The sequence below is a fragment of the Ursus arctos genome, unplaced genomic scaffold (genome assembly GCF_023065955.2).
Source record: "Ursus arctos isolate Adak ecotype North America unplaced genomic scaffold, UrsArc2.0 scaffold_9, whole genome shotgun sequence".
NCBI classification, from domain to species: domain Eukaryota; kingdom Metazoa; phylum Chordata; class Mammalia; order Carnivora; family Ursidae; genus Ursus; species Ursus arctos.
The window spans coordinates 52,196,531-52,484,888 of record NW_026623111.1 but is presented as its reverse complement, the minus strand read 5'-3'; the positions used below and the strand labels follow the sequence as shown (position 1 = coordinate 52,484,888).

General features: G+C 35.8%; 5 protein-coding genes and 1 long non-coding RNA gene across 8 annotated transcripts; 4 read left to right on the top strand and 2 right to left on the bottom strand.

Annotated features, from left to right (window-relative positions):
* Positions 1-15,930: 15,930 nt before the first annotated feature.
* Positions 15,931-46,658, top strand: LOC113262355 (transmembrane protease serine 11D; the record flags this gene model as incomplete). The annotated part of the gene is made up of 9 exons (XM_044387642.3): positions 15,931-16,054; positions 17,960-18,078; positions 26,468-26,535; positions 31,510-31,667; positions 35,439-35,477; positions 38,044-38,221; positions 41,607-41,866; positions 42,996-43,138; positions 46,380-46,658. Coding segments are annotated over 9 exons (1,251 nt in total), but the record flags the coding sequence as incomplete, so codon positions are not given.
* A 47,960-nt stretch (positions 46,659-94,618) lies between these two features.
* LOC130543215 (transmembrane protease serine 11C-like) lies at positions 94,619-111,145 on the top strand. Its single transcript, XM_057309562.1, has 6 exons — positions 94,619-94,730; positions 101,505-101,543; positions 104,828-104,999; positions 106,218-106,477; positions 107,368-107,510; positions 110,984-111,145. Exons 1-6 carry the CDS (start codon positions 94,619-94,621, stop codon positions 111,143-111,145), a joined length of 888 nt encoding a protein of 295 aa, XP_057165545.1.
* Positions 111,146-114,344: 3,199 nt separating this feature from the next.
* Positions 114,345-150,444, bottom strand: LOC130543265 (uncharacterized). 3 transcript variants are annotated; one of them, XR_008958483.1, is made up of 5 exons: positions 150,323-150,406; positions 142,710-142,846; positions 137,229-137,287; positions 133,615-133,950; positions 114,345-116,177 (listed from the first exon to the last, which is right to left on the bottom strand). It is a non-coding gene; the product is annotated as an uncharacterized LOC130543265 (long non-coding RNA). The 3 variants fall into 3 exon arrangements; XR_008958482.1 differs by lacking the exon at positions 133,615-133,950 and having other exon boundaries at positions 150,323-150,444; XR_008958481.1 differs by lacking the exon at positions 114,345-116,177 and having other exon boundaries at positions 132,383-133,950.
* On the top strand, positions 122,104-136,629 carry GNRHR (gonadotropin releasing hormone receptor). The gene is made up of 3 exons (XM_026508990.3): positions 122,104-122,622; positions 133,787-134,006; positions 136,385-136,629. The coding sequence occupies exons 1-3, from the start codon at positions 122,104-122,106 to the stop codon at positions 136,627-136,629; spliced, it is 984 nt and encodes a 327-aa protein (XP_026364775.2).
* Positions 150,445-150,467: 23 nt separating the features above from the next.
* On the top strand, positions 150,468-236,158 carry UBA6 (ubiquitin like modifier activating enzyme 6). Its single transcript, XM_026508984.4, has 33 exons — positions 150,468-150,598; positions 154,147-154,206; positions 175,217-175,311; positions 176,022-176,050; positions 179,757-179,851; positions 180,379-180,490; positions 186,367-186,447; positions 189,224-189,346; positions 191,167-191,290; positions 192,970-193,073; positions 194,576-194,638; positions 195,438-195,514; positions 196,093-196,159; positions 201,005-201,148; positions 202,499-202,566; positions 205,844-205,922; positions 207,047-207,127; positions 210,814-210,891; positions 212,192-212,373; positions 213,679-213,784; positions 215,705-215,794; positions 215,902-215,982; positions 217,070-217,198; positions 218,826-218,877; positions 218,966-219,029; positions 220,007-220,076; positions 221,394-221,465; positions 224,647-224,764; positions 226,343-226,536; positions 227,347-227,474; positions 230,948-231,035; positions 231,190-231,284; positions 233,872-236,158. Exons 1-33 carry the CDS (start codon positions 150,528-150,530, stop codon positions 234,005-234,007), a joined length of 3,156 nt encoding a protein of 1,051 aa, XP_026364769.3. The 5' UTR covers positions 150,468-150,527; the 3' UTR covers positions 234,008-236,158.
* A 12,403-nt stretch (positions 236,159-248,561) lies between these two features.
* Positions 248,562-280,784, bottom strand: STAP1 (signal transducing adaptor family member 1). Its single transcript, XM_057309853.1, has 9 exons — positions 280,611-280,784; positions 271,126-271,197; positions 265,881-265,994; positions 262,954-263,010; positions 260,194-260,366; positions 258,604-258,732; positions 253,098-253,167; positions 250,609-250,705; positions 248,562-249,162 (listed from the first exon to the last, which is right to left on the bottom strand). The coding sequence occupies exons 1-9, from the start codon at positions 280,728-280,730 to the stop codon at positions 249,113-249,115; spliced, it is 882 nt and encodes a 293-aa protein (XP_057165836.1). The 5' UTR covers positions 280,731-280,784; the 3' UTR covers positions 248,562-249,112.
* Positions 280,785-288,358: the final 7,574 nt, after the last annotated feature.

Here is a 288,358-nt window from a genome sequence, read left to right as displayed (position 1 = left end):
TGTCCTCACTTTATGCAAAATGATAAATCACAGAATTGTATTTACTCATTGACTATCACTTCACAAAGTATACATGTGAGAAAGTCTAATGGGGTACATAAAACACTAATCATATTTGTTGTATTAAAGTGGAAAGCTGGGGCGCCCTGATGGCTTAGGCAGTGGAAGGGCCAGGTCTTGATTTCAGCTCAGGTCATGATCTCAGTGTCCTGGGATCAAGGCCCCGTGACAAGCCCCACGTCAAGCCTTATGAGGAGCCCCGTGTTGGGTTCCACACTTAATGGGGAGTCTGCTTCAGGATTCTCTCTCTCCTTCTGCCCCTTTCCTAGTTGTCTCTCTCTCTCTAAAATAAATAAATAAATCTTTAAAAAATTAAGTGGTAAGCTTATGAATTATATTTTTCCATTATTTTTTAAATTTCTATAACAATGTAATATTGTTTTGGTAATCACAATACAATTTGAAATGCATTTTGCTGAAACATTTTTATTTCAATTTTGTAAAGAAATTTCTCTGATTTTTCAAAAATTGACCCTTATAAGCAGCTAAACGTAAAACAAAATATCATTCAAAGGAAAATAAAGAAAGATAAACAGTGCAAATAGTGAAAGAGATGTACAATTTTGGAACGCCTTGAATCAATCTAATTCCTAAATTGATTCATCCTTACATGAAATATGACACTCAATCAGAACCAAATTTTCCAATTACAAAAGACTCTTCTTTAAAACCTTGACTTCTACAGATCAGTCTGAAATATTTTCTCTCTTAATAGTCTGCATCTATTAAAAATCAATTTGTTGTTCCTTTTTTAACCTAAAATTTATATCATTCCCAATTAATTCTGTTCATGGGTTGGTTGGTTTTCATCAGAATGAGATCATCATGGTTACCAGGCCAAATTGATGAAATTTTGGAAAATAGCTTAGGGATCTGCATCCACCAACTTGGGGATCAATGACTACAAAACTATGCCTTCTGTCAACCTGAAAAAGAGCAGACTTTTCAGTGGAAAGGGGAAGGTATATTCAAGTGGACAGGGCGAGGGGGGTTAAAATTAGACAATTTTCATTCTGACAATTTTACTTTGAAGCCAGGACATCTGCCTGGGTCTAATATTACGAGGAATGAATTAAAACACACAGTTTCCTTCTCTGCTGGAATATTCCTATCAGCATAAAAGCATGCCATGCTAACTCCAATTTAAATCTCAGACTTCATGATTTTCCAATTCCTCCATAGGCTCTGAGAAAGCAGGGTATCGAAATTGGGGAAGGGAAAGGAAATAAAAGTGTGTAATATATTTTTTATGTAATTCTAGGTAATTTTTAGTAGCTCTCCAGGTAAATTCTGTGATACTTTTGGTTGAGAATGGGCTCTCCTGGACAGTTTGCTTACTTTTATATATAAATTAAACCCTCAGATCCCTCCAGGTTGTCCTTTCCTAAAGGTTACAAAGATAGTGTATTTCTTTCTTTACTCACCTTGCTCACCCCTCTCCGAAGAAGGAAATCCTACCACAGGGCCCAAGAACCTGGATGGCTACGTTATCATGATATAATCATTGTTTATTTCAAATCCCTGGGTATTCCAAATTTTGTCAAGTCTACATAGGGAATGTCTACATTACATAAAAAGTATGAAATGAGGTTTGAAAAACAAGATAAAGATTTACAAACTAGAATTCTGAATGCAGATTAAGGAAGACTTCAGGTAAGGGAGCATATCTCAGCTCAGGAAGAGACAAGTCTTAGCAGAATGCCTCAGACCATAACAAATCTTATTTCCATTTTCTTCCCTTTTGTCTGTGCTCGTGATATGACTAACTGACTAAACAGACATGCCAAAGCCCATCAGGTGGCCTGCCTCCTTCAGCCCAAAACAACATAGAAACTTAAGTAGAGAGAAAAGCCAAAACTGTCAAAAATACATTTCAAACTCTGCCTGTTGCTTCAGTCCTGCTTTATGAATTGCTATGTTAACTTTCAAAACCTATGCTTAAAATTGTAAATCATTAGGCAAAGACTATATCTTTTTTTTATTATGTTCAGTTAGCCAACATATAGTACATTACTAGTTCTTGATGTAGTGTTCAACAATTCATTAGTTGCGTATAACACCAGTGCTCATCACAACACATGCCCTTCTCAATACCCATCACCCAGTTACCCCATCCCCCCAACCCCCCTGCCTTCTGTAACCCTCGGTTTGTTTCCCAGAGTTCAGAGTTTCTCATGATTTGTCTCCCTCTCTGATTTCTTCCCATTCAAGAAATTAGACAAGAGGGTATCAACTTATCTTTAGTCATAGAGCCCAAAAATTGTGAATTTGAAGTTTGAGTTTTGCCCACAAAAACCTCAGGCAGCATGCTAAAACAATTGCCACCTTTAGCCAGAAGGTTTTTCTAATGCTGGTACAGGCTGGCGGGGGGGTGGCCATGGCATTATAATGCATAGGAGGATTGGCTGCAATTAGTCACCTAGGATCATATGTTTTCCAGCAAATTCTCTCACGTCCATTGCCAATTTGGCCTCTGGAAGACACTCCCAAGTTATTTCCTCAGATATTTGTTACTTACCTGGTTTTCATGCTGCTTCAGCCCCCAACATCGCTATGGTTGATACCCCTAAAATAAGCGATGAGGACAAAGAGCAACATCGACTATTGTAAGAGAACTTAAAGATATTCAATCCAATTCCTTAAAAGGCATTGCTCCAATTTGAGGGATTCCATTCTCTTGAGCAAAGAACACTTGCCATAACTTCACAGTTTTTCAGAGTATGCTTTAAGTCTAAATACAGCATATGCTTATTTATGTAAAATAGAAGCACCATCCTAATAAAACCATTCATTGGGTAACTATCTAAAGTGATCAAAACTAAAGTTGACTTTGGAAAAGTTTACACACTAATGACTAACTCAGCAGAAAGAAAATGGCAGATTCTACTGAATATTTACAGTCTCCCTTTGCCAGAGATATGAACGAGTGCCTCAGCGATTAAAAACAGATATATGAGCTCAAGCTTCAAGGAAGTGTATTCAAAAGAGCCATTGAATATATTTTTTTCTAACCTAGACAAATTTTTGTTCTGACAATCTTACTTCTTAGCCAGGATATCTGTCTGAGTTGAACACTGCAAAGAATGAATGAAAACATACAGTTTGCTTCTCTGCTGGAATATTCCCATCAGCGGAAAGACATGCCACACTGTCTCCAGTTAAACAATAACGCAGAGCAAAAACCTCCTTCCTTGACCTACATCCCCCCTCCAGCTGTTGCCTTATTTCTCATTTCCTCTCCTCAACACCAGAACTCTTCCAAAGATTTGTCTAGATCCATTGCCTCCGTTTCAATTTTCATCTCCTACTCACTCCCTTTACTTTTTAAATTTTTTATTGTGAAATGTATCATACAAAGACTAAGTTTTTAAATGAACCCCAAAGTAGTCATCATTTATTTAAAAAAAAAAAATAGCATCACCAGGTAACATCCTGTCCACTAACTGCCCCCTCCCGACCTTGCCCAGTCTGTTACCTGGCATGTAATCTAAATGTCCTTGATTTTCTTTACAGTTTATGGTTCATAGACAGACCCCCAGATAACATATCATTTAGTTCTACCTATATTTGAAATTAATATAAATGGAATCAAAATATATAGTAATTATTTATTCACTCCCACAGCTGCATGATGTTCCATTGTAAGAGTATACTCTCACTCACATATCCGCTCTTCTGGTATTTTGCCGTTACAAATTCTGTAGCTCTGAACATTCTGAAACGGATCTTGTGGCACAAAAGTGCCAGAGTTTCTCCTGAAAATGGATTTTCTGGGTCATAGAGTGTGTGCATGTTTATCTTTAACCTTTTCCCTCTTATTCTACTGCAAAAAGATTCTTAGCCCTATAGCTATGAAATAGCTCATAAATAAATCTTAAAAAAAAAAAAAAATGAAGGTTTCTGTGTAGCAAGACCAGACCTACTGAAACAGTCTACCTGGGTGTTGGACCTAGGAATCTTTGTTTTTCCAAGCTTCTCAATTGGTTCATATGTACACAAAAACTTGAGAGCAGTTGGTTGAGATGGTAATTGAAGCTGATTGAAGAAGATCAGCTAGAGAGAAAAGAGAACACCCAGAGAGAACATGGAGAAACATCAGACATTTAAGGTTAAGTAGAGGAGAAGCAACCAGCAAAAGACATTTGAGAGGGGGAACTAGAAGGACAGAAAGTGTGTGAAATCATAGAAATTAAAAAATAAAAAAGACAGTGTTTCAATAAAAAAAAAAGAAGGGATCAACTGTGGGAAATGTTGCTAACAGGTGTCTCATACTCCCTCCGAAAGACAGGAGTGCCTTAAGGCAAGGACAACTTTTTGACTATTTTCAAGATGTCCCCAGGGCTTAGCAGAATGGTATTATAAGAACTCAATTGCTATTGATTTTTTTAACATTTATTTAATAAACACTAATAGAGTGCCCACCATGTCCTGGGTTGCAAATATATATACATATATCAGAGAAGGAGCGCAGACAGAAAGCCAAGAGGCCTCTCCAGGGCACCACTGAATCTCTCCGCAGACCAGTTTATTCTTCTGCGTAATGGGAAGTCCGAGTAGTTATTCCTGCAGCTCTCTTCCATCGCTAACTCTTTGTGATTCTATAGAATGTTATCACCCTTGAGAAATACCATTTACAAACAATTGTATTATTTGCAGCTAAAGCTGGATTCTACCTAAAAGAAGAATGTCGAATTTTCCATTTATTGAACACAGGCCGGAGTTCTAAGTACCTTACAAATACTTTACAAATAGCTTTCCATTTAATCTCACAACCCTCTGAGGCATGTGATTATCCTCTTTGTATAAATTAGGAAACTAAGTCTCAGAGGGGTTTTATCACTTGCCAACGGTCAATTAGGTCTGTCTAATTACAAAAGTCGTGATTATCACTATTGTACTATATTATCTTTCTATATTACTTGCGTAGTAATTAAAAATACAGGCTTCTGGAGAGGGCTGGTGTTTCATAGAATATTTATATAAAAATAGAAGAAACCCAGTAAACGGATGCATTGGTTCAGGAGACTGAAAAGAATCCCTGTGTATGTGGCTCTTCATGCCCATGATAGGAGCCATGTTTACAGAGTAGACAGGGCCTCACTTCCATCACCAAATCCATCCTCTCCCTGTACAGCTCCACTTGAAGAGCAAACCATTAAAAACTTTGGGAGATACAGTGGAGAACTAATTACCAGCAGTGCTTGCCCTCATTTATTTGACTGGCCAAACCCCTCCACAGGGCCAAGTGCCCAACATAATTCTAGTTCTGTTAACAAATGTTTAACTCGTTTGTCCTCACAAAAATCTGGAGGTAGGTACTATTGGTACCTTCATTTTGCAGGTAAGTTATCGAGAAGTTAGGCGACTTACCAGGTTCGCACAGTAAGTAAATGGCGGCCGTGGAATTTGGACCCAGTTAGTAGAGCTTCAGAGTCTATGCTCTCGACCGCTGCCGCTCGCGGAGCTTACGGTCTACCAGAGGATGGGAGACAGATAAGGACCTTGGAAGCAGACAGGCTTTCTTAAGAAATACGGTGTTTGCAAAAACAGAGTGGGCAGTAAAAGTGAGAAAACCTACCAATAGGAGAGTGGTCATGGAAAGGAGAAGAAGCCATCCTTTTAAAGGAGAAAGAATAGTGTGAAGGTGACAAACTCGCTGATTCTTTTTTTAATGACAAAGGAGAAAACTGGAGTCCAGAGAAGTGATTTGCCTCATGTCAAGCAGTTTTTCTCACTTCCACAGTGTTTTACCCCCACTATACATACTGCTTCCCAAGATAAGTGATATGTCTGCATTCCTCTTAAGCTCTGAGTGACATATTTTATTGTGCGGCCTCAAAAATATTAGTACCACTGTTCATTTCATTATGACACAAAACCATCCTGGGAAAATAATACTGAGGATCTCAATTCTTTCCTCTGCTTCTGTGGGCAAGGAGCCACTAGAATTAAATTCAGAAGGGGTTGAGTACTAGATGTTTTTAAAAATATACTAATGTAACTAAATATTACTCAAGAACATTCGAAACAGCTAATCTTGGCTTTTATTCATGATCCATGGATCATGATTCTAATGATCCATGATTCATTAGAAGCCACCTTTTCTTCTACGAGAACAATTACCATGTACTAGATATAGTTAAATATAACGAACTGTGATGAATACATGTGGGGTTCCGATAACATTCTCCACTCATCCCCTCTAAGTTACTGGTAATAACCCTCAACTGAGAGAACCATTCCAAGAAATTTCTAGATTCTATCATGCGCATTAACCTATGCCACCCAGATTGTGCTTAAATGTCTTTCTTGCTTTAGACCCTTCACTAGTAGATTTTACTTTCTTAACTTATGCATTTAAAGATATATTTTTTCTTTCTTCTACCCCATCATTCATAGCACCCCTTTCCCTACTTCTCTGTTCCCCTCCCCAAGCAAATAACAAAAAAAAACATGGCATATAATCTTCCATACAAATTAAGCAAGATTGTTTCTTGGCAATTGCTAGGTTGTGTGTGTGTGGGGGGGGGGGGTGTGTGTGTGTGTTTAGTTTTTGTTTTTTGTTTTTTTCTATTTGGATCTATATATAATAATCAGATCAAACATTGGAGGATGAACACATCTGGGGCCAAAAATGCTGCCTTGTGCTTCTTTGCAGTGTGGTGTACCAAATTCCTCACCTCAGTGGGACTCACTTTATAGAAACAATGAAATATCTTGACACTTTCAATTTAATATTAAAAATCAAGTCACATTGACCTGGAAGTAAGGGCCTCTAAGTCCTTTACTCATTATTTTCTGTAGAAAAAAATATGTATCTAGTTCCATGTTAGGGTCAATACTGACCTACCATGTAGGCCCAATACTGCTTTTTGACAAAGCAATTAAAGTTTTGAACATTTCATAATGACCTTATGACAGAAGAGACCTGTTTACGTACTTAACTTTAGGAAACACAGAGGAACTAGTATGCCTTCAATAGAGTCACTTCTTTTCTGTAGCTACACTGATCTAATTGTATCCAAAGTCTTTGCTATATAAAGTATAATCCTGGGACCAATAGAATCAACCTCACCTGGGAGCTTGTTGGAAATGCAGAATCTTCGACTCAACCCCAGATTTGCTAGGTTAAAGTGTGCATTTTAACAGGCAATTCACATATACATTAAAATGTAAGAAGCACTAAACAGCTACAATTAAACTTAACACCTACACAGTAGTCTCTCAAGTATCCAAAATGGAGAGAGAGGTAAGCAAGAAACATCCTTGCCTATTTAAATATGAATAAGCATGCCCTCTAAGATGGGTGTGCAATAGTTCCCTTGTCTTCTCCTGCAGAAACAATGCTTTGGGCAAGTTAGAACTCACAGAGCAGCATTTTCTTAACTGAGTTCTGGGAACATTGTGTTCCTCAAAATGTTATGTATTTTAGGAATAAATACTATGCTCAGATAAGCTTTGAAACATTGCTGTCTAGTCAGATCAGGGCGCATATGGGAAGGAAGAAACAGGAGAATAGGAGAATGTGCAAAGAACAAATGGGTTTTGTCTTTTTGCAGTTTGAATTTAAACATAAGCTATTCTCTGGGGCGTTCTTCCCCACCCTGACACATGACAGTAATATGTGTGACACACCCCCCATGGATCTAACCAGGCTTATAAGCAATTCTCCATGCACTACTTGTAACTCCACCCCAAAATATAAGAAAATGCAAGTCAATAAGAGGCATGTTATGCTAGAATTATATGCTCTGAATTGTGTAAGAAGTAAATCATTTCAAAACTCTGACGCTTTAACTATTATTTGTAACAAATTGCTTGCTGTCAACAATAATACACTGTATCCCAATACATCACTGAGAATTGCATGGCACTGGTACTGAAATTTGAACTGAATACTCATTCAGTTGAGTCTTTTTCTGCTTCTGTGAGTTCAGGCCCCTCCTCACCATCAATGATCCTCTGACAGCTTAATAATTTTGTTATTGTAGTAAGTTAACAATTATTTAAAAATGAATTTAATTTTTAATAGTTTTTGACATGTAATTCCATACTATAAAGCTTACCCATTTCAGGGTACAACGTAGTGGTTACCAGCATATTTATGCTAGTTGTGCAACCATCGCCAAAATCATCCCAATAGGTACATTTAAGTTTAAAATTTTCAAGTACTCATTTCCCAAAGAGCATTTTGACAATAAAATATGACATATTTATACTTTCATGAATATTTCCTTAGAGTTTTTAGGAAGTTGGCAAAATCATGTTGATGCTAATAAAGGTTACAGATCATCTTCAGTCAAAAATAAAGAAAAAAGGAAAGGAAAAGAAGGGGAAAGAATAAAGAAAAGAGAAGGACGGGAGAAAAATACCTAGTTTCTTGAAAACTAAATGCAGGTAGGGCAAAAATGTTGTTTGGAGGAAAACACACAGAAGCAAATCTTCAACTAAATAATTGATTGCTTAGAACCTGCTCTAGGTTCGATGGCTCTGTCAATACACAGACAGAAGAAATACTAACATTGAACAGCAGTGCCCTCTAGAGTACATGCTATGCTCCCCCTAACATTAATTAGCAAGGAGATAGGTAACCTGTCTCAGGAATTTCTGTCAGGACGGTTGGTATTGAAACATTAGGCATACATTCTTTGATAATGGTAAAATCAACAAATTATTGCTCCCATAACTTTGTGGATTGATGACTTCTAGAGAAATACAATTAAAGTATCAGCATCATGAAGTTTGAGAAGAAATATTTCCATATGTTCTGTTGTTTTCAAGTCAGCTCGGTAGGCTCACCTTTCTAGACCATGCCACCATCTACCATAATGCCACTGTGTCCATTTGCACACCGAGAAGACTCCACAGTCTCAATTATGGAAGCAAGAACCCACCCTTTGGGCAACTGAGCCAGCAAAGATGACCTTCCTTAAAAAAGCAAGTGTATATTAAGTGTAGCAGAGCAGTAACCAGAATATGCCTCCAAGTCCTTGACTGACTCTATTAGTCTTCAGACACCTTCTATCAATAATTACACAAGACCGATGCTACAATGTAAATCCCTGCCAAGCTGTCTGTCGCAGAGTGTGGCTGTATGCAGCCCAAAGAGCACCCTTTCATAATTCCCTCTGTCTCCCAGAAAAGCTGTCTGTTCCTAATTCTCACCAAAGTATTACGAAGTTAGCTCAGGTCCCTCACCACCTGCCCAGCCTCTGTATCCTCAAAAAGTATAAAGTGATTTATATCCTCCAGGAATACAAACTTTTTAAAATTCTACCCAAGATAAAAATAAATTGGCAAGTAAATCACTGAATTAAAAGAAAGTCACATAGTGTGTTCCAAAAGTACACACACATAAAGTGGTGTGGGTTTGTGATTCAAGGATAAGATTCCTATCGTCCACATGAACCTAGAGTTTTCCGAGTGCACCATGGTTTAATAAATTAAATACGTTCAAGAAATCTTAAAACTGTGGCACCGACTCTGCCACCATCCAGCTGTGCAATCAGAATAATCCTCTTGTGTCTCTCTTTCCTTTTACACTGCACCTGAGTTTATCAAGAACAAAAACAAAACAGAACAAAACAGAACAAAAAAACAAACAAAAAAACAAGAAAGAAAGAAAAATGTTCGACTAGGTCAGTGAAAATTTGCTGGAAATGGGAGGAGGGGATCATTTTCTCCCATCCCAAATTCAAACAGAAAAGCTATTCCATTTAATCTGTTTTCCATCTTTGAGCTTCCAAGCAAGACCTTATTTGAACACAGTGTTTCTCAACTGAAAAAAATAAAACATTGAATTAGATAGTCCCTACTGCCTGCCTCGTGGTAAACATCTAGAGTTAATGAAATGGACAAAAATAAAGTAAGTCTCTTTACTTTGGAACCATTTCTCATAGTCTTCATAACTCCAATGTATAATGTAAACACACACACACATATTCAAATATATATGTTTTGTACATCCTGTAACACAGGTCTATAGCAATATTTTTGAACTTTCCATTTCTTAGCATCAACAATACGGTTGAGTGATAGAAATGAATAACAACAACATGATAATTAACAGAAAAATCCCCTCCCATCTGGTGTGGACATTTGCAGTTTGAGCTTGACAGACCTGGATTCACATTCCAGCTCTGTCGCTTACTAGCTGAGTAAGTAAGCTTCTATTTCATCATCTGTAAACTAGACTTATTTACAAGGATTAAATTAAATGATGTAGAAAAACTCAACACAGTGCCAGGTGCATAGCAAGCACTCATTAGATGGCAGAGATTTTTCTCCAATCTATATTTTATTTGTCAGTATTTAAAACAAAAACATACATCATATAATCCTATATAAAGTCCCTTCAAACCATAGTTCAATTATTTTTAAACTCTTCTTTGCAGTGTCATTCGTCAATTTTTTTCATAAATAACGCCTGATGTGAACTCTGTAATGGGTGTTGTGCTAAGGATGGGATGTGTTCCGACAGACAAGATGCATGTCTACTTTTCAGGAGTTACAGCCTAGATGTGGGTGCAGGCAAAAAAATTGTTGTTTCCCACATGAAGGGATAAGGACTAGAATAGAGAAATTCACTGGGAATTATGAGATCAGATGAGGGGAAGCTAGGGGAGAAGAAGGTATCTACCTGGAGGGAAAAGAAAGATGGTTGAATTACCTTAAAAGCAAAACGGGAATCTACCGGGCAGTTGAGGTATAAGGTTTTCTGTCAAAGGGTCATCACACACAGACGTGGCTGTCACATTTGGGCTGGCTGGGGTTAAGTGGGCAGATGAGGATATGGCAGAAGCCAAAGCTGCAGAGGTCACTGTGAAGGGCTTTCAGTGCCATGTGGAAGGTTTGGATGCCATCCTGAGGATCTTGATAAGCTATAGATAAATTTCAAATGAGGCAGGGGAAGGGGAGAGTATCAGAACCTAAGATTTAAATTTCAAAAACTCCCTGGAAAGATTTGAAAGTGTTGATTGGAATGAAGCAAAAATCTTGAATTCAATCTAGATTCTTCTTTTTCCCATATTTCATAAGTGAATCATCAGCAAATCCTTTAGGGTCTAAATTGAAAATATAACCAAACTAGACACTTCTCACCACCTCCACTACCACTGTGCTTGCTTAATCTACCATCATTCATCACCTCAACTACTGAACAACCTAAGTCATGCCCCCCTCCCTCCCATCACCCAGAGTGATCCTATTAGAGAAATAGATCTGATGTCACTCCTTTGCTCAAAACCCTCAAAGACTTTTTATTTCACTCAGAAGGCAGACGAAAGCCCTTATATTCAAAACCCTAAAAGATCTGCCCCACCTGCTGACCTTGTCTCCCTCTCATGCCTACCACCTCTACCTTGCTCATTCTACACTCACCTAGCTGCACCCCTTGCTGTTTCTCAGATATACCAGGAGAGCTCCTGGCTCAGGGCCTGCTCTAACCCTACCGAAATCACTCTTCTTCTGGTATCTTCATAGCTTGCTCACTCACCTGCTTCTGGTCTTTATTTAAATATCACCTTCTCAGCATGGTCTTTCTTGGCCACTCTACCTAAATTTTCAATACCACATACACACTTTCTTTCCCACCTCTCTGCTTATTTCCTTTATTTTACTTATTCATTCCTGTCCCCCTTCACCATTAGGACTGCTGTTTGTTTCTTTTCATTGTATTCCAGCACCTAGAACATCGAAGTCACACACCAAAGGTGTTTTGCGTTAACTAATTAATGACTGCGTAGTTAATGGAAGGGAGACTAGTTAAGAGGCATTGCAAGTAATACAAGTCAGGTGATAAGAGTCAAAATTAAGAACAAAATAGAGGGTGTAGAAAAAAAGAGATTTAGGTGTAAGATAAGGACTGTGTGGTGACCTCTTGAATGTGAGAAAGACCAAGAGAGAGCAGGTGCAGTTAATTCCTAGGCCTCCAATTTAGGATTCCAAGTAGATAGCAGTGAAATTCACCAATTTTAGAAATAGTAGGGAGTGCAGAACTGGGGGAAAAGTTCAGTTTCATAGAGGGTTTCTTTTTTTTCTTCTTAGATTCTACTTTATTTGGTAAAACTCAGAAACTAACAACCAATTCACAGCCCCCCACCTCCTTCCCTCTGAAGAAAGCAGTTCCCCAGAGACAAAAAGGCTGTGGCTTGGGTATCACCCACCATCTTCAGTTTTCATACTTGGGCAACTCATGGCCTGATAGTCAGGCCTCCAGATCCAATCTCTCGGGCAATAAAGAAAGCAAAATGAAGCTCTCATTTCAGAGACAATGAACCCATCCACCCCTCTTCCCCCTTACAGCCTCCCTGCACCCCCAACCTAAATAAAAAGGTATCAGAGGACAATGCATGAGTGTGACACACACACACACACACACACACACACACACACAGAGCTACCTTTCAGCCCAAGAGCTGCAAAATCCCTCCCTGGAAGGACAACTGGCAACACCAATCAAGGCTTCATGGTGCAAATTGATGGTTGGAATCCTCTGAGACTGGTAAAAATCCAGGGAGAAAATATTTCACCTTCACCCCATTCCCAGACCTCTCACATTTAAGGAGGTTGCAAAGCACCCAGAAGATGTCTGGTGATAACTGGCAATGATGGCGTGAAGCTCAAAGACAGGGGTCTGGGCTGATGATCCATCCTAGGAAATGTTATCCTGTAGAGTGCTTGCTGAAACTATGGCATAAAGTGGGTTTATCGAAGAAGAATGCTTCGCAGGAAAAGACTACTGTGGACCAAATCTTTGTTACCATGATACCTGAAATCTAATTTAAAAGGACACAAAATTGTCTAAAATCCTTTATATGAATATGCATATAAATTTGTAATTACCCTGGCACTGCTTTCCTCCATTCTTGCAGATAATGGAAATTATTGCCAATGGCTCTACTACTCCACAGCCCTATCTATATTGGTTGTAACTATACATCAATGTCAAAGATTGATTAATATTCCTAAATAATTTTGATATATTAATGTAAGATTTACTTTCAAATTAAAATTAAATAAACAATTATTTTATTGAACACTTACTTTGTGTAGGAGGAAGTCCTAGCACTCAATGGCTATTAATCCCCTTTACTTCCCCCAAGTGAATTCAGAAGAGCTAGGAGTCCCAAAGCTTTCCTGTCTCCTATAGTGTGAGAGAGGAAGTGTATGTGAAAGGAAGTGCATGTGCTTTGATTCAAACCAACCTAGTTTCAATTTTCAGCTATCACTCCTGAGTAATTTTGAGTTACTCTCTGAGCCTCAGTTTCCCTATCTTCAAAACAGGGATCATAATACCTGCTTTACAATTGTGAAGACTGGCAATATACATGTGCAATGCCTGACACTTAGACTCTCAAAACCATAAAATAAGTTTTTCAACATTAATGTAACTTTTCCAAGTTAATAAAAGAGAGCAAAGGAAAGGGGAACTTGGTTAAACATGTTACAAGTGAATTCTTTGTTTTGCTTTGTTCAAATGCAAGTACTAAAAATCTCACTGATCAGGAACCAGCTTTAAAAGCGAAGTATTTTCTTGCATTGGGTCAAAATTCAGTGTTTGCAAACATGGTATCTCTAATAGTTTACAAAGTAAATATTGTGCACAATTTAGTTTGCGTTGGCATCAGCTTTGTAATCCACCACATACAGACAGAGGTTCAATGACAAGTTGTGCTACCCACAAGAGAGTAGATATTTCTTCAGCTGTTTCTACAGGGTGGAACAATCCATTCTTATGCAATTAATTATGGTTTGTGAGATTAAGGTGATTTGAGCTCCACACCCTTTGTTTATTGAGTCATATGTCTCATGGTGCTTTTTAGTCATTGAGTTTAAGGTGTTTTCAATGAACTGAAGCAAAGTTGGCGCTAAAGTCATTCCCATGGGAGCCTCATCCAAGCTAAAGCAGCACATGCTGACTCTAGCCTTTGGTTTTTGTTTCTCCAACTTACTCCTTGTTTTTCAGTACATCTCTCTCCACACTCATAAGTCTTGACACATTAGTTCATCTCTGGTTGAGGAGAAGGATCAATCAGTTTGGAAATTATTCAGGCTTTTGGGTTTACCCTGGACTCCAACTCTGCCTCCTTTTGGCTCTGCCATCACTCAGCAGCCACTAACACTTACTGAAATCACAAATGCCAAACATCACACATCTGTGATCGCATGTCATTGGCACAGTGACCACGTAAGGTAACACATGAGTAAACTGAGTCTCAAAAATCAGCAAATGTCAAAGTGCCAATTTCCTCCAATTTGAAGTTTACTGCAATAGTGGTTTCCAAATGTTGGAACCTGGACCAGTGTCAGGGGAAGTCAGTTTTCACCAGGATAGCAAAATGAACAAAGAAGAGCAATGTAGTAAAAAGATATCATAAAGCTAAAGCTACATCATTCATTTTTTATTAGCCTGAGACTACATCCTTCCTAATTCTAGGCACTTAAATGCCCCGTCGTTTAATGATAATGTTTGAACATGGTCCATTTTTGTATTGAATGTTGGCAAGTCTTGGTCCGCCTCCAACAATCTCTTGATATGTTACTGGTCCCAGAACCACAGAACACGATGTGCACTGGTACAAATACCAGCAAGTGCCCTTCGATGAGTCTCTGAGTTGTGGAGAGCCCAAACGACATCAGGAAGCCCTACTATGAAACCTAAATGTCTGTGAATCCCTGACCCTCAGAGCATTCTCTTCACACATACACCAGAAGGTTGGCAAAACAAATAGGAAAAATAGATTATATTCTTGCTAAATGTAACTGTTTTTCAGCTATGTTAAGGCTTTAAATCTGAAACATGCTCAGAAGTTAAAGCATGCAACAAATATTTATAAATATCATAAATATTTCTGAACCACCTATTTATGGCAGGCACCCGGCAAAGTGTCAGAAACATAAGCATGCATACTGGCTTTCCCCTCCAGAGGCACACAGCCTAGTAGATAACCTATTTAACTAGAGATATATTTCCTACCATAACCTCATTGAGATATCTTCAAGACAGCCTGTGAGGCAGATATTATTAATCCCATTTATCAGACTAGGAAAGTCTCAGATGAGTGACACTATGATCTCCAAGCAAACTAGGGAGAAAAAAGAAATTCACACTTAGCTCTTCTGGTTACCTCCCCTGTGTGAGTGTATGTGGTTGTGGGGAGGGAGGCAGTGAAGTAGATAGTACCTGGGCCATGTGCCTAATAACTACCAGATACCGTATTAGTACAAATCTATTGGCTTACACAGCAACCGACAAATTCATGGGGGAAAAACAATAAGTCACACGAATCTTCTGCTGTGGGACACTTCTAATTCGTTTCAGGGGCTTGCTACTTTTCCTGGACCTGAGCACTCAACCTCTTGTCACACCCCATTTTTAATAATATAGAGAATATGACAGTGAGGAATGCTACTGTTCTGACTCACTCCACCTCTCTCCCCACCCGGAATGACTCCTCTCTCTACTGGGTACCCAGTTAAGGGAGCTTTACCATAGTAAGTGTCCAACACAGGGTCTTGGAAAGACAACAAAACCATACAATTAGTTGTTACTCTTGAGAATCTTGTCAACTGGCAGAAGAAGGGAAAGTAACTGCAAAGCATAGGTCCGATTTATTTATTCTTCTATCAAACTACCAAAATGTCAGCATTTTTGTACTGAAAATAATTTGAAAGAAAAGTCACTAAGGAGAATGTTTTTAGTTCAGGTTCATTTCCAGGATTATATTCTGATCAAAAATCACATTATTCCCTCTAAATAGAGCTATGTTCAGGCTAAAAGGCATCAGAAGGCAGAAAACGTTCACAAGCACTGAAATAATGGCTTCTCTGAGTGAAAGGATTAGTCTTTGATCATTTTCTCTTGTTTTAAGGCCAGCGCGGGTGCCATCAACCTCAAGATTCCTGAATCCGTATGTAGTGTGTTTCGTTGTTGTGGCAGGGGTGGTAATCCTGGCGGTAACCATAGCTCTACTCATCCACTTTTTAGCTTTTGGTAAGTACTAGAAGACTAAAAGGACCACTTTGCAAACTAAATAACTAAATATACCTTCAGATGAAAAGTTTGGCATTCTCTCTTTTATTGCCACTTTTTTTAATATAACATAATTGTATGTCTTATATATCCCTAAAAATATGTTTGTGTCTATATTTTCCCTCAATCAGTACTTTTTTCTCTTCTTTTTCTAGCATAATAAACATTATTACCTAGGCAAGAATTATTCTAGCCAAAGGAAAAAAATCTCTTGATTCTTTTCTAACATTAGAATTTGCCTATTTTGTTTTCTCATTTAATATCATGATTTCCTTCTTCATATAATAGCCTGATAAAATTGTAAATGTAAAATATTGCAAAGAACTTTAAGTTTCAACATTAAAAATTTGGAAGTATTTGTTAATTCATGATCTTTCTCCTGATGAAACAGTCTCGGGAGAACAGCTACGAAAGATGAGGAGTAAAAACAAATTTTAAAAAGGATCTGTTCTTTTATTATTTCTCTTAGTATTATTATATCACAAAAATATAGGACACATGGACGAGAAACAATATAAAGAACATATGATACCCTGCTTACTCATAACAATGTTCCTTAATATCTCAGTGAACATTCTTTTAGATGCTTTAATGTAGGTAAATAAAATGTGTCAAATGCACTAGATAATATGTGCTATAATCTGCTTTCTTCACTTAAAGATGCACTTTGGGATTATTTTATTTAGCTATAATCTGTTAAATCATTTAAACCATACGTGTAGGTGTGTGTTTAGGTATATGCGTATGTATGAGTATAGGGAGACAGAGAGAACATGATTTATTATATGTTCTATTGTAAATAGGCAAAAATGTTTATTTATATGAAAGTTGCAAAACTCTCAGTGGCACAATCAAATTACGAATATTAGGAAAACCAGTAATTATGAATACTCTTTTCAGCCAAGCTAATTATAAAATTGTGGCTACCTTTTGCTATCAAATCACCTGGAATCAACTACATCTAAGGTGAATTATAGAGGCAAGAACCCTCCAGTTTTCAATTACATTAATGAATTTTCAGAGTTAATGGCACCGTATTGTCACACAAGTGGAGGAGTCTATGTTCATCCTCTGCAGAATGTGTCCCAGTGACCACTTAGGGCCCTTGAAAGACTTGTTCCTCCACCGCAAAGGACTATACTACCCTTCCACCAGGACCTCAAACTCTTTCCCCTGATTGAGGTACTTCTCTGCATAAATTATGCTTATGAATGATCAAAAGAAAGCAGGGATTTTTCCTAAATTAGGTTATTCTGCCCATGTTCATAATGTTTCTAAGATGTGTACAGTGTGTTTCAGAAATATTTACTTCTTTACCCAGCTGAATATATCCTCTGGCAGACTTTTTTGGTGGAAACAATTCACACTGGACAACCAATTAGTGATCTTGTTCAAAGACTTATTTTCTAGCTTATACTTAAAAAATAACAAGTCACTAATTCCTCTAAAATGATTATTATTTGAAACAATTCTTAAAACTATTCAGAATTACTTTGGGTTATTCTTTAGTGCTAAATGAATAATAGCATTTATAGACATTCATTAATACTCCTTGAATGAATGCAATCATGAATCTCCCTAAAATAAAGTAAAAATGAAAATTATGACACTTTTGAGCAGTTTAATTTCACAAATAATGTTTCTCTGATTTTCCTACATCCTTAACACTTTCAGATCTGTCATTTTTTTAAAAAAAAACTGAAAGAAAAATAATTTTATTATAGTTACATTTATAGTAAGTTTGGGGTTTTCTTTAATAGAAGCAAAATTTTTTAATTGTGTAATATAGCATCCTATAATCCTGAATAAATTAAAGTTTAAACTACTTAGTAGTGAGACTGGTCCTCCCTTTTCTTTGTTTTACAGATCAAAAGTCTTACTTTTACCATAGCAGCTTTCAAATCCTGAATGTCAAATATAGTAATCAGTTAAACTCACCAGGTACACAGGAATATAGGACTTTGAGTGAAAGAATTGAATCTATGGTAAGTTAATATTTGTCTTTGCTCTTTATTCCATCATAAAACAAATTTGATAATAAATCTAATATTCTGTGATCTATTTGTAACTGCTAAATGTTCTGTATATTTTTCTTCCCTGAATACTGAAAGATGTGTTTCTTTGTGCTTTTTCCAAGTTAATCTGCTAGTATACCAGTTCTCCTTTACATTTTTTTAAGTCATGAGTGAAAAGTATTAGAAGACTCTTGAGTAAATTCATTTTTAAATGATTATGACTTCAAAAGCTGGAAGTCTACTATTCGTGCAAGTTGAGCATTTACTACTGCTCTCCTAGAGATTGCCTTTTTAAATCCTTTCTGTTTTGCCTTCTTTCCTTTTCTCTTAGCCAACTAAACACACAGGTGGCAGGTGGTAAATGATATGCTTTCATGTCAATAATTACATAGTTTAGACAACATCCTACTCTGGTTCAATGACAGACATAGAAAATCTGCAAAGCAAGGTCAGGTTTCACTTGAAGAGGCCCTCCCGGAAACCTCAAGGTGGACCTTTTGCATTCATTTATGACCATGGACCAGAGTCTGGCCTTTAGCCTGCACTGTCAGAGTTGACCAGTCTAAAGTTTGCTTACTTACCTTTTTAAAGAGTCCTAGGAATATAAATTAATCCAATGTCTCCAAAACTTTAGCATGTAACAGAATCACCTGGCAGTCTTGTCAAAACACAGATTTCTGGGCCCTGATGTCAGAGTCTCTGATTCAGTAGGTCTGGGCTGGACCCAAGAATTTGCATTTCTAAGGTGATGCTGGTGATAATGGTCCAATGACCACCTTTGGGAACCACTAAGTTAACCTATAATGAGAACTCTTATGGCTGGGAGACTAAATCATTGGCTCATCTCACACATTTTTCCCCAGAGGCAAACTTCCCGAGAAGGCGTTATGAAACAACTGCTTAGTTAGCATGGGATTAGAGCAAAGGAAGTTAGGTATATCATTTAAATGTTTAAGGAGATCAGAATAAACAGCTGAATCAGTGATTTGGGAAGAGAATCTATGAGAGTTCCTAAGATTTTCCTTGTTTTTGAGAACCTTGACAGTTTTGCAGAGTACTAGCCAGTCATTTTAAAAAATGCCCCACAACTGGACCTTTTTTTGTTTGTTTTTTTCTTAGAGTGGAGTTACAGGTTTTGGGGAGGGAGGAAGACCAAAGAGGAAAAGTATCATTTTCATTCCATCGCATGAAAGGGGTTCATTACACTATCAGTATGACTTATCACTGTCGACCTGATCACCCATCTGAAGCAGTATTTGGCAGGTTTCTACACCGTAAAGTCATTCCCTCCCTTTTCCATACCATACTCTTTGGAAGAAAGACACTGTGTCTAAGCCATGCATAAGGAGTAGACAAGTGGAGAGCTATGCTTTGAATATTTGAAGAATATTTAAAATTCCTCTATTTGTCTATTCTCCCCATGTATTTATTCAACCACTTGCTTGTATTAATATAGTGGTCTCTGCATTTTTAAGATTAATTTTTAGGCTGCACTCTAGAAATGCCCATTTACATTCTCACCAGCAGTATGTAAGTCCACACAGGTATGCTAATTTCCCCACAGCATTAACACGCAGCTTCGTAAATTATTTTAATTGTTGCTAATTCAGTAGATGAGCAGTGATATCTCACTAATTATTTTGGTTTGCATTTCCTTAATTACTAGGATTTAATCTGTCTTCCTATATTAATAGGTCATTCTTATAACTTCATTTGTGAATTGCCTGATCACGACCTTGTCCATCTTCTTACTGGAGCACTGGTCTATTTTATATGGATTTGAAAAACAACAACAACAAAAAAAACCCTCATACTTATTACAATATTAAAGTTTGCCTGTCATTCACATTCCATATATTTCTCTAATAATGTGATGTGACTCTCAATCTTGTTTATAATGTAGGGGATTTTCAATGTTAAACATTTAATTTTTCATAGAGCCAAATTATCAATCCTTTTTATGATTTCTCACTTCTGTGTCAGGTTAAAAATGGCTTTCTCCACTCTAAATACTCTTTAAAATATTCACCTCCATTTCCTTTTTATAATTTTATTATTTCAGTTTTTATAATTTTATCTTTTATTCATCTATAATTTACTTTGCAATAAGGTAGAGATCCAGCTTTATCCCCAAAATAGCCAAGTGGTGGTATCAAAGCAGTGTATTCAATAGTGCAGTGGATTTATTTACCATGCCACCTTTATTATACATTAAATTTCTCCTTTTCTTTTCTCTGTACTCTCCTTGTCTTCACTGATTAATCTTTGCCTGTACCAGTACCAAGCTATTTAGAATACTGTGGTTTTACAAGATATTTAAACATCTGACAGAGAATGATATCCCTTGAAATTCTTCTGATGTATGATTTCCACACTTTCATTTATTTATTCTTCTGTGAAAACACTTTGAACATTTAAAACACTGTGTGAATAATACTCTAATGCAGTGCTAATTTATGGTTTACAAGGCACTTTCTAACTTGAGTTCACAACAGCCACATGAATTAACAAATCATTTTTATAGATGGGTAAAATAAAGGTTGTGAATTAGGAAACATGTCAAACGTCATTCAACTCGAGAGCGGTAGAACCAGCATTCAAACCATGGGCTCCTGACTCCAAATCCAAGGATCATACCATTTTCCAATGGTAACATGAGTACCATCATTATCTTTGTCCCACAGACAACATGCTATACTTAATAAGCAGTGGAATAGTCCCAGAACGTTCTATTATATTAGGCAATTCACGTCTCTTTTCTAGCTCTCAGTTTACGCAACAGAGAAATAAAATCATTGGACCAGATGATTTTTATAGTACATTCTAACTCAAAAAGTCTATGATTTTGTGACTTTCAAGCATGATATTCACTCATCTGTTTTTCCTATCCTGCTTCTCTGCCCACTTCTCTGTGTCCTTAGAGGGGATCACCCTCCTCTACACTAACATTCAATGTTGAAATTCCCCAAGGCTTTGGCCTCTCTCTCCTTGTCAGTGACACTGTTTTGTATCTGTAGACGATCTCATCCATCACTTCAACCAATACTTATCTAATGACTCACTTGGTCTTGAGCCCAGACTTTTCTTCTGTACTTTGTACCTTTTCACCCAACTACCAGCTTAATATCTCTACTTGGCTGGGTTTTTTTCCTAAATTTCAAATTTGTTATGTGCCAAAATCAAACTCATGATCTCCCCACACCATAGTAGCCTTCTTCCAATAAACCTGACAGCGTCACTGATTCAGTTTTCTGAACCAAAAACCTAGAATTCATCTTTGACCTACTGTCCTCTATCATTCCAAATATCCAATCCATTACCAACCCCTGTAGGTTTTAACCCCTCTATTTCCCTCATCTCCATTCAATTCTCTTCATACCTAACACCATGCCCTTCCAAACCACCACCTCTACTCTGAAGTACTAAAATAGCACAAATAATTTGTATTATTTCTTCCCTAAAATTGAATATCCATATGCAGCAAAAGAAATTATTCTGGGGGTGGCCTGGGTGGCACAGTCAGTTAAGCATCTGACTCTTGGTTTTGGCTCAGATCATGATCTCAGGGTCTTGAGATCAGGCCCTAAATCGAACTCAGCAGTGGAGTCAACTTGAGTTTCTCCCTCTCCCTCTGCCCCTCCCCACTGCGCGCGCTCTCTAAAATAAATAAACCTCTTTTAAAAAAGAAATTATTCTCAAATTACAAATCTGACTGTATTATCCTTTTGTTTCAAACACTTCAGTGACTTCCCATTATTTATGATAAACAGCAAATTCCTTACACACTAACAAGACCTGCGTGATCTGGTCTGTCACCCTAGCCTCCTTGCTCTCCACGCTACAGTTGCACTGGCCTCCTTTCGTTCTCGAGACACAACCTGTGTGTTCTCACGATCGGACTTTGTGCCATTCACTTCATCTGTGAGGCTTTTTCCTCCCTGTTCAACTAGCTAACTCTGATTCTTTCTAACAATCTCAACTCCATAAGCATTTCCTCTGAGAAACCTCTCTAATCTCACTGGATGGATCAAATTCTTCTGTATTTCTGTACTTATCAATTATAATATTACTCAAATGTGGATGATAACTTGATAAGTGCTTGTCTGCTCCCCTTACACGTAAGCTCCATAATGGCAAGGACTGTTTATCTTTTCTCACCATTGTACCCCAGTGCTCGATAGAAGGGGCGTTCAGTGCAAAAGGTGCTCAAAAACTGTTGTTGAAAGAGTGAAAAACAGAGCAAGGTCATTTAGAAATAATGAAAGCACCTGTTTGCAAAATACATGTATCAAAACTACGAGTGCATTCTGATTGAATGGGTCTTTCTAAATAAAAGACTTCAGTCAGGATTCATACCAGGGATCAGCTGAAATTCCCCTTTGGTATCGGGGGTGATATTGCAACCAATTCTGCAAACAATTGCCATTTTTTTCAAAATATACCTAATTACAGTCCCATAAACAAACTAGGACATAGGAAGAAAAAGAAAACAGTATCAGTTTGAGATTAATCTTATCACATTACTTATTCAGGCACATCCATTTAATAGGCCATTTAATGCCTAAAAAAGAATTTGGTACACACTTGACATTCAAATATTTTTTGAATGAATAAATAAATGATGCATTCTGTCTGTTGGTTCCTGCGCCAAGTCTTAGGGACACAAAATGAAGAGATCACTGCAATCAGGAGCTCACGGTGGTCTCCAAAATGGGGTTGTGCATTCCAGAAAGGGATTAATTAATTGTGAATACTCAAATACTCAGATATCATTCCACATGTATTTTTCCCTTAAAGGATATTTTTTAGAAGGAAGAAAGCGCTTTGTTACTATTTAATAAAGGAACTGACACTGCCACCCTTGTTTGGTTTTATGTCAGCTGGTCCCACGCAATGTGTGTGAGGAGAGCTTGAAGGAAGAGGGGAAGGGCAGTAACACAGCAGAACTGACTAGGTTTCAGTGTATTTACCTGCTCTGAGTAGATTTCAATGATGTGCAGTTTCAACTTAATTTAAAGATTTTATTATCTAGTTTTAAAAGTAAACTGAATCAATAAGGGAAACAGAAAATCCTGCAAAACACAAATTTTAAAACCCGCAATATGGAGATAACTCTAATATGCAAGGACAGTAATGAGCAAGTAAAAGAACAGTAACATAATGTCAGAACTGACACTTTTCTGCTCCCGACTAGAGCCAAATTACCAGGTGAAGCAATACCTTTCTTAGAAGACACATACACACATGTACACACCCTGTCTCTTCAAGGTGTAAGTGAAAGAAAGTAGCCACATTTTAAATAAAACTCGTACCATGGAAAGGAGACTGAAAACCTATGTTTAGCAATGGGTCCATCATTAGGTGTTTGGATTTTCTTCTGTTTTCCTCAAAATGATGCATGTTATCTATAAAAGCGCTTAGACATGTGTACATAAAAATTGGGGGGAAAGGATTAACTATCATGTTTGGTTGATTTTGAACACGTTTCTTTAAAAACATATAAAATGAAACACATTTCATTTGGTTTGCAAGGATAACCGATTGACATCAGGGAAGATGGAAAGTCACCTGCTGAATTTCAACAAAATCTTTGCACAATGGCTGGGAGGGACTGACAACTTTGTGTCGTGATTTATTAAGTTGTGTCGGTGATGTACTTTATGCATTTGAGCCACATAATTGTGCAGAAACTTCTTCAGCACTTCAAACCACGTATTTAAATTAAAGTTAGAATCATAACTTTGAAGTATTTCAAAAATTATAAATTCTATCCAGTCACATTAATAGTGAAATTATTATTAAACACAAATGGAATAAAATTCCTAAATGTTTGTTCTGTAACTCAGCCTTTTTAATTTCTAATTTTGTCAATGTTTTATAATGTATATTGCTAGCAGTACAGTATTATTACATGTATATAATTTATAAATAAATATACGTGTTTTGGCTACTCATGCACAAAATGCTTTACCCATAGAAGCACATAATCAAAAATATTTGGAGACCACTGTAGTAACAGGTCATATTGCCACATATTTTATCCTTTTCTTGAAAACTGAGCTTTCCAGATCTATTTAAGCAGAAAGTGGTAACTGGAAGGTGGCTGAAATCACAAAACCATTATTTCTATTATTCAGTTCATGAATAATATGAACAGAAATATAGCTATCATGGAAGAAGGCCCTGAAAATAAGGTGCTTTATCTTCCTGGTTAGCTAATAAGATCTTTTCTCTCTAAGGACGAAAATGTATGATAATACATTCTATAGATAGTCTATTAACAAATTCAATGATTCACTTTGTTGGAATTTAAATAATCCACATCTCACTTCAATCCTTATCAACAATGAATATTACCGAGGTAGGAGGATTCTAGTCTACACTACAATACCACGATAGTATTGTCACCCTCAATCAGGAGGGAAATATAAAATAGTTCTCTTTTTTTCATTGTTTATTTGATTTTTGTCCAAGGTAATGAAAGTGTCAATAGTGCAGATGACAAAATCAGAGTGTGAAAGTTAACTTGTTTGACCCTTTGAACAGTAATAATTTTGAAGAAAAGGAAAAGGCCAAAAGGTTGACTGTAAAGCTCACTAAAAGTAGATGTATAATTTGGGGGAGTTGCAGTAGTCAACTATGTACAGATAATTTTTTCAATACACTTTTGACTGTACTTTTGCAGATGGAAAAACTGAGAGGAAGAAAGGTTACAAGGCTCATTCAAGTTCTCATAGCAAGATAACTTATCTCTGTGTTTCTCATTAACTTCCCTTTCCACTATCCTATTGGAATTCTCTAGAATCATCTGCTCACTGATTTTCTACCAAACATTTGATAAGTTCTAATGAAAGGGCCAATAACATTCTACTCTGGGAAATAGGGAATCTTATCCATGGTCCTCTTCCTTTATCCTTGTATCCTGATATCAACCAATTAATCAATTTGCTTTCTTTAGGTTATTATCTTAGTCTTCACTGAGGTTTTCCACATAACAAAATGTCATAATTAAGGTGGATTTTTTACTTTGGTCCAGTCTTGCCTGTGCAGGTGTAATGACAAATAATGAATTAAAATATAATCACAGGAAACATTTATCCAAATTTTAACAATTCCTTCAGCTTTAGGTCAGTTCCTTTTACTTCTGTTAAAATCAAGTAAAATTAAAGTTAAATCATTTTATTAAAATACCTCCTATAACATACGATATTAATATGCATATTAAAATCCATCCTTCTTTATAGTTACCTGGAATACAGTTCACCAAATGACAGCAACCATTAATTCTAGATCATAGAATTTGGGGAGGTTTTTTTTTTTTTCTTTCTTTCTTTCTTCTTAACACTTACTAATATTTCCTAAATTTTTTAAAAAGGAACATGAACTATTTCCATAAAGCCAATAGTCTCATTATTCTTTAAAATGTTCAAAGCCTCTCTGAAAAGAAAGAAAATTATCATTTTGCCAAACAACTGCTTGGTCTGATACCAGCCTATAGGAATGGATATTTTAAAAGATACAATGTGGTGTAATAGAGATTGCATAAACTTTACAGTCTCAAGAAGGATTGGTTTCAAATCCTGGCTTAATATAATATTCAGCCCACTACTTAATTTCCATGTCCATGTCTCCTTTGGTGCTGCCTCATGGTAGAGGCAACACCAAATGGAATCCACTCCCCCATTAGGAAAACTCAGTATCTCCGACTGACCCTGCACCTGAGAGAACCATTCCAGTCACAGTACCACCCCTAGTTCACTGCGAACCTGAGCTTTATAACTCAAGAGCGCCATCCTTGCTGGGACTGAAAAATGATTCAGGGAGACGGTTAAGGTTAGGTCAGGAAATTACCAACTGATATTAAAAATAACCTCAGATGCTTAGGTATTAGTCATAATTAACAAGGAAAAAACTGCCTTTGCATCTTTCCCTTCTTTTCATCACTCATTTTAATCTGGTTTTACCCATTTAAAAACAGTGGTTGGGGAATCACACAAATGTAGGTTGTATCATGGACCCCCCTAGGGTTGGCTTAGCACCCACCCCAACCCCCTTGGGAAGAGCCGCCAAATCACACTGAGTAAAACATCTAATGGTGAGATGACTTCTCGTGAAGACGCATCCTGCCCATTATCATCTTTGTATCATAGATGAAGAAATAGGCCCTGCATCAGAAGGCTGTATCACCAGCCTAAGTCAATCTCATGTGTTCTGAGATAGAATTGAACTAAACTGAAATGAACTGAAAACTCCAGTCCCTATTCCTCATTAATTTAAATCCCATGTTGCAAGGTTAGGAGGAAGAAGAAAGGGGAAGAACAACTGCAACTACAAAGAGTTTTTTCCTTTCTTTCCACAGATTACTAAAACATTCAAAGAATCGAATTTAAGAAATCAGTTCGTCAGAGCTCATGTTGTCAAACTGAGGTAAGTGGAACTCCATAAAAAATATATAAGCTTAGATGCAGTTTGGCCCATTGGACTTTTGCCCACAGCATGGATAATGAATGAGGCATTCACGCAATTTGTTGCAATATTATGAAAGAAGTATCATGGGCAGCTTAAAAAACAAGGCCAAAACAAAAACAAAACATGCCGCATATGATCTCTTTACTAATGAAAATAAACATATAATTTCAATTCTTGATAGGAAAGGAAGAAAGGTTAAAGAGTCAGGTGAAGGTATGGTAATAAAGCCATCCTACTGTATAAATCCAGTGGATCCCATTCACAATCCAGCATATGTAAACAGTGCCCCTGGAGTTGTGCAATGCTGTGGTCCTGGGCATATTCATCCAATATCAGAACACAATGACTAACATCAAGCTTTTTGGTTTGTATCTGCCTGTAATGCTATAACGTAAAGGATGCTGTGACCAAATCCAAGCATCTCTGGCATGAATGAATAATAAGGGGAGTAGCAGTATGCATTCTAATTATTTGACATCCCTGCCTTAGTTGATGTATACCTATCTGTGTGATGTGATCAGACAGGCCCTCCCAACTAAAATACCACCCCTAGCACAAATGTTTCAATGCCCACATTACCCAGTCCTTCAAATAATAAGCAAAAGTCCTTTGAAGGGGAGATATTTCTCAAATACCACCACCACAAGAAAATTATTATTTCTTATTTTGTGTAGAATCAGTAAATCCCAGGAGCATGAGCATCTGGTCAGATACATTTTATTAAGAAATGAGAGGAGTAAGAAGAATCCATGGGAAGAGTATTTACCAAAATGAATTTCAGTCAGTCCAGTGAACATTCCCCTTAGCACTTTCCTGTGAAAATCTCCGTACTAGCCACCAGCTCTCAAAATCCGTAGGACTGGATGAACCATTTGCATTTTCTCCCCTTCTGTCCCCTTCCCACCTACTGCTCAAAACCCTACAATCTCACTTCTGACACCACCACAAAATGCTAATTACCCTTGCCAAATTCAACAATGACATCCAAGTCACAAGCTCCAAACAAACTCTATCAGTCTTCTGTTTGGATCTCTCAGTGGTATTTGGCACTGTTGTATTTTCAATCCTCCTTGAAATAGTACCATCCTGTAGTTTCTATGATCTACACACCCTTATTTTCCTCATACCTCTCTATTAACTCCTCAATTTTCTTCACTAGCTCTTATTCCTTCTCTGTACGTCCTTCAAATGTTGTTGGATGTCAGTCCATGCTATAAGCCTCTCTTCTTCTCGGTTTACATTCTCTCCTTTAAGTGGCTTCATTGCCCCCTATGTGCTCACTATTCTCAAAGCTGTATCTCTGGGCCAGTCCTCTCTCCTCATCTCTAGTCATGAATGTACACAGCCATCTACTTGATGTCATCATACAGGTATCTCACAGACAACTCAACTTGATTGTGTCCAGACATGAACCTATCTCTCCCCCACCAAATATTAACTCTTCTACTGTTGCCTACCTCTATCAATGGCATCATTTTCAACCTAGTTGCTCAAGAAAGAAATATGCAAGTCATCTTTAATTTCTCCTCTCCTTCAGCCACACATCCCACCATCTAAAATTTCAATTCTATTTCTTAAATATCTCTAAATTTCAAAGCTTTTCTTCAAATAGTGCCCTCAACCATTTCTTGCCTGGACTATGAACAGTCTCCCAAATGATTCTCCTTTCTTCCAGTCTTGCTCCACTCATTCTACACAACAGCCAGAAAGACCTTTTGAAACAAAATTCTAAACATATTATTCCCTAGTTAAAATCCTTCTATTGGCCATTCATTACCCTTGCAATATGCCAAATATTATATGTAAATATAATATATGCATATGAAAGGTACATATATTCTTATGTATAATGTGTGTATATATGTATATACATACACACATATATGTGTGCGTATATATATAGAGAGAGAGAGAAAGAGAGAGAGATTTTTATACACATATATGTAACAAAGTTTATCCAACCTTTCTTTACCTGACTTCTTCTTACCTTCTCCATCTCTGGGCTTATCTTTCACTACCCTCCACCTAGACTACTCTCAGTCCCACTAGACTTCTCTCAGTTCTTCACTATCCCGAACCTCAAGAAGGGTTTTCAATATTTTATTTTCAATATTGATGTATACTTATAGGTTAGACATTTCTCTTAAAACAGAAAGACAGCTAGTTATATTTTCTAATGCATTCTGATCATCTTTGCTTTATTTAAGTGAATATCCTTCAAATTTAGATAAGAAGAGTTGGCTTAATCCACTACATTTCTTCCAAATAATATAGGGAACTTGGAACTCTTGTTCATGTTATTATGAATGATGTTTTAGTTTCACCCTATTTTTAATGACTCCAAATTAGTCATTGTAATGATAGATTACCAGTTTCCCATTTTCTTTGTTCCTTATTTCCTACTGTACCTTAACCCTCCTGGATTCAATATCTTTCTTACTGAAATATTTCCTTTATAAATTTTCACAAGAGTCCATGAGCCATAAAGTATCCTTTTTGTTTTGCTTTGATCTAAAAAATGTCTTTTTTTCTTCATTCTTGAATAATACTTTAGTGTGGATTTGAAATTCTAAATTAATAGCTATTTTCTCTCAGCAATTTGAAGATACAATTATAGACTGCCTTCTTTGTTGCTATTAAGACATTGTCCTTCAGTCAAATGTTCTTTGGTAGCTAATCTCTTCTCTATTTCTTGAAAATCTTCCATTTGTCTTTGGAGTTCAGAGGTTTTTTTATGATGTATTGCGTGAGGGGGTTCTTTTAGTTAGTATGCCTCAGACTCTTATGATCTAAGGCTTCGTGTCTTCATCAGTTCTGGATAATTCTCATTATTTCTTGTAATATTGCTGCTCCTTTATTTTTTGGTGCTCTTCTTTCATTTTACAATAGGTAAACATTGAACTTTCTCTAGTCTCTTAGCCTCTATTGATCTGCTTCATCTTTTTATCTGTGTTACATTTTGTGTGATTTATTTTTAACTTCAGTTTGTCTGATATTTTGTGTAACGCATCCACTGAGTTTTCAATGTTGATTGATAATGATGACTGTTTTCCTGTCTACGAGCTCTGTTTGTTTTTTTTTTTGTGAACCTATCTGGTCTGTTTTGATAATATCCTATACTTTTCTCATATTTATGATTCCCCTTTTATGTCATTAGTCATTTCAAATATAGTTACTTATCTGTTAATTTTATTATGTGACATTTTTGAGGTTGCTGTCCTTGTCCTGCTGATTCTAGCTCATGATAAATTGTTTGCCATTGGGATTGTATGCTTACCTTTAATCCCACTTCATAAGTGGGATACTATGCAGCCTGGATTTAACATCCCATTTTACAGAGCATTTGCTTCTATCAGATGCTCTAGGAGGATCAGCAACACATGGACTTTTTTGGGGGGGAGGGGGGAATTTCTTAAAGTTTCTGGAACCATGCAGGTGGTGGTAATGCAAATCCAAAACTTTCATGCAGCTAGGCTCATGATCATGAATTTTCAGGACATTCTTCTTTTTGCTGTCTAGACCTAGAACCCTGAGACACATAAACATCTTCATTTTTTTAATAACATTATGAGCACATTTTTTTTTTCTTTCCAATCCATGCTTTCACTGAGGGTTTAGTTCTTTGAGAATCCTGGTCTTATTTAGAAACCTCATGTTCATCTCCCTAATTAGCACTAGCCCAAAGCCTTCTCTCCAGTATCCATGCAAACGGTACAACTCAAGCCTGTTGGGTATTCTAGTGCTTACTACATAATATTCATGTTCTTTATTTTTGGTCTTCCAAGATTTCCCTTACTTTAATGGGAGTGTAGCTTTGCATTTCAAATGAAATGTATTATATTTTATCGAGCATTTCTGGTTATTTTATATGGAGAAGTGGGTTTTTTAATTATTTAGGCTTTCATGTTGCCAGAAATGGAAGCTACAATTATTTCTTCAGTGTCTGCTCCTCTATCTAAACTGCAAAATACATGACAATGGCAAGAGTGAATCTTGGTCACCTTTAATTTCTGAAACTAATAACAGTGCCTAGCACAAGAAGGTGACTATTTAACATTTGCTAAGTAAATATTAAATTAATTATCTGGAATGAATATTATGGCAGCACTGACAATTGAGAGGAGAGGAAGAGGCCTAGAATGAATATGAGAGACAAATTTGTCTATTGCACATTTTCAGAAAAGAAGATGCCAATGTTAGGTGGGGGAAATGATTTACATGGTAATTTACATGTAAAGAAGTGGAAATTATATCGATTTTTGATAATTGTAGCCTTTAGTCAAATTATTAAGGATCATTGTGGAGAATATATGTGGCTAACTGATATAGAGATAAAATTCTAACATAAGACTTTGTAGCCACATTAATGCATTTAGGTACTAGAAAATTAACCAGAGCCTTTAAATCACATAAATTTGGAACCTCTTCTCTTTATAGGTTTGTTTAATGAGGTAAGGTTTTTTTCATTTGTTGTTTTTTTTTTTTTTGAAGATTTTTGTGAAGTCTAATAATAACTAATACTTACAGTGCACTTGCTATATGCTATATACTCTTCCAAAAGTTTTGCTTGTATTTATTCACATAATCTTCATAACAACCCATTTTAATGTAAGGAGACTTTGATACAGAAAGATTAAGAAACAAATAACTTACCAAAGTCAAACAGTAAATGGCAGAGCTGATGTTCAAACCCTGGCAGTCTGAACTTCAAAGCCAGCTATACTGAATAGTGGATACAGTGTACCATGCTTTGAGATCAAATATTTGTGAAATAGCATTGTGATATATCATTAAATATGCAAACACTGTTATGTGAATCTGTTCTAACGTTAAATTCCCCCAAGTGAATTTTTTGATGTTTAATCAATGAGTATATAAACAGAATAGCATAAAATTATAATTATTTATTTTTAATATATTTATGGATTTCAGGCAAGAGGATAATGGTGTGATAGCAGATGTTGTCATGAAATTTAAATTCACTAGAAATAACAATGGAGCATCAATGAAAAGCAGAATTGAGTCTGTTTTACACCAAATGCTGAGTAACTCTGGAAACTTGGAAATAAACCCTTCAACTGAGATAACATGCAAGTACCTTTTTTTTTTACCATTTTATCCCAATATATCAACTTAACCAATTATAATTCATGTTTTAATTTAATGAGATTAACTTTCCTTAGAATTAAACTTTATGAAAACAATATACTATAAAGGTAAACATAATGCATAGTTTTCCAATGTAAAACATTCTAACGTTTAAAGAATCATTTAGCATTCATATAGTAAACTTTATTAGCTAAAAATTCTTTTATTAATTTTCCCTCTCAACACTCCTTATGAGAGATATTGTTGTCGGGTGTTCAATCTGTAGGTGTGTTATAGAAATGGTAAATAGCTGTTCAAGGTCAGAGAACAATTTAATTAACACTCTGTGTCATCCAGAACACAGCGTGTAATTGGAAGGTATCTGATAAATGCTTGTCGAATAAAGGAGGAAATTAGAAGATTTTCTACATCTACAGTAAGCAACATCCCTAACTCCTCTCCAAAAATATCTGTACCTCTACCCGTCTTGAATCTATTTCCATTTTTTTTCCATCCCCATAGCTACCACTCTGATCCAAGTCAACACCATTTCTGACTCAAACTACTGCACTAGCCTCCATACTATTCTTTGTAATACTTTCTTGGCACCTTCCAAACTACTGTCCACATAGATCAAGGAAGTATTTTAAACACAATTTCAATATTACTTAAAAGCTTCCCATGACTTCCCACAAATAAACAAAACAAGCAAACAAAAAAATAACTGTAATTAGAATACCATATTTCCTGGCTTACCCAGGACAGTCCCAGTTCATGCCAATTGTCCAAGAACCATTATCAATATTGATCCCTAATTGTCCTGGTTTGGACAATAAATGGTATGTCCATCTCATTTAAAGCACTGCATGATCTGGTTCATACTTACCCCTTCAGCTACTTATTATACCACTTTTCCTCATTCACCATAATCCGGTCACACTTTCATTTTCTCCACCTGCCAAACTCCTCTCCTTCCTGTCTCAGGGCCTTTGCATACATTGTTCCAGTTTCTTATGACACTCACTAGATCATCCCCTTGCATCCATCAGGTCTCATCTGATTCACTGCTTTCTAATGTAAGCCTGTTCTAACTTCCATTACTCAATTATTTACCTGTGTCACGGACTTCTTCATTTTCTTTCATAACATTTATCACAATCGGAACTACAAAATAATTTGAGTGTTTTTTGTATTGTTTGTTTTCATCCTGTTCTGTAAGCTTCCTGAAGGCAAGAACCAGTCTGTCTTGCTCATCCCAATGTCTTTCTACTACCAGTATCTAGCATATAACAGACACTCTATTAATATCTCTTGTATGAGGGTTTCCCGGGTGGCTCAGATGTTGGGTGTCTGCCTTCGGCTCAGGTGATGATCCCAGGTCCTAAGATTGAGCCCTGCATTGGGCTCCCTGCTCAGTAGAGAGCCTGCTTCTCCCTCTCCCTCTGCTGCTCCCCCTGCTTTTGCTCTCTCTCTGTCTCTCTCTCTAAGAAATAAAATCTTTAAAAAAAAGATATTCCTTGTATGACTTAAAAAAAAACTTACTTAAAATGTGCATAGAATTTAAGGACCTCCCTCCAACTTTGTCATGCACTGCTACCTTAATAAACCATGATGCTTTCATAACAAGCTCAACATTAGAGGAATTTGGTTACCCCCACACTGGACTGTATTCAATCAGTATATACCTGTTATAGCTATACTAGTTGTTAAGGTACTGAAATGTTTTCCTATGTGTTGGTAAGCCACCACTCCACCACGCCCACAAAGGTGTCTCCCTCACCTCTTCAAATCCTCCCATCCGTATCCTGGACTCCCGGTTCATCCCCTGTAATGGAAGAGTTAACCCTTAGCACAGCAAGGACTTGCAGGCCACTGCTCTAGCCCCATGGTTTGTTGTGCCCTTCTTGACTGATCCCCTCCATTACAGTTTGCTTAATCCTCACAACAACCATATCTTATACTTTTATTGTTCCCACTCAGAAAAGACAGAGAATTACCCAGGGTCCTACAATCAACATGTAGGGGAGTTGGGATTTGAACTCAAGTCTCTCTTGTTCAAAAAATGAAAAGGACTGGCCAGTTCTTATTTCCTGCCTCCAAAAAGATGTTTGGGCTCCTGTGACACTTACAAAGCAGATATGATTCTCAAATCCTGTGAAACTTCTGGCAGCAAGGAAGTTTGGATAAACTGATTTTAGAAAGTATGAAAACTTTTCTGAGATGTATTATAGGAAATAAGATGATTTCTCATTTAAAGTTTTCAAGCAAGGAAAGATATGATCTGACATACATTTTTAGAAAAAAAATAACGGGCTGGTAAAGTAGAGACAGACATCTTGAAAAGTGCACAGGGGGAGGCAGGGAATCCAGACTGAAGGTTATTATAGTAGTATAGATGTAAGATGATGAAAGCATGAACTAAAGTAGCAGCCAAAGGGATGGGGAGAATGGGCCGACTGCAAAGGATTGTTAGAGGCTAGAAAGTACAAAATCTGAAAACCAATAACATGTGAAAATGACAGAAAGGGAGGAATTAGAGACAGTTTCAGATTCCTAGCCACTGGTAGAAGTGGGGTCATTTCCTAAAGGAGGCAATAGAACATAAGTAGCAAATTTGGAGTAAATTTGGTCACACTGAGTTTGAGATGGTTGTAGGATGTGCAGAAAAAATGGTTCTGTAAGCAGACCTTAAACTACAACAGACATTCACTATCTGCTATCAAGATATTTTCTGTCTGGGACCTCCCACCATCTCCCTTCATGCGCGCTTGCACTGCTAGCTCTACTGACGGGATTACTCCACAAACATCATACATCTCCATGCACTTGTACCCACTACACTTTCACCTGGAATACCTTTGTACTGCTTGTCTGCCTGGAAAGTTCCTTTTAGGTCTTCAAAATACAGCTCAAATGTTTTCCTCAGTATGATAACCCGGTGAATCTCTCAGGTAGCATGATCGCCCTCACCTTTCTCCTCTCCACTTTGCACTTGAATTTATTTGAATGATTCCTTAGTTTCTAGCTGTAAATTATGTGAGGGCAGACCTCCTGTGTTTTGCTCACTGTTATACCTGCTGTACCAAGAATAGTATCAGTAGTGTAGTACAGATATATCTATATATACCTACATATATTATATTCAAGTAAATGAAAATTTAACTTCTCTTATACATTTATTACATCGTATCTCAACAACTTGCTTATGTTTCTGTTTTCCCAACTAAACCGAATGACTTGATAGCAGGAATATCTTTTAAACATCTTTTAAGTATCTTTTAGTGTTTGAGAAGAAATTAAACACAAACTTTAATATAAATAACTGAAGGGGGAATGAACCACGAGAGACTATGGACTCTGGGAAACAAACTGAGGGTTTTAGAGGGGAGGGGGGTGGGGGGATGGGTTAGCCCAGTGATGGGTATTAAGGAGGGCATGTATTGCATGGAGCACTGGATGTTATACGCAAACAATAAATCATGGAACATTGCATCAAAAACTAATGATGTATTGTATGGTGACTAACATAACATAATAAAAAAATTTTTTTTAAAGTAACAATAAATGTGGGGAAGATTGTAAACACAGAGATTTCTGGGGCTTATGATTCAAAGACTTTCAGCAGGTCTAAGATGAAGCCTAGAAATCTGTATCTTATCAGCTCTCTGAGTGATTCTGATGATGGTTGTTTGAGGATGACATTTAAGAAATTAAGGTGAAATAATATACAATCCTTATTGTATTGATCTTACACTCTTTCTTTTTAATACCAGCAATTACTGACCAGGATACAGTACACATTTTCACTGAAGGTAAGTTTCAAAATTATCTTATAAAAACGGTTTACCAAAATATAAATAGTAAACATTCAAGTATTTGTGCTCTTTGCCAAGGTAGTTTCTATTGAGGTGCTATCTTTATTCTTAGTTCACTCTTGTGGGCCGCTGTTGAGAAGACATTGCTGATTCCACTGACCCATAGAGTGATGTTTAGGTTTTTCCCTCCTTTTAGAAGAAGGAGGTGGAAGCAGGGGAATTCTGTGTCAAGTTTGACCTCAGGAAAATTTTCTTGGCAGCTTTGGGAAGCTTTTCCTACCCTGAGTCTGTGGTAGCATTTCTGTAGACTTGTAAATTATGTTTGGTGACACCATTTATATGGCTCCTCCTGACCACCAGAATAGCCTGCTTTGCTGTGGATTTAAGTTAATCAAAAAGTATAATTTAAAAAATTATAAAAGTGTTGTCAGTTTTATGTCTCTAATCTGAAGAAAAAGTCACTACTTTCCAATGTCATTCTGTATACTCTCAGGCTAGGACAGCAGAAATACAATCCCTAGAAAACAGCTGTTTCTTTCTCTGGTGATGAAATGTAGTTAGAAACTAGTTCAGTGTACCTCAATAGCTGGCCAATCTCAAATAAGTAAGTGATGTTACAAGGTAATGCTACGTTTATGGGTGTTTCTCAACTTCATTAGATATTTAATGCATGCTTCTTTTTAAAGAAAATGTGCTTAAGTAATTTACTAAGGAATTTGGTTGAAGGATGCAACAGAGGAACTTCTGTTCTGTGTATACTCTTAATGGTAATCTGGCCCTCCTTTATCTGGAAAGTCTGTTAGGAAAAAATGTCTTTGGATGGATGTCCTATTGAAGCAGTGTCACTACTTTAAAGCAATAGAAACTGTTGTTGGTGATTTACTTCTAATTTCTTAGTAATAGACTGAAAAAAAGGAAATAAATCATGGGAATGGGAATGGGAATTGAGAGGACTGGAATGATCATTTCAGCTTCAGCTATTGGAGTACTCATGGGCTTTCTCTCTTAAGATGTTTAAATCTCATCTAGATACTTAGAAACTCTCAGCCTCAAGAATATTCTGTGGACCTGAAGTAACTCTTTTCCAAGGGCACATTTGGTAATATAGAGTCAGTTATGGAGGTGGACTGGGACTTCCATGATGAGTTGAATCACCACTATGGAGATTTCTTGATAAGGGCAGTTTTCCTCCAACTTCAATGTACACATGAATCACTCATTAGAATATAGCTTCTAATAAGTTCTGAGGACCTAACATACAGCATGATGACTATGATTAATAATACAATATTGTATGCTTGAAAGTTGCTGAGAGGAGATCTTAAGCATTCTCACCACATTCACACAAGAGTTAATTATGTGCGGTGGTGGAGGTGTTGGTTGTCTTGATCTTGGTAATCAACAATGTATGTGTATATCAACTCATCACACTATACATTTTAAATATACAGAATTGTATTTGTCAATTATTCCACAATAAAGTTGGGGAAGAGGGGAATGCAGCTTCTGATTTGTTCCCTGATACAGGTCTTAGAGTCAATTTTTTTTTTGAGGTATAACTGACAAAATTGTAAGATATTTAAAGTACACAAATCATGATTTATTATATGTATACATTATGAAAAGATTCCATCTAGTTAACATATTTATCACCTCACATTTTTAGCCCCCCTTTTGTTTAGTAAGAACATTTAAGTTCTATATTCCTAGCAATTTTCAATTATACAATACAGTGTTATCAACTATAGTCACCATGTTACACCCTAGATCCTCAGACCTTATTAACCTTATAGCTGAAAGTTTTTACACTTTTACTGGATTCTCCCCATTTCTCCCACCCTCCAGCCCCTGGCAACTACTTTCTACTCTTTCTTTCTAGGAGTCTGACTTTTTTTTTTTTTAAGATTCCACAACATATAAGAGGTACCATGCAGTATTTGTCTGGCTTATTTTACTTAGCATTATACCCTCCAGTTCATCCATGTTGTTACAAACAACAGGATTTCCCTCTTTTTTAAGGCTGACTAATATCCGTGTGTGTGTGTGTGTGAGTGTGTGTGTGTGTGTGTAAATATACACATAAACATTCTCTTAACCCATTCATCCATTGACAGAACCTTAGGTTATTTTCACACAGTGGCAACATTTCTAACAAACTTCCAGGGTATGCCCATACTGCAGGTCCACAGACCACACTTTTGAATAGCAAAGCTGGAGAGAAGTTGGAAATTTCCTAGTGAACTTGCAGCCGAAGCTGTAACATCCAGCACTGATCATCTTAACTTCCATTCATGAGAAACTCCAGAGAACTCTGAAGGAGCTCCAGAATTTAAAGCCATGTTAAGTTCAGAAATATTCTCTAAAATGCAGTCTATAGTCAACAATAGTGACATAAGTACTCTAAAAAATAACATACTAATCATGCTTTTGGAAAGGCTAGCATGTTCTGGGGAAGAATACATAAAAGACAGAAAAGTTCTAAAAGGCGTAGAGACTCTGGCAGCATCGCCAAATGTAAATGAATCATGATCTTCCCAGCCCATTAATGCCCTTTTCTCAATAGGATGTGGGGCCCGTCCAGACCTAATAACTTTGTCTGAGGAGAGGATCCTAGGAGGCACGAAGGCTGAAGAAGGAGACTGGCCATGGCAAGTCAGTCTACAGATGAATAATGTTCACCATTGTGGAGGAGTCCTAATCAGTAGCATGTGGGTCCTGACAGCAGCTCACTGCTTCAGAAGGTGAGGCCGCAGCTTACCTACCCATCTGGGAACAACTAGGAGAGACATACACAAAAGAACTCCACCCATACCCCAAGGACTGAACATAATTGGATTATGCTAAAAATAATTGAATGCAAATAATAATAATAATAATGAGTCTTTTCTTCCTATTCATGATAGCAAATACATTTTTTTTCTCCTTCAGCTTGCTAATTTAATCCTATTTTTCTGTTTCAGGTAATAGTATGGCATCAGGGCAAAGAACAATGATTTATATGTCAGCATATTTAATTTAAATCCTCGCTATGAAAGCTTGGGAAATTTATTGAACCTTTATAAGCGTCTTTTTTTCCCCCCAAATTAGGAACATACTATTATCTACGTCTTAGTGTTTTTGATTGGATCAAATACACTAATGTAAACATATGTTAAGTGTTAGCAAAATGAATTGCTACAGGAAATTTTCACATTATATCATATAAGCTGATCAGCCCACTGATGGCTAATCCGAGACTGTCGTATGCCATTAACTAATTCTTTCAAAACAATTATTGAATATCTACTATGAGCCCAGTGTTATCGCAGAAGCTAATTAAACACTGCCTATACTTTAAAAGAGCTGACATTCTAATGTAGAGATAGACATGAACAAAAATAATGATCAATAACAGTGAGTAGCAGAAATAAAATGAATTTAAACAACTTATAGAAAATTCTTCATTGATGTGACTAAAGGCTATTGCTAACATGAGGGTAATAATCTGCCAGGGGAGAACGGGATGCATAAACTTACTCAGAATAGAAGGACTTTAGACTTAGATGACTAAAATCTGTTAGGTACAGACACACCTTATTATTGGAGCACCCTAGACCTCTACAGTTGCTGGGAACTAAACTCAAAATGTTCACTCAGAAAAGTGAAGTTGATCTCAATCAAATGTGCCTCTGACCATATCTATTCTCTTCTCAGACTCACTGAATATCCACAGCCTAAAATCCAACTTACCACATACCCAAAGCCCTCCTATCCGATCAGTCCAGACTTACTTCTCAAAGCATGAACCTTGAGCTCCAGCCAGATTGAGTTACTCTCTTCCCCTGGATTCCACCTACTTTTTCAGGTTTAAGAGCACTGCACACTCGTCTTCTTAAACTTTACTCCCTCTTAATAGTTTTGTAACAGGCACTGTATTATGCAGCAGTACCTTCAAATCTGCAAAGGACTTCTTAGAAATAGTGAAGATTTTTCAGAATTCCAACGGGAAGAAATGGAGGAAGGGATATTAACATTTTAGGAAGAAGAAGCAGATTGAGCAAATGCACTGAAACCTGAAAAAGTAGGCAGAATCCAGGGAAAGAGAATAATGCAGTCTGGCTGGAGCTCAAGGTTCAATCTTTATCGTCACCTGAAAGGCCAAAGAACAATGGCACTAATTGATTTTAATCACCTCTGAGTGTGGGAACCAGGAATGCAAATACTTGTATTAGGAGGCACTTAGCATAATCAAGGATGTAATATAAACTGTACTGGATTCTAAGCCCTCCACACACACCAAAAGCTAAGTAAAGGATATCACTATAATGAAAGCCAGTTATAAATACCACCAATGATTACCAAAGGAGTTCATGATTTTAAATGGTTGGAACATCTTTCCTGCTTTGTCAAAGATTAATTGACTGTATAATTGTCAGTTCATTTCCGGGTTTCCTGTTCTGTTCTATTGATCTCCATGCCTATTTTTGTGCCAGTACCATGTTGTTTTGATTATTACAGCTTTGTAATATAATTTGAAGTCCAGAATTGTGATGCCTCCCGCTTTTCTTTTTCAAGATTGCTTTGGCTATTGGGAGTCTTTTGTGATTCCATACAAATTTTAGGATTGCTTATTGTAGTTCTGTAAAAAATGCTGTTGATCTTTTGATAGGGATTGTGTTAATGTGTAGATTGCTTTGGGTATATAGACATTTTAATAATATTTGCCATTCCAATCCATAAGCATGGAATGTCTTTTCATTTCTTTGTGTCATCTTCAATTTCTTTCATCAGTGTTTTAATAGTTTTCAGAGTACAGCTCTTTCACCTTTTTGGTTAGGTTTATTTCTAGATATTGTCCTGGTTTTGGTGCAATTGTAGATGGGATTAATTCCCTAATTTCTTTTTCTGCTGCTTCATTACTGTTGTAGAGAAATACAGCAGATTTCCGTATGTTGATTTTTGTATCCTGCAACTTTACTGAATTTGTTTATCAGTTCTAGCAGTTTTTTTGGTGGAGTCTTTCAGGTTTTCTAGTTATAGTATCATATCATCTGCAAATAGTGAAAGTTGTACTTCTTCTTTGTTGATTCAGATGCCTTTTGTCTTTTTATAGTTATTTATATTTTTATATTATTTATAATATAAATATTATCATAAACCATTATTATACATTGTATTATATACTATATTATTTTTTATAATAATATATTATATATTATATATAAATTATTATATATGCTATAGCATAGTTATATATAAATATATATTTATATATGCTATATATTTTATATATGTGCTATATATTATATATATATGCTGTAATATAGTTATTTATAGTTTTATTCCCAGACACTCGCACTGTTTCTTATACAAAGTAGACACTTAGTAATGACTTGTTCAACTCTAATGAAAATAACAGTTACCTGCATTGAGTGCTTACTTTGTGCACCAAACACTGTGCTTGACACACTTGTCTCAATACTTACAAACTGTGTGAGAGCATATCATCAATCACATTTTATGCAAAAATAAACTAAGAATTAGAGATAGGAAATAAGTTGCCCTAAATAACACTTGTAATGCATGGCATGGCCTAGATTTAAATCTAAATGTAACTTTTTCCAAAATCATGCTCTTATTCACTTGCTGGATTAAAAAAAAAAAAAAAAGGAGGGAAGAAAGAGATGGAGAATATCTTTAGAATCTTCTCTGTAAAGACCCTGAGCAAAAGAAGCTCAATATGAAAAATTCATGTAATTTGCTTGTTGTAAACTACTTTTTTCTTTAGTATTTTTAACTAGCATTCACTCTTATATAAGCTACTGTACCTTATAAAATTATTTCTTGGACATATAATTTTTATTTCTGTATCATCTCTATCTAAATTCCACAAAACTCTTACATTATTATGTGATTACATTTCATTTTTATTCAACCTTAGGAGCAACATTGAGTTATTCAACCCCCAATTCACAGATCCTTTAGATAAATGATCATTCGTTTACTAGCTATGTAATCCAGAAATATACACCAAAGAGATATTGGTCAAATAGCTGCTAGCTGGTGACAAGAATGACAAACACAAAATTCAAATATTTGAAACGCTCACAAATTCCCTTTCAAAGTATGTTTTCATATTTTTTTTAGCCAATCTGATCCTCGTCAATGGACTGCCACCTTTGGTGTTTCAATACCATTTCCTAAACAGAGAAGAAGAATAAGGACTATTTTAATCCATAACAATTATAACCCTGCCACTCATGAAAATGATATTGCAGCTATACAACTCGATGGAGGCATCAACTTTACCAAAAATATCCATAGGGTGTGTCTCCCAGAGGCTACCCAGAATATTCCACCTGGTTCTTCTGCTTATGTAACAGGATGGGGATCTCGAGAACTTGGTGGTAAGTGTCTCAGCAAAAATAAAACAACAACAAAAAAATCTCCTGGTACTTGGTGTTATATAATTTTTTTTAAATTAGGGAACACCTGAAGGACATTTCTATGGAAGGAACCATCTTATATTCTGAAGAGCCCAAGCTCTAGTTATTACTGAGTTTCCTCAGCATAGCAAAGCAATGTCCCTATAAACTATGGGGAATTCTCAAACATAGTAAGAGGGACATGTAAACGAAAGTGATGAAGAAACATGAGTTCTTCAATGATCCAGAGACTCTATAGGTCTCAAATGTCTCCCCTATAAAGAAATTTTTTAAAAGTTGAAAAGAATATTCAGATAGGTATTCTCTAAGAGTCTTAACGCCCTCTAAGGTATTAACAACCATTAAGGTATTCTGAGATGAAATGAATCCTGCCTCTAGAGCAAGAAACTCTACATGTACATAAGCATTGCTCACTCTTGTTTATTGAATGAATAAAATAGGCATAAAAATGAGGGCAATGTGAAAGAACAAATAGGGCCATGGTGAAAATAAGAATATTAGCCAGGGTGTGGAAGGATAGCATTAACAATCTCCACATGCTTCAGCTCATGTTGTAGATTGTATCTCCAAGGAATAATATGAAGGCTTAATTGTCCTAGAAAATATCTCACTGTGTTTTCATGACCCAAAGTAATTTGGTAAAATAGATAAAATTTGTACCAATCACAAAAATGGCAGTGTCACTTTGAAGGAACATCAATATAAAATAAATTAGTTCTTTAGCCTTGAAACCATACTTGTTTCTCTTTCATTGCTAGATTAAAGGTTACTCAATATGTTGTTTTTCCAATTCAAAGTCAGTCCGTGAATAACTTAAATGCTACTAGTCAATAGCAGATTTGTTTTGCTCTCAAGGTCTAAGGAGCACTGCATCACAAAGTTAAAGGAAAAAAATAAAATTAAATTGATCTGTGTAAAGGGGTTATTCTACTCTACTATAGGACTATTTGCTGAAAAGAAACTCCTACTTACATCTTCAATAGACTCCTTCACTAAATAAGAAACAGTGTTTGGGATACATTTATTCCTTCACATATTTGCCATAGAGTTATTAATTTATCCATTTTATTTCTGCTTTTATACTTTACAGGTAACACAGTTTCAGAGCTACAGCAAGCACGGGTCAGAATAATAAGTAATGACGTATGTAACGCACCCACTAGTTATAATGGAGCTGTCTTGCCTGGAATGCTGTGTGCTGGTCTACCTCAAGGTGGAGTGGATGCATGCCGGGTAAGTTCATGACAATGTTATCACATCATTATCCAAGTTTATAAGTACTTACTAGCATGTGATACTGTGATAGGCATAGAGGTAACACAATTATAATACACAGCCCTGATCCTCTAAAAATTTATTATCTAGATTTTGGAGTTAAAACTCTTATGAAGCTGATCCAACACTAATTTTGAGAAACCAAAGTGTCTCCAGAGTGTTTAACCATCTAAGCTCAAGAACAAGACAGAACTGCTTTTGAATTCCTTAACCTTTATAACCAATGCTTTTATCTATAAAATGGGGATAATAGTAGTATGGAACTAAAAGTAACATTAAAGATTAGATCAAGATTAACTATGTCAGGCATGCGCTAAACAACAAAGAAATCTCAGCCATCTCAGCTATTTTTACTGTTGTTAACCTAGACCATGACCACTGATGTTAATAATTTAAATCTCTGAAAAAAATATAGTTTCAATCTCAAACTTTCAATCACTATAAAGGTTTAAATAAATTAATCACTCATCTAAGAGTCATAGAAAATAATTGATTTTAAAATATAAAAAAAACACCTGAATATCAGCACCTTGAAGACAGGAAATGTGCACAGAAAGCTTAGTTACTTGAGTTATAACAGTTTCCATAACTGTAAAACAGCACAAATTGGCGGGGGGGGAGGCTATTTAGATCTAGCTTGTCATTTTCAACCAAACATAAAAATACAAATAACTATGAAAATCTTAGTAATTAGAATACGGTTTTATTTTTTTTTAAAGATTTTATTTATTTATTCGACAGAGATAGAGACAGCCAGCGAGAGAGGGAACACAAGCAGGGGGAGTGGGAGAGGAAGAAGCAGGCTCCTGGCGGAGGAGCCTGATGTGGGGCTCGATCCCATAACGCCGGGATCACGCCCTGAGCCGAAGGCAGACACTTAACCACTGTGCCACCCAGGCGCCCCTAGAATAGGGTTTTAATACTAACATTTTAATTAAATTATCTAAACAATTAATGTGGATTATATCCTTTTGTAGATTTTAATCCTATGTCTGAAACCCCATATAGTAATGGCAACAACTACTTACTATCAGAAATTACATTTCTGGAAATTTAAGAAAAATTAGTCTTTTCTTGAGGAATCTGCTGCTGTTCCCTGGGGCAAACTGTATGCAGAAAAATCAGGTTTATTTTTTCCTCAAACATTAGTGATTTTTATATTTAGTGCTCACATTCTTGAAAAAGTAGATAAGAAGTAGCTCTTCCACAGTTTTTTCAAAGATCCCAAGCTATGGGCATTTTCCCAAAATTAAACATTTTTATTAACTGCAAGCTATGTGTAAATGGAGAGGAGCTGCTTATCAGTTTTCAAAATGCCATTAACTACCCATTGGCCTTTCCCCTTTAAGTGGAGATGTCCTTGTGGTAGAGAACACTTACTCATGCTTTACTCAAGATGCCCCTTACCTTCTGCATACACAAATTCTGCTCTTCCCCTCAAGCCCAGAACAAGCCTTAACTCATCATGAAATTTCTCCTGTGTGTTCTACTCCAGACCCAGTAATTTTCAACTGAAATAATACAATACATAGAGTTTGTGCCACAAAAAGAAATAGCACTTTACAAAAGAGCTTATGAGATACTTGTTTCAGTTCGTTCATTCATTCATTCATTCATTCAAAGAAAATGTATTAATTATTTTCTGTGTGCCAGATATTGTGCTAGCACAGCAATGTGTTCCTTGCACTCATCAAAGCTATAATCTAGAAGAGAGAACATGAGCTCAAATGTCTGCACAATCAGGCAGTGAAGCTCTCCAGTTAACGGGGAAAATTACTTGTGCCTCTTAGTTTAACACCTGTTTGCCCACTCTTGGTAAGATATTATGCAGAGAAATGCCTTACTAGAAAGAAAAAATTGCAACAAAAACACAATGATGAAAAAGCACTGACAACTGGTTAACTGGAACACAAACACACAACCCAAAGGAGGCCGGTGCCAACCAGCTCCATGCAGTGCTTGCCATGCAAGTTGGTGATTCACACGCTGACACTTCTCCCCATCTAGACCAGTAATTAAGTAGGTATGAAGAGCTAGCTATGAAGAGTAGTCAAATGAATAGCAAACTATTCTTAAAGCACCCTTGGTAATAGCTGACTTTTATTAGTACAGACTAAATGCCAGGCTGTACTGAAAGTGTTGTATATGTTAAACTCATTTATACATACAGAAACATTATTCGCAGATGAGGAAACTGAGGCAGAGAGAGCTAGCATTAAACAGCTTACTGAAAGTCATATGGTTGATAAGTAGAGGGCTCCAACCCAGGCTATCTAACTCCAGAACCCACGGACTTAACCTATAATACAGCATGTAAAATGGACTAAATTTGTCTCCCCACCTAGATTACTGCATGTATAAATATTTTTGGTTGGTTGATTCTAATTAGTTAGTAAGTATTCCATAAGGAGTGTTTTACTCATTGCCATATAATTTTTTTGATTATTCACCAAATAATTTTGGTGATATATTATGTATATTTGATGATATATTATGTATCAAACTCCATGCAGGACTATGAATAGGAAGACAAATGAGGCTTCTGAAGACTCATTCATCCAACAAATGTTTCCTTAGCATCTCCTGTGCACTAGAAGCTTAGGATACAGCAGTGTCCAGAATAGGTATGCCTTCCCTGGAGGACCTTATAGAATAGCCAGAAAAACAGACACTGAACAAGAATCCTATGTGCCATGAGTTTTGCAGCAATGTGTGACTGCCACGAGGGGAACTGGTGCAAGGGAGTAAGTTCAAACAGACACACGATGTGCTTGTATAAAATAATACAGAAGCGGTGGAAGAGATACACACAGGATGTGGGAACACAGGCAGTGAAAAACTAACCTGGCCCAAAGCCAGAGGGGTGGCGGTGGGGGGTCAGGGAGATACAGGTCATGGACAGCTTCCTGGAGGTGATAAAGTCTGGGATGGGAAGCCATCAGCCAGGCAACTGAGGACAGTCTCAGAAACATGCTTCTCATCTTTTCACACCTGCTGAAGGAATGACGAGTGTTCTTTAAGGATTTCAGTAATTTTCACTTGAAAATTGGTATAGTATTTCAACTTGGTATGATATTTCAACAGGAAATGTCAGACTAAATTTATTTACTGTCGTAATGGATGTGACTTCTACTGACATAGAGATAAACTCCTTAATACTTTAGGGTTGTCTCACATTTAATCATTGTGTTTCCTTCAGGGTGACTCTGGTGGCCCACTAGTTCAAGAGGACTCACGGCAGCTTTGGTTCCTCGTGGGGATAGTGAGCTGGGGGGATCAATGTGGTCTGCCAGATAAGCCAGGAGTGTATACTCGAGTGACAGCCTACCGTGACTGGATAACCGAAAAAACTGGGGTCTAGCACAATAAAAGTACCTCTGTGGCAAAGTCTGTATGCAGGTGCATGTCTAAAATTCCAAAACTTTCCTGTTCAGGTGCAAAAGAGAATGAAAGTGCCCTATTCGAACATCCTGTTACATAAATATGGTTTCACAAACACTATCTGTTCTTTATTACTATGGATTCTATGTTTTCTCAAGAAAGCTTTATGAATGTTGCATAGTATTGTGCTCTGTGCCAGGGGAAACGTGAGCTAGTTACAGAAGTAACAATTTTATTACAGTTGTGATAAGAGCTAGTAATGAGAAAAACAGGTACCCTGAGAGTAGACTTCAGAGGAATATGGACAAGTCTGATGGGTCAGAGGAGTCTTCTCTGAAAAGTCTCACTAAAACTGGGAAAAGTATAGAAACTTGCAAAGGAAAAAGTGGCAGAATAACACTCAAGACAGAAAGAATAGCACGAGGCAATAAAAAATAGTATTTATTTGAAATTTCTCACTACTCAATATTCTATAGGTGGTATTAGTCCTAGAATTAAATATGTGAAGTCACTGTACAATCCTACAGCAACCATAATTATCCTATAAAAACACACTGCCATAGAACTGATGAATTTCAGGCATTTAAGATCAAAGTTAAATTAGTTACTCCTCAACTGAGATCCCAACAAATTATAATTTTATGATGACTTTTATTAAAAATATCCCTTATCTATATGGAAGAGAGAAATACACCAACACAACCTTCTCAGCTAACTTACAACTACTGAGTGTTTTTGAACAACTAAATAGGAGTAATCTTAAGAACTAAAGATCACCCAGTGGCAGTTATTTTTGAGAATTTAAGGATCCTCAATAGCTAAATCCAAGTAATGAATTTTGTCATATGTGAAGAGTTGTTTTGCAAAGAGAAAGGTTAAATAGTTTAATTTTAATAAAATTATCTTAGAAAAGGAACTTTTCCCTCTTTTCCTCTTTCTTTCTCCCTTTCTCTCCCCTACACACACATTACCAAAGAACATAAATAAAATTCATTCAATGGCACAGCAATTTACGTAGTCTGAATCATGAATGTAACAATTTTTATGGGATCCTGGCATTTACTAAAGCTTGGTTATGCATGACCATCTGTGTGTCAGGGCTTCACCCTTCTAAAAGCTAACACAACACCTGGGTATCAGAACAACAACATGCGTTGTGATGCAAACTTCTTGTATTTCCTCATGTAAATTGCGAACAGACCTACAGTGAAGTCATTTACTTTTAAGGAAAAGAAGTTGAAAATTTAACCAACTTGATGAAATGTACAAATTGTTGGTACACCTTATTTCAAATAAACTCTTTTAAAATTATTTCCCTACCTAAGTATTTAGGGAAGTTATGATTATGAAGGACTATCCAATTTATTTAATTGGTTCTCCAACATGAGAATTGCTAAGCAGACTCTAAAGGCTTGGCACTTTATGCTGCCTTATAATCAAGCTCTGTAACTGAGGCAAGCATCCAGCTTGACACTCCCTGGCTTTACCCTGTGAGGACAACACTAAACTGGTAATTTAGAGTAAGCGTCAAGGGGGGGTGTGTTTTGTGTATGGGTGTGTTGGTGTGTGTGTCTGTGTGTGTCTGTGTGTACGTGCCCTCATATAATCATAGTTTTGGTTATTCCTATATGTTGAAAGCTATATAAGGTACTTATTTAGCAGAAAATAGAACAAATACAATTTATAGAAAATAAAATATTATTTAACAAATATGTTTATTTTTATGAAGAGATATTTGAATCCCAGAACACCTATTTAAGAGCTTCCTTTTATTTATTTATTTTTAATGTATTGGTGGGTTCCATTTCCTGAGAGCTAAGTAACTCCATGAAAGCAACTTTGAATGTGGGAATGTGGGAAGAGTGGTGATTCATAAATCCTTTCAGTTCTTAAAAAAAAAATCATTCTGGAAACTCTGGCAAAAACTTTTTAGCACCCTAACTCGGTGCCAGAAAAAGTTATTGATACCAGGGAAGAACCTGTTCAGCATATAGAAAACACAGACTAACCAGTAAAAAATAAAATAAAGGCAAACAAAGTAAATATTTGATGTTCAAACGGAATCCTCTTGGGTTTAAAATAGTGAGAACTAACGAAAAGAGAGGTATCCAAGACAGTTTAGAGGAAACAATTGGCTGTTTACTGCACTACTTGGAGGCCTCAATTGCAGGGTGTAGATCATTCATTTAACAAATTTTGAGCCCTGCTATGTTCTAGGCTCTCTACTAAACACTAATAAAATTAAGATAAATAAGATGTAGTACCTACACTTTAGACACCCAGAGATGGTAGTGTTGATAAACATACAATATAACTTGATGGATGCAATGGTGAAGGATAGGATATTTATTACAGGGTAAAAAAAGCAGGCGGAAGGTCCTAGAAGATTCAGGAGAAATCTTTTCTAATATCAAAAGTGAGTCTTCCAGTGCATGGATTTGCCATGAATAATAATTACTCTGCAGTTTGTATGAGAATGAAACAAAGAACTTCTCAGATTATTCATCTAAATCTGTCACAGGCTCTAATTTACACAATTCAATTCCTATTTTCCAGTTTGCTAAACAATAAACAGTTCAAACAGATCCAAAACAGGTTTTTTTCTTTATATTTTTCATATGTCTATATAATCCAAATCCCAAAACACAGTCCTTCTCATTTCTGATCAATCACTTTGATTAATTTCCTCTGGGGAAAACAGGTCTTTTCCCCACATATTTCTAGTGATTAATTTCTATAAGAATCAGCTGTCTTTTGAAGGAACAGGTCCCTTATTGAGAGAAATACTTAAGCAGAAGCTGGATGATCCCCTGCAGAAATGTTTTGGAGGATTTCTGCCATGGGTCAGGCTTAAAAACATCATTTCCATGGTCTCTTCCAGGCTAAGGTTCTACCCATAATAAGGAAATAATTTTGAGGGAGCATAAGATCGTCGAGAGAAAGAGGAATTGCCGAGCATTGGGACATTGGTTGCTTAAGCTGGTGCACAGCCATAGAACAAATCATCTATAATAGGACAAAAGTAGAAGAAGGGAGACAAGTCAGAAGAATCTTGCAATAATCCAGGGAAATGATGGGATTTACTTGGATTGAGGGGCTAATAGTGAAGATGGTGAAAAATACTTGAAATTCAGGAAATATTTGTAGAAAGAAACAGCAGAAATTACCTTTAGACTAGATTCAGGGGCTGAGGGAAAGGGAGTGATCAAGAATGACTTAAATTTTGGGGCACCTGGGTGGCTCAGTTGTTAAGCGTCTGCCTTCGGCTTGGGTCATGATCCCAGGGTTCCTGGATCAAGCCCCACATCGGCTCCCTGCTCCACTGGGAGCCTGCTTCTCCCTTTCCCACTCCCCCTGCTTGTGTTCCCTCTCTCACTGGCTCTCTCTCTCTCTCTGTCAAATAAATAAAATTAAAAATCTTTGGGGTGCCTGGGTAGCTCAGTCATTAAGCATCTGCCTTAGGCTCAGGGCGTGATCCTGGAGTTCCTGGATCGAGCCCCACATCAGGCTCCTCCACTAGGAGCCTGCTTCTTCCTCTCCTACTCCCCCTGCTTGTGTTCCTTCTCTTGCTGGCTGTCTCTGTCAAATAAAAAAAGTTAAAAAAAAAAAAAAGTTTCTTTCTGGGGCATCCTGGGATTTGGGCTCAAGTCACGACTTAGGCGCTATGAAATCAAACCCTGAGCACACACACCCCCCAGGTGGAGTCCCCCTGTTGGGCTCAGCACCGAGTGTGGAATCTGTTTATCCCTCTCCCTCCCTCTCTTTTCCTCCCCTCTGTCCCTCCCCACTTCACTTGCACAGATATGTGCGCACTCTCTCTCTCTCAAATAAATAAATAAAATCTTAAAAAAATGAGTTTCTTTCTGAATCTGTTACATTGGAATTGTACAAACAATTAGGTTAGACAAACAACTATAAACACATATCTGTAGCTCAGAGAAGAGATTGAAACCAGAAATATCAATTTGATGGCATTTACACTTTCAGGGAAGTTGGGACAAAAGCCATTTGGATGACTGGAAGAGAGAATGGGAAATGTAGTTTTGAGATAATAAGGAATTATCTTGATGACCTTGAGAAATATCCTGATGTCTTAAGATGAAAAAAATTATTTTAAAGACAAAGAAAATGTGTTAAATTTGATTTCATTAAATTAAGAACATTTTGTTACTCAAAAGACACTATTAAAGGGTAAAAAGGGAAAATGACAGAGGGAAGATATTTGCAATACATGCAACTAAAAAATGGCTCATATCTAAAATGTATAAGGAATGACTACAAATCATTAAGTAAAACAACTCGATAAAAGAAAATGGACAAAAGATTGGAATTAGTTACACCAGAAAAAAACTGAATGGCCAATAAATGCAATAAAAGGGGCTCAATCTTACCAGAAATAAGGAAAATAAAAAATGAAGCCATTATAATATACCACAATAAGACACCAATGGATAAAAATTGAAAGTCTAACAAATTCAAAAACTGGCAAGGATGGCATAATATAAACTGCTTTAAATAACGGGGGAAATTGGCATTATCCGATAAAGTATATCAATGCATATTTTATGATCTAGCAATTCTACTCCAACGTGAATATGTTAGAAATGGGCACACATAAGCAGGAATATTCAAAGCAGTGTTATTCATAATAGCTAAAATAGTGGCAACAACAAATGGCCATCAGCAGAATGAATAAGTAAATTCTGTTATATTCATACAATGGACTATCCTATAGCCATAAAAATGAATAAACTAGAGCCACATTTAACAAGGATGAGCCTTAAAAACACAAAGTTAAACAAAAGAAGACGGTCATTAAAAAAATACATACTATTCCATTTACAAATGCATTGTTTAAGAATTCGTTTTTACCAAACTGAGGGCCTCAGAGGGGAGGGGGGTGGGGGAATGGGATAGGCCGGTGATGGGTAGTAAGGAGGGCACGTATTGCATGGTGCACCGGGTGTTATACACAACTAATGAATCATCGAGCCTTACATCGGAAACCGGGGATGTACTGTATGGTGACTAACATAATATAATAAAAAATCATTATAAAAATAAAAAAAAAAGACATAAAAAAAAAAAAAGAATTCGTTTTTACTCATGAAAAACTATTTCCAAAAAAAGCAAGGAATCTATTACCAAAAAATAAAAAGCAATGTTCACCTTTAGGGAAGCACTGTAGAACTGTACCTAAGAAGGGAAAGGCAGAGAGCTACCGGTTTGTTAGCAAACTTCTATGGATATTTGCTTTATAGTAAGTCATTAAGTTGTACATTTATGTTTTATGTACTTGCCTGTATGTGTATTTTTCACATCTCTGATACAGAACAATTAGTATCCTCAGGCATGGTGAGGGAAAGCAATCAATAATTCTCGGGTCATTCAGAAAAGAGCCCTTGTAGGAAATATATGAAACTTTTTAAAAAGTATGTATCATTGAAGATAGCAGAAAAAGCAATTTTTTTCCTGTTCATGATACACATTAATATTTGCACTTTTTATATATTTAGCAGGATTGCCTGTCAATGTTAACAGTGTTAAGAAACATTCCTAGTGTGCATGGTACTATTAAATTATGTAGTACTATTTCTTCTGCAATTAGTTATTTTCTGAAATATAAGTTTGAGGGTAAAAAAGATGTATATAATCCCATGTTGTAGCAAGAGACAAGCTCAAATGATTCAGAGATTGTAAAATAATTATACTTGCAATAATAAAAAAGTAAACACATTTTAAGTAGAAAAGACTGAGTTTGTGTGTGTGTGTGTGTATGTGTGTGTGTGTGTGTGTGTTTGTAAATAGAATACTTGTGACAGTCTTTGGAAAAGTACTTACAGATTCAGTGACCCTAAGTTTTCTTTGCTGGTAATTTTCTGCCTTCCCATTTTCAGTCCCTCTCTAAAAGCGTTACAAAATCAGGACTAGCATTTTATAGCCTTTATCATTTGCAGTGATCTGATACAAAAAGTCTTGAAATAAGCATCCTTTAATATTCTAAACATTTCCATTTTTATGACTATAGTAATTTATTTTCCTGTTTTGGTTTTACTAGTCAAAAAAAAAACAGGGTTTCCTATTAGCTGTTTCTTTACTTGATTCATAACAGAGGAAGAAAACTATCAAATCTATTGGCCAACTCTATGACTTTAAGACACTAACATATGCTCAGAAGAGATAAATTCAGTAAAGTCCTTGGATATTACTAGATGTTTGGACTCATAGCAGGGAAAATGTCAGAATTTTGCCTAAACCTATTTAATGTAGCTTTCTAAACTATCATAGACTTATAATTCTTAAAAGTAGGTTTTACTGCAGGCATCCACACTGAAGAGAAGCTTTAACATGATGTCAGAGCCTTATAGATACATTTTAGATGACAACGATATAAAGGAAAATTTGGTAAACAACAATGATACTATTAGTCTAACTACTATGGTCTAGCATCGGATAGGAGTTTCACATTATCAGACATTTTTTTTTAAAGATTTTTTTTATTTATTTATTCGACAGAGATAGAGACAGCCAGCGAGAGGGGGAACACAAGCAGGGGGAGTGGGAGAGGAAGAAGCAGGCTCATAGCGGAGGAGCCTGATGTGGGGCTCGATCCCATAACGCCGGGATCACTCCCTGAGCTGAAGGCAGATGCTCAACCGCTGTGCCACCCAGGCGCCCCGATCAGACATTTTTATATATTGTTATTTTTAGAAAAGGAAAGGATGAGGAAATAAGCTTGACTCATAATATGATCTAATAGTCACATTTAGTTGAAGAAGCAAGCATGTTCCTTTAAAAAGTTGCTTGAACTCCAGGTGAAATGTCAGACGTTAATTGAAGTGACCAAGCCCACACAGTAGGAAATGACAGCAGACAGCTCAGTTGCTGGTTCTCTGACTCAGACCAAAGCTCTCCGTCCTCGTCCACCACCTCTCAGCAGTCATTTATACCATTCCTCCACTCACAATGGTCTATTGAAGGACCATGGTGGAACATAGGCACTGTTTCCATTTCCTTATCTGCGAGGCTTCAAAAATGATTTTCCCTACTTTACAGGGTTTTACTTCGAGTGAACTGAACATGATAATAAATCACATGAAATAGACCATATAAAACTTACTAAGAAAAAAGATTTAAAAATAAACTGAGCCAAAAAGAAATTTTTAAGTGGGAATTTTTGCTCCGAAGTCATACAACCAAGTAATTTATTTCACAACCAGCTATACATTTTAAAAACCTATTTTATATTAATCCTTATTTTAAGCAAGATGTCTTTTTCTAAAGATCTAATCACACTCAAAAAGGTTATGCCCCTCTTTAGCAGAAAGTGCAAAATCCTCTTACATTTGCAATTTTCAATCCTATTAGGTGAAAGACTTCAGTTCCTCCCGTCTGGCTGGGTAATTAAATAAAGGCCATCTCTTTTTAAAACAGATTGCATTGAACTCCTTTTCAGAATGCCAGACAAAACCTGATCAGGAAAAATTAAAGTGCAAAAGCTTCAAAGTTCACACGCTCTTGTTACCAATCATCTACATGTCCTCATTAAGTGCAATGAACATTAAACCTCTCTTTCTACACACACAGATCAGGCAAAGTGCTTTCCTTAAGTTAGTAGGGAAAAAAGTAAGTTCTCATAAAAATACCTTCAGGATCACTTTCTTTTATGAAAATAAAGCATACCTTCAATATTATGAAGTGAGCTTTAGTTATATGATTATAAAACTCATTTGGGTAGAACCTATGAAGTGGAGACAATTTCTCCGAATTCTAATATAAATGCATTTAAACTGTGGTCATAACATTTTAGGCCTACCCTGCTACTAAAGTCTATGGATTATCCAAAAAGTCCTGTATTCTGTTAAAACTTGCTCCAGATAACGGTTTCATAAGGATATCTATTTTTACCGACAGTTTTGTTAGGATACTCCCACATCTGCAGATTTGTTGAGTTACCCCAGTTAAACAAATGTATTCACAGTCTCTTCACTTGACCAATTTTGAAGTTACGCTTTACTTAAGAAAATTTATTTTAATCTAGAATTTACAAATATTTCCTAACTATTCTACTTCATTGGGGGTATTTGCATGTGATAAATGGAAACCATAGAAGAAAAATTCATTTTTTTCCCAGGAATTTTTTGGAAAATAATGTGTGACAGTGGACCAAGCAAATACTGATACTCCACTGATACTGATACTCCACTCCCTGAAAGTATGAAATGAAATAATAAGAGTAACAGTAACGATGATAGTTATAATAGTTAATATCTATGAAGCATTTGCTTATCACCAGATCTTCCATGTAATAAACCCAGGAGAGGTATTGTTACTACGGCTATGTTTAAGAGGAAGAACCTAAGGTTCAGAAACATTTAGTAAAATGTCTGAGATCACAGAGCTGGTAAATTTCAGAGTTAGGATCTCAAGGCAGTTTTTTCAGATTCTAAAGCCTGTATATTTATCCTTTAGAAACTAATCTTTAGCACAATTTGAATTTGGCATGTTATTTTTATTTTCCAAACGCTGAGTTTTCAAGCTAAGAAGCACACTATCTAAACACGATTTCCTCTACATTATAATGATAGTCATGCTTTCACTTGTGCCCTCTGCATTACGAGAGCCACCATGTTTGATAATCAAGATTTTCAAAAGTTATTATGTATTCACATCTCTTATTATCAACAAATACACACTGGCTCTAATTCAAGTCATGACACTCAGATGGTTTGGCAAATTTCTTTATGTTCTTCCTCACGTCTGTCTAGACACAGTCACACTCTCAGTGTGATGGTACAACACATATGCCTCCTTTTAGAACCATGCTGCTTCCATCTGTAAGCACTGCATAAGAGCTGGTCTGCTTTCCTTTCTTTCCCAGGCTCAAATATGCCCACAGTGCCCACGAAGCCACTCATAAGCCTCACCACGATGACACCTATCTTCACATCCAGGCCACAAATGCTACCATCTCTGGAGATTTCCTAAGCTTCTCCTTGGGAATGATGGAGATGTCTGTGCAGGGGCAGAAAAAGTGGCTTCTCAGTCTTCCCCAAAACCTGTGTCACACGTTTTCCTAACAGACGATTCTGATGGGGTTGTCCAAAGTCTCAAGAAATGGCTCTTGAACATTTTATTCAGTTTTTATTAATCATCTCTTCCTTAACATTTCACCAAACTCCTCATTATAATAAGATGTTCTGCTTTGGGCTTTGTCTCCTCTAACTCTGAGAGATGACAGTCCCAGGGACCTGATGCTTCCCTTGAACTTCCTCTGGGCACTGCCTCCAATAAACTCCCCCCTCTAAGAGAAAGAAAACTAAAGCTTGCACACGTATCAGTGTGATGAAAAGCGATGCTGAGAGGGAACATAGGATGAAGGTATGAGGGGTATTGGTAAAAGCTTCTGGGCTTCAGGTAAGTCAGCTATAAATAGTGTTCTACTAAAGTTTCAAATGACTGTATCTTTCTCTGCACATGTGGTTGACTGAATCACATACTATCTGCAATTCCTAAACTTCTTTTCTAGTTTTAATGCTGTCCTGACTTAATACCACTCATACTCGTATTTATCTTAGGCCACCTGAAAAATCCTGCTTTTGCTCCTATTCTTATGATTTATGCCCTTTTCATGGGGTGAATTCACTGACATTTTGTTTGTACTGAACAGGCTTAGGATGCAACCCTGTTTCTTTTCAACCTTAAATATATCACTTTCTCTCTACTTTTGAGAGTCAGAGCAATATAATAAGACATAAATTTTAAAGAACTGTTAAAATCATAAGCAATAAAGATTTTTTTAAAAATCAACACTTGTTCCAAAAATATGTTTATACCACCTACTTAAACTAATTGCAAAAAAAAAAAAAAAAGCTTTAACATTATTATCCAGATGTTAAAGTCTACCTAATTTTATTATTCTGATAAAAAAAAAAAAAGAAATCCTATTTGGTTTGTAGCACTTATCAAAACAAGAAAACTTTTCTTTTCTAAAACTCTGAAGATTTCACAATCCCTTCTCTAGAACTTTTTTATATAGACTTGTCAAACTTGTTTTATATAAATTCCCTGTAACTTCATTTCTTCCCCCCAAACCTTGCTTAGGAAACATGGGTCACAGCATGAAATGTCCTTAATTTTACGGTAATTCTTACCCGTGGCGGAGATTGAAGTGAAGACTTCCTTTCTTCTCCTCTAATTCTAGAGAACCGGAGATAAGTGTGACTTTTCATTTCTTCAGAGTTTCATATAATCTGGGGGATAAATGCAAGCATAGAGACATATAGTTGTAGGACCCTCCTCAGTGGCAACATTAAGAAAATAAGAATAACGCTCTCATGAAAAAGAGCTCTCTAATTAGAGGGATTCTTTTACCCTGCCTCCAAAAAAAGAGATTTTTATTACGTTGCTCTAAAATATGTTCTTAAATTTTAAGCATAAAATTGAAAATTTCTAAATAATTTAAAAGTGGACCAAATAAAAAGATTCAGTAAATGAGGCAAAGAAATGGAAGGAATAAGAACTAGAGGGCCTACAATCTATGAGAATATTCTTCAGGATAATGTTTGTGTGAAGCGAACTAGAAATTATACATCAACTAAAAGAAAATATTTACCAATATGTGAGTATATATTTTCAATTATGTATGCACATATGGAAAAGTTCAATAGGATCCTACATTTTGACATACTGGATTTTAATTGCTCAGGTAAGTTTTAAACATTTAAAAAAGCAAGCTTTGTGTATGTGCATTTACACATTAGGTTTCTTATGGAATTCAATAATATTGAATGGTATAATCATTGGGACTGAGAAGACAAAAATATACAGCAATTGACCTCGTTACCAGCTAAGGTCATAGCTTTCTCATGAAATTTACACAATCATGCAACACACATACACAAACTTTCCACAAAGTCCTCATGGGATTTAAATTTTCAATAAATTAAAATGCAGTTGACTTTTATCTCAGAATTCCCTGCATGATGCACAACAGATAACAGACCTTCAATGAATGCTGCCAAAGGATTGAACGGAATGAAAGTTAAAATTCAATTACAGTTAAAGGGAAAATTGCATTTCTTCTCATAGTAGATGGACTGCACGCATGCCTGTGCTCTCTCTCTCTAAAATAAATAAATCTTAAAAAAAATAATGGGAAGGAATTAAATTCTTAAGAAAAGTGACACTGACAATTATATCAATTTTCACTATTCTCTTCTAGTTTTCTTCTAAACATAAAAATAATTTTACTTGGTTTGTTGATTCGCAAACTGGACCCTATACACAGAGGGCACAAAATGACAGAAGGAAGAGGCAAACCACTCTAGAACAGTGGATGGCAGTACTCCAGACTGGTGGATGCCAGTTTTAAGAAGCAAGGGAACTTACATATGAGGTTTGTCTTAGGCACCTGGTCCAGAGTAGATCTCTACACCACAGGCCAGAATCTTAGCAGTTTACATAGAGGCATTAACTGGGTTCAGCCACATATCCTGTCCAGAAAGTTTCAACACATTGTTCTCTCAGGGCTGCAACCTTGAATATGGCTCCCACTGTGGGAACCGTGGACAGAAGTTATGGTGCAAGGATGTGGGAGGGGTAAGGAGCCTCTGATTGCTGACTCTGCGCCAGGCTCAACTCAGTCTCACCCTCTCCGTGATCTCCTCTAACATTAATACAAAACTACTTTGTATTCTGCCTTATTCACTTTATATTTTATCTTTAACATCATTTTATGTTGCTTCATGGTAATTACCAAAAGATTTTGAGTTTTCACTTAGTTTATATGTCATTGTATCAGTTAATACTGTTTTAAAATTAGTTTTTAAACCTTTCTCATTTCAATCCTATGGTTGGTTATTTTTAACAATAGCTTTTAAAGTGGACACTTAGAGTTATAACATGAAAAAAAAACTTTGTTTTTTAAAGTGCTCTAGTACACATTATCATGAATGTTAGATATAGAGGGAAGACAATTTCAGACATATAAAATTATGGAATTTAAAAGGAAACTTAAAGCTGTAACTTCCTTATAACCTCTTTCTATGGCATCTTTGTTCTATATAATTTCTTAGAGCTACTATCCTATGTCTTTCCTTAATACTTCTAAATATCTCACTCTTCAAAAACAAAAACTTTTCTGAAAACCTCTTTTCTGTATAACTTAAAAGCTGCCTCAATTTTAAAGTTTACACCCAAACTTGCTACTCTAGCTGATATATTTCTTTGCGATAAACTGACATATGCCCCCCACCAAAAGTAGTTTTCTTAATTATGTCTCTTTCAAGCCCACATTCTGCCTAATGGTGGTAACTATTTACTCTATTCTTGGTAGATTTGGTCGGTCCAGGGTTTTTCCAGATAGTCTGGGGTTTTCTCAGGCAAGTTACCATATTCTTTCCCATTATCTAAGTTCCAGGCATTATAGCTTACATAGTGTCAAAGCATTCAGGCTAGGGGGCTGACCTACAGTCATCATTGTCCAGACTATCCTCTCCAGAGAGGCACATTGCCCCATCAGATCTGCAGGCATTATTAGCCCTCCTCACCTGTCCTCTCAGAGGTTTGGGTTCCCATTTTTATCTCTGATTCAGACTTAACAAATCATTCTACTAACTACTGTCACAGTTTCCAACAGGTCAACCAGCTTTCTCACATTTTCTGCACACTTCTTAGAGGCATTGAATAAATGGTCCACTGTCCCCACTACTCTCAGTCACCACCAAACTAAGCAAAATTACTTCAGGTTCTCTCTGCCTCAAAACATTGTGAAGTCTCTCTATTTAAGGGCTTAACTACCATGATGGCACAAGTAACTCAGCAAGGTGCAAGATCCCAGGAGTTTGTGAGCTTCAGATGACAAAGCAGTTTATTTTGAGATGTCCACATGGAAAAAGTAAGGATTGAGCTAACTGTAAAAAATGATTAAGATTGGGGCACCTGAGTGGCTTAGTTGGTTAAGTGTCCAACTCTTGGTTTCATCAGATCATGATCTCAGGGTCATAAGATAGAGCCTCATGTTGGGCTCTGCACTCAGTGGAGACTCTGCTGGAGATTCTTTCCCTCTGTCCCTCCTCCCCACTCTCTCTCTCAAATAATAAATAAATCTTAAAAAAAAAAAAAAGAATGAGTAGGATTTACAAAGACAAATGAGAGTGAGAACATACTGGATATTTTGAAGACATGGGCAAAAGCATAGAGTCTGGAATGCTCAAATACAATCAAGATGGAAATTTTTAAAGAATGCAAATATATCTTTCTGATCAACGTCCTATTAATAACTGATAGAAGAACTACCATTATGGTTCTTTTTCATTCTAATGCAAATATAATTTCTCTGATTATCTTTCCCTTTACATATTTGGGAAGAAAGGGGGTAGCATAGGTAGAATAATGATTCTACTTGATCATCTAATAAGGTTAACCAAGGAAGACTTCTCTCCCAAAATAACTAGATTCTTCCTTACTGCTGGTCCCTGGCCTCTGGCAAGTTCTTTCTCTTCCAGATGGCTAAACATTAGGATGTGTCCTATCTAACCTCCACACCAATATCTAAATTGGCTGCTAAGAACAAGAATGCTATCCAAAACTTGAAAGATTACTGGTTAAACCCATATATATATTTAATAAAAAGCAACACCCTTTGAATTTCAGGGCACATACAAAAAAAATTTTAATGGGTGCCAGTATTAGGACAGCAGTAAAAATTTCATGGAGAAATTCATGAGAGGATGATATATGGGTTGAAGGAAGCTGAAGACAATTATAAATTGGAGAGCATTCAGACCCTAATGGAGGGTTAGAACTTGGAGAGCCATTGGCCTTCCACCAAAAAACAATAAAGAAATTGCCACAATCTTTGGAAGTGGTTTCTAGAAAGTGAGAAGAGCAGCCACTTGTCTCCAAATTCATGAAATGCGAAACTGAGAAAAGACTCACTATCCTTTTCAAGCCAGGTGACCCAATTGCTTCCTCAGTCACAACAAATGAGAGTTTTAAATTTTGCCTCCACTTGGTTCATAGGATTATTTTTTATTTATGGAGCACATGTCTTACTAATATAAAATTAATTAGTAAGTGTTCAGAAAGCGCTTTGAAGAGGAGGAGTTATATGAGTGCTAAGTATTATCATTATCATAAAACACATAAAAGTCACAGAATTTCATAAGCTAAATAGGTGGCAAGTGACGGTGTCACACAGCACTCGAGGAGAAGATGGCAAAGGGACAGTCTCCTCAGAGACAGCATGCATGGTCACCACTGCAGAACAGGTAGGCTGAAGGCAGCTGGGCGGCAGGAGGGCTTCCCATTGCTCCTCAGGGAAAGTCTCTGAAGGGATCAAATTAGTTAATTTCATTTGTATTTTAAAATTCTTAAAAATAACAATTTTCATAAAAATAGGAGCAATATATATCTCAAATAAAAGAAAAACAAGAATGATTAACATTGATAAATGTTAATCATTAGAATCTGGTTTGTTAATTTTTGTGAGAAATCTTTCCAGCAAAATTAAAGCATTCATGAAAAGTATGCTGAAACTGCTGAAGTAATATTGGGGCATTTTACTCTTAAAAAGAATTTCATTTTGAAAATCGAAAGCATACAAGATAGTTTTTTGTGTCTATTTCTAATGATGTATGCTGACAATAGAGACATTAATATTCATGTTCACAATATGTTCTTTACCTTTAGGATGTGGTAGACAAAAGTTTACGTCTTGATTTTTAATTTTTGAAACACCACAATGCTTCACTGCTAGACATTTTAGTGGTGTGATTTAAAATTTTAGTTGGAAAAAAATATTTGTGAAAAGGAAAAAAATTTAAAAAAAAATAAAATTTCAGTTGGAAACAAGAATAGGGGATTTCATTTCTTCCCATTAGCTGTGCCCTATGCTCAGATAGCAGTTGGCCTGAAAGTCAAACAAACGTGCTGAGTTGTTCCATGGTACACAGATGAACAAATAATTTTTATGTTTTGATTCTTAAGCTAATCAAAATAAGACAAAGATGAAATGCTCACATACACATGACGGTGTTTCCGAGCACTCCAACAAAATGAATGCCTTGATAAACCCACTGAGCCTGGCCCATATTTTTAATAAAATCTTCAGACAAATTTTCTGGTAGCTGTATCTTGTCAACATCTAGATTCTAGCTGAACAGTTTAATATATTGTGCCGAATAACTTCACAATAAACAGATTTAATAATCAGTCACTTTACATATTCACGTTAATATTTAGCTTAATTAGCTATAAGAGAATCCCAGAAATATTTTCTAAATTGTTACTGTTAATCCTTATGAATTAACAAAAAGTCTAGTAAAAATGTTTTATCTTGGCTCTAACATGTTTTTATGTTCATGTTAAGTCACTCGACTCCTTGTGCTCCATAAACAGTATGTGAGAAATAATATGTGGACAGACTCTGGTTTCATCCATTCAAAGAATTAATAAAATGTACAACTCACCAGAAAGCCACTTTTTTCTAAAGTCGCTAAATAATCCTCAATATCATTACCATTTTATTGTTGCACCTGAACGGCTTCAGGATATACTTGGTGAATAAATAAAACAATTTGAAAAAATTAAGGCATGTTGCTGAACGCAAAACAAGTTTTTCTATTGTTCATGTTAACTACACCCACCACCCAGTTTCCATCAAATAAGTAGTCTATTTTCAACCAACATTCCACATAATAATACTTTGGGAAAATGGAATTTAGATGTCTGGCATTGTTTTTAGAGGAATTTTTTAAAGAACTGAATATTGACAAAGTTTAATTTTCCTTTTGAAATCAGGAATACATACACATGCACATGCATGTGCACACATGTGTGCACACATGTATACACACACACACACACACACACACAGGGGAAACTACCTTCCAAATTAATAAAACACTTTGCAAGTAGGAAGGACTTCTGCATCTTGGAAAACTCAGGTAAGAATGACAGAAAGACTTAGTTCATTTGCCTTTAAAATTAATTTTTATGCATTAACCAAAATTTTACATTTGCAAATCAAGAGTTTGGCTGTAAGATAAGTAAGAGTTACACGTTAGAGTGGCCTACTCAATTTAATTTTCCTTCTAGAGATCAGATAAGAATCCTAATCTTATCTCAAACCCTAAATATGCTGATAATAACCAAAGAACAAATCTCTGCCTAGAATGCTTATCTTTCCTAGGTTTGAAAGGTCCTGAAGAGAAAATATTGTCCTTCATGTCCTCTTAAAATTAGGAAAACAGAATGGGTGAGTTGCAAAGTTCCTTCCAGTTCCAAGGGGCTATATGTCTCTCATTTTAGGAACTTTATGCTAGAGGGAAGATTGAAGTTAATCTTCCTATTAAGCAAATTCTTGTTCACAAGAATCACTTTTATATCCACTTATGACAAGAGGAAACAATAAAGTATATCTGTGTTCCTAAAGGGTGGATTATTGTAGAATCACCAATATTCAAGTTTTTTAACCTACAAAAGCAGCATTTTTTTTTAGATAGTTCAATCTATTAGAAGGACACAGTTGAGATGAATAAAAAATATACTCCAAGATTTTGCCACCAATTTCATACTACAATCATCACGTTTTCATTGAGGCTTATTCCATGGCAAGCTGTACTGAGTAAAATATACAGGCATATATATTAGGGTGTGGAAGAGGCTGCTTTAGGATAACAGAAATTTAAGTTACCAGGGTTTTACCATATAATTTAGTCATTTATTTTTCCCCCAAATTTTAAACACTCTTCTAGACTCAGTGAGTTGGTCAGATTGTAAATATTTAGAGGAAAACACTTTTCATAGTGAAGTGTCTTTGGGGGATTTTTATTTTATTATGAACAAAAAATGTTCATGGGCATCATACTTTCATAGAAATATTAAGATATTAATTTTTACGTGCAAGATGAAAACATAATTTGGAATATATTTAAATGGTCAAAGTGGTTTTTAAGTAAAATAAAATTTCTAAAAACATAAGGCTTGAAAATTTCACCTGCATTGGATATCCAGTTAATATTAGCTCTTTAGGGAGTATCATTTATTCAGGGAATGACTATTAAGTAACAAAAAATAAATTTTTAATAGGTATTTGATTCCATTTTCAAACAAAAATCAAACAAATGTAGGTATTTCAAACTAATCAATATTTAGTATGGTCATTTCAATGTATATTGATATGGATATATGAAACATACGTATATACAAACATACAAGCATACATGGAATGTTGTACATATGGGTATATTGTATATAAAATGTAAAATATATAATATCAAGTATATAATATAATCTAAAAAAATGTTACTGACTGAATTGTGTCCCCTCAAAATTCATATGTCAAAATCCTAACCCCTGGTAACCTCAGAATCTGACTGTATTTGGAGATCGGGTCTCTAGAGAGATAATCAAATGATAAGGAAGTCATTAAAGTAGGCCTAATCCAGTATGGCTGGTGTCCTTATAAGAAGAGGAAATTTGGACATAGACATAGACAGAGGGAAGACCATGTGAAAACTGTGGCCATCTACAAATGAAGGAGGGAAAGTTCAGGAGCAACCAACCTTGCCAACACTGATCTCAGCCTTCTGGCCTCTAGAACTGTGAGAAAATAAATTGTGTTGTTTAAGCCAGAAAAAAAAAAAAGAGAGAAAGAAAATAAGGACACAGATATGTACAGAGGGAAGACTATGTGAAGACTTAAGGAGAAAAACAGTCATCTATAAGCCAAGGAGAGAGGCCTCAGAAGAAACCAAACCTGCCAACACCTTTATCTCAGACTTCTAGAATCCAGAACTGTGAGAAAATAAATTTCTGTTGTTGAAGCCACCCAGTCTGTGGTACTTCGTTATGGTAGCCCAAACTGTACTACCAGTATACTTGCAAACAAGTATAATAATATAGTATACAAATATATAAAGCAAAACTAATATTTTACAGTTCTTGCAGTCTACATTTATTAGTGATCTTGTCCATCATTGTATACCCCTTGCCTAGCACAATGTCTTGCACATAGAAAATGCTTAATAAACATGAATACAATAAATTACTTAAACTTGTAAAGAGGCATTTCTTCCACCCACATTTTGTGTGCTCCAAAGAAAAACATTTAACAATATTGAAACATAGATATGTTGGAATAAAGTAGACTCCAAACTCATAAGTAATATGATAGTTTATTCTAAACGCTTTTATTGTTATTCTCTTACTCTATCTTTTTTTCCAAACTGTGTATGTCATCACATGCCTCTAACAATCCCATGAGTCTATGAATAATGATGAATAATCTCCCAGAGCTTCTTAAAGATGTTTTGGTTAAGGTATTTGAAAGGCAGACTTGAGCCCTAAAATACTCATAATTACACTAAATGTAAATTGTCTAGACACACCTGTAAAAGACAGATATTAACAAAATGGATTTAAAAATACAACCCAACCATATGTTGTCTACAAGAAACTCACTTCAAAATAACAATATAGGCCATTTATAACTGCACCAAAAATAATAAGATACCTAGGAATAAACTTAACCAAGGAGGTGAAAGACCTGTACTCCGAAAACTATAAAACATCAATCGATGAAAGAAATTGAAGATGACACAAAGAAATGGAAAGATAGTAAGTGTTCACAGATTTGGAGAACAAATATTGTTAAAATGTCCATACTACCCAAAGCAATCTACAAATTTAATGCAATCTCTATCAAAATATTAACAGCATTTTTCACAAACTAGAACAAATAATCCTAAAATTTGTGTGGAAACAAAAAGACCCTGAATAGCCAAAGCAATCTTGAGAAAGAACAAAACTGGAAGTATCATAATCCCAGATTTCAAATGTACTATAAAGCTGTAGTAATCAAAATATTATGGTACTGGTACAAAAATAGACACATAGATCAATAGAACAGAATAGAAAGCCCAGAAATAAAGCTATAATTATATTGTCATTTAATCATTGATAAAGGAAGCAAGAATATCCAATGGGAAAAAAGACAGTCTGTTCCACAAATAGTATTGGGAAAACTGGACAGCTATATCCAAGAGAATGAAACTGGACCACTTTCTTACCCCATACACAAAATAAACTCAAAATGGATTAAGGACCTAAATGTGAGACCTAAAACCATAAAAATCCTAGAAGAGAGAACAAGCAGTAGTGTCTCTGACATTGGCCATAGCAATGTTTTTCTATATAAGTCCCCTGAGGCAAGGGAAACAAAAGCAAAAATAAACTATTGGGACTACATTGAAATAAAAAGCTTCTGTACAGCAAAGGAAACAAACAACAAAACTAAAAGACAGCCTATGGAATGAGAGAAAATATTTGCAAGTGACATGTCTAAGAAAGGGTTAGTACATCTATCAGCAATTTTTGGAAAAAACTTAAAATAATTATGGATATATGCAACAATCTGAATGAATCACCAGAGAATTTTGCCAAGCAAAAAAAAAAAAAAAAAAAAAAAAAAAAAAAAAAAAAACCCAAAATCTAAAAAGTTGCATATTGTAGGATTCCAATTATATAACCTTCTTGAAATGACAAAATTATAGAAAAGAAGAGACTAGTGGTGCCAGGGGGTTAAGGAGGGTAAGGGGACTGAAGGCAAGTAGATGGGGCTATAAACAAACAAACAAACAAACAAACAAAAAGAAAACCATGAGGGACTCTTGTGATGTACATGTTAGATGTCTTGGCCATATCACTATAAATATCCCAATTATGATACTGTACTATAGTTTTGCAATTTGTTACCATTGGGGAAAACTGGGTAAAATATACCAGAGATCCCTCTGTATTATTTCTTGCAATATGTGAGTCTAATTGTCACAAAATAAAGCATTTCATTAAAAAATTTTGAAACACAGATACACAAACTTCACCTCTTCCTCTGTCTCCTGTAAGACAACTGACCCAGTGCCTTTAATAAATCAATGTCATGAAAAATTTTTAAACGAGGGCAGAGTATTGAAACTGTTCTAGATTTTATTTTTTTTAAGATTTTATTTTATTTATTTGACAGAGAGAGAGACAGCCAGTGAGAGAGGGAACACAAGCAGGGGGAGTGGGAGAGGAAGAAGCAGGCTCCCAGCGGAGGAGCCTGATGTGGGGCTTGATCCCAGAACACTGGGATCAGGCCCTGTGCCGAAGGCAGCCACTTAACGACTGAGCCACCCAGGTGCCCCTGTTCTAGATTTTAAAAGATAAGAAGTATAACAACCAAATGCAATGTGAAGATTTTTATTTGACTTCTGCTCAACCAGAACAACAAAAAAAAATGTAGAAGACAATTGAGGACAACTAGAGATATTTGAATATGAACTTGGTAATAGAGGCTGTTTAGGAATTATCAGTAATTTCATTAGGTATTACAATGCTCATATTTTTTAATATCCTTATTTTTAGAGGGAAAATAAAATATTTAGGGGTGAATTTCATGACCCAATTATTTTTCTGCAACTACTTTAAAATGTTTCAAAAAAATAGATGAAATATTATAAGGTGTTGACTGTTCTTAAATCTGTGTGATGGATATATGGAGGTTTATTAAACTATTCTATTATAAAATTTCTCTTGATCCCATTCCTTCACCATGTATAGTCTCATTTCTTTATTACTTTTGTTCAGCAAAATCTTTGAAACAATGGTCAGTGGTCACTGTTTCCGGTCCCTCTCCTTCCATTCTCTTTGAAACCATCTCTAAACATTCTCTTCCCCTGCCACTAAAACTTCTTGCATCAAGGTCATCAATTACTTCTATAATGCTAATCCAATGGTCAATTTTCAATGCTCATTTGCTTATCTTGAGCTATCAGCAACATTTGACACAGTTGTTTCCCTTTCTTATCCCTGATACACTTCTATTGGTTTCCAGGACACCACTTTCTCTTGCTTTTCCTCCTACCTTTACTAGATGCTCCTTCTCACTCTCCTTTGCTTGGTCTTCCTCTTCTTCCTAATCTCTTAATATGGGAGTGCTCCAGCAACCATATCCTGGTCTTCTCTATCTATACTTACTCCCCTGATAATCTATTCTAGTCTCAGATCCTAATCTATACATTGAAGAATGCCAAATTTATATTACTATCTCAGACTCTACCCTACCAACTCTATAGTTAAAACGTATCCAAATTCAAACCCATTTCATTTCCTCTACCTCTGCCACTCTGGTCTAAATCAACATCATCTTGTGCTTGAATTATTATAATCATTTCCTATCGTGTGGTTCTGCTTCTGCCTTTGCCCTCTATTAATTTTCTTTCCACAAAGCAGTCAGGGAGATCCCATTAAAAAATTAGATCAGGTCATCATAGTGTTCTGCCCAAAGCCCCCTAAAACTCACATTTCACTCAGAGAAAAAGCCAAAATTATTACAATGACCCACAGAGCCCTGTATGACCAAGGCCTTGGTACCTTTCATAATTACTGCCTTATTACTGTTCTCCTCATTCACTGCTTCAGTACGCTGCCTTCCTAACATGCCCTCCTAGGCATACCTCTCCCTCATGGCCTTTGTGGAGTTGTTCCATCTGCCTGGGACATTCCTGATACCTGTATGGCCAACAACATCACCTGTTTCAAGTCTCTCAGATTTTACCTTCTCAGTAGGTCTAACCTAACCACTCTATTTAACATCATATCCTGCTACCATCATCTCACACACACTCCCACATTTCTGATCTTTACCTAGCTCTACTTTTCCTATGCACTTAAGATCTTTTTACCAGATCTTTATCTTATTTATTAATTATATACATCAATATATATATTATTTATTAATTATACTTTGCTATCTCCCTTCAGTAAAATGTAATCTCCATAAGGAAAGAGATCTCTGTTCCTACTACTGTGCCTAGACCGTAGTAAAACATCTATAAGTATTTGCTAAATGAATGAATTTTGATTTTAATATTACATTATTCATATGTGCTGAAAAATAAGCAGACCAAATATTACATTTACTAGTTCTACATGTTGTTTTCCAAGCTCATCAGTCCATTGAATCCATAATGTAAAATAATTCATTTTATACTTCACATCATCTATATTTATTTCTGAGAGTGTCCTATATCTTGCTCATATTAACACTTGCTTTCCTGTTCTTTCTGCTCAGAGAGACAGAGTCAAATACAAAAATGAAACTCACAACATGTGGAAAGATTACCCTAGGTATCTTAATGCTGGTTATTGCTGCAGTAGTCATTGGACTCATTGTTTATTTTGTCACTTATGGTAAGTACTCATTGTGTCTGACTTTCTAATCACACAGAATTATTGAGTTTATTATTGGGAAAATGAAGAATTTTGAGAATGGGGAAGGAAAGAAGTCAGACAAGATTATTTAGCAGAGAGAATTTCTTAAGGTTAATAATATTGACTGCAAACTTCTTTAGTGATCTTTGTCTTAGGGCATTCTAAATCCAGTATTTGGTGAACTCTTTTTTCAATTCCTGCTAAAGATTTGGGTTCTGGGAATATGTTGATTAATAAGCCATATTTCCTGCTTTTGCTGAACTTGTAACTTTCTGAAGAGATAATCAATAAGTTAACAAAATAAAAGCCCAGAATATGGGATTCTAAGCTAAGATTTTTTTGTTTCAAAGCCTATAATGTTTTTAATAAATTTTTTTAATAATAAATGTTTTCTTCTCATAAAATTCTTCCTAAAAACTAGAATAGTCCCTACTATTGAGGGATGAAATCTACAAATACAAATTTTTTATATATTTTGCATAAAATACAAAAAAAATATGGGTTCCTCAAGATCAATCTTTCTTAAAAATAGCACTTCGTGCCAAATTTGCCATGTGCTATTCTTGTCACTTTCTTTAACCCACTATTTTCTAACCTTTTCAAGAATGAGCGCCTTTTTATAAGAAAAAATATTTCTACATTCCCACAAGAGAATACTTTGTTGAATAAGAAAATAAAGACAATTATAAATTTAGTAAATCTTTAAATTAACTTGTATTTAATTAACTACATCTACCTATGTTTGAAAATCAGTAATACATATGTGTACAAGAATCATCACTTTTTAAGTCTAGAACAATGCCTAGTGTATATATAAATATTTTTTCCTAGAAGCATCTTCTGCTGTCACCATGCCCCTATTCTATAAAATTCATGGCTCATAAATTGGGAAGCAATGCTTTAGAACATAGTAGTATTTTCTGAAAAAATACATTTAGAAAAAAAGCTGTCTAGCTAAGTTAATGACCATTCCAGTTTATAAGAGGAAAATAATTTCCATAAAGACTGAGTTTTACACAGCGGAGTAAAGAGGGCATCTCCCCAGAAGCTATTTATACTGTTATGCTTCGTCTTCCATGCACACCCTTCCTAGGCACACATTGTGTGGACACGATCATTAGGTAGATTGTAATGCCAGCTGCTACCACTGCCAGACCAAAAGTCATAGTCATGGCTTATGCCCATAAATCTTTGAATAAGAGTGATCACTCAAGATATAGACACAGAACCTGCTGCCTTTCATCAAAAGAATAAAAGTGCCAGACACTGGAAAGAAGAAAAGATATTTTAAGAGGTTATCTTTGGACACAGGCGTACCATAAATTTTTTATACTACTACAACCTCCCCAATATGTGAACAATACATGTTTTCCCCCTCATGTCAAGCTGACTGATGGACTTCGAAAGAGAAACCAGTTTCAGGAAAACCTAGAAGGAAATTGGTTTTTAATATGTACTAAGTTCCTAGAGCACTAAAGCTAGATGCCAAATTCTTAACCATTCAAGTAAGGACCTAGAGGAGTCCAAATGCAGTTAATGAAGTAGAAAAGGAAGAATAGCAGGACTGGGTGAGTAAAGGGCTTGGGAAGAGGGAAGGGAAAAAAATCCTAGCTTTAAATCAAGTTCACATTTTGATTAATAAATAGATCTGGGTTTTTTTAATTTCTGAATTGAGAGCATGTTTTGCAGTTTATAATGACCATAATACTATTTGTTACTAAAGGATTTAAAACCAAAATTTTTTATGGTTACATACTATAAAATGGACTTGTTTGAAATATCAGTTTATATGTGTGTGTTTGTGTGTAATCACCACTTGCAGTTTATTCTAAAGCAATATTTTATACAGATATGTTTAGTGGGCCTAGAAGAAACTACCTATATGGAAATTAATATGAGTTCTAATATATTTAAGAACTCACTCTTAGAATTACTCATAGTAATACCTGTTTCCCAGAAATTATAAACTTTAGCAACTTAAAAACTTCTTAAAAAGAAAAAAATCCCAAATTAAATACTTCTGCATCAGGATAAGTAAGTTTTGTTAAGAATGTCAGTTTTCTCAAGTCACAGTAAACCTGTGGGAACAAGACTGGAGCCTCCTGAGAGTATTTGATAGGGCTCATCTTTATAAAAGTCATTGGTTTTTCACCTTAAGGCTACATACCTGATGCCACAATATCTTGTATGAACTAAAGCATTAAATGAATCAGAAAGATCCTTTTAGTAAATCTACATATTTGCCACTAAATAAACCAAATCTCAATCTATTGAACCAAATATTATGCTTTTTATCCAAATGCTTTGACATCATATAGAGAGGCAGCCTTATGATGCTCCTCCTTTGATGAAGCTTTCAGTACCATTTGAAGATTTCCTAGTTGGCAACACCAGACTCCAAACCTGAGAGCAGCGAGCCATGTCCTCACGATAACCTGTCACGTAAGCCAGTGATTAAGATGGCTAGAAAAACCAAAGCACCGTACAAACATTCACTCCAAGATACCTACATTTTTCTGTTTCACATGACTCTATATGATGATTATGTTGTGTTTTCTATTTGGTTAACTTCTTAACAGACAGATAAATAGGTAGAAAATAGATCGAGGGGGGAAGGGGAGGGGAGGGGTGGGAGATTCAATGCAACAAGCGTTCACTGGGTGACTACTATGTATTCAAAGGCAGGTAGTAGGCCAGGTGCCATAATGGAGGAAGAGCAGTGATGGAGGGGAGTTCCCAGAACATCACACTAGTCTTGTGCTAAAAGTGCTCAGCATCTATAGCACAGTCATCACACTTTTCCTCTAAAGGGCCAAAAAGTAAATATTTTCCTCTTGGTGTGCCATTATAGTCCCTATCACAACTACTCGAGTCTATTGTGAAAAAAAAACTACCAAAAAAAAATCTACAAAAAAAGTATTCGAAACAAATTTGTTAGGCAGGAACACCAGAAGTACAGAAGTAAATGTCTGCTCGTTCTATAACCATGGCTTTGCAGGAAGAAAAATGGACACCCCCTGACCCAGGAAACATTTACCTGAGAACCTTCCATTTCTGCTCCTTCCTGTTCCTTCTCTGGGTTTCTTCCTCAGGTGAGATTATGTAGAGAAATCACATCCGCATCTTGAGAATATTCCTTTAAAGGCTTCGGCACAGACCCCCAACCAGCTACCACCACAGCCACAGATAGAAGGGCCTTGAAATGCTAGAAAGTCCACCCTCCTGGGTCCTTTGTCTCAGGAGAGATTCAGAAACAATAAGCTCCTACATGGAGGCCAAATTTTGAGTCTCTCTTTCCCTGTCTTCAGGGAACTTCCCTTCCCACAGATGCCCCCAAATTCTGCTACAGCATGGAAAATAAAGGTTGCACTGACCTGCCCCCACCAAATACATGTAAAACAGACAGTTATCTCCCCTTGAACTAAAGGCTGAACTCAACTCTCAGAAATATACTCCTGGCCCTTCATACTTAACCCTGGCCTCACCTTAGGATCACCAGGAGTACTTAATTAAAACATTGATGTTCCCACCCAGAACAGACTCTGTGGGAAAGGGTACACATGATGAGGGGTTTAAAATTCCACATGTGGAAGTAAGTAGGGGCATTCCAAGATGGCGGAGGAGCAGGAGACCTAAAGTTCGTCTGGTCCCAGGAATTCAGCTAGAGAGCTACCAAACCATTCTGAATACCTATGAGCGCAACTGGAGAACCAAGAAAAAAGTAGCAGAAACTCTATAAACAGAAAAGCGACCACTTTCTGCAAGGAGGAGAAAAGATGGCGGAGGAGTAAGAGACCCTTTCTCAGCTGGTCCCGAGTCGAGCTGGATAACTACCAGACCATCCTGAACACCCACAGAATCAGCCTGAGATGCAGGAAGATACATCTGGATCTCTACAAACGAACATCTCCGGCGCTGAGTATTGAGGTACGAAGCGGGGAGCCGTGAAACCAAGCTCAGATATCAGAAGATAAACGGAAGGGGGAGGGAGCCGCCGCATTCGGGCGCCGGGAAGTGGTAGCCCCTTGCACTGGGGAGCTGGCCGGACTCTCGGAATGGCACCCGCGAGAGAGCAGACTCAGACTGTGAGCCCGGGAACGCATGCGTCCAGACTGAAAATCAGAGCTCCAGAGCGCTCACTGGAACCGGACTAAAACCGGGAGCTCGGGAGCGCACGCATCCAAACTGAAAACCAGAGCTCCAGAGCGCACACTCGAACTAGACTGAAACTGAGAACTCGGGAGTGCGCGTGGGAACCAGGGGTGGCTGGCGGTGTTAGAAGCACAAAGGACAGACACCCACCGGCCCTGGAAATGAGGGCTGGGACACAGGCTGTGGGGCGCATATCCCAGCACGCTGCAGGGTTTTTAGCAGCACTGACAGAAGGAAAGTTAAAGTGGCCAAGAGGGCTCAGTGGAGAGCAGATTGCGATCTCTCTGTTCTGAGACAGAGGCTAGGATACAGCCACTGCTGCTCTGACTCTCAGAAGAGGCACAGAAAACCGCCAGGGAAAGCCACCAGAGAACAAAAGCCAGGAAATAACAGCTCACATTGTGCCCATTCCCATCCCCCCTCGCAGGGAATGCGGCAACTTTACCCAAACAGGGTTGCCTGAATATCAGCGTGGCAGGCCCCTCCCCCAGAAGGAAGTCTGAAAAATCAAGAAGCCGACATCCCTAAGGTCCCTATGAAATACGTGCACACTGCCTGTGTCCTGGTCAATAATTTGGGCTCTGGGCATCCCGGCAACCTCTCCTCATCACAATGACAAGGAGGAGAAATCCCTCCCAGCAAAGAAAAGATAATGAGTCTGTGGCCTCTGCCACAGAACTGATGGATATGGATATAACCAAATTTTCAGAAATGGAGTTCAGAGTAACAATGGTCAAGATGATGTGTAGGCTTGAAAAAACTATTAATGAAAATATTAACGAGAATATAGAATCTCTAAGGGCAGAAATGAGAGCGAGTCTGGCAGAAATTAAAAATGCTATGAATCAAATGCAGTCTAAACTAGAGCTCTGACAGCCAGGGTAAATGAGGCAGAAGAAAGAACTAGTTAATTGGAGGATGGGATGGTAGAAGAGAAAGTTAAAACAGAAAGTTGGCTCAAAAAAAAATCCAATCTCAGGAATGTAGATTACGGGAGATTACTGACTTAATGAAACATTCCAATGTCAGAATCATTGGCATCCCCAAGGGGGGAGGGAGAAAGAGAGAGGTCTAGAAGAGATATTTGAACAAATTGTAGCTGAGAACTTCCCTAATCTGGCAAAGGGAACAAGCATTCATGTCCAAGAAGCAGAGAGGACCCCTCCCAAGGTCAATGAGAACAGACCTATACCACGTCAAGTCATAGTGCAATTCGTAAATATTAGATCCAAGGATACAGTTTTGAAAGTGGCCAGGAGGAAGAAAATCCTTACGTACAGAGGGGAAAATATCAGAATAATGTCAGACCTGTCTACAGAGACCTGGCAGGCTAGGAAGGGTTGGCAAGGTATTTTCAAAGCTCTATCTGAGAAGAACATGCAGCCAAGGATCCTTTATCCAGCAAGGCTGTCATTCAGAATTGATGGAGAGATAAGGACCTTCCAGGATCAGCAGAAACTGAAGGAATTAGTAACTACCAAACCAGTCCTACATGAAACATTAAGGGGGGTTCTAGAAAAGTAAAAAGGCCCCAAGAGTGATACAGAACAGAAATTTACAATCTATAGAAACAAAGACTTCACAGGAAACATGACATCATTAAAATCATATCTCTCAATAATCACTCTCAATGTGAATGGCCTAATGCTCCCATAAATGCCACAGGGTTGCAGATTGGCTAAAAAGACATGACCTATCCATTTGCTGTCTACAAGAGACTCATCTTGAACCTAAAGATACATCCAGACTGAAAGTGAAGGGATGGAAAAGCATTTTTCATGCCAATGGACCTCAAAAGAAAGCTAGGGTAGCAATTCTCATATCAGACAGATTAGGTTTTAAACTAAAGACTGTTGGTAGAGATACAGTAGGACACTATATTATTCTTAAAGGATGTATCCAACAAGTGGATATGACAATTATAAATATCTATGCCCCCAACAGGGGAGCAGCTAGATACACAAGCCAACTTTTAACCAGAATAAAGAGACATATTGATAATAATACGTTAATAGTCGGGGACCTCAACACTCCACTATCAGAAATAGAGCACCTAAGCAAACAAACAAGAGCTTTGAATGACATACTGGACGAGATGGACCTCATAGATATATATAGAGCACTACACTCCAGAACAACAGAATACTCATTCTTTTTAAATGCACTTGGAACTTTCTCCAGAATAGACCATATACTGGGTCACAAAACAGGTCTCAACTGATACCAAAAGACTGAGATTATTCCTTGCATTTTCTCAGACCACAATGCTTTGAAACTGGAACTCAATCACAAGGAAAAATTTGGAAGAAACTGAAACACGTGGGAACTAAGAATCGTCCTGCTCAAGAATGCTTGGGTAAACCAGGAAATTAAAAATCAGTTTAAACAATTTCTGGGGACCAATGAGAATGAAAACACATCAGTCCAAAACCTGTAGGACACCACAAAGGCAGTCCTAAGGGGAAAATACATAGCCATCCAAGCCTCACTCAAAAGAATAGAAAAATCTAAAATGCAGTTTTTATATTCTCACCTCAAGAAGCTGGAGCTGGAACAGAAGAACAGTCTTAACCCATGCATGAGAAGGCAGGTGATCAAGATTAGAGCAGAGATCAATGAATTAGAAACCAGGAGCACAGTAGAGCAGATCAACAGAACTAGAAGCTGGTTCTTTGAAAGAAAAATAAGATCGATAAGCCACTGGCCAGACTTATTCAAAAGAATAGAGAAAGGACCCAAATTAATAAAATTATGAGTGAAAGGGGAGCGATCACAACCAACATCAATGAAATAGGAAGGATCATTAGAAACTTTTAGCAACAGCTTTATGCCAATAAATTAAACAACCTGGAAGAAATGGATGCCTTCCTGGAAACCTATAAACTACCAAGACTGAAACAGGAAGAAATTGATTATTTAAACAGACCGATTAATTATGAAGAGATTGAAGCAGTGATCAAAAACCTCCCCCAAAACAAGAGTCCAGGGCCTGATGGATTCCCTGGGGAATTCTACCAAACATTTAAAGAAGAAATAAGACCTATTCTCCTGAAGCTGTTTCAAAAAAATAGAAACAGAAGGAAAACTACCAAACTCATTCTATGAGGCCAGTATTACCTTGATCCCCAAACCAGGCAAAGACTCCATTAAAAAGGAGAATTACAGACCGATTTCCCTGATGAATATGGACGCCGAAAGTTCTCAACAAAGATCCTAGCTAATAGGATCCAAAAGTACATTAAAAGGATTATCCATCAAGACCAAGTGGGATTCATCCCTGGGATGCAAGTGTGATTCAACATGCGCAAATCTACCAGTGTGATAGATTATATCAACAAGAAAAGAGTCAAGAACCATATGATCCTCTCAATTGATGCAGAAAAAGCATTTAACAAAATACAGTATCCTTTCCTGATTAAAACCCTTCAGAGTGTAGGGATAGAGGGCACTTTCCTCAATTTCATAAAAACCATCTATGAAAAGCCTACAGCGAATATCATTCTCAATGGGGAAGAGCTGGAAGCCTTTCCCTTAAGATCAGGAAGACGACAAGGATGCCCACTCTCGCCATTATTATTCAACATAGTCCTAGAAGTCCTTGCAACAACAGTCAGACAACAAAAAGGGATAAAAGGTATCCAAATTGGCAAAGAAGAATTCAAACTGTCTCTCTTCACAGATGACATGATACTCTATATAGAAAACCCAAAAGACTCCACTCCTAAACTAGTAGAACTTATAGAGCAATTCAGTAATGTGGTGGGATACAAAATCAATGCTCAGAAATCAGTTACATTTCTATACACGAACACTGAGACTGAAGAAAGAGAAATTAGGGAATCCATTCCATTTACAATAGCACCAAAAATCATACGTTATCTCAGAATTAACTTAACCAGAGACATAAAGGATCTATATTCTAGAAACTACAAACCACTCTTGAAAGACATTGAAGAAGACACAAAAGATGGAAAAATATTCCATGCTCATGGATCGGAAGAATAAACATAGTTAAAATGTCTATGCTACCCAGAGCAATCTACAATTTCAGTGCCATCCCTATCAAAATATCAATGACATTTTTCAAAGAACTTGAACAAAAAGCCCTTAAATTTGTGTGTAACCAGAAAAAAACCCCGAATCGCCAAGGAATTGTTGAAAAGGAAAAACAAAGCTGGGGGCATCATGTTGCTGGATTTCAAGCTATACCACAAAGCTGTAATCACAAAGACAGCATGGTACTGGCACAAAAACAGACACATAGACCAATGGAACAGAAGGAGAAGAACGAATTTTTTATTATGATAGTCTGCAAGTTCCTCTGAATGCCATCAAAACCCAATTTACCACTATACCTTCTTTATTTTTAAGTTTTTATTTAAATTCCAGTTAGTTTACATACAGTGTTGTTTACTTTTGTGCTCATGACAAGTGAGTTCCTTAATCCCCATCATCTATTTAACCGATCCCCCCCCCACCTCCCCTCTAGTAACCATCAGTTCTCTACAGTTAAGAGTCTGTTTCTTGGTTTGCCTCTCTCTCTTTTTTCCTTTGCTCATTTGTTTTCTTTCCTAAATTCTACGAATGAGTGAAATCACACAGCATTTGTTTATCACTGACTGCCTAATTTCACTCAGAATAATACTCTCTAGTTCCATCCATGTCACTGAAAATGGCAAGATTTCGCTTTTTATGGCTGAGTAATATTCCGTTGTGTGTATATACATCTTCTTTATCCATTCATCAGTCAATAGACCGCTCTACGTTCTAATTAAGGGTTTGGTGCTCTCGTAGAATAACAGTTAGACACAGGCTTTCCTCTGTAGTGTTTGAAATTCATTTAGTATTCCAAGAAGTTAATATAACCTAATACTGCCTCAATGTCCTAGATTCTCAACCCTGAATATTCTAATAGAAAAATAAGAAGCCATGGAATATTTATGAATAAAAATATATAACAACAAAAATACTATGTTCCTTTGGAATTTTCTTTTTTCAGGTTTATTAAGACATAATTGGCATGTAACATTGTGTAAACTGAAGATGTACAATGAATTGATTTGATACACTTATATCACAAAATTATTATCACCATACACATATATTATTTCACATGTTTCATTTAGTGTATAGAACAACTGTTTTTTGTGTATTGATTTTGTATTCTCAATTTTACTGAACTTGATTAGTTCTAACAGCTTTTTGCTGGGATCTATAGGATTTTCTCTATATAAGATCACATCATCTGCAAATAATAACAATTTTACTTCTTCCTTTCCAATCTGGATGCCTTTTATTTCTTTCTTTTGCCTGATTGCTCCGGCTGTGACTTCTAGTACTATGTTGAATAGGAGTGATGAGAGCAGGCATCCTTGTCTTATTCCTGACCTTAGAAGAAAAGCTTTTAATCTTTCAACATTAGGTATGATGTTGGCTATGATTTGTCATATATGGCTTTTATTATGTTGAGTTATGTTTCTTCTAGACCCTGTGTGTTGAATATTTTTATGACATGAAAGAATTTTGTATTTTGTCAATTTTTTTTTTGCATCTATCAGAGCATATGATTTTCTTTTTCTATTCATGTGGTGTATCACACTTCCTTATTTGTGTATATTGAACTATCCTAGCATCCCACTTGGTCATGGTGTATTATCTTTTCGATGTGCTGTTAAATTCAGTTTGCTAGTATTTTGTTGAGGATTTTTGCACCTATATTCATCAGTGATATTGGTCTGTAGTCTTCTTTTCATGTAGTGTCCTTACCTGGCTTTGGTATCAGAATAATGTTGGCTTCACAGAATGAATTTGGAAGTATTCCCTCTTCTTCAATTTTTTGGAAGAGTTTGAGTGTGTGCTCTCTCTCTCTTTCTCTTTCTCTCTCTCCCACCTTCCCTCTCTCTCTCCTCTCATTGTGCCCTCCTAGTCTCTGGAATGGAGAAGTACAACAGGATCTGAAAAAATTCATTTAGTATTTCTACTATATTTGATGTATTGAAATAGTACAGTCCAGCTTAACACTCAACTTTTCCCTTTGCTTTACTTTTCTACATCTTTAAGATTTATTTTTTAATTTTATTTACTTAATTTGCAATACTTACAAGTCATGATTCATTTTACTTTCTCTTTTATTCATTTTCACTTTCTAGGTGCCTCATAAATGATAAAACCTAGGATTCCACTGATTTTCCTAAATGTAATCTGTGATGATCACAAAAACTAAGATAATTATCTATGCTTTAATATAATTTCTCATAGTAACATGTCTGTCTTCAGATGGCCCAAATTTGAAAGCTGGCACATTAAAATTTTACTTTAAAAATTCTGATTACACCTTTGGATAAGGTTATAACTTAATAAACATTGCTCTGTCAAAGTTATTTTAACAATCACTAGGAATCAAGATGATTGAAATGTTGAGTTTTTATCAGAATTTATATTTCACTGCAATTTTATCAGAATATATTTCACATGATACTCTTAAGAATGAAAATAATTACAAAATGAATGAAGTGAGAACTATTTTTCTTTTCTCTCCTTTCCAGAGAAGACATTTTTCTACCATCACATCAGCTTTAAAGTCAATAACATTGACTATGACAGCAAGTTTGAAAAACCATATTCACAAGAATATATGGATCTAAACAAAAAGATAGTGTCTTTGGTAAGTTGAAATTTCTTTCTGTGCTTGCCCTTTTAAATGTTATGCTCCTAGCTGTGCCAGAAATCTAGCAATCACCTTTCAAGTTGGAAATGATTGATAATTTCACACTATTTTTTTACCACTATCTTAGTTCTAGATTAAGATAATCAGCCCTTTCAGAAAGTCAGTTAGAAAACGTGTACAGGAAAAAAAATGTAAGAGGGACGTACTTAGAGAACACCAAAGAAATACCTGACACATGAAAGACAGCCCATGAATATTTCTAATGTATTAATAAATTAAATGTATAAAATATATCCTGCTCCAAGATACCTGACCAAAAAGTCATGCTGTTTCTGTTCCTGAACTAATGAGTCCTTTGAGGAAGAAGAATGTCCAATGTAGAAGAGAACATATAGCCCAGAATAAAGATCTTGTATCTCCTCAGTGTGGAGTAAAAGTTTTTAAATGTCTACTTAAGAGTGTGCTTTAATAACCTTTAGCAGACTAAAAACCTAATGAAAAGTCTTGACTGCCCTTTGAACATAAGCTTCCTTTATCACAGATACACTCTAATTAGCCCAAGTAATTCACAGAAAGACTATCATATGATCTCACTGATATGTGGAATTTAAGAAACTAAACAGAGGATCATAGGGGAAGAGAGGAAAAAATAAAACAAGATGAAACCAGAGACAGAGAAAAACCATAAGAGACTCTTAATCATAGGAAACAAACTGAAGGTTGCTGGAGGGGAGGCAGGTGGGGGGATGGGGTAACTGGGTGATGGATATTAAGAAGGGCATGTGATGTAATGAGCACTTGGTATTATGTAAGACTGATGAATCACAAGCCTGTACCTCTGAAACCAATAATACATTATATGTTGATGATCAACTCTAAAAAGAAGAAAGAAAGTGGATAAAAGAGATGCTGCTTTCCTATGAATGGCAGTTTTTTAACTACAGAGCTAGGCCTTCATAGGGAATATTTGTATGTTTTAGATACATGGTTTTCTAGTGGGCATCTTAAGAAGAAATCTCTATGTCATTTCTTATTTTTTGTAGCTCCCCAGCAGGATGCCCAATTACAGTGGTTGGAAATTCTAAAAATTCGAGTGAGGTGGTACCTTAACAATAATAATTAGCTTTATTAATGGCCAGTACTGGCCTAAGTACTTTATGTACTACTTCCTTTAATCCTCACAAAATTCCCATTTTCCATAGGAGGAAACTGAGGCATTAAAGGTTAACTTACTCAGGGTCACACTGAAAGTATCTTCCATTTTCTTTATGATTTTTGGCCTGTAATTAAAGAGCATGCAAATATAAAATCTTGAGCATGTTTCAGATTACATCGATTTCACATGGCGAGTCAAATATTCAAAAATGTTTAAACAAACTCTATGTGGTTTTCACATATAATACACTGGATTATAGATGACCAAAATGATATCTAATACGTGTAGGGTACCAAAATTACCCATACAAAACAGGCTGGTCAAGCCCATACATCAAACCATTTACCGTAGTGGCATCTTTGGTTACTACATAACTAGGGCATCTGTCAAATAAATTTTCCGCCAAGTTAATCTGAACCTGGTAGAGGCATATGCACCTTTATGCATATTCTCTCTTTGGGGCAGTCTTTCAAATGGCAGGTTATCTGTAGAATTCATCAGGATTAGAAATATGTAATTTTTAAAAGGTAATAAAACAAAGGATAACATTCAGGACTCCTGTTCCATCTAATATAGGTTAACAATATTTTAGCTTGAGTAAAAATTGCGTTAGTGTTCATTCAGTCTTATGCCCCTCAAAACGTATCAGAAAACTAAAGCACCAGCAGTGGTCCTAAATTCCATATTACTATACTCTCTAATCTAAGCTATTTTTTTTAAGATTTTATTTTTTTATTTGACAGAGAGAGTACAAGTAGGCAGAGCACCAGGCAGAGGGAGAGGGAGAAGCAGGCTCCCTGCTGAGCAGAGAGCCCAATGTGGGGCTCAATCCCAGGACGCTGGGATCATGACCTGAGCAGAAGGCAGACACTTAACCGACTGAGCCACCCAGGCGCCCCTAATCTAGGCTATTTTTAAAACAAAATAATATCTGATGTATTAAATGGAAATCATTGTACATTAAGTTTTCAGCCATGGAGAATTTAAGATGCAAAGTTTATCAAAAAATGTAACCAACATTACAGAGCTGTTACTCATATTTCAAATGATATAAAGATAACTAACAAATAACTAGTTCTGAAATTCTTGCTCAAGGCCCTGCCCAATAATCCTAAATGTGTTTCTGAAATTTCCCATTTGATTTCTGGTCAAATATCTGACAGCCTTTTTCCTATAGAGACTGAACTTCTTGAAAATAGGAATAACATGAGTGTTACTGAAACAATTTCCACAACTTCACCTTATAGCTTCTTGGAACACCCTAAGGCTAAATTTACTATTCAGTTTAAGGATGGCAGGCTTTGGTATTATCTAAGGTATGTGTTGATCTTTTGAGCTATTGTGAGGTTTGGGAAGATGAAGATAATCACAAAAAGGATGAAGAATTAAGCACATTAGAACAAACTATGAATAGCTAGTCTTTGGATAAAAAAAAAACAAAAATTAAAAGCATTGCAAGTTCAGTTATATTTTGATTGGAGACAGTGCCGTATCAGGTGTCTGAGTTCATACCGAAGCCTATTTTAAAAAGAGTTTAGCAGTCATCATTTGTGGTCCTCAGGCTAGTCTCCTCAGTTTCCGTTCATTATATTCCCATTCTCCACTCACCTAGTCATTATATCTTAAAGTCAATTTCCATAATTTCATTATCTAATCATCATATGGTATTTGTCTTTCTCTGGCTGACTTATTTCACTTAGCATAAAGCACTCTAGCTCCATCTACATTTGTAAATAGCAAGATTTCATTCTTTTCGATGGCTAAGTGATATTGCATTGTGTATATATATATATATATACACACACACACACCACATCTTCTCTATCCATTCATCAGTTGATGTACACTTGCGCTATTTCCACAATTTGGCTATTGTTGATAATACTGCTTTAAACATCAGGGTGCACGTGCCCCTTCGAATCAGTATTTTTGATTTTCTAAATTTTCTGTCTTGATTCAAATGATTTACGCAGTCCAAAAAAGTGTATTCGGTTTCCTAGGAAGTTTTTACTGCCCCTTTTTAAGTCTTTATCCATATGGAAGTAGTTTTAGTTTAAGGTGGGAGTCCAGATTTATTTTCTTTCTGGTATAGATAGCCAGTTTAGCTGATACTACTTATTAAATAATCCAGCCTATCCCAATGATTAAAATGCCATCCTTGTTATCTCCTAAATGTCCATATATTCTAGGATATATTTTTGGATTCCATTATTGGGTTCCACATCAATGGGATAGTATTTCCTTCCCACAGCTTCACCTCCAACAGTCTTTTATCCCTTTATTTACAAGTATGAACCTTTTAAATAATAGATAACAAGGTTTTGATTTTGAAAGCAACCTGATAGATTCTTTAATGACAAAATTTTACCTATTCCCATCAATTGTAACAAGTAGTATACTTGATTTTAATTTTCCAGTTTCCTTTAAGTAAATTCTCTATTGTACTTTTTTACTTTCTTTTCCTCAATTGTGACTGGTTTAAATTGTTTTTCATTGTATTTTTTTTCTTCTTGGAAATTTCGATATACTTAGTTAATAGTTAACTTATTTTTCCTGGAACTCAAATTTGGATGCATATATTTTTCCACTAGTATTACAGAAATTATTAGCCCCATCAAATGTTATTTCTCTTACCTAAGTCCCAACCTTGGAAGAGACTTTCAACTACTTTCACTTTTGTCCTCTCCTCGCTTCCCATTCTTTACTCTTGAAAAGGCTTTTTACACTTCTATTTCCCCTCCCCCTACATCTAGTGATTAGGTTTCATTGAGATAGTATCTGACGCTCTAAACTATTACTGGGATGTTTCTTAAAATACATTTCTTGTTTCTTCCATTGCAAGCATTGAAATTACACAGTGAAATAAGTCAAGCAGAGAAAGACAATTATCATATGGTTTCACTCATATGTGGAACATAAGGAATAGCATGGAGGATATTAGGAGAAGGAAGCGAAAATTGAAGGGGGGTAAATCAGATGGGGAGATGAACCATGAGAGACTTTGGACTCCGGGAAACAAACTGAGGGTTTCGGGGGCGGGGGGTGGATGGGTTAGCCCAGTACGGATATTAAGGAGGACAAGTATTGCAATGAGCACTGGGTGTTATTTGCAAACATTGAATCATGGAAGACTACATCAAAAATGAATGAAGTACTGTATGGTGACTAACATAAAATAATAATAATAAAGAGAGAAAGAAATTATACATTAATTGCATTGAACACACACCCTCAGATTTTATTGTTCACCACTATTGCCTCTCTTCATCTTTTCTTCTATTGAGATCTCATTTCTGATTTTTATCTTGCTTTACTAGAGTCCTTAGTCCTATATTTTTCTCAGTTGGGATATGTGAATGAGGATCTTTAATTCAGAGCCATTTTCTCTCAGTTTATTATTTTTTCCCCTCTCTTTCCTTTTCTCTTCTCAAACCTCTATGTATTCAATGATATTAAGGATTTATTTAACTCCTGGAATGCAAGTAGTAGTAAAATAAAACCAGTTTAGCTATTTAATGATAACTGGTGAAGCTGAATGATGGGTACATGGGGTTCATTATACTCTTTCATTTGCTATTGTGTATGTTTGGAGTTCTCCACAATGAAAAATTAAAAGTTTTTTAAAAATAAAACTTAAGTTACTACTCATTTTACTTTTTAACAGATAAATGAAACATTTCATGGATCCAAACTGAGAAGACAGTATGTCAAATCTCATGTTGTCCAAGTAAGGTATGTAAAATAGCCCAAGAAGCACAGAGCAGAAAATTCTGTCCTTCACCTTCATGCCTCATCTTCATTTGGTATAAATTGAAAGGTGGCAATAAATCTTAGCTTGAGGCTTGAAAACCACTAACATTTTCAAATGTGAAAAAACGTATTCAAGATCTTTTGGAAAATTATTTAACCAGAACCAAGAATTCTGACTGATTATGAGTTTCGGGTGAAGGTTGCATGGGTTTGTTTTTCATTTGAAGGCACAAGGTTAAAAAGCAAATCTAAAGTCAGGAGATGATTTCAGTATAAGAAAAGAATGGATAAGATAAGAGAGCACAGAATATCTGACCCAGTGGACAAACTAATAGATAGCCAAATCTAGTTTAGAGTTGTGGATTAAATGTACAATTGGGGGGCGCCTCGGTGGCTCATTCAGTTAAGCATCTGCCTTCAGCTCAGGTCATGATCCCAGAGTCCTGGGATCAAGCACACATCTGGCTCCCTGCTCAGCAGGGAGTCTGTTTCTCCCTCTCCCTCTGCCCCTCCTTCCCCTGCTCATGCTCTCTTTCGCTCTGCTCTCTCTCTCAAATAAATAGATAAAATCTTTTTAAAAATTAGAAAATAAAAAATAAATGTAAAAGGAAATACCATATAAAAGACATAATTCTTAATATGTTGAAAAATAAAAAGATCTGACAATACAGGGCCCACATCCCCAGGTGGTAACAGTGCAGCCAAACTGAGGCTCTGCAGTGGCAGTTCGCAACGCTCACATTATGTGTGCATATACACTTGCACCTTCAGCTTCACTCTTTTCGTTTACCTTCCTGGTCCCTTTAGAAATCCCATTCTATAGCTATTGTCTAGCAGCAAAGATGTTTATACAAACACTGGTGAGGAACAGATAACCTGCAATGGATATGAAAAAATAGTAACCACAAGCACAAATAGAAAAGTTAATATGCTTTGCAATCTATCTCTCCCTAAAACTAGAACTTTTGCAGTTTGATTTTCCTGGTTTATTTTTAAATAATCCATGCTCTTAACCAGTAGCCCCTCAAAACTTCCTCTATCTTAACTCAATCTGATAACCATCCTGTATGGTATGTCCATATTAGTTTCTTATTTTACAGATGAGGATACTGAAACAAAGGTAGCTTAAGTGACTTGCCAAGGTCACACATTTAATAAATAATAAAGCTGTAGTTTTAACCCAACCAGTCATATTTAGATTACTGCATCACCTTCAGCTTTCACTCTTGCTCCATGACTGTTCTCCACACAGCAATCAAAGTGAATCAGAAGAGCACAGTATCCCCCTACTTAATATCCTCTGGCAGTCTCTTAAAAATGCCAAACTCCTTGTAGAGTCCATATGCACTTACCTGATCTGGTCTTGCCTCTCTCCGACCGTAAGGTTTTTATTTTTTATTTTTTTAAGATTTTATTTATTGGGGCAGCTGGGTGGCTCAGTCAGTTAAGCATCTGCCTTTGGCTTAGGTCATGATCCCAGGGTCCTGGGATAGAGCCCCACATCGAGCTCTCTGCTCAGCAGGGAACCTGCTTCTCCCTCTCCCTCTGTGCTCTCAGAGAGAAAAAGCATGAGCAGGGGGAGGAGCCGAGGGAGAACCAAAGGGAGAGGGACAAGCAGACTCTGTGCTGAGTGCAGAGCCCCATGGCGAGGGTCAATCCCAGGACCCTGAGATGGTGACCTGAGCCAGAATCAGGAGTCAGACACTAAACCGATGAGCCACCCAGGCACCCCTGACCATAGAGGTTTTAAAGGCTGGGGTGACAGGGATATCTTAGGTGTTCTGTGTTTGCTAATTGGCTTAGCCCAAGAAAAAGTAAACTTGTCATATCTTCATGACAGGAGGTAGTTTTACAACCTATAGTAAGTAAAGAGCCTACCAAAGTTAGGCCTCCACCAATCTGTAAGATAGAGGCTCTATCTCCTGTGAGGGTTACATTTCAAAGAGATGGCTTTCAGGTCCTTGAGAAAGACATTTCTGGGGTTGTTAAAGTGCAAGAACTTTTAAAAGATTTGCATACAGTTCAAAGAGGCAGCCAGGATGCCTGGGAGTGGCTCAGTCAGTTAAGTGTCTGCCTTCAGCTCAGGTCATGATCTCAGAGTCCTGGGATCAACTCCCACCTCGGGCTCAGCAGGGAACCTGCTTTTCCCTCTGCTGTGCTCTCTATCACTCTCTTTGACAATAAATAAAATCCTTTAAAAATAATAATAATTTAAAAAGAGGCAGAGAAAGAATTTACAACTTTTCTAAAGTAAATGCTCTATAAGGAAAGGGATATGGGATCTAGAGTCAGGAAGAAAACATTTAATAACATTGAGGGGCGTTTTAAGTATGTCTTGGTCAAGGCCTTTGTACTTGATGTTCCTTCTTTCTGGGACATTCCTCCCCCAGTTCTTCTCATGACTCACTCCTTCTTGTCATTAGGACCTCACTTCAAAGAGGCCTTCCCTGCAGCTGTCTATAATGTTCCCACCTCTAACCTTCAAGTCATTGCTGTCTTCACCATAGAACACACCTTGAAGATTATTTTAATTTCTTCATTTTCTTATTTCTCCTGCTAGCATGAAAGCAGGCACCTTGTGGTATTATATGCTGATAGCTAATGTAGCTCTGGTACCTAGAACTTTGTCTCATATATTGCCTGGATTAATACACATTTGTTAAGTGAATGAATGAATGAATGAATGAATAAATAAACTGAAACTTCAGGAATGAAAGGAAAACTGCCTGTGGCAAAGAATTACAGGCATTTGTCATATAAAGACTAAAGATAATTTTATGAGTCAAGAGAAGGTAACATTAAAATAACTTTTAGGTCATGTTTTCAGTAAAAAAGAGTATCATGACTCTGATGATGTCACATTAAGAATCCATACATCTGTATTTAGTTTAGTTTTAGATCATTATTCAACCCAGGAGAAAAATTCAGAGTGACATGCATGGTTTAACAAAATCTTTAAAATAAACAGAGCAATATAATATGTCCTTGTCTATTCCATGAGAAGTAAAGGGTTTGTCTTTACAAATCACACAAGAAAAATTAGCATTGCACCTGCACAAAAGCAGAAGAGGTGAGAATACTTAATAAATTGATGTGTAACTACTAAATGCTTACTATCGTACAGAGGAAATAAAAAGAATACATGTATAGTGCTCAAAGGAAGAGCATCTGGTGTACGTATATCCTAAAATAAAGTAATAAAGGGTGATATGGAACTTAGCTAATCCGTTATTTAGAATTATCCTGGAAAAATATTATTGAAATAAAGCTTTGCAATTAGAAAATCTTGGATCTTAGCCATGGTTTCTGTTTTTATTCATGGGTACTATGAAGGTTTGCAAGTGGATGTTTTCAAGATCTCTCTTGAGCCACATTCTCTGAGGTTGTGTGGATTTTCAAATGCATAAATGCAGAGAAATGCCTGGGAAGAGGGGAGGAGGCACAGAAACCTACTATATAGCAGAATAGACATACCCTTGAGTCAATAATAGCTACTCCCTTTTAACATTTCTGGCTTATACACTTGCATATTCAAGTCAGAAGTCTAAGATATTTGCTCTGTCAATGATTGCCAACAGATGAGAGAGAACTGACCCACTCTTGCAAATGGTGCCTGCACCAAAACAAAAACAAAAAACAAAAAACAAAAACCCAAGATAATAAATGATTCTTTCATCTCACCTGTCATGTTTCATTTTGTTATTTGTTATTGGCCCTATGTTCTGAAAGCCTATTGTGGATTTATTATGCATAGATATTTGTATTACTAGTAATAAAAAATTTTATTGTAAATTTATTATATATTTTATTATATTATAAATTTATCATAATAAATTTATTAATGAAATATTAATAATTTTTTGCACAGCACTGAGATTTACAAAATACCTCCAGATACATTAACTTATATGATGTGTACAATAACCCAGTAAATAATATTATCCCCCTTACAGAGATGAGGAAATTTGCTTAAGTACAGAGAATGCCAACGGCTTGCTGTAATCAAGGAGTTGGCAGATGGATACAAACACAGTTCCCCTGAGTCTCAATCACGCTCTCTTTACTGTTCACCGTGTCCATAAAGTACCATTTCCACTCCCTTGAGGGTGGAATGGCTGCCAGGAGCTCTGCTTAATAAAATTGTAAAATGACTCCACCAAGAATGATCAAGGCTCCAGTAATAAAAGCATGATTTATTTGTCTGTTTCTGTTCTGCAGCCGAGCCCAAGGGAAAGTGATAATACATACTGTGTTGAAGTTTAAATCCTGTTTTAAAAATACTGCGGCAAAATTTCGGGATAGGATTGAAACCACTTTATATCAGAAGCTAAAGGGCAAAACTGGGTCTTTATGTATAGATTCTTCTTCATTTAAATTTTCAGGTAAGCCTTTTTATATATGATATAAAGCGATTTTCATCTTTTAATTTTAATGTGTTTTTTGAAAAAATGAAAACACTTCCTTCCCTAAATATAATTTTATATACAATGATTATTGCGTTTAACCACTGTTAAAAGTAATCAGGGTCCATGTTAATCAATTTCTTGATATAATATCATTCTTGTATTCCTGGAATTAAACCTAACTTGATGATAGAGTTTTTTTAAAAAGTAGTCAGGGCCCCAAATAACATTTCTTTGCAAAACAAGGCAGCCATAAACTCTTTTGTTTTTTAAAGATTTTATTTATTTATTTGAGAGAGAAAATGAGGAGAGAGAGAGCACGTGCACAAGTTGGGGGGGGGGTGTTAGAGAGGCAGAGGGAGAAGCAGACTCCCCAGTGAGCCGGGAGCCCAACTTCAGGAGCCCAGGATCATGACCTGAGCCAAAGGCAGATGCATAACTGGCTGAGCCACCCAGGCGCCCCATAAGGCAGCCATAAACTCTTAATGGCTTGTTCTGTGGGTTGTGATTTCTCCCTCAGTTCTTTTGGATATTTCGAGAATATAGACTCCTACATTCCAGAAATGAGTTTAAATCTCTTTAGCATCAAGTAAACTTCCTGATACGCCTTTAATGGACATTGTTTCTCTCAGTCTTATGTACAATCTAATTCTTTTTTTTAAATTTTTTTTTAATTCCACTGTAGTTAACATACAGTGTTACATTAATTTCAGGTGTACAATTATACAATCTAATTCTTATTCTTGGTCTCCTAACAGTATTGTGAAAGACAGCTTCTAAAAGGTAGGGACAAATGTCCCTTCATTCCCAGGATAATGAGTGTCTCTCTGGTCTTGATAAAAGTACAGTCAATGCTTGGCACAGCTAAGCTCAGCTATCAATTCTCTGCTACCACAAATCTGACCAAGGGCAGAAAAGTATCCTTGCCCCTACAGGAAGGACTAAAAGGATGAAATGTGTGTGGAAAAAAATAAATCGAGGCCAAGGGTTCATTTGCATAGAACATCAAAAGGATCAAAAAGCAAAACCCAAACATGCTTCTCCTGGATAAGAAACCATCATGTTGTTGAAATGTGACTCTCCTCAGGTTATTAGATGATTTCTCCTAGAACCTTCCTTCTCATACAGCTTATCCTACGTGTGGTGACCTCGAAAGAACACAGAGAAATAAAGCAGGTCTGCAATTCATAGAGAATTTGCCACCAAAGATATATTTTTGAAAACCCATCTGCTAAAAACATGAACTTAAATGTAAAGAAACAGCATTACATTTCCAGTATTCCTCCGACATTTAAGAACATTATGTAGGATCTCAGGAAAACTGACTTTTTGAGGGTCTTTTCCAGATATACTATTTTTTTCAGTAATTCTATTTAATATGATGCCAGCCTACAACTTTATGAAGAACAGTGATTGTTAAGCCTAATACACTTAAGCACTGATGGTGCTTTGGTATTGTCTTAGCCTCTACTTGTTGCTTAGAAACCCCCTCTCCCTCCTACTTCATCCCTCATCTGAAGTTAGATGCCTTGTGAAACTGGGTGTTTGTAGGTGCGGTACCAAACCCAGCAGCCAACTGGGCCAGTTCTGCAAAACCGCAATGAAATTAACACAAAGCTCACATTCAAGACAGCTCTTACTGAAAGCGATTATGCGTCTTCATTGGTCACCATGTAAATGGGTCTTTGGTTTAGGGATTTATGAAAAGCTTATTTAGATAGTCAAGGCTGCAGTCACAAGGTTGCTGCTATCTTCTTGACAGCCCGACCTTATGCTCCCTGGTTAGTTCAGTTGCTTGGAGCCTGCTCCTAAGTGTGTCAGCATTGTTGGATTTCATTTTTATACAAGCTGCTTAACAAAGAGGACAAAGTTACTACTTCCTACGGCTGTGGCTTAGACATCACTGGCCAGTGCTACTAGTTACAACAACTGGCTGAATACAGAACTAGTGTTCCTATATGATATGCCTAGAAAAAGAAGACATAGAATAGTAGTTAAAATCGTGGGACCAGCTGAGATTTTAATCCTAGGTCCTCTACATATCAGCTGTGTGACTTTGGAAATATTACTTAACATTTCTGCACCTCGGTCTAAACATCTCATTATGGAAATGACGATAATAAAAAATATTGCATATGGCTGTTGTATTTCAAGGACTTCATGCACTTTAAAAAAACAGGACTGTTGTAAAGTCAGTATCATTAATTGGTTTTTATCAGGAGGAAAAAAAACACTCAAAATATATGTCCTATGGATTATATAGTTGCACGTCAACTTTATATATATGTATATGTTATTCTTTTTATTAATAGGCCTGCCCATACCTTCCCCCCAAACTCAGGCTTCACTATGGATGAGGGGTCAGAAACTCGAGGTTCCTAAGGGAGAATGACCACTCCCCTCAAAGCACTAGTGTAGTAGGGGCAACTCGATTGTCCCCACCCCTAAACACCCACCAAAGATAAATCACTTTATTTGACAAAGCCTGAGCTTCTTCATCTTTATAAAGGAGATCATGATTCATATACTTCATAGTAGTTTTTTTCCTGAAAAAAAAAAAATGAACACACATCTAAAGCCCTTAGTGCAATGCTTGACTTAGAGCGAGTACTCAAAAAATAGTAACCAAGAGAGATTTTCTTCTATGTATACACTTTGCAAGAGTATTTTCCCAGAGATCATGGTTATTCTTCTGGTAACTGTTTTCTTGGATATTCACTGCACAGCAACTGAATCTTAGGGAACATTCCTATGTGCCTTTGATACATAGATCCAAAGCAGGGCAATAGCCCATGTAAAGAGATTTTACAAGCCCCAAAGATGAAGTAAATCAGTGGCGGTTGAACCAAGGGATAAAAATTATTGCTTTTGTAGAAATAAAAAGTTAATCAACTCAAGCGTCCATTAGTATTTCAGCACTTAATAATTATACCCCCCCCAGGAAAACTGCTTTATATAATTCTTAGTTATAATACTAAATTACTATTGTCTTTATTTATTCATTTACCGAATAAATACTGACTACTGACTTTGGCCCAGGAAATCTGGATAAAATTCTACCTTACCATTTTTTGTTTATGCTAATATTAAATTCATTTTCTTTTCCTATGCACATACCAAATGATATAGGAATGATTATCTAAAAAAGGTATTGGTTGATGATTTTTTTAGTAATTTGCCATGTATCATCATGACTAAAAGGCAAAATCTCACAGGATTTCCACTTAGAATTTTCTCTATATTCTCTATAACTGTCATGCATATTAAGTTGTTTATTCCAGATCGGTGACAAAATCAAGAATGGTAAAAATGGGTTACTGATTCCTTGTCCAAATTAAATTCATGAAAGTACACTATTTATTGCACAGTGGACATTTGGAAGGCCTTCAGGTTGAAAAAGACCTTAGAGATCTCTGGTCTGCTTGCCTCATTCATAGGTAAAGAAGAGTCAGTGAAGGAAAATTCACTCTAAGTCATAAAATAAATAGTGGGCAAACCTGAGACTTTAGCCCATATTTTCTGATTCTAAGTGCACTGTGCATTCTCTACGCTATTTCATGAATCAGTTTAGAACTGAGAGCTGCACTAAAAATCTACTTAAGATGCAGGTTTAAAGATTCTAGTGGGGGGGAATAAAATCTGGCTTCTTTTTCTAAATCTGAAGTCAATCATTACAAATCAAAATCTTTTAAACTCTGTCCTCAGTTTTAACAACAATGAAGAAAGCATGTAAATCCATATCTAACTTAAAGAATTGCTGAAAGGAGTTGAAATCAAATATTATGAAATAATAATTTTAATGACCAATTTTGAAGTACTTGTACAAACACTTTGCCAGGCACTATGGGGAAATCAAAAAGAAAAAGAATATTGTTCCTCTCAGCAAAAAGCCTATAAAATAAATAAATACATATACAAGTATATACATTTAAGCTTACACTGATTTAGTGTGTATGAAAGGCGCAATCAGTATCACTATAACACAAATATATTTTAAGTTTATCCAGTATAAACAGTGTGATGTGGATTGGACCTAACACTGTCATCAGCTGGTAAAATCAAACAGAGACTGCAAGTTGCTAAATGAGAACAGCAGAAAACTGATTTTGTCAACAACGTGCCCAAAACCCCAGGCTTCTCAGTCCACTGGCCTCTAAACCCTTGTCCTCACTTTTGGCCAACAATCCCAAGAGAGGTCAGATTCCTTTGACACAGCTCTCAGAGAAGACAATTCCTTTCCTTCAGAGCACTTTCCAGGTTTTAATTACATATTCACTAAAGTAATTATTTGATTACTGACCATCTCTTCCTTCATATAATCTCCATGAGAGCAGGGGCCATATCCTTGTTTTTTCACTATTAAGTCTTCAAGCCTAGCGCAGGGCCTGGCATACAGCAGTAAAGGACTGTTGGGTGCATTAATGAATTCCATAATATCAAAGCTGCAACTGAAAACCAAAGTAGGAGAGAATATATACAGCCTTTCTCAACTGAGGTTCCACACAAGAATTAAGACCTAACAAAATTATGTGAGTGACTGTTTTCAGTTCTTTTAAGGATGATACATAGTACGATTACAAATTCATAAAAGAGAACTTCAGATAAAGAGGATTAAGAGTACACTACTCTTGATGGATACTGAGTAATGTATAGAATTGTTGAGTCATTATATTGTACACCTTAAACAAATATAACAATGCTTGTTAATTGTATTTCAGTAATAAAAGGGGGGAGTTCATTAATTTCATAAAAATGAAAGCCCCCTAGGGCATCAGAGCTTAATTCTCTTGTAAAATCCCAATTAAGGAGGGCTGATAATAAGTGTGGTGCAAGTATACTACTAGTAGACATTGCCACTCCCAGATACAGGATGGAAAGAAGCTTCAATTATTAAGGCTCGTGAACACAATGTTTAATTTAATTTCCCAGTCACTCCTGAATTCCATGAAAAATGACATTCTACTACCTTGCAAGGTACTAACAATCAGTATTTATGGAGTGCATTCTTTAGTTAGAGAGCCACATTGTTTCCCATCAATTCTAAACTCTCTCATAAGATAAATTCCTTAAACTAATACCATTGACTTCAATAGGAAAAAGTTTTATGCATTTCCAAATCCCTGAATTTATGTCCTCTTATGATTAAACAATATCACATTCCTTTAAAATAGAAAAGATGGGGTACCTGGGTAGCTCAGCCCATTAAGCATCTGCCTTCAGCTCAGGTCACCCTCTCTGGGTCCTGGGATGGAGCCCCGCGTTGGGCTCCCCATTCAGCAGGAGTCTGCTTCTCCCTCTGCCCCTCCCCCACAGCCCCCCACCCCCCGCTTGTGCGCTCTCTCTCTCTCAAATAAATAAATAAAATCTTTAAAAAAAATAGAAATGATAACCTCAAGAATTAAAATTGGTTAACATAATTTTCCTTTGTTACTTATTTTATAATATGATTACTTACATGATCTTGTTATTTTATAGTGTAACAACCAAAACAGAACATACATATAATACTTGTTTACATAATTTAAATTTTAATGCACAAAAAAAGAACAAGTAAAACAATGCAAATGATAGCTCACCAAACAAGTTGACCTCATAGCATGATGCACTTGACCCTCACTGCCATAAACTATCACACCAAGAGCTAAGACAAAAATGTAACACTACACTAGATGCACCAACTACACAACTACAAGGATGAGCACGTGGTGGCTCTCCTAAAAGTTCTGAAATCAAAAATTCAAGTCATTCCTTGTAAAAATGAAAAAATGCTTCATAAGCTAAGTAAGGGTTTTAAATGAAATGCCTTATGAAGTTGAATGCTCATAACTTTAATGAGCATATTTAAAAATAATAATAATTTCCTACACAAAGATGCCTTGTACACACTGGTACACTTTATCTATTGAATAGCTGTGAGACATACTTTAAATACTTATGCTAAATCATATGTGGTTAAAGTAAAAACTCAAATTATGTGGAAGTAACAGAAAGAATAATAACGTAGAACTTTATATACAAGGATGACAGTCCTGAGCCATTATTAAGGGTTTTACAAGAGCAAGAACGAAGCTCTGGCTTACCACTCATTTGGGAGCAGCTGGCCAAGACTGAGATATGGATGATGATGTTAGTAGAACACATTTCTTTCATGTGGCTTGATCCTGAGATAATGCATGGCTTCATTTCTATCATGCTTTAAGGAACTGAACTAACCAACCATTCTTTAATGATTCTTTAATCCTGGAGAACATTTTTTAAAAGCATTGTATTCCACAGAATGTCCTTTCTTAACTAAGAGCAAATCTTAAGCTCTATCAACCTGTTTGATCAGCAAAAGTTTTCTTAAAATAGTCTTAGTGTAAGACCTTGACCATTCAAAATTCCTTGGAAGTAAGTCCTCTAAATAGGGAAAATTTTCCAAAGAGTTTCTATTTTATTTTTTAAATAAAATACAGAAAGTCTCTTTAAAATTATTTTTTTCAAAAATCTATCTCAAACTTAACACCTACTTCTCTGACATTACCGTGGACACTGATTAATATAGAGTAGGTACTGTAGTTCCTTCAGGGCATTTAGGGAAATGTAGGGTTATTGGTGCCTTCAATAAATGATCCAATATTTAAGGTTTTCAGCTCTCATATTTGTTCTTTACATTTTATCTCTCTCTCATACTTTGATGTCAGGCAGAGTTCTTGCTGTCACTTCTGTTTTCTCTGTGTTCTTTCTTCTATCTTCTCCAAATTTATTTTAAATATTTCACAGTAATTTATACATAAAAATTAGAAAAGCAAATAGGCTTTGAATGAGGGTGTTTGGGGCATCCTTATTTAAATAAATAATCTCTAGTAAGTAATTTTTTTATATAACTTTTGGCTCCTCAGACACCATCATTTCCTGATTCTTGACTTAATTCCAGAGAAAATGTTGTCAAGTCTCCCGAAAGATGTGGAGCATTGTTCCTGTTGGCATTTCAAAATGTCTTCCAATAAAGCTAGATATTTACTTAAAATAATATTTAAGGATTTTTAAAATGCAACCTTGAGCTTAGAGTTTGAAATACACATTATTGAATTATACAACTGTGTATTAGACACACCTGGAACACAGACACTACTGTCCTGAGAGGCAACATCACGCATCTGAGGTTAGGATAGATCTGCGTGATGATTAATTTTATGTAACAACTTTACTGAACCACAGGATGCATAGATACCTGGTGAAACATTATTTCTGGGTATATCTGTGAGGATGTTTCCAGAAGATATTAGCATTGGAATTGGTGGACTGAATAAATCTGATAGCCTTCCCCAGTGTGGGTGGGAATAATCTAACTCGTTAAAGGCCTGGATAGGATAAAAAGATACAGAAAGGGTAAATTCTCTCTGCCTGATTTTGAGCTAGAACATTGGTCTTCTCCTGCCTTTTGCTCGAAGGGAATTTACACCATTGGCAGTCTATTTCTCAGGCCTTTGGATTTGAACTAGGATTACACCACTGGCTTTTCTAGGTCTCCAGCTTGCAGATGGCAGATCATGGGACTTCTCAGCCTCCATAATTGCCTGTGAGCCAATTCCTCATTATATGAATGAATGAATGAATGAATGAATACTTCTGTTTCTCTAGAGAACTCTGACTAATATAATATAACCTGCCAGGGCACACTGCCTTCACCGTCAAGCCAAAATAATCTCAAATTTGTTATGGCTTTCAGAAAACCTACTTGTCCCATACACTCCTAAGAAGCCAACTGTACATATAGCTAGACTAATGCCCCTGTCTCCCTTCAAGTTTGTCCTAGCTTTCTATCACTTCCCAAGAACCTAAGCCTTTGAGGCTGTTGCATTTCTTATGCCCAGGCTGAGTGAGTTATAACATAAGCAAAATTAAGAGTGATGAGTTTTAGGTTAAAGAGTTCACACTTTGGTAAGTTTCATTAAGATCCATTAAATTATGAAAAACACAAGAGCAAAGCTTTGCTTTCTAAAGTTTTATTTTATAATATTGTATAACATGAGCTAGAGAGATTATCTTTAAGCAGAGAGATTGGTTAGAAAAGAATTAAAATGGTACAAGTGTGAAGAATTGAAAACCTGAACTGTCATAGTGAAAATAATATTAGAAATAGTGGACGTATATCACAGAGATTATATTTTCAGAATTGACAGAACGGGTGGCTCTGTAGCCTAAGCATCTGCCTTCACTTCAGATCATGAAGCCATGGTCCTGGGATCAAGCCACTCATTGGACTCCCTGCTCTGTGGGGAGCCTGCTTCTCCCTCTCCCCCTGCTTCTGCTCTCTCTCTCATCAAATAAATAAACAAAATCTTAAAAATAAATAAATAAATAATAAACTTACTAACTAACTTTATCAGCACAAAATAAAAATTATTTTAAATTTTTTTTTAAAAAACCATTAAAAAAAAAAGACATGTTTTGTCCTCTCTTCATATAGTTGTCTTCTATACTGCTTCCAAGGCTTAAAATCAATGATGGCTAAGTAAAGAATAATATACAAATAAGTTTGGATTTTTAATATTTCTTGAAATCTGCATAAAGATAAAAAAATTGGAGCACATTCTACCTTAAAAACTACCATCCTCATATACAATTGGTTATTAGGTTTAATTAATTTTAAAGATTTAATTAATTTAAAAATCTATTAATTAGGGGCACCTGGGTAGCTCAGTCGTTAGGCGTCTGCCTTCAGCTCAGGGCATGATCCCAGAGTCCTGGGATCGAGCCCCACATCAGGCTCCTCTGCTGGGAGCCTGCTTCTTCCTTTCCCACTCCCCCTGCTTGTCTCTCTCTCACTGGCTGTCTCCATGTCAAATAAATAAATAAAATCTTTTTAAAAATCTATTAATTAAAGCATTTTATTAAAAGATGTAATTATAATTAAAAGATGTAATTATAATTAATTAATTCTTAATAAAATATTTTTAAATTTCATCTTCAGAGTCAAAATAGCAAACATATTGAAGATATGTGCTCTAAAGAATTAATCTACATCACTCTGAGGAATGATGAATATATAATGTCTAACCACAGAAATAATTTTCAGTCTAATTAGAAGCATAAAGAAAAACATTTACTGAGGCTATGTATGCAGCCAAGTGATTAATCAAAACTTGCACTGTGTGAAGAACCAACTTTTGTTCAGGCACAATCCAACTGCATGCTCTGTTCCTTTGCCTTTTAATTCAGACCATTCATATTAACACTCCTTTTTGAGAGGAAGGGGGAAGGTGAAAATATTATGAATGAACTTCCAAGGTGGAAGATGATAATTCCTGTGTTATAAAACAATTTTATAGTACTTACCCTACTCAGGAAGTCCATGTACATTTATTTATAGTTTTAAATTTTTCACAAACCTAACAGATGAAAAATTTTTAATATCCCATAAAATACTCCAAAAGAGAATTGGTAATCTCTTCTACATTTTTAATGCTTGAACCTTAGGGAAACTACTTGAAAAGTGGATTAATCAATTTATTTGCCATTTGGACTCATGTAAAGTAATAAATTTACCAAAGTAGAGTTAAAGCCCATGATTGATGTTAAATTTATATTATAAATGTATCTACTGCTACTGTAAAAGTCTTCCTTATACTTCAGAATCATACAGCTTAGTTTTCATGATTATTATGTTTCAGATTTTTTCCATTTCTCTCATTTATTTTTTTAATTTTAATTGTATATTTTATTTTTTTATTTAAATTCAATTAGCCAACATATAGTACATCATTAGCTTTTGATATAGTGTCCAGTGGTTCATTAGTTGTGTGTAACACCCAGTGCTCATCACGTCGTAGGGAAAGGGAGGGAAAACTGAATGGGAAGAGATCAGAGAGGGAGAAAAACCATGGGGGACTTTTGACTCCAGGAAACAAACAGGGTTGTAGAAAGGGAGGTGGGTGGGGGGATGGGGTAACTGGGGGACGGGCATTAAGGAGGGCATGTGATGTGCTTCAGATATTTTTTTAAGGAAGAAAATAGTCACTGGATATCAAACTCTTACCAGTACATCCAAATTTGCATTTCTTACTTTCTAACCCCAGAAAGACACCAAATATTAAATAATTACAGATCCAAAAGCCCATTTAGAAAGGATCTAAGCATCTTTTCTAATCTAATGTTCAACAATGAGTGAATCATGCCTATTTCCCCCCAGTAAATTTCATTGGCTCCTTTCCAAAAGAATTTTTGTCATCATCTATTCCTATTTCCCCTGCTGTCCCTCTATGTTCAGTGACTTTTCTTGTTGCATCCAATTTTCTATGCACAAATCTACCATAGCACTAATCATATAAGATTACATTACCTACTTAGTTGTACATTTCTTCCACTACACTCCAAGTTCACTGAGGACAGGGTCCACGTCAATTGTCTTTGATTCCTGGCCCATAGGAGATCAGTGCACAGTTCCTGAGCTGTTTTTTAAAAAACTGCTTTGTCTTATTATCCTTTGATGGAATCTCCTTCTTGGCAGGGACAATGCCATTGTTTTTTGTCACTTCCTTTATATGCTACATTGTAGACAAAGTACCTTAGGTTACAGAGTTGACTCCTGATTCAAACGTAAATCCATAGGAGTTCTAGCCTTTGAGTGTGGAGGAACTTAAAAGGAAAGAAACACAAATAACCACAGCAGTGACTCAATCCAAAGGAGTGACAGCTTAAATCACTTCCCCATGTATTGTACGTGTCCTTCCTCCTACCCAAGTGATAGTTACTCTATTAAGCTCTGGGATAATACAATTATTAAAAGCAAATTATAAGTCAAAAACATTTCTTCCCTTTAGCAAGTCATACATCAATAAAGAAACCTCAAAGAAAGAAGAAAGTTCAGTGAACATAGTAGGGTTTTCTAAATAATTAGTTCTCATAAGGTGTAGGATTTGACATTTTTCCAGTCAATTTACAGGAGTTAAATTATTTCCCAAACTCTTAATATGGTTTGATACATTTTACTAACCACATAGAGCTCAAAATCAGGATATCTAAAGATATCCTGTCCAATAAAAATTAACTTCTGGAAGGCAGCTATAAAGGATTAGGTAGAAATGGGCCACCTTTCTGCTTAAGTGGGTGTGGTTCATATCCACTCAGTCTATCTGACGGTTAAATTGCTCCTGCCTTTTTGTTCAAACAAGCTGACTTTCTGGTAAAGGATGCTATGTCTCCCTGATTTGTTGCACAACCTAATGAAAGAGTGTGTAACTATAATTGTCATATATAAATGGATACTCCCTTCTGGATTTATAGAAATGCAAGAGCATAATAAAAATGAACTTACGTTGGCATTTATAGTATTTAACCTATCAAGCAAGCGGTGATTCATTTTTGAAGAGAAACTCTTAAGTGAAATGGTTAATATATTTATATTTCTCTACATCTGAAATTTGGGACATAATTGTGATTCACTTGTTCACCCTCTCATACACTTTCATCGTGGTTTACAGGTTCTGCAGGGATTTGGGGCCAAGAGCAAAATTGTCTATTGTAAATCTCATCCTAAAATACTCCCTAGATGTCTAGGAATGAGCAGATGATATTAAAGTCTGCCTTATTACTTAAGTAAATTTTTTTTTATCCAAAGCAAATGGGAAATGAAATGGCATGCTTAATTGAGTATTCTGAATAATTGAAACCACACCAAGGATATTAATTTTAAAAGGATCAAACTATAGCAAAATGCACTCAACACTAAAAAATGCACTAAATATAATAATGTACATAGTCTCTCCTAGTTATTAGCATTATTTGTTATGGTATATGGTTATTTTAGTGTCTTAGCCTGGTTTCTCAAAAAGCAGAGCTTGAGACAGAGACTTGCATGTAGTAGTTGATTTGAGAAAGAGTAAAGAGCAAAATGAATGAAATGGGGAGGGAGAGTTTTCAGCATCGGGAGCAACTCTAGTTCCATCCCATGGGATCTTCTGAGTTATATATCAGAACTGTGCTCCCCTATGTCTAAAGGGGGAAGCATTTGTCCATTGATTCCCATCTTACATCAGCTCCAACAGAGTTAACTTCCACATTTCCTATTGCCTATCTGGAAATATCCAGTGGGTTCCTTCTGGCAGAAAGTGAGAAACCTAAGGTGCTAATCTGAGAAGGGCATGTGTCAAATTACTTCTGAGTAAAGTGGATCCAAATGTGTGTGGAATTGTCACCACATTGTGTTTGGAATTAGATTTGGGCCAAGAGTATTTAAAGTGGTAGATGAATGAGGTCAGATACATTCAGTCATCTGGTGATTTAGATAGAAAATACAGTGAAAGATCACTATTTTTCATATATTTTAGTATTTTCCAGGACCTGGACCTCTTTTTCAAATTATAATGGGGAACTTGAGAGTCTTTTTAGAAACAGAAGAATGAATACTAAGATTTTATTTCTCTCTGTGCTAATCTCTGAACATAGAAGTTATAGAGTCAAATTGAATATTATATTTACAAAATAATGTGTTCCTCAAAATAATTAGTATTAATTTTTAAAAATATGTTCATAAGTGTAAATATTTCCTTTTTCTTTTTCTTTGACTTTTAGATATTGCAATGCCGACAGCAGAAAATCTTCTCAATGCTTGTAAGTTCATTAACAAAGAGTTGTTTTCTAGTGAAATTTAATTCCCTGAATGGCAAAAAAGACCTCCACTTGACAATCAATACAGTGTCCATAAAGCTATAATGGGAAGCCTGCTTTCAGAAACTTGGGAAAAAATGACTGTGGTTGGTCTTAAATTGACTGATATCATTGATTAAATTGACTGCTATACATTGATTTTAAATGAGAAACACATTATTACATGCCGTAATGGCAGAGGGGATCTAGGGACAAGCACTGATAATTAAGAAGTTAGGATCTAAAACCAGCTACATGTCAGTTTTGAGCCCCAGATTCAACACATACTAACTGGATGGTTGGTTAGTTTCTCAAAACTTCAGTTCCAAGCTGTTGCAATGACAAAAGAAGATAGCACAAATAAGGTACTCACAAAAGTACACACTTTATAAAAAGCACTCAGTAGATGTCGGTTGTATTTTTTATTCTATCTATAAAAACTGTAGGCCTGGGAACTTACTGTGGAATTCTGATCATGCAAGCCAAGTTTCATGTGCTGAGACTTAAATGCAAGCAGCTTCCTTGCTGGCGAAGGCATTCTGCTTCCGCTCTCCCACCAACCACTCTGGGAAATATGATCCCCCAGGGTTGCTAGAGCCTGCCGCAGGCTGTCAGAAGAGCACTGCTCTTACCTGGGTGCTGAGACTAATTAGGGCAGCTGGAAATCGCCCTCTAGGGCCCGGTGACACCAACCCCGACAGCTCTTACTACCTTTCAGTCACAGCAGACTTGAGCAACCTGGGCAAAAGTCAAACACAAAGCTGTAGTTGATTATTTTTCTCTCTGATGTATTTTGACAGAACAATCCTCAAGCCACTTAATAAGACATTTTAAAGTTAATCAATCCAATTAGAAATTTTAGTAATGATACAATCAAAATCCACAATTAAAAATGTGTCAGATTGGCAGAAAAGAGGTAATCAAGATAGGAATAAAAATAGCAGTAAGAAAGAGATCAGCCAATTTGTACATCCCCTAGCTAGAACACTAAGCAACCATCCAGATCAGTATACTGAACTTGACTTGGCCTATCTGAGGTTTTAACTGTACTTAAAATAAAAAGCGAGAGAGGAAAGGTAGGCAAGAAAAATCAAACAGGATTGAAGAAAGAATAGAGATTGGTACATGGTAAAGTATATTACAGTAATAAATGATGGGATGGAAGGTACAAAAGTAGGGAAGCTGTAAGAGCCTGGTAGATTCTTTGATGTTTCTGAAAGTATCAGCCATCAAGTCTTCATTATATTCCTTAAATTTTTGAAATATACCATATGATCATTTCTGATATAACAAAAGTTACAAGGTGCCAAGTAAAATTTCAGCAGAGGTAATAACAAGGTAATACTGCAGAGGTGGGAATCGGAAGCTTAACAGACACAGCAACGATGAGTAAATGAGAGCTCTCAATGGAAACTGATGCATGAATATAAATTAGATTACAATTCTCAACAAATGCACAAACAGGAAAGTAGAGTCACCCGGGCAATGTTCTCCTAACCCACAGAGAAGCATCTTTGTTTTTCTATTTCTCTGAAGGAAGTTGAGTAAAAGCCAACTTCCTTTAGGAGTTGTCCAAAGAAGGGAGGATAGGGAGGAACCATTATACCTTTGGGTTCTGAGTTATTTGTTTTATCCTCTGTAAATTCCATGATAAGGGAGTGGAAAGAAAGAGGAAAAGACAAGGGAGTTACATTCAGTGAGTCAAAAGTGAGACTCTCTCATTCAAAAATAACAACCACCTAGGCTCTGCTTTAGCTAAGTGGTTTTTATGAAAAGGATGCCTTAACTATCTGAGGTTTGGATTGCATCAAAAAGAACAATCTAGAATCAGAAGCAATATACAAATTTAAGGACTTCAGAGGGCTAGCAAAGACCTTTTTAAAAGTCTACATGTCCCTCCCCTATGCTTCTGATGCCTTTCTACCTTCGGGAATGACTATCTCAAGACGTTATCTTGTCACATCCCTGTGAAGCAATTGACCATCTAATCTTTCCAATTAATTTAAATGTTCTCATTCTTGATACAAATACCTTGCTCTAACTCAGAGTTTCTTAACCTTAACACTATCAACATTTTAAGCCAGACAATACTTTGGTTCAGGAACAGTCCTATACATTATAGGATTTTTAGCAGCATCCTTGGCCTCTACTTACCAGTAGTGCACCCCCCCACACAGATTATGACAACCAAAAATATTTCCAGATAGTGCCAAATGTCTCCTGGGGTTAGGGGTAGAGTGCAAAATTGTCCCTGATTGAGAACCCCTGCTTTCATCGATGTCCACTGCATTGATTATGGCAAGTTTTTCTCATTCTCTAAATGTTAGGAACACACCCATTCTAGAAAGGGGTCTTAAAGTCAAATATTTTTATTTCAAGATGTCTGTGGGTCATATGACATAGACTTCATTTCTATAAACATTTATTGAGCTCCTTTTAGGTGATAGGTTCTCCATGATAGGTTCTAAAAATACTTTTTTTTAAAAAGATATGGTTCCTGTCCTCGAAAAATTTAATTAATGAGGCTGACAGTCTCTAGTAAAAAATACCATAAACTGTAAAGGAACAAGCTCAGTGCTTTAATTAGAGTTAGATGACATAGTCAAGAGAATCAGAGAGAGATAGAATTATAGTGAAGTTGTGCTATTACTGCAGATTTGCAGTCTAGCAGTTTCTCTGAATCTAAATTGACACGACAGCACAGTCCTGATGCAGGGAAGCATATCACTTTGGGAAAGGGTTGGCTCTCTTCATGTGTTATTCCTTTTAGCCAGATATTGTGGGTTGTAACTCGAATGTGAACACATTTCTGTCTACTCTGTCTCTTGTCAATATCCCATTGACATTCACAGCCATTCACTCTTTCTTATGAATGTTTCAGAGCAATCACTGCTTTAAACAACTGCTCACACAATTAAAAGGGACACATTTCCATAAACAACTTAGCAACTGGTTACCAATTATCATCTTCCAAATTCAAACATTTCATTTCACTTGCTTCTTATAACAGATCAGAGCAAGGCCATAGATACTTAGAGAGTACATATGACTGATGAGGATAGGGGAGGAAGATGTCAATCTATTTTGAATAAATTTTCAGGAAATCTCATGTCCACAGTTAGTCCTAACTTCTCGAAGACTGTGGGCTTTCCCTCAGTTAATCTTATTATGAGAGTTTGTTTACTATAGCAATGTATACATAAGCAATATCAATATCATTATATGCTAATGAACTCTATTTTGAGCAGGTTGTGGACAACGAACAATAACTCCTTCTGGCAACAAGATAGCAGGGGGCACGGATGCCCAGAAAGGGGAATGGCCTTGGCAAGCTAGCCTTCAACAGAACAGCGTCCACCGATGTGGAGCCACTCTGATTAGTAACACCTGGCTTGTCACTGCTGCTCACTGCTTCATAAAGTAAGCTCTGGACCACAAAAAGCCTCAAAGCCACTCATGCACCAAAAGTCTGATACATATCTTTCAAGAATACGGCCATACAACTATGCCTCCAAATGTTCAATATTGTGAAGTATACTCTCAAAATTACTCAATGAATCAGTTTTTAAAAAAAGAAGATATAGTCAGGCTAGAATAGGATCTGTCAACAATGGCACTATTATATTTGGTCCAAATGATTCTTAGTTTTGGGGTGTCTGTCCCGTGCATTATAAGATACTTAGCAGCTTCCCTGGGCCCTACCCACCAAATGCCAGTAGGATCCTCCCGGAACTGACAACCAAAAATGACTCCAGTTAACACCAAATGTCTCCTAGAGGACAAAACAGCCCACAGTTGAGAATCACTAAGCTAGACTGAATTCAATTTTATAAAGAAACTATAAATCCCAAACTGAGAGCTGGTCTTCTCTTCCTTTTTCATCATTATTTCATCTGGTCTTATTTATTTAATCATAAGTATTTGAACTCATCCTGCATCCTCCCATATATATCATACCCCTATGTGAAATTATTATTTCTTCAAAGGATATATCATTGCACCAAGAGTTTGCTTTGTTTTTACCTTTTGTTTGAGGTTTCGTTTTACTAATTTCTATTGGGTTTATGTAGCACTTATTTTATTTTTAAATAAAAATCCCTCTTAAACCTGAGACTTTGAAGTGTTCTAAGGGCACTATTTTTCAGTGCTTAGAATGCAAACCCTTGATTAACAAATAATAGTAAAAGTCAGAAATATCTTCCTGTTTATAGTTTTTAATGATTATAAAAGATGATTTAGGCTTTCCTTAATTTCCTTAGGATTTCCTTAATTTCCATAAATTTACTTTGTCCCATAATCTTGCCCACTTTTTATTTAATCTTACTATCTTGTCTTTATCATATTTATCTAAGTACTCTTGAGTCTTTCTGGACAGATAAAATGAGTTCCCACAGCTTATCTTTTAAAATATAGCTTATTGAAAAACTAAAGATAAAAAAATAAAATACAGCATATTGAATTATTCAAAGTCTACTTGTGTTATTGTTTTTATTTTTTCTTGTACCTATAGCTTTACTTTTGTATGTTAAATGCACTCTGGGTATTCAATACATAGCTAGTTGTTTTTAAACATATAAGATATTAATTCCTACAACTCTGAAATACAGGACTTCTAATAAATAAATCTATTTTCTTTAGGGCCAGAGATCCCAAACAATGGAACGTTAGTTTTGGGCTTCTTTTAAGTGACCCACAAATACAGCGAAGTATCAAGGATATTATAATTCATGAAAACTACCATTACCCTGCACACGATAATGACATTGCTGTTGTGCACCTGTCCTCGCCAGTATTATACACAAGTAACATCCGAAGAGCATGTCTTCCAGAAGCTACTTACACATTCCCACCCAATTCAGATGTGGTGGTCACTGGATGGGGAACATTAAAGTCGGATGGTGAGTTCCTAAACTTCCTCCATTACATGGTTTCTAAGTTTCAGTTTTAGGAGTTAAAAAAAAAAAGTACTCCAAATCATAACTAAACCTGAGAAATACTTTCTCTAGATCCTTTTAAAGAGAATAATGTGCAATGGAATGAAAATTATCCTCAACCACATTCATGCAGAAACTACATTTTCATAGAGCTTTTACCATAATTTCCCTTAACAATGGCAGTTTTTATAGAAATGCATTATTTGAAGAAGTAATTTATTTTCCTCCATTTTCTTCATTCATTCATTCATTCATTCATTCAATATTTATCTTGATTACCACTTTTATTCCAAATACAGGTCTGAATGTTTGGATATATTAATGAATAAAATAGTTAAATATTCCTGCCCTCATAAAGCTTACATTTTTAGCAAAAAAAAAGATGATAACCACAAAATATAATAAATATTTGTTTTATGCAGGTAAGTACCAGAGCAAACAAACAATACTGCAGAGGATTGAGCATTTTTGATGGGGAGAAATGAGTAGCCCTATGTGACAAGGCAATTCATCCCTATGACCTTAATAATGTAAAGATTTAGTGGCTATTTATGTTCACAAATGCATCTGAAAGTAGAAAAAAATTAATCTACAATTAATTCTAAGATTCAGAATTACAGTAACAGAAAATCTTAAAATGATTATAAAATGTATGTTTCTGAAATATGAATTTTTCATTTTGTTTTCTAAGGCATACATGTAATCTACTTTGTTACTAAGAAAGGAGACAAAAGCCTAATTAAAATGTATGTTTTACATTGATTTGGAAATTGTACATCGTGTCAGGTACTAATAAACCTAGCCAGAGATATAAATATTAACTTAGCAAAAATTATATAATTTTCTTCCTTTAGGAACAAGTCCCAATATACTCCAAAAAGGGTTAGTGAAGATTATAGACAATAAAACCTGCAACAGTGAAGAGGTATATGGTGGTGTGATCACACCTGGAATGCTGTGTGCCGGGTTCCTGGAGGGAAGTGTGGATGCCTGCCAGGTAAATCTGTCTACTCCATTTTCAAGACTTTTTTCTTGTGGTTTGTAATTCCAATTTACTTGTTCAATTTTTTCAAAAGAAGAAATTTTTAATATTTAACAAGATACTTATTAAATTAAAATACCAAAGTGCTAAACTACTCTTACTGTTATAAGAAGCTGTCAGTAGGAGTGGGGAAGAGACTAAATCTGGAATAACAATAAAGAGATGAATGGAACATTGGCAACTTTAGTCAGATTGGCCCTCTTTCACTGAGAAGCACTCAACCGGATCCAACACCAAACCTAATGACCCTGGAACTTTCTTAATTTAGGGTGGTTCCAATACCCTAAATATTTTGTTTATTTCACAATATTTATATAGCATCTCCATGTGGTAGGCACTGTTTGAAGCTCTTTACAAATATTAATTTATTCAAGTTATTATAATCCTGTGGTGTCCGTTTGTACTATTATAAGCTCTATTTCTCAGAGGAAGAGACTGAGAGAAAGAGATCAAGTAAATTGTTTAAACTCACACAGGTATTAAGTGGTAGAACTTGGACTTGAACAGAGGACATTAGGCTACACAGCCTGTACTCCGAAGGCTCACTAAGCTGCCTTTCCTTATGCTTAATATGCTTCAAACACCTCTGATGCTATTTATAAGCAATAGTCTCCGAGTTAACAAAAGTACTGCTGCAGTTATCTAGGCAGGCAGAATCAGTGGTAAATCCAGAAAGACCCTTCATTTTATTCATTCGTTTTTATGGATTACTATGTGCAAGAGCCTGCGCTAGGTGCAGAGGAGTTAAAAGTGAAGAAAGCATTATTCCTGCACTCTAGGAACAAGAAGATATACAAATAAGTACTTGCAATACGTAATTATCATCTCTAATTGCAGATTCCCATCTTGCCAACTGCCCCACTAACCCTATTCTTCAAAGTTATCACAAGTTTAAATCCCAGTTTCTCTCGATTTTCTCTCAGTCCAATCACCCGTCAGTACTATGACTCTCTTCTAACCTTATGCAGCCTAGAGGTTTTATTATTTCAACCACTCCACCAACAGCACCCTCGGTGACGTCACCATCTACTTCCCCACACCCATGCTAATAATCTCCAACCATAGAGCAATAAGACTATTTTATTGGCTCCTACATGAAGCTCCTGAGTACAACTAGAGTAAATCTTGCAGCCTCGTAAGCTGGTGTCATGTAATCACAGCCGGGTCCTTAACACACTATAGAATTATTTAATGCATCCTTTGTAGTCTATGTCAGCCCTTTATTGCATTGTTTGAATGTGTCCATATATGCCCTTATATTCCTTAACATATGACATTTCCTCATACCAGCTAGAAAAAAGAATGAAAGAAATCATGAGAAGTCCTTCACTTTCTTTTCTACATGATAAATTTATATTTGTACTTACCCTCATCTTCCAGGCTCAGGACAAACAAATTTCTTCTACTCTTCAAATCTAATCTTTTGTTTGTATTCTTCATCCCCTCTCTATCTACACAAGTATTTAACTTTACATTAATTTAAACTTTCTTCCATATTTCCCAAACTGTCCCACCCCCAATGGACTCTTTCACATATTCTGCAAATATTATTAGTTCTCTCCCTTAATACATCCTTCTCTGTCTTTCTTTTTCCCTTCTTGGTCAAATCTCTACAGAATAGTTTACCATCATTGTTCCATATTCTCAACCTATTCACTCTCCAACCCACTGCTTGCAGACTTTTTCCCTACCAGACCAGTGAAGGTATTCTAGCCAAGACTACTAACGATGATCTAATTGTCAAATCCAATACATGCAGAGTAGAAGATGGACTGGAAGCATGTAAGCTAGAGATATTGAGATCTATTAAAATATTTTGCCTGAAAAAAGTAATGAGGGCTTCAACTAAGATACGGTGGGAATGAAGAGACAAGACAATTAGGTAGACAAGACTTTGGGACTGTTTAGAAGTGAGGAAGAGGGAAAAGAAGGAATACATACTAAATTCCATATTTCTTCCTGAGCAATTGGAGAGAAGATGTACAGGAGATAAGGAAGTTTGTGGAGGATGAAGTTTGGAGTGTGCTAAATTTGAAGTGCCTGTGTAATATCCAGGCATATATGTACAGTGTGCATTAGAAATAAAAACCTTGGGCTCAGGAAAGAGTTCTGGCTGTAGACATATATCTGAAAGTTATCATCATCTGGGTGGTAGCTAAATTCATGAGCACTGATACAATTGCTCCGATAAAGTATATAAAATAAGAAGCACCTAAGTAATAGAATTCTGGTATAAATGCTTTTAAGGGGCCAACAGTAAGAGATAATAAAGATCAGAAAAACAAAAAAACAATAAGAAATTGGTGTCATGGGATTGCAGGGATCAGAAAAAGGGAATAGTCAATAGTGACACATGCCAAAGAGTAAGATAGATGCTGGAAAGAGTGTATCAATTTTAACAATCATTTATTGGTAAAATTTAAAAGGTTTGTTGCTGGAAAGAAAAACCATTTAGAAGAAAGTTGAAAATAAGACAAGAAAATGAAAATTTCAATATAAACTACTACTTCAAGCCACTTAGCTATGAAAGGAACATAATTAAGGCAATAGAAGGGGTCTTAAGATCCAGAAAGGCTGTCATTTTTTTGGAAGGGCAAAACTGAAAGAAATATGTATATGCCTGGTGGGGAAAGACAGTGCAGGAAATGAAGACATGTTAGGAAAAACAGACAAGAGAAGATTATTGATAGAGCAGTGTCCTTGATCCAGAGAACAGGTGGAGGGATTAGCCTTGGAGAGAACTAAATACTTCCATTTATCTGACAATGAGTGTAAATACAGATATAGGCTGATCCAGGTGAGCTAGGAATTCAAAAGAGACAAGGCAAGAAATGGAGAGATAGTATCTATTATCCTCCACTTATTCTATGAATTTGAAACTAAGAGATTAGATATTTAAAAATTATAAAATAAGCTTTGTGTACTGTTGGTGGAATTTAATATGGTGCAGCCTCTATGGAAAACAGCATGGTGGCTCCTCAAAAAATTAAAAATAGATTATGATATGATCCAGCAATTCCATTTCTGGGCATATACTCAAAAGAATTGAAAGCAGGGCCACAAATAGATATTTGTACATTTAACCCATAGGAGTATTATTCACGATAGCCAAAAGATGAAAGCAACCCAAGTGTCCATTGATGGATGAGAGGATAAACAAAATGTATATACATAAAATTGAGTATCATTAAGCGTTAAGAAGGAAGGAAATGCTGACACATGCTTCAACATGGACGAAACTTGAAGGACACTCTGTTAAGTGAAATAAGTCAGCCGCAAAAGAACAAATACTGTATGACTCCATTCATTACTGAAATATCTAGGGTTTTTTTCCTTTTCTGCATCTCCTTGTCTTTATTACAGAAGAGAAAAATAAGCAGTATTCATCTTTAAAGTATAGTAATTGTATGTACCCTTTTTCTCTGTAGGGTGACTCCGGCGGACCTCTGGTTGGTGCAGATTATAAAGGCACTTGGTTCCTTGCTGGCATTGTAAGCTGGGGAGATGAATGTGCTCTCCCAAACAAGCCTGGTGTCTACACTCGAGTAACATACTATCGAGACTGGATCTTGTCCAAAACTGGTCTCTAGTGCAGAAGTTCTTCATGGATTAAAGTTTGAAAATTATACCCTTGTTAAATGTGTTTGTAATTCCCAAACCACATTTAACTTAGAATACCTTTCTTTATGTGTATTTAATGTTGCAAATATAAAAATACACAATTTTAGAACTATGAAAAATTGTGTATATTAGATTTGGAACAGGGTTAGTGACAGCAATGAACCAGGATATATAATTTCCCCTTTACTCCTCTCCAGACTGATTATATGAACAAATATGGATTACAGTTTACTAAGGAAGTCTTCTCTACTGATTTGTAGATCCAGGTCCCTTAGGAAATCATAGACTAGGTGTTAACAATAAACTCCCTTTTGAGTGTATAAATAATCTCCTGCTGAATCACACAGCTGCCACAAGCTGCATATATTGGTAGGTTGCAGCCTAGTGAATTACTGTATAGTGCCTATAAAAATTTCCAAAGAAAATTCATCTACCTGTCTTCCTTCCAGTCTTTGTACCAATGCTAATCTCTTCTCTATGTATTGCTTCCTCACTTTGTTGACCCAAAACAGCATGATAATCCCATGAGATATATTGAATAGATCCCAATGCTTGTTGATCTGTTCCTATTTCTCTTTCATATGTGAGTGAGGCCAGAAGATGTTTCTCATGAATACACACGTAATAGTAAAATTATCCTCAGACACACGGACTGTGTTTCACTACGTAGGCTTGAACATGCTATGCAGATAACACTGGATTACATATCTCCAATCTCTTAAAATTCCTCAACAATATCAGTCACCGACCAGAATAAATAATCTGGGAATTTTGCCCTCCCTTCACTTTCCTTTCGTGCATACACAAACATTCTAGCTGAGGGCACGGAGGTCTATCAACGCGCTGTTAGGGCTCATTCCAACTCGCCACATAAACAGATCAGTTGGCTTTTATCATGAATATTATCTCATGGTGGTACTTTCCCAGACTGTGGTCCAGCCCTTCTCCTTTTCATCACTGACATTCGTACAGCTACCACTAATAGCTTTCATTATGATATAAATTTTGCTCATGGACCCCAAAAATAACTACGTTATGAATAGTAGCTAACATTTTATAGACCACTCGCATGTGTTCCAGACACACTGGACATGCATTATTACACTGAACCCTCACAACAACCTTGTGAGGATGGCTCCCTTGGAATCTTCATTTTGTAGCTAAGGGAACTGAGATAGAAAGAAGTGAAGCCCAGAGTTTATAATTGGCTGAGCTGGGATTCAAAATCAAACGACTAGATTCCAGAACCCACACTTTAAACAATTATGCTCTGTTACATGGTAACTAAGTTATACTTATATAACTATAGTTATAACTAAGGATCTACCTAGCATAGAATTCTGAAATGTAATATTTGTCATAGACTATATAGATGAATTAATACAGTAGCTTTGTTTTCTGATGGATTTTTTAAATATTTTGACATATCTCAAGCTATACATTTATAAGAATTAGTATTCCTACTTTTTAATTTTTTAGAAATAAGTATTTACAAAAAACTATATGGATATTGGTCAGGATTCATTGGTCACAAGTGAAAGAAACCCAATTAACAGTAGCTTAAGTGAAAAGAAAATATTTTCGACTCATTTAACTAAAAATCTAGGGATCTACACGTGGCAGAGCTAAAGCTAGCTCTGGGGGCTCAAATAGTATAGTGATCTTTAGCCACATCTTAACTTTTCCCTCCTCTGTCTTCATTCATGGCCAGATGCTACCTGCTGAGGTGGTAAAGACCTGCTCACCGGCTCTAGGATTAGGTCTTTAGTGTGAAACTAACAGTTCCACAAATATACAGCCTTCCTGCCCTCTGGCTCCAGTAAATAACAACAACAAAAAAATCCTGAGAATGCATATGATGGACCCAGCTTGGATCAGGATATCCCTCCTGGTGGAGGTGGGAGGACGACTTGATCCCTTGACCAGTAGCCCCTCAAAGTAGGGAGGGGCATTTCAAGAAAAAAAAATGCGGGAGACAAAAAAATAATGGCCATTAAATAGTGCAAAATGTGCTATCTTCTGAATCAATGCAGTATTATTCTAAATTATATTACCTTACAACAGATTCTATATTTTCATGTGTTTATTGTCTTAACTACAGATTGTACATAAAGCAATATCATGCTATGCGTGTTCTGGTGTCTTAGAAAGAAACAAGATGATTTACGTCACCAGTACTCTTCCTTACCTACCTTCTTTGTGTATAGAAAGTGCATAATATTCCTGTTGGGGAAACAAAATACTAATACTTTTTGTTTCAGAAACGAATTTGACATAGAAACAGGTATGCTAAGTAAGCACATTTAAGAAATCTGCTACTTAAGGGTCGGTTTAAGTGACTCGAACTGCATAAACATGCCCTCTATGATGACAGACTTCCTTTTCCTCCTCTCTACAAGCGAAACTGCACAATAGGGAATGCCAGTGAGAATGGTGCCTGCCCACCGGGGCAACAATGTTGTAACTCCCGGGTCTCTCCAGATTCAGGGATTCCTGCTCTAAAAGAGTATCTGTCAAGAGTTAACGATGAGAAGTTCGAAATAATAGTGAAAACTCAATACACTGATATAAATAACTTACTACCAAGTTTTTTAAATAGGTGAGTTAAATATTATACAGATAATACTACAGGTAAGTACTGTATGTTGAAATCCACTTTTTCCGTCAATCCCTCCTCACTACTAAGTAGTAATATTTTAATCAGGTTCACTTCTCAGTTGGTTTCTGCTTTTGCCTGTTGAAACTTCATGCCTTTGTGACTGCTACCACCTGAATTACCTGACATCCCTTTCAGCATAATTGTGACTGTTTACACTCAGCTGTGGTTTGTAGACTCCTTTATCAGGTAATTCAATATCTGGTAAAACCAGTTTTATTAGAATTTGCTACTCTTACTGCAGATGAGTATTTTCACCTTGAACTCTGATTTTTCTCATTTTTAATCAGGCTGCTACTTTTCAGGACTCTTTTCCTAAGCATACTATCCATGTTTATGCCACTGGAAGATGCATGTAGCATTGTTCAGACTCTTCCTGTCATAATTTAACTTTCCTCAGAAGATCTCATAGGTTAAGTGCAAAAAAGCTGGCTTCCTCAATGATTTTCATCAAGACTTTTCACCAAGTAAACAATACAAAACAAAAGCAAAAAAACCAACCAAACAAAAAAAACCTTTGTCAATAGTTTATTCTTTCTTCATTTTCAAGGATCCTCTTGTTAAAAAAGAGAGAGAGCCATATGACATACATTTTCAAGTACTAGAAAAAATAGTCTTGTCACATTTTCTTTTAACCCTTCACTATGTGGGGGTTTTAATATAAATTCACATTAATTCTTTCTCTAAGAGGAAAATTCTTATTCATATAGTTCATATAGTTCACTCTAATTCATATAGTTCAAATGCCATTTCTTAAAATTTTTTCATATTAAAAAAACGTAAAATCCATATTATAGACTTCGTGGCACTTGAAAGTACTTCTGCCATGTTGTTATATCTCACTCTGATATCGAATGGAATTAAATGTTGGAAATCTCCTTAATTCTGCTACAAAAAATATTAAACTTTAGCATACTAGACTGTATGGAACACAGAACAGAGTTTAAAGCAAGCAATAGTGATGATTTTTTATAAATGCCTACTGAAAGGAGCATCAAGGAATTATAAAAGTAAATAAAACACTCTTTAAAACACCAGAGCCTTGGAGCACCTGGGTGGCTCATTTGGTTAAGCATCTGCTTTTGGCTCTGGTCATGGTCCAAGGGTCCTAGGATCGAGCCCTGTGTTGGGCTCTCTGCTCAGCGGAAAGCCTACTTCTTCCTCTCCCTCTGCCTGCCCCTCTGCCTACTGTGTGCCCTCTTTCTCGCTGTCAAATAAATAAATAAAATCTTAAAAAAAAAAGAAACATCAGAGCCTTTATAGAAACATTTTTAAAAGAAGAAAAAAAGGAATTTGAAAGAAATAATAGTGAGTATATTACATAGTAATTAATAGGATGTCAATTAATTTTGTGAGAACCCAGTCTTACTGAAACTTAATTTGAATAAAAATGGATAATACCAATAACCACATATACTTTCTAAATTGTATTTTTAAATTTATGGTATTATACATTTGCATCATAAAGTCTTAAAATAATTATTGGAGATGTAGCTTTCAAATGTCCTAAGCTGAAATAGATGAGATTAAAATGTGTTGTATTTTAGAATTGAATTACTTTATGAAATGGAAATGGTAAGTGTGTCAACAGAAAACTATCAGCAAAAGAATAAAATTAAAATTATACTATTGTCAATATCCAGCAGCCCACATAAAGTTTATATGCATAAAAATATCTCAACATAATATAATTATTAAGTGTCTGGAAATATCAATTATAATGAGCTTTGGCTAGCTTATCTTCAGTAACTGCAAGTACAGTGCCTAAGACATAATGTTCAATAAATGTTCAATTAACTTTATTATTGAAGTAAAAATGATCATTCTTGCTTTATTAGCTCATATTTAGTTACATATTATTAATTATAATTAAAACAAAAAATACTACTTTCAGTATTTACTGAATATATCAATTTTGACAAATAAATGTGATCATTATACTTCTGCTTTTTCATCCACTTCATAATATTGTGATTTATATTATATGTTTTTTGTTAATCTGATCTCTAATATCAAATGTAAACTTTCAACCATAATTTCCTATCATTTACCTCTGACACAGCTATACTGAAATGAGAACTATAATCATGTCTCATAGCATGATTCTCCAAATAAGATACACTCTCAGAAAATGAAAGCAAATCTTCCATTTTAAATGCTATGTATAGGGGAGCCTGGGTGGCTCTGGGGCGCCTGGGTGGCTCAGTCCTTAAGTGGCTGCCTTCGGCTCAGGACGTGATCCCGGCGTTCTGGAATCGAGCCCCACATCAAGCTCCTCCGCTGGAAGCCTGCTTCTTCCTCTCCCACTCCCCCTGCTTGTGATCCGTCTCTCGCTAGCTGTCTCTCTGTCAAATAAATAAATAAAATCTTTTAAAATAAATAAATAAATAAATACTATGTATAATCTAACATGGCTTAGAAAAAATTGCATAGCTTTTAGAATTTGTTCATTTTCATAGCAATTTCATGGAAATGCTTCCTCATAATTAATAGTCCACATTCCTTCCTCAAATCCTTCCAATTAAACTGGAATGAAAATTCTGCCCCTTTTATTCACATCATAGTTATCACAGATGATATCATTCTCGGTTAAACGAAGTTAAGTCATGTTTTGAAAAACAGGGTAAAAATATATATATTCCTTTTCTCTGATAGTGTGCTGCCTCTAACTTTTCTTCCTACTAGAAGCAAAATGTTCTACTAAATACTCTTCATTTACATACTTCTCCTTTAAAAGGTACCCAAAGAATACAAACATTGTGATCTGAAGGGGCACCTGCACCCCAATGTTTATAGCAGCAGTGTCCACAGTAGCCAAACTATGGAAAGAGCCCAGATGTCCATGGACAGATGAATAGATAAAGAAGATGTGATATAGATAGATAGATAGATAGATAGATGATAGATAGATGATAGATAGATAGATAGATAGATGATAGATAGATAGATAGATAGATAGATAGATAGATAGATATACAATGGAATATTACTCAGCCATCCAAAAAATGGAATCTTGCCATTTGCAACAACGTGGATGGAACTGGAGGGTATCATGCTAAGTGAAATAAGTCTATCAGAGAAAGACAATTATCATACGGTTTCACTCATTTGTGGAATTTAAGAAACCAAACAGAGGATCAAAGGGGAAGGGTGGGAAAAATAAGATGAAATCAGAGAGGGAAACAAACCATAAGAGACTCTTAACTATAGGAAACAAAGTGAGGGTTGCTGGAGGGTAGGTGCTTAGAGGGATGGTGTAACTGGGTGATGGGCATTAAAGAGGGCACATGATGTGATGAGCAGTGATTGTTATATGCAACAGATGAATAACTGAACTCTCCACCTCAAACTAATGATACACTACAGGTTAACTAATTGAATTTAAATAAAATAAGCTATGGAAAGAGAAAGAAAGAAAGAAAGAAAGAAAGAAAGAAAGAAAGAAAGAAAGAAAGGGAGGAAGGAAGGAAGGAAGGAAGGAAGGAAGGTGAAAGAAAGAAAGAAAGAAAGAAAGAAAGAAAGAAAGAAAGAAAGAAAGAAAGAAAAAGAAATAACTGACATGCCTTCTTCTATTCTTTTAGTCTTATTGGTAAAGAGGTGTTAAAAATCTATTCCTGGCTCCTCTGGGGCACTTCCAACCACCATCTCTGGTTCTCACCTCAGAATTTAGACTTACAATCCAGAAAGAGCTGAGCTAATTAGGTACAAGAAAAGGGTGGAGAAGATAATATACAGAAAAGCAAAGATCTCATGCTGGAGGACCAACTCAGGTCATGAAACCGAGATTTGCTCCTCCCTGGCACCGCCTGGGTTCCTATTGTCCTTCTAGGCATTGTATATTATGAAAGAGGTCTCTATTATTTAAGAGAGTCTCTTTTTCTTGCAACAAAAAGGACATAATTAACATGGCATCAAACTTCATTCACCCTCTACTTCACCTATCCACTTTCATGGCCACACCCTGTACTTTCTTGTTAATCAGAACAACTTCACGTCTGGATCCTAAATTCAAGTTTCTATCTACATCCTCCTAGGTTTAAGACTGCCTTACCCCATTATAACTTGTTTTCATTCCATCAAGATCCTCTTTTGATGTTCCCCCCTCTTATTTCAGTCTATCCTACCTCTACCCCTTTCATAGATCCAGTTCCTTCCCTGACTCCTAACTTCTCTAACTTGCTTCAACCCTAACTCCTCAGTGCCTTACTGCATCATCAGCTCCCCAAGGGATCTGTTCCCTTGTCTTTCTGCCACACCTGCCCTAGTCTCTTGACTTGTTCTCCCAATCTACTGGTTCCATCTCTAAATCCCTAAACACCCTCAAGACTTACATATCTGTTTTTAAAACCCTTTTTTTCTTTATGTCCACTTCCTCAAATTTCATGTGTTCTCTAATAGCCATTCTCACTGAGAGCACCAACGCTACTCTGGGCAAGTCCTCAGTGACCTCCCAATCGTCTCATCCTACTAACGCTCTTTGGGCTTTATCCTGTCATGGAGATATCTGATGTATGGATCACTCCCTCTCCTGAAATTCTCTCCCCCCTTTACTTCTACGACATTGCTGTCTTCCGTCTTCTTCATTACTTTACAATGTGGGAAATGAATGTGAGGAAGGGAAAGAGGCAGGAAAGGAAAGGTAGAAATTAATAATAGAGCAATCATGCTCCAGTTTTTTTCTTTCCCTAAATAAGAGGCAAAAGGCAAAATATACTTCAGTATAACCGGATTTTACCATGAACATTTTTCCTTTCTTCTTTTGGTTCCTGGGCCCACATATAATAGCTTTTCCAATTTGTAAAATCTATCCAATGGTTACAACGTTTTATTTGGTTTCAGGCATATGGCCCTGCTCAGATTAACCGACATGATGTATATGCAAAGCCTTTTGAGTCCTTCAGAATAATTAACTGTTATTAGGAACCTCGTAGAGCTAATACAGTAGGTACAAATTTTATGGTCACAAATCTCAGATGTAAAAAAAAAATGCCTTTTTAAATATTCTATATAAACTTAATGTCACTATCTCCCTTAAACTCTCGACAGCTGAGAACTCAACAAATAGTATTTCTTTCCATCTATTGTCAACTTCTGGGTGAAAACACTATGCTTTTTAATGTTATAAACATTTTATATTTGTAATACAGTTTAACTTACTTGGAAATTCTAGTGGGAATTTGTTTTTCTTTAACTTTCTGGTTTTACTTACTAATTTTTATGTACAGGCAATCCTTACTACCTGCAAATTCACCTATTTGCTAAAACTCATTTGTAACCCCAAATCAATATCTGCGGTACTTTTATGATTATTCCCAGACACATGTAACCGCAGAGTGGGGAGAAATTTGAGTCGCCCAATGTGCAGTTCTCATTACAGCTCTCATACTATAAGCAAGCTTCTTTTCCACAGTATATTTAGTGCCATGTTTTTCACATTTTTGTGCATTTTGTTAGTGATTGCACTGTATAAAATGGACCCAAACATAGTGCTGAAATGCTGTCTCGTGTTCCTAGGCACAAGAAGACTGCGATGTACCTTACAGAGAAAAAATGTGTATTTTTTTTTTAAGATTTTATTTATTTATGTGACAGAGAGACAGCCAGCGAGAGAGGGAACACAAGCAGGGGGAGTGGGAGAGGAAGAAGCAGGCTCCCAGCGGAGGAGCCAGATGTGGGACTCGATCCCGGCACGCCGGGATCACGCCCTGAGCCGAAGGCAGACGCTTTAACGACTGCGCTACCCAGGCGCCCCAAAATGTGTATTTTTTTAAGATTTATTTATTTATTTGACAGAGAGAGAGAGTGCACAAGCAGGTGGAGCGGCAGCCAGAGGAGAAGCAGGGTCCCCACCCCAGGAAGGAGCCTGATGCGGGGCTCGATCCCAGCACCCTGGGAATCAACAATCTGGTACATCCAGAAAAAGGAAGAGAACATTTACTGATCTGAATATGTGGCTGCTCTAGAGAGTTCTAAAGCATAATCAGTGTGTGATGAAGCCATGGAAAAAGAGGAGAAATGGAAAAACTTGTGGATTCATAACATGAGGATTAATTTTTTTAAAATGTAGTGGACAGCATTGTTCTGACAGTGAAAGCCAAAAAAAAAAAAAAATTATGGTAACTGACCTGCACAATTCAAAAGGCCATATGGTGTGAAAAATGTTCACCTTGTAGGTGGGGCAATTTCTGCAAATCAGGAATCTTCGGAACAGTATTTTCAATATCTGCTAAGTGTTATGAGAAAAAGCAGGTTTTCAATAATGAGACTCCTTGTTTTACAAGGATGTTGGCAAATGAACTTATATAATGCAAATGGTTGTGGCTCACAGGAACCTAAGCCCATATTTTTGTTAGGGGCAGGTGTTCAGTATTCACCAGTTCAGTGTTCATGGCAACTTTATAGAACTACCACAAATAATGAGAGTCTAGTCTATATTTACGCCAGATTTGTACTTAAAAACACAGGTGATGTTTTTCCAAAAGGTGTATGTCTCATAATTTCTGACTCATGTGTTCCTCCCACTGATTATTCTTAAGTAGTCCATTTCAGAACCAAAATACTCCATTGGAAAATATTTCCAGATCCTTCAGAAATCCACTTAGGAAGCCAGAGTCCACGTCCTGAAGTATATTTCCTTCAAGTCTAGAAGTAGTGAGAGAAAGCCAGGAATTCTGGGCATGAGGTGACAGCCAAGAGGGAGCCCAGGTAAGCAAGAACTCTGTGTTCCTCCAGATGCAGGAGGCAGCCAGCACAGAGGGAGTCTGACAGGCACACAGACATATCCAAAACTCTTATCTAATCTTCAGTAGTACCAAATAAGCTCGTTCAGGGCCCGGATGATGCCATGTGCACAATTTATCACCTGCAAAGGCTAAGAGTATATGTAGCTGGTATTTAGTAACTATTTATTAATTAAATGAATATAAGATGGAAAAAAAAACTAATGAACCAACAAGAATGGACCATCTAAGTCAAAAGAATCACCTATATTCTTTTTTCAAAATGATTTTATTTATTTATTTATTTATTTATTTGGGAAGGAGAGAGAGAGCATGATCAGGGGGAGGGGCAGAAGGAGAGGGAGAACATTGCTCCTCACTGAGCCAGGAGCCCAACATGGGACTCAATCTTAGGATCCTGAGTTCATGATCTGAGCTGAAGGCAGACGCTTAACCGACTGAGCCACCCAGGCTCCCTGAGTCACCTACACTCTTAATGTTATTCCTGCTTTAGCAACCACAAAAGCAAACTAGTTGACAAAAGACAAATCAAGCTAGTGATTTAATAAATTCCAGTGTAAGTCATATCAGTGTTAGTAAATAACATCATCAAACACTCACCATGAGCGCTAAGGGAGTAAGACAGAGAGTTTCTAAGTGGCCCCAATTTGAAATGATCAGATAACGTATAAAGGAATTTAAGCAAATATCTATATTATACATAAACATGTATAAATGTGGGTACAGCATTTATACACTATTCTCTCCAATATCTAGCTACGTTATGCAGTAATGTGTGATTATGGCAAGTATAAAATTTAAACAATTATAAAAGCAAGCCATAATAGAAAAGAGTTAATCATTTTTGCTGCAGCCTAAGCATGAACAGTCAGGCCATTTTGATCAATAGATAAATTTGAATGCAGACCAATTTGTATTAGATCAAATTAATTCTGTAAAGATATTAATTTGATGTTTTGTGGAAGATGGTTTTAAATGAACATATTTGTCTAGTGTTTGAATGTACAGCAGTGTGTGATTGAAAAAGAAAAACAAATGTTTTTGAGAAATGAATTGATTTCTTAAAACAACAGATTTGAACTGGATAGAGTTCTTTTTTAGTATTTTTCTTCATTTTCATTTTGTATCTGTTGGACAGAACAATAACACTTAATAGTTTTTAGAAAATCTCTTTATTAAGTCATGTAAATAGTAGTATGAGTGGATTTTAAATTTAAGTGTCCTTCTCTACTTAGGAAAAATGTTGTGAACACCAGGCCATCTGCTGCAGTGCTACGGTTACCTTTGGCCCTCAGGAAGCGTTGCCCGCGCTCTGTTTGAGCGCTCTGTTGGATTATGAGCCCACAAAACAAGTTCACCTTGATCTTTTACGTGAAACATGAAGTAGCTCAGGGACGAAATTTGACATAAATCTAAACCTGTGACGTTTCCATCTAAAGAAGGCAGAAATAAAACAAGCTTTGGGCTAGATTACAACAAAACATCAGAAGTGCTGGAAACACGAGTCTTGAAGCTCCATCCGCCGGGAAATATGGCGAGCGTCTCTCCTGAACAGAATCAAAATCACTGCTCAGTGGTAAACGACAGCAACCCGCTAATGCAGGGCAACCTCCCCACCCTGACCTTATCTGGAAAGATCCGCGTGACCGTTACTTTCTTTCTTTTTCTACTCTCTACAACTTTTAATGCTTCTTTCTTGTTGAAACTGCAGAAGTGGACTCAAAAAACAGAGAAAGGGAAAAAGCGCTCCAGAATGAAGGTGCTTTTAAAACATCTGACCTTAGCCAACCTGTTAGAGACTCTGATAGTCATGCCACTGGATGGAATGTGGAACGTTACAGTCCAATGGTATGCTGGAGAGTTCCTCTGCAAAGTCCTCAGCTACCTGAAGCTTTTCTCCATGTACGCCCCAGCCTTCATGATGGTAGTGATCAGCCTGGACCGCTCCCTGGCCATCACGAGGCCTCTAGCTATGAAAAGCAATGGCAAGCTTGGACAGTCCATGATTGGCTTGGCCTGGCTCCTCAGTGGTATCTTTGCTGGACCACAGGTAAACCATTATCTTGAACTTGTTAGGATACGGCAATCACAGATTCCTATCTAAACTTGACTACTGTATTGGGTGACCACATGTCAGAGGCAGTATTGAATTATCTTTGAGAGCTCGGACTCGGGAAATCAGAGAGTGGAGTTTAATCCTGGCTCTGTTACCTTGGGCACATTTTTTAACTTCTCTGCGTTTCAGTTCCTTCATTATAAAATGGAGGTAATACCTACTTTAGGCAGCTTTTCTGAAGATTAAATGAACAGTGTATTAAAGTGTCTAGCATAATCTCTGGTACGGAGTAAATGCTCCTCAAGAAACGTAGATATTGTCAAATTTTACCTCATCCCCATCTTATTCTTTCATCTAGTTTTCCGCTCACTCTGATTGATATGGTAAATGGAGAAAATCTTGAGGAACTGTGACATCTGCATAGGTAGAAAGTGTTTATAACATGTCTCATCTGGACTTCTTGCCTGGAAACTATTCTGTCACTGTTGCAACTTAGAATCATTCTCAACTAGTATGCTGTTCTGCAGTTTGTAGCTGAGTGAGATTGAACAAAGGAAAAGTGGGAAATCCTGGACATCTGAAATTTGAATATTTCTCTGAGATTGACTTGAGCTTATCTGGAGGGAGGCTAGACTGCGACTGATAGCAAAATTAGGATTGTTGGTGTAGGCACAGGGCTTCTGGTACAGGCAGGTGTCGCTCCAGATTGTCCTCAGCAGAGGCAACCTGATTAATTGACCTGCAGAATCTACCTTTTCAGCAGTCATATCTCTGAAGAAAAGGACACATTCTTACAGACAGCAAAGATCCTTTAATAAGAGATAAAGAAGTTGTCCGTACGTTTGTAAATGTACTGTATGAAGATGAACCCAGGGTATGAGGATGTGTCAAGAAGTGACATCCAAGTTAACCAGGATGTTCCAAAACCCAGCCACTATAAATGGAAGTTATCTAGACATTCTACATGCGGCAGGCAGTTAGAAAAACAAACAAACAAAAACAAACAAACAAAAATCCTGCCATGCAGGATTAATAATAATCCTCATTAATAATCCTCATTAAATACAGCAAAACACTAGAAAGTTGAATAACCAAATTTTCCTGCCAATTCCTCACTTAACTAATAGTTTTTGGACACTAGATCAATTTAATTACAGTGTATTTTATGGCAGGAGAAATGGGAAAAGCTAAAGTGTTTTGATGTCCCTGGAGAAAAGTGTATTATAAGATTCTTACAGTGAATGAATATGCGAGAACAGGTTTAGTAAATGCGTCTGTCGAAATGAGGTTATTTAGCTAAGGCTTATGCCTGAAGTTTTCCATTTTGTTTCTTTAAAGTAAGAATGCTGCTTATTTATTGGTTTTCTTAGGGAAGATAAGCAAGTTAGGCTCTTCACACTGAGTCTGATACTGATGAAACAAAGAAACAGCCCTCAAAGAAAATGTAATTCAGTTGTGGAGACAAAACTTATGTAAAACTAATAATGACTATATCCTAAACACTTTTAAAACCTATTACAAGTGTAAGAAGAAGGAGAGATAAGTAAGAGTTGAAATGGGGAAGGAATGTTTTAAGGTTAAAGGTAGGATACCTTGAGTCTTTTAAGATGGATGGTATTTGGATGGAAAAAATAAGTCAAAGATCACATTTATTTTTCAGCAAGTGTTGCAAAGTGTGATTAACTTTCACAGGACACTTGTCTGGCTGAAGCAAAAGATTGAGAGGTAGGACTGGCAGGAAATCAGATTTGACGGTTGCTCCCTTTTCTTCCACCTTGTAGTGAACTATGCCATAAAACATCGTGATTATGCATTTGCTGGTTTTTGCCATTAAGGCATACGCTATTAGGTGATGGAGACTCTGCTATGTTCAACTTCATTAATACTCATAGTACCTAATAAGATAACTAGCAAAAATACTAATTTAAAATGTTTGGATAATGTGATTTCTCTTCAGATGAAATAAATCCTTCACCTTCTCCTTAAACAAAAAGTGTGGATGAGTGAATCAGTGAATGAGGGGGTATGATGGACCTGTGTTACAAAAGACAGTGATAACCAGGGGAAATTCTGAAATTAACGTGGGAGCCATAAATCCTCCATAAATCCTTTGTGCATCCTGAACAAGAAACAAAGTGATTTTTTTAAGAAAAAAAAAGTTTGAGAAAATTTACATAGACCCAAACAGATGCAAAAGACAGAGAAGGGGCGCCTGGGTGGCACAGAGGTTAAGCGTCTGCCTTCGGCTCAGGGCGTAATCCCGGCGTACCGGGATCAAGTCCCACATCAGGCTCCTCCACTATGAGCCTGCTTCTTCCTCTCCCACTCCCCCTGCTGTGTTCCCTCTCTCGCTGGCTGTCTCTCTGTCACATAAATAAATAAAATCTTTAAAAAAAAAAAAAGACAGAGAAACCTTTTCCAGCTTTTCTGGCTATGAGGTGATTAAGTTGGTGGCTAGGGTAGTCTCAGAGAGAATCGATTGTAAGAGGGACATTTCAAACAAAAAACAAAGCTTAGCAACAAGTTGGATTTAGGGATTTAATAACCAGAGGGTGAAAAACTATAGCTCCAATATTTTTAGCCAAGGAGATTTAACAGTAAAACCATTGAAACAGGAAGGTAGGTTGGGAAAAGGAGTGTTTGTCTGCCTGTTTGTTTCTCTGTTTGCTTGAAGGGGGAGGGAAGGCAGGCTCTGAAAAGTGCTGAAAACATTTGCTTTAGGACATAACGTTACTGATATAAGATCATTGTATAAGTACAGGTATTTGGAAAGTAGTTGGTAAGTTGGGATACTGATGAAAGTCTAAACAGAAGTAGAAATAGGTCAGTTTGAGGGGCACCTGGGTGGCTAAGTTGGTTGAGTGTTTGACTCTTGATTTCAGCTCTGGTGGTGATCTCAGGGTCATGGGATTAAGCCCCCCTTCAGGCTCTGTGAACTGCCTCGTGCGTGCGTGCGTGCGTGCGCTCTCTCTCTCGAAGTAAATATTTTTTTAAAAAAGAAAAGAAATAGGTCAATTTGTGATATTAACTGAAATGCAAACCAATAATGTCAGTCTCCTTTAAAGGACTGTCCCAGAGGCTATAAAAAATATATTGCTTCATTAATTCAATTATTTTCATCTAAGTATATCACAGCAATAATAGAAAGATAGTGTCAAATACTCATCTATCCTGATGTAGTAAAAAGATGAAATTAAATTTGAATTGTTTACGATGTTTGTCTACTAGCCTGACCTCAAACACATTAGTCTTCCTGAGAGATCTATGTGAATATGGGCCACAGAAAATGATGGTACTATTTTATGGTGAAACACATGACTCATCCTTACTTTCAGCAGCAGACAAAATTTATAAAGCACTTTACTGAAGTTTCCTGAAAAACCTCATTCTATGCAGTATGTAATAGCCATGTTACTATCCCCATCTGGCATATCAGAGAAAGTACAAAGAGAATGTTTGAGAGCAATGGCATGCAAACCTTTCTGGCAGCAACCCAAAGTAAGAAATACATACCACATAGAGACTTCGTCTGTCTCTCACACCTATAACTGAGAAAATATTTCATAAAATATTCAACTCTGTTTCATTTCATTTTTTAATGTTGATTGCAAGTAACCAATGGGTAGACTCTGCAGTTCAGGGATGCCTGGGTGGCTCAGTTGGTTAAACGTCATTGGTTGAATCAGGTCATGATTCCAGGGTCCTGGGATCTAGGCCCACATCCATCAGACTCCTTGCTCAGCAGGGAGCCTGCCTCTCCCTCTGCCTGCCACTCCCCCTGCTTGTGCGCTCTCTCTCGCTCTCTCTCTCTGACAAATAAATAAAATCTTTTAAAAAAAATCTGCATTTCAAAAACGATTGGTCGGAAGGGGTTCATTGACTTTCCCAATGTCACTTGGGCCGTTGGACTCATGTCTTTTTATTAAGTCCAGGTTTTCTTCTTTTTAGAGCTCTTGCTATCTCTCTGAATAAAAGAGGTTTTAATCCCATGACTAATGTTACACATATTTAATGGGAAAGATGAGAGACCAAAAGGACTTTTTATTTCTAGACTGTGGTAAATCACAAGTCCACCTCATGCTTCACCACACTCTACGGATAAGCCCGCTGACAAAGCTGCATCTTCCCGCAGCAAATTCACACTGAAAGGATGACTTTTTTTTTTTTTTTTAAGATTTTATTTATTTATGTGACAGAGAGACAGCCAGCGAGAGAGGGAACACAGCAGGGGGAGTGGGAGAGGAAGAAGCAGGCTCCCAGTAGAGGAGCCCGATGTGGGACTCGATCCCGGAACGCCGGGATCACGCCCTGAGCCGAAGGCAGACGCTTAACGACTGCGCTACCCAGGCGCCCCTGAAAGGATGACTTTAATCACCATCCTCTGGTGCATATATTGATCGTCAATTACTTGAGTAATTCCATGATGGATTGAGGATATATTTCCAGATATTTCAGCATAGCATAGCTGAACTTTCAAACTTTTTCCTAGTAATGGAATTTTTTTAAAAGCAAAATTCTATCTGGAGCCCCCAAAAATACATGAAACATGTAAGTGGAGCCGTTCTTGCTGAAGAGGGATAAGGGAAGCCAGTCTTCTGCTCAAGCATCACGGTCTCTGAAGACCTTAGACCTCCCTGCAGCAAAGCTTCGAAGGCAATAGAATAGTAGAAATGGCATGAGAATTGGATTTAAACAAAGTTGGCTTTAAGTCCCAATGCTGTCTCTTACCATCTCTGTGGCTCTGAGTAAATTACTTCACTAAATTTAAAACAGTAGTGGTGAAGAATAAATGGTAAAGAATAAGACACATAAGATCACCTAGTACAAGACTTTATACTTAGACACTCCGTTAATGTTCATTCATTCCTCTCCTCCTGTTTTCATTCCTTTGTTCATAATAGAGTTTTTGAAGTCAGGAGGGAAAATAATAGGGAAATATGAGTATGAATATTAAATGATTCCTCAAGAGACAGCAAAGAGAATTGCTTACATGAAGATTATTTCCAATTTCTCAAAATTATAGCATTCATTCTGACTGATAAGTCAGTTTTGTCAAACTACCTCCTAGTTACTAGGCTATCCTCCTCATTCTGAAAGCTATATATGCCAAAGCATAATAATTCCAGTCTTGAAGGTATCATTTGTAAGAGTAAAATAAGGTTGGAAGAAAGGAAAGAAGGAAGGGTGACAGAGAAAGAAGGAAAGAAAGAGGAAGAAAAGAAAAAGGAAGGGAAGGGAAGGAACAAACATGACCTGAAAGAAAATCTGCCTTCAGACTCTGTGTGGTTGGGCCGATAAGTACATGTTGAGGAGAAAACATGTCCTGAATTAGGTGTGCTCATATCTAATCAAAACTCACATGGTTTCCAACGGCAGTCATCTCCCACCACAAGAAGCGTTTGCAGAAGTTCATACCACTAGTTTATCTGTGTTAATATGGAGCATTACATCTTGACAGCATTTAAACTCTATCGCTAACCCAGATTGGAAGGCAAGATATATGAGACATCCTTTAGTCTTTGGTGTAAAGATATGTGGTCTGAAGACATAGAAAGGCTTGCCTGGACACACAGAATGCACTCGATTGGACTAGAATGCACTTCTGAACTTGACAAGCAGCTTAAATCCAATCAATACTCATCACACGTGTACAATATGCCAAGAAGGATACTAGGACATAGGAGTAGCACACTAATAACATAAATAACAACAATCAACATAAGTAAATAACAATGATGATGATAAATATTAGTTTATGGAAGACATAAATATGTGTCAGGAATTGTGCTAAATCCTTTTGCATGCATTATTTCATGTAAGGCTCCCAAAAACCCTATATATTGTATACAGTTATTATCTTTATTTTATTCATACAGAAACCAAGGTTAAGAACGTTCCATAAAATGCCCAAGAGTACAGTCTAGTAAGTGCAGATCCAGTTAACTCCATACCCAGGGCTTTTACCTACTACTCTATATCACACCACGCAGTGTTGTCTATTTCATTTTTTCCTGTAGGAGACTTGAGAAGGAAAAGGCAGGAAAGTCTTAAGTTGAGAATAGATGGTTAAGAGCTATCAGGAAAAGATATATGGTAAACATTTATAAATATATAAATAAATATATATGAACACACATTTATAAGTTGTGTGCCTTGAAATTTTTATAATAATAATGGTTACAATTTATACAGTACTGTGTGCCAGGCATTATTCTAAGTGCTTTGCAAGCATTAACTCATGTAATTGTCTTGAAAGCTCCTAGCAGTAAATATTATTGATATCTCCATTTTATAGACAAGGAAACTGAAGCACATCATCTAAAGATAGTTACCGCTGGAAAAGATGCAGTGATAATGTAATTAGTCTGGGGTAAGGCGAGGGCTAAAAACAACACTCTAAGAAGCATCTGCAAATGACTGTAAAGAAGGAAAACAGATGGCTCTTGTTTATGGTAGAATAAAGCAAACACCGAGAGAACTGGGGCCAAGGATGAGAAAGGAGAAACTAAGAAATTAAAGAATTATAATCCAAGGACAAAAAACAAAACACTGGATGTAAAGTGGATCCCTATATTAATCATTCCAATGAAGATGGCCTTGGAGCACAAAATAAGCTAGGTTCAGCTTATTCATGGGCAGGTAGGATTCTGAGTTACCATAACACTCTACTGTATCACTCTTCTAGAACTTAAAACAGTCTACCTTGTGTGACAGGTGTCACATACATGCTATAGCTTCCCTACCAAATTTTAAATTCTCTGATAGCAGGATATATCTGGTTCATCTTTTATGACAGAGAGCATCTAGTACAGTTTTTGACCAAGAAGTTGCTTTAACAAAAAGCATTCGGAGTGCCTGGGTGGCTCAGTCGGTTATGCATCAGACTTTTGATTTCAGCTCAGGTCATGATCTCAGGGTCGTGAGATCCAGGCCCGTGAAGGCTCTGTGCTCAGTGTGGAGTCTGCTTGAGATTCTCTCTCCCTCTCCCTCTGCCCCTCCCCCACACCCCCGTGCACATTTCTCTCTCACAACAAAAAAATAAATAAAAAATAAGCATTTATTAAACAAAGATAACCATTAGCTCAAATCATAGTACTTTATTTCAAAGTCATTTTATTGAAAGTTTCATCATTATGATTTATTATGAGTATGAAATATGAAATATTAAAGTGAAAATCTGGCAGAGCAGTGCAGAACAGAAAGTTAAACTTGGGTCCTCTGGACCCAAGTATGATTGGGAAGATGGGGAGAGAAGCAGCTAAGGTTTTAAAGAAATACCAGATTCTCAGGTTCTATGTGAAGTAACCCCTCCAAAGACTTCAACTCACAATACCTGTTGGGCCAAATTCAAAACTAAACTTTAAATAAGGTCAGGTTGCAAAGAAGTATAGAAAATTTAAATGGTTACTTTGTGATGTGGAAAAAGTTGGTCTGGATTGTAAAGTAGAAGTAGCTGAATAGGTGTTTGAATCGCTGAACTTTAAATTTGATTATCTGATCATTGGGCGCCCTCTAGTGGATTAATTTAAAAATACTATTTTTGCCCTTGATAAAAGATCTGAAACTGAAAATTAACATTTTAATTACAAATAAAAGATACACCATTGTATTTCATATTATGTTTATTATATTTTATTTTAGTTTATTATATTTATAGTTTATTAAATTTTTCTACTCTACAAGCAAAGAAAGGAAACATAGGGTTTTGTTTTTTTTTTTAGGCACACCACTCCCATTCCAATACCCCAAAAAGGAAAGAAATCCTGGGCCTGTGGAACTAATTAAATTACACTAAAATTTATTAATTCAATCAAAAACTTTAAAAGATGAATACTGTGCCTCATTTGCTTAAGATTTTTTAAATCCTGTAGCATTTTTGTTTGCATTTACTTTCTATTAGTTTTACAGTGCTTGGGTACTCTTATCTTTTCATTTTAATAATGCATCATAGTAAAATGAAGTTTCTCAGTGGAAAAGCTTAAAAATGACTGGATAAGAGTTTGCTTGATAAATGGGGAAACAATGAATAAATGACTATTAAAACTTATTTTTGAAAACTACTTGCAACATTTCCTTAATAGTTGATACAATTTGTGATTCAAAAAAACATAATTTCACTTAAAGAAAGGTTGCAAGAATCATACAAATATTTCTGGAATACCTTTCCCTGGGCTTCCCCAAATATTAACATTTTACTGCATCTGTTTATTTACTTTGTCTCTTATATACACTTTTTTCTGAATTGTTTAAAAGTAAATTCAGATAGGATGTCCCTTTTAATACTTCAGTGTGTTTTTTCTGGCACATACAGTACAAGTATCAAAATCAGGAAATTAGCACTGAAAAAACACTATTATTTAATCTATGTAACTTATTCATATCTCACCAATTATCCCAATAATGTCCCTTTTAACAAAAGAAAATCCAAGATTATGCATTGGATTCAGCTGCCACATTTCATTAGCCTCCTTTAAATTGGAACCATTCCTCAGTCTCTCTGTGTTTCATGACATTGACATTTCTGAAGAGTGCAGGCCACTTATTTTGTAGAATGCCCCTCTATTGGAGTTTGTCTGATGTTTTCTCATGGTTAGATGTAGATTATGCACTTTAGACAGAAATACCAAAGAAGTGATGGTGAGTACTTCTCAATGCATTATATAAGGAAGTAGCTGCTGTCCATGGTCCCGTTATTGGCTATGTTAACTTAATTATTTGGTTATTTCTCTATAGTCAAGTTGTTAATTTTACTCTTCATAATGAATAAGTATCTTGCAGGTATAGTTAGAAATTATGTAAATATCCTGCTTTCCTCAAACTTCATCCATGTTTTTACCATTCATTGACAACTCTTGCCTGAACCATTTATTATTACCATTTGGTAATCACTACTTTCATTATTCCTTATACATTTATTAGTTGGCTTTCTACAATAATAGAGTTTTTTCCCCTGCCCCCATTTCTTTGTTGTTACTGTTTTGTAATGTATGTCAGCATAGACAAATGGATTCTTACCCTATTCAACAGTTAATCATTCCTTTTTATCAGGGCTTTGCTTTTTGGTTTTGGGGTTTTGTTTTCAATGCTTACACTGTCCCAGATTTTCTCTCAATCTGGCTGCAGAGCTCTTCTGACATGTTCCACTATTCTTTTAGTACTTCCTGGCTTTTTGGCATAAGCTGTTCCAAGTGCATGTAGTTTGCCTATGCCAACCTCGGGAATCACCCACTTCTCCAATGAGCTCTGGTTCCTTTTGGTAGAGAATGGTATTTAGAAAACAAGATCTGGGTACAAGAGTGGTGGATGTATTGCCACTAGGATGTCATTGTTCCTAGGCTCCCAGCAGACAGAGCTAGAAAATAAACACACACACACACACACAGAGAGAGAGAGAGAGACACGCACACATGCACAAAAATCTACATAGAGATTTTCCTTACTCTTTTTCTGCAGGTATATAGCACTCCATTGTGTGGTCCACTGGATTTTATTCAGCTACTGTTGTATGAATTGGTACTTACATTATTTCCAATTCTTTCCAGTTACAAACAATGCATCAATGAATAACCTTGTGCCTATGTATTTTCATATAATGGAAGTAGGAATGTATCTTCAGAGTAAATTCCTGGATGTCAGATTGCTGGGTCAAAGGGGAACGCAGATGTAGTTATGCTACTTATTGCCAAATTCTTCTCCATGATAAGGGAACAGAAGGCAAGCTGAGGACAGAGCAGAGGCTGACACTGCCCCCCCCCCCCCCAGATGGGATATATGTGACATTCCTCGTGCACTCCTGGCTGCCCTAAAGCTAAGGAAAGGAAAAACAAATAGTTAACTTATAGAGACCACATGGCTGCCCTAAAGCTAAGGAAAGGAAAAACAAATAGTTAACTTATAGAGACCACATGGCTGCCCCAAAGCTAAGGAAAGGAAAAACAAATAGTTAACTTATAGAGACCACAATCCTGCAACACCGGAGTCTCCCTCAGTTTACAAATGTCTTAGCAATGTACAAGAACAAAGCATTTCTATCAATAACCTAGCTTCCAGAAGGGAATGTAGATACAATTAAATGTCCTTATAATCTGCAGCCCATTGACAGATCTTTGAAGCAGGCAGAGTATAATGTTCCTCCAGAAAGTTCCCAACTATCTTCATGTTAATGCCTTGCTAGAGGGAAAAACAACCTTAACTTGACAATGGCAAGGCCTCCAGTATCCTGTGAGTCTTCTTTAACATGTGAAAATCCCTTTGAAACCTCCCTCTTTCCTTACCTCCCCCAACCCCATAGTACATAATCAACCACCCCTCACATCCAGGGGCAGCAGCTCTTTCTGCCCACGGGTCCTGTCCCCATGCTTTAATAAACCACCATTTTGCACCAAAGGCGTCTCAAGAATTCTTTCTTGGTCCTCGGCTCTGGACTCCACCCCACTGAACCTCACCTATATTCCAAAAACCACATCATCCATAGTGGTTGTGCCAATTTGCATTCCCACTAGAAATGTGGGAGAATATCTCTTTCCCCACAACCTGGCCATGAGAGTGTGTTGCTATTTTTCATTTTTGCCAATCTTGAGAGTGAAAAATGCCATTTTAGTGTAGGCTGAATTGGCTTTTTCTTTATCACAAATGAGGTTGAACATCTTTTCATATGCTGAAGGGCACTGCTATATCTTTTTTTGTGAATGGTCTATTCATGTCTTTTGACCATTTTAATGGGGTTTTCTGTCTCAAAAATAAAATTTAAATATGTATTTTGGGGTCACATTCTAACTGTTAGACACAGTTTGGGGTGCTGCAGATATAATAATAAACAAAGTCACTTGTGAAAACTTTACTCATTATAATTGCATATGAAATTGAAATACAAACAGTGTTTAAATCTTTGGCTGATGATTGTTCTACCAGGTTGAAATAAGTTCCAAAAATCCAAAATCCTATAGACCCATTCACATTACCCAAACATATTTTAAGTCCACTTACAACTTTTCGGTGAAGAGCCAAAAGGATACTGTCAAGGAGCTAAGCCATCGCTTTGGCCAACATGTTCAAAGGCCTATAGCATACAGAAGAAGAAAGCTTTCAAGAAAAAATGCAAATACTGTTTGAAAGAAAGTGATGCCATTTTCCAATTTTTTTTTCTTTTCTCATACAGTTATATATCTTCAGGATGATCCACTTAGCAGATAGCTCTGGACAGACAGAAGGTTTCTCTCAATGTGTAACACACTGCAGTTTTCTGCAATGGTGGCATCAAGCCTTTTATAACTTCTTCACCTTCAGCTGCCTCTTCATCATCCCTCTTCTCATCACATTAATCTGCAATGCAAAAATCATCTTCACCCTGACGCGAGTCCTTCATCAGGACCCCCACAGTACGTATTCCTTAGATTCGGTTTTAATTGTGGGTAAACAGGTTTTAAACAGCAATATTCAAGGCAGAGTGGCACATACTAGGTGCCAGATACTATTCTAAGCAATTTGCATATTTAATATTCACAGTAACTCCGTGAGGTGATACTTTTATTATACTTTTACTATCCCCAATTTACAGATGAGGTAATTTGGTATCTCCCAATGTTCCAAATTTGTACCATGAAATTTAAAACGAAACAACAATTACCTCATTTTACCCAGTATAAGCATTAGCAAATTGCTCCTGCTGGGCCCACCACAACACTATACCAAACACCTGATTTCTAGAATATTGCAAAGCACACCTCCTTAAGTGGTAGTCAAGAGACTCGTTCAAGTTAAGCTGTTCCGTTTCACACTCAAATCCCCTATTCCACACAACATAACAGTGCACGTGTGTACGTGCATGTGCTGGTGTGCAAAATATTGCTGAATATGTCATTGACTCTTTCATCTGAATCCTCACAGCTGTGGTGGTGCCTTTTTGCTTCCATAACCTGGTGCAGTCTTGCAAACTAAAATTTATGAATTTGCAAAGTAAACATGGCTATGTTGGCACGACATCCAAAAGACATGTTACCAATGGCACGGTGCATAAGTTATACATGGTACAACTTAACAGGAAAATCATGTTAATTACTGTAGCGTGATCATTCTCAGCAGATATTTTCTCAAGGAAATGATCACGGTAATGCTCTATAGTAGATATTTGGGCAGTTCCCAGCACAAAATGGTATTTGATACTTCTTAAGAAGTATACTGCAAAAACGTCTGCCCTGCCCTCAAAATCTCATCCCAGGGAAATTCAGTTCTATAAGGGATACCTAAGAAGGGCTCATGGAGAGTCCCAAATAGGGATTAATCTGAAGACATGTGAGCTAGGCAGAAGCAGAGCAACAAAACAGCAGAGGCAAGGAGCAATAGTTGAATGTTACTAACACCGATTTAGTTAATTAATCATTTCTTTATTCAACTAATATGTATTAACTACTCAGTATTGCTGGAACTGGTGATAGATGCGGATACCATGGTGAATAAAACAGCCCGGTAACTATCCCTCTTTCATGGAGTCTACAGTCTAGAAGACAGTAAAACAGTAAACCAATAAAGAAATGGGATGATATCTCAAAAGAGGTAGAAGGACAGTATGTTACAGGACATTCAACATTTTTTCAGAGTCAGCCAAGATGCTTTTTTAAATGTGTTCATTCCTATTGATTGCTTTATTACTTGTGTCATTAAAGTTTACAGATATTGAGGATTAAATGAAATGTGTGAAAAGAACAAGGCCTATGGCAAGGTACAGAGTAAATGATAACTAGGTTTGTATGACAGAAATCTGTAACCAATCTGTACCCAATAAATTACTGATTTTAACATCTCTAGTCAAAAATTAATTTTATAATTAAAACATCACACATGTAAATGTTTTCCTCCATATTTCCACTCTTTTGTCATCAATGAGTAAGAAGTTGCAAAATGGCTACTTCTACAAAGCATGATCTATTTCCCTCAGAAAAAAATACAGCATGTGAAGAGTATTTTTTATTTTAAAATGGCAGTTCTGGATTACGAAATACAAGAATAGATTTTGGGTACTTTAAAACTGCAGTTAAGAACTATGTGCCAAACGTCATGCAAGCAGCCTGTTAGAGTCAGCATTTCCATTAAACTCCAAGGAATTTCCACACACACACACACACACACACACACACACACCACATACACCACACACCCCACATATGTAACAAACACACGCACACACCTCACATACACCGCACAGATGCCACGAGCTCCACACATACACCATACACACACCACACTACAACCACGCACAACACATACATGGGAACTTTAAATGATTTGCTGATATGAAAAGGGAAATTGCTTTGAATATCATAGAAGCACGTGGTTGAGAAAGATAACTTTGGACAACACACTTTCGCCACATGTGATTCTTATCATCCTTACTGCCAGAGCTACTCGGATAGTAAGTATAGTTCTGTGTAAACACATAATTCAATTCAGCTCAGCTTTAGTCTACTCTCTTAAATGTATGTTTTTAGAGTTTGAGTACCTACACATTTCAAATCCAAATTAGTTTGGTGGAAATGTATTTTTAAGAGCACTGCCATCTTTAATCTTCTCTATTCATTACATGACATAGTGGAAAACTCGGAACATTAATATCCTTTTCAAAAATTTTTCATTATTAAAAATATCAGGAATTTGTTCCTATTCCATTAATTAGTTTGAATTAGTGACTCTTCCTTTTTGTCCACTTTGGTTTTGTAATAAAACTGGCCTTTAAACACCTATTTTTTTCTCTATCTAACAGAGTTACAACTGAATCAATCCAAGAATAATATACCAAGAGCTCGGCTGAGGACCCTAAAGATGACGGTTGCATTTGCCACTTCATTTACTGTCTGCTGGACCCCCTACTATGTCCTAGGAATTTGGTACTGGTTTGATCCTGAAATGTTAAACAGGGTGTCAGATCCAGTAAATCACTTCTTTTTTCTTTTTGCTTTTTTAAATCCATGCTTTGATCCACTTATCTATGGATATTTCTCTTTGTAATTGATAGACCATGTAGGAAGTCATATAAAGAGGAGCAAGGTAGTGAATTTCATCAAATGGGAATAATAAACACAAAGGTCACAGCACATTTACATATAAACAAGGCAGAGTTTAAGTTTATATTAACATCTTCTTTTCAAAATCACTCAAATGCAAATTAAAAAAATACAAACACAAAGATAAAGAAAATTCAAGAAAAATAATAAAATATTCCATCATAATCATAAACTTCTGAATTAATGTCTGCCCTTTCTGGACTCCTGTAACACATTACATAGGTTTCTTATCACTTTCTCCTTGTCTATTAATATTTAAATGTTTAAAACAGCCATGGCCCTAAGGCAAAGAGATTCCAAAAAGTAAGCCTGAGAAACCACAACACAGCCTTAACCTAGGCATACCTTTGAGAGTTTCTTTCCCAAGGGGCTTAGCAGCAATTATATCTTATGCTACAACAACATCTAAAGCACAGAGAGAGTATTTCCCCTGCCCATGAGATCAATCTTCCTTCCTCTGGTTAAAAAAAATGCAATGAATCTATTTCTTTTTTTTTATTTCAAAAGCATTCTGAAGTTTGAAGTATTCAGCAACCAACTCACCATCCATTCCACCGTAGTTCTCCTTCATCCCAGTCTTTACATGGAACAGCGTGAAGTGCCTTCATAAAAAGGAGAGGCGTCGAGGGATTAGTATTTGGACAGGGATTAGAACATTCCTCTAGGGGCGCCTGGGTGGCTCAGTCGTTAAGAGTCTGCCTTCGGCTCAGGGCATGATCCCAGCGTTCTGGGATCAAGCCCCACATCAGGCTCCTCCGCTAGGAGCCTGCTTCTTCCTCTCCCACTCCCCCTGCTTGCGTTCCCTCTCTCACTGGCTGTCTCTGTCAAATATAATAAATAAATTAAATTAAAAAAAAAAAAGAACATTCCTCTAGGCTCCATAGTCAATGGAGTTTGTGGTAATTAACTGTAGTAAAAACGTTTTTAAATAAAATCAAGAAAAGACTGATTATGCTTTACACATAATATGCCCTCTGTTTTAATACGATAGATTTTTTTCTGATTTCACTAAATCTATAATCCAAAAGTCCCTCAGAAAAACAAATAAGAAATCAAGCAAAAGCACAAGTGAAAAGATATTTGATACATAAGAGGAACATTGAAAACTACAGTTTTAATATACACAGGTCAAAGAAACAAAGTATTGAAAAAAGGAAAAGAAAAACTGTAAATGTGTAACTAACACCCACTGATAGATACATTAAGTGGTATGGTTTTCAAAATACGTGGGTACAATACCTCTTTTAATTCAGGCCTGTTTCTACCTGTTCCATGAGAAAGGGGGGGGATAAAAACTATGAGAATATAATATACATGACAAGAAACGTTTAGAAAGGACTTTAAAGAAATTCAGCCATCATTTAACTTCTTAAAAAATAGGTAAAATACCATTATAGTCCTATGAGATCTGTAGTGCCACTCGAAGATGAAATGTAATTTCAAATTTTCCAGAGCATGTGGAACTGTAGAAAGTCAATTACGAATTAGACTAATGGAAGTCTTTCCTTATTTTTCTCTTCTCATACATTCTCTTCAGCGTAGTTGCATGTGTGTGTGTTCCCACCTCCTAATTTTCCAATTTTTCACTTCCACTGATCCTGTTTGTCACCATTCAGCTCCTTCCTTCTACTCTCTTCATTCATATTTTCTTTTTTACTAAGCCCATACCTTTAATTAAGCAATCCATGTGCCAACTCTACAGTTGTATTGCAAGGCTCAAAATTTGTAATGTGCTAAAATGCTCAAAGTTAACTTTTAAGGCATGTATATTGATACCAAGATTTAATAGTTCTACCAGATGACACAATGCTATCGATGTCACAACAAAACCAGTCTTCTTTAATCTTTATCATATACTATGATTCCTAAGTTGATAACAATTCTTACTTCCAGATTTAAAGGTAAAACAACACACATATATAAGATATAATTTAAGGGCTTTATTAGATATGTGTTTAATGAACATATATGTCAGTTTGGCTCTTAGATAATCAAGGAACTGTTTTATTTAGATAAGTTCTCAGGCATTTTTTGATACATTAACTAAAGGGCTATTCATAATTTGGTGCAGGGGTTTATAACCCATGGTCCATGCACAAGACTATATTTCAGTGCAACTGCTTTTCTTTTATTTCTATTTGTATTATTTTATGCATTTAAAAACATTATCCTGAAAGGGGTTTATAGGCCAAACCAGACTACCAAAGGAATTCACGTCATAAAGAAGGTTGAGTCCCTCACCGATTTTTGTATAAGAAAGTTTATTATAATAAAATTGTATCAGAATGTATTCATTTTAAATAAATAGAAATCTTTAAAAAGGTGGAGGGGGGCACCTGGGTGGCTCAGTCAGCCTCAGGTAAGCAGCTGACTTTGGCTCAGGTCATGATCTCAGGGTCCTGGGATCAGGGTTCCGCATCCGGCTCCCTGCTCAGTGGGGAGTCTGCTTCTCCCTCTCTGTCTGTGCTCTCTCTCAAGTAAATAAATAAAAATCTTTTAAAAATGAATGTATTTGTTTGTTTATATGCATGCATAATAATGTTAATATTGAACTGGATTGTTTCAATTTGGTTACTCACCATTTCAGACTTAGAAATTTTCTTAAGGCTCTGCCCTTCAACAGACGAATGGATAAAGATGTGGTCCATATATACAATGGAATATTACTCAGCCATCAGAAAGAATGATTACCCAACATTTGCAACAACATGGACAGGAGTGGAGGAGATTATGCTAAGTGAAATAAGTTAAGCAGAGAAAGACAATTATCATATGGTTTCACTCATTTATGGAACATAAGAAATAGCAGGGAGATCGGTAGGAGAAGGAAGAGAAGAATGAAGGGGGGATAAACAGAAGGGGGAATGAACCATGAAAGACTATGGACTCTGGGAAACAAACTGAGGGTTTCAGAGGGGAGGGGGGTGGGGGAATGGGATAGGCCAGTGATGGGTATTAAGGAGGGCACGTATTGCATGGACCACTGGGTGTTATACGCGAACAATGAATCATGGAACACTACATCAAAAACAAATGATGTACTGTATGGTGACTAACATAACATAATAAAAAATTTTTAAAAAAAAGAAATTTTCTTAAGGCTCAATATGTAATGAAAACCTTCTCAGAAATAAGTATATTATATAAATATTGTGGTCCATAAATTATAATATGGATATGTAATTTAAATTTATATCTCAAAAGGTAAATGTGGCTTTAAATTAAAGATATACCATTCAACATCGAATATTCAATATTTGATACTACAGTCGTTTACTCTATTCCCAATCATAGTAAAAGATGAAGATTCCTTGTAAAAAAAGGATATACTCTGTAGAGTGAATCCAATATATAGATAATTAAGATTCTATCTTGGCTGTCTCCTTTATTTAGCTTATAAAACTGACTATAATTTGGGTTTCCTCTTGCCTTTCAATTTAGTAAACAAATGACATAAACGAATGACAATGAATTGCACAAAGATTGCGCTAACTTAATTTCAGCCTAAGAAACAGAGCTATAACAGGTAAGAACGAAAAAAAAAATACTGGAAGAGGAACGGGTATCACAAACATTCCTTCCCAAGGAGTATATATCAGTGTAAATGAGTTAGGAGTTTCCTTAAAGTGACGTGGTCTCAGAATTTACTTTGTAGTCATAAAGATAATATTTATGGGCAGTTAAAATATGTTTAGAATTTCATCTATTCTACCTTTAGCCTAGTTTCAAATGTTGAGCCAATTCTTTGAGCTTGTCTAATTACTATAAATTGTGTCCATAGGAAACTAAAAAAAAGAATAAGGTCGCGTTTAATCCCTAATTAAAATTAATTTATTTAAATCTTCAATTTAATAGTTAGGGTTATTAAGTTTAAAAAAATCAAGTTTAAAACTATTAGCCTAATTTTTAAAGTTATATAATATATAAAATGCGTGTATAGGAACAATAGAAGAATATATGTAAAAAGTATTGATATCATTATCTTTGAGTGATTTTTTTAATCTTCTTTCTTGTGAATTCCTATAATTCCAAATTTCCAGAATGACCATACATTGCTTTCGTAATGAGAAAAAAATAATAAATATTATATGTGTGTGTTTGTATGACTTTTACGTGTCACCGTTTCTGTTAGAATTCTTTCTGCTGTAATAAGAAACGTCAGACTAGAAGGGACATATTTTCATCTCATGTTACAGGACGTTCATAGGTAAACATGCAGAACTGGTTAATTCAGAGCTTTGAGCCATTTTCTCTGCTTCCACTAGGCTTTCCTTTCGCGATTAGAAGTTAGTTGCCATTCTAAGTCTCAAAGAAAGCACGGCTCTCTCTCCCAGAACTTTCAGCACTTCCTTCTAAATCGGCTAGAACTGGAACACAAGGCCAATTCTAAACCAATCAATAGCAAAGGAGAGGGGAACTACCTTAAACACCTTAAGGGCATATTTCATTTTAGGGAGGCAGGACTCATTTCCCTGAATATTTCGCTACCAGATAACAAAAATAAAGAACGTACTTCCTTCTCTCCCTCTCTTTCTCTCTCCCTGCTTTCTCTCTCTCTCTCTCTCTCTCATTCTCTCTCCTCCTCTCCCACCCCTCCCTCTCTTTTTCTCTCTCTCTGCCCAGTCTCTCTCTTTCTTTCTCCTAAGGGCAGAAGGAGAATGTTTTAGAGGTCAGAAAGCAGCAGTAACTTCCACTATCAAAATAAAAATGAAACTATGCATACCACAAAGTTTAAATAGCACACAATTTAATACAAAGCATACAGACTAAATACAGTTATCAGAGCATAGTAATTGCATAGTAATTGTAGCCCTAAGGAGAAAGAACAGATTTTATTGTTTTCCACAATCTAAATCCAAACATTTTAAACCCCAGTAGTTGATATCTTCAATAGATGCAGAGGGCAGCGTCTGCCCAATTATTCACTTTCCTGGGAACTCTTGGCCCCTGTGTTGTGTTTGTCTGTTTTTCTCATTTATTCCACTAGGTAAGAAATTTTCATAAGTTTTTAAAATTCTGGCTATCACTTCAGATCCAGAGAATGACTGTGAAATAAATTAGTAATTAAATTTGTGGCAATCTGAAGCAGATTTTCCATGAAGCTAATAAAACTTAACTTCAAGTTCCTTACTTACGCAGTTCCCTCCTAAGGCCCTGGGAAAGATGTCTTCACAATGTCATGTGTTTTGATAAAATTCACAAAAATAAGATATTATAATTGCAATGGGTTAAGACTATCTCTATCCCTTTTTATTCCCCTCTGTTTCCCTCCTCCCCTCAGATGAGGCAGTACTGGCATGGCCATGGATATCTTTACAATCCAGCTAAGGGTGAGTTGTAATAGGAATATATTAACATTGAATCTAGAGGGATATTATGTGGTTCTTGGTCACTTTCACATACAGTGAGGTCACTGCTAACCATCACAGTAAGCTTCTAGGCATATATGGTACTAGATAACATATTGGTAGCAATCATACTGATTTACCTGTCATAGTGACAGGAAAGTTTAAGGTCAGAGGTCATATCCATGATGTAAATGTGTCTGGACTTATGGCAACAGAACTATGTGGGTAAGAGAGGGAAAACAAGGTATAAAATGGACAGAAGCTGGTCTATGGAAAGTTTTTCCAGTCCCTAGGATGAACACCCTAAAGTATTTCCCAATAAATCACAACTTTGTATAATCCACTCTGAGGACAGATGGAACCTGTGATTTGCTTCTAACCATGCTTTACTTATGGCAAAGCTCATGGGATGTGACTCCCTTGGTTAGGTTACAATAAGGCAAAGGTGATGGGGTTCCCATGATTCCCATGATTCATTCCCATGATTATATTATGTTATATAAGACTCCCATCTTAGCTGACTGGAACCAAATATTCCTGCCGCTCTTGAGAAAGCAAACAGCCATGCTGTGAACTATCTTTGCAGAGAAGACATGGGAGAGAATTGTAGGCAGCCTCCTGTGAAGGCTGGGCCCTCAGTCATACAAATGCAGGAAAATGAATTCTGCCAACAAACCTGAATAAACTTGGAAGTGGATTCCTCCTTAGTCAGTCCTCCAGAGAAATGCACAGCCTGGCCAACATCTTGATTACAGCCTGAAGAGACCCTGAGCAGAAGACCCAGTGTCACTCCAGGACTGTGTAGCCACAGAGCTGTAAGATAAGAAATATGTGTTGCTTTAAGTCTCTATGTTTGTGGTAATTAACTATGCAACAATAGAAAACTAATTATTTCACATGTATAATTATAAGGAAAAGATTTGGTCCTTATCAAATCCTAGTCAAAATGGAAATTCTCTGCTTAGAAATATACTTAACAATGCAGCATATACAAATATAAACTCCCCTACATTTCTTCCTTTTGACTTTTTGACTTAAAAAAGTCCTTTTCCTTTTCTTTTTTGACTTAAAATGTACAATGTGTCTGAATTTCTGTGTTTGTAGGACACAAAACTATATGCGGTACTAAATACATCAAGTATGTCTGTTTTATGCATCTCAATGCATCAGAAGTCATTACTAATAAAGAATTGTGAAATTGAAAGAAAACTTTTTAAACTATCAATATATAAAAAGTTATATTATAAAACATTATTATATAAAAACATAATCAGGGAGTATGCATCCAAAATAGCTTAGGGAAAAAAGTATTTTAGATTATGGCCAGGAATTAATGATAAAATTATTTCATTATTTTTGTAGATTGATGTTTATGGTATTTGTCAGCTTTTTGTAATTTGTGATTTCTTTTCTCCTTCTAACAAATTTTTTTCTTTTATACCCAATTATGTATTACAGAGAGCTCTCAAAATTGTAAAAACTTCAGGCCCCAGAAAACATGAGTCCTCTGATAGGAAAGAACTAAACCCCTGCTTGCTTGCTTGCTTGCTTGCTTGCTTGCTTGCTTGCTTTCCTTCTTTTTAAGTAGGCTCCATGCCCAGTGTGAAACCCAACACAGGGCTTGAACTCACAACCCCGAGATCAAGACCTGAGCTGAGATCAACAGTGAGATACTTAACCAACTAAGCCATCCAGGTCCCCCGACCCCTATGTTATTTCTAAGATCATTTCCACTTCCCAAATTTATACACTAGTCCTAGTAAAAGGATAAAATCGTATTTTCTTGCCGAGTTCGCCATCTTGATGATCTCTCCAGAAAGTTATACTTGCTAGGATGAGATCCTTCCTCATAGTTGCCATTCTAATGCCTCCTCTCCATCACACTTGGGACTGAAGTCTGTTCCTAAATCAGCTTTAACTGTCCTTTAGGAAAGGACATGCTACCTGATTTCAGACATCCCAGCTGCAAACTATATGCCAAGCTATGTACCAAAATTTTTAATGCTGCCTGTGTTTATATATTTCTAATTATGTTCTACTAATAATTATTATGTGTTCTACTTTCTAGGCTGTACTTTCTAACTTTACTAACAGCTGGTTCCTCTACAAACTGCTTACCCCAACAGATGTAGTTTCCAGAACTAGCTCCACAAAGTCTTCCCAAGTCTACTGCAGATAACAATCCCACAACCCGCTATTTGACAAAATACAACCACCATCAGAATAGCACTTTCAAATTCAATAGAAATAGATCTCAGAGAAATACAAATGCAGAAACTGACAAAGATTCATCAGAGCAGTGCTCTCTCACCTTCTTACTACTAAATCTATAAATCTTCCTCAAGGACATCCTGTTCTTTGTATCCTCCTATTACAGTGAAAGACTTCTCCCTGCTCCACTTAAAGGCCAATCCATTCCCCTTTGTTCTAGATACCATTCCCTCTCAACTTTCAAGGACATAACTTTTTCAGATCTCTTTCCTACACCATCAATCTCCACCTCTACTAAATCAACCCCATTGGCATATAAAAATACTTTATCATCTCACACCTCTAAAAAAATCCTCAACTATGTATTTGATTTCAGTTTCACCATCCACAATCCATTTCTCCATCCTTCACAGAACACTTCTCAAGAGTTGTCCACACCCGATCACTCCTCTTAATTCCCTTTTAATCTTCAACACATGTTAACCTGCATTCTGTTTCTTCTATTCCACTGAAACTCTTGTCAAGGTCACCAAAGATCACCTTACTATCAAAACTAATGGTGATTTCTCTATTCTTGACTTACTGTAATGCTTATCAATATTCAAATAATTGTCCATTCTCTCTGTAAGGAGCTCGGGTGGAGGAGGACTTCATCATACCTGGGAAAATACTGGAGTAGAGAGAGATGGAAGAGAAGACTTGACTTGGGAGATACCACATAACAAGGTAGTAGGTCAGGAGCTTGCCAAGCACAAGGGAGCTTCATGGAAGCTAAATTGATGTTTGAAGGCCATCCTTCTTCCTTCAACTGAGTAAAGCACATTGCCCTCATGGAGGTGACCTATTGATTGTTTCCTTATCATTATCTAGTGATAACCTTCCATTTTCAGATATCTGCACATCATCCCTCAATCATTCATGAAAATAGTCATTGTCCTAAAACAGTGCTGAGCCCCCATCTGAATAACCACTCTACGTGGAAATCCCACTTTTCATTAGTCTAGTACATTTTTAACTCCCCTGAAAAGGAAGAAGGGTAATTTTTTAAGAATTTGAGGAGAAAGTCCAGCATCAATACTTGAGTGGAACTGGACAGTGATGAAATCCTACACCTATTCACTTCCCAGTTGAGACACTCTTCTTAGTTCTGTGAAACCATCCCCTCCTGGTTTTCTTCCTGTGTCACTCACAGTTCTTTCTCAGTTTCATTTTGTGTTCCTTCTTTTCTACCTAATATTTATATGGGCTCATGGCTAGGGATTTTTGTTTGTCTGTCTTCCGTCCCTTGGAAGTGAAAGACGGGGGGGGGGGGAGCACACCTATACACCCATGTGCAAAGCATACATTAGAGGAAGTGGGTTAGAGCAGTGAAAAGTGTGCTCATAGGCCTGGCAGCACCACAGCATACACATCATCAGGGAATTTGTTAGAAATGCAAATTCTCAGGCTCTACGCAGGCATACTGAAGCAGAAATGCTAGGTGGGGTCCACAATTTGTGCTTTAACCGGCAAGCCAGGTGATTCTGGTATGTGCTGAAGTTTGATGGCCCCTGGGCTAGAGGTTCTGGCTATCAAATTGAAGATGAGAAAATAAGCCAAAGATGAGAAGGAGGATCATATGAACATTGTTTCAGTCAAGAAAAAAAAAGGTGTAACTTTGGGAGGCAACTGAGTATGATGGTAAACAGTGACTGTAGCTGAATTGGGATCTTTGGAATAGGGCTCCGAACATCCTCTTTTATAAAAGGGCTTTTTTATGAAGGTGACTTTATCCTCCAATTGGGGCAGAACCTGATGCACTTATAGGACATTCCCTAGAAAGCCACAAGGATGTGAAGCCCCACTTAGGTTACCTGTTTTCTATCAATATTAGCAGAAGGTTAAAATTAGGAGCATCATTTATTACGTTTTATCTCCAGTCACTGTTGCATAAGTAATTAAGTCAAGTAAGAAAAGGGTCTTGGAAAATTATGCTTATTTTTTAATCTATGATTTGTCTATTTATTGCTCTGTAGGCAATATTTTTAAAATATTTCAGAAAAATGTAATTTGCACATATCCTAATTCATAGGACACTTAAGAGAATATTCATATTTTGAAAAGATTTATTTCCTTCACAAGGGAATTTCTCTGGGTTCTTCTAAATAGTTAGCTTCAAGCCAGTTCAAATGCTACTGCAAAACTTTTGGGCAAAGAAGCCTGCCTCAAAACTCAGGAGGTTGGCTGCTTTCCAACTATATTCACAAAGGTCTGGCCTCAGGACCCAGTACTTCCTATTCTTTTTGATAATCATGAAACAGGTGTTCCAGTTGTTGGGATCAGGGCATAACATACTAGGAAAATACTCAACGAGGAATAAAATTGGGCTCTGGTCCTGGCTCTGCACCTCCAATGGTGTGAATCTATTCGAGACGTTTAGCCATTTTAAGTCATCCTTGGTAAAACAATGGGGCTGTATATGTAGATGATGTTAAGTATCCTTCCTGTGCTAATATTCAATAACACAGGAGTATAAAGTGAAAAAATACATGTTAAAAAACTCTGTAATTATAAAGCACAACATAGATGTTATCTTTATAATTTATGATGTGAACTATTTGATTTACAGAAATCCAATTGGCACTTAAGTTTTCAGGAAGATATTCATAACAATATACACCTATATAATGGTCAAGATGGGAAGATTTTAAATGCATTGTTGTATTTTGGATTGGATCTAGAACAGGTAAAAATGACATTAGTGAAAAACTGGTGAAATCCAAATAAAGTGTGTAGTTATTTAAGAGTATTGTACCAATATCAATTTCTTTGTTTTGACAAATGTACCATGGTTATGTAAGATGTTATCATTAAGGGAAGCTAAGTAAAGTGTATATAAAAATTCTCTGTCTTACCTTTGCAACTTTTCTAGTATTGAAATTTCTAAAATTACACCAAAATAAAGATTTTAAAATAAATTATTATGCTATGCCTTTGGAATACAACTACACATTCGTATATATAAACATATACATATGTTTAGGAAAGAAACAGTGGGTCTTTGACGGATCAAAGTTGAGAAGGGAAGAGAGTCAGGAAATCACAAAGCCAAACCACCATATTTTTTTAAATATTTCACAAAAGCAACAGAAAAGAGAGCTCTTTGATGTTAGAAAAGTTTTACTGAAAGTTGTTAGAACGGAAAGAAACCTGGACTAAGAAAGTAAAAATCTGCCTTGGCATTCATCAGGTATAGATAATAGATACAGATAAAGCCAGCTGTAAAGTTAACAGAAGATAGTATTTTTCCCAAAAACATGCTGTTAAGTGTCACAAAAAACCCTGACTTTGGGTAACTGCTATTTTTTTTACTCACAAAGAATCCTTTTCTCTAAAGTCACAGATTGTTAAAAAGCTTGCTTTTTGAAATCAATACATTAAGATTAAAATATCCTACCCTTGGCTAGGCGACCTAAGTCACTTAACACAGAGAAGCAGTTTCTACTTCCAACCCAGCAGCAGAACTTCGGAAAAGGGGTTTGTGGACACATCACACATCTATCTTAACTGCAGTTTCCAAGAAAACAGCAGCCTGGGTCCATGCTGGAGTCCAGAACGAATGGAGACCCCTTTACAAACAGCCTCATTTTCTTTTGAGCCTACGAGCCACTACTTCATTTTATTTTCTCCTAAATTCCACACTCCCCCAAATTCCTATAACAAAGCTATATTTTCTTTTGTTTGGTGAGGCACCCCATAGTTCTTCTGGAATGTGGACTCCTTCCTGGCAATAAACCAGAAACTCGACCTTCTTGAAATACATTTTTTTACTGATAGACTTAGGCTTTCTGGGATGAGGAAGCCTGCCCCTTATTAAAAATTTGGGAGTAATAATTTGACATAAAAATGGACAACAAAAAAAGTTTCAAGTTCAAATACTATACAAAATTATTATTAAAAAAGAGAATAAGGAACATAACATCATCATTATAGATGATGAAAACATACCTGAAAGATGTGCCACAAAAATAGATCAAAACTTGTTACTATTTTTGAACTAGCTAAACAAAAAAGATACAACATAGGAAAGAACAACATGATTCAGAATTAGAAAAACTCTTCTGGATGGCAGGAGTCCTTTTACAATGCATATTTTAATCAAATCATCACATTGCACACTTAAAATATCTTACAATTTTGTCAATTACCTCCATGAGGGTGGGAAAAAACTCACAAATGAAGTGATAGATCTCAGAAGAACTAGTAATAAAGAATAAATTAGGGAGCGCCTGAGTGGCTCAGTCAGTTGAGCAGGCGACTCTTGATTTTGGCTCAGGTCATGATCTCAGGTTCCTGGGATGGAGCCCCGAGACCAGCTCCGAGCTCAGCGTGGAGTTGGCTTGAAGTTCCCTCACTCTCTCTCCTTCTGCCCCTGCCCCCACTTGCATGCTCTCTCTCTCTCTCTCTCAAACAAATAAATCTTTAAAAAAAGAAAAAGAATAGACTAGAAGTGGGGTAGGTGGGATGGGTAAAATAAGTGAAGGGAACTAAGAGGTACAAATGCCCAATTATAAAATAAATAAGTCACAAAGATGAATAGTACAGCATAACAAATATAGTCGGTAATATTGTATTAACATTATAAAAGAACAAAAAAGAATAAACTAGAAGGAACACAAAAGCTAATGCATGTAACAGATTGATTTCCTGTAAAGAATCTGAGCCAATCCTTAGGTCCTTTAGTCATTTTGCTTGTCTGATGCTCATTCTCTAGTAATTCTTCAGGAAGGCTTTATGACAACAATAGTCTCATCAAATATTGATCAAGTGTTGATAATAGTTTATACACTTTGTGCATGAGAGTTGCTTTTGTTGCATATAAAATCTTTAGCCCACATTTTCTCCTTGAGTATCCTAAATATATTGTTTCATTTTCTTTTGGAAAAAAGTTTCACTGTCAAAGGTCTAGTGATATTCCAATTTTCTTCTATTTTGCAAATGTAATAATACATTAAAATGTTAAATTAGGGTATCTGTTATACTTTTGAAATAATTCACACTCTATTTCGCCAAACCTAAAATGACCTCGAATTTATGAATACCATTATTTTCTGTATTGATGAGAAAGGAAAAAAATACATTCCAATTTCAGGGATGTTAAAATATAAAATGTGGGTTGTGGATGAAATTCAAGTTAATCCATTTTCTATTGTTGTATAACAATTTGCCATAAACATAGTACTACAGTAGAATCTTGAAAGAATGGGACATAGACCAAGTTCCTTTTAATGATTATGAAGAAAATGCAGAGAACTAGATTAAGAAACCTGAATAATGCCAAAGGCGAGCAGCATGAAGTTTCCAGGTACTTTGAAATGTTCAATTTTGAAATGAAAATGAAGAGGCACAAAGGATAATGCAGTTTTGCCTGGGCCCTCTCTCCACACTACAGAGGAAGAAATTCCAATTAAAAAATACCGTACATTACAGGAGTTGATACAAAGTCAAAGTATATGCTTTTAAAATCCTACAGACTTGTCTTCAAATGTGCAGTTTAGAATGAAAGACAAATTCTAATATTAAGTACTTCTAATTCTTGTTTTCTAAGAAAGGGGAAAGGGGAACCAATAGAAAAATTTAGATGAGAAGTCCTTAGACAGTTGTTCTACTACTTAATCTGACAGTGACTTGGTCTGTGACCTTGACCAGGTTACTTTGGCTGTCTGGAGGTTCTTTTCCCTCACCTACAAAGTGGAAGCAAACTGGATGACAACATCATTCAAAGCTTTAGAAATCACGAATCTATTAAATCTGTGACAGTGCCCGGCATGTAGTAGACGCCCAAAGTCATTTGTTAAATGTACAACGTTTTAAAATGGAATCCCGGAAATCCTGAGAATCTGGAGCTACCTACTACAAGCTTTCGATTTTTTATTAAATGAAGGGTCTTCCTCTTATTCCTACGCAACCCCATCACTTCGCTGGCCACTGGAACCTCTATGGTTGGCCACCGGGCCAGAGGCACCGCGTAACTTCAGTGTTTCGGTCCATTTACACCCGCCGGAACCCGGTCGCAGCCGGGCCACTTACTGCACACACCTGCGCGGAGGCCCATTCCGGTCCCCTGCGGCCACACCCAAACCGGAAACCAGGGCGCCCCTGGGGTTGACGGGAAGGCTCAGGCCGGCTACACGCTCCCCGGCCCCGCCCCCTCCGGTGATGTCACCACCCGCCCCTTGACCTCACGGTCCCGCCCCCTTCCCTGCCTACCCGTAACCAGCGGCGGCGGCGTCTCTTGGAGGCGATGGAGGCATCGGAGCTGGTGGCCGCACCTCGGGGGGAAGAGGCGTCCTGCTCTTCCTGGGGGGCCGGCAGGTGAGAGAATGAGTGTGGGCGCGAAGCAGCGAGGGGTGGCGGCCGGGAGCCGGGCGCCGACTTCTTGCTCCCGCTCGGGCGGGTAGGGAGCGCGCGCGAGGCCGCGGAGCCGGGCAGAACCAGCCCTGGGTGGCGAGGGGAGCGCGCGGGGTGGGTGTGGCGCCGTGGGCTCGGACCTTTGCGGCTCCCGGCTTCGCTGAGGAGAAAGGCCACTTCTCGGTCCTTTCCGCCCTTTCTCAGTTCCAGTTGGGGTCTACGGACGTGTTTGGGGAGGAGAGGGCGCGGTGTGTAGCGGAGTGGAGCGGGCTTTGTCGAGAGTTCTGGCCCGGGTCGCTTGGCGTGAGCTTCCCAGCCCTGTTGCCAAACACCTTCCCTTCTTCTTTCGGTAAAATGAAAGCTAAGAGCGCCACTGTGCGGGATCTTGCATCGAGATCCTCCTTTGAAAACTATTACCAGAGGGAACTTGGTAATGATGAATCAGAGGCAGTCCGGACACCCTGAGGCCTCTGTTGACTACAGTTTAAAAAAAAAAAAAAATCCGGGAAAAAACCCACGAGTTTTATTCATTCTTACTTCCCGTTGGCGTTAAGGTTTTTCCTATCTTTTGCTCGCCTGTAAACCCGGGGGGGGGGGGGGGGGAATGTTCGTGTGGTTCCTTTTCAGTCATCTCGTAATTAATAAAGCGGTTAGTTGCATACTGCCCACCACCAGAATACAAGATTCCAAAGATAAAAGTGATGGGTATATGATTTTGAGATAATGTGAGACTGTCCATAAACCTGTAGCTTTTTCGCTAGTTCATATTGAAGGGATGTTTTCAGTACCATGATACTGCCTACCGAGGCCAACAGTGCCACATCTACTTGGGGGATATTATGTAATACAAACAAAACCTCCCCCTGTTTATAGGGTTTTTGATTGCCATATAGACCTTATTACAAAAATGACTTTTGAAACATTCCAAGTAAGGCAGGATTTTCCGAAAAATAAGTGCCAGTCATATCATTAAGTGACAAGGCTGGTTAGAACGTAGCTGTTCTCATGTTTACTTAAGAGCTTTGCCCACTAGACTATGGTCCTCCATGCAAGGAAGACAGCTAGGGATAAGAAAACTGTGTAATGGGAAATTTTGCTTTTTTTCGTATTTCATTACTATACCAAAACAGGGCATATTGTGTATGTGTGTGTTTTTATTAGACAGGTGATCTAAACATAGCTCTCCTGGTTTGCTTTCATAATTGCAATCAGAAATATTTCTAATAGTTATCCATGTATCACTTAGCTAGAAGCTGATAACATTTTGATTAACTCTATTTACAGATCTTTTGGCTTATATATCAAAACCAGGCTTAGAAAATTGGATTCCAAAACCTAAATTTCGTGCTTTCACATTATTTTTAGAATCCTATAATTGATAATTAGAGCTTCCCAGAACCTGGAATAGATTACAGTTTTGCCAAGATGATATTGATCTTATCGGTCACTGTGTCTCAGGCCAAAGTGCCCCACCTCTGCCTGGGTACCATTTCTGTTTCCCAGTGTTTATTCTATTTTCATTTTCATTTCACTTTTGTATGCCATGCTGTGAAAAAATTGAGCTGTGGTAAATCACTATATCTTATCATGCTAGTATGCTTCGTTTTTTTTTTTTTTGTTTTGTTTTGTTTTTTTAATTTCCTTAAGTAATCTCTACACCCATCATGGGGCTCAAATTCATAACCCTGAGATCAAGAGTCACATGCTCTACCAACTGAACCAGCCTGGCACCCCCCCCTTTTTTTTAATTTTTAAAATTCATTCAACAGATACTTTTTGAGTGCTTTCTTTATGCTTACTATGAGAGGCAGTAGGCAGTAGAGCATGGTGATCAAGAGCTAGACAGCCTAGGTTCAGATTCTGGCTCTACCATTTACCTACTCCGGAACCTTGGGCAGCTTATTTAAATTAACTTCTGTGAGCCTGTTTTTTTCCTCTGTTTGGTGGAGTTGGTAATAGTGCCTGTCTCATTAAGTTGTAAGGGTTAGCGGAGTTAGCGCATTTAAAGCACTTAAAACAGTGTGTGACACACTGTTTGCTCTTAAATTATTAATGCCAGGTACAGTTTTAGGTATTTGGAACACGTTAGTGAATCCTTAACAGATCGTATATTCTCTTAGGGAAGGCAGACAATAAACAATGATAAGTAATTTGAAGAAAATACAGCAGGTTAATGAGTTAGGGAGTGAAGGAAAAGGAGAGACATTTAATTGAAAGGCTGATCAGAAGTGGTCTATGTAATATTGTGAGGCAATATTTTAATTGAGACTTAAATGATAAGAGTCAGCTATTCAGAGCTTTCAAGGAGGAACATTTCCAAGCAGAGGGAATAGCAAGTGTAAAAACTGAAGTGATAGCATGCTTGGCTTTTTGAGGAACAGCAAGTAGGTTTGTGTGGCTGAAGATGGTAAGAGGGAAAGTAGTGGGAGCTGTGATTGAAGAGGTAGTTGGGAGACAGAACACCTAAGCCCTTTTAGCATGGTAAGGTGTTTAAAATTTTTTTTAAAGATTTTATTTATTTATTTATGTATTTATTTGAGAGAGAGAAGGAGCAGGGGGAGGGGCAGAGGGAGAGGGAGAAGCCCAATGTGGGGTCTCGGGGGCTCCATCCCAGGACCCTGAGATCATGACCTGAGCTGAAGACAAGTACTTAACCATGTGAGCCACCCAGGCGCCCTAGGTGTTTAAAATTCGAAGAGTAAAGGAAATTTACTGAAGGATAGTTCTAAGTTGAAGAATAATGTCTGACTGCATTCTAAAAAATTTAGACTGTAATATAGATAATAAACTGAAGGGGGAAGGCAATGTAGTAGTACCAGAGAAACTAGTTAGGAGGTCTTTGAAATAGTTCAGATGAAATATGATAATGGTTTGACCTGAGATTGTACTGGCACATAGATGAGAAAATGAGGGAACAAACTAAGAAGATCTCTAGATTCTGGGCCTGAGCAAGTGAGTAAATAATGATACCAGTGAGTTGGTAAAGACTGGCAAAGAATAGAGTAAGCAGGGAGAATTGAATTCTCTTTTGGGCTTGTTATGTTCATGAAACCAATTAAACATCAGAAGAGAGAGATTGTTCTAGCAGATGTGGAAAATCTGGATGTCAGAAGAGAGATCAAACATAGAGAAATAAGTTTAGATATCGTCAGTATATGGTAAATTCCATATGTGGATTAAATGAGATTAGAGAGAGTATGTATATTAGAGAAGGTGTATGGGGCACTCCAACAAAATTGCTAAAGTACAGATTCATCAGAATATATGTAAAACAACATCTTGTACACCTAAGAATAAAACAGTAGGCTGTAATTTTATAATATAGAGTAGGCAGTCAGTGAATTTAATTTTGACCTATTTTTAAAATGGAAATAAAGGGGTGGAAAATAAAATATATATCTGGTTTGTAAAATCCCCTTTAGTAACTGCCATGTATAATTGAATATTAGATTATAAAATGTGAATATTGAATAACCATACTTGCCCTTATAAGTTGTGTTTTATTGTTTCAGTTCAAATACAAATTTGCCCATCGTGTCAGAATCTGTGGAGATTGATGATGCATTATACAGGTGAGAATCTTATGGAAACTGAAACTTACTTTCCTCATTTTAGTTCTAAAGTAATGGAATACTCTATTCGAAAATACTGTTAGGCCTATGCAGAGTTTTGTAAATATATCCTAAGAATTCCTCTGAGGTTAAAATTAGGGTTTTCTCTGATTTTTTTTTTTTTTTTTCTGTAGTCTGAAAGGTTGAATAATATTTAAATCTTAGTTGCTTTAGGTTTAGGTGATATGACTAAGAATGATTTTCTTACCCACTATAAAATATTCATCTTGTTTTTGGACAGGAGTACATATTTATGTTCTTGATAATGCAGGAGTCTCATGAAAAACAGTCCATTTCGCTTCAGTTATACAGAAACGTCTGGAGAATATATTTATTTCAGTGTAATCTCATTAACAACATTGCATGTTTGCACTATATGGACAGCAAGGAAGTATTATGTGGTTGAAGATGATTTGAATGGAATTTAGTGAGATTCTTTTTTACTGTACCTTTTCATGAAATCAAAATATTTTTATTAGAATTAAAGAGAAATTAAAAATATATACATTGCTAGCACTTCTTTTTTTTTTTTTAAGTTATTGATTTATTTGTTTAAGTAACCTCTACACCCAACATGGGACTTGAACTCAGGACCCCAAGATCAAAAGTCGCATGTTCTTCCAGCTGAACCAGCCAGGTCCCCCTATATTGCTATCACTTTTAAGACATTTTTTTAATACTTCAAGTTGTTTATATGGAAGATAGTATAATCTCAGTTTTTAAGTTTTTAGATTTCCCCTCTAATTATGAAAATTAGATTTTATGTAGATAGAATCGAAATAATGGGCTATTTCTTTTTTATATTTCTTCTTTATATATATTAATTTCTTTATATATATATTTCTTTTTTATATTTTGTGTGGGATGCAGAGTCAATTTTGAGCATTTTAAGAAAAGCTGAATCAACCTAGTAGGTTGATTGCAGTTATTGTTTTGTGCTGTACCCTTGGAAAAAGAGATAAAGGACTAAACTTAATTTTACTTTGTGCAAATTACTTTACCATATGGTTTCCTGATTATAAATATACTTTAGAAATCACATTAAGTTTGGACTCTTAATCTATAATTATGATGTTCTTAACGTCATTTTGATCATATTCCTGGGATAACAAATAGCAGCTTCTTAGAATAGCGCTGGCTCAGTTTATTCATTGTTTAGTTACAATCCTTATGAAACTTTTTATCTCTCTCCAACCCTGTAATGACTGATTAGTGATCATAATTTTCAGTATACCAGAGATTAAATTTTCCTTTTGCAATGTTGTGTAAGTAGGGCTGAAGTTTGCTTGAGTGAAAAATACAGAATATAGTAGTTTATATGTGATCGGGTACTGCTGGATCATAAAGTAGTTCTAGTTTTAATTTTTTGAGGAACCTCCATACTGTTTTCCATAGCAGCTAGACCGCTTTACATTCTTACCAATAGTGCACAAGGATTCCAATTTCTCCATGTTCTTACCTTTTTATTTTCTGACATTTTGTTTTTTATAATAGCCAAACAGGTGTAAGGTGATATCGCTTTGTGGTTTTGCATTTTCTTGACAATTAGTGATGTAGAGCACCTTTTCATACCTGTTGGCCATTTGTGTCTTTGGAGAAATGTCTGTTCTAGTCCTTGCTCATTTTTAAATCCTATTCCTTGGGTGGGGGGGGGGCGGCGGTTGCTATTGACTTGTAGTTCCATATATAATTCAAGTATTAACCTCTTATCAGATACATGGTTTGCAGATATTCTCTCCCATTCTGTAGTTTGCCTTTTCACTTCGTTGATTGTCTTCTTTGCTGCGCAGAAGCTTTTTAGCTTGAAGTGGTCCCACTTGTCTACTTTTGCTTTTATTGCCTGCGCTTTTGGTATCATATCCAGGAAATTCTTGCCAAGACCAATGTTAAGAAACTTTTCCCCCATTTTTCTCCATAAGTTTTATAGTTTGAGGTCTTAAATTTAAGTCCTTAATCCATTTTGAGTTGATTTTGTATGCGGTGTAAGGTAAAGGTCCAACTTCGTCTTTCACATGCAGAAATCCAGTTTTGCCAATACCATGCATTAGCCCCAACTTTCCTTTTCTTCTGACTACACTGATTATACTAGACACTTTCTTACCAAACACAGTTTCTATTTTTACACCTCATTGTCTTTTCCTTCATTGCCCTTTTGTGCCTTAAAAGCACTCAACACCATTGGATCCCTTTTCCTTCTTCCCTCTTCCCATTCCCAAACTTAATTAAATGCTGCCAAATCTACTCAGTAACCTAAGCTAGACACCTTGGTAAAGTCTTAGATTATTCCCTATTTGTCATCCCCCAAATTCAATTTTTTAAAAATCCTTTTAGTTCTTTCTGAACAACTCTTAATTCCAATTATTTAATTCTCTCTCCCTTCATTCAGCATCTCTCAGTTGAACTGTTACAACAGTCTGTTATGTGATCTCTTTAGAGCTACTAAATCTCTAATCCACCTTCCATACTTCGTTCAAAGTGATGTTTTTCAAATTTACCTCAAAGCCCCTGGCTTCTCTGTTTAAAATATTTATATGGTTCTCTATCATTTACATTAGTGAAGCCAAACTGTATAATAGCATTTAAGTTTCCTTTTCTATACAACATAACAGTGGATGAGAGGATAATCTTTGGTATTAGATCTGAATTTGAATTATCCTTCATCATTTAAGAGTGTGTGATCTTAATTAAATTACTCTTAAGTCTAATTTTTCTTTCATTCATTTATTTTTTCATACATTCATCCATTCAACAAATATTAAGGAGAAAAATGTATACAAATTGCAAATTTATCATGAAGAATAGTGCCTAGGAGCTCAATAATTTTTGTTACTATTACCATGAGTTATGGCCGTGTGTTTCTTTTTAGCGTCCATGTCACTCCTCATTACTTTACCCTCTAACATCCTATTCTTTAGCTTTGTCAAACTATATGTATACACTGTCAGAGTCTAGTATTTGATATTACTCTACGTATAACCTAAAAGCTAACATATTATTGTTTAGTGGATGCTGACAGAAGATGTTAAACTTCAGGGTCAGAGACAAAGGATTTCATTACTTATGATACAGCAATTAGCATGCCCATCAGGGTGGTGTCGGTTCCCCTTGCTCCAAAGTCCCATAGGGGCAATGCCATGGGCCCAGATGAATTCTTTGTATGTAATGAGTTTACATCACAGCTGAAATACACTGCATTTGGGGGACCCACCATTTTATGTCAAACAGTAAGCAAGCCTGCGCTTTGTCTTGGAGAAAGACTCACCTCATCCCTCAATTTTGTGTGCTGCAAACACGACCCTAAGAAAAGGCCCAATAAAGAGCAGTCAGGACCTTGCCTGCTAGACATATTAGAGAGACATGTAGGAGTGTGAACGGTCCATGAAGGAGTGTCTTCCAACATAAATACATGTTTTTTTCACTGTTTTTGAGGTGTAACTGATGTATAATAAACCGTACATATTTAAGGTATACAATTTGATGTGTTTGACATAATGTACATATTAATGAAATCACCATTGTAATACAGATAATGAATATATCCATCACACCCGAACATTTTCTTTGTGCCCCTTTGTAATCCCTCCTCCTTTCTCTCTCCATTCACCATTTCCCCAGGCAACTACTGATCAGCTTTTTGTCACTATAGAATACTTTGCATTTTCTAGAATTTTATATAAATGAAATTGTACTGTATGTATCTTTTTAGGGGGGAGAGGGTCTGGTTTCTTTCACTAAGCATAATAATTTTGAAATTTGTCTATATTGTTTTACCAGTAGTTTGTTCCTTTTTATTGCTGAGTTGTATTCTAGCATATGGATATACTACATTCTATTTAACCATTTTTAAAAAATTTTTTAACTTAAATTCAATTTAAGTAACATATACTGTATTATTAGTTTCAGAGGTGGAATTCAGTGATTCATGAGTTGCATACAACACCCAGTGCTCATTATTTCAAGTGCCCTCCTTAATGCCCATCACCCAGTTGCCCCATCCCCCTACCCGCCTCCCCTCCAGCAATCCTCAGTTTGTTCCCTATAGTTAGGAGTCTCTTATGGTTTGCTTCCCTCTCTGTTTTTCTTACTTTTCCTTCCCTAACTGTTGATAAGCATTTGGGTTGTTTCCAGGTTTGCGTTATTACAAATAAGGCTGCTATGAGAATTTATATATGAGTTTTAGGGTCAATATATGTTTTCGTTCACTCTTTGATAAGTACCTAGAAGTAAATGTCTGGGAGGTATGGTAAATGTATTTTTAACTTTTTAAGAAATGCCAAGCTATTTTCCAAAGCAGTTGTACCATTTTACATTTCTACCAGTAGCGTATGAGAGTTTGAGTTACCCCACATATTTACTCACCACCTGAAATGGTCAGGTCTTTTTTAATTTTAGGCTTTCTAGTACGTGTATAGTAGTATTACATTGTGGTTTTAATTTGTATTTCCATAATGACTAATGATCATGGGCATCTTTTCATGAGCCTATTTGCTACCTATCTTTAGGGAAATATCTATAAATCTTTTGCATCTCTTTTTTTTATTAGCTTGTCTGTCTTAATGAGTTCTTTATATACTATATATATCATGTCCTTTGTTACATATATGGTTGCATATATTTTCTTCTAGTTTGTGGCTTGTCTTTTACTTTTCATAATAATGTCTTTGGCAGAGCAAAATTTTTAATTCTGATCAGACATAATTAATGTGTTTTTTGTCCTATTTTTTAAATGTTGGCAAAAACTCAAGGATGCGAAGATTTTCTCTGATGTTATCTTCTTGAAGTTTCATAGTATTAACTCTTAAACTTAAGTTTATGATCCATTTTAAGTTAATTTTTATATAATGTGAGGTGAAGGTCAGAATTTATTTTTTTCCAAAAAGCACTAATGTTTTAGCACCCCAGTTGAAGATTATCCATCCTCTTAGAATTCCCTGGGTATCTGCCTTTGGCACAATTCAAAAGAGTATATATCTGTTTATTTATTTCTGGAATTTTCTTTTTCAGTGATCTGTATGTTTCACTTTACAACAACATCACATCTCCTTGCTTACCATAGCCCTGTCATAAATCTTGGAATCTGGGAGTGTAATTCCACCAACTTTGATCTTCTTTTGCAGAGTTGTTTTGGGTCTTCTGTGTCCTTTGAATTTCCACATACATTTTAGCATCAGCTTGTCTATTCTTTAAAAAAAAAATCCTACTGGAATTTGGTTTGAGTTTGTGTTGAATCTGATGTTCAGTTCTGGGAATATCGACATTTTGACATTATTGAATTTTAAGATCCATTATTAATGGATGGTATGTCTGTCAATTTATTTCTTTAGTCTCTCCTAGTAGTGTTATATAATTACCAGTGTGGAGATCTTAGACAGCTTTTATCAAATTTATCCCTAAGTAATTTGCATTTTTATACTATTGCAAATGGTCATTTTTAAATTTCAGTTACCAGTTATTCATTATTCTTAAATTCAAGCTCAATTGATTTTTGATTAATTATACTTATCCAACAAGCTTGCTAAACTTACTCACAATTCTAGTAAATTTTTTTGTAAACTCCATAGGATTTTTCTAACAGTCATGTTGTTTGAAAATAAAGAAGTTTTACTTCCTCCTTTCCATTCCAGATGCCTTTGTTTCTTTGTCTTATCACACTGATTGGAGGATCCAATACAATGTTAAGTGGAAGTGGAAAAGGTGGACAACATCACTTTGTTCTTGATGTTCATTGGAAAACATTCATTCTTCCATGGTGGGATATGTTGTTAGCTGTAGGCTTTTCATAGATTCCTTTTATTAAGCTGAGGAAATTTCCTTCTGTTGCTAGTTTGCATAGAGTTTTGTTTTGGGGTTTTTTTTTTAAGTCAGAAATGGGTATCTAGTTTGTCAAACACTTTTTCTTCATTCATTGAGGTGATCATATGGATTTTCTTTTAGTCTTTTAATGTAGTGAATTATAATGATGGCTCTTAGATTATTATACAACCCTTGCATTCCAATTCTAGGATAAAACTAATTCGGTCATGATGTACTTTTACATTTATGTGTAAAAATTCTGTTAAGAATTTTTGCTTCTGGTTACCTAAGACAGATGAATCACTGAACACAACCTCTGAAACTAATAATACTCTATATGTTAATTAGTTGAACTTATATTAAAAAAAGGAAAAAAAAGAATTTTTGAATCCGTGTATGTGAGGGATATTGTTGTGGAGTGTTTTTTAATTCAGTGATTTTGTGTTTTGATACCAGGGTAATGCTGATCTCATAGAATGAACTGAGTATTTCTTCAAATTTCTAGAAAGTATGTGTAGAATTGGTATTATTTTTCCTTAAATTTTTGGTGGAAATAACAATGGAGTTTCGAGTTTTCTTTGTGGGAAACTTTTTAACATCTAATAGACATGGTAACATTCAGGTAATATACAATTGACCCTTAGCTCAGATCCATGTGGATTTTTTTCAATAAATATATTAGAATTTTTTTTGAAAATTTGCAACAATTTGAAAAAATGCAAACCACACAGCCTAGAAATACTTAAAAATTAACAAAAAGGTATGTCATGAATGTATAAAATATATGTAGAAACTAGTCTGTTTTATCATTTACTACCATAAAATACACACAAATCTATTATTTAAAAAATTTATCAAAACTTATGCAAACAAACACAGAATATACATGGTGCCATTTATAGTCAAGAGAAAGGTAAACCAACATAAAAATTCAGTACTAATTCGTAACTGCATAGCTAATATATCACTGTATGTTAACTGGTGGGAATTAAAAACTTTAAAAAATCATAACTACATAAAAATTAACTGTAGTGCATACTATCCTAGTGTTATAATTTTGTAGCCACCTCCTGTTGCCATTGTGGTAAGCTCAAGTGTTGGCAAGTATCCCCTTAAAACACCATGTGATGCTAATCATCTTAGTGTGAGCAGTTTCTGTCTTCAGTAAATTGTGTATCTCAGTAAAAAGTGACCTCACGGTTCTCACATATTTTTCATTGTGTTTAGTGGAATACTGTAAACCTTGAATAACACAGTGGGTCCCCTACAGTGTCACCAATGATGCTAGAAGTGCTCCCTAGAAGTAGAGAAAAGCCATGACATTACAAGAAAAAGTTGAACTACCTGATACGTACCATAGATTGAAGTCGGTAGCTGTGGTTGCCTGCCATTTCAAGATAATTAAATGTAGCATTAAGGACCATTGTTGAGAGATAGGAAGGAAGGGAGGAAGAAAAGGAAGTTTGTGAAGCTGAAGCTGCAGCTCCACCAGCAGGCACAAAAATCTTGTACTTTTTGCAAAATTCCTTTTTATCTTGTATTGAAAATGCAGCTTTTATGTGGGTATGAGAGTTGCTCTAAGAAAAACATGCTTATACACTCTAATATGATTTGAGAAAAAACAAAGTCATTATAAGACAACTTAAAGCAAAAAGAAGGTGAAGGATCTAAAGCTGGAGAATTTAATGCCAGCAAAGGATGGTTTGATAATTTAGACAGGGACTTGGCTTAAGAAATGTCAAGATAACAGGAAGAAGCACTTGCTGAACAAGAGGCAGCAGTTGAGTTCCAGATGGCTTTCAGAAAATCATTGTGGAGAAAGAATATCTACCTGAGCAGTTTTTTAATGCAGATGAAAGTGTCCTGTTCTGGAAAAAACAATGCCACAAAGAACATTCATTGGTAAGGAAGAGAAACAAGCACCAGGACTTAAGGCAGGAAGAGATAGGCTCACTCAACTATTTTATGCAAATGCAGTTGTGTTTATGATGAGCACTGCCCTTACCTATAAAGCTGCTAACTGCCCCCCCTCCACCCTTGAGCCTTAGAGGGAAAAAGTAAACACCAGCCACTAGTCTTTTGGTTGTACAGCAAGAAGGCCTGGACAGTAAAACTCTTTATTCTGAATTGGTTCCATTGATGTTTTGTCCCTGAAGTTAGGAAGTACCTTGCCAGTAAGGGACTGTCTGTTAAAATTCTTTTGATATTGGACGGTGCTGTTGGCCACCCAGAACCCTATGAGTTCAATACGAAAGGCATCAAAGTGGTCTCCTTGCCCCCCAAATACGTCTCTAATTCAACCTCTAGATCAGGGGGTCATAAGGACCTGTAAGGCTCATTACACATGGTACTCTATTGAAAGGATTGTTAATGCCATGGGATAGAAACCCAGCAAAGAGAACATCTTGGGAAGGATTACAGCATTGAAGATATCATTATTATAGAAAATGCCAGCAAAGGATTTAGGCCCAGAACAGTAAATTCCTACTGGAGAAAACTGTGTATAGATGTTGTACATGACTTCATAGGATTTATGACAGAGCGAATCAAGGAAATTAGGGAAGAGATTGTAGCTATGGTAAAAAAAAGAAGGGTGGGGGCAGGTGATGGGTTTCAGGTTATAGATTTTGGAGAAATTCAAGAGCTAATAGACACCATACCAGAGGAATTAACAGAAAATGACTTGATGGGGGCACCTGGGTGGCACAGCGGTTAAGCGTCTGCCTTTGGCTCAGGGCGTGATCCCGGCATTATGGGATCGAGCCCCACATCAGGCTCTTCCGCTATGAGCCTGCTTCTTCCTCTCCCACTCCCCCTGTTTGTGTTCCCTCTCTCACTGGCTGTCTCTATCTCTGTTGAATAAATAAATAAAATCTTTAAAAAAAAAAAAAGAAAGAAAATGACTTGATGGAAATGAGTACTTCCAAAACAGTACCAGGTGATGTGGAAGAAGATGTAGAAGAAACACTGCCAGAAAACAAATTGACATTTGATAATCTGGCAGAAGATTTCTAATTATTCAAGACTGCTTTTGACTTCTTTTATGGCATGGACCCTTCTGTAATTCGGGCACTGAAACTAAAGCGTATTGTGAGAAAAGGATTGGTACCATGTAAAAACATATTTAGAGAAATAAAAAAGCAAAAAATAGACAAATCATGATGTATTTCCATAAAGTTACACTGAATGTGCTTGTATGTCTTGCCTACCCTTTCTCCTCCTCCACTTCTTCCACCTCTGCTACCCTGGGCAGCAAGACCACCGCTGCTGCTGCTGCTCCTCCTCCTCCTCCTCCTCCTCCTCTTCAGTGTGAAGACAATCAGAATGAAGACCCTTATGATCAGCTTCCACTTAATGAATAGTAAATGATCACCATGCTGCACAGTTAATAAACCGATCTGTTGTGTGTGTGTGAAAAACTAACTGTACCGAAAGAACTGTATGAGACATTTATGTGTCATCATCATCATCTAAGTATTCATTGTGTAGAACATCATATAAAAAGTGGGTAGCCTGTCCTTACATAGGCATAAGATGAATATGTAATTCAAAATTAACATGTTATCTTACTGTTTCGTATCTTTACTTTCAAAGAATTGCATTATTCCACAGTATGACCCCCTCTCTCTCATCATTGGAGAAACTGCTTATCAGCTTCTCATTACAAGTAGGTGGGTTTTTTAGAAAATGTAACAAAGTTTCCAGTACTGTCTAGATGTTTGACTACAGTAATATATGCCATGAAAATTTTGTAAAGATTTACTCATTAGTAAATAAGCTAGGCTGCCAAAAGCAATCCCATTGCTGCTGCTTTGTTTTTAAATACATGGATTATTAAACTTATAAATAAATATGGATTCTTTTTCATGTTATCTTTTTATTTTTAATGTCTGATGTTAATACATATAACATCTACAGTGTTTTGTATCATGTAAGACAACATTGATATAGGTACAGATGATTCATTTTATAAACATAATTTACAGTACCAATAAATACAGTACAGTACTGTAAATGTATTTTCCTTATGATTTTTCTTAATAACATTTTCTGTAGCTTACTTCATTATAAGAATATGGTGTATAATACACAGAAGTTACAAAACATGTTAATTGACTGTTTTTGTTACAGGTGAAGCTTCCAGCCAACAGTAGGCTATTATTAGATAAGTTTTTGTGAGTCAGAAGTTATGCACAGATTTTTGACTGTGGAGGGTTGGTGCCCCTAACTTCAACATTGTTTAAGAGTTAATTGCCTTTCTTTTTGAGTGAGCTTTGAGATTTTGTCTCTTTCGGAGAGTATGTTTGTATCTTAGTGGTTGAATTTAGTGGCGTAAAACTGTTTGTAATTTTCCCTGAATACCCTTTTTAATGTCTGTAGAATCAGAAATGATGTTCCTTCACTCATTTCTATTACTGATAATTTGTCTTTTTTCTGATCATTCCAGCTAGAGGTTTATTGATTTTATTTTATTCTCAAAGAACCAGCTTTTAGTTTTGATTTTCCAGCTTTTAGTTTGATGTTCCATATTATTTTTCTGTTTTGTATCTTGGTGATTTCTCTTCTTTTTGGGATTTTTCTCCTGCTTACTTTGATATCAATTTGCTTTGTTTTTCTAATTTCTTTTTTAATTAAGTTTTTATTTAAATTCCAGTGCAATTAACTGTACACAGTGTTATATTAGTTTCAGGTGTACAGTATAGTGATTCAGCAATTCTATACGTTATTCAGTGCTCATCAGGATAAAGTATACTCTTAAATCCCTATCACCTGTTTCACCCCACACACACATACACACCCTCCGTCCAGTAACCATTGGTTTGTTCCCCATAGTCTGTTTCTTTTTCTTGAATTTGTTGTTTCTTAAATTCCACGTGAGTGAAATCATATAGTATTTGCCCTTCTCTGTCTTACTCTGCTTATCCTTATACTCTGGCTCCATCCATGTTATAGGAAATGACATAATTTCATTCTTTTTTATGGCTGAATGATAATCCCATTTTATATATATACCACATTTTCTTTATCCATTCATCTATCAATGGACAGTTGGGCTACTTCCATAATTTGGCTATTATAAATAATGCTGCAAGAAACAGAGGTGCATGTATTTCTTTGAGTTAGTGTTTTTGTATTTTATGGGTAAATAACCAGTAGTTTGATTAATGGATAGTAGAATAGTTCTATTTTTAACTTTCTGAGGAACTTCCATACTGTTTTCCACAGTGGTTACACCAGCTTGCATTCCCACAAACAGTGCATGAGGGTGCCTTTTTCTCCACATCCTCACGAACACTTGTTGTTTCTCGTGTTTTTTTGATTAGAGCTGTTCTGAGAGGTGTGAGATGATATCTCATTGTAGTTTTGATTTTGCATTTCCCTAATGATGAGTGACTTTAAGCATCTTTTCATGTGTCTGTTAGCCATCTGTATGTTGTCTTTGGAGAAAAGTTTATTCATGTCCTCTGCCCATTTTTAAATTGGATTATTTGGGGGGTTGAGGGTGTTGTGTATGAGTTCTTTATATATTTTGTATACTAACCCTTTATCAGGTGTGTCATTTGCAAATATCTTGTCCCACTCAGTAGGCTGCTTTTTTAGTTTTGTTGATTATTTCCTTCACTGCAGAAGGTTTTATTTTGTTTTAGTTCCAGAGTTTATGTTTACTTTTTTATCCCTTGCCTCAGGAGACATCTGGAAAAATGTTCCTATGGCCAGTGTCAGAGACATTACTGCTGTGCTCTCTTCTAGGATTTTTATGGTTTCAGGTCTCACGTTTAGATCTTTTATCCATTTTGAATTTATTTTTGTGTTTGGTGTAAGAAAGTGGTCCAGTTTCATTCTTTTGCACGTTGCTGTCCAGTTTTCCCAACACCATTTGTTGAAGAGACTGTCTTTTTTCCCATTGGATATTCTTTTCTCCTTTGTTGAAGATTAACAGACCATATAATTGTTGAGTTCATTTCTGGGTTTTCTGTTCTGTTCCATTGATCTGTGTTTTAATTTTTGTGCCACTACCATACAGTTTTGATTACTACAGCTTTGTAATAACAACTTGATGTCTGAAATTGTGATACCTCCAGTTTTGTTTTTCTTTTTCAAGATTGCTTTGGCTTTTGGGGGTCTTTTGTGGTTCCATACAAATTTTAGGGTTGTTTGTTGTAGTCCTGTGAAAATGCTGTTAGTATTTTGATAGGGAATCTAAATCTGTAGATTGCTTTGGTAGTATAGACATTTTAACCATTTTCTTTCAATCCATGACCATGAAATGTCTTTAATTTCAATTTATTTCATCAGTGTTTTATACTTGTCAGTACAGGTCTTTCATTTCTTTGGTTAAGTTTATTCCTAGGTATTTTATTATTCTTGGTGCAGTTGTAAATGGGATTTTTTTCTTAATTTCTTTTTGCTGCTTGATTATTAGTGTATAGAAATGCAACAGATTTCTGTATGTTGATTTTTGCATCCTGCAGCTTTACTGAATTCATGTGTCAGTTCTAGTTTTTTGGTGGAGTCTTAATGGTTTTCTATATATAGTATCATATCATCTGCAAATAGTGGAAGTTTTACTTCTTATCAATTCTTACCAATTTGGATGCCTTTTATTTCGTTTTGTTCTCTGATGGCTGTGGCTAGCACTTTTAGTACTGTGTTTGAATAAAAGTGGTGAGAGTGAATATCTTTGTCTTATTCCTGACCTTAGGGGAAAAGCTCTTGTTTTTTTCCCATCAAGTATGATGTTCATTGTGGGTTTTTCATATAAAGTCTTTATTATGTTGAGATATGTTCCCCTCTACACCACTTTGTTGAGGGTTTTAATCATGAATGGATGTTGTACTTTGTCAAATGCTTTTTCTGCATCCATTGAAATGATCATAATGGTTTTTATCCTTTCTATTGCTGATGTGATGTTCTTTTTTTAGTTTCTTAAAGTGGGAGGTGAGATAATCAATTTTTGAGCCCGTTATTCGTTAGTAATATGTCTATTTCATGCTAAAAATGTCCCTCTAAATACTGCAGTATATGTATCTCACAGATATGTCATTTTCATTCTGTTCAGAAAAATTTGTAACTTTTTTTTTGACTCAAATGTTATTTAGAAGTGTATTATTTGGCTTCCAAATATTGAGAGATTTTTCAGAGATCTTTCTGTTGTTAATCTCTAATTCAGTTCCATTGGTATCAGTGGATAAGCTTTGCATGACTTTGTTGTTTTGGGTTTTTTTTTTTTTTCTTAGTGTTTTGCTACAGAATATGGTCTATCTTGTCATTGTTCTATATGCATTTAAAAGAATGTCTGTTCTGTTGTTTGTTGGGTTGTCCTATCAATGTCAAATTGATTGATAGTGTTTTTCAGGTATTCTATATCATAATTGATTTTCTGTCTAGTCTTTATACCAATTATTGAGAAAGGGGTGTTGTCTTTCATTTTGTGTTTGAACATTTCTCATTTCAGTTCTATCAGTTTTTGCTTTGTATAGTTTGAACCTCTTTTATTAGTGCATAAACTTTTAGAATTGTTATGTCCCCTTGATGTATTGATGTATTGACCCTTTATCATTTTGAAATGGCCCTCTTTATCCTGGTGGTTTTCTTTGTTCTGAAATCTATTTGTCTAATATTGATAGAGCCACTCCAGTTTTCTCTTGGTTATTGGTAGCATGGTTTATCTTTTTATACTGATTTATTCCTATTTGTATACTCATCTTATTTGTGTATTTAAATTTGGCTCTTTGTAAATAGAATATAGTTGGGTTTTTCTTTTTATTCAATCTGCCAATCTTTGTCTTTTAATTGGAGTTGTTAGACCATTTACATTTAATGTGAAATACTGATACCATTTTTGCTTTGTAATGTCTGACCTCTTACTGGTTTTCCGTTTTTTCTGTTTTTTTTTTTTAATAGTTGAGCATTTTTTATTATGATATTTCATCTCCTTTGTTGGCATATTACTGTACTTTTGCTTTGTTTTTTGATTACTTCATGGTATGTAGTATATATCTTTAATATATTACAGTGTATGTTAAAATACTATTCTATCACTTTCTGTATGGTATAGGAATGTTACAACAATATACTTCCATTTCTCCTATCCCAGGATTTCACTTACTGTTATCTTACATTTTACTTCTACATATTTTACAAATTTGCAATTCATTATTGTTTTGGGCTTAGTCAGCTATCTTTAAAAGAGATTTTTAAATAACAAGAAAGGGTTTTTATATTTATTATTATATTTGTCATTTCTGGTATTCTCTTTTCCTTTGTGTAAGTTAAGATTTCCATCTAGTGTCATTTTCCACCTCCCTGAGGATTTAGTGTAACATTTCTTATTGTGAAGGTCTGTCAGCAGTGAATTCTTTCAGTTTTTGTATGTCTGAAAAACTCTTTACTTTCTTTTTTTAAATTGAGTATAGAATTCCACATTGACAGTTTTTTCCTTTCAGTGCTTTTAAAATGTTGGGCCACCGTTTCTGATCTGTAGTGCTTCCTGGGAGAAAATCAACTGTCATTCTTATCTTTCCTCTGTAAATAATGTGCCCTATTTTCCCTGATTGCTTTTTATATTATCTCTTTGTCATGGTTTAAACAATTATGATACGCCTTGGTGTAGTTTCCTTCATATTTCTTATTCTTGGATTTGTTCACATTGTGGTCTGTGAGTTGATTGTATTCCTGGAAAAATTTTAGTCATTAGATCTTTAAATATATTTTTATCTCTCTTTTTCTCCATTCTCTTTCAGGGACTCTCATTCTTATTCCACAACTCATTTATGCTGTGGGCTCTTTGGGTTTTTAGTCAGTCTCTGTGTTTCATTTCGGAAAGTTTCTATTGCTGTTATCTTCAAGTTCACTTCTGCAAAATTGAGTCTATTAATTCCATCCAATATATATTTCCATCTTATTTACTATGGTTTTTATCTTTAGAGGTCTTGCTGCTCATGCTTTCCTCTACCTTTTTGAACATATGGATTATATTTTATAATTATTTTAACATATTTGTCTATAAAGTCTATCATCTATGTCATTCCTAAGTCTGTTCTATTGTCAGTTTTTCTATTCATCATGAATTGTATTTCTCTACTTCTTTGCATACCTGGTAATTTTTTAATATATGCCAGATATTGTGAATTTTACCTTTTTCATTTTGAATTCCTTTAAATATTCTTGAGCTTTGTTGAGAGACGCAGTTAAATTACTTGAAAAACAGTTTTATTTTTTCAAAGCTTGCTTTTAAGCTTTGTTAGACGAGATTAGAGGTGACTTAGGTCTGAGGCTAATTTTTGCCCATTATTGATATATTCCTCTGAGTATTCTATCCAGATTTTCCACTTGGCTGGAGAGGAACACAAGCTATTTCTGGTCCTGTTTAAACAACCATCATTGTTTCACAAGCCCCTCTCAGGTGTTTCTTGCTCCAGCTTGAGGTTGTTTCCTTATATGCATTTGCTGATCTTTCTCAGCTAAAGACTCAAGGAGAACCCTCTACAGATCTCTGGTGCTCTCTGAGTGCATCTCTCTGCTTTCAAATTTTAGCCTTCTTGAATTCAACAGCCCTGTCTCATCAATTCGGGGGACCACCAAGTTCTGTTTAGGTTCCCTTCCTGCACTGCAGCCTGGAAACTTGGTAGCTAGGGCATTCATAAAGCTCACCTCATTTGTTTTTCTTTTCTGAGATTACTGTCCTGAGATGCCTGTTCTCTGTGTCTGAAATCTGTTATTTATATTGTCCAGTTTTCAGTTGTTCAAGCAGGCAGAGGATAAATCTGGTCCTGTTACTTCACCATGGCCAGAAGTAAGAGTATTAATGTATTTATTATGTATCTCTTATATGCCATTCTTTTCCATGATTTTCCAATGCTTTTCCTTTTTTGATTATTTATTAATTCCTATTAAGTCTTCAGAATTCAGCTTGGATAAAGCTCATTTGTGAAGCTTTCCATGACCTCCACTAATAGAGATAATTGCTCCCTTTTCTGTATTTCAGATTCCTTTAGTTTCTGGTACTTTTGTATATAGTACTTAATAAAGAATTATTTGATTATTGATCTTTCTCTCTTGATAACATGTCACAGGCATTCTGCTAAGTATTTCATATATTTTATCCTACTTAATTTAATCCTCATAGTACCCATATGAGGTTGTTATTATTATGGTCCCCACATAGTGCCAGTGCCTGGCATGAGAAAGATATTTTAATAAATTTATCATGGCGAAGATAATTGAAGTGCATCCAGAAGAAGGTGATTTGAGTGTTGAGGGGGCCTCAAAATTATGTCATGTTTGGAATTGTTTAAGGAACTGGAGATGTTTAGCCTGGAGAAAGAAGACTCTGGAACCTGAATACCATCTTCAAATGTTTGGAGGGCTGTCACATCGAAGAGGGATTAGACAAGTTCCCTATGGCCCCAAGGAGGTAAAATTAGGACTACTGGGTGAAAACTGTAAGGAGATATCATACTTTGATGAAAGGGAGAATTTTTAATGAATAGGGCTCTCTAATCTAAAAGTAGAGTAGATAACCCTGGTAATTTCTTTCCACTGGATACCTCACTAATATTTTGAGTATCCACTTAGTAGAGTAAGCTGTAATATAACAATGCCGGACTTGAGTTTATACTCTAGGCTCTTTAAATCCCATCTCTACTACTTACTAACAATATGAACTTCATAGGATTTAAGTGTCAATTTCAGAGTACCTGACATTGCCTAGCACAAAGTAGGTACTTAATTATTACCCTTTTCCTTGGTGGCCAAACATTGAAAAGGTAGATAATTTAGGCGACTGCTGAGAATCTCTCTTGAGATTTTATGATTTTTTGGAAAACTTTGAGTCATATATCTTTGTTTTATTCTTTTGTCTGTAAGTTCTTTGTCATTCATAACCCAGTTTGTGTCATGGCTATTCATTATTTACCTAAGTAGTCTTCAGACTAATTCATGAGAACAAGTCTGAGATGAAAAACATTTTTTTAACGTAGTTCCTGTGACTCAGAACATAGGAAAAAAGGATTCAAGTCCTCTGCTATGTAGAACATAAACATGTTGTTTTTGTTCTTATGTGCTAATTCATTTCATTAATTTAGCAAGTTGTTTTTATATGCCTATAATGTGCCAGGCCCTATTAATCACTGAGACTACAATAGTAAATAAAGCAAAGGTCCTGCTTTAAGGAATCTACAGTTTCCTAGGAAAAAATAGACAAATAACAAAAATACATTGTGATAAATCTTGTAATAGCTTGAGTGTAGGATGTCATGGATGCACATAAAAGATGATCCTGCACTGTCTTGAGTAAGTTTAGGTGTCAGGGGACATATCAAGGGGGAAAGTAATGTAAAAGCTGAGACTGGAGGATGAGTAGAAGTTTCTCAGGCAGAAAATATTAAGGGAGAGGAATACTCCAGAAAAATGTCTGATGGCCAAAGACAACATACCACGTTTGGGGAACTGAAGACCTTTAGTCCACCTGGAACATGGAGTTTGATGGAGGAATGACAAAAGATGAGACTAAAGAGACAAGCAGAGACTAGCTTATGAACAGCCCTGTGACTAATACTAGAATCTAGACTTTATCATAAGGGAAATAAGAAACCATTGGAGTTTTTAAAGCAGGGGAATGATTTGACCAGATTTGTATTTCAACAAGATTATTCAGGTTATTAGGAAGTTAATAGGTTACATATAAAACTGAAAAATCAAGAAAAGTATAAACATATTACTGGGAAAAAAAGGAGTAAATATTAGAAGAAACAACTAAAAGAATTGAGAGTGGTTGCTTTGGTGTATAGGAATCTGAGTAGGGAAGAGTTAGGTCAGGGAACTGATTTTTTTTTTTTATTTCCTCCAGTAAACCTTATTAGAATGATTTGACTTGCTTAATCTACATGCAATGTAGCATAGTGGTTTAGAGTATGAATGCTGGGGCACACGGGTGGCTCAGTCAGTTAAGTGGCTGCCTTCGGCTCAGGTCATGATCCCAGCATCCTGGGATTGAGCCTCAAATCAGGCTCCCTGCTCAGGGAGAGCCTGCTTCTCCCTCTCCCACTTCCCCTGCTTGTGCTCTCTCTCTCTCTCTCTCTCTCTCTCAAATAAATAAATAAAACCTTAAAAAATGCATTTAATAAAAAAAAAGTATAAATGCTAAGTCCAGACTGCCTGAATTGAGTCTTACTTCCACTATTTATAAATTAATTTCTCTGTGTTCAAATTTTCCTTTCTGTAAAAATGGAATAATAATAGAACTTGTAGAATTTTGTGAGGATTAAATGAGTTGATACAAGTAAAACACTAAAACAATGTGCGGTGCATAATAAACACTCATTTATTCTGATATTACGTATCAGCACTGTTAAGGTACTGACATACAAGAATAGACAAATTTACTGTTACGTTGGTGGAGGGGTTTAAATGTTGCTTTTAATAATCAAGAGAACAAGCAGACAAAAAAATCAGAATGGGTATAGAATTCATCAACATGGTTATTAAAATTAATGTAATTGTATATGTAAAGAATATTGTATCCAACCAACTGTTGAATACATTCTTTTTAAGAGCACATGGAACATTTGCAACATTTGCAAATTCTCATATTAAAAAAGTAAAATCATATAGATTGTGATATCTAATCACAACACATTTAGGCTAGAAGTTAATACAAAAGATAACTAGAATATTCCCCATGAAATTAGAAGTTTAAAAATACACTTAAGCTTAACCCATAAGTCAAAAAAGAATCATAATTAAAAATGGAAAATAATAATAAAGTACAATGTATCAAATTTTGGGGTGCTGTTTAATATCAGTTCAAGTTTTACATATGTATTTTAGAAAAGAAAACCTGAAAACTAGTAAGTTTTTATTTCAGGAAAAAAGAAAATAGAAGACACCAGCCAAGGGCTAGCCTTATAAGCAGGCTAATGACCAAGACCTATTGTTAACTTTTTCCTACACATTAAGGATGTGAAACTACAGGGACTTTGATATACTGCAGGAGTGGAGTTATTTGGTACACTTCAGAAAAACAGTTTGGCATCATCTAATAAAGTTATCCCTATACTTCGTCTCCTAGATATTTTATGCTATACACACACACACACACACACACACACACACACACATATATCTCTGTAGAAACTGCTCTGTACACATGTGTATCATGAGACATATCTACATATCTAAGAATGCTCATTGTCTCACTATAAGTAACTGTCCAAAGCTATAGAATAGCAGGGGTGCCTGGCTGGCTCAGTTGGAAGAGCATGCGACTCTTGATCTCAGGGTTTTAAGTTTGAGCCCCCCAATTGGGTATAGAGATTATTAAAAAAAATAAACTTAAAAAAATCATACTACAAAACTATAGAATAAATTATGGTATGTTATTACAGTAGAATAGTACAATACAATAGAATAAAACAACTGAAAATTAATGAATAGCCACATGCATTGATAATAAATAAATCTCATAAATACAGTATCATTCAAAAGAGGCATGACAGAAGACAATATTCAAAATGATCCCACTTACATAAAGTTCCAAAACAGACAAAACTTAAATATATTGCTTAGGGTTACACAAATAAGGATGGCAAGACTATATAATATACAATTCCATATGTACCATAGTAGATGTTCAGCAAATATTTGCTGAGTAGATGGATAACTTGGATCTCTGAAACAGAAATGGTAAATACTGATTTAAAAAGAAAAGTCTAGATTTTATTATATTTTGCAAAAATAAGGAAGGAGGGGCGTGTGGGTGGCTCAGTCGGTTAAGCATCTACCTTGGGCTCAGGTCATGATACCAGGGTCCTGGGATCCAGCCCCGCATTGGGCTCCCTGCTAAGCGGGGAGCCTGCTTCTCCCTCTCCCACTCCTGCTGCTTGTTCTCCATTTCTCTCTCTCTCTCTCTCTCTCTCTATATATATATATATATAAAATAAATAAATAAAGGAATAAGGAAAGAAATAACAGCTTATGTTTATGAAGTTTCTTCTGACTAGACAAGAAAACCCTTTTCAGGCTTTTAAATTGAATATAAATGGCCGAAATACAGAAATTAAATAAACATCTATATACTAGCCAGGCATACATTAAACCAGCATGTATGTTGTGAATTCCAAAAAAGATACTTGTAAACCAAAGGGTTCAGTTATTTGTACTTAATTCATCTTTCAGTGATTCTTGTAAGAATCTGTTGGAATGTCCATTATCTTTAAAAACTTGGTACAGCATCAAGTTTATCACTGTTCTTTCAAATTAACTTTCTTTTGCCTTTGTTAATTGTATCTGACTTTTTTAAATCACCAATATGTATTTTTTTAAATTCCCGTTCTGATGCTACCTTGTGGCTATTAGTATGGATGGCTTAATAAGATCCCTTATATACTTTATCAGCATTCATATTTAAAGTAATGTTTGGGGGCACCTGGCTGGCTCGGTTGATAAAGCATGTGACTTTAGATCTTGAGGTCGGGAGTTTGAGCCCTATGTTGGGCGTAGATACTACTTATAAAAAGAAAGAAATAATGTTACAGAACTGCTATAAGTCATCTAAACTCCAAGAAGGGAATCAGTTTTTTTGTTTCAGAAATCCTGTTTATAGTGAAAGGCTTAAAGTGGAGATAACAGACTCAGATGCCTATAGTGGCCCCTGAGGTAATACATGAAAGGACCAGGATGGAAACTGTGGCAAGTCTAGAGCACATAGTCCTCCCTATCTAAACAGGACAACTCCTACTCAACTCCATCTGTTTGTTGCCGTGAGAGAAGGTCGTGCCAGAGCTTCAGTTTTTTCAGAATATGTCATATTATTTGGCAATTAATTTAGGAATGTTAAACGCTGTGCAAGTGATCCAAAATAGGTCTGGGGTGCCTGGGTGGCACAGCGGTTAGGCGTCTGCCTTCGGCTCAGGGCGTGATCCCGGCATTATGGGATCGAGCCCCACATCGGGCTCCTCCACTGGGAGCCTGCTTCTTCCTCTCCCACTCCCCCTGCTTGTGTTCCCTCTCTTGCTGGCTGTCTCTATCTCTGTCGAATAAAATAAAATAAAATCTTAAAAAAAAAAAAAACAGGTCTGTGGCAGGATCTAGTTGCTAGACTATTCATTTGCAAACAACTTTAAAGGATATGTAATTTAGGTGAAGTAATTAATTTTTCACTGTGTTTTACCTTTAGTCGACAGAGGTACGTTCTTGGAGACACAGCAATGCAGAAGATGGCCAAGTCCCATGTTTTCTTAAGTGGTATGGGCGGTCTGGGTTTGGAAATTGGTAAGTAGTATTTTTATTCATAATTTTATGACACTTTGAGCAACATAAGTTAAAGAATTTAATTTCTTTCCCTTGTATATATTGTTTCCTATAAAGGAAATTAAATCCAAAATCTTGAGAAGATTCAAATTTGGTTCTTCTAGCAACATTTCTTTCTTTTTCTTTTTTTCTTTTTTCTTTTTTTTAAGATTTACTTATTTGAGAGAAAGAGCAAGCACAAGCAAGGGGAAGGGGCAGAGGGACAACTTCCCACTGATCAGGGAGCCTGACCTGAGGTTCAATCCCAGGACCCTGGGATCATTACCTGAGTCAAAGGCAGACACTTAACCAACTAAGCCACCTAGGAGCCCCTTGACAACACTGTTTCATAATACTGTTACATTCTTCCACAAGGAACCAATGACTCTTGCTTCTCTTTGTGATGTTAATAGCCATTAATGATCATTTCTGTATCTTTAATTCATTATGACAGAGCACACACACATATTTATAACAACTTGTCTGAAAGTTGTGGTATGATTATACCTCATCGTGGTATGATTATAGAAAATTTAACTATTTCCTTTTTGTTCATCTGCATTTTCTAAGGAACTTGTATTTCTTAGATAGTAAAAAAGTTAAAATTATTCAGAGATGTGACCAAGCTCCATCAAAACTGTCTAATATGCATTCCTGATATTAAGCTATTCCTTTTTCTTTTTCCTTCATAGCAAAGAATCTTGTTCTTGCAGGAATTAAGGTAAGTGAGTAAATGTCCTTGGTTAAAGTAATTGTTTTTTGTGAACTTTTTTTTTTGCTCATCATTAGTAGTAATATTGTTTACACTTTTACCTAATTATTGCTTTTGCTTCATTTAGTAGCAAAATTATTTTAATGCTGTATTTTCCTCTTTTTAATATTACAGAAAATTTCAAAATTACATGACAATAGAATAGTTTTAACATGTACCCATGTACCCATCATGCAGCTGCAATTACCTGCTCATACACAAATTTGTTCCATGTTATCTCTCTCCCATTCCCCACTCTTCCCCAACCGCCAAATTATTTTGATATAAAACTCAGACATCCACATAGGGGAAGGGAAGGAAAAATAAAATAAGGTGAAAATTGAGAAGGAGGCAAACCATAAGAGACCCTGAACTCTAAACAAACAGGGTTGGGGGAGGGGTGGGGGGATAATTGGGTGATGGGCATTAAGGAGGGCACTTGATGTAATGAGCACTAGGTGTTATTTGCAACTGATGAATCACTAAATTCTACCTCTGAAACTAATAAAAAAAAAGCCTCAGACATCCTATTATATCATCCTTAAATATATTAGTATATATGTCTAAATGATAAGGGTGCCTTTCGAAAGCATAACCACAATACCATTCTCACATCTAAAAATGTAGCCAATTCCTTAACAGCATTGTCTTAGTTAGCTATTACTGGAAACAGATTACCCCAAAATTTAGCAACTTAACACTTATAAGGGTGTGCAACTTACTTAGCTGATTCCTCTGAGGATCTCTCATGAAGCTCCAATCACAATAGTGGCAGGGCTGCAGTCATCTCCAGGCTAGGGAAAGAATCTGCTTCCCAAGCTTGCTCTCACAGTGATTCACAGGATTCAATGGCAGGGTTGTTCCACTTCACATTCCCACTTCAATTCCTTACTGGCTCTTGGTTGGAGGTTCCCCTCAGTTCCTTGAAATACGACCCTTTCCATAGGAGCTCACGATATGGTAGTTTTCTTCATCAGAGTAGGCTATCAAGAAGACAAGAAAGGGATGTACTAGCAAAACAATCACAGTCCTTTGTAACCTAATTTCAGAAGTGACATTCCATTATCTACGCTTGTTTGCTAAAAGCAATTAACTAGTTTATGAATGTAAGGAAAGGGAATTACACGAATGCTCCAGTAACAGGAATTGGAAGTTATTGGGGCTGTCTTACAGCCTGCCTACCTCAATCATCAAACATCTAGAGTTCAAATTTTCCCAATTGTCTTATGAAAATTTTGTTCTAATCAGCATCCAAGTTGAGTCCATATACTGAACTTGATTGCTTTCAACGTATAGATTTCCCTTCCCTGATTTTTTCCCCCCTTACAACGTACTTGTAAATGAAACCAGGTCATTTATTACATATACCTCTGCCCGTGCGTTTCCTGTAAACTGGTAGTTCTATCCAGAGATTCAAATTCAGATTCGATTGTTTTGGCACTACTGCTTCACAGATAATTTTATGTTTTCTCATCAGGAGGAAATCATAATCTGTGGGCCTTGTTTTTGTAATTATTACTAACTATTAATGATCATTGCCTAGATTCATTATTTCATTAGGGATAATGATATTCTAATTCTGTCATTTCTTTTTGATTTAATAGCTGGAATAATATTTTACACAATTTTCCATTCATCACATATTTAGATTCACTAAAATGTAGTTTGTACATGTATAAAAGGCAGGATAAAAACTTGATTTTTTTTTCGCCCTTTCAAAATCAGTAGTTTCCTTTCATCCGCCAACAGTGACTAGTGAACTTGTGTGGCATGTGTGTATATGTGAACATCATGATAAACATGGATTTAAACATATTGATTTGTTTTGATCCAGTGTAATTGTTATTCTCGTTGATGCTTAAATTGTTTCATCTTGTCTTATTGGGATCTTCATCAAGTTCTTGAGTCCTTTTGATACAACCCTAGTACTCTTTGTCACTGATGGTAAAGTCTTTTCAGTGGACAGAGCTAGAAAATTGATGATGAGTGAACACTGAAATTTCTGAGTTTCAAGTTTAGGATGATAGCATATCTACCTCTTTAATTTTATGATTTTGTATTTGTATCTCTTCTCTTACTTTAAGGGTTTGAGTCTTAGTGATATGGACCTAATTATGTATTTGCTTTATCCTATATTATATTATACCTATTTATGAAATAACTTCAGCATAACAATTTCAATATTGTTAACAATACAATTATTATATCACTTTTTGATTTTCTTTTTTTATCCTTGAGAAAAATCCCATCTATATTTGGCAGGCAAATTAACTACTTTTTAGAAAGTAGTGGTAGTGGATTTTTAGGGATCACTTTTTAAAATCTAACTTACTTTTACTATTATAAGACTTACGTAATTCAAAGTAGAAATTATAGGGGCGCCTGAGTGGCTCAGTCGATTAAATGTCCAACTCTTGATTTCAGTTCAGGTCATGATCTCAGGGTTGTGAGATCAAGTCCCACCTTGGGCTCTGCACTGGACATGTAGCCTGCTTAAGATTCTGTCTCTCTCCTTCTCCCTCTATGCCCACCACCCACCCCCACCCCCCCACCCCCACCACATGCTTGCACTCCCTCTCTCAAAAAAAAAAATAGACAAAGTAGAAATTATAAAGCAAGGTTTATTGAGGTAAGTCTACCTTCTCTCTAGCCAATTCCCTTATTAGGTTGCCTGCCTTTTTTCATGTTTTTAAACATAAGCAAATGCATACATACAAATACGCAAATCTGTGTATGTGTGTGTATAGATATATTATCCCCACTTGCCTTTCTTAGATAAAATGCCATACTTGCCTCCACCTTGTTCCTTATCACTTAACAACATATCCCGGGATTATTCCCTAATGATAAATACATACATTTCCTTCTTTTTTTATAGCTGCATGGGTATACATTGTATGGATGTATCATATGTTATTACCCAGTTCCTTACTGGTGGACATTTTTATTATCTTCAATTCTTTTCTATTGCAAATAGTGCTACAGTTAATACGCTTGTACTTATATCTTTTTGTATCTTTCCCAGTGTGTCTTTGTGGTAGATTCTTAAAAGTGGGATTGTTGTGTCAAAGAATAAAAGCACATGTTTTGGTAGAGATTGCCAAATTCTTTTCCATTGAGGGTATGCCACTATACATTCCCACCAATAATATATGAGAATGCCTGATTTACCTCATTCACCAATAGAGTATATTGTCAAACTTTTGGATTTATGCCATTCTGTTGAATGAGAAAAGGTATTTCATTCTTGAACAGGGTTGAACCTGCTTAAATACTTTAAAGGGCCATATGCATTTCTTTTTCAGATCTCTAATATAAGTTAAAAAATGCTCCTTCCAGTTAGTTATCTTTCTTACTTTGAACGTAGAGCAGTTGGAAATGTTTGTTTTTGTGGGTTCTTTTGATTTTTTGTATTTTGATTAATATAGCATGGTACTTTCCTAAATTAAAATTCTCTTATGATTTAAAGTGGTCTTTCCATTAATATTCCTGGGTTTCCAGATGTATATAGTCCTACCCTCTGTGAATGAATCCAACTTTATATCCTTCCCAGTTCTTAAGCTTTTAATTACTTTGTATTGTCTAATTACCCAGGATAATTCTGATACAATATAAATGGTATTGGAGATAGTTGTCTTATTCCTGACTTTAACTAAGATTTTTCTCTTTTTCAAAGGCACTTACCATTCATGATACAGAAAAATGCCAAACATGGGATCTAGGAACCAACTTCTTTCTCTGTGAAGATGATGTTGTTAATATGAGAAACAGGTGAAGATAGGGTATTTTGATGTATTATTGTAGGATTTTTTTTTTTACTCCTGCAATTACTTAGAGTGTTTTCTGTGTCCAGAACACCAGTTCGTTCATAGTTGTTTGACTCATCACCATAAATTCACATCACTGTAGAAAAATAAGTGCTAACATATACTTATTTATATTTGTGAAATTTTTAGGATATTAATATTGTTACCTAGAAATGAATTTAAGATTATTAAAGGTTTTTATTATGGCTGAATTATTGAAAGATTTAATGGGCTTGGAACCATAAGAGTACACTTTGGGATTCTCTGGCTTACTATGAAATATGACAGTATGCTGCATCTCAAGATTGTATAGTTATCTGTAAACATAAGTAAGTCTTATCTTCTTTCATCCTCTATAGTTTGTCAAATTTCCTTTGAAATTTTCTAACGTTCAGGTTTCTCTGATGTCATCAAAGTGTCCGAAGTATGAGGGATTGGGTATATTGAATGAAAGAATTGTGAAGTTTGTTTTGTTTTGTTTTGTTTTTTTAGAGCTGAAGCTGTACTTCAGCATATTGCAGAACTAAATCCATACGTTCATGTCACATCATCTTCTGTTCTTTTAAATGAAACCACAGATCTCTCCTTCTTGGATAAATACCAGGTTGGTACTCTATTTTATATTAGATGTTATTGACAGATTATAAGGCAAATTGGTAAGTATTATTGTAGTATATAATTAATTAAACCTAGTCTTTTGAGCAGAACAGAAAATTTTAGGTTAAAAGACTTCCTTTAGAATAATACCTTTCAAATGCTCCACTTTAGGAAAGGGCCTGAGAACTACTGACCAAACCATTACATTTGACTAATGGTTTTGACTAATGACCATATACATGTGCAAACCCAGCTACTTTCACAGTAATGTGCGTAAAAAACCACCCAAAACTCTGTGGTTTCTAGCAACATGTATTTCTTTCTTCTCCATCTTCATGTCAGTTGGAGTTCAGCTGTTCTAGGATGAACTCAAATTGCAGAGTCTTTGTTTTGTTCCATATGCCTCTCTTCTAGAACCAGGAGCCACCAAGAACATGGTGCCATGCCAATAAAAGAAATGCAAAAGGGCAAGTCCAACTATCTAAGCATATTTCAAGCTTCTGTTAGTGTTACTTCCATTAATACTTTATTGGCTAAAGCAAGTCACATGGTCAAGCCCAAAGTCAAGCAGGAAAGTACCTCTGCTCTTCCTAAGGCTATTTGCAAAGGATGATGTATAATCTGATTGCACAGGAATAAAAAATGCAGATCAGCATTCAGTCTAATAACAACAACAATTCTCAACACCTTAGATGTTTCAGAAGTGACCAGGTTGACCCTGGTTTTCTCTGTGATTAAATTATGATGTTGCTTATTTAGGGAGAAACACTCCTGTGTTCCACCTTTACTCAGTGCTTTTGACACTGTGTAACCATTTGTGTGTGGATTTTTCTCCCAGCATAACAGTTCTCCAACTCCCTGGACACCTAATTCAGTGTCCTACAGTTCAGTTCAGTTTTGACACTATCTATCTGGAGAAGATAGCTTCACATTCCACACATTAAGAATTCATTCCCTTAAGAGCACTCCCTCTTTGCCCCATTTCTGATATGAATCACAGTTCCAGGCTGTTACCCTGTGCTTCTGAGGACTGGCTATAAATCAGAGGTTCCCACATCCCCCTCCTAGGGTCCAATTAATTTGTCAGAGCAGCTCACAGAACTCGGTAAAACAGTTTACTTACCAGATTGGTTTATTAAAAAAGCTATAATTCAGGAACAGATGAAAGAAATGCAAAGAGCAACGTATGGGGAAGCACACAGCTTCCATGCCCTCTCCAAGTATGCCACCTTCCCAGAGCTTCCATGAATCTGGAAGTTCTCTGAGCACCTAGTTCAGTTTTATGAAGGCTTCATTATGGAAGCACAACTGATTAAATGATTGATCTTTAGTGATTAAGTAAATCTCCAGCCCCAGTCTCCTTCCCGTAGGTCTGAGACATAGGGCTGAAAGTTCTGACCTTCAAATCACAAGGTTGGTTTCCCTAACAATCAGCCCCCATCCTTAGGGGGCTTCCAAAAGTCATTTCATTAATTTAAACTCAGGTGTAGCTGAAAGGGGCTTGTTATGAATAACAAAAGATGTTATTTCACCTTTATCACTCTGGAGCTGTTTCAGGACTTGGGACAAAACTAAATACTATATGTCTCAATAGCTCTTATATAGGAAATTACAAGAGTTTCAGGATCTGTGTGCCAGGAACCTTGGGTGATGACCAAAATATATTTATTATTATAATTATAAAATCACACCAATTTAAAAACCAGTGTAGACTTCAATTCTGGACTAGATAACCTGAAATCCATCTTCTATAAAGATGCACAATAGACTTCCTAAATAAAATTGTTTAATAGACTTCCTCTTTTTTTAACTGAAGTATAATTAACATACAATGCTTTATTTCAGGTATATAGCATAATGATTCAACAATTCTATGCATTACTCAGTGTTCACCATGAAAAGTGTAGTCACCATCTGTCACCAATGTTAATTATAATATTATTAACTATATTCCCAATGCTGCACCTTTCATCTTTGTGACTTATTTATTTTATAACTGGAAGTTTGTACCTCATCATCCTCTTTACCTATTTTACCAGTCCTCCTAGCCATCTCCCCTCTAGCAACCACCATTTTGTTCTTTCTATTTGAAAGTCTGGTTTTTTTGTTTGTTTCTTTGTTCATTTCTTTTATTTTTTTAGATTCCACAAGCAAGTGAGATCATACAGTTTTTGTCTTTGGCTTATTTCTTTTAGCATAATACTGTGTAGGTCCATCCATGTTGCTGCAAGTGGCAAGATCTTATTCTTTTTTATGACTGAGTAATAATTCCATTATATTTTCTCCACAATATGCATTCTTCAAGAGTTTGCATTCTCACCACCAGTGCAAGAGGGTTCCTTTTTCTCCGCATCCTTGCCAATACTTGATATTTCTTATCTTTTTGATTCTAGCCATTCTGACAGATGTGACGTGATACCTCATTGTGGTTTTCGTTTGCATTTCCCTGATGATGAGTAATGTTGAGGATTTTTCATCTGTCTGTTGGCCATATATATGTCTTTGGAAAATGGCTATTCATGTACTCTGCTCAATTTTTAATCAGATTATTTGGGATTTTGGTGTTTTGTTGTATAAGTTCTTTATATACTTGGCATATTAACCCCTTATCAGATATATCATTTGCAGATATCTTCTCCTGTTTAGTAAGTTGCCTTTTCATTTTATTGATGGTTTCCTTCACTGTGAAAAAGCTTTGATATAGTCCCAATAGTTTATTTTTGCTTTTGTTTCCCTTGCACAAGGTGACATATCTAGAAAAATGTTGCTGTGGCCGATGTCGAAGAGATTACTGCCTCTGTTTTCTTCTGGGAGTTTTATGGTTTCAGGTCTCACATTTAGATCTTTATCCATTTTGAGTTCATTTCTGTGTTTGGTGTAAGAAAGTGGTCCATTTTGATTCTCTTACATGCAGCTGTCCCAGTTTTCCCAGAACCATTTTTGGAAAACTGCCTTTTCCCCACTATACATTCTTACCTTCTTTGTTTTAGATTAACTGAATATATAAGCATGGGTTTATATCTGGGCTCTCTATTCTGTTGATCCGTGTGTCTCTTTTTGTGCCAGTACCATACTGTTTTGATTACTACAGCTTTGTAGTATAGCTTGAAATCTGGGATTGTACTACCTCCAGCTTTGTTCTTCTTTCTCAAGATTGCTTTGGCTGTTTAGAGTCTTTTGTGGTTCCATAGTATTTTTGTATTATTTGTTGTAGTTCTGTGAAAAATGCTGTTGGTATTTTGATAGGGATTGCATTAAATCTGTAGATTGCTTTGGGTAGTATGGACTTCTTAATATTAATTCTTCCAGTCCATGAGCATGGAATATCTTTCCATTTGTTTTATTGTATCTTTAATTTCTATTATCAGTGTTTCATAGTTTTCAGAGTAAAGGTCTTTTACCTTCTTGGTTAATTTTATTATTGGGGGGGTTTTGGTGCAATTGTAAATGAGATTGTTTTCTTAATTTCTCTTTCTGCTACTTCATATTGGTATATAAAAAGATTTCTGTATATTAATTTTGTAAACTGTGATTTTACTGAAGTCACATATCAGTTCTAATAGATTTTTGGTAGAGTCTTTAGGGTTTTCTATGTATAGTATCATGCCATCTGCAAATAGTGACAGTTTTACCTCTTCCTTACCAGTTTGGTTACCTTTTATTTCTTTTTGTCTGAATGCTACAGCTCAGACTTTCAGTACTGTGTTGAATAAAAACGGTAAGAGTGGGCATCCTTAACTTGTTTCTGATCTTAAAGGGACAGCTCTCAGTTTTTTACCATTGAGTAAAAAATGTTAGCTGTGGGTTTTTTACACATATGGCCTTTATAATGTTTAGGTATGTTCCCTGTAAACCTGCTTTGTTAAGAGTTTTTATCATGAATGGATGTTGTACTTTGTCAGATGCTTTTCCTGCATTTATTGAGATTAAGGTGATCATAGGGTTTTTATTCTTTCTCTTGTTAATGTGGCTTATCATTTTGATCAGTTTATAAATATTGAAACCCCCCCCTTGCATCCCTAAAATAAATCCTACTGATCTTGCTGGAAAGGGTTTTTTAACGTATTGTTGAATTGTTCGCTAATATTCTGTTGAGGATTTTTGCATATGTGTTTATCAGAGATATTAGCCTGTAGTTTTCTTTTTTTGTAGTGTCTTTGTCTGCTTTAGAATCAGAGCCTCATAGAATGAATTTGAAAGTTTTTCTTCCTCTTCTGTTTTTTGGAATAGTTTGAGAAGAATAGGTATTAACTCTTCTTTAAATGTTTGGTGGAATTCACCTGTGAGGCCATCTGGTCCTGGCCTTTTGTTTTCTGAGATTTTTTTTGATTACCTATTTGATTTTTTATAGACTTCTTTTAAATGAGAATCTGAGACCAAAATAATGTAAGGGATGTGCTCAGAGACCAAAAAGGAATAGGTAGCTAAAAGAAACCAGTGAACTACTTATTGGCTATGGTCACTTTCAGACAGGGGTTGCTGGTTTCAGTAACCACATTTCTTGGGAATTAGTGGTAAAGAAGAAACAGAAGATACGAAATAGGTTTACATGAGAGAGAGAAATGGAATTGAGACCTCTCCGCCTTCATAAAGTTAGAACCAGAGAGAGGTTATACAGTGGAAGTGTGGATGAGAACAGTCTCTGCCCATCAGAACAAGAAGATTGCCTGTTTTCTCTTGTGCTCTGGATGAAAAAATAATGATCTTCTTTGGGAATTCACAACCATATGCCTGTCCTCACCCGAGTTTGGAGATAAACTTTATAATTCTTTGTAATCTAAAATATCCCAAGCCAAGAACTTAACATAAGAAGTAGGCTCGTGATTTCCTGGAATGCCAGAGAGAAACAAACTGAACAACTACAGAAGAATCTACCTTCAACTAAGCCATAGTATATTCCAGTATATAAAGCCCCTTTGAAGATGAATTCAGGATACAAAATAACAAGACAGGAAAAAGTAGTGCAGTGTGATCAAGAGTCAGTGGATATAAAAAACAATAGAATTAACCTCTAGGAATTTCAGATAATAGAGTAATTGGATAGGGACTAAAAATATAGGTATTCAAATTGACTGAATCTTAAAAGAAGGAATTAAATATACAATATGGAAGTAAGACACTATTAAAAACACTCAGGCACTTGAGATAGAGAACCAATAGAACTTTTAGGAATGAAAATATAGTCTTTAAAAATTAAAACTCACTGGGTAGATTAAACAGTGGATAGATACAACTGGAGTGAGAATTGTTGAATTGAAAGAGCCGAGATTACTGAGACTATAGCCCATAGAAATTAGAGTAAGTATGAAGAGAAATTAAAAGAAATGAGAGCTTGGGGCACCTGGGTGGCTCAGTAGGTTAAGCGTCTGCCTTCAGCTCGGGTCATGATCCCAGGACCCTAAGTTTGTAAATAAAATAAAATAAAATCTTAGACTCATTATTCACTGAATCTAACTTGTGTTTCATCAAAACTGGAAAATTCTCAGCCATAATTTTTTCAAATATCACTCTTTCCTAATATTCTCCTTCCAGAAATCTAAGATTTTATTTATTTATTTGAGAGACTGCTTGCATGAAGGGGGGGGGGCAGCGGGAGAGGGAGAAGTAGACTCCCTGCTGAGCAGAGAGCCGTGTTGTGAATCTGTTGAATATCTGAAGTAAACGCAAGCTAAGCCAACTAATGTAATATGTAATATTTTTACTTTTGCTATTCCATAACTCTGAAGGTTTTAACCTTAGGATGGAGTACAATAGGATAGTATTTTTTAATAAGGCAAACAATGTGTTTTTAGCATAGTAAAAAATGCTTCTGATTTAGAAGTGTATTTTTCCGAGCTAATTGTGTATTTTCTAGTATTTAATTTCTTATATTCTTCTTAACAGTGTGTAGTATTGACTGAGATTCAACTTCCGTTGCAGAAGAAAATCAATAACTTTTGCCATTCTCATTGCCCTCCAATTAAGGTAATAGTATCATTTAATAATGACGTGTAGTTAAAGAAAGAACACTTCTGTTAGAATTTGTAGCTTTTCAGTGGGTTATATAAGAAGGTTTTTTTTTACAAGGGCAATCACAATAATATTTTCCTCTTTAATTTTGGCATCATATTCATTTCCTGTTTTTAAAACCAAGATCTAAATTTGGCTTATAGCAAATTGCCAAAACCAAGGAAGAATTAAGGTTAGTAATAGAAAGGATAGTAAATATTGAATTTATCATCTAACTTTAAATATGGCGTAATGGTGGTTTTCAAGAAGTTTATCGGTTCTTGTAAGAAATGCTCATTGAGCATCTGCTACAGTTGTAGGCACTAGGAATACGTTGGTAAATAGGACATACAAATTTTCCTACTCTAGAAAATTATCATCCAGTAAGGAACATACATAATAAAAAAGGAAGTAAATACCTAGTTTCAAGTCCTATGAAGAAAAAACCTAGGTAAAGAGTAGAGTATAATGTCTGCATGATGTTGGGATGGGGACCAGTGCTGGTTTTCTTAAATTGAAGGTCAGAGAACTCCTCTCCGAGGAGATGACAATTGGATAGAGCCCTGAATAATGATAAAGAGCCAGCTGTGGAAAATGTGGGAAAGAGCATTCAAAGCATGAAAAACAGCAAGTATAAAGAATTGTAAGTAAAAATTCGCTTGGTGTGTTAAAGGAACGGCGAGAAGCAAGCAAGACCAAAATGGAGTTTGGGTAAAGAGGAGAATAGTATGAGTACAAGTTACCAGAGGATTAGGTTCAAAGAAGTAATTAGAGGGCCATAACTTACATAATTTGAGGATAGCTGAGATTTAAGCCCATGAGTTTTGACCCGATTTATGTTTTTAAAGGATCACTCTGGGTATGCTGTATGGAAAATAGTCTAGAGCAGTAGTTTTCAAAGTGTGGTCCAGGGGTACTGAAAATTCTTGAGATGTTTTTGTGGGGTCTGCAAAGTCAGACTTTTCATACTATTACTAAAATGTTACTTGCTTTTTCACTCTGATTCTGTTATGGGGTACAGTGGAATTTCCAAAGTCTAGATGATGTGTAGTGATACTATTGCTTTGACAGCTAATGGAATGTGTATGTGTTCTTCTGTTTTAAGTGTTTCCCAGTTTTAATCTGTAACACAGCAAATATCAGAAGTTATAACCCAGATAAATAAAAACTCTTTTGGTCCTCAATAATTCTTAAAAACATGAAGGAATCACAAAACCAAAGAGAAAAGAGAGCCATTGAATTTTAAGAGTAGAGTAGAGGCAACTAGTAGCCTACATGAGAGATGCTGGTGCCTTATTCAAGAGAGGTAGAAATAGAGATTGTAAGAAATCATTGAATTTGAAGTATGAGAATGGATGAATATGAGTTATGAAGGAAAGAATGATCAAGAATGACTTGTAGATTTTTCTGGAGTAATTGAGTCATCGTGACATTGGAAAGACCGGAAATAGGTTTGGATTGGAAACATCCTAATTTATCCTGTGCAGTTACATACATATTACTAGCTCCACCTTCTTTGTGGGGTTATTTATTCCTCTGGAAAAGGGAAAAAACTATCTGTTCCTTTGAGGTAGGCACTAGACCAACAATCATACTCTATTAAATAGATGTGCTAAAAACTTTTGGATTGTGGTGTTTACATAACATATTTACATTCTGTGCAACATTTGTGCTGTTCACAATTTAAGCTAAACAGATGAATAAGACATAGGATAGTCAGTAAATTTAAGACAGGGTACAGAAGTTTTACAAAATAATTACACTGAGTTATGAACTAAAATCTTTATGAAATTGATATACATAGCCCTACTTGAAAGTTGTTTTGAAAAGAAATTGTCCTCAAGTTTGCAGCTTTTAAAGTTAAAATGTTTCAGTTTTGATTCGTAAAAAATGCTTTGTGTACCTATTTTGATAGCAAAGGCAGTACATGATCCAGTAGGAGGTAGTCTTCTGTTAACTCTTTCACTACTTCATGTAATAGGTGGTATAAATGACTTCAGTGGGCTACATTTTTATATCTAAATATGAATAGACTTTAGTTTTTGTTTAAAAAAAATCACTTTATACAGGATCATATGTGTTACAGAATAAGAATTTTTCTTTATTATTTTTAGCTCTAAAAATAACTTTGAGCACAGAAACAGTTTCTTTACAGATTTTTAGAATGGAGAGAGTGTCTGTATTATAAAAATCACTTTAATACAGTGTTTAAGAATCTGATTTTTACCTCTCTTGACTTTGATGTATGCTGTCAGTTCCTCAGCCCTTTTCTGTTTATTGCCTCCATTTTCAGGTTTTACCTCTGTTCTGTTTTCCGTTAACTCTACTTTTGCTGAATGGACGCTCTTTATTTTCTCAAATGAAAAGTAAAAATTCACTGCTAAGATCGTTGAATCAAAATAACCATTTCGTAAATACTTTGCTTGGTTTTTAGGGCAAGGAAAGAATTTTTGTTACTTAAAAATCAGAGAATGTATAATGGTGATATGCTGCATCTGCTAATTGCATAGCACTTAGATATCCAGTCCCAAATACCAATATCCTTGATTCCTGAACCAGTTTACAAATAATGTATTTTATTTTTGATTCACTTTATATCCCAAAGAATAATGTTTTCGTTTTGTTTTTTGTGGGTTTTTTTGGATAATCTTAATTACAAATAAAGTTATCGTGAAGGGGCTTAAAATAGTAGAAGTGGAGGTTTTTTCTTCATAAATAGATTAGCTTGAACTTATTTTTTATCATTTCACAGTTCATCAGTGCAGATATACATGGAATTTGGTCACGGTTGTTTTGTGATTTCGGTGATGAATTTGAAGTTTCAGATACAACAGGAGAAGAGCCAAAAGAAATTTTCATTTCAAATATAACACAAGTATGATTGAATATATATATATATATGCATATATTTTTTGGTATATTTATATGATTGATTTTTTTAAGGTTGATGTGAATACAATTTTTTAAAAGGTGATATTAGCAAAATATTGTAATATGCAGTATTTTCATTTGTTTTATGATATTTTAAGGTAATTCATGAGGGAATATTATATTAATTCCTTGATTGCATTATATTAACACTAAATTTAAGTTAGAATGCTACAAGAGTATCTGGATTCCTTCTAACAATAATTGATAGATCAACAATTACCTATGTCATAAATTTTAATTTGAATTTTGTTCAATGTTGTGCTCCTATGGGACATGAAGTGTGATTCAGTGTTTACTGAACTGTGTTTATTGTGTCAGATCGTAGATATACTAAGTATGTCATAAGTCACTTGGCCTAACGCTTGACTGCAGGAGGATGCATGCTTAAGTCATTATAGACAAAAGCTTTTCTAAAATTTGTTATGTTTCTAAAACATCATTTGGTGGAGGAAAAAAGTTAATTACCCTTAAGATCAAAAAGTATGAACTTTCTAACTATGTTCTCTTCATATAAGCTTAAGTTTTTTATTTCCTAAAAGAATTGGAGAAATCATCGTGATCAATTTCTACTACTTGTTTTTTAGTCTAAATCATTACATTTATTTGCATTCTTTCTAATCAATTTACATTAAAGCTCAAAAGAAACCAAATGTAAGGGAATAATATACTTTGACCTAATAGTGTTTGTGCTTCTATCTTTAAGCTTGATTTTTAACCCAGTGTAAGGTTGCCTTTTCACCCCTTTTTAAGAAAAATGCATTTTAAAAAATCATTCTCTCTCTACTTACAGAATGATTTTTTTATTCAGGCTTTAACCTTTATACGTGTTTTTAGTTTGTCCATGAGAATCTCATATAATTAGAATAGGCTCCAGGGTATAGTATGGATTCTTGTATTGCATTGATGTTTTCTTTTATTGAATAGTGTACAAAGTATGAAGGTTATCCATAAAGAATTATAAAATTAGCCATAAATGTTCCCATTTAACTTATCCGCAATTATTCCTCTTTTTTAATAAAGTCCTTATGAATTTTGTTCTTCTTGAGACATTAGTAAACCCACATTAGGTTAATTTTATCTACAGGTTTGTGATCATAATTTTATTCTTTTCCAAATTATTAAGCCACAGGAGAATTTTTAGAATCTTCACAATTATGAAAGACAGAATGACAATTCTTTAGGTTTTATGTAGATTAGATTATTATTACCTTATTCAAGAGTTTGTTGGATTATATGTAGTTAGGAAATTTCTGGGCCTTTGACTTATCTCATCCGTCCTGTTTGGTAAGATAAGCCAATTTCTTCCTATTTTTATCCTGGTAAGCTGGGCTACACGGTATTTTTTTCCTTTAAAGTGTTGGGTAAGCTTTACCAATTTTCTGGCTTTAAATGTCTATCCTTTCTTATATTTCTTTGGTCTTCAAAGTTAGACTCATCTTTTTTGCACAGTTTTTTGTGACATGAGTTTAAAATTTAAATTTGATGACTTTGAATGTCTTTTAGAAGGCACAGAAATCTTTATATTTGTGAAATACTTGAACTCCCATGTAGAATCTCTTTCTCCCCAAACATAAAAATTGTATTTTAAACATTCATAATAAAATAAGATGATCATTATTTTGCAATAATTCTTAAAACGCTTGCTTTTACTAAGAAAGGAATGTCTTAGTATTTTGATTGTTTTGAGAATTTTATGATAACATGATCCGTTTTGTGTGAGATTTGAAATTGGTACAAAAAAGGTATACATGAACTTGTTTTTAGGCTAATCCTGGCATTGTCACCTGCCTTGAAAATCATCCTCACAAGCTTGAGACAGGGCAGTTCTTAACATTTCGAGAAGTTAATGGAATGACAGGCTTAAATGGATCTACACAACAAATAACTGGTAAGTTCATGTGTTTTATTAATTCATTTATACTTCTTACTCAGCACTTTAATAGTTCAGACAGTCTACTCAGGGTTGAGAACGCAACATTAACTCAGACAAACATGATCTAGTTCTTGGCCTCAAAACATTCAATCTAAGTGAGGAGATGTTTACATTAAGCAGTGATGGTATAAAGGGAATACAGGCATTCTGAAAACTCTAAATGTATCAAGGAAATCTACCCAGTCTTGGTACAGCAGCAGTGGGGACAGAGTGTCTTGATTAAAATTTTAAGATTGCATTGACTCAGGAAGGTGGTGAAAAGAATATTCTATGCAAGGACAAACAATAAAAGGCAAAACAATTCAAGGGACTAGAAGATATAATATGGCAGGGCTGGCAGTGGGAGTTAAGATAGCAAAACTCTTAAGGCACTTCAGAGGAAATTTCATAATCTCATATAGTAAATAAGCAAAGATTCCAACATGGGCAACTTATTTATTCATTTAGGGAGTGCAAGAAAGGGAGGTTTTGGAGAGAAGATAATGCGACAGTTCAGGCTCGTTGAGTAAGATGACAGTGAACTATACTAGTGGAGACATGTTTTTGTTCAGTGGTTGGATGGATAAAAGAAATGAATGGATGTTATTGCGGGCGTTTGTGAGTTTGTTGGCAAAAAGTTGAAGGAATTTGGTTTTTTTAATAGACTAAGATGAGATCATTGCCCAAAGGAGAGGAAAGGTGCCAAGGTCAGAGATTTGGGGAGAGTAAACATTTTAAAAAATAGAAAGATTATCAGGCTTCATTTAGTGCCCATTTGAAGTTTGAAGATAGTGAATATTTAGCAGTGTTAATCTGCGTAGTTTGCGATTTTCCTCCCGCCATGTTTAAAAGAGTTAAAGACATTGCTAGACATCTTGTAACTCAAAGATGGCATGTTTACACCTGTTAGCTAAGAACAATTCATGTTTATCTTTAGGACGTTTGTAAATGGACTAGTAAATGGATTACTTTTTTTTTCTTTTAATGACTGAAAAATGGATCCTTAGGAGAGAAAAAAATTAGTCCCTATTATGAACTCTTTATACGAAAACAATTTTGCATCTACAGTTAGTTAAGCATCTTTGGTAACAGAATTACTGGATTTTGTTTCCCAGACTATATCCAGATATGTAAAATACAGGTTAGATCATTGATATTAAAGAATTTGTATCTGCTTTTGCAAAAATTGACTCAACTAATCATTTAGGGTTGTTATTATTTTGGGGTCTATGCAATGGGGGTTTGTGATGGTTCAGAATCTTGAGGCTACATATAAAATGTTCCATTTGTTTGCTTACCTACACATTAGCCAGTACCACCCTATATTTTAGTATCAATTGTATATAATTAGTTATCAATATGAGTTATTATCAATATTAGTTATTGATGTTTTATAAAATATTTTAATATCTAGTAATAAGCACCCGTCATTACTCTTAACCCCCTCTGAGTTTTCTTGATTATTTTTAAGTCCTTAAGTTCACATTGGAAAAATAGTCTGTCTAGTTTTCCACACTTTCTGCCCCCTCCAAAAAAGATTTATAGTGGGATCTTCTAATTTTATAAATTAGGGAAAATTAACATCTTTATCATGCTAAATCTTCAAATTTAAATACCCATATCAGTATATAATGGTTTTCTTATTTTTCTTTTAGTGGTATCACCATTTTCTTTTAGCATTGGTGATACTACGGAACTGGAACCTTACTTACATGGAGGCATAGCTGTCCAAGTTAAGACTCCTAAAACATTTTGCTTTGTAAGTATTTTTTTTTTTTTGCTTTAAATATATTTCTTTGCAGAAGAATGGCAGAAGAGAAAAAAGTAATAAAATAGTTAACCAGACAGTTAATTTAGGAGCTGAACAGATTTTTGGTTTTTAATTTGTACCCACTTTGAGGGAAATATGATCAGTTTAAGGAAATAAACTGATGTCAATAAAAAATAATATATAGCTAGAATACCAGTGCATATAATTGAGGTATAAAAGTTACCTCAGAGGAACTATACTATTGTGAATCATCAAAGAGTTGATCATACTTCTTACTCCCTAAGACAAAAGATAAAACTAATATATATTTGTAAGATTTAACAAGCATTGAGACTGTGTGCTTTGTTTTATTACTGAATTACTTACATTTTTAAAGTAAAAAATATTTATTCTATTTATCATACTTGTCAGTTCAGGTTTTTAAATTTTAATTTCAAGAAAGAGTGTATATGTTGGAAATGTAAAAGAAGTCCTATAAACTGGCATTGTAAGGACAATTTAAGTTTCTAAATAAAGAGAATACAGTAGGGACACCTAGGTGGCTCAGTCAGTTAAGTGTCTGCCTTCAGCTCAGGTCATGTTTCCAGGGTCCTGCAATCGAGTCCCACATTGGGCTCTTTGCTCAGCGGCTGCTTCTTCCTCTGCCTGCTGCTCCCCCTGCTCATGCTCTCTCTGTCTGACAAATAAATGAATAAAATCTTTAAAAAAAAAAGAGAGAGAGAGAGAGAGAGTATAGTAGCTATTGTGTACCAAGGAACTCAGGAGTCTCTTGCTGCTTAAATCCGCAGGCCACTTCTCATTATAAGCTGTCTACTACATCTCTGTCTTTTCTTGTAAGTTCTCAAGGTTTAGCTTGATTGCCTCTTCTTTTCCAGAACAATTATTAACATAGCCCTCTACAAGGCTTAGTCCAAGCCAAAGTTTGAACAAAACAACAGATTAAAATATAGCTCATCAGATCTGCCCCTGCATTATTAAAAACTGTCCCCAGTTTTTAATTATGCCTCAGGTTTATGCCCCAAGTAAATTTCAGATTGGGTGGGCATTTTGGGGGGATGGTTGGTTGGTTGGCTGGGTTTTTTGGCCTTTGTGTATTCTTTGCTTCACACAGAAAATTTCATCTTTGAGTATTTATTCAAGTGTTGTCAGGCATAACAAATCTTGATAATTTGATATCAAAAAAATATGGTAGCTTTTTGACTAAAACAGTAGATTTTTTCCTAGTATATAGGTGTTTTCGCCGATTCTTCCCAAATATAGTATGTGCAGCAGGTTGTCTAATTGCATTTAACATTTAAAAAATGAAGTGTAGCAATTAAGACAAGGGTCAGTGGGAAATAGTAGCTCTTATATTTCAATTAAACCATATTAGCCCAACCATCCGTATTTATTTCAGACCTTTGGGAGAGATGTATTCCTTTTAGTGCTGTATATATTTTGTTCAGTGATCACTCACTTGCTCTGAAGTAATAGTTTTTGTTTCTTTTAAGGAACCATTGGAGACTCAGATAAAACATCCAAAGTGCCTTATTGCGGATTATAGCAAACCTGAGGTAAATAAACACTTTGTAGGTTTGAAAGAGGCAGTAGAGTGGGGGTTGGGATTTGGTAAGAGACATTATAAAGTTGAATTAGGGTAACCATGTATATACCTTTCTGTCAGGTTTTTTTTTAAGGAAGGTTGGATTCACATACCTAGAGTTGACTCCCAAGGATTAAAAACAGGAATTTATATCATGAGAAATTTTAAAAATAATAGGAAAATGCTTTACTTTAATAATGATATGCTAGCTTTGGTAGCTAAAAAAACAATTTCAATAATTTATGCAGATGATCTTACTAAAAGATTTTCTGAACCATGTAGAGTTTTATATGATACATGTTTCTTAAAAACCTTGGAAGCATTTATTCTGTTCTTTCAAATCCCTGCATATAATTTTGTAGCAGTGAATGTTTTTGTGATAAGAAAAGAATTATATTAACAGTTTCCAAATTTGTAAGTGTTGATCAGGAAAGAGGGTTAGGTGATATTGATCTTGCACAAATGTTTTTTGTTGTTGTTTAGTTGATACTACTCTGACTTTCATATGAATAATGTACTAAAAACTGGTTATACCACTTGGGATTGACACTTGGAACTGTTGCTTAAATATAGGTTAGTGGCGTTGAAGTCAAGTTGTTTAACTTCTCTAAGCTTCAGCTTTCTTATCTGTTAATTAGAGATAATAGTAGTGTTATGGTAATTAATTTATTATAAGAATTAAATAATATTTATAAAGTGTTAGCATAGTGCCTGTCTAGCACATATTATGTTCTCAGTAACTCTTGACCAATTTTTAATGTTCTAAATAGGCACCTTTAGAGATTCACACAGCAATGCTTGCCTTGGACCAGTTTCAGGAGAGCTATAGTCGCAAGCCAAATATTGGGTAATTTTTTTTGTTTGAAATAACTTGTTTCCTAAGTAGTATTTTGGAAATGATAGTTTAAAAAATTTAAAAAGTAACTGAAGCCCCTTGTAGTTGCAGTACTACTAGATACACTGAACTGTATAAACATTTATTATGACCTTCTGTTCTTTGTTCTGGTGGGAGTGGAAAGATCAATTTATAAAAATGGAATTATGATAAATAAGAATTTTCCCATTTTGAAGTCTTCAAAAGCTACGACTTTCTGAAATAAAAAACCTGAGAATTATTGAATTATGAGTCCACTATGTAATTTTTTCCTTTCTAGGCTATTAAATCAGAGGTATTACCGCAAAAAGTTTTTGCATTGTCAATGTAAAACTAAATCCTATTTATATACCATCCTTTGGTAAACATGATTTTTAATTAATCTATTTATGAATCAGTTACCTTCAGGTCAGGGAAGCACTTCATGCTACCTGCTGGCAAAATTCCACGTTTTTTTTCATACGTATTTCTTAAATTTTAGTTTTGAATATGACTTACTGTTTATAGCTCCTGAGAAAATTGAAATTGGGGTGCTTCATTTTGAATCCTAGGTGCCAGCAAGATTCAGAAGAGCTCTTGAAACTAGCAACATCTATAAGTGAAACCTTGGAAGAGAAGGTGAATATTCAAAGTTATGGCCATCAAAAAAGGTGTAACATATATATATTCTATATATTAATATTCTCTTACCTTTCAGATCCCAGCTTTGCTGCTTATTGACTCTGTGACAGTAGGCAAGTTACTTGAATTTGTTCTGCTTTAGTTTATAAATCTATAAAATAGGGTTAACCTACCTCAGGGGGTTATTATGAACATTAAGTGATTTAATTTTGTGAATACTTAGAAGAGTATATGGTATATAGTAATTAGTATTTGCTGTTGTTGCTATATTTTTAGTATTAATATTATCTCTTCTGATTTACTTAGTTTGTTAACCCACTGAAACTCACTGTATAAAGTTGTAAGCTTTCCTATAAATCATCTTTTATCCATTATATATTTATATCTCTTAATTGCATTTTGCACATCATGTTTGGACATTTCACCTAGAAAATGGCTTTTTCGTGTTGTGATGCCAGTGCCTGCTGGCCAGTAGTTTCATTTTAGCAGATACCAAAATAGCGGTGTTTGTGCGATTAGTTGAAAATTTTATTGTTTTTGTTATTATACTATAAAAATGAGGGGGAAATGAAAAGTCTTAACATTAGTAGTTAAGTAGAATGTGATCTCATATTTTGCGTGATTAAACAAAGAAGGAAGTAATGTACTGAAAACAGTGAGTCATTAACCACAAGTTAAAGACCTTGTATGCATATTTAGTGGTTACAGAAATGTGTGAAAAGCTAGAAATAGATTAATAAAGTCTGTGATTAAAAGGAAGGATATGATTAAGGATTCACCTGGTTTACTGAGGTAAAACTTAAAGAAAATTTCACCCTTTTCAGGTATACAGTACATAAAATTCTGTATACCGTTCAACTGTACACAGTTAAGTCAAAGTGTACAGTCTTGTATCTACCACCACCATTGAGATTTATAAAACATTTTCATAATGCCAAAAAATTCCCTCATGCCTCTTTATAATCATCTCCCTCTACCCCAACCAACCCATGCAACCAGTATAGTATTGCCTTTTCCTTACAGTGTCATGTAAATGGAATCACGCAGTATGTAGCCTTTTGAGTCTGGATTCTTTTACTAAATGTAATGAATTCGAGTTTCATCCATGTTGTTGCATTTTCATTCCTATTTATTGTTGAGTAGTATTCCATTGTATAGGTATACCAGAGTTTGTTTTCCCCTATAGCAGATAGTGGACATTGGGTTTCCAATATGAACAATTATGAATAAAGCTCCTACAAACATCCATACAGATTTTGATGTGGACATATGTGTTCATTTCTCTTGGGTAAACACCTAATAGTGTATTACAGAGTCAAATGATAGGTATGTATTTAATTTTATAAGAAACTGCCAAATTGTTTTTGCAGAGTAGCTGTACTAGTTTTGCATTTCCACCAGCAATGTATGAGAGTTTGAATTGCTCTGTATTCTCTCCATAATGGTGTATTACCTGTTTGTTTGATTTGAGCCATTTTAAAGTGTGTATTTTGGTTTCTTGTTTTGGTTTTAATTTGCATTTCATGGATGACTATGAATTTGGTATCTTTTCATGTGCTTATTTGTCACTCCTATCTCTTCTTTGATAAACTGTTCTTTCAGATCTTTGTTTTTTAATTAGGTAGGCTGTTTTCTCATTGATTGAGAGAGTTCTTTATATGTTGTGTGTATCAGTCCTTTATGGAATACATGTTTTACAAATATTCTCTTCCCATTCGTGGGTTGTCTTTTCATTTTATTACAGTGTCTTTTAAAGAGAAGTTTTTAATTTTGATAAACTTCAGAGTATCAGTTTTCTTGTATGTGGCTTGTACCTCTTTTTAAATCCAAGGTCACAACTTTTGTCCTGTGTTTTCTTTGAGAATTTTTATAGTTTTGTGAGTTCATTTTTGTATACATGCAAAAGTATAGGTCAAGTATACATAACTTACATTTTTAATTCATTGGGTACAGTTTTATACTTTTATGAGTTTTCTTAATACCTTGCCAGGCATAGATTAAGGTTAATTTTTTTTGTATATGAATATCCAGTAATTCTAGCCCATTTGTTGAAAAGATAATTCTTTCCTTATTCAATATTCTGGGTATTCTTTGTCAGTAATTTATTGAACACATGTGTAGGACTACTTCTGAACTCAGTGTAATCTTCCATTGGTTGTTTCTGTCCTTTTGCTAGTACCATCCTATCTTGATTACTGTAGCTATATGATAAGTCTTGAAATCAAGTTTGGTCTCTGGTATATTTTTAGAAAAAGCTCAAAATTATGTTTTTTTCTGAGTTCTTACATGTTTTAAATATTTTTGGTAGCCTCCGTGCTTGAAAGACAATTTGAATATAAAATTCTAGGCCTTACTTTCTTCAGTGGTATCTTACTTTGTATCTTATTGTTGAGAAATTTGTTGAGAAATATGATGCCAGCTTAATTTTCTTATTCCTATAAGTAGTCTGGTCTTTTTGCCTTGTGACTTTGTATATTTTTTCATCTGTAAACTTTAATAATTTTACCTGGTTATATCTCAAAATTGATCATTCAGTCCATTTTCCCAGGTATACCATAAACCCATTTTGATACATAGATTCAGATTTTATTTATTTCTTCCGCTTTTGGTGGAGGGGAGTGTTTGCTGGTGAAATGGATTATTTTGGTACTTAGTTATTAAACTTCTCATTCAAGGTGAGGTTTTTTTTCATGTTTGTTTTCCCACATCTCCCAAATGTTCATTAAGGGTATATAATTCATTCGGTCAAATTTCCTCTGCCTTTGTGATTAGTTTGGTGGAGAAGTTTTCAGTAGCTGAAATGTTTTTATTCTAATTTTCTGTTTCTTTCTTTCATTGCTGTGATACAGTAAATTGGTTTTTCTGCATTTTTTTTGGTTTAAGGTAAGGATTTTGGATGCTGTTCAGATTACTACTTCTAAAATCCCTATTCTCTTAGGATACTGGGCTTTCTTTGATGAATGCTTTTTTGGGGTTTTTTGGGTTTCTGGTTTAGCTTGTTTGTTTTTGGAGGGTAGGTGCTGGTGTCTTGTGGATGGATCTGTTTGATTTCTGCCAAAACCTTAACTTCCTCTCTTACTTTTTGTTCTGCGTCAAAGGTTGTCGCCCTCTTTCTGTTTACGTCATTCTCTCTCAGATAAATTCATTCACCGTAGTCAGTGCTGAGATCTGCTAGATTTCATGTTTTCAGTATTTTTTGCACTTACTGTGGGGCTTTCTGTTTTCTCAGAATGGTTTGTCACTGTTAGGCCTTTCATTCTGTTTTCCGTGGTTACACATTTCCTGCTCTCTGTGCAGCCTTGCAATGGTATGGTGTCAGGAAGTAGTTTTGTTGGAGTTTAGTACTTACTTTTCTATTTACAGGTAATTTGAAGTTCATAAGGTTCTGATTCTTAGTAATACTGAAACTCTGCCACTGGTTTATTTGTCTCCTTGTGGATACATACCTGTTTTTAGAGATTGTGTGGGGAAGTTCAGATTTAAGCTGTTGTCATTATCCTAAGGCAACCAAATATTCCCCAGATTTGGCTGTTTGTTAATTTAAAAATAATAGAATCTTAGGAGATAGTGTAACCTAATGGTAAGTTGGACTTTTGGGGTTCAGATTCTATTTGATTAGCTATAAAATCTTAAGTGAATTCCTTTTTCAAAGTTTCACTTTTCTAATTTGTATAATAAAATTATATTTTCTAGGGTTATTTTGGAAATTACTTGTGGGTTTAATACAAACTGACAGTAGGTGCTCAAATTACCTGCTTCTATTCGCATTCTCAATATTAAAAATTTGCATTTTTAATATTATCACTACCACCAGTATCTCTGCATTCAGAAATGGCACAGCTTAAGTGAAATCATAATCTGAGTTGAGTTTAGTACTAAGTAGTTGAAAAATAATGAAATCTAGAACACTGAAATGGAATATAAAATTCCATTTTTATGGAGTGGGTGGAATAATAAGTAGATAATAAAAGCTTTCACTGTTTCCCCCTAAATACACAAATAGTGTTATTTTACATAGGATTTCCAAATCAGTTGAGCCCTATTTGAATCTTAAGGTTAAGATTAAGGTTACTGGTATTGAAAGAATAGGAAGAGAAAGAAAAGCCAGAGCTCATGAAGAGATTGTTCTCACAAATAAAAAAATGGTGCTAATAGCTTCAGAATCTAATTCTCCAATATTTGCTTAAAAATACTGATATATCAGTCTTTTTTCCAGAAATAACATTTCAGTTTTTAAGTATGATAATGAGAACTTCCTGGTGATTGGTTCTTAAATTAGTATGAAAAATAGCAATTACTTTCATTTTTTTTTCTAATAATGTTTATTGCCTCATTATTTTTTACGCCTTTACTTTTTATTTACCACTTCAAGCACAAACTGATAGCTCCTTATCATTTATTATGGGTCATTTTGTCTTTATTTTCTTTTATTTAGGATCGAGTTTTTCCAGTAGTTTTCATTAAAACACTTTTTTAAAAATTCTGGTTATTTATATATATTGACTGACATCACAGAACTAACTAGTCTTTAACAAAAACTGTAAATGGTAGATATTCCAGTTAATCTTAAATCTTGCCCTAGTGTAACATAAGATTCAAAAAGCAAAAATGGGCAGTTACTGGTACAGAGAAATACTGCTTATGGTAACTAACATGCAATTGGATCTTTTATTATGAGATTGGAACTTTTTTAGGACTTAAAATCTGTTTAGTAGGGAAATTGAGTAACTTTTTTAGAAGTTAAGCTACAATAATTTAATAATTCTCACACTAAGCCACTGAAATTTTGAGTGTCTTTGTAAAAACTGTTAAGATTATTGTCTTTCATGGATTGTGTTTCAGCCAGAAGTAAATGCTGACATTGTGCATTGGCTCTCTTGGACTGCTCAAGGTTTTTTACCCCCACTTGCTGCAGCAGTAGGAGGTGTTGCCAGCCAAGAAGTATTGAAAGCCGTGACAGGGAAGTTTTCTCCGTTGTGCCAGTGGGTTAGTTCTGTATTTTAATATTTTTTTATACTTAAGGTTGAATTTCCCTCTCATACAATGAATGTTTGTTATGAATTATAATATTAATATATTATAAGCAACCATAAAATATTTTTTGATGCATGAGTTAGATGTGATATGCCACCAAAATTTAATTCTCTAATTGAAACTGACAAGATCATTGGTTGAGGCTATTGGAATATAACTCAAAGTTGCATTCTAGGATATATTTCCCTCACTCATTTGTGAGAGTGAAGGAATGAATTTTCTACCCTTATACTTAGTTTCTAGTACTATGACCTTAGCGTTCATGGGTTCTCAGGACTTTTAAACAGTTCCATGGAATCTTTGGGTATCAGGAATCTTCAGAATCCCTTCCTAGGTTTAAACTAAAGGTAGAAGCATGGGAGTGGTGTAAATTTGAGGCCTATACATCTAGGGTAAAAACATCTCAAGAAGGAATAAAAAATTGTTCTTTCTGTTACTAAAAGGAATAATTGGCAGAGGGTATCAAAAGATACTCTTTAGGCCCTTTCCTTTTTGAAAACATTTTAACATTTTGAATGTAACATTTATCTTTTTTTATGTTTTAAAAAGTATCCATATAATGCTATTTTGCTGCTGAATTACTTGGTTTATTTTAACACAGAGTGCAAGTTCAATTGTAAATGTCTGGTTTAGATACAGCTGTTAACAGTATGGGGATTATAAGTTAAATATATTATTGGGATTCTATGTTGTTATAATTAAATAAACAACCATTTAGTTATGTTCAAATTTAGCCACATAAGTTACTTAAATGAAAATGAGTGTGAATTCTTTTTTTAATCAACTTTAACTTGGTATTTTTTTAAATGCTAAAATTGTGGCTTCCTAAATCATTTCTTCTGTGGTATATGTACTTATAAATGACATAATATACCCAAGCTGGAAAATAAAACAAAGTAGGTACTTTCTTATTGAAAAGTAATCAGATTACTTATTCAAATGTAGCTGAAATTGAATGGGGATTCCAGAGTTTTTGTGTAATTATAAATAGATTTGGAGGTGAAATTTCCTTTTGTTTGTTAAAATTAGAATATATCATTTTTAAGATGGGTAAGTGACATGAATCAAATTATATCTTTTTAACAGTTCCTTAAGGTTTAACCATTGTTTTAATGAAGTAATATAGGGATGTATATTGTATAAAAAGCAGTAATTTTTTTAATGTATTGTTTTACTCAGGATTGGCATTTTTATCATTGTTTTCCTTAATGATTATTAAATAACTAGAGAAGAGACAAACTACTTTTTTAGCAACTTGATGTTTATACATAGTAAGTTGTGTTTTTATCTTCTACTTTAAAGTTATACATCGAAGCAGCAGATATTGTTGAATCCCTAGACAAACCTGAACGAGAACAGTTTCTCCCACGGTAATTCTGAAATTTTTCTCGCTTTTTTCTTAGTTGAATGTTTGTAAGAGACAACCAGGTTAAAAGAGTTTTTACTCGAATATGCAATTATTTTAGATTTCTTTTGTAACTTCTTGATTTCTGTAGTCATTTTTTTCTCTACTTAGAGGTTAAGTGTCACAATAATGCAGTATCTCTTAACTCCTTTATAAATAATGAATATGAAGTTTTAAGTCGTATGCTGTGAGAATAGTTAGCATTCAGAATACCATTTTGAGAATATGGACGCCAAAATTCTCAACAAGATCCTAGCTAATAGGATCCAACAGTGCGTCAAAAGGATTATCCATCATGACCAAGTGGGATTCATCCCAAGGGTGGTTCAACATTCGCAAAATCGATCAGTGTGATACATAATATCAACAAGGAAAGAGTCAAGAACCATATGATCCTCTCAATTGATGCAGAAAAAGCATTTGACAAAATACAGCATCCTTTCCTGATTAAAACCCTTCAGAGTAGAGGGATAGAGAGTACATTCCTCAATTTCATAAAAACAATCTATGAAAAGCCTACAGCGAATATCATTCTCAATGGGGAAATGCTGAAAGCCTTTCCCTTAAGATCAGGAACATGACAAGGATCCCCACTCTCGCCATTATTATTCAACACAGTCCCAGAAGTCCTTGCAACAGCAATCAGACAACAAGAAGGGATAAAAGGTATCCAAATTGGCAAAGAAGAAGTCAAACTGTCTCTCTTCGCAGATGACATGATACTCTATATAGAAAACCCAAAAGACTCCACCCCCAAACTACTAGAACTTATAGTGCAATTCAGTAATGCGGCGGGATACAAAATCAATGTTCAGAAATCAGTTGCATTTCTATACACGAACACTGAGACTGAAGAAAGAGAAATTAGGGAATCGATTCCATTTACAATAGCACCAAAAATCATATGATATCTCGGAATTAACTTAACCAGAGACATAAAGGATCTATATTCTAGAAACTACAAATCACTCTTGAAAGACATTGAAGAAGACACAGAAAGATGGAAAAATATTCCATGCTCATGGATCAGAAGAATAAACATAGTTAAAATGTCTATGCTACCGAGAGCAATCTACAATTTCAGTGCCATCCCTATCAAAATACCAATGACATTTTTCAAAGAATTGGAACAAAGAGCCCTTAAATTTGTATGGAACCAGAAAAGGCCCCGAATCACCAAGGAATTGTTGAAAAGGAAAAACAAAGCTGGGGGCATCACGTTGCCAGATTTCAAGCTATACTACAAAGCTGTGATCACAAACACAGCATGGTACTGGCACAAAGACAGACACATAGACCAATGGAACAGAATAGAGAACCCAGAAATGGACCCTCGGCTCTTTGGACAACTAATCTTTGACAAGGCAGGAAAAAAAATCCAGTGGAAAAAAGGCAGTCTCTTCAATAAATGGTGCTGGGAAAATTGGACAGCTACATGCAAAAGAATGAAACTTGACCACTCTCTCACACCATACACAAAGATAAACTCCAAATGGATGAAAGACCTCAATGTGAGACAGGAACCCATCAAAATCCTAGAGAACATAGGCTGCAACCTCTTTGACATTGGCCACAGCAACTTTTTCATGACACATCTCCAAAAGCAAGAGAAACAAAAGAAAAAATGAACTTGTGGGACTTCATCAAGATAAAAAGCTTCTGCACAGCCAAGGAAACAGTCAAAAAAACTAAGAGGCAGCCCACGGAATGGGAGAAGATATTTGCAAATGACACTACAGATAAAAGATTAGTATCCAAGATCTACAAAGAACTTCTCAAACTCGGTACACGGGAAACAAATAAATCAAATCAAAAAATGGGCAGAAGATATGAAAAGACACTTTTCCAATGAAGACATGCAAATGGCTAACAGATACATAAAGAAATGTTCAAAATCATTAGCCATCAAGGAAATCAAATCAAAACCACATTGAGATACCACCTTATGCCAGTTAGAATGGCAAAAATGGACAAGGCAGGAAACAACAAATGTTGGAGAGGATGTGGAGAAAGGGGATACCTCTGACATTGTTGGTGGGAATGCAAGCTGGTACAGCCACTTTGGAAAACAGTGCGGAGGTCCCTTAAAAGGTTAGATCGGTAGCAGAAGAAAGGAAAGAAGAAAGAGGGGGTAAACAGAAGGGGGAATGAACCATGAGAGACTGTGGACTCTGGGAAACAAACTGAGGGCTTCAGAGGGGAGGGGGCTGGGGGAATGGGATAGGCCGGTGATGGGTAAGGAGGGCACGTATTGCATGGTGCGCTGGGTGTTATACGCAAGTAGTGAATCATGGAACTTCACATCAAAATCTAGGGATGTACTGTATGGTGACTAACATAATATAATAAAAAATTATTATTAAAAAAAAAAACAAAAAAAAACCCAAAATACCATTTTGAATTTAGATGAAAACAATTACTATCAGCAACTTTTATTTATATCAGTCATTCTTCATCTTTTTGAGTCACAAATCTCTGAGAATCTGATAAAAGCTTATGGATTCATTCTCCCCAAAATTCACATAACCCAAAGTTCTGCATTCAATGTCAGTGCATTAACAACTCCAAAGCCCTGCCATAGATTTCTCTAGGAACCTTTATTAAAAATCCCTACCTGGGATGCGTGGGTGGTGCAGTCAGTTAAGTGTGCAACTCTTGCTTCAGCTCAGGTCATGTCCTTAGGGTTGTGAGATCAAGCTCCACATCAGGTCCACATTCAGTGTGGAGTCGGCTTGAGATTCTCTCTCGCATCCCCCCTCCCACTCATACCCTCTCTGTCTCTCTCTCCCTCTCTTAAATAAATGAATACATCTTTAAAAAAAAAAAAATCCCTCCCTTACTTGATCTCAGGATCATGAGATCCAGCCCAGCCTCAGGTTCCACTCTGGGTGTGGAGCCTGCTTAAGATTCTCTTTCTCCCTCTCTTCATCCCCCTCCATTCATGTGTGTGTGCTCTCTCTTAAAAAAAAAAAAAAATCCCTACTTTAGAAAATTGTCTTTTCTAGATAAACCTGGAGTCAGCTTTACTTAAGTCATTGGATATAGGATATTAAATGGAGAAAGAAAAAACTGATTTCTTAATGGGGTTTTGTGTTTCAAATAAGATACTTTTCTTTTAGATTGGAGGAAACTCAGAGTATTCTATTTAAAGTACAACATTAAATTGGTATTAACAATAGTAAAACTAATTTTCGTAATGTTTTTATGCCTTTCTGGTTTTTGGTGCATGTTATTTTCCTCAGAGGAGATAGATATGATGCCTTACGAGCTTGCATTGGAGACACTTTGTGTCAGAAGCTGCAAAAGTTGAATATCTTTTTAGTAAGTATAAATAATGATGACAATAAATCGTACAAACTGCTATTGTGTATCCTCAAATTCATTTATTAAAGTAAATTTGAGTCTACGTGTCTACAATTCCTGACACAGTAGACATTCAGTAGAAGTTTAAGATAGGCCAGATCCATTCTGCTGCCTGTTTTTGGAAATAAAGTTTCATTGGAACACAGCCAAACCCATTCATTTATGTATCATGTGTGGCTTCTTTCATGCTATGATAGCAGAGGTGAGTAGTTGTGACAGAGACCATATGGCCTACAAAACAGAAAATATTTACTATCTCACCCTTTACAAAACATGTTTGCCAAACCCTGCTGTAAAGAATTAATACATTCAAAATTAAAATATGAGTAAGATAAGCACGATAAGTTTTGAAAATTAAGTGATTTTCTAGAAGTACATTAAAAATTGGATTTGGGCTGGGTTTGTGGGGTGGTTTTTTTTTTTTTTTCATTTAATTTTTTTCCTACATATGAAGGAAGATGTAGGTAGAATCTATCTTTCTTAAATCTTAAGTAGTGCATTGGCAGGATATCTCTCCCCAGTACCAAAAAACTCCTTTTCCTGCCATTTATGGGGGTTTTTTAAATTATAATCAGTGAAAATACTGCTGATTTTGTAGTAATAGTTTTTAAAATAATGTTTTGCCTATCAGCAGCTGTTGCTGAGCTATAGAAATTCTTAGAATAGGTAGCTTCATCAAATGAATTTTGAAAATTACCTATAAACAAGGAATCTTTCATCAAAATGTTGCACTGATGTTTTGTGGTGTTTGTTCCTATCTCATAGAAATAATTAGCTCAGTTGTTTGCTTTTGTTGGAATATTAAAATGTCTTCTGTTTAAAGGAATTGTAAATATTATTCTTGAATTGTAAATATTTTCTTTTCCTTACTTGATTTATACATTTTTTTCTTTAAAACAGTTAAAGTAGCATAATAAACTAGTTATGTATTCTAAAGTAAAATGAATCACAAATGTTTGAATTATTTAAAAAATTATATATATATGTATTAAAAATTGGCATTTGAAGAAAGTTAAGATTTCCCTGTCGTAAGTAGTCTTAATTGTATTTAATCTGATATATTTCATTTTTCTTCTCTGTAGGTAGGATGTGGAGCCATAGGCTGTGAAATGTTAAAAAATTTTGCTTTACTTGGTGTTGGTACAGGCAAAGAAAACGGAATGGTAAGATATAAATCCTTGAGAGTTAAAAGTTTATATTTCTGTTGCTCATTTTTTTTTTAAGATTTTATTTATTTAATAGAGAGAGAGAGTCAGCAAGAGAGGGAACACAAGCAGGGGGAGTGGGAGAGGAAGAAGCAGGCTCCCAGCAGAAGAGCCTGACATGGGGCTGGATCCCAGAACTCCGGGATCATGCCCTGAGCCGAAGGCAGACGCTTAACGACTGAGCCACCCAGGCGCCCCATGTTGCTCATTTTTGTACTATATTTGACTGCATAGATCTGAAATACTATTTTTTAATGAGAGAGAATTATGCTAGAAATTGGAAGATTCTGATTATATTCTGACCACTTTTCAAAAATTATGTGTCCTTGTGGCAAATTATTTTTAATTCTCTGTTCCTCAGTTTCTTTCTCTAATACTATGAAACTGATATCTTTACTTCCTACCTCATCATGTAATTATGAAGATCAAATGTGAAAGGGGTTTGCAAACTATAAAGCACATTAGAATTGTTATTTCTATTAAGATTCCTTATTAATTATTAAATAAATCTTTAAGATGGGAGAAGCTAACATTAGAAAAGGGCAGAGTTCTCAGATAAAGTTACAATTAGTGATTATCAAAAGAAAAGGGAGTAATACAAATTTTAGTGTACAGTTTAAATTCTTAAGATGATAAATATGAGTTAATTGGGAAACCATGTCATATATTTAAATAAAAATATATTTCACTGACTTGTTTTGCCTTTAATATATAAACTAGCTTCCAGAGCAGTGATTTCATAGATTTATCATGGTGACTAACAGTAAGTAATGAAATGACTAAAGTTTATATACTAGTTCACATTTTATAATTATATTAACATTGTCTTAATATTCCACTTAAAAAGTGAAATTAAGAAAAGGTATTCATTACTATCACAGTTATAGACAGATATTCTTACATATATATTTTTCCTGCTTAGCATTTCCTAAATTGTGTTTCACAAGCCACTATTAGTTCTGGTGGTTTTAAAAGGTATTTCTAATTAAAAAAAAAAAAAGGAAAGAAAGAAATCTTGGTAACCTAAGTTTGGGAATCCCCTGAATATCTTAACTCCTTGGAAATTCATAATGCATATCAGCATATAAAGATACTATCATAAATAATCCTACTGATTTCAGGTGACAAAACATAGTAAGTTAATGTGCACAGATCTCTATCCTGCAAATACATAGACTTGCTATATAAATTATTCTTTCTTATAGTGTTTACAAATGTAGCCAAGCTAACTGAGAAGAAGGAAGGAGAAATCCTGAGGTTCCAAGAACCAAGAGAGATATTAATTCCTGAGCTAAAAGCTGTGATTATTCACAAGGATTTCCATCTTGAGTATATGTCCAAAACATTACATAGAAAAGGAAGTAACATGAGAAACTGTTAACTAACAGGATGTACCACACTGGTGTGTGGAATCCAAAATTATAAAAACTTAAAGCAGGGAGATGAATATAACAAATAAGACCATTGAAATCTCCAGAGCTCTGACAAAAACAAATATGAAACTGCATCATGGTGATACTTTAACACCAAGAGTACATAGAACTATGCAGAGAAATTAATGTCCATTCAAGACAATTCACAATAAAAAAATGACAATCCACCAGAAAAAAAGTACCACCTGGAAGAATAATCAGCCAATGAAAATAGCAGAATTAGCTAAGAGCTATAGATAACAGGAGTGCTACAAATAATAGAGGAAACAAACTTAAAAATAAAGTTTAAAATGACCAAAGGTAAAAAAAAAAAAAAAAAAAAAAGAGGAATAGAAACGAGAGGGGGAAAGCACTAAAATTTTTACAGAAAACCAAATAAGACTTTTGTGTAGTCAGTGAACTTAAAATTCATATATAACTGAAGTGAGAATTGATGAACAGAAGTTAAAAACCCAGAAGGATATCTTTCTTTAATGAAAGAGGATCCATTTGCGTGGTCCAATGTAAGTGTAGTAGAATTTTCAGAGAGGGTAAGGATAATGAAGAAGCAGTATATTCCAAGATAATGACAAAAGTTTCCAGAGTTAGAGACCAGTGTTTTGAAATTGAAAAGGTAAACTAGCCAGCAAATCAAAGGCAAAGATAAAAAGAGAGTTTACCTAATAGATATCTCATCAGCAATAAACGCACCCCTGAAGACAGAAGCATATCTTTATAGTGCAAGAGAAAATTATTATCAACCTAGATTTCTATACCCAGCTCCATTATCTTTCAAGAGAAGTAAAGAAAACTGACAGGTGAAAGGATGAAAGATAGTCATTTATTGGTTCTCATTGAAAGAACTATTAGATAACATGAGCAGTGCATGAAGCAAGGGTAAGTAGAGGCATTTGTCATCATTCTTAGATTTAAATAAGCATTGGGGGTTTTTTAATCTTAAAATATTGACTTTGGGGAATGAGATGATTAAGAATAAGTAAAATGTTCATTGATATGAAAGGAGAAGGGAGAGTTCAGATATCCAATTATTCAGGAGGAAGATAAAGATTGTCATTAATTTTAGTGCTTAAGTCACATGTGCCTGTGAAAATTTTGAGTATAACCACATAAAAATAGATGTTTAACTTCCAAACCAATTCAGTAAGGATTGAGGGGGATTGGAATCAAGAAAACCTAAGACCTCCCCCCCAAAAAAGGGAGTGAATAAAAAGTGGGGTGAGGGAGGTAGAAAAAAAAAGCTTTATATCAGTAATCACAATAATTATATATTGATTAAACTTTTTGTTAAAAGACATTCTATTTGGTGCTTTTTTTTCTGTGTTTAAAAGAGACATTCTCTAACACATAATTATGTAGAAATGTTGAAAACAAACCCCGCCAAAAACAGATATATTTGGGTAATACCAGCTAAAAGAAAGTGTTTTTTGTGAATATAAGTCAATATCTAACAATTGAGACACACTGGAGAAACACTGCTCCTAGTCAGATCTTGTACATATACTAATGTAAGTGACAAATGCATTATGAATACTTTTCAGATTATCTTGGATCTGTTTGTTTTCATTTTGCATCCTTAGAATGTCTGCAAACTTTTTCTTAAAGGACCAGATTGCAGCTATTCTAGGCTTGTGAACCAAGGATCTTTGTCACAACAAGTCAGCTCTGCCATTACAGCATGAAAACAGCCATAGACAGTACTTAAAACAAATGGCATGACAGAGTTCCAACAAAATTTATTTACAAAAACAGGCAGGCTGCCTACACTGTAGTTTGTAGATCTCTGTTTTAGCAAGAGTTCCTTTCAAATTGAAACATGCAGACATTCTTTCCAAATTTGTTGTCATTGAAAATAAATATGTTAAAAAAGAAGAGCTAACTCCTCTATATGGGTAATCCATCACATGTTTCTAAAATGTGGTGATGTTTTAGCCTCTTATTTTGTTATGAACAATTAGAAAAAAGTTTTGAACATGAATTGTCATCAGTTTCAGCAGTTTTGTTTGACATGTTCTTATGCTAAACATTAATTATAGTTAAACATAGTGTAAAAATATTAGTATTGATAACCATTGGAATATTTGTATTCTTATAACTTCTACCAGCTAAAATAATTTAGAATAACTTCTGGGAATTGCTTTAGTCTTTCTTAGAAAAGCAAAATAGATTTTTTTTTCTTACATAATTTCAGCTTTTTTCTATTCTTGACATCAGGTTACAGTTACAGATCCTGACTTGATAGAAAAATCCAACTTGAATAGACAGTTCCTATTTCGTCCTCACCACATACAGGTTTGTTCCTACTTTGTTTCAAATTTAAGTCATCTGTTGTGTTATACAAAAAAGAGAGTTTACTTTTTTAAATAGAAAATAGTGCTTGAACAAGCTTAATGTGTTTTTATATTATTAGACTCTCTCAAATTATCAAATATTGGGAATGACATTTGGGACAAATATAAAATTATTTTTTAATATAAAAATTGGTTTTTGCATTGATTTTGGATAGAAAATCTAAGTTGTGAATCATTGGAAGTATTTTTTCATTTTATAATCAAGGCGTATGTACATATTTAATCCTAGAAATTAAGGATGCAGAAGTCAGATTTCCTAATTTAAAGTTTTAATAGATCACACATTTGGCACTGTCTTTTTGGAGTCTTTATTACAAAATAGGTGAAGTTTAGCACTTAAGAATTTTTTGCTTTTTGGTCTTGACTATTTAACATCCTCTTTATTGTAAAATAATGCTGGTTTTCGGTCTTCTTTTATAGAGGTCAAAATATTTAAGAAAAGAAGCATTTTAGTCAGTGAAACATATTTGCTTTTACTTTAAAAATGTTTTTGCAATTTATCGTCCAACAACCCATTGATAATCTTAAGGAATGTCATCAACAGAAGAAACTACTAAAGCAGGTGGCATAATTGCCTCACTTATCCAAATACAAAAAAAATTAACAGCATCTATTGGGAACCAAAATGTATGTCACACAATTCATTCACTGTGTGCATTTTACTTGTAGAAGAACTTTTAAGTCCTGTTTATTTTTATTCTGAGTTCTGACAAATTTACAATTTGTGTACTTAACAGCACTGAGAAGTAAAAACGTGTTAGGGGGGACTCTTATAAAACTGAAACATATATAATAGTTTTTAAAATATTTCCATCCAGAACTAGTAATATATTTGTAAGATTTCAGTACCAAAGTGTTAACTTCCCATACCTCTGAGAGCTCATTTTCTGCAGAGTTAGGATTGCTAATATTTTACTGAATGTGTTATTTTTTTCTAGGCACTTAGCAAGTTCAAACCTTAATACTAGGAAAAACGTACTTTTAATAACTGATATTTTAAGAACTCTAAAGCACATGGCTAAAATAGAGGTTGTTTAGATTTCAATTAATAATGTGTTAATTATTCAGACTACCGTGGATTATTAAATGTAATGTGACTACAATGAATTTAATTTCCACAAACTAACAATGAAAGTTGGTCTCATTACTTTACTCTCATATAAAAAATGTGTAAGTTCAATCGTGGTCTAGCTTTTCTATTTAACATTTATTTCTTCTGTTTTTATTTGTTATTTGTTTAGAAACCTAAAAGCTATACTGCTGCTGATGCAACCCTGAAAATAAATCCTCAATTAAAGATAGATGCACACTTGAACAAAGTATGTCCGGCCACTGAGGCTATTTACAATGATGAGTTCTATACTAAACAAGACATAATTATTACAGCATTAGATAATGTGGAAGCCAGGAGATATGTAGACAGGTATGTTCTTGAAATTCAGGTTCATAAAAATTTTTTCTTTGTTTTCACTTTTTTCAACACCTATTTATTGAAAAGTTACCCAATTTTCTGATCATTCTTTGTGTTTCTGTTGTAGTTCTCAAGCCCAAATCCTTCTTATGATTTCCCATTGTACCTAGGATAAAACTAAAAATCTTTACATGGCCTGAATGTTTTTCATAGAGTGTCTGCCATCTGTCTACCACTCTAGCTTAAAATTTACCTGTCTTTGCTGGCTCACCTCATTCCAGCTACACATTCCTTCTTTCAGTTCTTATAAGGCATACAACACTTTTTCACCTTAGAAACTTGTACATACTGTCCTTCAGACTCAGGAAATTATGCTTATCTTGTTCTAAAAATCCTGACCCCAAATCTACCTGGTTTCATTTTGTTTTTTTTTTTCTTTTTCTTCGGAACTTTGAGTTTCATCCTAAATGTCTTTATTCAAGCAGACTTTCTTTAACCACTAAATTCTGTAGATGCTTCTATGGTAATCTTTCAAGCACTCTTTTTTTTTTCCATTACAGTGCTTATTTTTATTGATACACTTATTTAATTAATATTTGTTTCCTCACTAAATCATTTATTCAGGGACCATTTAGTTTCCTATCACTGTATCCTCAGTGCCCAACATATGTCATTCAGTAAATAGTTGTTAAATAAGTAGATGAATAAGTGACTATAACGTGTACATCTTACATAATTTTTCTTAACATCTTTGTATGACTTTTTTAATGTTAGAGTTCTAGAGGAGATTTATGAATAGAAAAATTTGCCAGTGGAGAGTGTAGTTGAAAGTTTGTTATCTTAGGCAGAGAAAGGAAGAATAAAAACTTTAAGAAATTAAAGTATGTAGAATATAGGTATTATAAGTATTAAGAAAGAAGTTAATATTGTTTGAGATAAAGAGAACATTGAGAAGATACAGTAGGACAGAACTTGTAGTCAGCAGATAACCAAAGAAGAAGTAGAAAGCAAGACAAGAAAGGGCACTACCTAAGTTAAGAGTTAGCCTAGAGTAAAAGAAAGTTGAAGCCCAAAATCTAGCAGTAGTAGTAGAAGAAGACAGAACAGACAAAAATCACTAGGTTGAGTAACAAAATTTGTGGAAGGAGGGGGACAGAAATGATAAATGCATTATTTGGTGGTAACATATCTGTGTCTTGATATTACCTTCAAGAAGTGATCAGTGTGTGAAATGATTAACAGAAGGTGGTAAGAGGTCCTCTGCTTGCATTGTTATTGCTCACTTAAATGTTTGTTACCTCTTATCTTTTCAAATAGCCGTTGCTTAGCAAATCTACGACCCCTCTTAGATTCTGGAACAATGGGCACTAAGGGACACACTGAAGTTATTGTACCTCATTTAACTGAATCCTATAATAGTCATGTAAGTGAACTGACATTTTGAAATATATGTCTCTCTTCTTTATATCTCATAATTTTTATATCTCATTTTTTTCTCTTCATTAGTTGGCACATTTGATTTAGCTTTCCTAATCTGTCTGTTAATCAATCTGTCAGTAATTTCCATACACATGTGCATATGCATTTTTTTAAAGAGAGTTGAACTTATTTTTTTAAATCATCAAAATTTTGTTTCAGGCCTTTTTTGCAGTCTTATTCTTATGTTCACTGTTTATTTCTTAGAGGTGCTTAATTGGTTTTCTAACAACCTTTGAACTGACCCACCCAAAATCTTACTGAAGACCTCACTCAGTTGATCCATGGGAGGAACCAAGCCATCTATCTATAAATATAAGGCATATAGATGTAATTTTTTTTAACCTCTACAAGTGATTTTGATATACTGCCAAATTTGAAAAATACTGGTGTAGGAAATAATTGTTGGCTTTAGAATTTTAAAAAAGACCAACCCAAATTGTAAAATGGAAAAAAGAAATTTTTTTACAAGTGTAATTATCACTTTAATAGTTATGTTTGCTTTAGTAAAATTTTTAAATATTTATAAAATTTGTTTTCCCATTTATTCTCATGAAGTCAGAAGTTTAGTAAAAACATTATAGTAGACAAATTTTATAAGTTTAATTTGAAGGAAATTAGAGAAAATCATGATATGCTGAGGGCATATTGCAAGATTTTCAGAATAAAGAATGCTTGATTCTGTCATTCTACCACATTATTCCCAAGCCTTTTCCTATATCCTCTGACTTTATACTCAGGAAAAATAGAATTCTCCTCTGGCTTCCCGCTTTGGTTTAAAAATATTTTACGGTATTTCATATGAACAAACTGAAATATAAATCTCTAAGTAAAAAGAGATAAAGTAAGTCATTTAAGATTAGTTAAACCAATAAGCCTAAGCCAAATGTACCCTGTAATAGAAAATGGGTCTTTTTAATGGTATTTTTTTACATGAGACAACATAGACACTTGCTGTTTCTTTTTTCTTTCTTTTTTGAAAGTTCTTTTTATTTTTTTAATTTTTTAATTTAATTTTTTAAATTTTATTTGTTTTTTTAAGTTTTTTTAAAATTCCAGTTAACATACAGTGTAATATTAGTTTCAGGTGTACAACATTTCCATACAACACCCTGTGCTCATCCAAGTGCTCTGCTTAATCCCCATCACCTATTTCACCCATCCTCCCATCCCCATCCCCTCTGGTAGCCATCAGTTTGTTCTCTATAGTTAAGAGTCTGTTTCTTGGTTTGTCTATCTTTTTTTTCCCCTTTGTTTCATTTCTTAAATTTCACATATGAGTGAAATCATATGGTATTTATCTTTCTCTGAATGATTTATTTCACTTAGCATACTCTCTAGCTCTATCCATGTCATTGCAATGGCAAGATTTCATTCTTTTTTATTTGTTGTTTATTTAATATACACTTTCTGTAAGAAACTATACTAAGCATCAAGGACATATGATCCCTGCTTCTAAACTTTTTCTCCATGGAGAAAGAAACTCATGGTATGCTGTGCACTGCTTTGGGGATTCTTGAATTACTTTTCAAAGTAGGGAATGTTGTAAAGTTTTCAATTCAGCTTGATTCTTGGAGAAAAAATTTAATTACATATGGGAGCCTGCTATAAGTACCATTGGTATCAAATAAGTGCACAAATAATAAGTTATATAAAATTCATGGTTTTTGTTACATTGCTGTTAACAAATGGGTTAAGTGTCAAAAGAATCCATTTTTCCTCTTATTTGCCTAGGAGAAAGAAGATATAAAAGTGTTGGATTCATATTATTCCATTTTATTTTTTAATGGTCTTAAAACTCATATTCAATCAATGAAAAATTGCCATTGCTCTTCTTAACTATCTGTTGTCATATTTTATAAATTAGCGGGATCCCCCAGAAGAGGAAATACCATTTTGTACTCTAAAATCCTTTCCAGCTGCTATTGAACATACTATACAGTGGGCAAGAGATAAGGTAATAAAGATCTTTATTTCAAAAAGTTTTTTTTTGAAGTAGACAAGATATTTCCAGTTTTTAAACAGACTTCTATTTGTAACCATTTTTCTTTTTCTCCTTTATAGTTTGAAAGCTCCTTTTCCCACAAGCCTTCATTGTTTAACAAATTTTGGCAAACCTATCCATCTGCAGAAGAAGTCTTACAGGTAAAAATCAATACATTTTAATATAATCTCAACACTCTCTCAGTGTAATCTTATTTGCAAATTGCTTATAAATAGTTTATTTTACCTCCTTAAAGAAAGATTAGGTTATAAGATTATAGCATCATTATTATACATAAGTGTATGAGGAATCTTGAAATTAGCAAGTCACAAATGACCCCTTTTTTCAGTTTGTATGAACTATGTAGAATTTCCAATATTTGATCATGGTTGACCTACAGAACAGAAATTCATACGGTTCAACCTAACAAAGATGTCATAATAATAAAATAATAAATAGCTTGCTAAACTCTTTGGAAAGAAACTGAGGTGAGTTCTAGTGAAAATTTCATGAGTGGAAAGTAATCTCTGAGACTTAAAACTCTCATGATGAGGACAACTTTAAAGATGTTTTCATGCTTTTCTTTATTCCTATACTAAACAGGCTAACTTTTTAGTAGAAATTATTATTCATGAGCACTTCTTATATTAAGTACATATGTAGTACTAACAACTTATAGCCAACAAGACATAAGGATAACTTGTCCGATGAGAAACTACACCCCGTTCCCTCTGCCTCCACACTCTTCCTCCCATCTTCTACCTACTAGCCCTAAATGTTTCTTTCTTGGGAGCTTTTCTGATTTCTTGGTGTAGAAAGCAAGATTTTCTATTAGAATGTCTCTGAGCATCACACTTATTTCAGAGTACTTATTCCAGTGTTAGTTTTAAGATTATGGATGTGATATGGCCATCTGGGTCACCACCATATTCCCAGTGTTGGGCACACAGTTGTTGCTCAGTAAATTTTGTTGGAATGACCTCCAAAAAAGAAAAGAAACTACAGTTAAAATTTCATGTGCTCTCTTTTCCCATTCTCCCTCTAAAAAAAAGAAAGAAAGGGGGAGAAGAAAAAGACAGGGATAAGGAGCTCATGGTGAAAAAATTAAAATCATAGTTCACATGAGCTGGCACTTCAGACTTTGGCTAATACTTCCTGGGAATGATATGGGTGGGTAGGTGGGTGTTGTGTGTTTAATTGGAAATGTATTTATTTTGGTTTGTTTTTTTTTTTTTCCTCTCATTCTAGAAGATACAAACTGGACACAGTTTAGAAGGCTGTTTTCAAGTTATTAAGTTACTTAGCAGAAGACCTAGAAATTGGTCCCAGTGTGTAGAATTAGCAAGATTAAAGTTTGAAAAATATTTTAACCATAAGGTAAGTATGCATTATAAAACATTAAGAAGAGATGAGCTTGGTGCATTTAATTGCTACCAAATTAATTTCACTAGACCAAACATCTGCTCTTTTGGGAATCTTTTCAGAAGTAAGTGGTAAGTTAAGTGAAAACAAATGGAGAGCACACAGCTATTTGTCTTTGAATGTTAAAAGAATGCACTTAGGGGCGCCTGGGTGGCACATTTGTTGAGCGTCTGCCTTCGTCTCAGAGCGTGATCCCGGCGTTCTGGGATCGAGCCCCACATCAGGCTTCTCCGCTAGGAGCCTGCTTCTTCCTCTCCCACTCCCCCTGCTTGTGTTCCCTCTCTCGCTGGCTGTCTCTCTCTGTCAAATAAATAAAATCTTAAAAAATAAAATGCACTTAAACCCCACCCATTGGTTTGTCAGTCATACATTTACTTGATCCTTGTCTTTCTATATGCAAAATTCGGTTTCAGATAGGGGTTCCCTTTGGAGTATAAGGAATACATTTCACCAGTAGTCTAAAAGAAGTTTGTTGTTCAGAATAAAGCAAGAAGCTGACAAAATAGATATGTTCAATAAGAAATTTTGTTGAATTTTGCCTTGCCCACCAATACCCAAAAATCACATCTTATGTCTGTTTTACGTCTCTTTCCTCATTTGTAAAATGGGGATAATAAAGTGGTGCGTAATTCATAGGGTAGTGTGAGGATCAAATAAGTGAATACATGCAAAGCATTTTGATAAGAACCTAGCCCATGAGTACTCACTACATATTAGCTGTTATTCTTATCTCCCATTACTTACAGTTGCTAGGATGTGTCCTGCACTCTCGAGTCTCTCCCTCTCTTTAGGTTCTTACCTATCAGAATATAAAGTCATCTTTTTTAAAAAGTATTTTGATTACACTTATCCTTGCTTTTCACTTCTTTCTTGGCTCTGCTGCTTAGAAAAGTGGCCTTATACTTACTGTTGCTGCTTCCTCATCCAATAAATGTGTCTTCTTTCCCCACTCCTATTCAAATTAATTTTACCATAATTATCAATGACCCCTTGTTTCAAAATCTAAGAACTCTTTTTAATCCTTACCTTTTGTACTTTTTTTTTAAGCTTTTTTATTATGGAAAAATTCAACCATAGAAAGTGGAAAAAATAGTATCATGAACCCCCACCTAATTTTCACGAATCTGTCACCCAGGTTTAACATTTATCAACTTGTAGATAATCTTGTTTCATTTATATACCCTCCCTAATATACCCTCTCCAGATGGTTTTGAAGCAAATCTCAAACATCATTTATCATTTATCATTTCAAAATATGAAATACTGTATATTTTTACTGGTTTTGTTTTTATTTTAAATTAGTTCTTTGAAAGAAGCAGAATGATATGTAAAATATGCCACTGTTTGTGTAAAAACTGATAATGTATATTCATGTTTGCTGTAGATGCAAAAAAAGGAAAAAACTATAAGTGTTGATAAAAAATAACAATAGAGCTTATTCCACATGGGGAGGGCAATGACAGGAGAAGGATAGAGTACAGGGGTAGCTGGAGGCTTCACTATGTATCTTTTTATGCATTTTGATTTTTTTTAATCTCATAATATTAAGTAGTGATTTTTTTAATTGATTTTTTTTCTTTAGGCTCTTCAACTTCTTCACTGTTTTCCTCTAGACACACGATTAAAAGATGGCAGTAAGTGTGACCAAGTGTTGAGAAGAACATTTAATATAATTTATTACTAGGTCCCTATAATGAAAATAATATCTGTATCTTTTGTTAGGTTTGTTTTGGCAATCACCAAAGAGGCCGCCTTCTCCATTAAAATTTGATTTAAATGAACCTTTGTAAGTATTTTTATGCAGTTTTATATGCCGCCTCTATTGTAAATTTCTTAACTATCAGTTTACATTGCAGGGTGAAAACCTCAGGCTCTGGAAATGTATTTGCATCCCTGTTATCCTAAGAGTTAGCGTATTAGGTCTGGCCAACAAAGCCAGCCACAGTCCTTCTCCCCACACATACATGAATCTATTTGTTCAAATGGTAAAATAACTTCATTATTTTTATCTGAAGTGAAACCAAGTGTTAACCTCTTTGAATTTATCCATAAGCAAAAACCATAAAACGACAACAAATGTTTTCCTATTAAATGAAGCCAGTATTTAAGAAACTTTAGTTTGGGGGAGGGGGGGTGATTACTACTGAATATCTCCCTAAATTATCTCAAATTAATTTTCAAAGTATTTAATGTTTATATAGACATTTATGCACACACACACCCCTATACTTATATGTATGTATTCCAATTAAACAGTTTGTTAACCTTCCTTTCAACAAATAGCTCCCATTTAGTTTTCTCATGTGATGCTTATGTTAGGCTTCCAGTCACCTTATCCTGACTGCTTCTCTTATAAAACTTACCTTATTTGTGTTTTTAAACAAACTTCATTTGCTTAATTTGAACCTACCGTATGTTCTTTAAAACCAAATTTCTAATTTTTTTATGAGTTAAAACGAATCTTTCACTAGTTTAATTTTTCTACTTTCACCACTCCTCTCCCCAAAGTAGTCATGATCATTTCCTAAATATTTGTACTAAGAAGGATAAACATCTAATGTTTCTTATAGCTTCTGTAATTTCTTTGGTCTAAACCAGAACTTCATTGCCTAACTTTTAAATATTCCTATAACAAAGTTTTGTGATTATTTTTCTAAACATTTCAAAGGCTATGGTTTTTGATGAATTAAACATCTTTGAAACTGAATTAAACATCTTTGAAACTGTGCATTGACACTTTGCCTTATTTTTTAATTTCAAAAGGCACTTCAGTTTTCTTCTAAATGCTGCAAAACTATATGCTGCAGTCTATTGCATTCCATTTACAGAAGAGGTAAGATAACCTTCAAGCTCTAGGAAGTGATACAAAACCAGGAAAAAATTCGGTGACCTACCAGCTAATTGCGTGATCAAAATATGTTATGTTACAAGAATCGTTCTTTGATGTAAACTTTGTTTTGTTGTATTGTCCACTCTAACATAGCAGAAGCTAAAATCTTGTAGCAGCATTACTAAGTAGAGGAAAGTCAGATTTTTTCTTTCTAAAGGAATGAAACAAGTGTTTGTAAGGCTTGTTTTTATTTTTAAAACATTTTTAACCTTTTAGCTTCAATTATCATAATTATTCTGAAAACCCAAAGTGAACGATTTCATAGCAATTTTTAAATATTCCTTAGAGATTCTCTTTGTTAACATTTGATTTATTTTGTGATAACAACTTATATCTTCAAATTTCAGGAAATTTAAAATGCTTTCCCATATTGACATTTCTTAACCCTTATCCTACCTATTCCCTCAGACATCATCTTTATCGACTAACATATAAAGGGTCTCATACAGTTTAATTGAGAGGCAGATCTGCATTCGTGATTTTTTTTCCTCACAGATACAAAATAGAGCCAAATAAATTGCTATACTTTTAGGTAGGCTGAATGGGGAAATAGGAACCAGAGTCATAATTAACACTGGCTCTTTTGGACCCAGATAAAAATGCCTATGTAAATTAATCCTTTTTGGAGTTAATGATAAAATATACCATAAATGACTGGTTAAAATACTGCCATTCAGTCTGGTATTCTTTGTAAGAAGAGTGACAATTTTGTGATAAGAATATAGGTGACCTCAAAAACAGTATGTCTCGGTTTATCCTAAGCAGCTTCTTAATAATGAATATAGATCTGATAGCCTTGAATTCATCTAAGTTCATCTTGAACCATTTAAATATTTTCCTGCTTCCAAAGATATGAATTCCATTTATTTATGTATTTTATTTATGGAGTCAGTATTTATTGAGTATAACTTTGTGCAGGGAACTTTATAAAACAATGACAAGATAGTCCCTAATCCCAGAGCACTCAGTCTGATACAACTAGCCCTAAAACTACCTTTTTAAAAATTTATGGGAAGAACTAAGATTTCAAGTTTGTTGACTAATAAGTAATTTTTCGTACACACCACCCCTGCCTCCCACCCTTTTTGAATGGCATTTTATAGAATAAGGGTAAATGTCACAAGTCGATGTGGTCTAAATGGTCCGATGATAAATGATTCAAATAGTTTAGTATGATAAAGGACCTTTTTAGGATTTTTTAGCTTTAGAATTCAGAATTTAAAAGATGTTTGTTCATAAAATTACTCTTTAAAAAAACAGGACTTATCAGCAGATGCCCTCTTGAATATTCTTTCTGAAGTAAAGATTCAAGAATTCAAACCTTCTAACAAGGTATGTTTAGAAATTTATTCACAGCAAGTAGTTATTGAACTTTTACTTTTATCAAGTCCCATTCTAAACCGGGAGAATCCCACAGTGAACTCAACAAAAGTCTTGTTCTTATGGAAGTTATATTCTATTGGGCCAGAAGTGGACTATTAAAAAAAAATGCTGTTATATAATACTGCAATATGGGCATAGTGCTAAGAACTAGAAATAAAACAAGGAAAAGAAATAAAAGGTGATGGAGCTGTTGTAATTTTTATGTGGGCTAAAGGGGAAAGCCTCTCTGATATAGTACCAATTGAGCAGAAGGCTGAAGGAAATGATAGAGTGAACCATGCTATTATGTGGTTAAACACAAACAATAACAAGTTCAGAGAAAGGCCTTGAAAGACATTGAAGGCCAGGATTTTTCTGAAGGAGAATATGCAAGAAGAGTGGTAGACAGTGAGATAGGAGAGATATTTGGGGTTATGATAAGTACTTAATGTTTTATTATGAGATAATCCAGTGAATGATTTTAAGCAGAGGACACAGTCTGGCTTATATTTAAAAGGATGACTCTGGCTGTTGTGTTAAGAATGATTATACGGGACATGAGAGAGGAATCATGAAAAGCTCTTAGGAGGTTATAGGCAAACGATGATGGTGTTTTGAATGAAGTAGTAGGTAACAGGTAATTTGTGATAAGGGATTGGATTCTTGTATATGTTGTAATAGTCCTGACAGGATTTGAAAGGGATTAGAATTGGAGTGTAAGAGAAAAAAGCTTGTTATTTTCTTAGTTGAAATAAGAAGCATGCTTAATCGCTCCAGGATGAGGAGGAGGAGAAGTTAAAGGAAGTTTGAACAGAGGAAAAAAGGTGTGAAATAATTGCTCAGAGGAATGGGAAAGTTACTTACTAGAAGATGAGGTAGAATTTTGAGACAGCACTGAGAGTCCACTTACTGTTAATCCACTTAATGTATTTATACTAAATGTGTCTGGGGAAAAAAGGCATTTAAAATGCCGGGGTGCTGCTGGAAAATAGCTGGAAAATTGGATATAACTAGGGTTGGGATTTTGCTGGGCAAATATGTTGGAAGGAAAAAGAGATAAGGAGTATTAATAAAGATGCAACATGAAATTTAGGTAGGGTAAATAGGAAAGTTTGAAAATACTAAGTATTTTTATTTTTCACATGCTCATTATATACCTTTTTATACACTCTAAAAATCATCTACAAAACAGTCTTTTGTTCCCCTTACCCTCTAGCTGTATTGAAAAATATGGAATAGTGATTGCCTCCCTATAAAATTCAAGCAGGAAGTGGTATGTGCAGTCTTCCACTCTGCACTTTCAGGAAAAAGGAAAATTTGTAACTGTTTGATATTGTACAAGTAAATGGGTGTGCTGAATGAAATGTTCATGACTTGTAGCTTATCAAGAGTAAAAGAACAGAAAGGTAAACAGAATTCCTATATAAAGGAGTTTCCAGTTATGGAATGAGTAGGTCAAGGAAATAAAAGGCACAGCATAGGGAATATAGTCAATGATACTGTAATAGCATTGTTTGGTGGTAGATGGTAGTTACACTTGCAGTGAGCACAGCATGACTTATGGAGAAATTGAATCACTGTGTTGTACACCTGAAAGTAATGTAATATTGTGTATCAACTCTATTCAAATAATTTTTTTAAAGAGAAGGTTCCCAGCACATGTTCCTAGTAGACAGAACTGCTAGACAGAGGCCAAAGAAACATGTATGAATATCCTTACTACTCTTTATTGCTCTTCAATGTTTTAAGGTGTGAATTGCTTCTTTCTCTATCAAAGTTTTGGGGTAATAAATTATCCTGAGCAATTTAGCTGCAGTTTTAGTTTTAACATGAATTTTGAGCTTTTCACAACTCCCTGAAGCAACTCACACTGAAACTTCAGAGTCTAGCACTTACAGTTAACAGATGCCAAAAATATCAACTAGACATTCTGGCAAATAAAAGTTTCTGCTTCCTTGACTCTTTACTATTTCTTAAATACTTATAAGAACACTTAATCTGTAAAAACACAAGTTGAATGTGTACTATACAAAGAAATAGTATTTTTAATTTGTGATGATATAGATATTTTTTTGGTTTGAAAATATTAACTTTACTGCCCTTGCAGAATGTCTAATGAGTAATTTCTTAAAGATAAATTATTTAGATGTTCTGCTCTAAGCATGCATCTATATGAAGGAAGACATATTCGTTAGGAAACAGCTTCTTGTCAGCAATCAATAAATATTTAAAGGATGCCCCATTATGTATTTTATGGATTTCTTTGGAGACAGAAAATAGCTCTGCAGTAGTTAGAGCTATGCAATTTGGTTTGAGGTAGATTTGTCAGAATTGTAGACTATTAATACTAACTTCATTCTGCTGTGGAATTTTAAAAGAGATCTATATGAACACAGTTCTTATAAACTATTCAGTGAATATTTTAACACAAGCAAATTTGTTTTAAATATATTGAAGTTCTCTCAGTGAACAAGATAAAGATCCCATGGGGCGCCTGGGTGGCGCAGTCGTTAAGCATCTGCCTTCGGTTCAGGGCGGGATCCCAGCGTTCTGGGATCGAGCCCCACATCAGGCTGTTCCGCTGGGAGCCTTCTTCTTCCTCTCCCACTCCCCCTGCTTGTGTTCCCTCTCTGGCTGGCTGTCCCTCTCTGTTGAATAAATAAAAATCTTAAAAAAAAATAAAAAAAGATAAAGATCCCTGTTCTAAGAGTTTACATATCAGTGTGAGGAGATAGATAATAAAACAAATACATAAATAACATATTACTTAACAATGGAAGGTGTAAAATACATTGGACCATAATGATTAATAATGTGATTAAACTAGGGACACCTGGTGACTCATGAGTCACAAGTATCTGACTTTTAATCTGGGCTCAGGTCTTGATCTCACGATTGTGAGTTCGAGCCCTGTATTAGGCTCCATACCCTGATTTAGTGATATCAAAGCCATCATTTTCCTATCTTTCAATAACTTCACTTTCCTGGATTTTTGGTATATTTCAGTGATTTAAAAACATATATAAAAAATAATGTGATTAAACTAGATAGAGGGAGTATCTGTGTGACTTATTTGGTAAAACGTATATGGTAATCAAACTTAGGTACAGGATATGATAACATTAAGGAATATATGTCCATGTATTTAAAGGTTGTTCAAACAGATGAAACTGCAAGGAAACCAGACCATGTTCCTATTAGCAGTGAAGATGAGAGGAATGCTGTTTTCCAACTAGAAAAGGCTATTTCATCTAATAAAGCTACCACAAGTAAGGGGAAATCTTTATAAAAATGCTTTGAACTGGAGGGAATTTTTATTTTCAATAAACTCTATACCCAAAAGCTTATGGGACTAAATAATAACTATAATAATAATGATGTTAGTTGATTTCATGATCATATGAAAGTCACTGTTCATCTTTAACTGTGACTAAATTATTTTTTTAACCCTTGCTCTACCATCTGTTGCTGAAATGTAAGTCTGCTTTATTGTCGTTCTGATTGGTTTAGTCCTTAAGATTCTACTGTGTAGAATCCTTTTTAACTCATGGCCAACATAATGAGCAAAAAAAATGGAGTTCCTGGGGCACCTGGGTGGCTCAGTTGTTAAGCGTCTGCCTTCGGCTCAGGTCATGATCCCAGGATCCTGGGATCAAGCCCTGCATCGGACTCCCTGCTCCACGGGAAGCCTGCTTCTCCCTCTCCCACTCCCCCTGCTGGTGTTCTATGTCGCTGTGTTTCTGTCCAATAAATAAAATCTTTAAAAAAAAAAAATACTTTAAAAAAAAATGGAGTTCCGGGGCGCCTGGGTGGCACAGCAGTTAAGCATCTGCCTTCGGCTCAGGGCGTGATCCCGGCGTTACGGGATCGAGCCCCACATCAGGTTCTTCCACTATGAGCCTGCTTCTTCCTCTCCCACTCCCCCTACTTGTGTTCCCTCTCTCACTGGCTGTCTCTATCTCTGTCGAATAAATAAATAAAATCTTTAAAAAAAAAAAAAAATGGAGTTCCTATATAGACTAACACTTAGACCCAGTGAAGTCACTCTAGGATAAAAAACCATTGACAGATTTCTTTCTGGCTTATTAGTCTCCATAGTTATACAAGGGGAATACAACTTGACCTGTATACATCCTTGTTAAATGGTTTTAAACATAAGGAAACCGAACTTGTATTCTTTAAAATCAGAGCCATTTGCTTATTTTTTAGACCTGCTCACCATCTTTTATTACATAAATCAGCAGTTTCCAGACTTTCAGGATATTTATGCACAAACCACTAAAATTCTGGAAAAAAGAACCTAGGTTAGCCAACTATTTATTTTGTAAATAAAATATAAATATGTTAATTTAATCATTACAATTCTAGAAAAAATTCCATTTCTTTCTCATTTCATAACAGATAAAACTACACCTATCTACAGAATGGTTTTTGAGAAACAGTAATCTAGAAATATTCCAAACTGATACATATTTTTATTAGATTAACTTACTCTGTACTTAGTTATCAGAGGCAAAATGTTTCACAGTAGTATTTATGGAATCAACTTTAGAACACTACCCAGTGTTAACAGTTTTATTCATAAACAGCTTACTATCAGATGAGGTACATAGCTTTCTTATTTTCCATGTTTTAGATTATTTTTGGTATAGAAACTTCTCTGATTCAGTGATACCAAAGCCATCATTTTCGTATCCTTCAATAACTTCATTTTCCTGGATTTTTCTATTGTATTTCAGTCATTTAAAACATAAAGGAATATTTAAGAATAGTGAATCCAGATTGCTTTTTACCTAATAAAACCTTTACAAATTACTACAAAACTTTATTTTTTTGGTTGTGATCAGGTGATCTTCAGATGGCAGTGCTTTCATTTGAAAAAGATGATGATCGTAACGGACACATAGACTTCATTACAGCTGCATCAAACCTTCGTGCAAAAATGTATAGCATTGAACCAGCTGACCGTTTCAAAACAAAGCGCATAGCTGGTAAAATTATACCTGCTATAGCAACATCCACTGCTGCGGTTTCTGGCTTGGTGAGTTTATTATTCTTTGAATGGAAATATATCTTTTCATTGTCTCTTAACCTGTTTTCCCCATTGTACCACCCCAGCCAGTCACTCAGAGATCTTAGAGAGGGAGGGATCCATATTGATCTTACATTTTAAAGTTCAATATTTCTGAAAATAAGGTAGTCCACATTTTGAAGCTTTACAGACATAAAGACATTTTAACATAAAATTAACCTGTGTCAAGACAGTATAATTTTTCTTATAAGCAGTAAATCCTCTTAATCATTCTTGTATCCTCCATATAAAGCAGGTACTGTATTTTTCTTGAATAAGACGAATTGCTCTAATGGTTGCTCTTTGATTGTATTGGATTTTAGTTCTTTGCCTTAAAAAATGTAATTCCTGTTAGTGATGCAGATTTCTTACAATTTAATCTTTCCTTAATGATTCAGAATCTTTAGGCTGGCCCTGGTTGCTTTGCTGTACTATAGTGTTATACTTAGAAGCTGTGTAATTATCTGCCCGTATATTAAATTGTTTTAGACTATTGTATTTCTTGAGTTATGCTATCTTCCAAAATAGGAAGATGACATGACCCAAATAATTTTTTTAATAACTTTGCTCACCGCATATAGAACAGGTGAAAAGTTTGAAAGTATAAGATATGCTAAAAGTGGACAGATTTATAAGAAATTCCTACTATTTCAACCTAGTAACTGCTTTTACTCTTTACAGAGAAATGCTTGAGAAGAATTTAGGAAAATTAAGTAGATGCATTTAAAGTCATGAATAGGTTTGGGCTCTTTATACTCAGATCACCTTCTTTTTATCTAGGTTGCGTTGGAGATGATCAAGGTAGCTGGTGGCTATCCATTTGAGGCTTACAAAAATTGTTTCCTTAACTTAGCCATTCCAATTATAGTGTTTACAGAGACATCTGAAGTAAAAAGAACGGAAATCAGGTATGCATGAAGGTCTATTTCTCTCGCATAATGAAATAAAATGTTTACCTTCTAAAAGGAGAAAATTGTAGTTTCACCTCTCCTTTCCTCATGTATATACAAGTGATATGTGATATGAGTGAATGAATATGAGTGATATATATATATCTATATATATTTTCATAGATACATAGATAGTGATCCTTGCCATCACTTCAAGACTAGGTCAAAATCCCATCTTCATGAAGCATTTCTTTCTTTTTCTTTTTCTCTTTCTTTCTTTCTTTCTTTCAGAAATAATTGACATGTGTTAGATTAGTTTCAGGTGTGCAACACAGTGACTCAACACCTGTATGTTATTAAGACATGATCACAACAGTAATCCCGGTCAACATCATCACCATAGCCTCTTTTTTTCCTTGTAATAAGATCTTTTAAGATCTGTTCTCTTAGCAACTTTCAACTATACAGTATAGTATTATTAACTATAGTCACCATGCTGCACATTACATACCCATGATTAATTTTATAAACTGGAACCGTTTGACTGTTTTCACCCATTTTGCTCATGCCCCAGCCCCACCTTTGGCAACTACCAATCTGTTGTCTGTATCTGTGAGCTCAATGTCAGGGTTTGTTTTTTAAGATTCCACATAAAAGTGAGATCATACAGGTATTTATTTGTCTTTCTCTGTCTAACTTATTTCACTTAGCATAATGCTAATATTATTCCAAATACCAAGATTTCTTTTTATGAATGAATTATAGTTTGTGTGTGTGTGTGTGTGAGAGAGAGAGAGAGACGTTTTCTTTATCCATGTTGTTTCTGTATCAATACCTTAGCTATTATAAATAATGCTTCAATGAACATGGGGGTGCTGATATATTTTGGAGTTATTGCTTTCATTTTCTTTGGATAAATACCCAGGAGTGGAATTGCTGGATCATATGGTAATTCTGTTTTTAATATTTTAAGGAACCTCCATACTATTTCCAACACTTGTTATTTCTTGTTTTTAATACTAGCCATTCTAGCAGGTGTGAGGTGATACCTCATGATGGTTTTGATTTGCATTTTCCTGATGTTTAGTGATGTTGAGCAACTTTTCATGTACCTGTTGGCCATCTGTGTATCTTCAAGTTCTTTATATATTTTGGATAGTCACCCCTTATCAGATACATGATTTGCAAATATCTATTTCCATTCAGTAGGTTGCCTTTTCTTTTTTCTTTTCTTCTCTTTTCTTTTTTTAATTCAGACAGTTTATTACTTCTGTCATAGCTGGTAACATGAGCTTCATGTTTACACTGTTTTCTCTTGCCCTTTAAGTCCCATGCGGATAGTGCAGAGGATCCAAGTTGATAGTGCACATGCAACAGATCTGTGTCACAGCTAAGGAATACTGAGCTTAAGAACGCCCCGATTTTATACAAAGACTACTGACAAATCTGACCAGTTGTTGCCCAGCGGAGTGGCATTATCTTTATTACCTTGTCCAGGAATCAGAACTGCCCTCTGACCTGAAGGGAGACAAGCTGTTTATTCCGAAAAAAAAATCCCTGAAAAGATATTTCTACTTTTTGTTTTTCTGTTTTTCTTTTTGTTTTGTTTTGTTTTGTTTTGTTTTAAGATTTCATTTATTTATTGAAGAGACAGAGAGAGAGAGAGAGACAGCATGAGCCAGGGGAGGGGCAGAGACACAGACTTCCCGCTGAGCCAGGAGCCTGACATGGGACTCAATTCCAGGACTCTGGGATCATGACCTGAGCTGAAGGCAGATGCTTAACTGACTGAGCCACCCAGGCGCCCTGAAAAGATACTTCTAGATAAAAGCTGTCATAAGACATGTAGAAATGTCATGAAAAACTGCCTCCCAATAGTGAGTGCAAGAAGCCTGGATCACTAGCAACTTTATGAAACAAATGGAACATCCCTGATTTGCCTACTTCTAGATTTCTTTTATGTAAGATTATTAGTTTGTGCAATTAACCACTGTTCATTTTGTCTGCCTTTTTTTTTTAAAGATTTTATTTATTTATTTGACAGCACAAGCAGGAGGAACGGCAGAGGGAGAGGGAAAAGCAGGCTCCCCACTGAGCAGGGAGCCTAATGTGGGGCTCAGTCCCAGGACCCTGGGACCATGACCCTAGCCAAAGGCAGATGCTTAACCAGCTGAGCACCCCGTTGTCTACCTTTTCATTTTGTTGATGGTTTTCTTTGCTATGCAGAAGCTTTTTAGTTTGATATAGTCCCATTCGTCTACTTTTGCTTTTGGTACCAAATGTAAAAAACCATCACCAAGCCTGATGTCATGAAAGCTTTATTGGGGGCGCTTGCGTAACACAGTCGTTAAGCGTCTGCCTTCGGCTCAGGGCGTGATCCCGGCGTTCCGGGATCGAGTCCCACATCGGGCTCCTCCGCTGGGAGCCTGCTTCTTCCTCTCCCACTCCCCTGCTGTGTTCCCTCTCTCGCTGGCTGTCTCTCTGTCGCATAAATAAATAAAATCTTTTAAAAAAAAGAGAAAGCTTTATTACCACCTGTGTTTTCTTATAGGAGCTTTATGGTTTCGGGTCTTATATGCAGGTCTTTAATCCATTTTGAGTTAATTATTTTTTTTAATTTTATTTTTAAGTAATCTCTACACCCAATGTGGGGCTCAGACTTACAACCCCGAGATCAGGAGTCACATGCTGTACCGACTGAGCTAGTCAGGAACCCCTTGAGTTAATTTTTGTATGGTGTAAGATAGTGGTCCAATTTTATTCTTTTGCTTTAGGCAAAGCATTTATGACTAAACTAGCCATAGAACTCTCATAATATTTAATCTGCCACATTATTTAGCGTTGTACTTTCTTATGATTTCATCTGTTTTCCTAATTCAGATGAGTTAAGGCACTATAACGTCTGACTGATGTATCATGCGATTTAGAATCTGGTTCCAAAAATTATGTGACAGAGCAAAACAGTTCTCCTGGACCTCCATTTTTCACTTTCAAAATGGCAATATCCAAAACTTGAAAATCCCTGTTTTGGCAAGAGTGAGAAAACATTCTCCTCATACATCACTACTGATAGGAATATAGAATAGTATAATCCATAATGGAAATCAGTGCAATATTTCAGATTTTCAGACACATTTGCACTCATCTCAAATGAAATATTTATCAAGATATTCACTGTTTATCATAGCCAAAGATTGCAACAACCCAACTGTGCAGTAATAGGGAACTAGAACATCCACACAGTGAAACCCATGCAGCCGTTAGAGAACTCTCTTGTTAAGGCGCACAGATTTATTATGAGACACTGGAACGATCAACAAGGTGTACTGGTAAAAGTGGTTACCTTGTATGGTGTAATGGAGAAATAAGTTGTATTTTTCTTTTTCCTCTGTGTTATTATGTAGCTAAATCACAAATAATGGACTTATGGGGCTTTTTATTATTACTAAAGGGAAAAATATTAAAATGTTTTGAATATTTTTCTACAACAGAAATGGAATATCATTTACAATTTGGGACAGATGGACTATACATGGAAAAGAAGACTTCACCCTCTTGGATTTCATAAATGCAGTCAAAGTGAGACATTTATTTACTTCATTAGTTGGGAGGTTTTCATAAATAATATTTAGGAGAAATTTGCTGTCTTTTTATTGGTTGTAAAACATTGTCACCCAGCCCTTTATATCTGGACATAGCTCTGATTGTTTCTCTTTTGGGTATTTACTTTTAGGAGAAGTACGGAATTGAGCCAACAATGGTGGTACAGGGAGTCAAGATGCTTTATGTTCCTGTAATGCCTGGTCATGCAAAAAGATTGAAGTTAACGTAAGTATTAAACCTTACATCAGAAGAGTCACAAGAACTAAAACATAAGGTGGATGCATACTGGGAAATCAAATAGATTTACCGCTGCTAATTTAACCAGTTTATTAGTAGCACCATCTCCCAAAAATCAGGATCTTTGTTGATAGCATCAGTGATGTAACCCATGAGCAGCAGGTCAAATGACATATGTTAACTTGTATTAAATAAAAGTTAGCATAAAAATATTTGTTGTATGAATTTCTGCATGATAGGTACTTTAACATATGCAAGGGTTTTGGGGGGGTTTTTTTGCTTGTTTGTTTTGTTTTTTGTATATATTTATTAGAGAGAGAGAGATGAGAGAGTGCACACAGAGGGAGAAGCAGGCTACCCGCTGAGCAGGGAGCCTGATGCCGGGCTTGATCCCAGGACCCTGGGATCATGACCCAAGCCAAAGGCAGACGCTTAACCAACTGAGCCACCCAGGCGCCCCTGACATTTGCAGGTTTTAACTATGATTATCAATTAATGAGATTAATCACTTTTAATTACTATAATCCAGGCTTAATGATCTCTACTTTAAAAAAAAAAAATTGCTATTACATATAATGCATTAATTTGCCTTATATTACTTTGTCATTAGGATCCCTTAGTATCTCTTCAATATATTAATAATAGTATTTCCTGTATACTACCTAGATGAGAGTAGAATATGCGGTCCTGGGGCGCCTGGGTGGCGCAGTCGTTAAGCGTCTGCCTTCAGCTCAGGGCGTGATCCCAGCGTTCTGCTAGGATCTCCTCCGCTAGGAGCCTGCTTCTTCCTCTCTCACTCCCCCTGCTTGTGTTCCCTCTCTCGCTGGCTGTCTCTCTCTGTCAAATAAATAAATAAAATCTTTAAAAAAAAAAAAAAGAATGTGTGGTCCTGAAGCATATTGATGAGTGGAATTTAAAATTTGTTGCAAATAATTCACAATAGTGCTTTATAAGTTGGCCAGTATTTGGAATCTCCAGCATGATATACTTTGTGAATGATATTTTTCATTTATTACATTTTTCATTTACCAGATATTTACAAAGTACCCATTAAGTGGCTAGACAAGCTTGGCTTCAAAAAGACCTGGATTCACATCCATGCCCAGCTACTTGTTTTGTCATATTGAGTAGCTTACTGAACTTTTTTGAAACTTAGTTTTCTATCCACAAATAGGAATGATTGTGCCCGTAGCTATTGATCATTAAAATAATAGTAAAGATTAGCAGTGTAATAGCAACTGAGAGGTAGCCCATAAATCTTACTCCTGTTACTATTTTGCCATTATACGTCTTTATCAAATAGCCTGTGCCCTCAAGGAGTTCACAGTCTGTTATGAGAAAGGGACATGTTAATCATTAAAATGTAATTGAATAATTAGTATAATAAAGGTTTTTACAGAATACCTTAGGCATTACTAACTCATGCCTTCCTCTTAGGGTAGATTTCATTTGAGCTACTTTTGAAAATGGATATCAGGCAAAAGCAATAGTTTATGCAAAAGCATACAATTAATAAAGAGCACTCATGATCTGTTCGGGAAATCAGCATTTGGAATAACTTAAGGATGAGATGATAAGAATAAATGGTAGAAAGAATGAGAAGTTATAAATGGAACAAAATTTCTTTGTAAAATGGAAAGAGCTATATTGAGGTTTAAATAGATTACATAGTTCGGAGTCTGGCATGAGATAGGTACGTGGCATATGATATATAATATTATTAGGCAAGAAAGTAAAATCAGATTTACAGAGGATTCTGGCAGCAGAGTAGATTGGAGATAGAAGACAGCTGGCTCGAAGCTAATCTAGTAATCTAAGGATATATAGATGATAACTTGATTCGAGACAGTATCCGTGACAATAGCAACAACAAAGTAGTTTTTTTAGTGAATAGGATATACATGGGATATGACAGAAAGGTAAAACTTAATGTCTTTCGCAGTGATTAGCTTGCATTTGAAGATTTGAAACTAATTTGCTTTTTACTCTTTACATAGAAATGGCTTGAGAAGAATTTATGATGCATCCACACTTTATAGGGAATATGAAGATAATTCATTTTTAAAAAACAGTGCTTACATTTTGGTTTTGTGGGTGGGGAGATTATCTTTTAACAAATGGTCTATATTCTTTACTACTAGCAGTAGTCCAGACTGATTCACTATTAGATTAATGAATGTCTTGAGTTTAGAGCTTTTAGTAAAGAAAAATTATAATATATGAAAGCATGTGAATTGTTAGATTTAAAAATAAATGTAGGGGCGCCTGGGTGGCACAGAGGTTAAACATCTGCCTTAGGCTCAGGGCGTGATCTCGGCATTATGGGATCGAGCCCCACATCAGGCTCCTCTGCTATGAGCCTGCTTCTTCCTCTCCCACTCCCCCTGCTTGTGTTCCCTCTCTCACTGGCTGTCTCTCTGTCAAATAAATAAATAGAATCTTTAAAAAAAAATAAAAATAATAAAAATAAATGTAAAGTCTAGGCACACAGGTTCACATTCTCTGGGCAACATTAAACAGCAAATCTCATTTTACAGAATTTACCAAATTATTTGTCTTTGATTATCTTTCTTAGAATGCATAAACTTGTGAAACCTTCTACTGAAAAGAAATATGTGGATCTTACTGTGTCATTTGCTCCAGACACTGATGGAGATGAAGATTTGCCTGGACCTCCAGTAAGATACTATTTTAGTCATGACACTGATTAACAGAAGTTGTCTTAAATTTACTCCAGTACTACTTGATGTTGTAAAGATTGCACTTAATTCAGGAATGAAAAAAAATCAATTCATAATACTATGGATTTCTCTTTGATGAAGCCTTAATTTAAGGGAAACATCAGTAGAAAACTACAGTGAAGAATTTTAAAGCGTTTTGGAATATAATCTAGACTTGTCTAGTGCTTTATATGTGGATATGATCACAAGCAATTTTGAACTGGACTGATGTTTTATAATGCTTACAAAAAAATTGTGTATTAGCCTCTCTGGATGAAAAGAAGGAAAAAAAATTGTATCCATCACCAGAAGAGATAAAAGATCAAGAAATTGAAAGTAACAAATGCAACTATCCAAAAAGTTTAATCTTACTTGGTGAATTTTTTGTTGCTGTTCACTATTTGAGACCCAATTTCTATAAAAATAGTGTTTGGCACCCTGCACCTCTTATAATTAGGCTTTTGAGTTTAACACCAGTGGGAAGAGGAGAGATGGTAGCGGTGAATGAAGAGTAGCCATTTTAAATTGTACGGTTACAGTTTACTGTCCTGCTAATTTAAGCGGAGTTTGTTAATATCACTATCTCCCAAAAATCAGGATCTCTGTTGATAGCATCAGTGTTGTAACCCATGAGCAGTAGGTCAGATGACACGTTAACTTAATGTATTAAGTGTTAACAGTATTATATGAACTCTGACAACCTCTTAGAGGATCCATGAATGTGAACAGGTAAATATGGCTAAGCATTTGATTCTTCAATATGCCTTCTAATGTGGCTATTTTATTTATTTGGAACTCTAAACCTGATTGTCATAGTATATAAGACTAAAAGGTTTTGTAAAGGGAGTGTCCTTAGAAGTAGATGAAAACTAGAAATTAAAAAAAATCATTACTAGTTGAGTCTTGATTTTTTTTCTTCCAGCAACCTAATGGACAGAAAAAAGACATTTTATTTTAAAGGGAAACATGCTATTTTATTCTGCATTCCCAGAAAGGGAATTGACAAAGATAAAAATTTATTTTTTTAGGTCTTTACTGATAGAAACTTTCTGTTTTCTGATTGGAGATACTACAGAAAATTCATATAAATGCTTTCATTAAAATGATGTAAAATGTACTCAACACTGTAAACTTGGTTAAAACAGCAAGTATTTCTTTTATTTCTAAGGCTATCATGCATTCTAAAGCAGTTGGCATTTTGTAACCATAGGAAGTCACTTCCCTCTAGCTGCTTTTAGTCTGATCTGTTCAGGCGGTTAATGGGTACTTTGATAAACTCAAGACTAGATTTACATCAGTATTACTCCTATTTGATATCTTTTTATACTCTCTACTTAAGTTTCCTTTTATTTCATTTATAAATAGTTGAAATTACTTTGTCAACCAGCTGTATTGTTTCATTCTTTTGTAAAAGTATCGTCCAATTGGGAAAATATATTTGGGAGTAGAAGGTGAATTTGAATGAATAAAAGGATACTCTGCATTGGAGACAAAGATAGGTGGACAGGGTGAATTTAAAAGAGATGGATACCCTTGAAATAAGTAATTTTTGTTCAAGTATAATGTTTAAAATTCCTTAAAATTGAATTCAGGAACTTCAGAGCTCTATGGCTTAGAACTCTTGAGGCTAGCAATAATAAAAGGACTTTTCTGTGAGAAGCCTTTTCCCCATTTTCATTTTGCTTTGTATGATAGTAACTGATGTTTTCCAAGTAGCCATTCAGTAATCCTCAACTATGATCTAATAGCTGCTTATATTTTATCTAAATCCCCACATCTTTTTAGAATTAAATTTGGAAACATGCTATCAGTTCTTATTTATAGTGATCAGTGCTTTAATAGACATAAACAAAACCAACAAGGATTAAGTTCATTTTGTGATTAAACCTGAAACCAATTTTATCATTGCTTTTTTTTCCCCTGTAGGTAGTGGTTATTGCCATTAATCTCTATGTAGTTCTGCTAAGCTGGAAAGCCAGGGTGTGAAGTTAATGACAATTTTTTTTCATTATCTGTTTTATTTCTGTACCATGAGATCACTTTTGGTGATTAAAATACCAGGTGCGAAAATTATTTGATTTTGTATGGTACCACTGAGTGATTTTTTTACTTATTAAAAATAAATTAAGAAATTTGACAGTATCTTTGTAAATCCTGTTCCATGGTTGACTCCAGAGATTCCAGTTTTGCTGTTCATTTTGTGAGTAATGTTTCTTTGGTGTTTTCTGATTTTCAAGTTGGCAATCATGGAGATGTAACAGTCATTGAGTGTAGAAGAACATTACTTCAAAGTGCTTTTGGCTCCTGGAAATTCTGTGAAAACAATTGAGAAATGGTGACTGTGTAAAACCTAGAAGATCTGGTAAATCTCACACTGTTGGTTGGGGATATCTAAAATATACTCCATTTTTTTAGATTTTTATTTTATTTTTAGTAGGCTTCACACCCAATGTGGGGCTTGAACTCACAACCCTGAGATCAAGAGTCACATGCTGTACCAACTGAACCAACCAGGCACCCTTAAAGTATATCCCTTTTTAGAGTTCAAAACTTTTTTGATACTCATCAGTAATTTCCTCTAAATTGTCTGAAAGCTAGAACTTAGAAATAGATCCATATCTTTGTTTTTATTTTTTGTCTAACATAACACTCCCTGGTGATGCCAATGAGAAGGCATAAAAAAGTGCAATGTTTAGAGTCTACTCTTTTATAATTTATAATTAGTAAAATGACAGAAAATTGTTCTTTTGAGATCTTAAGGAAAAATCTCTTGACGTAATAATTCAATTATAATGAACAAAAATTAAAATTACAAAAAAAATCATTGTGATTGTAAGTAAATAATCATTTTGTATACAGTCAGTAGGTATGAATTTAACTGTTTTATTTGCAACAAATCCAAACCAAAATCAGGAAGTTGAAATCGTGGGGATTAGAGTAAGTAATTAATAGGTAATTTTCAGTGTTCATTTTTCTCTTGCCATTTCTTAGCTTTGTTTTTTAAGTTGAGGAATATATATTCAAATATATGTATACAAAAGAGTATATAGAATATAAATATACAGTTTAAGGATTAATTTTATTTTTTTTTTTAAGGTTTTATTTATTTATTCATTCGACAGAGATAGAGACAGCCAGCGAGAGAGGGAACACAAGCAGGGGGAGTGGGAGAGGAAGAAGCAGGCTCATAGTGGAAGAGCCTGATGTGGGGCTCGATCCCGTAACGCCGGGATCACGCCCTGAGCCGAAGGCAGACGCTTAACCGCTGTGCCACCCAGGCGCCCCTAAGGATTAATTTTAAAGTAAGGGCTTGTGTATCCAGCTGTCAAATCAATAGAACGTTGACAGCAGACCAGAAATGTCCCTCATAGCCCCTTCTCAATCAGCCAGCTTCCCTACACATACTCTCTGGCAATACCACTATCCTACCTTTTGTGATAATTCTTAGTTTTTATTTATAGTGTTAACTACCTACCATGTACTTAAGTAATATAGTTTACTTTTTGATGGTTTCTGAACTTGATGTAAATGGGATCGGACTGTATTTTTTTTGTGGCTGCTGCTTTCGTTCAGCATGAGCATCATCCATATTGTTGCTTACAGTCACACTTTATTCATCATTGTTGTGTAGTCTACCTTTGCATGAATACACCACAACTTATTTATATATCCTGTTGACTATGAGATGTTTTTAGTTTGGGGCAATCACAGTTCCTCAATGAACATATTGTATGTATTTCCTAGTGCAACTAAGGTATATACCTAGGAATGGAATTACTTGGTCATAGGTATTCACATCTTAAATTTTATTAGGCAGTAACGGACTGTTGCCTTAGCAGTAGAGATAGCCTGTGTTTCCACACCTTGCTCGACACTGGTATTACCAGATTTTTTTTAATTTTGGCAGTCTGGAGGATGTGCAGTTGTAGGACATTGAAGTTTTACTCTGTATTCCCTAACTACTAGTGAAATTGAGCACCTTTTTCTAAGTGTGCTGGCGACTTTGACTTTCTTTTTTGCAAAGTGTCTTTTCAATTCTTTTGCCCATTTTTCACTTGTGTTAGTCTTTTTCCTCATTGATTTATAGAAGATCTTAAAAGTCCTGTTTTTAGTTAGCTGTATGTTTCCAAATATCTTCTCCCTCTATTTATGATCTTTGCTAAAAAGAGTTTCTCAGTGGTTGGGTACTAAGTATCAGTCTTTTGTTTTAAGGTTAGTGTATTTTGTGAGTTGCTTAAAATATTGTTCTCTGTCCAGGGTCATGAAGGTACTCCCCTGTACATTGTCTTCTAAAGGCGTTAACTTTGCCTTTCACATTTTCAGTTTTCAGTTCATGAGGAATTAATTTTGTGTATGCTGGGAAGTGTGTCACCACCATTTATTGAATTATGAAGTATGTTCCTTTTTTCAGTGCCACTCTTCTGCATTACCACCAAAGTCATATATCCATTTATGTGTATATCTCTGAATGTTTTGTTTCTTTTCTATCCCTGTGCTAGTATGGTATTTTCATCAGTGTAGCTGATATATTGTTTTTTATATTTGGCAGAACAAGTCCTCCCAACTTATTGTTCTATAAGAATATCACGGTTATTCTTAGCCCATTGTATTTTCAGTTCTCAAATTTCTATAATTACAAATATGCAAATTCTGTCACTTTCACAGTTTCCAGTTGTCTTGCTGAAATTTTCAATCTTTTATCTACCTGAACATGAAAAGTATTATTTTATAGTGTGTGTTTAATCCCAAATCTGGACTTCTCCTGTGGGTCTGTTTTTATTTTTCTTTTATTTCAGCTAAACGTTATTTTACATCTTTGTGTGTATGGTTATCTTTAATTGTATGCCAATATTATATTTGAAAAGTTGCTTTTAGAAATAACTTGATGTCCTACATAGCATTTTCATCCTCCACAGAGGCACTTGGCCACTAGTACCTCAAGACCAATTCCAGAGTCAAGATTTTAGGAGTTATCCATGTGACTCAGAGTTGAGCTATAGACTACTACTCCTCTTACTTCCTGTTTACCCTTACTCCTACAGCCCTTTAGGGTTGGGTTCAAAGTATAGATTAGGGTTACCAGGGCTACTACCTCTTGGCTGGCACTGGACTCTACCTTTCAATTACTCGTCCCTTAACTCTCCTCAGCCTCTCAGTGGACTCTTACAAATCTGCAAAAGCTCCTAGGGCCCAAGTGATCCAAATGAATGGTTCACTTTTATGAATTTCTTCCAGATGTTAGTCTGACCATTCACTAACATGGGTCTCCAGTGCCATCCAGCATTTTTTAAATACATTTTGCCCACCTTTTCTAGATATTCTCAAGTAAGAATGTTAATTCAAATTATGTAGCCCACTTTTTATCCTTTTGATTATGTGTTAAATAAAATTTGTATTCTGTATCTGGAAACATACTAAATTCTAATGATTCTTATAAATTATTTGCAAATTAATTCGGATATACTGTATAAACTTCAAATAAGGACAGTGTTTAGTCTTTTCTAAGATCCAGAATTTTATTTTTGTTAATCCTCTCTCTTGTGTGTTTGCTTTCTACCCCATCGTTTCCTGCTCTTATTAATATTTTTCCTATTTTCTTTGGGTTTCCTTTCTTTTTCTTTAACTAGTGCTGTTTCTAACTTCTTGAGCTGGATACTTACCTCATTGATTTTCAGCCTGTCTTTCAATATACACATTTAAAATTAAAAATTATAAATATCTCTATATTACTATAATATAATTATATGATGTTCTGTTTACTATTGTAGCCATATTCCACAAGTTTTAACACGTATATGGTTAATGGTTAAAATATTCTCTTTCCATTAAGAGTTCCTCTGCAACTCAGGTTTTTTAGATTTTTTTTCAGTGTTTCTTCATTTCTAAACATAGAGTTTGTATTTTAGGGGTTCTTTTTAACCCAATTTGATAATCTCTGCATTTTAACTGAAACACTTAGGCCATGTACATTTACTGTAATTGCTGATATATTTAGGTTTAGTTCTGACATTTTATTTTATGGGGTTTGGTTTGGTTTGATTTTCTTTTTTTGTTTGTGTTTGTTTTTGTCTAGGCAGTTCTATGATTCTTTCTCTCTATTCTCTTGCATTTTAAAATTTTTTTATAGTTTTTTATTCCATAGGCCGATTACTATTATTATCTCTCAACTCTAGAAACCCTTTTGTATTCTAGAACTTTGCAAACTGCATTTCTCTTTTGCCATTTGGCTTCCTTTAGGTTCCCTAAATACGTGGCACTAGGAGGAGGACTGGAAAGCTGGAGAAAGGGAAAAGAAACTTTTCCCCTTGCCATTTTTGCTTCCCGACATTGTCAGCATCCCCTCAACAGTGGCTTTTCTTCCAGTAGTCTCTGGTTGGTTCTTAGGCTCTAGCTTTTCTCTGGCACTCTGCAGGGTATCTCTTCTAGGCTTCCAGATTCTAATAATGTCATCCTCATCCCTGTAATAGCCGTGTCCCTTGCTGATGTTTTCAATTCTCCCAAAACCTGTTTAACAAATTCTTTATGTTAAACTCTTCATTAATATACATGATACGGTTTCTCTTTTCCTAAGCTATACATACCCTTTTTCTTTTTCTAGTTCAGTGGTGTTTGTCTTTTGATGATTACCCTGTATTTATAGTTTGCACATTCAGATTAAGCCAGACTAAATTTAATCGATATCTTATCTTTTGCTGATTTTAGTTTCCAAAAATGGCCATGGCACTGTTTCCGGTCTCACATGCTCTTCTAGAATCTTGCAGCCTCCTCCAACCCCCATAAGAGACCATCTATTTTCACTCTCTTTGAACCTGAACAAGAATTTATGATTGCCCTAACTAATATAACATAATGCATCATATGTAACTACAGCATTTGAGGTTAGGTCACAAAAGGCTATGTGACTTCTACTTGGCTCTCTCACTCCCTCTTGGAAAGCTCGCCCTTGGATTCCAGACACCATGTCACAAGGAAGCCTAAAGTAACCCATACGGAGAAACTCAAGTCCCCAACCTACAGCCAGCATCAGGTGTCCAACATGATTAAGCAAGTTCAGATGATTCCAAACCCAAAGCTTGATGGAGCAGAAACAAGCCATCCTTGCTGTCCTGCCAAATTCCTGACCCACAGAATCCATGAACATGGATGGTTTATGCTAGTAAGTTTTGGGAATTATTTATTATACAGTTGTTATGTTCTAATAAGTAGAACAACTCTAATTCCCAGTTTGGCTACTGTGGTCACTTATTTTATTTCTGTTACGTACTTTAATTCTGTTGTCATTTACATAAATGTCTTTTAATTCTGCAAGACTCTTATTTTGTATTTACCCATACACATATTTCACCTTCTTTGCTCTTTATTTTTGTATCTCAGGCTTACCATCTGGGCTAAATTTCTTCCCGCCTGAAATGCTTTAGAATTTCATTTTGTGAGAGTCCACTGGTGGCACACTTGCTCATGATTTCTTTGAAAATATATTTTGCTCTCAATCTGCAAAATATTTTTGCTGAATGTAAAATTCTAATTTGGCCTTCATTATCTTTCATTGGATATAGTTTTCTACTCTCTTCAAACTTCCCTTGTTGCTGTTGAGTCAACCATCAGACTAAACTAAACATTGCAGCTTTAAAAGAAATCTTTATCTGCTTTCATTTTACGAAGTTTAATTATGTGGATATGGATTTCTTTTATCAATCTTGTTTGGGGTTTGTTTAGCTCTTTGAGTCTAGATTGGGGTCTTTTCTTAGTTCTAAGAAAGTCTCGATACTACTCCTTCACGTATTGCCTCTTTCCCCATTCTCTTCTGTGGGGATTCTCATTAAGCATAGCGGACTTACTCTGCCTTCTATGTTTAAGACCCTCTTTTCTGTATTTTCCAGTTGTTTTTGTCTCATCATGCTTTATTCTGCATCATTTCTCCTGCCCATATTCTAGTTTACTTCATCAGTTTTTTTATATTAACGGTCATCCATTTTGTTTTTAATTTTGATTGTATTTTTCAGTCCTAGAAGTTCTGTTTGGTTCTTTTTTTAAAAAAAACTGCTCAATTACCTTTTATAGTTTTCTGTCCCTGCAGAAATTTTCTGTTGTCTGTTATTTAAACTATAAGGGCCATCTTATGGTCTCTGTCTGCCAGTTTCAATTTCTGCAGTTTTTGTGGCTCTTTCTCCGTCGTTTCTCCCGGCTGACTTTGTTGGTGGTCTTTTTTTAGATTCTCCTCCTTGGAGAGGTAAGCAGGTTGGTAATCAGGATCAGGAAAATAGAGGTAATTTTCTCTACAAGCAAGATCTTCCTTTTAAAAATAATAAATTATCAGGATACATAAAGGTAGTTTTCCTATTTTACTTTCATGCAGTGTACAGATTTTTCTCCTGTCTTGCTCTTCTCCCTTCTATGGTGGTTTCTTAGCCTAAAAATTGTGGGTGGAAATGCTTACTTAAATAAAGAACCAATATCAAGGCACAGGGCAGTTCTTTATTTTCAAATGTGAATTGATTTTCCTGTTGTACTTGGAACATTGGTGGTGTGTTTAATGTTTGTTAATTAAATAATGAATATTCATATGCTTTTTAATTTTTATTTTATTCGTGACTTGTGATTTGGCTCCTAATAAATTTTTCTCTAGGGGAATTTTTTTTTTTTTTTTTTTTTTTTTAGATTTTATTTATTTATTTGACAGAGAGAGACAGCCAGCGAGAGAGGGAACACAGGCAGGGGGAGTGGGAGAGGAAGAAGCAGGCTCCCAGCGTAGGAGCCTGACATGGGGCTCGATCCCAAAACGCCAGGATCACGCCCTGAGCCGAAGGCAGACGCTTAACGACTGAGTCACCCAGGGGCCCCTCTAGGGAATATTTTTATTCTTCCTGACTAGCTTAATATCCGTTACCTACCCTACCATATTTTAAAGTGCTTTTTAGTTTTGTTTTGTTTTAAGATTTTATTTTTAAGTACTCTCTACACCCAGTGTGGGGCTTGAACTCACAACCCCAAGATTAAGAGTCGCATGCTTTACTGACTGAGCCAGCCAGGTGCCACAAAAGTGGCTTTTATTTAAACTGTTGATTTCTGAAGTTGGGAAAAATAAACTGAGGAAGTTATCTTTGATTGTTTTGGTTCTGTCATTGCTTTTCCTTTTGGTGTCAAAAAGCTGAATGTTGACATGGGTTAATGTTAAGGATCAAAGAAAAAAAATCTCACTTTCTTTTTGATAGTATATTTTTGGAAACACTTTAATTTTCTCCAGGTCTCCAGATTTTAACCCTTAGGTGCTCTACAACTTCCATTTCTTAAGGCAAATTAAAGCTAAGGGCTCCTGCATCTCCACTGTGCGCCAATCAGCTATGGAGTCCAAACTCCCTAAAACAATTGTAGGGTTCCCCAAAGTTCCCTTGAAGCTTAACACTGGGTTTAAGATGGGTTTTGGTGTTTTTGTAGTTTGTTTTGTTTTTTTTTTAGGTCCTTTCTCCACTGTCATTTACTCTTCCATCATCTTTCTGCTTTTCAAAGAAAATACATTACTCTACAGAAGATAGTCTGATTATTTGCAGTCTCTCTCCATGTGATCATCTAATTCTGTCTGTTCATATGTCGCTCCCTCCCTCTTTTAATAAGGGAATATGAAATGCGGGGAGGTTGAGTAATTTGTTTCTGATCAGAAAGCAAACTGAACCAGTTCAGCCACCAGTTCAGCCACCAATCTGGTTGTCTGTTTCTAAAAGCATTGACATTTTACATGAACAGCCCATTTTTGGTTATTCCTTTACACTCTTTTTTTTTCCCCTCTCTTCTGACCCTGCTCTGAGGATGGCTCCATCTCAAGGCACTGCACTGTAGGCAACAGAGGTCAATATAAGCACCTGCCACCCCCAAAGAAAGCTCATCCTGGCCAAAGATACTGGGAAAAGTAGACCCTGTGGCCTAAAGAATGAGTGGACAGGGTGGGTGGGGGTTACCAGAGAGAAGGGTTGGAATTCCTGTTAGTTTTTTCTTTCTCTTCTTTTAATATGTCTTTTCCCCAAGGGCAGTCCCAGTCTCCACAGAACTATGTGGTGGCACAGGTGGCTAAAACTCTTAAGAAGCCCCATCTGTAGAAGACCAGGAAAAAGGACCCTTGGTAGCAGGAGAGTGGGGGAAATCCCGGAGAAATGAGAGAACTGAAAAAGCATCCCCTAGTTCTGTGTATGAAGTGACCCCCAAGCTGTGCATGCACAAAACATATAAAACAGGGGCACCTGATGGCACAGCGGTTAAGCATCTGCCTTTGGCTCAGGGCGTGATCCCGGTGTTATGGGATCGATCCCCACATCAGGCTCCTCTGCTATGAGCCTGCTTCTTCCTCTCCCACTCCCACTGCTTGTGTTCCCTCTCTCGCTGGCTGTCTCTATCTCTGTCGAATGAATAAAAATAAAATCTTTAAAAAAAAAAAAAAAATATATATATATATATATAAAACAGATAACGGAGGCTTTGAGAAGTAAAAACTACTCAACTATATAAGGTATATATAGTTTATATATGTAGTTTATTTTGTGTGTGTGTGTGTATATATATATATACACATATACGTGTGTGTGTGTATATATATATATAGTTTATAACTAAACTATAAACCACTGCCTGAGTCCTAGGTCAGTCCCTGATACATGCATGCATTGGACAGACCCAAACCAACATAACAAAGGCTTTGAAAATTGAACTAATAATGGAACTTTTTCCCACAAAGTAAGGCAGACAGAACTGGTTCAGTCTAATCAGGATGATTGTCTGCTTTAAAATTTAAAAAAATCTCCAAGGGCACGTGGATGGCTTAGTTGGTTAAGCGTCCAACTCTTTAATTTCACTCGGATTGTGAGTTCCAGCCTTGCCTCAGCCGGCGCTGGGCATGGATCCTGCTTAAGATTCTCCGTCTCCTCCCCCCTCAAAAAAAAGAAAATGCAGAAGACCCAGCTAAGGGAGGCCCAGACTTCCAACCCACAGAAACAGGAAAGGATAGGGTGAGGGGAGGGGGGAGAGAGAGAATATGAATATCTGTATATGATGTGAACCAATGAGAAGGTTTTTAAAAAAGGCTTCAGAAATAAACATGGGTTTGGATTCCAGCTTCATTTACTAGTTGTGTTTCTGACTTCTTTAACTAGTCGTATGTGAAAACTACTTAGGTGGTGATTATATGAATCATCTCATTTTAATTTCTCCCAATAATTTTATAAGGAAAGTATGATGACTATCCTTGTTTTATGACGATTCGTATAATTATGGCACTTCACACAGTGCCTGTCACAGAGTAAATATACAGTCGTCCAGGCTGTAGTTATTTGTAATGGTCCTTTCCTATTTCTAAGAGTGACAGTTTTCCTCTAGGAAGAAGGAGGGTTGCTTCCTCCTTCCCTAATTTTTTTTTTTTTTTAAGATTTTATTTACTTATGTGACAGAGAGACAGCCAGAGAGAGAGGGAACACAAGCATGGGGAGTGGGAGAGGAAGAAGCAGGCTCCCAGCGGTGGAGCCCGATGTGGGACTCGATCCCGGAATGCCGGGATCACGCCCTGAGCCGAAGGCAGACACTTAACAACTGCGCTACCCAGGCGCCCGCTCCTTCCCTAATGTTATGCTTGCTTATTCATTTATCTATTCTACCAATATCTATCAGCTTCCACTCTGTGCCAGGCCCTAGGCCAGAAGACTAATTCAAGGACTTAGAAAAAAATAAACCAGTTCATTAAAAGAAATTACCAAAATTCACTCAAGAAAAAATAGATAACCCAAATTGTCTTACATCTATTAAAGAAATTGAATTTATAGTTAAAAACCTTCAGCAAAGAAATCATCAGGCCCATATGGCTCATTGGGTAAATTCTACCAAGTACTGAAGTAAGAAAAAGTACCAATTCTACACATATTTTCCAGACCACAGAAGAAGGAATGCTTCCCAACTCATTTTTTGATGGCAGCATTACATTAATACCAAAACTAGACAAAATAAAAGGAAACTTTCTCAATCTGATAAATCATCCATTTAAAACCTACAGCCAACATTATACTTATTAGTGAAAGATGATTTTGTCCTTTAAAATTGGAAGCAAAGAATGCCTGGGTGGCTCAGTTGGTTTAAGCATCTGCCTTCCACTCAGGTCATGATCCCAGGGTCCTGGGATAGAGTCCAGTCCCACTTTGGGCTTCTTGCTCAGCAGGGAGCCTGCTTCTCCCTCTGCTTGCCTCTCCCCCTACTTGTGCACTCTCTCTCTCTGTGTCTCTGACAAAATCTTTAAAAAAAAAAAAAATTACAAGGAATCTAAAAAAGAAAAGCTTTTAGAAATGAATAGAAGTCTAGCAAATGGATGGGGCGCCTGGGTGGTTCAGTCGTTAAGCATCTGCCTTCAGCTCAGGGCATGACCCCAGGGACTTGGGATTGAGCCCCACACCGGGCTCCCCTCTCAGCGGGAAGCCTGCTTCTTCCTCTCTCACTTCCCCTGCTTGTGTTCCCTCTCTCGCTGGCTGTCTCTTTCTCTGTCAAATAAATAAATAAAAATCTTTTTTAAAAAAAAGTTAGCAAATGGAATCTTGGAATTATAAGATCAATATACAAAAAGTATATTTCTATATATCACCAATAAATAATTAGAATCCAAAATGTTAAAAACTACCATTTACAATAGCACCAAAAAATTAAATAGTTAAGTATTGATCTAATAAAACATGTGCAGGTCTGTATGCTGAAAACTCTAAAGAACTGTAAAATCAGAAAAACCTAAATAACTGGAAGGATATATTATTCCTGAATTGGAAGATAATATTGTCAAGATACCAGTGCTCCCTGAACTCATCTAAAGCTTCAACAAAATCCAAATCAAAACTCTGGAGGATTTTTCTATAAGTCCCATTCTGATTCTAAAACTCATACTGAAAGGCAGAGAAACTAGATTGGTCCAAACAATTTTGAAAAGAAGAGCAAAGTTCGATTTATATCTTCTGATTTCAAGAACTACTATAAAGCTACAGTAATCAAGATAGCATGGTATTGGCAAAAGAGTAGGAACATATATCAGTGGAAATTGATCCACAAAAATACAGTCAATTGATTTTTTTTTAGAAAGGTACAAAGGCTATTGAAATGAAGAAAAGATTATCTTTTTTCAACTAATGGTGCTCAACAATTATATACCTGAATGCAAAAAAAATGAATTCTGCCCTTAAAATTAATTTCAAATGGGTCATAGACCTAATGTAAAACATAAAACTATGACACTTCTAGAAGAAAACATAGGAAGAAAAATCTTTGTGATCTTAGGTTAGGCAACGAGTTCTCAGATACAATACCAAAAATAAAATCTATATACAGAAGCAAAAAATTGATAAGTTTTACTTCATTAAAATTTAAAACTTAATGCTTTGCAAAAGATACTATTAAAAGAATGAAAAAACAATATTTGCAAATTATATCTGGCAAATAACTTATATTCAGAATATGCACAGAATTATCAAAATTCAACCATAAGAAAACAAAAACAACAAAAATGTGGGCAGAAGGTTTAAACCGATATTTACCAAAGTAGAAATGTGAATGTCAAATAACACATGAAAAGATGCTCAAATTAATCATTAGGGAAATGCATATTAAAACCACAGAGACACCACTACACACTTATTAGAGGAACTTTTTTAAAAATGTAACAATACCAGTGGGTGTGTGGCTGGCTCAGTTGGTAGAGCATGCAACTCTTGATCTCAGGATCATGAGTTCAAGCTGCATGTGTGGTGTAGAGTTTACTTAAAATTAAAAAAAAAAAATTAATGACACTACCAAGTGCTGGTGAGGATGCAACTAAAACTTCAGTATCAATGGCAGATTTGCAAAAAGGCAGAACTGCTTGTGAAGAGAGTTTGGCAGTTTCTTATAAAGTTAGATGGACTCTTTCCATATAACCCAATAATCTCATTCCTAGATATTTTACCCAAGTGAAATGAAGACTTATGTTTACACAAAAATCTGCATATGAATATTAATATAGTTCAGTAAGTAATTGCCAAAAACTGGAAACAACCCGAATACATTTTAATTGTTGGATGGATAAAAAAACTAGTTCTTTGGGGCGCCTGGGTAGCGCAGTCGTTGGGCGTCCCGGGATCGAGTCCCACATCGGGCTCCTCCGCTGGGAGCCTGCTTCTTCCTCTCCCACTCCCCTGCTGTGTTCCCTCTCTTGCTGGCTGTCTCTCTGTCACATAAATAAATAAAATCTTAAAAAAAAAACAAAACTAGTTCTTCCTTACAGTGAAATACTATTCAGCAATAAAAAAGAACACTTGTGTGAATCTAGACATTATGACGAATGAAAATAATCAGCCTCGAAAGTTTTCAATGCTGTGATTGCATTTATATGACATTTTGGAAAATGTAAAACCATAGGAATGGAAAACATCAGTAGTTGCCAGGGATTGTGGTGAGAAGGGTTAACTACAAAGAGAGAGCATCAGGGCATTTTTTTTGAGGTGATGGAACTTTCTGTATCTTGATTCTGGTGGTGGTTGTCAAAACATTGGACTGTATACCAAAAAGAGTGAATTTTATTGCATGTAAGTTAAATTTTTTAAAAAGAAAGAAGTATAGCCCTTGTACATAAGACACATCACACTTGGATTTATTTATTCAATTCACAGTTTCTCCTATACTAAAAGCTCCAACAGGGCCATACTTAATCCTTAACATTAACAATTTCTAGCCCAAGGACTTGAGGTTTCCTTCTCCTCTTAATGGCTCTGAGATCTCATGTGAGAGAGCCTGCACTAACTTCTTAAGTATTAGAGAGTACATGAGGAGAGTGGTTCAGCCAGCTCCAGCTGGCCACCAGCACCAGATGTGTGAATGAGGCCAACTTGAAACATAGAGCCCTGGTCACTGCATCAGCTGGTTACAGTTGTATAAGTGACAGCAAGTGAGACTAGCAGAGGAACTGCCCAGCTGAATCCAATCCAAATTGCCAATGCACAGAATTGTGAGCAAATAAAATGGTTGTTGGTTTAACTACCATGTTTTGGGGTGGTTTGTTACACAGCATTAGATAACTGACATGAAGCAAATTATATCAGATTCACTGTCACCCTAAACATTTTTTTTTAATTTTAGAGGTGTCACAGGAAATCCTTTGGTCTCTGAAAAAAAAAAAATAAAGTTACTTCTTATATTAATAATATTAAGTAATAGTTAATAGATTTCTATAAATGGTGTTTTCCTGCATTAAGCCTGTGTAATATATTATTCTGGCCATATCTGTAGTAATGTCTTCATCCCTTATGGTTCTATTTAAAGAGAGATGTTCAGAAATTAGTATATAGAAAAGGTCAAAAATGTGATAAGAGGGCTAAAAGAACCAATAACTTATAGAGGACAGAGACTAAGGGGGAACAAGGGCATTGTGGCTGCTTTTATGTATTTGATGGGCTTTTTAAAACCCTAAGTTGTTCCAAAACCAGAAATTGGAAGTTAAAGGAAGAAATATTTCAGACTCACTATTAAGGAAGAATTCTCTAAGATGAGCACTGATCAAAAGTGAAGTGTGCTGCCTCAGAAACCAGTGAGATTTAGAAATTTTCATTAGAAATTTTCAAACAAGCTGATTGGTCACATCTTAGAGATGTCTTCTGTACTGAGTGTGCAGGTGATTCCTATATAGAGTGATGCACAGTACTAGACAATTTCTGTAAAGTTCCTTCAGACTCTGAATTTCTTTATTTGGCATCACAAGATTCATAACTATGTTTTCAACCTTGGGCTTTTAAAGTAGCTGGCTTTTTAAATTTAATCAGACTTTTCAGATATGCCCTGATGCAGGTAGACAAACAAAGTTGTTTAACCTCATAATCTGAAGGAACAGGGACTTATTTTGTTATCTTACATTCAGACTTCTGTCTTTATGGTGGGATAAGCCTCTCTCTCAAGACATCTACTGCCTGATGTCCAGTTCCCATAGTCTCTCCTTAATCTTCATCCATTTTAATCTGACTAGAGCATCTGATGTTGTTGACAGATCATACTTTTAAATCCTGTTTGGTTTACATGACTATATGAATATGATTTTCATCTTATCTCTGAACTTGTTTGATAAAGCCAAGTAGAGGGGCGCCTGGATAGCTCAGTCAGTTAAGCATCTGCCTTTGGCTCAGGTCATGATCCTAGGGTCCTGGATCGAGCTCCACATCAGGCTTCCTGCTCAGAGTGGAGCCTGCTTCTCCCTCCCCCTCTGCTTGCCACTCCCCCTGCTTGTGCTCATTCTCTCTCTCTCTCCCTTTCTTATTCTCTGTCAAATAAATTAAAAATCTTTAAAAAAAACCACACACACAAGTAGAATGATGATGAAATTTGTAGTCATAATACATGCCTTACAGCTTTTCTTTCTCTAGAATGGGCCAGTACTCATCTACCAGAATATATTGGTACTCCCTTATTGCCACAGGGTTAGTGACAAAATGACTACAAATAGATAAATTTAAAAGCTGAACTACATTCCTACCTGGTTGGTATTACAGATCATATACAGGGCAGGGGGAGGGTTGTTTTGTTTTGCTTTCCTTAATACAGCAACGAAGTGAAGAACATACCAAGGGTTACATCAGTTGAATATATAAATGGTCGTAAATTTCCTCGAGTCTCCTTCATGAAATAATCAATGACACTGAAAAGGTTTGGGAGTGTTACCTGTATGAAGAGAGTGAGAGAAGGCTCAGCGTCATCCATGTGAAGAGAAAGTAAAAGAAAGCTCGTGAAATTTAATGAAGATTACTGTGAATTTCCTAATCTCTAGTAAAACATGTCAACACTTCAATGAGGTACTGAATGGCCAATGTTTCCTACCCATGCATTTTTTTTCTGTTACAATATCTAATTCCCTGTTGTGAAATTTCCCCCTCCCCATGGGATACATTTTGGTGGACAAGAATTGGGTACTCTGCTCTTCCCTAGTTATTGCATGAGAATGTGACTCAGGTTAGGCCAGAAAATGCTCCCTTCCTGAGGTTGGAACTTGAGGAACAAGGAAGGATAGCAGATTCCTAACCAGATGGTTCTTAGTATGGTTGACCCTTGAGCAACAGGGGTTAGGAATGCCAACCCCCATGCACTCAAAAATCCATGTTACAACTTTTGACTCCTCCCAGAATTAAACACTAATAGCCTACTGTTGATCAGAAGTCTTACCGATAATCAGTTGATTAACACATATTTAGTATGTTACACATATTATATACTGTATTCTTACAATAAAGCCAGGGGAAAGGAAATGTTATTAAGGAAAATCACAAGAAAAATACATTTAGCAGTACCGTTCTGTATTTATCAAAAAAAAAAAAAAAATCCATATGTAAGTGGACCCATGCTGTTCCAACCTGTGTTGTTCAAGGGTCAACTGTGCAAGTGACTGCTTCCTAGTCTCTGGAGGTCTTCCAGCATTCCAGTTGTTTTATGTGCTTCCTATGTTCTTACATCTGCCTTTGCTTAAGTTAGTTATTTGGTTTCTTCTGTTTGACACCAAAGAACCCTTAAAGCCAGAGAATTTAGCATTTTAATATCTCACTGTAACAGGATAATTTACTTGGCTAAGGGTAGCTGAAATGTGTTGCCACCCCCAAACCAATATTTTTATACAAGTAAAATCAGGTTAAACCTGAATATCCCTAGAATTCATTAAATGGCAACCTGGTTGAGGGGTAGGGTAGGGGAGTGTGAAAGATGAAAGAACAATCCAGACTGTTAGCTTTCCTTACATTGGGGACTATTCGGGCTAATTACAGATAAACAAGCCCCAGCTCACCAGTCATAGAGGCACATTCTTCTTCCCTGACCATTGCTTCCAGTCAGTTGGTTATTTGGGTTATCCTTCAGCAATCTAGTTGTTTGTTTCCTTCATTAGAAATTTTGAAAATCCCCCAGGAGACATGGACTTGAGAGCTGAGAAGCTCTGGGAGGCACTTATGGCAAAGATGGAAGTGGGGTGTATGAATCAGCAGCTTCCCTCCTCTTGGCAAAGGCCACTACTGCATTCCAAGAAGGTCTAAACAAAAAATTCAGGGATGCCTGGGTGGCTCAGTCGGTTGAGCGTTTGTCTTCAGCTCAGGTCATGATCCCAGGGTCCTGGGATCAAGCCCTATATCAGGCTCCTTAGTGGAGCCTGCTGCTCCCTCTGCCTGCCACTCCCCCTGCTTGTGCGCATGCTCACTCTTTCTCTCTCTCTCTCTCTGACAAATATAATCCTTAAAAAAAATAAAAATTTAAAAAAATAAACATTAAAAATTCAACCATACTGCCCCTTTCTCTATTTGATCAACACAATGGGCCTGGAGAGGCAGAGGCACTAAGAGTTCAATTTTAGAGATGTTAAAATAAATATCTTCAAGACTTATCAGTTCCATTTATGTGATATCACTTCCTTGGTCCAGTCTTCCCACCATTGCAGCCTAAGATCACGCAGCTATATTCCCTAGTATAATAGTCATTCCCCAAGGGTAATAGTGAAGATTAAATTAAGTGATCTATGTACGATATTTAGCTCTCTGCCTAATACATGACCTAGCGATTATGATATTATATCATTAGCCCCATGGTAAGTTGATTGGGATGGGAGAGGGGTTGCAGACCAGGAAGAAACCATTTCTTCATGATTATGTTGCTATTATGAGGGGGATTTCTGAACTTCTGCGTGACGGGTATTAGAGGACTAGACATTCACAGAATTTTTTCCCCATTAAAAATAAGCACATTGAAATACATATCATTGGAGGATGTAAAATAGATGTTTAACAAAAAAAATTTCCCTCCCTGAAATAATCGTATTGATAAAATCAGATTGCAGAGAAACAAAAGTAGAAAGAATTGTTAGCAGATTATTTTCTGTGCCTCCTCATCCGCATGCTCTTGTATCTCACTTCTCACCCTGGATATCTGCCACTTTCGGGGCTCCTGCACATGGCTGTTTTTTACCAGCACTATGTTTCTAGGCAAGGGATCTGCTGCTCCACCTTTCTTTGAATTCTATGAGATAGATTTGGGAAAAAGCTGGAGAAAATTCATCAAAAACAAGGAAATAGCTACTCACAGGTGTTTCCAGTTCAATAGTGTAGTTTTTTCCTACACTCATCACTTTGTAGTGCTTGATTCTTGGCATGCTAAAATGAAAAAAAAGGGTTTAATCTCCATTTGAATGTACTATTGGATCAAATCAAACTAAAGTGAGTATAAAATATCTCCTCTATGGTAAAACCTATGTCCCCATTCCCACAGTTAGTCAAAAAAAAAAAAAAAAAAAAGCGGGGGGGGATGGTTTTTTTTATTTTGTTACTTACCCTGGTAAATAACAAAAAAAAAAACCTTTTTGGAGGGGTTACACATTAGGGATATAGAAAACCTGAGTCATTGAGAGGATGATTGGATAACAGGAAAAAAGGAATCAAGACCTGAAAATCTTTCAGGCAGAAATTATTTTTTAATGCCAGTAATTTCCAAAGCAGGCAACATTATAAAATCCTATGTAGGTACATACGAATCAGATTTTTTTTATTCTCTAGATTAAAAGGGAAGTAGAAAGAATTACTGAAAGCAAATTACTTTCTACTCTACCTCATATCTCTATTCCCATCAGAAATCCCTGAATGGCTGTTCTTCCTGCTAGCTCATAGACCACCTTGGATATCTGCTAACTTCAGGGCTGACTTAGAGATATGGAAAATGATCCATGAGAATGTAAGCACAGTAGGTGAACCATAATGTCTTCCTCTTCTGTGGTCACATAGCACTCTAAATTATTACCACCCTAAACATGTGGTATTTTATTGACTAGAATTCCTCAAGAACAAGAAGCACAATCTATTCACCTTTGTCTTCCAGCATTAGGCACACAATATTTATGAAACTGAATGTTTTAAATATTACAAGCCCATCTTATAGTGCTATTTGCTACAATTAATTTATATTGAGAGCAGAAGTCATAGGTTTGCCTTGAATTCCTTTGACTCATGTGACAACAGTGTCAGGACCAAAACTTTCTAAAGTTGAAAAGTTAAAAGCATTTATTACACTGGCATTTGCTTAAAAGAGAAACTAATTCAACATCTGTCCAATTTACAGAAGTGGTCTAAAGCTGTCTATCAGGTTAAGTTTGTTGGCAGGGCCTCCCTTCTTTTTTTTTTATCACCCATTTCTCCATTTCCGGGTCACATTCCTCTAGGACTGAACTACACTTCTTTTGAAGGGACTTTTTCTTCACCTACCACTCTATCCAAATAGTCTCTCAATTGAATATCATTGGAAAACAGCTAATAATTTTATTCCAGAATTTTATTCTAGAACTTTACTTTTAAAACATGGGATAAAACCTAACTAACCCTCTCCCCTCCTAAAAAAAATTAAAAAGTATTCTTCATTACTGATCTTTCAAGAATCATTAGCAGACTGGTGAAGGAAACATTTTTGGACAAAGATCTTACAAGTACTTTCTTTTGGGGTGTTTGGCTCTGGCTTTATTTTTATCCCTACATGAGAAGACTTTTTTATAAATATATAGTTACTTTTGAAAACTCTCACCCATTCTAATTAGAATTCCTGTATTCCTATGAATAAAGTGGTCATTATTCCTTGGAAGACTGATAAAAAGCTTGAAGGGCATGATCTTTATAACCAGAAAGATCTAGGTTCAAATTCTGGTTCTATGTCCAAGTTCTCAGGCTTTATTTCTTCATCTATAAAATGGAGATGGTAATCCCATTCCTCATAGAGCTGTTGTGAATTAATGTCTGAAAAGTCCTTAGTACAGTGTCTTGCACATTTAGATACATAGTAAATTATAACTGTTTTTACTACATTTTAAATTTATCATTTTAACTTAGTAGTTTCTGCAAGGCTCAGCTGCTTCATTTGTAAAACATGGAAAAAACAGTCTCAGTTTTTACTGTGCCTGAAGGAAATGCTTGTCAAGCACCCAACACAGCACCCACAAATGGTACCCTGGAAGTGGTGACAATGATTGTTGTTAGTAACAACTATTGTATCATCATCATCATTATTCATGACAAAGCTATGGGAGGAAAAGTAGCAAAGATTAAGAGTCTCTTGGAACTTTTGACTAAAAGGACTAAATTCTGAAACAGAAAGTAAGGTAGAAAAATAATTCCATTGAAGTTGCTTAGGCTTTGAATCTCATTTTAGACTTTTTCTTTCATATTTTGTTTTGTTTTTCCAAAGAAATGAAGATAGAGGAAAAAATGAGATTGATAAAATTTGCTATATTGAGGTTTTCTGATTATGTCCTCAAAAAAGAAGTAACCTGTCTTTTAACAAGTGTGTGACCTTAAATGTGATATAAATACTTGTTTTTAGCTTCTCACCAACATTTTTGCAAAGGAATTAATTTGGGGTCAGTATTTTCTACTGTTTCCTTGGCTAATGGCTTTCCAAGGTATATATACTACTAGCTTGCCATGTAGTCATAACAATTTTAAGAAAACAAAGCCAAACCACTAAGTTTGTTGTAAGAATAGCTCAATGTCTTGTGAATTCACACTCCACTGGGCTGGGTAAAGTGGGATATTTTACATTGAGAGAGGATCACCTGATAATTAGGCACTGACTGACTTTTGCTTCTTCCCAAGAACTACAATCTTCCCTCCTACAGCTGATTTGTTAACTGATGGAGGTAATTTTACTTTCAGGCACTGCTCTGTAAACTAGCCTGTCTTTTTCAGCTAGTATTTTACCAGACACACCTAGACTTGCATGGCTGTACATTTCTTCTACAACCTGTAAGAGAAGGGATTGGTTCTGTGGGTTGTTACCCGCCTGTGTTCAGGTACTTCCTAATCATCTAGATTTTTTGCCCAAGTCTTTACATTAAGCTCTACAGTCTAACAGGCTAACATTCTACTACTCTCTACAACGGCTACCCTTTCTGTTAAACAGAAGGTATGAAACCTAGGCCTTCTAAAAGTTCTCTTTGGAGACATTAACACATGTAACAATCCCTAACATCACAGATATATCTGGCTCATAAGGAAAATTGGTGCAACAACAGTTAAAATTTTTCTTATCCATTTCCAACCATAAACTATTCCCCAAAGCCTAAATAAGCACATGGCCGCCCTAGCGTTAGAACTGGCTAATCTGGCCATTCCCCTCACTCTGCTTTCTAAATATGAACTTTTGGGGGGGGAGGACTAATTTTATGAAATGTTATGTTTTTGGGACCATCAGCTGTACAAAAGCATGAATTTCTATATGAATTCAAACTGGGAGTGACTTTACTAAAATTAGAATTATACAAGTTTGACATGAATTCCTTTGCCAGACTCTTTCTTAGGAGTTTTAAATATAGCTTAAATATAGTACAGATATAAGTAAACGCTGTGATGTTCAATTCATATCCTAAGTATAGAAACTCATTGCGTTCGGTCACAAACCACATCTACAGCAGAAAACACTGTTATTTCTGATAGCTCACGTTTACAGAAAATGCAGTGCAAAAGCTGGGCTAATTTAGACCATCTTAAAAAGATCAGGCTGCTATTGTGCAGAAAAAATGCGGTCTTTAAAAGTCATGAGGTCTCGGGGGCTTTGTTCGTTTCATACAGAATAATAATGCAGGGTTCACACGCTAATGGATCAAACACTCAATCCAACCAAGAAAAGAATAAAATGAAGGAAAAAAAGCTAATCACTCTTATGTGATTTAGCTTTCCAGCTGTTAAATTTCTTTTTAAAACAAAATTTGAGAAATAGATTTTATTTCAGTTTTATACGCTCTTAATTTTTAAAGGCATACTTAATGCAATTTCCTAAACCCTGAAAAAGGACAAGCTCCTTGACCAGGATGGATTCTACAGAAAAGTTCACTTTTCTCCCAGGGTTTCTTCTAAGCTCACTTATATGTAATGGCAGTCACAATTTTTATTTCTTTTGGATTTGTTTCAAAATAGCCAATTGAATTATAAATCAAGTAAATTAAAATTGAGTAATCTGTGATAGTCTACCATATTAGTTGAAATACATTAACTCCAAATGTCAGCCTTTATAATAAAAAATAATGAAACAACAAGAAAGTTAAGTTGACATACTTATTCATTTTGTGGAAAATCACACACACACAATCACACACAGAGCTCTCACTTCACACATAGAACCGGGACCTGATCTACCTCTAACATTCTTGTCATCTATTCAGGGCACACTGCTGATGTATAAAGATAAGTTTCTGTTTATATGGAGTAATTGGCAAGTGATGAAGCTTGTTGGACCATGATTCACTGTAATTATTTTCTTTTTACTGCCTTTATTCACTATCAGCGTCTTCATATTTAATATATTTAGAATTTTGATATTTATAGTGGACCGACTGGTAAATAGATTCATTGATAGATATGTTACAGCTAAAATAATTTATGGAATATTATCCCCAGGAAGAATAGCAAATTCAAGAATCAAAGTTCTGGTTATGCTTTTATATGAAAGATAATTATTGAACATTTTCATTTAGAACAAAAACCTATATTTTAATTTCATTATCATTTGTTAAAGTGTTAACTAACCTGGAGTGCTTATTTATTGAAATGCAAGATTTCATAGACTCAGAGCTGGAGTGGACCCTAGCAGACCTAGCCACCTTAGCTACATGGAAAAATCAACTTTTGCATGTATTACTGACTTTATCAAAGGTAAACCATTTTACCAGAAGGAAATTCTTAACTTTGACAAGAGGCTCCAAGTGGTCCTTTTTATAGAAGTCAGATTATGTCACTTTGTTCTTCACAGTCCAGTGTCCCCTTGTGTCATTCAGAGTATGTAACCTTGTCCCTCAGTGACCTGTAGGGCTCAGAGTGATCAGTCTCCCCCCCCCCCCCAACCTCTGGAATCTCATTTACCACTGTTTGCTTGCTCACTGCATTGCAATCACAGAGGCCTCTTTTTGTTTTTGAACAAACCCAGCCTTCTCCTGCCTCTGGGGATATGCACTTGCCGCCTGGAATGCTCTTATCCCAGATATTGGCTTGGTTTGTTCCCTCACTTCCTTCAGGGCCCTGCTTAAACGTTAGCTAATGAAGTAGGCCTTCCCTGACCACTCTATAGTAAAACAACAATAGCAATCAGAAAATCCTCCTCTATACATCAACTCTGAGTGTTCCCATCATCCTCATCCTATTTAATTTTTTTTCCATAGGCCTAATTACTGTATATATGTTTTTTAGTTATGTATTTATTTACAGTCCATGTTGCCTTACAAGAATGTAAACTCCTTAAACCAGAGATGTTGTTGTGTTCACTACTCCATTCTCAATATCTAGAATATTTCTTGGCCCCATAATACTTGTTCAATAAAGATACGTGAAACGAATGAATGAATAAGAGAACTATACCCAGGATCAAAGTAATTTGCCCATTCTTTTTCCCTACTGCAAATATTAGCCTTGGCTGTGCTTCTATAACATTCTCTCCCTCTTCTTCTGTGTTTATATTTTTAGCCCCAACAGAATACATAGCAGGTGCTGATCTTGTGCGACTTTGCTTTTTAAAGTGATACCATGCTTTTAACGATTCCATACTTTTTAAATTAAACATACTCTGTCTCCTGCCGGATAGTGATAGAGTAGCTTTTACTGTCACTACCAGGTCTCAGGATCATATTTCCCAAAGAAGGGTTCTTCTCAAGCATCTCAGTTGCTTCTTTCCGGGACACTGTATAAAAACATCTATAGAGGTGAGACAAAAAACAGGATTTTTTTTTTAAGTGATGAAGATCATTACTTGAAAAAATGCTACGAAAATAACTCTGAGAGCTGCAGTTATTAACTTTTCTTATTATCTTAATTCCCAACTCTTATTATATTACAATGATATAATTACTGTTATTACAATCCTGTGCTATTAAATACACTTTATGCTTTGGCCTTCTCTCTCTCATCCCTCCAAACCTCTTTCTTTAACCAAAAAAGACCTGAAAAGTTATCTGTTGGTAAGTATGTAATCACCAGTATCATCTGAAAATCTAAGATAAGAATAGTGTATCCCCAGTTCATAATCTCAGTTTATACTTGGATAAATAACATTTGTTGGTGGTTTCTCTTCAGGGACACAAAGCATGTCTTTATATGGTTTTCTTATATGGTCTGTTTTAAATAACTGGTATTTAAGGGTATGTCTGAATTCACTCCTTGTGTAATATGGCTTTCTAATGGCATTGGTGCTATTTTTATGTGTACCATTTTTAAGAAAGCACTTCCCATTTTTATAGTAAGTATTGTCGCCGATGAAAAGTCCGTTTTATCAACAGAGAAAAATCTGGCAGGATATGCAATACCCTGAAATGTTAACAGTAAATATCTCTGACTGTTAGGACAAGGAATAATTTTAATATTCTTTTTTATCTATCTGTAATAAATATATATTACTTGTTTTATTGGGGAAAAAAGAAAAAGAAGCAGTCTTTGTGACTTTTAACACATCAGTACATCAGATGTCACTGGTTTCAGCCAAGAGTGAAAACTGAAACAGCAGTTACGGTACAGCTAGACTATGCATGAGAACCTGATGTCACGGGTGGTACCGGACAAGTTTCCCCAACAAGAAGACCACGATTCCAGGGGGAAAGGCCTCACAATCTTAGTCACACTTCCCAGCAATGTAAGAGTAAAAAATAAAGGTGTTGCTGAATTCAGCCTGTCTGTGCCTCTTCATTTTCCCAACACCACCTTATATACTTTACACAGGGCCTTCCTCAAGTATAAGCTCAATAACCACTCACTGACAGGACAATTGAAAAGAACATTCAGATATTTAAAATTCTTTAGTATAATTTTCTGACAGAAAATCAGTCCATCGTGGAGTTGCATGGTGAAAAAAAAATCTTTTCCTTCTTTCTACATAGCAGTTTTTATTTAGGTTTGAGCTTTGGAAAGAATATCTATTTGGTCTAAAGGTGTGGGTGGAAGGGGATTTCCTGTGTGGTAAGAGGGTTGGTTCAAACCTACATTTTGCATTTTGTTGATCATGACACAGAAGAGGAACTGTGGCATCTACTCAGATATCTAATGTTCATCCACATGACAACTTACTGTCCCTACTTTAATGAGGTCAAGGGCTCACTCTCTTTGACAATTAGAAATTAATATTAACACTCTAGGAACAATCCCCGGAGTTAGTGGTACACTTACGCTGGCATAGGGCTCAGTACGTCTGCATAATCTTCAATGGATTCCTTCTCCTTTTCTATAGCTGAACTCAGGGTCCGCTCTGTCTCAATCCTCCTTTTTTTCTCTCTGTCTAGGACTTCATGCAGTCGAATTACTTGCCCAGGGAGGAGGGACACGTGTAGAGGAACTGACAGCTGAAACAAATGAAAGCAGTAGGCAAACAAAGACAGCAGAATGACTAACTGGTGTTATCAAAAAGGAGACCGCTGTGGCCCTCAGGGGCTCCAGTTATCTGACACAGATGGATAGAATCGTGAATAGAGGATCTTGGTGTCTTAAAACTGCCTCTAAATCAACCAAACAGCTTTAACCTGTGCACGGTGCCCAATCTTCCTAGAAGTGTTCCTTTTAGCCTGGCACACAGCAAAGTGTACCCAGCTTGCACTACAAGCTAATTTGAGTAATGACAAACCTCTCGTTCATGCTGAGTTCACTAATTCTTGCTGCCAGGGAAGTCCCAGAGCACCTGCAAGGTGCCATGTCCTCCCACAGCTAACCTGGAATTAGCTCCCCCAGGCATATGACAACATGGAGTTGAAAGGGACTCTTCATTAGATGACTGAGAATTGGTAGTCAGAGGTCCATAGTCTGGTGTATTTGTGTGTATACTTCAGTCATTCACACGTTAGGATTATGATACTGCCCTACTTCGTTTTGACCCTTTCTAGAGATGTATTTTGGATTGAGCAATCTATGCCCTCCTGATATTCATACCCTTGATTTACACCTTCTTATGACCTATTTACATGTTCTTATTAATTCCTGTTGTTTCTATCTTACACATATGCATATATGTGAAATTTGAAATAAAAACATAGTAAGGGTATACAATCAAAAAGTTATTCTTCCAGGGGCGCCTGGGTGGCACAGCAGTTAAGCGTCTGCCTTCGGCTCAGGGCGTGATCCCAGCGTTATGGGATCGAGCCCCACGTCAGGCTCCTCTGCTGGGAGCCTGCTTCTTCCTCTCCCATTCCCCCTGCTTGTGTTCCCTCTCTCGCTGGTTGTCTCTGTCTCTGTCGAATAAATAAATAAAATTAAAAAAAAAAAGTTATTCTTCTGGATAACTAAACTAATAATTAGTGCAGTTATTTCCTTATATACCAATCCAGAAAAAAATAATAGAATGAGGAAAAACTAATGAAAAATCTGCTTATTAATTGCCTATTATGTCCCAAGCATTGTGCTATTCCAAATCCTCACAGCAATACTATAATACAGGTATTGTTATCCCTACTCTACAAAAAGGGAAAAAAAAAAAGATTCAGAAAGATTAAATAACTAACCCAGGGTCACACAGCTAGAAAGTTGTGGACCCAACCTCCAGATTATTTAATTCAAAAGCAAAGTCTCTGCTCTTTTGACTACAGTCTGTGTTTCTCAAACTTCTGGTAACGTTCTCCTAACAACACCATAGTGTGAATATACACGGAGTGTTCAGGGAACGTAGTAAGAAACAGCATTTACCGAGCACAAAATTTAAGACAATTTTTCTTGGAAATTCACATGAATTTTATTTTGTATACTGAATATACCTATATACTTGTTAATATGAAAACAATGCTTTTTATCCTTACCTCAAAGAAAAAAAAACTAAAAAACTTTTTTTGCCAAGCCATCAAGTATAATTAGCGTGCCAAGAAGATGCATCCCAAGGTTTTCTCGTGGTTTTAGTGTTCTCCTGATACCTACTCACATACCCTTGGGGGCTTGGATCCCAGTGTACTAAGTGTCATGCCACACAAGGTCGCTTTTCCACAACCCTGATACAGTTTCCCAAAAAGTGTCTTCCTCTTCACAAGTCAACATGTCTTTCACATCTTTAACTGGCCCCCTTTTCCAGTCTCCTGTGACTTCCCTGCATAGTAGCTAAACCTCCAACTTTTACCTGTTATTGGCTGATAGAACCAGCATCCATCATCTCGGTAAAGTGCGGTGTGTATTTCATATGACTTCAGAGCCTCACTTAGGAGCTAGCTTTGGACAGAGTCTGCAGTTAACTGACTGTAATAAACATAGAAAGTTTTCTTCTCTAAAAGTATCAGAGAACATGGTGCTCTTTTGGGGGCTGGCTCTCAAAGTCCCTCACGTTTATAAGACAGTTGCTATAATAGCTTCATTTAAAATAATGGTGGAGATCCAACTGCAACAGTTCACTGTAAGCAGTTGGTCTTGCTATTTTTCTCTGATAAGATGCCAGAGTTGAACTTGTAAACATCACTTTGTCTTAAGACTCACTAAGCAAATGTTTGAAGGTGAATTTTCGTTTTGATGGGCTCTCTGTTACATTGTTTATGGTATTCACAAAATTCATCTCTTAGCATTTTACAAATATGTATTAAATGAATAAGAAAGTAATTGGAAAGTATTTTAGAAGATGCTATGTAACCTAGAGATATCAACATATATAAAGGACCACTGTGTCAAAGAACAGGACCAAAAACTAGATCTCCCTGACCACCTGTAACTCTCTAGCTAGCATGAGGCCCTGTTTACTTTCTACATAACAATTATCACAATTTTAAATTATCTCGTTCATTTTCTTTCTTCCTTTCCATCCACCTGATAAAAATATAAATTTCATGAGTAAGTGTAAAGGTTTATATCTCTCCTTTTCAATTCTTGTATCTTCGACCCCTTTCACTCTGTATGGTTCATAGCCAGTGTCCAGTAAATATTTGTTGAATTAATGAATCAATCAAAAGCAATGTCCTTCCTACCTACCTCTGTTACTGTAAGAATGAAGCCTCTCCATTCTTCCCCACTTTCTATGTTCTCTGTCTAAAGAGGAAGACAAAAAGATAAAGAAGAAAAGACATCGACGATTGTAAACATTAATACTTTAATTAACTTCAAATAACTTTAGAATTTTATACGATTGTTTTGTAAGTCTCAAAATGTGTAAGCCATCAAAACCCAGCAAGATTGACAAAATCCATATTTTTCTATTGAAGCACATTGTTTTAAAAAATCAGTTGTAATTTTTAAAGCACTTTAATCAAAAGGAAGAAACAATTCATTTTCCTTTTTGCTTAAAACTATTAATGTTTATGTGTTATGAAATTTCAATATTTTCGTTTGTCAGAAGTATATAGCTTTAATATGTTTGCTTACTAAATGAGTGAAATTATACAGATTTACTTAACTCCAAAAAATGTAAATGTTAGGACACTTATTTCTGCAATATGTCAATTAATAGTTGATCCCCCCATTGGTATTTAATACTGACTGGCTTTAAGTTTGGGGCAACCACATAAGACCAATGTAGTTAATCCTTAAAAATTTCCAATTCTTAGCTCTAAATCTTATTAATATAGCCAACATTTATTAAGTAGTTATACGTGGCAGCTACTGCTCTAAGTACTTCACATACAATAACTGATTTAATCTTCATGGCAACTCTGCAAAAGTTTTAAATTTTTTATTTTATAGATTTGCTCATTTAACATATTTATTGAGTGTCTTTAAGCACTAGACAGTATTCCAGGTACTGGTTTGCTTCAGAGAACAAAGCAAAAATCCTTTTTCTGATGAAATGTTGGGCCTAGCAAGAATAATAAATCATAAATTTAATAGTGAGTAAATGTTATAGCTTCAGAAGGAAATAAATGGGAGAATAAAATGTATCTTAGTGTAGAAGACATTGGGAATGTCATGAGGGGTAAGGGGACGGGAAAGGATTGTAATTTTTTTTTTTAAGATTTTATTTATTTGACAGAGAGGGAACACAAGCAGGGGGAGTGGGAGAGGAAGAAGCAGGCTCTCAGCAGAGGAGCCTGGCGCAGGGCTCGATGCCAGAGCGCTGGGATCACGCCCTGAGCCAAAGGCAGATGCTTAACAACTGCGCCACCCAGGCTCCCCAAGGATTGTAATTTTAATAAAGTGGTCCAGGCAGATCTCAGTAAGAGGGTTACATCTGAGTAAAGACTTACTTCTGGATGAAGAAACCAAGGCACAAAGAGATTAAGTGACTTGCCTATGATTACACAGCTAATGAATAAAGCAGCCAGAATTCAACCCTAGGTGTCTGACTCCAATGCTGTGTTCTTAACCACTGCATCAGAATCAACTGGGAAGCTTGCTTAAAACGAAGATTCTGGGGCCCAGGGTTAGGGGTGGGGCCTAGATTTCCTAAGTATAAGTAATTCTTAGTATAGCAGTCCCCCTTATCTGTGGGGATACATTCTAAGACCTCCAGTGGAGCCCTGACACCACAGATAGTATCGAACACTATATAAACCATGTTTTTTCCTATAGATACATGCTTATGATAAAGTTTAATTTATAAATTAGACACAGTAAGAGATTAAAGTAATGGAATAAAACAATTATAACGATAGTCTGTAACAAAAGTTAGGTGAATGGGGTCTTTCTCTCAAAATATCTTATTGTACTGGGGCTCCTGGGTGGCTCAGTCTGTTAAGCGTCCAGTTCTTGCTTTTGGCTCAGGGTCATGGGATCGAGGCCCACATTGGGCTCCCTGCTCACCTTGGAATCTCCTTTAGGTTCTTTCTCTCTCTCTCTCTCCCTCTCTCTCTGTCCCACCCACCACTTGTGCTTTCTCTTTGTTCCCTCTCTCAAAATACATAAAATCTTAAAAAACAATCTTATTGTACTGTACTCACCCTTCTTGTGAAAATGTGAGCTGATAAAATGCCTCCGTGATGATATAAAGTGATATGAAAGACATAGGCACTGTGATGGAGTGGTAGGCTACTACTGACCTCCTGATAATAGGTCAAAAGGAGGATCATCTGCTTCCGGGCCGCTTACTGCAGGTAACTGCATCACTTTAAGTGGAGACTATGGTACTGTGAAGTTCATGACCAGCGCTTGCAAGACCAACTCCAACATCTTAGTCAATGCCAAGGTGTTCTCTTTATGCTATTACTATAGTTGTTGGTTTATTTTAATTGGCTCACTTTGAATGTCCATTCAAGAACAACATTTTTTCTATGTAAGTGCTGGGTGTGCAGTGATGACTTTAACAAACAGACCTCTGCTCATGTGGGGTTTAGAGTTTTATGAGATTAATACCATAGTTCACAAACTGTATATCTAACACAAAGTTGTTTTTGGAGTTTTTCTAACTGTAACGATAATGTTCTTTATCATTTTTTTTTCCTTTTCTAATACAGAATCCAATCCAGGATCACATATCACATTTAGTTGTCATACTCCAGCTTCCATAAACAGGTGTCCAGTGTTCCTTTGGCTTTTCTTACAGTGGTATTTCGGAAGACTATAAGCCAATTGCCTTGCAAAATACATCTTGATTTGTGCAATGTGGGTTTGTCTAATTCAGTGGTTCCCAACATGGATCATATTGGACATGTCTCAGATTCATCTGGGAACTCGGTGAATGTCAATTCAAGAACAACTTTTTAAAAACACCAGATGTGATCTCTGGCTTTGTTGGAGGACAGAAGTATATGGTTTCAACATGCTTGTATACTAAACAAGGGAACATGCCTTTTCAAACCCCTATTTAGAAAACTGCAGTTTTTGGCAAAAGGGAAGAAATATTAACAAAGTATGAGACTTGGCATCTCCTCTTATAATTCCTCTTTATCTCAGCCACTGGGTTGTGAAGAGGCCAATGCTATTTATAACCACAACTTGTTTCCAACTAATTGCTTCTCCTTACTCACCTTCAGTTGCACTTCCTCTTTTGGCAAAACAAGGGTGAATTTTGCACAATTCTTTTCAGTTGAATTCTGGCCCGTAAGGCATGTGAGGTCTATAAGGTCTAACTTGTCAACATACTGCAAAGATAAAGGAAATCTCATTAAATTATTTCATGGGTAACATACATCAGGTCTGGCAGGCAGGAATATAAGTAATCTCTTCCTTTCGACTGATTTGTACCTTGCATGATACCCTGGTTTTCAACTGAGCATCACAACCCTTCCAAACCCAGAGGACGTTTGGAAAATGTATTATGTGGCGGTGTGCTGGACCTGACTCGTACAGGTTCGCAAAAGCTGATTTTTTAATTTTTAGGAATTTTGCAAGCCAGTTGCTAAACACAGCCATTATTAAAAATTAAACAATATAAACATACAATTATTTTAAAAACAAAGGTAATTAAATTCAAAACTCATCTTCTAATTATATCACTAAATAGTATTCACTATGCTCTGGAGGTTATTTACATCTTCATCTCTGTTTGATGGAAATACCATCTAATGGTGCATTACCGTACATTTCTTCGCAAGTCAGTGAGGTCACTTTGATAGGTTGAAATCAGCTATCCTGGAAGTATTTACATCCTGGAAATTGGCAAATCTTACATATTAGGGCTTGATTTATTCTTCATTAATTGTCATAGGGGCCAGCAATTTTTTTTCTGCAAAGGCTAGATAGTAAATGCTTCTGGCTTTGTGGACCACAGAGAGTCTCTGTTGCAAATTCCTTTGTTGTTGTTGTTGTTGTTGTTGTTGTTGTTGTTTTAATACAATACTTTAAAAATATAAAAAATTTTCTTAGCTCATAGACTGTACAAAATCAGGCCACCAGCTAGATTTGGCTCAAGGGCCACAGTTTGCTTGGCTCTGGTTGAGACATAAAGTGAAGGAGAAAAATGTTAATGATGCAGGTGAAACTTTAAAGTTTGTTGTGTCTGAAACTTTTTCATTGTTAACAGAACAAAAAATTGACAAAATATTCTTCTACAATTCAGAAACTATTGTTACTTAGCAAAGAACTTGTCCATGTCGCGGACAAAGAGGTGAAGTTCTGACATACATAATTATTTCTTTGCTTTTCACTTATTCATCAATGTAAACAAAAATATCAGTCAATGTGCATGTCAAATCTCATATTTAATGGTGATAAATTTATTAGGGAAACAGCAGATTGGAAAACAACTCCATTTGTCAAATCATAATTGAATTGCAATCACAGTTGGCTATGGATCTGAGTTCAGAAAAATCAATGAAAGTATTCTGCGAGTATCAATTGCCTATAGGGAAATTACAATAAAGAATATTGTTTTATTTTTTAACTGTGTGTTACACATTCTTTATATCAGTAATATTTATAATAGACTTATATAGATATACTCATACACACCATTTTTTCCAGAATGCTATTCGACATTTATCATATGCCACTAATTATGGGGATCCTATTAAGAAATTCCTATCTTATCCCAATACAATAAAAATATTTCTTCTGAACAATTGGTATATATGGACTGGTCTGTATGCAACTGGCCAGACTTGCTTTCTAGTATTAGATCAGAACCACCTCCAGTAAGCGCAGTAGAGTTTTTATGGCATAATTTTTTTCTGAATTAGCCTCATTCTTGACTTCTTTTTATTTTCCTGTTTTGCCCAGTATAATTTATTTTGCTATGTTCTTGTAGGTCTCCTTATTTTATTTTTCTGTATAAAGTAAGGCATAAAAATAAGCAAGTAAATTTTTTTCCAGACTTATTCCTATGTTGATGAAGTTAAGGGTACTTTGGTTGGCCTATTTATTTTCAATGAACAAAGAGCAATTTAAAATAGAAGGAAAGGTATAAGGGAAGCAGGACAGAATTTCAAATTACACAAGATCTTTTTCTTTTTTTTTTTCAATAAATTGAGAATTTATTCATCATCTCTATAACAAAATGGTTAACAAAAATATTGCAATTTCATATAATTTTTCTACACTGAGAATCACAATGTTATACTTTTTTGCTTCAATTACCAAATATAATTTAGAAAATTCAATGGGAGATGGAAAATCTATTTCATTTGCACATATCAATACTCTTTATACTCTTTTGTTGTTGTTATTGTTGTTGTTGTTGTTACAAGATCTTTTTCTGATGGATTGTCTAGATCAAAGCTAAGTGAATTTTGCTGAGACAAAGGAGGAAGCAACAGAGGAAGAAGTGGCCAAATTAGATAGAGTGCGATAAACTGATCTACTGATTGGAAGAAAGGAAGTTATATCTTTTTTTTTTTTAATTGTAGTGTTGAAAAGAGCCTTAAAGGTCATCCGTCTAATCTCGTGCCATTTGATGCTTGAATCTCCTTTAGGGTATCCCTCCATGTAAATATCCTGTCTGTGTTGGAATATCTCAAACAACAGGAAACTCCTGCCTCCTCTACCCCTCTGCCTGCTAGCAAGCTTTTCCTCATATTAAGCCATAGTTTTTCCTCCAGAGAATTTCCATCCATTGGTACCAGTCCCCTTTCTCTGCAGTAATATGAAGCAAATTCATGGGCTCTTTCGCATGACCTTCTGACAGCCTTTCAAATAAAGGCAGCTTTAAATTCTTCCCTACTATCCCCCAAATATCTACAGTTCTCACCTGTTCTATCTCTGTGCTTTCTCCTGAGACTATCACCCAACACATTTCCTAAAGCCTGCACACTCTTAACAAAATTGGTAGAGGGACAGTTCTGCAGTATTTCATTGTAACAGTCTCTTGGTGGCATAATGGTTAATAATGCTGGCTCAGGAGCAAGATCTGGATTATACCCCTTTCATTCCCTGTCTGATCTTGCATAATTGCTGAATCCTGAAACTTGACTATTCTCATTTATAAGTGGTGATTAAAATAGTACCCACTCTGTGGAGTTGGTATGAGAATTAGATGAGATATTGTATATAGAATGCTTGAATGCGGGTGCCTAGGTGGCTCAGTTGGTTAAGCATCTGCCTTAGGCTCAGGTCATGATCCCAGGGTCCTGGGATCGAGCCCCATGTCGGGCTCCTTGCTCAGCCGGGAGTTGGCTTTTCTGCCCCTCCCCTGGCTTGTGCTCTCCTGCTCTCACTCTCTCTTTCAAATAAATACAATTTTAATAAATAAAGTAAAATGCTTGACTGCTTACTATATGACAGCTACTCTCTTAAATCCTTACATTCACTACCTCATTTAATCCTTTTGGTAAACTCATGACATGGGATACTGTTTTCATCCTAATTTTAGAGATGTGAAAATAAGCATGTTGGACACAATCTTTTATTTGGTCCTCTAGCTTTGCCTTTATCCCTCCACCACACAGTGCTATGCACCAGGAGAGGGACTGATGTGGACAACATCTGACTTCCCGTTGGGTGGGACCCTGGGTAACACTGACAGGAGATCAGAAGACTGAGGATAGTGAGCTATTTACTAGCCTATGCAATTGCTTCCTCAGTCAAAGACCATACTCCTCTCAACACCCTCATCTTCACACACCTCTTCACTGTTCTCCCACTTTGTTGTTCCGTATCCTGGGCATGATAGTAGGGTGCTATTACTAGCCTCAGAGTTCTGTTCTACCCTTCATGGTTTTCCTACATCCTGTCCACAGCTTTGAATATAGCATGCCCATTAAACTTTCTGCAAAAATGCCCAATTTGAGGGGTGCCTTGCTGTCTCAGTAGAGCATGAACTCTTCATCTCGGGGGTTCATCTCTACACCCACGTTGGGTGTAGAGATTATTTAAAAATAAAATCTTAAAAAAAAAATGCCCAATTTGAGACGTCATCTGTTTTCTACCACTTCCCTGTCTGATAGACTGAGACACAAAGAGGTTAGGTAACTGGCCTGAGAACCCACAGTTAACAATGGCAGGGCCAGCATAAACACCCAGGCAGTCAGCCTGAAGAGCAGGCTGCAGTCACTAAGCAGTACCACGTCCTGCCAGGGAGTAAGTGAGCAGTAGCTGTTCGCTCTCCCGCTTACATGTACTATGCAAGGTGCAGGCCAGGGGCTTTCACAGTTCTACTGATATCAGTAGGAAGTTTGAAGGCACAACGGAAGAATTAGTTTTGTCAAAATTTATTATGGTATTTGGAAACCTTTTTATAAATCTTGTCTATCCAGAACTCCGGAGAAAGGTGATCATTTTAAGTTTGTTTTTTGTTTATTTTTTAAAACGACTGCTGGTGAGTTTACCACTAACGGCACCGAAATGTCTGCAGGTGGAATACGTCACAAAGGCTCCTTTTCTGTTTCTTTCATTAGATCCGGACATGTAATAATGATGTTCGAAGAACTATGGGCTACTACATCCATGGTCCAAGGTGTTTATATGTAAACAAGAGACTAGATCACAAAATCGCCTATGGGCATAGCTTTCCAAGGTAGGCAAGCATTTGGCACAAAAATACTACATTTTATTTGTGGAAAAAATGAAATATACAATTTTCAATTTTTGTGGGAAAGTTGAAATATGAATCAATTATTTGAAATTACTACTAATAAATAAATCTCAGAATCTCTTTATTGTTATTCTCATGCTTAAGCTCTTAGAAGTCCTCTTTAGTGGATTATGTTTTTGTCTCCCTAGGAAAATTAAATTGTAACATATTTTATGTTTTAAGGCTTTGGGGGTCATCTAGTTCCTTTCAGATCATAACTGCATGCTACGGCAAGATAAAAAGCTGGGGCAATTAAAGCTATCCTTTGGCATTAAACAAGTTGTATCCAGATATCTGGCTAAAATTTTCACATTTCAAGGCACCCTGGTGGCTCAGTAGGTAAAGCGTCTGCCTTCGGCTCAGGTCACGATCCCAGGGTCCTGGGATGGAGCTCAACAGGGAGTCCGCTTCTCCCTCTCCCTCTACCCCTCCCCACTGCTTGTGCTTGCTCTCTCTCGCTCGCTCTCAAATAAATAAATAAAATCTTAAAAAAAAATAAAAATTTCATGTTTCAACTAAGTTTCTACTATTGGGATCAGAAAGAAAAAAATGCAAAGTTAAAGAAATGAGTGTAACTTCTGAGGTGCCCTGGAAATTTTACCATGGGTCTTATACCTGATAGCCCCCACAGATACAATAAATGTTCTTATACGAATTGGTTTTACTAGAATGTCTTTAGTCTCAGAAGACAGAAAACCCCAAATGAATAAAACTATATGACAATTCTATATTAAAATTGAATCAGCTGAATATGTTTAACTACTTACTGATGGACTTTTTTTGTCAGAATAAAAGAAAAGTGTAGTTCCTCTCAACTCTGTCCAATAATGTTTATACTCCTGTGGGAAAGAAATTATAAGCATTATTTCATTGGTATATATTCAACTATTTTCCTATTAATATTTCTCTTTGTAACTCTCTTAATTGCTGTTCGAGATAAGGTTCTTCTTTATCCTGAGATAAATCACCTAATTTTATGGCTTAATTTTACATTTAACTCTTGATAAAATTCTTCATAAATTTATTCTAGCATAAGGTGTGAGGTAAGGATGTAATTTGATTTGTGTTTAAATAGATCATTTTTCAAAACTTCCCCCATTGATTTAAGACACTTGACTTTTTATGTAGGTTTCAATGGAAGTTTGCACCTGTAAAAGGGGTCATTTAAGGGGGCAGGATGGGACAAGCATTAAATATCTACATTCCAGGACAGGTGAAAGGATTGAATGAATGGATAAATATAAACCCCTTATCAGAGTACATGGCTCCTAGTTTGGGTTCTAACAATAGTGTGTATTTATACAAATAAAGGCAATGTGAACTGTTCATAATCATAAAAATAATTTAACATCATCAAAGCTAAACTTTGAAGTCCAAATTTCATTCATGTGGTGAACATTTCATTATTGCTACATTCACATTATTATGGGTTCTATAGAATAACAACTTTTTAAGTATAAAAAATTTAAATAACCTAGTCTCATTTCACTCAAGTGAAAATTTATATAAATAAGGGGAATTTATATTTTATATGAAGACTGGCTGTATTATGAAAGAATGGCAAGGGGGTTTTGAGAATAAAATCCTTCCACATCTAAAGATTTACCTTCATACCCAGCTCTTTTCAAAAGTATGTTTTTTAAAATTCTAGTTTCATAGATATGTTGATCATTCCTTCCTTAGGGTTTAATAAGCTCAATTTTTATAACATGTTGGATCATCTTGACTTATATTGAAGATTAATATAAGGGAATTCCATGAAATTTTTTTCTTTTGCTTATAAAATGTGAAGATACTTTTATATATTATGGTATTTTGTGTCTCTTTAATACTGACATATCGTTTATCCTTTTTTTGACCAGCAAGATGTTTGTCACCTCTTCAGAATTTATATACGTCTTTTCTCAAATAATGGGAACTCTACAACCCATCTTGTTTTGATTTGCCTTGGCTCCCCGGAAGCTCAAGATTAAATTCATTTTAAACTACAACCACCATCTTCCTCATGCTCTTAGTAGAACTAATGTCTCCCTTTTTCTTCATGCCTGATAAGGTGCTATTTTAGTTAGCTTTTACTGTGTAACAAGCTACCCTAAAACGTAGCGGACTAAAATAGCAAACGTCTTCTATTTGTGATCATTCTGTGGTTGGTGGTGATTCTTTGAGTACACTTCACTGTGGCTGGTCTAGGGTGGCCTCACTCACTTGCCTGGCGTCTTAGCTGGGATTCAGAACTGAGAGTGATACAAGAAGAAATATATATATTTGGTCTTTGTCTCCCAGTTCCTGGCATAGAGATCCCAAAACTCGGAATTTTCTGAGTGACAGGAGTGATTTTGTTATTCATAATGAGCCCCTTTACATAATGCCTGAGTTTATACCAGTGAGGTGGCTTCAGATGGGACCCCTGGATAGCTTCAGGGTAGATCTGATGGCCAGAAGAACAACAGATTAATGGGTTGGAACTTTCAGCCCCACTCACCGACCTCTAGAAAAAAAGGGGGTAGACTGAGAGTTAAGTTTCAGAAAAACTCTTGAGCAATGGGATTTGATGAGATTCTTAACTGGTGAGCACATTCACATGCTGAGAGGGTAGTGCGGCCCAACTCAATAGAGACAGAAGCATGTGTGCTTGGGACCCTTGCAGACCTCACCCTAAGTACCTCTTCTTCTGCCTGTTCTTTTGTATCCCTTACCAGTAAATGTAAGTAAAGTGTCTTCCTGAGTGCTGTGGGCCATTCTAGTAAATTAGCACATCTTAGGGGGAGGTCATGGGAACTCTATTTTTTTTTCCCTTAAGATTCATTTATTTATTTTAGAGAAAGAGAGCAAGCTAGCAAGGGGAGGAGCTAAGGGGGAGGGAGAGAGAGAATCCCAAGAAGACTGCCCACTGAGCATGGAGCCCAATTTGGGGATCCATCTCGATCTCACAACCCTAAGATCATGACCTGAGCTGAAACAAAGAGTCGGACATTTAACCGACTGAGCCACCCAGGCGTCCCAGGAACTCTTGACTTATAGTGAGTTTGTCAGAAGTATAGGAGGTCTAGAACTTACAGTTGGTGACTGAAGTGGAGGGCAGCCTTGTGGAACTGAGCCCTTAATTAAGCTATGGGGTCTGCACTACATCTGGACAAGTAGTGTCAGAATTCAGCTGAATTGTTGAACACCCACTTGGTGTCCAGAGAATCAGAGAAGTGGTTGTTAGTGTTGGAAACTCCCCCACTGAGACAACTGGAGTCTCACTCCATAGGGTTTTATTTCCAGTCAGGTAACCTAGATTTGTTAACATGCTGGCATGTGAACAGGAACAAGAGAGGGCAAGGCCCAATGTGTAAGTACTTTCTAATCTGCTTTTGTCACATTTACCAAAGGATGACCCAGTCCACATTTCAAGGGGTAGAAAAATAAATGCAATCTCTTTATGGAAAAGCAGAAAAGTCGCATTTCAAAGGGAAATACATACAGTGAGGCTTGAACAAATTGGTAGTATTACTGTAGCAATCTACCTCACGGGCAGAGCTGGAACGTGGCACAAGTTTCTTCGTCCAGGCCTTGTGGTCTTTCCACTCCATCCTGCCTCCTAATTGACAGCTGGCTATAATGTAATGTATGGAACCTGCCGATGCCTCCTGAGCCAAGAACAAATTAACACAGAAAAGACCAATTCAAAGGGGCCATAGGATTGAAGGATGAGCCAACAGATGGCACCCAAAGGAGCAATTATGAGACTGGAGATTCTTCCTCTTGTCTGAAATCCAGATGCCCAATATTTACCTGACATATCTCAGAGTCAAGCTGTTTAATAAGGCCAGAGAACAAATCTTGCCTTCAACCCCATCAGAAATCTTTTGTTTCCCTCTTTTCATATACAAACTGTTTGTTATTGGCATTGCGATAGCACTTTGCCTGGTTTCTTTGCTGCCTTCTTATGCCCTCCTATCTACCCTGCACAGCGCAATAGAGTGAATTATCTCCTCCGCAGACAGTAGGACTGGAGATCTAATAGGTGAGGTTGGAGACAATATGCTCAACTTAGCCCCTTTCTGTTCTCTCTCTGCTCAACCTACTGGGAGCAAGTGGGCAGTTTGCTCTGGTCCTGCCATGTTAGCAAAGGGCCTCCAAGAGAGGCAGGCTCTTAAACTGAGTCAGTGAGTGACTCAAGGTAGCTTAAGCCTACCTAAATCTGGGGTAAAGTGTTAGCATTGTTTTGGCCATAAATCTAAACCACATATTGATAGATTTTATTGATGATAAAAGTACCTAACTGATCTTTGTGGGATTCTTCTAACTTAATTTTTAGCTGGTTTCATACTCAGGAGACAAAAAAAAAAAAATCCCCACAAATGGATATAAAAATATACAGAGCAGGGGAAGTGGGAGTAACTGCTAATGGGGTTTCTTTTTAGCATGATGAAAATGTTCTAGAACCAGATCATGGTGACGTTGCACAACTTTGTGAATGTATTAAAAGTGCTGAACTATAACGGTGACGATGATGGTGTAGATGATGACGACTGTGTCTCCCATACGAGAGTGCACTATTAAGGGACCAAGAATAGAGGTAGACGCCAGCCCCCTACTCTTGCTTTTTAGAGTTGTTTAAGGATTAAATGGAATAATACTGTATATAAAGCACACAGGACCTGGGATACAGCAAGTGTTCCGTAAATGTTAGCCACTTAAAAAAAAAAAAAAAAAAGCATTGCTGCATCACCCACATTATTAACAGGTACTTTGCGTTTTTCATTATCCATATGATATTTTTTGCACATGGTTATGTATGTGTGTGTATGACTGTGGTGGCCTCTAAACATGTCCAAAATAGGCCTTTTTCGATGGGCTTATGTATAAGAAGGGGAGAATATTTTGTGAACCAGAATAATGAAACCCATTGCCATTCACAAATACTATGAAAGGGTGTTTTCATATTGTCTTAAATAGAGAAATAGAAAACTACATTAAGATATCTGGCTTGAGAAGTTGCTTATATATACTGTCTCTATGATCAGGCAGATGTTCTGTAAAAACCATGAGAGCCTAGAAAATATTTGAATTTTCTCAGGTTTAACTTTTGATTAATAATAGATTAATTCAAATTTGAGGAGGGAAGGTTTTTTTTAAATCATATTTCTTTTTAAGGCTTTCACATTCCGCTCTAGTGGTAAGCCTCTGCAATGCAAGGAGCGAGTCAAAGCTACACTGTATTTTGGAACTAGGACGGAGGTGAGGGAGAGTGGGAAGAGATCAGAATGCAGGCATTTTAGTTGGAGAACTTAATCACGGGTTGTGTAGTTTTACTGGAGTATGGCATCTAAGATCAAGTTCAAACTGGAGATTCTATGATTCTTGGCGGAAAAGAAAACAAGAGAAAACCCCGAAGTCAAAGTTTACACTTTGTTCATCTTCTTAATTAGCCTCATGAGTATTAACCTGCCATAGATAGAAAAACTAAAATCACTAATAGCCACAGTTTATTGAGTTTTTTTCTGTGTGTACAGACAGACATCTACCTGTGCTTCTAAGAAAAATTACAGAGGTGTTCAGTCATGAGAGAATGATATGAAATGAGTAGAATTAATCAGGGAAAAATAAGAACTTTACTGGTTGGGGCGCCTGGGTGGCTCAGCCGGTTAAACGTCCAACTCTTGGTTTTGGCTCAGATCGTCATCTCAGGGTCTTGGGATGGAGCCCTGTGTAGGACTCTGTGCTCAGCAGAGTCTGCTTGTCCCTCTCCCTCCCCCTGTTTCCCCCTCTCATTCCTCAGCTCTAAATAAAATCTTTTAAAAAAGAGTTTTACTGGTAAACAAACATACAGATTCATGGAAAGGATTAAAGAGGGTTTATTAAGTGGGGGAAGAAGGAAGAACAAAGGCACCGAGTTGATAGTAAAGGCAGCCTGGAGGAAAAGAAAGATTACAAATAGTAGTAGGTCCTGTGAACTCCAACCACAGCCACAAACCTAAGAACAGATCAAACTTGTATTCAGAATGTGAGATCACAGTCTCGATTCAGTTTCTGATAAGCTCTTATGAACATATCAGTACAATCTGAGTCATCTGTAAATATCAACCTCAATAATCAACACCTCGGTATATATTTATATCTGTAGAGATATGTAAATATTTTAAAAATAATTTTGAAGAACACATTTTTGAATGAAATATATTTAGCACACAGTTCTTTTATTTTTTAGCAATAATTTGTGTTGAATTTCTGAAGAAAAGGGACTGAAGTAGGATTTTGAATTTATCGCTAGCTTCATAATTATTAGCTGACCTTACATAGTGACCTTAAGGCCATTATCTCATTTTTATTCAATTACAAATGTTTTCGAAAGTCTACGGAGCTACTGTTGAGCCCAATATGATAAAGAATCTCCCCCAACCTTTGGAACCCCACAATCAAATGGAATTAGTTTAGTTCGAGAGGCAGCATGATGTCAAATGCTTTGCAATAAAATCCAAGCTAGCCTCCTTAATGGATGAGGGACCTGGAACATAACCTTTGTGTCACAACTCATTCACCTGTGAAGTGAATAAAATAATTCCTACCCAGAACAGTTACTGTGAGGATCAGAGCAACAGGACATTAAGAGACTAGCATGGTATCTATCATATGTCCATATCTCAAAAAATATACCCATTATTATATAGTCCATTTGATCATCACAGGAACCCATTCAGTTCCACAAGAGAGTAATTATCTTACAAAAGAGGAAACAGATTAAAAGATTTAAGAGACTTGCTCATCTTCCATAGTTGGACTGATATTTATATCTCCTGGCTCTTTAGTGTTCTTTTCTCATTGATGTAACTAGTAAAAATGGGTTGAATGCAAAATCCAGTTACGCTCCTTTCTATCCCGTGTCCCCCAATAAAAAGTTCTGATTCTTTTTCCTGTGAGCAAGTCAAGTACCTTTGCTCAAGGAAGGATGTTGTATAGTGGTCTCCAAAGTGGGGCACGTAAACTCCAGAGATGTGCAAGATAATCCCACGGGGGAAGAAACTTCTAGGATACTTAATTATCTTTTATTTATCATTCTTAATTCCTTTTCTGTGTATATGAAATAATTTTCTTGAAGTATTAGTACAGGAGTATGATAAATAATTTCTAAATAAATTTATATTCTTATATTAAAGATCTGTGCTCAAAAATGTTTTCTTGAAAGGAGTGTGTTATTTAAAATATTTGGAGGTTACCAGCATAGAGAACTATGTTTAAGGACACAATTGAGATAGCCCTAAAATTTTTCTCCATGAATTAGTGGCAGTTAGGGGACTAGTCAGAAAAATGTTATTTTGATACTATTATGATGACTATTATCTTATGTTCAGGCTAATAAGAAGACATACACATTAAAAAATTTAGCATATCACAGACTGAAGAAACTATGAGATATTGCCCAAGCTCTCTCTTATTTTCAAACAGGTCCAAAAAAATGAGAATTTCCCCCATTTCTATGAACTGTGCTTTCATTGGTGTCCTGCCGTGGCACTTAATACCTCTTATTATCAAGTAAATCTTCCTGATCAATCCAAAATTCTAGTGTTGTGGCTTAAGTAAATCTTCCCACATTATCTTTTCCATAAAGATTATATATTTTTAATGGGTTCTTGACCTGGAATCCATGGACTTTCTGGAATTGCATTTAAAATGGTGTATGTTGACACCTTTTCCTAGGGGCAACGTTCTTCAAATTCTTAAAAGTGCCCCTGTTACAAAACAGCTAAGAAAGACCTCTAACTGTATGATCTCCTTACAGACCAGATTATTCCTCGGTTATATTTTCTCTAGCTGAAATGTTTTGAATTCCTTCAGCAAAGACCCCCACTTAATGTTCTGCAGAGCATCCCAACTTCCTCTAGCCCGTTTTCTTTAAAGATAACCTTTTATTCCCCCTGACTCACCCTCACTTTCAAAGGTTCCCTGGCACTTTGCTGCTGCTTGCCTAGAAATGCCACTATTTTCCTTAGCTTTTTCTCCCAGCTTTTATTTTCTAGCACTCTAGCCCTGTGGCTTTCCTTTGAGCCATATTAACAGTTGACATTTGAACAACACGGTGGGGTGGGGGTGGGGGTGGTTAGGGGCACTGACCCTTTTGCACAGTTGAAAATTGTGTTTCACTTTTGAATCTGGAATAGAAAAATTTAACTACTAATAGCCCACTGTTGACCAGAGGCCTTGCCAGTAACATAAACAGTTGTTTAACACATACTTTATATGTTATATGTATTATATACTGTATCCTTATAATAAAGTAAGCTAGAGAAGAGAAAATGTTATTGAGAAAATCACCAGGGAGAAAAAATACATATACAGCACTGTACTGTATTTATCAAAAAAATCCAAACGTAAGTGGGCCCACACAGTTCACATCCATGTTGCTTAAGGGTCAACTGTACTTATGGACTTAAAACTGATTTTAATATGTGAATAAGAATATGATAAATAATAAATGGAGAGTGAATCTAATATTTAGGGTAAACCAGGTATTTTATGTTATCTCTTTAATCCTTGAAACCACCCTGTAAGTCAACATTATTATCATCCTCTTGCTCTCTTCTGCTTGACATACAAGTAAAAGATACGTTGCCATGAATGCAAGTGGAAATACAAGCTAATTTCATCAGAAATATTTACACGTATAGTTTATTCTTTCCATTTCAAAGCATGCTTTCTAAGAAAAGGTAGAGTAGCAATCAGGTAAGGGAGTCATCACTCCTTACTATAAACTAAGTCTCTTGAAGGTAGGGTCTTTGTGTTATGTTTATATTCTCTAGAAGTCAGTATGATGCTTGGTGCATAGGAGACATACAATAAACGTTGCTTGAATGAATAAATTAATTGAGCACCTGTTGTGTCCCAGGCATAATACCTTGGGTGGTGAGTTGTAGTTTTCCCATTTTGTAGTTTGAGAAAATTAAATCTCAAGGAGATAGAATAACTTGTACAAGATCACAAGCTGTTCAAGTGACAAAACCATTAGGTAAAGACATTTTACTGACTTTAAAATCCTTGTTCTTTCTGTTAACCATACCAATGGAATGCCTTCTTTAATTATTTTTTTAAAACCTCAATATCAGAAACAGCTATTATAAATACTTTGATAGACATTTAACAAATAACCAAATTTAAATTACAAATGAGAAATTTTGTTTTCCCAATTCCAGTTTTTTGGCGAAGTGTAACAATGTGGCTAACGCATTGTAACAAGATAGAATTCACTTTAAAAGCATAAGGGAGGAAGGAAAAAATATTTTAATGTAGCTGCCAAATTTACTGATACAGGTTTAACACCCATAACAGAATGTAAACTACCATGTCTTTGCAAAAAAACCCGAATGTGCTATTGCAGATATTTTCACATACACAATTTTTTTGTTAATAAATCTTCAGAAAATATCTTATTATCATTATTAAACATTTCTTATGACATTTCTTGAAACAATTTTTCTACTTTATTACTATTAAAATTTCATAAAATTTGACCTTATTTCTTTTTTCATTAGTAACAGGCACTTTCATGTTTATTTCTCTCTTTAATTTCAAATTCTCCATAATTGGTATTTTAAAAACACTGATTTTAACTAATTATAAGTTTTCATTTTTACATTTTAAAAATATGAAATGCTTTTTGCATTTTCTTAGAGTGAATGTATTTATGTAGCTTAGTGTACATATTACCCACATTGTACCTACATATTAGCTTTTCAAGTCACTATGTTAGTGTTTTTAGAATATATAACTATGCATAATGCTACACAGTATCAATTTTATCATTTTCATAATTTTTTACAAAAGTTTACTATTAAAAATAATTTTCTCATTATTTGTATACTTCAAATAACTGAGAGTAGGAGCAAAGGGCTTAATTTCAGTCATAATATGTTATCTTAATGGTACACGTCATCGTGGAAGCACACTAGTAAATTGCAGAAAAAATATAGGAAACATTTTATCTTCTAAGCTGAAATCTTCTCTAATGTTTAAATAAATTCTTTGGAAATGTAGCTTATTAGATTTTTTTTACATTAGTAACAATGTTAGAATGTTATATATAATACAGTTATATATATATGTATGTATGTGTTTAAGCCATACGTTGCCTTAAATTATGCAAAATTGGCATCATATCTGAACTCACGGAAGAGGGTTTAATCGCAACAGAAACATCACATCAAATCACCATGAAATAACTTTTATATTCAGACAGAAACTGCTAGTTTAACATTATTATCAATGGACTTACCTGGTATTCTGACCTCTTGACTAACAAAAACCCTTCAAAGTACAAAGGCAGAGCAGTAATCTTTAACCTTTCTTGGAAGATCCTGCGAGGGGCTGGTTTCGGGGGCTTCTTAGCCATCATACCCTCTCGGTGTGTGGTTTGATTTCAACTATATCCAGTCTCAAACAAAATGAGATCTCCTTTGTGTGAGAGGAAAAAGCAACTGTTCAAAGAGGAAGTCCCAACTCGATATTTAACCACAAACAGTACACACACACACACACACACACACAAACACTTTTTTTTCCTTTACTTTTTGTGAGGTGAGAAAGAACAGGCATAGACCAACTTTGAAAGGGCAATCTCTGGGTAAATTTAGAATTAGGATTACAGTAGCAAAATAAACAGAAGATTAACATCACCAGGGGATGAAAAGAACCAATGTGGTGATTATGGACTTTGGAGGAGTCATCAAGGTCACATTTGTTTTCTTCCACTTTTTTTTTATTTCTTGCTTTCCATTTTCATACCTCAAAGACATGACTTGAATTAACTCCACTTCATTAAAAATCACTTCACAGGATAATTTTATTAGTACTATTTGTGTTATAAATCTTTTAGGTCTGAGCCTTGCTTACATTTTTTAAAAAAATGGAGTTCCTTATCCCATGCCCACTTTGATGGTCCACTGAATACAAACCACAGTTATGGGAACATGGGGTTTTTTACTTTTTTGTCAATAAGAATTTTGAGTTTGTGGATTACCAGTAGATATTTGGCAAAATCTGTCTGGCAGAGAAAGCTACAATATTTCAAACTTTTATTTTGTTCTTTAATGCTTTCTGAGTTGTGGATCACTGATGCTATGATGCATAGATGGGGTCTCTACAGTTACCTGGTGAGATTTAGAGAGCTACACTGGGGCCAAAATGCATTCAGTAGTTGCATGTGGTAAAGGGGTAAAGGGTCTTTGAGAGACTGGATTTGGCCCAGCACTGTGCAAAGAATGATGGGAGAAGGGAGCAATGGAAGGAATTCTGGTATGTTTTGCAGGGATCCTGAGATGTTCCACCATTTCTTATTTCACCCTCTGTATTTCAGATTTACTCTAGATTTAGTATAGCCCAGGCCTGAGCATTCGCCCAAGTTAGACCAGCTGATTCTTAGAGATCAAAATAAGGCAGGAATCTCCAGTCTGTTCCTCCTTTCCTAGTGGAGACATCACATGGTTTTCCCCACCAGTGCAGGTTCCACTGGACATGCATTTATAGATATGCACAGCTAAATTGTCTACAAAGTGAGGTATAGCAATATAGACTGACGATCAGTAAACCAGAGGAGAGTGTTTAATGCATCACCAAAATGAAAATAGTTTGAAACAGAAATTGGGAGTTGAAGATTCAAAATTATATTAAGACCTGCTTCCCATTATTACTCAAAACTTCCGATGATAAAATATAAGTCCAGCATATTTTTTTTCAGATAAAACCATGCTAGTTTTTAGTTTGAATAGGAAAATAAATTGAATGACAAAGGAAAACCTCCTGATTTGATAAATGACCTAGTCCACCTTCTTGGCAGCTCGTAGCTGGTATAACGCACACAACCACAGGGGGAGGGAAACATGGATGAGAACTGAGAATGGAAAGAAAAATGGGAGGGAGGCAAAATACTTAGAGCTAGCAGTAGTTGGAATATGAGAAAAGCAGTTACTGGCTTTATGGCCAGGGAGTTTCATGGAAGAAAAAAAATGTCTCTAGAAAAATGTAAACATAGGAATATTTCTGAGAAATAAGCATCTAGTTAATTATGTCTCTCTTACCTGTAAAAAAAAAAAAAAGCAAAATTAAAGAAAAACCAGTTTATCAGCCTGTTTGTTTGGTTTGCTGATTTGCAAGTCACATTAATCATCAATAGACCAATGTTCAAATTATGTCTCCTGAAAAAAATGACTCCAAGATGGCAAAACTCCTGCTGCAACAGGATTAGCCAGTTAGACCTGTCCATAGTTTCCAACATCATAGTACAACTGCGTCGTTACAATGGAAATGCTCTTAGAGATATCTCAAATTTTAGGTGGTGAATAATGGATTTGTAGGTCAGGAATCATAGTAGAAAAAGTATTTGGGTGTAGAGAGAAAAGGCAACTTTGCTACTAACCAGCTCTGGCTCTGAGACCTTGAACAAACCATTTAACTTATCTGGGCTCACAGCTTCTTCCCTTCTTACCTCCAGAGCTGCAACAGTTTTCTCAGTTATCTACTTTTCACACTTTTTCTTCTTTGATTCATTTAAAATGCAGTCTAATCAAGTCACTCCCTGCTTAAAACACTTTGATGGATTCTCACTGCTTCTGAGATTCATTCTTTCATTTTTGTCATTCTACACTAATATTGAGCACCAAACAATGTGCTCTAGTAACTTCTCTTACTCTCAATTGTCTCAATACTTCACGGTCTTTCCCATTTCCTCATACTTTTCCAATCACTGTATATCTTGTTTGGATGCTCTTCTTTCTTGTGAAAAATGACAACTTCCTACCCATCCTTCAAGGCTTCCATTGAAATTGTCTGTGACAATTTCCTGATTTCCTGAAGCCTTCCCATCTCCAAGGAGAAAGTTCATTGCTCTCATCCTGCATCCTCTCTCTCTCTCTCTCTCTTTTTAAGATTTTATTTATTTATTTGACAGAAAGACAGCGAGAGAGGGAACACAAGCAAGGGGTGTGTGAGGGGGAGAAGCAGGGAGCCCAATGCAGGGCTCAATCCCAGGACCCTGGGATCATGACCTGAGTTGAAGGCAGACACTATTAAAGGCTGAGCCACCCAGGCGCCCCTCTCATCCTGCATTCTATAGCACCTTGCAGATATTTTATTACAATATTTTTTCTGTTGTATTTTAGTTATTGGTATACATTCTGTATCAACAGGAAACTGAGTTTTTCGAATACAGGGATTGTGTTGAAGTTGAAGTTATAAGAAGTAGATTGCAGTAACCATTTGTTAAATGAATAGCTTCCAGCTAGAAAACCTAATTCTAATTTGGGAGTTCTTAGCCTCTGCTGTGACAGAAGCTTCTTTGGTTGACATAGGGTTCTTTTGTTGCCATGTAGAACAATCATGTGACTATCAAATTACTACGCACTCACTAAGTTCAATTATTATAGCCATCATCAGTATCTGTGTCATAGGGGTTTGTTATACATCGGATACATGGCTAGTACAATTCAACAACTTTAAATGGAGTGTAAGATTAACTCATAGAAAACCCAAATCTCAGCACCCTTTAGAGTCATCCATGTTATAATGCAATTCAAATGAATGAATTCACATTTTTACAGCGGTTAAGGCTCTCTACAGTACTTGATCATCCACTTATCAGAATTGATTCAATCAATAAGTCTATATAGGAGCTTCCAACCCCTCTCCTGTACTTCCGATTTCTTTTTTTTTTTTTTTTAAGATTTTATTTATTTATTCGACAGAGATAGAGACAGCCAGCGAGAGAGGGAACACAAGCAGGGGGAGTGGGAGAGGAAGAAGCAGGCTCATAGCGGAAGAGCCTGATGTGGGGCTCGATCCCATAACGCCGGGATCACGCCCTGAGCCGAAGGCAGACGCTTAACCGCTATGCCACCCAGGCGCCCCATGTACTTCTGATTTCTGACCTTTGTTTCACTTAATGTTTATTGATGCTTTATTGCCATTTTCATCACAATTCATTGCAGTAAATTTTGAAGATGTTTGAATTGAATATATTTATGTTTACAATCCATAACTGAAGAATACAGCTTTAATTTTAATGACTCTGTGGAATACTTTGTGCCATGGTGAGTCATTATTACTCAAAAAATATTATTACTAGGTCATTTGGGACCAAAAAAAAAAAAAAAAGGAGAGGAATCGTTGTAGAAGTGATATTAGTTAGCTCTGTCAGAGTGGTTTAATTTGCTAACACAATTTTTAGTACAAAGAGTTGCATCTAAGATATAAGAGTTTTTACAGTTATATGTTCTATTTTTGTAGTGTAGGGTGTAATTTATATTACTGAGAAATATTTCTTGGATGTCACATAGATACAGGACACATACCGGTTTCTAAATGATGTGATAGCATAATAGTAGCTTTAATAAAAACTCAAAATTCCAGATAGGATGATAGTTTGGAAGGCAGAGCAATAATGCATTTGGTTTTAACCCCATTAAGGTCAATGTATAGAAAGGTTAGGTCTATATTTTTCTTTCTTTTCACTTCATTTAAGATCCACTACTGCTGTTTTATGGGATAAGGTAGATTGGTGCTCAATATCCATTCCAGCCTCTTCCAGTGTGCCATTCTTTACTGCAGAGGCTGAAAAGCTAAAATATCTTCTGCAGACTTTTCTGCAGCTGGAGTTGGGATGCATTCCATAATAGCAAGGAAGAACGGAGTCGGAATTTATTCTTAGTTTGGACATTTTTCTTTTTTCTAGAGAGAGGTGTGGTTGGTAGACATCTCATTTTTCTGTGGCAATACTATCAGAAGTCCCAGTATCCGATCACTGGTTTCATGGTGGTGATAGTCAAAGCGTGGAACATCAGTTTTCTGATACCTTTCATGAGAAGTATGGTGTGTTTCTGGAGCCAGAAGCAATTAGGAAGCTTCCTGATCATGGAGACTTCTTATTTGTTGTGGCTCCCTAGACATGGCATTTTTAACTGCAGTGACTTCCTGATTATGCGGCGTCAGCACGGTTCTGGAGACTCCAGGATCAGCATCAGCTTCCCAGGTTTTCAATTTGCAGCAGCCGGCTTTTGGTGGTTCAGTTGCGTAGTGTGTCTTTGGGAATCATTCCTGACAGCTCCAAATACAGTATTTCTCCATCCCTCCCAACAATTCTCTAAACCAATAAATGCCTATTAGTAGATCCCCTTTTGGGCCTAAATTAGCTATTATGAATTCTATTCTATAGAATTGACCCCTGATCTATATAGTTCTGCACTATCTACGGGAAAAAGTGAAAAATTATGCTAACATTGAAGGTGCTCCATCATTCTGTTTTGCAAACATGAACACTCTACGATATCTGACAATTTTTCTCTGTGTCAACAGCACGTCATTTCTGCTTCATGTCTTCACTTGCAGTTTATTTTCCTACTTCTTTCACCCCTTAAATCTCTTAGGATTAGGTATTGCCTACAAGCTACAGTGTGGGCACTTTATTGTTTATGAATCTCTACAGGCACTTGAATTGACAAATATATATCATGCTCTATAAATAGTTAAATAAAAATAATTTATTTTTCCCTCATAAATGGAAAGCTTACTTATATAAGTTTTAGAAAAAACAAGCCTTTAGGAATAAAGAAGAAAATGAAAATCCCATGCTAGTCCACCATACACCATGAGCACTGTTTGGATAGGTGCCATCATTTTTGGGTACCTTTTCTCTACTTGTGTATATTTATATAATCGTTTGATAAACTGTATTTTTCATATAGTGTATCTACAGCACATTTCCATGTCAATAAATATTAACATTCATTATTTAAATATTTGCCTAGTACCACCAAAATAATGTAAGTCTTTGCTACGTTAAAATTATAATGCAGAAAGTATATTATTAAGCTTTTGAAAATGTAATTGTGCTTTTTTTTAGTTTTCTTTTTTTTAAATTGAAGTAAATGATTGACACATGTTACATCAGTTTCAGGTGTACAACATAGTGAATCTAAATTAAATGTATTTTAAATGACAAAATCTGCTTTTTAAGAATTATGTTGACCAGAAGTAAACTATAGGCTACAAAAGCGCAGATCCAGAGAATAGTGTATTTGTTTTGTTCCTCTATTTATTTATTTATTTAAAAAATTTTTTGTAAGTAAACTCTATCCCCAGGGTGGGGTTCTGACTCTCAACTCTGAGATCCAGAGTCACATTCTCTACCTACCCAACGAGCGGTACTGGTTGTGTTCTAGTTAAGAGTAACGTATATGTAATAGAATTCAATTGCAACTAAGAATCAAACACTTGGCACAGAGGTAACTGTAAAGCCTTTTACACAACACTCTCAAATTAAGAACTCATGCGGAACTTTAACCCAAGGGGTTTTTTTGTTTTGTTTTGCTTTTTGGTGAACGTTGCTGCCACCTACCTGCATATTGCAAGCACACTTACTAATGTGGCAATTAGAGTCTTAGAGCCTTTCCATTTGAGGATAATTTTGTCAGAAAAGGCTACTTAAAGAGAATGTACTTAACACATGCAATAACATTTGGCAGTAAGGAATTTTAAAAATTGAAATGCTACATTAAAAAATACACTCCAAAAAATAAACTCTAAAATTATACAAATAACACTTCGGCAACTTTTAAGTTATAATTGCAACGTCTATAATTTTTACAAATTGATTTTTGGAGTGTAATTTTTTCTGACAAAATTCTCTTACAGTAATTTGCTAACATTTTCATTTTTGACTTCTGCAGAATTTTTTGTTGCAAAAATTCTGAGAACGTCTGCAATTTTATTAATGCCACTTTGCCCTTCATTTTACTATGAAAAGTTTCAAACATACAGAGAAGCTAAAAAAGCAGTATTAATAAACACCTACACATCTACTATGTAGTTTCAGAAATTGTTACCATTTTGCCATATTTGCTTTAACTATATCTCTCTCTCTTTTTTTTTTAAGATTTAATTTTTTAAAGTAATCTCTACAGGGAAATTGGGGCTCGAACTTAACAAGCCTGAGATCAAGAGTCGCACGTTCCACTGACTGAGCCAGCCAGGCACCCCTCTATCTTTTTTTTTTTTTTTAACTGAACCAATTTAAAGTACTTAAAAACATTGCATTTTAACCCTCAATACTTAAATATGTATATCCTTATCCTAAAAGAATAAGGTCATTCTCAACACAATAGCATTATAATATCTAAGAAAATTTTACATTTCCCTGTCGTTTAATAATCAATTACTATTTTAGTTTTCTATTCTTTAACGCTCTTTATGGCTTCTTTGTTTTGAATCAGATTGACCCTAATTCACACGTTGCATTTGGTTGATATCTCTCTCTTTCTACTGGCCTGACCCCCTGAGTTTGCACAGATGAAACATGAAGTGCCAGAGGCGACCTCAATTCCATTATAATGTTAACATCCCTTCTGAATATTCATCCCAAATCCTAATAAGAGGAGCCTGCTGTTCTTCATTTGGGAGACACTCTTTTGGAAATTAATCCCTGTGGTCTCCTTGTTTGTACAAATAAAATTGACCCTGTGAGGCTACTCTACCTGGGGTAGCCTGACTATATAATTCACCAAGGAGTGGGCCTACTTTGGTTTGTTAACATTCTCTCTAACATCCTTAATTTTTTAGGTCAAGTTTATTGAGGTATGATTTACAGCAAAAGTCATCCTGAGAGTTTTGACACAGTTCTGAGAATTTTGACAAAAACGTTAGAGTATTATAACCACCATCGTAATCAAGGCATAGACTATTTCCACCAGCTTAAAGTTCCTTCATGGCCTTTGTTGTGTCTTCAATGCCCAACTTCATCTCCTGGTAACTACTGGTCTAATTTCTATTTGTATAGTTTTATGTAGTCACATATATGGAATCATATAGCAGGTTGTCTTTGATGTCTGGCTTCTTTTACTTAGTGTAATGCTTTTGAGATTCATCTGAGTTGTTGCCTGAATCAGTAGTTTGTTTTTATTGCTGAGGAACAGTCTGCTGTATGGATGTACTACAGTTTGTTTATTAACCAGTTGATGGACATATTACTACTTTGGG

Coding starts and splice junctions, on each gene's coding strand:
- UBA6 (XM_026508984.4), top strand. CDS start 150,528: ATGGAGGCATCGGAGCTGGTGGCCGCACCTCGGGGGGAAGAGGCGTCC. Junction 196,160..201,004: donor GTGAAACCTTGGAAGAGAAG/GTGAATATTCAA, acceptor ATTGTGTTTCAG/CCAGAAGTAAATGCTGACAT. Junction 213,785..215,704: donor CTGAATCCTATAATAGTCAT/GTAAGTGAACTG, acceptor TTTATAAATTAG/CGGGATCCCCCAGAAGAGGA.
- GNRHR (XM_026508990.3), top strand. CDS start 122,104: ATGGCGAGCGTCTCTCCTGAACAGAATCAAAATCACTGCTCAGTGGTA. Junction 122,623..133,786: donor GTATCTTTGCTGGACCACAG/GTAAACCATTAT, acceptor TTTCTCATACAG/TTATATATCTTCAGGATGAT. Junction 134,007..136,384: donor CCTTCATCAGGACCCCCACA/GTACGTATTCCT, acceptor TCTATCTAACAG/AGTTACAACTGAATCAATCC.
- LOC130543215 (XM_057309562.1), top strand. CDS start 94,619: ATGCACCAACTACACAACTACAAGGATGAGCACGTGGTGGCTCTCCTA. Junction 94,731..101,504: donor AAAAATGCTTCATAAGCTAA/GTAAGGGTTTTA, acceptor TTTGACTTTTAG/ATATTGCAATGCCGACAGCA. Junction 105,000..106,217: donor GCTGCTCACTGCTTCATAAA/GTAAGCTCTGGA, acceptor TATTTTCTTTAG/GGCCAGAGATCCCAAACAAT.
- STAP1 (XM_057309853.1), bottom strand. CDS start 280,730: ATGATGGCTAAGAAGCCCCCGAAACCAGCCCCTCGCAGGATCTTCCAA. Junction 263,011..265,880: donor AAGAGGAAGTGCAACTGAAG/GTGAGTAAGGAG, acceptor CTTCCTCTTTAG/ACAGAGAACATAGAAAGTGG. Junction 249,163..250,608: donor TTCAACTGATGTAACCCTTG/GTATGTTCTTCA, acceptor TTTTTTTTTCAG/AGACCAAAGGATTTCCTGTG.